Source organism: Rhipicephalus microplus, chromosome 2 (assembly GCF_043290135.1).
Source record: "Rhipicephalus microplus isolate Deutch F79 chromosome 2, USDA_Rmic, whole genome shotgun sequence".
NCBI classification, from domain to species: domain Eukaryota; kingdom Metazoa; phylum Arthropoda; class Arachnida; order Ixodida; family Ixodidae; genus Rhipicephalus; species Rhipicephalus microplus.
In genome coordinates, this window is record NC_134701.1 from 154384185 (window position 1) to 154672542 (window position 288358).

The window sequence follows — 288358 nt, forward strand, 5'->3', positions numbered from 1 at the left end:
ACACAGCCTGCATCTTGGATTGCACTAGTGCAGGCTATCTGGTTTCTTGATCTCGCAGCCTCTGCAGATGGTTTCAGCTGGGTTCAGACAGACGTCAGACCGATGTCCCAGGTTTCCACAGACGTAACAAATATCGTTGTTCTTGCGGTAAAGGGAGCACTGCAAAAGTGAAAGTCCATATCTCACGAATCTGGGCACCTTGTGTCCTTCGAACGCTATGATGATTGTCCCGGTGTCCTTGATTCTCTTGGCCTGCAGCGCGAGCGGGTTGTTCACGTTCACAATCTTTCGGGTCAAAATGTCCTGAGTATTGCTTACGGGGATCCCGCGAATCACTCCTTTACAAGTATCGTGGGGTGCCATGGCGTACGCGCTAACCCCGAAAACTTTGCCTCCAATGTCAATTTGCTAGACCTTGAGGTATCTTGAAGCTCTGTCTTGGTCCGGAGTGCTTGCCATCATAATGTTCTGCTGCAAGTTGGAACAGATGATGTCCTGCATGGCCTCCTTCTCTTTGATGCCGGCCCCCAGTACTATCGCGTCTGCCACGGCTCCAGTGCCAATTCTCGAGATATATAATCCTCCACGTAGTCGTAGCACAATTTTGCTGAAGTCCTTGGGTAGTGGCGGCATGCGTCCAGCTCGCACGATTGTATGCTTGGTATCATAACTACTACGTCTGGCTCGAGCGTCTCCCGCAACGCCAGCCTTGGTCGAACCCTTGGCAGCAGGAACGCTAACCGCGGCTTGCTTATTCCTTGAGCGTCTCGTTTCAGCTTTCTTCCAACCCATGTCTTCCGTGCAATCCTCTGGAGAGTTGTCCTCTCCATCTTCTTGGTATTCTATTCTCAGTTGCAGGTTCTGGAACGCGCAGAGCGTTGAGTAACTTTGGTGCCGGGTCGGCGCATCAGCGACAATCGCATCCTTGGTTGTTTGGCTTAAATTCCCCAGTGGCGTTGCCGTGTAAAAATGCCCCCAAAACGGTTTAAAAGTCCACTTAACAGCACAAAGGTGGTATCTGCTGATTTCCTGAGCACTTAGGCACACGATGGAACTTAAAACCCGGCGACAAATCCGTGAATACCACAGGAACGCATTCTTGAAAGCAGGAGCCGATCTTCGCGCGTCCGCACTGGTCGGCACCTAGAGCGTCTCCCCAGAAAACATGATAGAAGAGGAAAAATTGAGAGAAAAAAAGGTAGCCGCGGGAGGTGTGGGCACTAGGTCAAAGAGAAAAAAAACAATGTACGATCTCCCCGAAGAGAACCCTGATAGGGTGTGAGGCAGCAGCGGTGCGCACGGCGTTGACCCGGTTGAAGCGGCCGTCAATGTGCGTGCAAGAAGAACGGTCTGAAGCGAAACTCTGTGTAGCGTTTACAGGAATAAACGTTTGTTTGAAACGCAAAGAGACGGGAGGAGGGACTCAATGAAGGCGCATACGCTTGCCTTTCAAGGCTCGCGTATCGTCGGTGTTACCCACGTGCCGTCTCTATTCTCGAACGCGATCTGCGTTATTGACTCGCACCACGTAGGTGTCGTTGGTCTCCCACTGCCGACGCTTGTGTTCGGCTTCCATGGCTTGCGCCTTGTCGGTGTTCCAGGTGCGACGTCGCCATACGCGAACGCGATCGGCTTCGCTAACCCGCAACGCCGGCGACGGCCGGGAAAGGCGCGCGCACACTAGCGAGAAGCATGCCCCCGCAGTGTACAGCCCGTCAGCGTGATCGCGCGGCAAGCAGCGGCTCGCTGTCCACATTGCCGGCGCGACGGGACCACGACTGGGCTAGACGACGGCGCGCGCAGCGCACCTACCCGCGGCTTCTTCTCGCCGACAGATGGAAGGAGGCGACGTGGCTGAGGAGCTGATGCCGACGGGATGAGTGGGCTCGAGCGTTGCGAGCGGTGGAAAGAGAGGACTTGAGGCGAGCGGCGAAAAGCTAGGAAGGAAGTGACGTCACGCGTACTTCGAGGGAGGGCGTGGCCTATTTGGCACCACTCCAGTGCGGAGGGACAGGTTACAAAGGCTAGTCAAAGCGCTGTTTCGCATCTCAAACCTCGCGAGATGGGAGGAAAACCACACGGAGGGGCACTCACAACCGAGAGGGCAAAGCGACTTTGGGAGAGGATACCAGAAGAGGGAATCGAATTATAGAGTTAAAGCAGCGTTTTGATACTCACACGCGTCTAACTTCGCTATTATGGCACAGTTTCGAAAATTTCTCACGGCTCTGTGTTAGCGGTACACTCGCACACAATGTCCCTACCAAAACTGAATTTCGACCTCTGGGTGGTTTAGGGGCCCTTTAGGCGCATTCATACTTAGCCTCGAACGGGGCGAAAGCGACAAAACCTACCGCAAAATCACTTGCTTAACTGCTTACGCGGCAGGGAAAACACGCCACGAGGCCAGTGCGATAAAATCGGTCCAGGACTGATTTTCCCATCACGCGATAGCTGATTGTCTTCCCGCTTCACGGATTTGGCTGCATGAGCTCAAGCCACGTAATCTGACCAGCTGCCGCAAATGCAAGGTGGCGACAAAGGCGTCGGCGGTGGCTCGTGTCGGTGCCGTTGCAAGCTACCCGTGCAGCACGACAAATTCCATGGCCTCGACAAGGACGCGTTCTTCGAGTGTCAAATTTGGATTACGATTGCCGAGAACACTGGTCAGCAAATCGGCATCCGCCAACGTGTCTCGCTTTTGCACAGCCGGCTGAATCGACCACCGATGCTGACGGTGTGTCGCTCGTGTCGTTTCCACCACTGTATCTCCCGAAACAACAGATGAAGAGGTTGCGAACTGTTTCTTTTGAATGCTTTGCATGAAGAGGTATACAATTCGCTACAAAATTCAGTGCTTGGGAAACGGGCAAAATTGAATGAATTCTCAAAGTAACGAATACGGCGGTTCCATGCACGAGAGGCAAAACGAATGTGAACGTTCTCGACGCACGTGGATGTGGCTTTCAAGCCACTCTGGCGTTTTTGTTTTCGCTTCGATTCTCCAGTGTGAATGTGTCATTTAAAGGGGCCCTACGCCACGTTTTGAGCGCCACCAAAAAACCCTGCCGATCGGTTGTAGAGGCTCTCGAGAACCCCGCCTGCAATTCACAATAAATTATCAGTCAGCTAGAAATTACTTTCTGTTCTCTCGACAAGTGACGGAGGAAACTCAACAATCACTCGGAGAAGACCTTCTATCGGCGATTCACTAGACAACATGGGGCGCTAGGTTGTTACAGGAATCGCTGAGAGAGGTCACGACTTGTCTACGAGAACGAGCGTGATCACACTGAAAAAAAAAACACGTTATTGAAGTAAAAAAAAGTGTTGACGGTTGCGATGCGAACGTGATGCGTTTTACATGTCATATTTGTTACTTTCAGGAGCTTGTAGATAGGTTGAACCTGAAGTAAGAGCCCGTGAAGCAGAGGCGGCAAGAACCTCGACTCGGGATCTGTATCGATATTGCCTTCTTCAACGTTCATGTGCAGCCCCTAACTCAAGATGCCCTCGTCACATATCTCACCAACTACAACATTATAATTGTCAAAGCAAAGCACGTCCCACAGCGTTGTAATCAGTAATGTAATCCTTGTATACCATTTGTAATCATTCCCTTCGTGGCCATGACGGCGTTTTTATAAGAGTTTGTGGCGTAATTATGCAAAGCTGTCTCACGAGATTACGGCCGCGCCTACAGGCGAAGAGGTGTTCGGGCTCTCTTTGACATCAGTGCAAAGTACGACATGATTCATTCCCTCGTACAGCACGTACAAAGGCATGAGCTGTTGTTTACGTCTGTCAAGATAGCATGACCCTGTTGGATCAACGCTCAAAGTTTCTGCCCGAGCGACGCAGCCCCTCTTCCGGCTCGTCAGGCTCCTTCGTCTGACACAGCTGGACAGAGCGTTTGACTTCTGCAAGTTTTCAGTTGCACAAAGAAAATTCTATGTTACGTGAATTCCGATTTCTTGGAACGTAACGGTGATGGTGACATGAGCCTCGAGTGTTCATATACGTATTTGTTATCATTATAAAAATACGTATAACCAGGACAGGTTTCCTCGTACAGTTTGCGCAGATGATTGAACGCTGAATCAGCTCAAAAGAAACGAAAAAAGACGTTTTTGTGATCTTTCTTACATCACTGAAAACTTCAACTTCAAGTGTACTCTTGGATTCTGTAAAATTTATTTCCTCCACGCGATCTAGTTTAACCACCGCATATATCTTATATACCTGCCGTAAGACTACGTAAGACGTGTCGAGCAGACCAGTACACATACTCTGAAAAGCTCTGGAAAAAAAGAATACTGCACCAGGTTACTATCCAGACAAAGAATGTTGCAATATACATATCAGCTTACGGCATCATACCGATTGATAATATTCTTTAGCTTCAAAGAACACCTTCTTGAGGTGAGAATTTCAGATGCCAGCTGATCAACAAAAGAGGGCAAAACTAATTTCGATCTAGCATGAACAATGTGAGCAATACCCCACTTTTTTGATAAACTGTCATTGCTAATCGAGAAATATGGGCATGTTTTACAAGTATGTTGGGTGATCGTATTGCACTGATTGTAAATGAATTTCATGGGTTTGAGTTAGAACTAAATTTTCATAGTTGTTTCCTTTTTATACAAATATTTACACTTGTTTAACACGAATGTACTTCAGGAATCTTTGAGAAGGAAATTAACAGTTTGACTTTTCTTGATCAAGTCTCCATCTTTCTTTGTACTTTGGTCCTGTTGGTATTTTCACCGTAACACTTATTATTCTATTTCTGTCAGATCTTATTTCCCGTGATTCATCTATTTCTTTTGTCTTTGCATGATTTCAAGGTTTGGAAACAAAGATTACTTTTCAGTACTCAATATCATATTTTCCTGTTTTCTTCACCGAATTAAGAAAATGCAATTTATTCGGCGCACTACGACTTTACCTAGCACTTTCCCGGCATCCATTTGGAGCAGCATGGGCACCATTTGTCGTCCAGCTACGTCATCAAGTCCAGCTCCGTTTACCTTGTATACTCATCTGTACTTCACTCGATAAGCATTACCTACATTTCCGTCGCTAACAGGTCAGCTCTCGCCCCTCTAAGTTCTAATCTCCATCTCACCTCTTGGCCGGCACATCCACTCCTTCCCCCGGGATGAGAATGCTCGTCCTATCCTTGTTGCGAAACGGAATGATGAGGGCCAGTAGCTGGCCGGCCATTAGTCTTCACGCGTCACTGCTGCATTCGAGTCCCGAGGGCACCGGGCTGCATTAGTGAGTCGCATTTGAAGCCGGACACCATAGGCTCCACGACTGCACGCAGCCTATAGTCGTCCGTTGCCCGTTCGTGTCCGCTGCATGTCCCCGCATGGCGGGAGAAAATAGGCGCGTGGTAACAGGCGACCATACGACATTGCCCCGTGTCGTGGCAGTGAAACCCACTCGGGGATTCGCGGCACGTGAAACGCATATCTGGCCGCAGCTTATATCATATAGTCTGGCGGTAAAGTAATACGTGTTATATTCTGGCGTGCTCGCATAAACACGTGTTCGGAAAACACCGTTCCGAAAGAACAGGGATTGTTTTGTTCCCTTTTGTCACGTGGCCCAGTAGCAAAGATAGTATGAGCCTGATTTGTTTTTACTTGCACACGTTCGACTTTTCGAGCGGCGATGTATGTATTACTCTAGCGATTTTCGTGGTCATATAGGCTATAGCTATACAGACAAATGTTTATTTAATAATAGCGTGCACATACATGCATCTAAGGTATCTATGCTTTAATGTGCCAGCAGGGTGCGCCCTTTTCTTTCCACGACAACAAATTAAGATGAGCAGGAAGATCACAAGTATGCATTAACATGACTACTGATTATTCCGTAAGGTTTTACATTGGTTAACTAGTTCACTATGTATTCCTTAATGTAGTAGCGGTTCATTAAAAGCTTCTTGTAGACAAACATTTCAGGAAGATGGGGCTTGTAGTGATGGCTACAATTGAACTCCTCGTAAGCCTAAGTGAATGTTTCTGTTACGACTATATAGCGTTTCGTCCCATTGCTCACAGAAGATGCTATTAGATGCTATCATCGGTTTGTTCTGAGTTCTGGACAATAAAAAAACTCCCACATGTAGGTTTGAAAAAAATATGAAAACATGCCTCGAAACAAAGCACAAATGCTGCAAACGACAGCAAACAATTGTCCCACCGCACAAGAAAAGTCCCTACAACACAACTCACGTCGGGCACCATGAATATGGATGTGTCGTGCAGAGGTAGGCCCTTCGACTACCGTCAGCCACCGCGGCAGCCAGCGAGCCTGAACCAACAGCCGTATTCCTTGTATCTGGATCCCAAGCAGGCGTCTGCCAGAAGCCACTAACGGCCACCGGGGATTCGCGGTTATACGGCGCGAGTGTCAGAACCACCGCTGGTCGGATTTCTTTCCATTACGTGTACGTTAACTCGCATGCTACCCAGTGACGAGGCTTTTTTTTTTATTTTTGGCGAACCACAATTAGCGTGAGACGTACGTCATTTCGAGCCCGTTTCCACTCGGGCTCTGAACAGTAACGTTGGGAAGACCCATCAAATGCTTACAGTTATACATAATGGAGCGAAATAAAAGGAAGAAAATAAATAAAGGTTCCTCTCATACACCACAGAAAGCCTGATTATCTCTCGCACTAATGCAGGCTATCACGTTCTCCTGGGTGTGCGTGGCGCTCGCTTTTCCGCATGGTTTACGGCGCTCTTGCGATTCATAATGCGCCGCATTAGTAGGGCATCAAACACAGGAGCGGCGAGAAGACGATGGCGGTGCTTCTATACGAAATGGAAACAACCAAAAACAAACGCGGCAGCAGAATCACTTCAAACAGACGCACAAGAAAACGATCGAGATGATTTCGGGCCCCATCTCCTCTGGCTGTTTTGTCGACGTACTGACATCAATTCGACGTGATCTGCTTAACGGTTGATCGAAAGGTCAGCGAGCCGAATTCGGTGGCGCGCTTGTTTTAATGCGCGGATATTTCCGACCCGCATTCAGAAACAGACGCTGTCGCAAGAAACCGTTAGCGACCTGTCACTCGGAAAGTTTTCTCTCGTAACCAGTGTGACTCCTACTTTTTCGAGGTAAACTTTCTAGCAGCGTTCACATTAATGTCTTTACTAAACGCGAAAATGTTCCTCGCAGATTTTCGCGAGTTGTGCCAGTATAGCATCAGCTCTGACACATGTTTGTTACTTACATTCCGTTTACACCTTGCTGTTTTACACTCGACGTCTCGTGGATATCAAGGTACTCCATGTACACATATCTGTTCAGTAAAAGTTACTTCAAAGCACTTCGCTATACATAGGTGCTCGGCGTATATTCACCTAAACATGATCCAGTGCTTCCAACCGGACGACACCGAAAAGCGTGTTCTGTATGTTCGTTTCTCCACGTACTTGCTTCACTATATCCGTGCAGAGACGATGTACGGAGAAACAGCTATTATCTGCGGTACCACAGAAAACTAGGCAGTTAACAAAAATCACTTGGAAATATTTTGTTGTGAATATTTCGGTGCCATTATCATTGTGGTTCTCGTTCGGTGTGCAAGTTTGCGAAGTACAGCTCACGCAAGTGGATGCACTGCCACGCTTTGCTCAAACAGTTTTGTTCAGTGCAGCAGCGAGTTCTTCGTTTTTTTTCTTTTTTTGCTTGCCAAATGTACGTGCGCTAACACATGCTCGGCGTTCCATCTGAGCAGCGGCGTGCGCATTATGCATTCGTACATGGGCATCTCTCCGTGATCTCTCTGTGGCAGCAACCAAGGTCTTTTCAAATAGGTCGCCAAGTCTCGGACAAAAAGTGGTTCATAATCTATTGCCAGCGACATCAGCATGGGGAGTTGTAGGAGCTGCAATTGAAGCGCGACAATGCGTGGAAGGAACAAATACTAATAGTGAAAAACCAAGTTTTATTCAAAGTCGAAGCAATCAATAGGTTTTACAAATGAGATCTCTTTTCGTCGTCAATATTACGTAGGTGAATGAACGAAGAAGCTATGACGGTTTTTATTCGCACGAAAACTTTTTTTTTCTAGCACCCTCTGCCCGCGCTACTATTACTCACTGCAGCCCTTCCACTACATGGGTATACATGGCAAGGCCCGCTCGTGAAATTCGTCTGTGCAGATACACCCCCTCACGTGTTTTATTGTTCTGCGCTTACTTGCGTTCTCTGTTGTGCGCGAAATTGTTAGGTGCATTTTATCGTTGGCGAATGTCATCAGTGCAGTGTCCACCGGACAACGGAGTGATGCAAATTGCCTTTAACACCGCGTGCTTTCTTCGGTAGCAGCATGCGGAAACGATGTGATGTGCAAGGATGCAGTAGCAACAAACGTGTGCCTGGTCACCCATGTCTTCTAGAAATAAACAAGGACAACGATTGCGAATGCACTGCTCACTGGTCTTTAGTTCATCAGTATTCCTGCAGCCCGGTTTCTTTATTGAGCATGAAGTGCCTGCTATACGTGTTATCGGTGAGCAGATTGCCAGGTTATCTATCATGACAGAATTCACATGTCTTTATTCGAATACGTAGCAATAATTTATCGGAACATAATTCAAAGAAAAGAAAAAACATAACGTAGGGAGTGTCCGCAGATTTGTCTTTTATTATTACCACTTCGTGCATTGTAATGAATTGGAGTAATTGTGACTATTGAATAAAACTAAAGTGTCATCATTTTGGCGTGACTTGATGTCATTCCTGATAAAACAGAAGATCACAAGCATTGTGCATGCTAATGAATTTGCGTTTTTGATAAACAAATAAGCCACGCTGCAGATATCACATGTATACGCCGCTACCCTACTGGTTGCCTTAATCCATCGGCGGGAATACGAACAGCGAATAAAAGTTCGAAGAATAAGTTTCTTGTAAAGCCAAGGCAAAGTGAATAGTAGTACACTTAAGCATTTCTATTCAGTCATGAGTTCGTATTAGGTTATATAGCGTTGACTTGAAACGCACTCGTGGATGACTCACCTGCGATCGCCTATGCGCGAGTCTTTAGCTATAACGGCCTAAAAAACGTAATTTGAGATGAAATTTTGCGCTAGTGCACACAAAATCATGTTACTTGTTTACCAGTTACTGCGTCACATTCAATTTATTTTCTGTTTCACCGGAAGTGTTCCCTCCTCACAGAGATGGCGCTAAGCACCACGAGCAGCTGATGAGCCGCGATTTTCGCAAAGTATGCGCTTCTATTAAGCCTTCCCTACGAGTCTATATATACTTTGGCAGCCACCGTTGTTAAGAGTTCATCTTGAAATGTTTGCGCAATCACACGGGGACACAGAAGAGAACAGAAACGGGCGCAATGTTCATTCAGTAGCGTTGAGCATTGCCGGTACGAGAAAACTGAATCTCCGCTCTGATGTCGGTAATGTTATCGTTTTATAATGTGAAAAAGATGAATTTTGCCTTTTATAAAATGTTGAGCCCAAATTAGAGTGACGGCACGAGAAGAACGCAGCATAAGCAGCGCCCCTTTTAGCAATGCTATCACGTGCGTTTCTTGTTTCAATTTTGCTGTTTTGGGTTAGCACCCACGAAGACTGTCAAGCTTATTACAGAGCCTGAGAAAATATCATCAATAAGGCTGGAAAGTTCTGTGTGTCACGTAAAAAACATGGCACGTCCCAACGATACTCCATTTCATCCACGGCTGACGCTCTGTTAGCTGTTATCGTGTACAGTGGGTATCGCTGTAGTCTGACTTCCCGCTTCCTGGCCACAAGGTCGGCCAAAAAAGCTTTTAATCTGACACGACGACTGCTGACTTCGTCAACTTTACGACCACGTGTTAATGCTATACATGCAAAAACTGTGTAAGTACAACAAGGCTGACAATGAACGCTTGATAAAATTTGTGCTTTATGGGGTTAGGATGGGAAGAAAAAGCTTCACTTTTATTGCTAAAAATGCCAAACTGCTGCATAAATTAGAAACTAGTGTGCAATACAAAGTGCAGGGTACTTTATTTGGAAATAAAAATACATAAAACAATATTCGGCTTCTTCTCACTAGGATTTCGGCTGCAAAAGGTTGTAGCAAGATAATGCTAACTTGGCATATTGACTCTGTCGAAGTTTTTTCTGTTGTACGAGTCAATAAAGTGCAAAAAATTGAGAGCCTGTCAAGCGCACGTGCTCAGTACAATTTTTCCTAAATTTGTTAGTTGCAAAATTTATAGTTTAAAGAATTGATTGCTTGTGCTTCAGCAAGACGAAAATAACCCCTGCATAGCGCGTCAAGTGTATACAGTGCCTAGTTCTCCTCAAAGGCGTAAGCAAATCTGGGTGTACTCTTTCTGGTACAATGGGGCTTCTTGGAAACACATACGTACCTAATCTTGTGAGGTGCCTGAGAAACTGAAGCAGCTATTTTCCTTAAAACAATGCCGTTTTTTTTCGGTTATCTGAGGCCCACGAGGCTGCGACAGGCTGCAAATATTCAAGAGCCCATTGAGATTTTTATGGTTGCTTCTTCTGGCCCTCACATGGACACCTAGGAGAAAAATGAAAATGACAATTATTGACATTAAAATTAGGGAAAGGAAGGAACGTGGGGAGTATAGTTTCTGTCTTCATACTTGAAACTATTTTGTTTCGTAAAGGCCAAAGACAGAATAGTTGCTATGCTGCCGAACGGCAACGCAGTAGTTTGCATGGTCTCTAACCATGCGATTATACAACCACAAATATTTCCTTCTTGATGCAAAGCGATGCAGGACCACATTTACAGATGGTAAAAATGGACGCATAAAACGCATATATGGGGTCTGCAGCTGCAAACTTCCAGCAGGCCCCCTACGTGTTCACTATTGTCCTTCAGTCACATAATAGCTAGACACTCACTTGATATTGTTGTACTTAGCATAAGTGTCAAGAGATCTCTAACGTCTGATGAGCTTGCTAGTACACTCCATCTAGAGGGACATGTTCACAAATCTGGGAAAATAGTGTAGGTGTATGGCAGAATACTTTGAAATTGGGTTCCAAGAAGCTTCACTTAACAATTTCCATAAAATGCTGATGCTTCAAGAAGCAGTATGAGCCAAAATGCCTTTGCCATTCGTTCAGCAAGGTTACATAGCGTACTCTGCATTCTTGCATCTCACCAGCTTTTCTAGTACTATCTACAGGGCCAAGCGACTATCTAAAGTACATTGTCATAACTTTTGCAAAAACTCTTAAAACTCATTAAATTATGCACGAGTTCTTAGTTCTGTTTTTTTGTTGTTGGATTTAATGAAATGAGCAAAATTTCACTAAAATCCGAGCACTATTTCTGTAATGGTCCTTAATTGGTTAATAAAAGAAACAGCAATATCCAATAAACGCGATGTATTACTGATATCATCACTTTCCACGTACAGTCATGTAATCGCATGGACACTATGCTTGCGCGCGTAAGAACAATCAACTTTCGAGCAAAGCTTGTTATTGTTACAACTAGCAGTGGTGGCGTCGTACTCAAGGAACCGGCGGTGACAAGCGGGCCGAAGTGCGCCCCTCGAATGTTCTGTGCCCACAAGCACATTTGTACGCGCCATATTGCATTAACTGATGCTCACTCGTTCGTGGGCTTATCAGTCATCAGTGGTTTCTGATATGACAATCTGAGATCCTGTTCAAAGAGATAATCATTTAACACAGTAAAATTTTTGTTGTTGCTTCGTATATGAACGCATTACCGCCGTTGTGGCCTGTAGTGCCTACAGTGTAGCGCTGCTGAGCTCGCAGGATGAAAGCCCCGTTCCTGTCACTGAGGAGCATGGAGCAGTGGGATAGATAGATAGATAGATAGATAGATAGATAGATAGATAGATAGATAGATAGATAGATAGATAGATAGATAGATAGATAGATAGATAGATAGATAGATAGATAGATAGATAGATAGATAGATAGATAGATAGATAGATAGATAGATAGATAGATAGATAGATAGATAGATAGCACATAAAGCCCGCACACGCCAAGTTTCGCTTGCCGCGATTTTCCCAATATTGTGAGGGGCACCTTGATTTTTCCGATTTTCGTGCGAATCGATCACGGAGAACACCCACCTTAATCAAGCCACGTACTTCCCTTACCTACCGCCCCGACGCGGTAGTATAGTGGCTAAGGTACTAGGCTGCTGACCCTCAGGTCAGGGGATCAAATCCCGGTGGCGGCTGCTGTAATTCTGATGGAGGTGGAAATGCTGGATGCCCATGTGCTCAGGTTTGGATGCGTTTCAAAGAACTCCAGGTGGTCTAAATTTTCTGAGCCCTCCATTACGGCTTCTCTCATAATCATATCGTGGTTTTGGGACGTTAAACTACACCTGTCAATGAAAATTTCTTACCTACCACTGTCATATCTTCATAAGGTCAAAATACTTTAAACCACAAGATATAGACCGCCAGAAACAAAACTGTAATTCTTTGTGAAGTAGCGAAACACTCTTTTGTTATATAATATAGAATAGAATAGACGTTTATTTCATGAGTAATACAGATCATGAGGACTGAGAGAAAAAACTGCTTTTAGGCAGCTTGACATCACCCCGTGTATCTTGGGCTTTGGTTAGCATTTGGCCACATACTATATTAATACATCAATAGGATATATACAAGTCATGAAAATTACATGTTTGCACACTATTGTCACCGAGAAAACTAGTACAAAATAAAACAATACAGTGAATAAATAGTATGTGATGCTGCATACATGTTTATACAGGACCAAATTGTGAAATTTTTAGTTTATTGTAGAATGAAAAAAATCACTAAAATGGGGATAAAAATAGAATAAAGCATATAATAATGCTATATTTATTATTTCTGAAGCTGTGCGAATGTGAAGTAATCTATATGTATGTTTTGTGGGTTCTAGAAATGAGACAACATAGCCTATCTTCACCATAGTTCGTTCTGCTGAGAGGCACATCCCAATATTCAGGATGCCTAGTGTTAAAACCACGCGCGTTTACTTTTGATTCAGCTAGGGTGTGTATACTATGAGTGTCTTTCTTAATTTCATTCCGCAGTGCAAACATAGTTTGAAAGTATAGAGGTTGCCTAAACTAATTAAGCCATAATTTTTATCATTTCAGTTAAATAGTCAGGAACATTGTTAGCAAGTAGCCTTAATAACTTGTTGTGGATTTTTTGAAGTTTCAAAATTTGTACCCATCAAAAGCCAATAGCTAGGCCGAGTAAAAAACTGCCATTCCTACGCAGGGATTATGCGACAATAAACGTGCTTTATTACGTGCTTTAGATGTAACAACGATGTTACCGTGCCGTTGAACAGGACAGGGGCGTACTTCGCTACGTTTACGGAGTGTATAGTGTGAATGTGACACATACCAAAAGACTAACTTAGAACAAACAATAACAATATCGATTTGATCTCCGGTTGTATTAGGTGATCTGTTTCATTCCGGTGTACCCATAAGCTAGCACATATGCGTGGGCACTTAAGAAGAGTGTACCTGTTTCGCACGTGTGTGCGCATGCGTTCGCGTATGCTGCGTGTTAAAAAAGATTTTTCCTGACTTACATAGAACCCAAGGTCGGCGAAAATAGTAGAACTCCCTCAGACTCACTCATGAAATCTATTCTGCCCTTAGTGCTAACTTGGACTCACACTCACAGAAATGATCTTCAAGCTGAATCACCCGGACTAAAACTCACAGAAACATTATTCATCTGGACTCACTCATACTCCGACTCATCGCTCGTACTGTGAGTGAGTCGGGGGTGAGTCGACTTATGAGTGAGTGTGTCGACCTAAGTATTAATTCCACAGTGGCGCATAAGAATATATCTTTACATATAAGCCGTTTTTTATATACTTAGCCGAGATGGTGGGCACTTGTTTCTGTCTATACGACCACAAATTTACTACTGTAGAGATGCGTACACAAACGATGCAGGAGGCGGAGTCAGTCACGCTAAACCCCGATCAACCACGTGTCCATGGGTATCACTTAAGCAGACCACGAGAATAAAAAGAAAAGGTGATAGCGGCGCAAATGTTTAGGAAACATAGCGGCTACACAGGCGGCACATCTGCATCAATACTGAAACCGGTCACGCGAGGGGTTGCCGCTTTACGCAATGTCGGGACAAGGGTTCCCCATTCCTTTTTCGGTCTCAAAACGCGTGCGCTCTTCCGCCATTCATCACGTCGACCACGGAGCACCGACGACAAAAGCGCTCCTCACACCTCTCATGCCCCTCTTTTCTGAGAGGGCATGAAAGAAGGCTAGAATGGAGTGCCTTCTATTTGCCGTCTGCGTATACAGGTATGGCGTGCTTTGCGAAAGCACGCAATATTCAGCAAATACAGGAGCTGCGCTCCTGCCCCGACAGAAGGTGGTAGCACCGCGAAGAAGAGGTGCCTAATTGAGGCCGGTAATTAGGAAAATGCGGCGTCGCTTCTCGCATTCGCGCAAAACGCTCCCGATGTTTCTGTCGTGACAAAATTATTCGTCCGTTGACAAGCGCTGTCTCCTCTGGCCGTGCCGTGCGCAGGCGGTACCTGAGGGTGCGTTGAGAACCCGCCAGTGGTGTTCTTTTTTAAGGGGTATGTTGTTTCAGTAGCCTTATTTACTCGTAGCGAGAAATTTATTTCACCATGAAAACTTTTTCGTTTGCATACAAAAAAACTTCTTAACATGAAGTATGTTAAATTGACCTATCCCAACATGATCATCTTTATATTAAAACACAATGACAAAAACTAGATAAAATAAAAGAATAGGAATGCAAACATCATCAGAAGCCTTACATACACATGGTATTTCTTTTTTATGAATAGAGAGAGAAATGGAGAGGAAAGGCTGGGATGTTAAAATAGCTTCGGCTCGGTTGGCCACCCTACACTTGGGGGGAGGGAAATAGGAATAATAAAAAGCAGAGACATAGAGAGAAAAGAAGAACAATAAAAAAAGACGGATAAGTAGTCAGCTTGAGAGTACACAGTATGGTCTCGTGATGTTCGTGCACAAGCACTCGTGGATTTCGGTGGTCCACAAGAAGCACAAGTCACCTATCATGGCCTAGAGCGCATGCGAGACCGTCGGCCAAGATCCCGAGATCTTCTTTTTGTAAGTGGTCTGGCATCCCGGTGACAGAGCTTGGCTTCCATACCACGTCATTAAAGAATAAATTCAACACATGCCGGACGATCAACTTGTTACCATGGACACAGAGGGCGTCAGGTAGTTTCCTTTTTTTTTTGCGCATTGATATAAAAGGAACATGAAGTATGCTCCACAACAAGGCAATGTGACGAACAGCAACAATAATATCCATTTTTATTGTCCCAATTAACTTGCCCTCATTGAAAGATACCGAAAGGTGCGTACATAGATTGGGGTTAAAAGGTGGCTTAAACACTTTTATAACTGTGAGTATTGGTCTATGGAGGCTATTCTACCCATCACTCAGCATGTGCTTTGATTCGCAAAGTGATACAGTATGGGAGAGCTTCACTTAGAGAGAGAGAGAAAGAGAGGGAGAAAATAGTATAAGAAAATCTATGCACTTTACGAAGCAAATTATGATGAGTGAGCAAGACTCTGAGTACCCTATGGGTGAATTCCCCATTGCCCTCTTATTATGAAAATTAAATTACATGAAGTGAAATAAAGTTAAATAAAGTGACACAAAGAGTTGGCGCCAAAGTTCTGTCTTGAGGTTCAAATTGGCTGTGTTGAAGTCCTCCATTCGTAAAGGGTTCGTGCTTGTACTCCTTTCATATTTCTGTATCACAATTATGATTGTTGTTCATCTAATACAAGCCTTCCTTTATTCATACAAACATATATTTCCACTATAATAATAGTTATCTATATACCATGACAGTGGTCGGTGACAGTGGACGAAAAAGCTAGGTTCTAAGGCCAGTAATGCCTATGCTGAAGTCACTGACTAGTATAAAGGGCTCGTGCTTGCAGAAGTTTTATAGTGTTTCGTCAAAATTACCATTGTTGTTCGTCTATCGTAAACCTTTTTAATCACATACATACATACATACATACATACGTACATACATACATACATACACACATACAAACATACATACATACATACATACATACATACATACATACATACATACATACATACATACATACATACATACATAGGTACATACATACGTACATACATACGTACATACATACATACATACATACATACATACATACATACATACATACATACATACATACATACATACATACATACATACATACATACATACATACATACATACATACATACATACATACATACATACATACATACATACATATATTTTAGCTATTGCAAATGTTTTCTATATACAACAACCACAATCAGTGACAGTTGAAGACAAAGCCATCAGTCGTAAGGTCCATAATATGTACGTTAAAGTCTCAGACTAAAAAAAGCGTTTGTGCTTCTAGATGTTCTACAATGTTCTGCCAAAAAATAGAATTGTTATTAGTCTATTTCTGAACATTTTTTGTGTCTCACATCCCCGAATATCCCCGTGACGACCGACACGGCGGACGTGTCTGTCGTACGCCGTGACTGGAAATAGTTTCCAGTCAGTTAGCTTTGAAATCAATGTTGTCCTTTGCACTTGCATTGTTGGGTGTTGCATGAGAACTGGGTAATGGTCACTCCCTTGTTGTTTCGATGTCTTTACACCAGTTCATATCTCGTGCAATGTCAGGAGAGGCTATAGCCAAATCTTGACAGCTGGCATAACTATAACCTCTTAAAAACATTACTGATCCATTATTCAGTACGACAAGACCACATCGATCAATAGATTTTTCAAGTGTTGTCCCACGTGAATCGGTGTGAGTACTGCCATGCGTGGTATTGTGCGCATTAAAATCTCCACATATGAGGACAGATCCCTGCGCTTTACCGAATAATTGAACCAGGGGTGATTCGGAGATATGTGTAGATGGCTGCAAGTAAATACAAATTACGGTGATTGTGAGTTTTTGGAATTCAATTTCCCACCCTACAAAATCTGGCAGGCTCGAGTCCGACGAGTATAAAAGAAAAGAGGGTATGTCGCCGTACGCATAACAGTGCCCTGCTCAAGCCTGCATATCTTTTTATGCATGTGGGACATAATTAGAAATCCTGAAGTCAGGACAAACGTTGCTTTCATTTAGAAACAGAACGGGGAAGCTATAGTGAGCAACCAGCTACCCTAAGTCTGCGCTTTTGGACCTAAGACCATTGGCATTCCACTTAAACACAGCCTTCGCTCGAGTTTTTCTCAATGGTTGTAAGCCTTTATTGCGCTTGATGTACAAAGTAGGTCAGTATAAGAGAACCAGTCTTGTTATGGCCTTTTGCCTCGATACCATTTTCGCGCCTTCATAACGCACGCAGATTGTACAGAAAGTTGAGGAAAACTCGAGCTAAGGCTAAGGTAGCTTTGTAAATACGGGCCTTAGTGTTCAACGTCCCAAGTATGGGACGCGCCTTAATTGAGGGCTGCGAAAGTTTCCGCCATCTATGGTTCTTTAACGCGCACCTATATCTACGTACACCAGCCCCATGTATGCTCGAATGTGCATATATCCCATGTATGTATGTACCTATATCCAGCCCAATGTACCTATATCCCAGCCCCATGTATGCTCGAATGTACCTATATCTATGTACACCAGCCCCATGTATGATCGAATCCCGGGGTTGGCAGCCCCAAAATGCGACTGCCAACCCCGGGATACAATCCCGCGACCTGTGGGCCAGCAGTCAAGCACCATAACTACTGGACCACCCTGGCGAGTTTTTTGACGCCTTTGCGGATAATGATAAATAGTAATGATTGTGTAATAATAATTATTCTATGAACCTTTTAGCCAACCACTCATCACGCAGTAGTATATCTTTCAATGGCACTCACACTGCATAACACATCTACCTATAGTGTCTCTTTCTGAAGTAACTCCGAGCATGCGCGGGACTGTGTGGTGGAACGCTTTCTCGCTATGCAAAAACTCTAGCCTCCCAGCATCAAATCCCAATCTAATCGACTGCTACTTTTTATTTGTTTATTTCCATACTTTTATTCATGAGCACCGCTGATTTCTCGCTCAGGAAAAACGACGCCGACACCACAACTTCTGCGGGAGGAGCTCTTTATCGCAGTATATCACCTCAATACTCCACTGCACGCAAAAATCACAAGTTCTAATTCTCATTCAAGCATAGTTTTTTTTTTCATGACTTTTTTTCTTATTTCGTGCGATAGCGGTTAGTGACACCAGCGGATGTTACAGCAGCAGTAGCGGTGGCGCACAAATATGGCACAGACGTCGGCTGATAATGTGGCCTCATGACAGCTTTAGCTTTTGCTGAAAAGTCTTCCCAGTTATAAAATAGGGCAACGTGAAATTTTCTGGGAGCTCACTTTGTAGCTATTACACACACTCAAAAAGATATGGCACACTGGGGGCACTTTCCTGATATAACACAATACTCGCCATCCTTGTATTATTTCCACGAGCCCAGCAATTCATTTTCACTAAAGGTTTGTGATATGTGAAAATGAAATAGCATTCTTGATAGGAAAGGTGAGATCGTCGAGTTTTAGAGAAGTTAAAGGAAATGTACAAGCCACATAACAGTGATCTGTGTCTGATAAAAAAATGGCTCTTCAAAAGGTTCAAATTCTATTTGGGATGTACAGGAGTGTTTTTACCGTTGGCTAACGCTGCTGTCGTATTGGCAGGTAACAAGAAAGTATAAATATACAAAATGCTAGTGTAAAGTTTTCGAGACATTTTCGAAGTTGCGTAATCTATGTGCAGCACCAACTTGTTACGAAACTTTCCTAATATCAGCGTATATAAGACGCCGTTTTGACAGCTGCTTTAACATCCAAGCCCTGTTTCCTGCTTGGTATTTATAACACTCCTGTCATCCCCGTATTTTCCGACAAACTTTATGCGCGCCAAATAGCAGCTATAGAAGTCTGACGGTTCTATAGATGTGTCCCTCGCGACTTTTCACTTTTCTTCTCTCTCGCTCTCTGTCTTTCTCTCTAGGTTGGAAATGAATACAGTTATCAATATATTCGCGTAGTTATTATTCTTCCTGAAAAGATTACTTGTCACCGGCTAGAAAGAAACAAGGATGCCTGTAGCCTAAACCAAATATTGCAGCTAAACTTACTAGTCGTGCACACTTAGCACTATTGGTTATGCAGATAACCTCGAGGATCCATTGGAAACAGAAAATAATGTGAGCGTCTTCTTGCAAGAGCGCTACTGCAATATTATTCACTGTCTGTTCATTGGCTGCCGACATATATTATGCCTCTAACCTAACTTTGCCCGCCCACAGCTCTATGGCTGTGTTTGTGCCTATAGGACGCAGTTTACGAACTGCTCACAGAGATACTGAATCAACAACTACCAAGGATATCTGTAATGGAGCCTGAAGGAAAACGGGAATGCATGCTCACGTCTTTCTTGGCGCTACTGTGAAGTGCGGTGATCTTCTCGCTCCACTGATAAGTATGAGAAAACACCGGAGCACAATGCTTGTGTTTTCACTTATAGCAATGAGGTTATAGGTAGAATGTTGAGGCGCACTACACAAACAAAAAATGCACTTAATGTGTGAGCACTGTGAGCACTGCACTGAACTGACATTTCTTTTCTGAATAGTTTCACGACAAAGAAAAACGATTGCTTTTTTTTAGTTCTTTGCAAGAGCTCGAAAAGTACTCTACAAAGTCAGAACAGGTGCGTGTCGGTGGTGGTTGAAACATGCCTGTGCCTAATGAGGCTCCTTGCAAGAATGCGGTTTGCGTGTGTTTCGAACCAACAGGGCGGCGCAAAATTATGGGCAAGCAGACACAGTCACTATATGCTATGGAGCTCTTTTAGAACAACAAAGCTCCCCGAGAAGCACTCACCTCCCTTCCCACAAAGCCAACAGCAGAGAGCAGTCGATTGGCCGAAAACAGCTGTCGAATAATCCCCATTCGAGTCTCAACACTCTTAGCAATACTAATCCCGTAACTTATGGAAACTGCCCGCTGATTAGGGAATACCCAACGCTGTCTCACGTTGAATTGGTTTGCGAACACTTAAAAGTAGTGCCAAAAAAATGTGCCGCCATATCCACGAAGTGAATGATGATGAGTGGGTGAAGCTCTGGAGGAAAACCTGGTAAACCATGAATCTTCCGTACATTTTGCCTACTCGATTTTATTACAACGCTCCCCCTAGCGTACGTCGCCGTACTAAATTGAACGATTGCCTTCCACCAATGACACGTGCCATATGTGACATCTTTCCTATTTTATAGCATCTCGCATCTTTCATCATCAACTACAAGTACCACCGTCTAGTTTATAACATCTTGCATCTTTTCATCATCAGCTACAAGTCCCGCCATCTAGTGAGCACTGAAAGAACTAAACGAGAGGTGGCTACATGCAGGAAACGGTGCCGCCATCTAGTGAACACTGCAAGAACTAAACGAGAGGAGGCGACAAACAGCAGACGGTACCGCCATCTAGTGGACACTGCAAGAAATAAACGAGAGGTGGCTACATACAGGGGACGCACAGCCCACGCCTTAAGGAGCTTCGCCCCTAAAAACAACCCCCAAACACCGGAGCACTGAGAGGCAGTACTGTCCCACTCGAAGCCTGCAGAACAAACAGCTCAAGCTGATCGACCGAGCTCGCAAGATGGTAGAGGCCACAGAGGCCGTAGACTGATGGCTCTACCTTCACCGGAGCCCCTTTTCGGTGGTCTAGTGGCTAAGGTACTCGGCTGCTGACACGTAGGTCGCGGGATCAAATCTCGGCTGCGGCGGCTGCATTTCCCATGGAGGCGGAAATGTTGTAGGCCCGTGTGCTCAGATTTGGATGCACGTTAGAGAACCCCAGGTGGTTGCAATTTCCGGAGCCCTCCACTACGGCGTCTCTCATATTCATATGGTGGTTTTGAGACGTTACACCCCACAAATCAATCAATCAATCTACCTTCACCGGAAGAATTTATTTCCAAAAGTAATGTTTTTATTTCTTCATTTACTTTAGTGTGCCCCCATTTTTTTTCTCAGTCTACTCAACTTGTAGGAGTAGAGGTATACTTGTGGTTGACTATCCCGTACGTGCAGCGAAAGAATGGTGGTGTGGTATATGAAGCGACCATATCCGCCGCTGCAGAGGCACCATCAAGTTGTTCAAGCTTGGTCACACTGTGAGTATCAATCTTTAGATATTTGATTTGGCTTTACATTATACGAGCGACGTTAATTGCTTGGTACTTGCTATTCACTTGATAAATTGATACTCCTATACTGCTTTCTAGTGACATCATGGCTTCTGTTGTTCGTCATATATCTTTCTTATCACTCTTACTTCATCATGGGCGTATTTTCACGACCAGAGTGTTAATAGAATATTCCGTTGAAAAAACACAACAGGTAGAACAATTGAATTATAGTAGTTACACTATTGCAGCATTGCACGGCGCAGATCATTATTATGGGTATCACTAAATATTTACGCTTTTTTCGGAAATTCCCTCTTTATTTTTCATTTTTCAATCAATTAGAAAAAAACCGCCAGGACGGCGCGGATACAACGCTCGGTCACATAAAAAGCTGGGAGAGCGGCTTTTCTGGAGTCTTTTAAACACTCTTCCAGGAACTGCTACAATCACACTTGCATTCTACCCACTACATAATATATCATCATATTTTTGTGAAATGGGGTGGTATTCTGTCTGTCTGTTTGTGGCCTGTCGCCTCTGGCACATGCCCACTGGGGAACTGGCGAAAAAAGCTGTAGCGTATGGTTAATAACCAGTATAATGTTTACCAACCTATTTCTGTAAAATGTGTAAAAAAACAAATTACGAATGCGAAGAGGTAGTGATAAAAATAATAAAAACTGGCAGCATATTCACGGAGTGAATGATGGAGAGTGGGGCGAAGCATCCGTCCGTCCACTCGTTCTTGCTTCCGTCCGTCCGTGCCTCCGTTTGTGTCGCCGTCCGTTCGTCCATTCGCCCGTCCGTGCGTGCGTCTGTTCGTGCGTTCGCACGTCCATCTGTTCGTTCGTCCCTGCATCCGCAGGGGCGGTTGCAGGGACGGACGAACAGGAGTTACACCCAGCGAGTGTAACGTAGCCACCCTTTCTTGTCAGATAGTGCTCAATGTACATGCCAATGGCTGCTAATGGGGATCGCAGTGTGCGCATTAACTAAAAGCCGAATGCTCTTGTCTCTTATTCCCCATTAACAGCCATAGTCATGTACATTGAGCACTATTTTTTATTGTTCAACAACACACAGAAGAAATCTCTCACCGGCACCACCTTGGAGATCAATATGTTAAATGTTACGCACTACAATGGCTACAAGGGACGAACGGTGCCGTTACAAGGAGCTTCGCCCCTAAAAAGGCACAAAGAACTTTACAGCAGCGCTTTCAAACACCCAGCCCGAGAATCGTTCACTCGTGACCCGCGCATGACCTCCTTCGCACCATATTTCTTTTTCTTAACAATAATGTGCATGAGTTACACACACATGACTCAACCAAATCAATCGTTTTGTGAGGCAACCTATCTGGTAACCACGTTTTCAAAGCTATGTTTGGAAACCGGCGCCCGTCATCCAGATCGGTGTAGAAGTTTCTCGAATCGTCACTCCAAATCTCTTCAGTAATGATCTACGGGTTGTTTCAGCCAAAAAGCACCAAGCAATAGATCATTAAAAATGTGTCCCACGTGTCTCCGGCTGGCGCAGTATTCTTTTTAGCTGTATGTAGCACGTCAGAATATTTTTTGATCCACCAAGCACGGTAATTAACATATATTGCTTAATGAACTTTTTAAATACTAACTCTAGAGTAAAAATTTCAATGAAAGACGTAGTTCTTATCTAGAAATAACAAAATTTTCAATTTATGGTAAGATGCCAACGCTGGTTAATTTTTCTTCCAGGGTTTGTTTGAAGTGCGCGAAATTTAGGAAAATACCACGTGATTGCCGCCTACCGCGCGGCGCTTTTAGTGCCTTCAAATTCAAGTTGAACGAATCAGCGAAGGCTTCTCACGCACGAAGATCGCTTGAAAAGGCTATCGGGGACTACGATGGGCATCAAACGATGGTTGGAAGGTACCATTGAAAAAATAAAAAAGTGGGGGAGAGGGCGAATGAAAAAACGCAGACAATGAACTTCGAGGAAAAAACGGCTGCGATGTGCAATGCGATACAAGACTGGAGGCACAAGCATGCTTATCGTTATCTCGAAACGAAAAAAAAAGACGTCTTTGCTGCGCCGAATTCTGCCTCTGGTCTAGTATTGAAATGCACGTGGCAGCCGCTTTTTCGTCGAAGTTTATTCTCTTCGTTTCATTCTTTTGCCCTCCCCCCCTTTTTTTAATGGTATCATCCAACCATCGCTTAATGTCCATCGTAGATACCGATAGCCTGTTCAAGCGTCCTTCGTGCGTTAGAAGCCTTCACTGATTTGTTCAACTTACTTTTGAGGGCACTAAAAACGCCGCGCGTTAGACGGCAATCGCGGAGTGTTTTTTTTTTTTGAAATTTCCCGCACTTCAAATAAACACTGGAAAAAAATAACCAGCCTTGTTATCTTACCAGAACTTGAAAATTTTGTTATTTTTGGTTTAGAGCTACTAGTCTTGTAATGAATTTTTTCCTCTAGGGTCACTATTTAAAAAAAGTTCATTAAGCAATCTTTGTTATTCACCGTGCTTGGTGGATAAAACAAATATTCTGACGTGCTAAATACAGCTGAAAACAACACTGTGCTAGTGTGAAACGCGTAGCACTCATTTTTTATTTTGATTGCTTGGTGCTTTTTAGCTTAAACATTCTGTCTATTTGAGATATAAGAAAAGCTTCTTTCTTTTCATTTCAAATGACAGCGTTTCAAAAGCGCACATGCTAGGAATTTTATTTCTTGGTGAAATAATGGTACATACTTCCGTGCTACGTTATTGAAGAGTAGGAAGATCGAAAAAAAAAACGTTAAAGCAAATCTTAGTTCGTTGCTTCGCTCGACATGTGCGAAGCTTTGTATCACCGTGTACTACTTCCACCGAATCATAAAATAATACTCGAGTTTTGTGGGAAGAGAGAGGGAGAGAGACTGCTTATTAAAAAAAAAAAACTCCGGTTCTTGCCGGCGTCGATATATCACTGGTATGCTACTCTATATAGGAATGGGGAAGAAGGCTAAAATAGCTAAAAAAAGTGAAGAAGAATAGAACATATAATAAATTATTCGTTTCTCCACTTTCGGGCGTCTTTTTCTGTTTGTGAGAGTATTTGATTTTTTTGGAAGTAGATTCAAAAGCTGGATTGGTTTTCTTGCTGAGTTGACTTAACGAGAATGCTAACTGTTGAATATACGAAGAAATATTGCACGAAGTCACGAGAACAAGCTGCACACATGAGCTTCAAAAGTGTAGTGATAAGTCCCTCCACCCCCACCCCAAAGAAATGGGCATCTCTAAAACTGTTGAATGCTAGATTCATCACATTTTTCGAGCAGTTTTGCACATTATAAGTCGCAAATGCTTCTGGATTAAACTGAAATTGGGCGCTTGTAACTACACTGCTAGACGTCAGTGCGCTAGGAAGATTCTTGATAGGACCTTAGCGTACTCTGTGGAACAAATTCGTCTTGCAGGTATTTTGCACTGAAAGGAAGAAGCCCCGTGTCGTAGACTAAGAAAAACACGAAACGTTGCGTCGTCTTAAGTGGGAACAACCTCGGAACATAATCAGTGCCAGAAATAAGAGCCCTTACTAACTTGCCTCATACCACACCTCACATGAATGTCAAATGTGCTAATGTCGCTAATGTCACCGCACAGCGTTGTGTGTTCCGATTAGAGTGAGCTGCGTTCGATATTGCTTCGGGCAACATAGGATGCGGGGGATCAAAGAACAGTCAGCGCTAATGCTCAGAACAACGTGACAAAGTAGAGAATACGGTTCCGCAGAAAGACGAAAAAGCAAACAAAGGTAAATCGAGGCGGAGAGCCGCGACTGCAGAAAGAATAGCCTCCACGAAAGTGTGTGACGTTCCCGCCCCGAAGAAAGAAACCAAAAAAAAAAGAAAAGGGGAGGGGCGCAAGGGGGAGAGACAATAACCAGGCTAGCGAAACAATATCCTCCCGCTACGTCTTCGCAGGATCATCAGGCGAGGCAAAAGCCAGTGTGCGGACACGGTTGCCACGGCAACCGCATCTGCTCCCGAAGGGGCATCACATCAGCTCGCCGCCGCTGCAGCCGCCGATGCGCCGCCTAACGTCCAGCGGATGAAACGAACTCCCGACGGCTCCCGCTACCAGACGACGCGGAGCTTTCCCCCGGGTTGCTGGTGCCTGCTCGGCGCCCTTCCCTCGAGTCAGTTTCGCTCGGATCAGGCGCGAGAGCGTCACGTGGTGCCCAGATAAAGTTTCAACTAGCCCGAGCCCGGATGTTTCGGTGATACACCCAAAGCGTTTTTTGCGAAGAGCTTCTAACGCGGCCCGAGCTTTGTGGAGGCTGCAAAAAAAGAGGAAGCTGCCAGAAACCAATCGCCCCTCTATTCTTCAGCTGAGAGGACCCATTTGCTCGGTGATCGGGAGTGTCCAGCCATTCCAATAGTCGCCTGTGGTGTTAGTGGCGGCGCCTGCCTTCGGAGATTGGGTGGTAGGTGACTTTTGCTGAACCGCGCCGCTTTAGTTCTCCTCCCTGCCACGCCTCCTGTGTCATGTGTTGTGCTTCTGACGGCGCGTCCGTATTTTGAACGGAATTATGTGGCATAAGTGTGAGTGAGTGTTTTCGCGAAGGGTAGATTTTCAACAATTCGTCTTAGTGCATCTGGATTTTGAATTTTTAAAAACTTTTTGGTGACACTGGGAATACCGTGACAATGTGTCCAATAGCGGCTTCTTCTTCACTGTGTGCGCGATGACGTGACAACAATGGAAAGTGCTCTTCCCAAAATCCTACTGGCAATCTACTGCGCTGCTCTCACCACCATGGTCCTTCTCGCCAAAGGTTGGTAATAATTTATGCCTGAAGCGTACGCTTTAGTGTGCCTACCAGTTATGAGTCATCATAATCATCAAGAGGACGCTTCTGTTCATCAAAGATAAGGATATAAAAAAAACATAGCGTAAAAGAACTGTAAAAAAATGCAACGCACATAAGTTTGCTATTTATTTTCTAATAAACAGTTTTAAAACCAACCATTACTGCATATAATAAAGATGTATTCGCATATCTGGTTACTAACAGGATTGATAGCGTGAATATCATTTCAGGTGCTAAGCGGAGGGAGCTAAGAATACTGGGTGAATGGGCTAAACATATTTAGTCATCCCTAATCTGTTAAATAGGCTACAACATTATTTTCCTTCGCTAACTGGCTTCTATTATAAGCATTTTTCTTTGAAAAACTGGTTCTGAGTCTCTAAAGTACGCAAAACCTAATAAAACAAATGTGAACGTCGTGAAGCCATTATTGTGTTTATGACAAATGAAGATTTTATTTAATGGCTTGGATCAGAATACTACAATGAACCGCGCTAACACAAATTCATACAAGATATTGGCGACCACTTTTAATGGGTATAACTCTATGTTCGATGCTTTTTTTTTCTGCGGATTGCGTAGTGTTTAGTTTAGAACCAAGAAGCGCACAGTTAACGTGTCGACCCCGGCAAACGAAAAAAGGAGGAGTGTCGGCAACGCATAACCTTTCCGGTATTTGACGTAAAAAGAACACATAAAAATGCCGTTTGAAGTGAGCTTTTTTAAATTTGTTGCCTGGCTGAATCAGCCCGGTGTTTTACCGAGGCTAAGCTGCAACTGCCTAAGACAAAAGTAATAACTGCCTAAGACAAAAGAAGTAATTACAGAAATATTCTTGCATAGCGGTCACGAAACTGTCTCTGAATATCACAGATTTACTCATTTTTCAATGAATAATCCTTCTTTTGAAAAATAGGCTACATTTCAACGATACAATACGGAAAAATGAGTTTTACCAGCGAGGAAGCAAGAAGAAAACACAACAATTTATGTGCCACGGTTTGCCTGCAGGTTTCACAAGTACAGTAATTTTTTTTGTTTTTATTTACAGAAAAAAATATGTTTCAACGCATTAAACAATTTTTAAATTGCGGTGCAATCGAATATTTTCGCAGTTTCTTTCAATGAGACGAACGTGGCTGCGCAGATGCAAGCAAGAGGCGATAAGTTTAGCGGCCCACACAGAAGTATGTTCCTAGTAAATTGTCACGCTGTTAAATATCATGCTTTCACGCGTTAGGATGGCAGCTAGAAAGCCTTATACGAGCATGTAACGTGGCCTGACCTGACAGGAAACTGAATTCTTTTCATGCAAAACTTACCGTGGCACAAAGGCAACTTTTTATCATATGGCCCTTATCAACTGATAACTATATCATATATGGTTATCAGTGGATATGAATATAATAACCCTATCAACTTTTTATGATACGTTTATGATATGTGATGTGCCGTGATGGCAGAATGAGAATGTGTGGTCTGTAACGCGCTTGTTCTTAATCGTCATCGTCCGCAGGGGGTACTTCGCGACAGAGGAAAAACCACGTTTATAAGCTGATTCACATCTGAAAAAAAAAAAAGAGAGAGGCGATCTCGGGACCGTGGTATTGTGCACCTGCGATGTGTTTAAAAAAAAACGCGAGTGCCTGCGCTTCTTTAAATGCATGGAACAGAATAATAATCTGTCTGCTTACAAGGTGCAACAGCCGGAATAACACTTCGCTGCGTGCACCTCGGCATTTTTCCAAGGGTTATATCTGTCTCGTGCTTCATGCGAATTTTCATTTTGTTTTTACAAACACCGTGGCTTATTATTTATTGTATCGGGGATCGGTATACTGCGAAAACGAGCTAATGAAAATTTTTAAACCGACAAAGTCAGTCCAATGTACGTCACACATTTTATTGACATTGCTGTTTATTTTGGCGCAATAAATTTACCAAGCAATGTTTTGTTGCGCTACGTATAGGTATCTCTTCCCATTATGGTACTTAACTTTGTATGTTAGATATCTATTCCAATTACTTAAGAATTTCTATGTCTCAGAATGAAAAGCTGACGGGTACACCCAAACAAAATTACTGCTTTAAATCTCTTCACAGAAATGCTTGGTTTAGATATCGTGTGCGTTGCACTTCACACTACTTTTGCATGCGGGATTTTGTATATATATTGACAAAGTATATCGTTATGTCTTTTTCTTAGTCATAGAAGCGTTAAAGGGCAATTTCCTTCACATGAGATATTCTGTGAATTTGGGTTGTATTATCTTTCACCAATGCGTTGTCCCCGCCCTGTGATTCATTTATGGGCAAAGCTTGGCCCCTATATAATCGTATATTGATACTTTATGAAAATGTTATCCATTTTAAGCAAAACTATTTGCCTCCCCAAGTCACACAACGCACAATATTTTGCGCAATTGCGCGCTTGTTTTAATAATAGCGGGCTAACGAGGTGTCAAGAGATTTCGGTTTACGATGTTTTTGTATGTTCGCTTCTACTAGGACACCAGTTCAATGGACTTCTGAAGATTTGGTTAAGTAATCGTAGGACGACGCATTTGAGTTGCGCTAGCAGTCACAGCACAATATCACTCAACCCACGCATCCATGTACTCTGCTGCCGTAACACAAGTTTGATTGTGCGTACTGGGAGAAGCGCCTGTAATTAGAGCCTGCAATTACAGACATGTCAATTCTTGGAAGTGACACCGTCTGAACCCTATGGGGGCAGATGTATATTGACGCTCATCCTGACAGTGATCCACGCAACACAAATAACCCTTTGTTTAGAGTTTCTGGTCTGGAACACAGTTACATATCGAAGCCTGTTTTAAGCGTGCTGACGCAACTTCAATCTTGACGTATTGTAACCACGGCGAGCACAGTTGAAACCAAGATTACTCACTACATTATGCAAACATGGCTTTGTGTCACTAAGCTAGTTAAAGCAGTCTCACTTTAGGACAATACAGTGAGAGAAAAATTAAAAGTAAGCCATTTTAGAAATGGCAACATAGCAATTATACGTTAGGAGGCTATATTTCTTAGATAAGATAGAATACACCACGCAAAGAATGCGGGCAATAATAGCAGGCTCTGCAGTCTTATTCCTAAATTTTTACCTTGTTACAATCTACACATTGTTGCTTTAGTAGCTTGCGCTTTACTAAGAAAAAAAAATCAAGACGTCAGAGAACATGCTACACGTCGTACGACCCTACATTCAGAGCACGTCTGAAAGCATATCTGAAAGCAACTTTAGCAAGGTCTCTTCATCATCAGAGATGCGCTACGTAGAAAATGTGGCTGTCGTAACTAGCAAGGGACAGCCATACACGTTCATACAAATGGGCCGTGTGTCGGGGCTCGCCCTGTCGCTTTCACTGGCAGCGATAAATCAAGCCTTCAAACGAAAGTGGCGCCACCGCGTGTCAGCCGAGACTTTGTAGCGTGCCCCGAGAAGGCCACTAGGGTGTGCGACGTCTTGATTTATACTCGCAGGTTCGGCAATGTATGCAGTGAGCTGACATGTACTCCTCAAGTGATGCATGTAGAGTTAACCTTTATAATAGCGTATCTTCAACTCAGTAGCATAGTTCCACTGCAAACATTACTCAATGCTAGCTTTCGGGGTGTCCTATGTAGGAGTGAAACTTGACTAATAAACTACACACTCAAAAAAGAAAAAAAAAGTTCACGTGCAGGCAGCACTGCGACACACTTCGTATATGCATGCACCCTTTGCGTCATCTCCAGACATGTTTCAAAGACAACTTGACAAGAAAATTAATTGACTTCACTTTTTTCCGACCCGGTGTGATAATACAGTATCAGAGGTCCCTTCCAGAACGGGGTTGTAGGACTGAAAAATGCTGGAGGGGTGTGCGTAAAAGAAGTTTTAGAAAATGTACGAAGGTGATGAAGTGGAACGAACACGTACTATGTAGTGCAGTGGAGCTTCCTTGTTCAAAAGTAAATGTAGTCCAGAAGAGTACACGAGAGGGGCCCCGGAAAAAAAATTAGGCACTTCATTCTTTTTTCACGATTGTCCATGTTAGTGATAAATAGCATCTTGCACCACCCATGGCGCGACGCCCTGCTTTTTGCGCAACGGAAAAGAGATAGAATTTTACGGCGTTACTATGACCCTTGAACAATATATAAACAACGGAAGATGCAAATCTTGCTAATGTATACGCATTTCTCCCATCGGACCACAAATTTTCACTTCGCGCCAACCGTGCCGTTTTCGTCGACATTTTCTGCCTCATTTCTTTTTAGAACGAGGACACTTCCATCACCAAACAAGGCAAAAAGGTGTTTGCAGTATCAAAAAAAAACAAAAAAAAGTACCGGGCATGAAGTAACGTGTGCTAAAGAGGGGCAAAAATTTTAAAAAATGCGCCTCGTGTGTGCTGTTTTGCAAGAGCATTTTTCATCGGGCCCCTACCATGACTTGTCACAATGGAAGCGCAAGGAGGGAGCGCTATTTTGTGATGAGATGTTGTTGCGTGCGGCGCTGCTTTAATGAATAATGTCACTGGTACCCATGTTCTAAGCATTTGTCGCATGGTCAGGATAGTGATGTTATTTATGATCGTATTTTATAGTCGTGGACTAATAGAGTACAGTTTTGTAGCACATCAAGATCATATACACGATCTTGATGCGATCTTTAAACCTGTGTTCGCTGGTTTCGAGCCTCCACCAAACTCAGTCCGTACCCTCCGAGAGATAGTTGTGCTGGGAAGAAGTTATTAGGGCACGAAGACTAAAAAAAAAATTGCGAAGCTGGGCCTATTTTTCTGTGCACTTTTTGTAGCATTTTGTTATTCTGTAATCTGTGATCTCTTGAACTCAACCAATCCGAACATCAAGTTTCGACACTCCGAAAACTTTTTGTTTGTGATTCGTCACTTGTTAGCTAAACAACATAAGCTTGTCGGCACAATATATAGATAGATCGTTGAAGCTCAACGTACCAAAACCACCATATGCATATGAGAGACGCCGTAGTGGAAGGTTCCAGAAATTTCGACCACCTGTGGTTCTTTAGCGTGCACCCAAATCTGAGCACAAGGGCCTACAGCATTTTCGCCGTCATCGAAAATGCAGCCGCCGCAGCCACGATTCGATCCCACGACCTGCGGCTCAGCAGCCGAGTACCTTAGCCACTAGACCACCGTGGCGGGTGGTACGATATATATCGTCTGTTGTATTCAGTTGAGAGATGGTTACTCAAGAATGGCATAACTACGCTGTTTTGCTACCGCGTGCGTGTAACAGATTTGCGTACGTATACGAACGCACCGCTTCAAATAACGCGTGTACGCAGAACATCCGCTTGTGCGAGCCGTGCGAAACGCGGAATTCTCTCGCATGCAACAAAGTTACGGATGTAGTTTACGCAGTAGAAAAACTTGCTTTTTGGAGAAGACAGATTTTTTGTGCGAAATTATTTTGTTGTTATTTCTGAAATAAAAAACAAGCGCAGTGAATGGTAACACAACCTTCTCTTTCAGTTCTATTTATTTATTTATTTATAGTACCCTCAGGGCCAAAACGGCATTAAAGAGGGGAGTGGGTAAATACATGAAAAATACAAATAAAACAGTGCAATAAATACAAATAAAACAATACAATAAATACAAATAAAATAATACAATAAAAGACAGATAATAATAACATTTCTAATAATAATAATAACATAAGAATAGTTATTTCCAAATATACGAAAACAGCAGCAATAAGCATAGGTAACAGTATTTTCTTGGTTATACAAGATTAGCTAATGTTTCGTGAAAAAGTTTGAAGTCAGTGATGGTTGCGACATTCGAGGGAAGGCTGTTCCAATCATGGGATGTGCGGGGAATAAATGACAGAAAGAAAGACCTAGTGTGACATGATGCGATTCCTACCCTATTGCGATGATCGACACGGTTCGAGATGTACAGAGGCTGGAGTATCAGGTCATTATGAAGTGTAGGGTGAAAGCAAATTTTATGAAACAGTGAAGGACGGTGATTTTTCGTAGGTGAGCCAATGAAATAAGTGATAAATTATTTTTCATTGAAGTCATACTTGCAGTGCGGTTGCAGCTAGAGAGGATGAACCTAGCAGAGTTATTTGTACTAGTTCAAGAGAGGTGATGAGATTAGCATGAGTGGGATCCCATATGGCAGATGCATATTCGAGTTTGGGGCGTATGAGAGACTTATAGACAACTAGCTTCAAGGAAGAGGGTGCTTTAGAGAAGTTACGTTGTAAGTAGCCGAGCATGCGGTTAGCATTGTTAATCACGTACTCTACAAGAGTTGTCCAACTTAAGTGATTTGTGATGTGCACGCCAAGATATTTATAAGACAGGACGGAATCAAAAGGAACGTTGTTTAGGTGGTAGGTGTTATGGTTCGAGTTAGTTGTTGATACGTGCATTATCTTACATTTCTTAATATTAAGTTCCATTAACCAGATATTACACCAATTAGCTATATTGTTTAGGTCAGTTTGAAGTGTTTTAGTACCATCAACATTGGTAATTTCACGGTAAATAACACAGTCATCTGTGAACAGATGTATGTTAGAAGTTATTGAAGAAGTTAGATCATTAATATATGCAAGAAATAATAAAGGTCCCAACACTGAACCTTGAGGCACACCTGATTGTACTTCAGTGAGTGGTGAATGATGGTCGTTAGCAGTTACGAATTCCAAACGATTATAGAGAAAATGTTCTATCCATTTAAGAAGGTTAGTGTCGATATTTAGCAAGCTTAGTTTTAAGAGCAGTAATTTATGGCAAACCTTGTCAAATGCTTTGCTAAAATCTAAAAAAATACTGTCAGCGCAAGATGATTAATCCAGAATTTGATGCAGATGATGAATAAACGAATCAACCTGTGTCTCGCAGGAGTACTGTTTTCTAAAACCATGTTGCGCTTTAGCAAAGTATGAGTTAGACTTTAGAAAGTTAGCAAGGTTCGAGAATAATACATGTTCTAATAATTTGCAACAATTACTTGCTAGTGATATGGGTCGGTAATTAAGAGGCGAGTTTCTGGGGCCAGATTTATAGATTGGAACCACCTTCCCTATTTTACATTCCTTTGGAAGTTGACAAGTACTCAATAATTGTTGAAATATTTGACTTAGTATCATTGAACTAACCACGTTAGTGCTTTTAAGAAATTTGCTCTAATGCCATAATGGCCAGGAACGAAGGGGAATGGCAACTTATCTATTAGTTTCAATATTCCAGGTACCTCAATATTACTGGATCCAGGGGCATGTACTTATAGTGGTGCGCATAAGGGAGTATGATGTTGGCAGATTCAGAGTACTGGCTTGAAAATTAATCATTAATAGCTGATGCGCACATGTTATCGGGGATATTATTTCCAGATGAATCTTCTAGTGATATCGCGTTGTTAGTGGTTGGGTTAATCATTTGCCAAAGTTGTCAAGCTTCTGGACAAAGCAACTCTGTGTTGCCACCAGCTACATAATAATCACCATGATTGATCCCTATTGACTAATTCATTTACATTATAACGCGAATATTTTATGGTTTTTGTCTTGCTACATTCTCGCGCAGCAAGAAATATTACGTTCACGAATTATTCAACTCATCCGATTTGTGTAATTACTGTTAATAGCTCTCCACATTTCTTTGCTATTTTACTACTTCAATTTGCCTTTGTATAATTGATAACACTGATAATGAAACGTGTTGCATTTGTCACGTAGAGTTGTTCATTAATATTGTTTTTTTTTGTCTTCACTTGCTTTTGACTAGTTCCTTGTTATTTTTCAATAGTGAGTATTACCATTATGTTGTGCATTGATCGTATTTTTATTGTTCATCAAGCTTATTCATTATTACTCACAAGTCCGTATACTATTGCTGTAAATTACTATTGCTGTAATTTTTTAATTACCCCATCCATGTAGCCATAGGAGGTCCCCCTGTTGGTTTTTCTGAAACGTTGGGACCTCCTGCTGTAATAACGCTAACCATGTAACTCAATTGAACTATTTAATAAACTTGACTTGACTTGACTTGACATGCGAAACTTTGCAGCCATCCCAACACACATGACCAGCCCGTGATGTAACCTTTCAATGTTTATTACATTCGTCCTCTCGGTGCTTTATCATCACAGGGTTAAAACAGAAAATACTGCAGGAAAGAAAATATGATGAAGCGAAAAAATTGCACACGCTGATGACATGGGTTTGATCTCCGACAATACTGGCCACACTTTAATGGGGCCGAAACTCAAGGACGCCAACGTGGTTAGTTCAACTGCGTGTCAAAGCAACCCATGGGTGAAAATAATATGACGTTCCTCACTATGGTGTGACTCATAGTCATGGGATAGCCTTCACATATAGAACATGCCAGCTACTTCAACCCAAACATTTATTATTCGCGTGTCACCAATGCGTGAAACTCTTCCTGTGCATTGTCTACTCTCTCTACTCTCTCTCTCTCTCCATATATATATATATAAACATGTAACTGTACATGTCAGCACATTGATTGCCTAGAATAACAGGAAGCTGAGATAGTAGCTATTCACTTTTGGGATGCTAGGCGTTCAATTCCGGAAAACTTCAAGACAAGATTTTATTGTCTGGGCTTCCTCTTGCGTCCATGTTTCCATGCCCACTTTATTAACATAAACTTGACTAGCGCAATAAATTTTTACAAAATAAAGTGGCAACACACTTTGTACCGTCTACTTCATTTTCCTGTTGTGTGGTGTATGTGAGAGTATCTTATACGCCGTCTTGAGTATAGAACCACATCAAACTTCTTTTTTTTCGCAGAAAATACCTTTTTTATTGTTTATGGAGGTTCTTATACGTAACTGTTATTCACTGAGAAGACTTGATTTGTTGTTAGGAAATACAAAACGTTTTGTTCACTGTCGCTAAGGTTGTAGACTAAGTCTTCACTAAAAACAAAGTCACAGAGGTTCTAAAGTATGGTGTTATTTGTCTTTCTAGAAAACAGGGGAAAAAAGCAGGAGTGAAATTGCGCTTGCCCATCCTGCACTTCGAAAGCAAGAAGCGGCTGTAACTTGAACCACAGCTAAAGCCTATTTGTAAAGGTTACTTCAGTTAATGTAAGCCCCGGCGTGGCTCAGTGGTAGAATACGTGCTGGCACGCAAGGGAAGCGGGTTCAGTTAATGTACCGCGTCGTTTCTCGTTTAGCAATTACTGGATTCTCAATGCGGCTCGTAACGATTTGAATCTACTCGAAATCAGCGTTTGTGGCCTCAGTCTCTTCGCAATGATTGTCATAAAAGTAAAGAAAGAAAAAAGGGGAACACAGCCAGGAAGTATGTTTCTTTTGAAACTTCTCTCGGTGGCCTAGTTGATAAAGTACGGGAACTCTGAATCAAACGAGGCGCTTTCTTTTTACAAATAAGAAAGTGAGTATCATTTGCGTGCGCTTCAAAAGCCGAAAGTTTCTTCATGCACGTGCTGCCTCTCATTCATGAAGTTTAATTGGATAGTATATAACCGCAGGCTTAATACCTCGTGGAGTAATTATGAATTGGATAGGCGTGACTTTTTTTTACAGTGCAATATCTACTTGGCTAACTGCTGTGTACGTAGATTAAAAGATTTAAAAAAAGCGCCCTCATGGAACCCGTGGGCCTGTGTTTATCACTTACATCCTTACATGCCTGATTACAGGATCGGTATCACTAAAGTAAAGTGTGGGATCGGGCCAGTTTGTGTTCCATTATTAAATTCCTCAGCGCAAAAAACTTCAGACAATGAAAAGAAGAGACGAGGACCAGCGCTAACTTTCAACTGATTTATTTCTACTAATAAACACATATATACAAATTACAGATAAAAAATAAGATAACATTTTTATCCAGGAACACAGAAAAAAAAAAACAAAGAGACTGAAAGAAACCACGTGCTGAAGAATTCAAATACGTCAACTTGAAACCGTCAATAGCTTTATCAGAAAGAGAATTGGCGTACTTGAATTCTTCGGCACGTGCTGTTACAAGGTGATCACGTGGTTTCTTGTGGTCTCTTTGTTTTTGTTGGTTTATTTCTCGGCCTATATTCCTTGATAAACACGTGATCTTATATTTTTTTCTGTAACCTATATGTATGTGCGTCTCAGTAGTAATAAATCAGTTGAAAGTCAGCGCTGGTCTTCGTCTTTTGTGCTCGTTGTCTAATTGTTTTTGCGCTGAGCATTTCTATATTGGTATCACTAGTACATCATGAAAACAAAAACAAATTCACCCGACACTGTACGCTTCACCCTTTCCAAATTTCATGACATCGATTTATTGATTTGTGAAGTTTAACGTCCCGAAACCACCATATGATTACGAAAGACGCCGTAGTGGAGGGCTCCGGAAATTTCGACCACCTGGGTTGCTTTAACGTGCACCCAAATCTGAGCACACGGGCCTACAACGCTTCCGCCTCCATAGGAAATGCAGCCGCTGCAGCTGGGATTCGATCCCGCGATCTGCGGATCAGCAGCCGAGTACCTTAGGCACTAGAAAACCACGGCGGGGCGAATTTTGCGATCTCAGTGGAGCTGGAACAGCTATTCTTACACGTTTTATCCTTGGTCAATACGCATTTATTTATTTAGGCGAGGATACGGGTACCGATTTCGGGGTTTGTGTGCCATAGTAATTGACAAAACAGATATAAAATGAGTTGCACTTTTAAAGGTCAAGACTAGCCAGAGATTTTTACCGAGTTCAACCAAGTGCAGCCGTATTGATTGAAATCTCATTGATTAAACAAGTGATCTACTGATGTTGAAGGGCCTGTTGTTCAAACGTATGTTCTAATCAAGAAACGCTTTAGTTTTACGAACGTGTGTGAATTTTTTTTCTGGGTTATAATTTATTGTGACTACGATGTGCTTGGCGTTTTCTGAAGAAATGTGGGCCTTTGAACGCTTATTTATATGGTTCCCAATAACGATTTTATATGCGTTCTCAATATTAATTAACCTCTCAACGAAAAAGTCATGACAACTTCAAAAAATAAAAATTTGCTACTTCAAGCATCTGTAACTGTGGCTGTGAAACAATGCCCTTGTGTAACGCACCAGTTAAGAACCGAAGACAACGATAGTTATGTTTCGGAAGATTTATTCAGGAATGAAAACGTGGATTTTACTAGAGTAATAATTTTAAAACAGCATTCACTTTCATTAAATTCTCGTGAGGATCAATAGCAATATAACATGAATTTTCTTCCACACCTTTCTCCCTACTCGGTTCCGGGTAACCGCCTTTTCAATGCTGACGAAATCATGGCCACATAACTCAAGTTAAGCTGCGTGAGTGGAAAAGTTTCGCCTTTTCTGGTAAAAATTTTTTTCCTAATGTTTTCGATGAATTCTTTGTTACCACTTTTTCCCTCTTTAGCAATCACTCTCTACACCGCGAAGTCTTCCAATTCATTACTTCTGCGTGACCCCAATCCCGGACTTTGGAACAATTCTTGCTTGACCTGTCCAATCGCCGCTTGTCCCACCCATCAGTCATTTCTTTCTTTCTTTTTGTTTTGTCATTTGCTGCTGTGCTCTTGCTCATGTCTGGCGACGATTTTCTGTTTAGCTCTTGTTGGCTTTACGCCAAGAAGGCAATATTATATGTCCTTAAGTGCAAGGGGTCATGACATCGGCTGTACCAGTGCCGTCGACATTCTGCGACATTCTGCCACAGGGATTAAAGGTTTCTGCGTCATTACCTTTTCGAGGCTGAATCAAATGGAGTGAAAAAAACGAAAGAATTGATATTAAGTGCCAACAATGGTAAGGCAAGGCTCCTTTTTTGTTAGAATATCAATATGAAGTCGCGTTTTGATTTAGGCTAAGTTTAACGTGCCAACGCCTAAATGGTCGTTAGGCTAAAACGTCAAAATGAAATTGTAAGTAAATGAAATCAACAAAAACATGATGGGGCTACAGAATATACATATATGTACAAAAAGCGAATGCCGCAGTTCATTTGCATATTTGCGAACACATATTTGTAAATATTTCGTGTGGGTATGCCTGCACATTGATAACATGCACTTCGTCAATGTTAACTTTGGCTGCTGTGTTGTTCAAACTAAAGCATTATTAGACAAGGCAACACGTCACACACGAGGACTAAACAGCACGTCACGCCTGTGCGCAAACTTCTATTTTAACCTCAATTAATAAAGATACACTGGTAAAGGATAGCGGAGTTAACGGAACCATAGCGTAACTAACGTATATCTGCAGCAATTTTACTCCTAAAACCGAAACGATCTCTTGAATCCAACAAAAAGCTGCTATAAAAAGCTGCGCGTTAAAAGTTAACGTTTTCAGGCCAAGGCTAACGGCTTCGCAGTAGCAAGCTGGCTTTCGAAATAGAAAGACTATTGGTCTACATAGTCAGAAGTTTACTGCTAGAACGCTCACCCCCACAAATGACATGATTCGTAATTCGCTTCAATGTTTAGATATATGACGACCCGTAGTTGTCAAAAGTCATTTACAAGACTATGTTTACATCTGAGGGCTCAAGGGGCATGCCACTTTTCCATTCTTTTCCTGCTCTACCACGATCCAATAGAGCACTTCCAGTCATATTACATAGGCATTTTTACTAGCCGCCTCACGAGTCGAAGCGCGCCGGTCAACAAAGTGAATACGACATCGGTAAATAAAGCCAGAGAATAGATGAGGAGAGTGAGCACAAAGTAAAAAAAGTTTGAAAATCTGCATTAAAGGTTGCATTGACAAAAAAGCAGGCAAACTGTAGGCGACAAGCAGGGATGTTAGCATGAGAGAACACAGCTATCATGTTTGTGTGGTTCGGTATAATTTTATATTTACTGATTTGTTTTCTTGTACAGTACAAATACTTTACATAACGTACAACCAACTGGCCCCCACCTTGGCTCTTCTAGCTATCATGTACACAGTGTAATACAAAGCGTTATTGTAGACCAGTGGAAGGGGAGAGAATCTTGAAGAAGCTTGCGCATGCACGATCTCGTGGAGGCACCTATACGTCTTCCAGTTTCTGAGAATTCATCTTCCGTCCTGAACTGTCATAACATAGAGATTTAATGGACAATCATTGAATGAACCGTGCAATGCCCAATCACAAAGGAAGAAAGCAGAGAAGAAAACAGAAAACTACGCAGTGTTTTCTTAATCTGGTGATTGGCCCCATGGTGGGTGTTTATTACGGTTTATACAGTAGTCATGTAACTAAAGTGACGCCGAGAGGATTAGGTCCTGTACATTCGCTATACGTCAGTAACTCTTCTTGATGTTTCAGCGGTGGGGTAAAGTATGATGATGTATGATGGGCTAAAGTATGTTCTCAATCAGATTTCATTTGTTTTTATTGGTAATAAAGTTAATTGTGCCGTAACAGTGAACTTCACTCCGGGCCTGTTTTAAAGAGGACGCTCATTTAAGACTGGCTATCTATTAAAACTGCTAGTATGGTACGAATGTACGCGTACTATCTTATTAGTGGAGTGGGATGTATCATGTAGGGTAATATACACATTTCTACTCTACATCCATTTTTCTTCTCACTGCAAACTGCGTTTTCATTGGAAACCACTCTTGCAGCGCTTATTATTTGAGCATCTTCTTTCACGGGCGTTTCTTACTCTCACGTAGTATAGAACCCCAGTTCACAATTCTCGAGTACTATTTTAGAAGTTGTGGAGCTAAGAATTATCTCGAAAGAAAAAAAAAATGGGGGCTCTTAAGCTTCGCCTTTAAGCGTTGTTGCGATAGGTAATCCGGCCCCTAGTGCGCCCTTCAACCGCTAAGTGCATACTTACTGTTATATTTTTACACACACACACACACACACACACACACACACACACACACACACACACACACACACACACACACACACACACACACAGCGTATTGTACCAGCGTGCGCGTGCGAATGCTACATACAGGTTTTTGATGTAAAGCAAGAGTAGCATGGCCTCCAAGATAGACGCCACGCGCTAGTCATCTCGGAGGCCATCAAGAGTCTCACAATGCCTCAAAGATGCCAGCACATTATGTAGCGTTTCCTGTTTGCTTGATCAACGCCTCCGGAAAGGCCTGTTATGTTTTCCGCTAGATGAACATAGTTGTCCATATTTAGAGCTGTTTGAAAGTTTCTGTGTCTTTTTAGCGGGGATGGCTGCACTATCCCGGCCTTTTTCGACATAGTTTGATGGCCTCCCAAAATCACCTACAAATCACCGAATGGGCTCGTTTCTGTCGTGGCACCTGTCAAACAAAATGCGTTGAGGTGACTCCTCCCAGTAGATGGCATTCAAGTAGTGTTTTTTGCTTGCCGCCTGGACCTGCTTGCCGCGTAAACCGAGTTCGATCTTCAACAGCACCAACAATTTTATTCTTTATTTTATTTGCTTCTTTTCTAATTTTTAGCTTACGGACGATTTTTCACTCACAACCAACGGTGTCGACGGCGATTGCGGTATTTCTCTGACACAAGCTTCGTAACTCTATCGCGTTAAAACGCGTACAAGTTACTTTTCAGCACGAAAGAATACAATGTGATGATGCAGAAAAGCGGGAAATACTTTTAAACAGCGAAAAATAGTTTTTCGTTTGGCCTTTCTATGCAGAATACATTCGATGTTGTTACATCGATAGGCTCTTTCCGTTTAACGAGGATAGATGCTTGGGCGCCATTACTTTATGCGACCATGAGCGTTACGCCCCGGTGCAGCCCAGCGACGTTACCGTTGTTCGCGTTTCTCCTCCGCGATTATGATCCGAACCACTCTGCTCGATTGCTTTTGTGAGTTCCTCAAGGCGAGCACTCTGGCACCGTTGCAGTAGAAGACCCGTCAGCACCATCGAGTGTTTGATATTTCACAGGGGCGCTGTTTGGTCTAGTGTTTACAAACTGTAACGCACGCGTCGATTCTTTCTTTTCTATTCTATTTGTTTTCTTTACGGTCTGGCAAAACTGATGATCAACAGTTCCTTCAAGTGACGTCATTCGGGGACTGTATTGTTTTACGGGTCTCGTTCGTACACGCTGCCGAATTCGGGTAGTCCGGCTATCCCTGTGTTCTTACACGAGAATACTTTCGCTTTCCGTGATATGTCACTATTGAGGGCGTTGATCCCTATTTTAGCTTAACTGATATATATAACAGGACATTCCGGCATGGCAGTGCAGCACTGGTTTTGCATCTGTCTCATCGAGCGTCTTTACTTAAGATATTATAGCACTACGTTTCACGAAGAGCAAGAAGACAAGTACATGATAGCACGGACGCTGACTCCAGTAGTTTTAGTTAAACAAAACACCTTGCATTTTGTAACAATAAAATGCAATGAAAGCACGCACAATCATATAGGAACAGCAGAGAGGTTTCAAATTCTGCCAGCCATCGCCTTTCGTTCAGTGCCTCAAATTCAGTGACACGCAATGATACAGATGTGTGGCTGACACACGTGTCCTCATTGTGTGTGATGAAATGTGCTTCTCATAGTTCACGTGTCAATTTATCTTGGATCCTACATAGCACTTTCATTTTCTCAAGCTTTGTTTCGCAGTTTCGGCAAGAGTTGCAATTAGCGGGTAGATTCTGCAGCGACGCCAACCCATCGCCTTACGGCCGTTCATGTTCTTAGGCGTGCTTGTTCATGCAGTGCCCAGTCTTGCCAAAATAAACTGCTAACTGAAAAGGGAGTCCCGTAGTTCACATACCTTTCACACCGCACAAAGGTTATGTTGTTTTTCGCTCCACAGCCGGGAATCACCTGGTTGCTGCTGAACACCTTGGCGCTCATTTCGGCTATCTTATGTGAGGCCGATAAGACGATGGGACACCATGCTTGAGAAAATGCTCTCTCATAAAGTCTCATATGCGGAGTCTTTTCCATACACTGTGCTGTTGAAGGGTTTCATATTTAAATTTATATCAGATGCACACAAAACGCGCCGAAGGTTTATTATATGCATGTAACGCGTGCACTAAACATCATATGCACAGACAACATGGAGGTTTTATTTACCGCCCAACGTGTGGTAGGTACACTGTTCTAGACAGTATGCCCAACCTATTACTACAAGAAAACCTTCAATACAATCACGCGAAACTCCATCAAGGATGAAACTAAAACCAGAATACTGTTATTCCCGAGTAAATTTTCAAACAGGAGCCCTAGTTGAAATTGTAAATTCAGGAACCCTAACTATCCCTAATTGATTGATTGATATGTGGGGTTTAACGTCCAAAAACCGCTATATGTATATGAGAAACGCCGAAGTGGAGGGCTCCGTTAATTTCGACCACCTGAAGTTCTTTAACGTGCACGCAAATCTGAGCACACGGGCTTACAGCACTTTCACCTTTATCGAAAATGCAGCCGCCGCAGCCGAGATTCAAACCCGTGAACTGCGGTTCAGCAGCCGAGTACCTTAGCCACTAGACCAACCCAGTGGGGCAACTATCTGTAATAAAAGCTGTATGAATAAATAAAATAATCCGTGGATAACTTATCAATATAAGGAAGGAAGGTGGCTGTAAAGGTGCGAAAATAATTTCAATTGTATAATAAACAAGAACTCGCGAAGCATACTAAGTAATGAAAGAATGAGAGGATAGCGGGTCATAGGATATGAACTTTAGTACCCTTATACTCATTTTTTGCTAAATCTGTACCACACGCACGATTGCAACGTTATATTTTAATACGAACTCGTCCAAGCGAACTGTACACTACAAGGTTATTTTGTTCACTGGTTACGATTCACTACACGTTTTAAATGTGACGCATTTTATAGCGAACTTCGGCGACATTTAGTCTATCTATCTATCTATCTATCTATCTATCTATCTATCTATCTATCTATCTATCTATCTATCTATCTATCTATCTATCTATCTATCTATCTATCTATCTATCTATCTATCTATCTATCTTTCTATCTATCTATCTATCTATCTATCTATCTATCTATCTATATATCTATCTATCTATCTATCTATCTATTTATTTATCCTATCTATCTATCTATCTATCTATCTATCTATCTAGCCGCCTACGACTTTTAGCTCTCCTGGCCGTTTCGATAATGATATCACTACCAAACTTCGTATGGCATTGCATGACTATATGGCGAGCACATTTGACTAGTCAAAAGCTGAAAATCATGACATAGATGTCATGATAGTCATGATTTACATTTCATAGTCTTGCTGCTCTTGCGGTGGTCTCATTCACATTACATGTTGCAAAACTGGTATTGTATAACATATTTGCATGGCAAACACAAGCGACAGACCCTAACATGAAAATCATGACATGCGTCATGTAACAACATGACTACATGCCACGCTCATGATGCGCTCTCGGCCATTTCTCTAGCGTTACATATACAAAATTTGGTATTACGGTACGTGAATGGATGACGGAGGTATCTGACTGGTGCAAACATGATAATCATGACATGCGCGTCATGTAACAACATGTTTACATGCCACGCTCATGATGCACTGGCGGCTGTTTCGCTAGCGTCACGTATACTAAATTTGGTATTACGGTACCTGAATGGATGACGAAGGTATCTGAATGGTGCAAACATGATAAACATGAAATGCATGTCATGTAACAACATGACTATATGTTACGCTCATGATGTGCTGGCGGCCGTTTCGCTAGCTTCACATATACCAGATTCGGTATTCCATGACGTGAACGGACGACACAGGTAAATGACACATCCAAACATGATAATAATCAAGACATGCATTTCATGTGACAACATGACTACATGCCACACTCATGATGCACTCGCGGCTGTTCCGCTAGCTTCACATATGCCAAATTTGGTATTAGGTGACGTCAATGAATGACGACGGTATGCGACTGGTGCAAACATAATAATCATGAAATGCATGTCGTGTGAGAACATGACTACACGCCACAGTCAAGGCGCCAGCACATTTCGACTTGACGCGGTGCGCGTGCTCACCGGCGTTCGTTTCGTCGCGTCACGCCGGCGTTGCCACGCCCTATACTGGTCTTGCCATATACTCGAAGGCGGGTGCTGCGTTAATTTGACGTATGCGCATTTCAGAGCGTCTGACGTCCCTCCGTCTCAAAAAAAATTGCCCGCAGCTTCCCTCGGGGGAACACTGAGGAGGATGCGGAGCATATAATTGGTTAACGGGGTGTTAAAGTGCGACTTACTTGGGTCGATGGCTAAATTGGTTAACGTGGTTGTGAAATGGGGTGGTAAATTGCGACTTACTTGGGTCGCTGGCTAAATTGGTTAACGTGGTTGTAGGAGGGGTGTTAAATGAGTGAACACGTACGACACGTATGCGAAAGGGCAGTGTTTATTTATTGCGACGAACTTTGAGCACGATGGCTTTTAGATGCCACTTTGGCCGGCGCTGGTCGAAGGGACGTCGATCATTGCGACCTCGGACGTCGACGCGCCGTACAAACCAACCGACGAGCGGCAACTGAGCGAGTGAGCACCGACCTTGAGTATATATACAGCGCGACGGCGCATGCACTGTCAGCTGTCGGATGTTCGAGAAGGGGGAGAAGCGCAACGGCGCATGCGCGCGCGTCAGCTGCCGATGTTCTCGAAGCGCGACGGCGCATGCGCGCGCGTCAGCTGCCGATGTTCTCGAAGCGTGACGGCGCATGCGCGCTACATTATACAGCTAGCGAATGTTCGTGAAGAGGAGAAGCGCACGCGGTGTGTAGAGGAGGAAGGGTGCACAGATGGTGGAGGAGTGAAGCGCGCGTGGTGTGTAGAAGAGGAAGGGATGCACAGATGGTGGAAGAAGAAGGAGGAAGCTTGCGGACGGCGCCGCACTACAAGCCTCGAGTATTAGATGCTCCGCATCTAAAAGAGGCAGACGCAGTGCTTCCTGGGTAACGCATTGGCGCCAAATGCAGCACGTCTTATTTCGCGCCGGTTGCCATCGGGCCGCGCCGACGGACACTGGTCGCGCCGGTCGCGCTTGGCATCGGACTATAGAGTGCTCGCGTTTTGCTAACGTAGCATCGCTGTAAACGCTACGTTAGAGTGTATTGGGCCCTTCATGATGCACTCGCGGCCGCTTCGCTAGCTCCACATATACTAAATTTGGCATCTCGTGACGTGAATACATGACGACGGTAAACGACACATCGAAACATTATAATCACGACAGGGAAATCGTGTACGGCATAATTTACATCCAGGTGATAACGTTGTGGTGATTTCAAAGCGGCATATCGACCTTCCTCACTCGGGCTTCACATATCATCAATCCCCACTGTACGTGGGATCTGCCATTTTTTTTATATTTTAATTGTTCCTTTTTGTTTTTGGGTCAGCACTACTTTTCTTTTCTCGCAGCATAGGTATAGAGTCGCCGAGGTGATTCAAAGCTCAATCTGCTGAATAGAGAGCTACTACAGTTTTTTTTTTTGCGCATTCTCGTTGCTTATCAATGTATTCAAATGAACATTGTAGGGTCTCATCGCCTTTACACTGCATTTCTTTTAGGAATATTTATTTTTTAGTATTATTTCGGGCTATGTTAGGTGAAAGTACTGTTTGTTCATGATCCTTAGTTTATAGACTGCCTTTAGAGCACAATAGTTACTAGATCTATTGGTTGTTTATGCGTTAAGTGCCAATAAATATTTATTTAAACTACAAAAATCTACTCTTCAATGTGAAACTAAGATCTAGAATGTTTTATGTAAATCATCAGCAACAAATGATTCATCGTACATTATTTCTTGCACAGAAGTAAGGCTTCCGCGCTTCCATGCCCATTTTTAATGAGGATCTGTTTAAATTTGAATCTGTCTTAAGGGCTAGAAGTAAGTGCACACAAACATGCCTGGTTAGGAAACACTGAGACATAGGAATAAAATACAAAATCAGTTGTCAGATGTTGCCCCCTTTGGCAAGGGTTAGGCAGTGCAGCAAGCCGCGTCTGAGTATCTTTCCTCGCTAGACAGGAACCGAAAGACTGATAAAGGCGTCCTCATAATGCGCACAATGCGGAGGGAGCCTCGTCGTAGACAGCAAATATGGAACAAGAAAGGACAGTCAGGAAACGGGCTGGGACGTCGGGGCACGGCATTAACGCTGCCTCGGCAACGAACGCGGAGGCGGATAAGAAGGGAACCACGAAGACGAAAGAAGCCCCTGGGCACTGCGGCGCATCTCGCGAAGACCGAGCCTCTCGACAAGCGACATTAGCGCAGCCTTACGGAGAGCACGAAGGCCGAAGCCTTGCGTCGAGAAAGAAAGCCGTTGGGCAAAGAGTGAGAAGGACGATGAGAAAAAAAAATAGTGATAGCTATTGAACGTTCGCTGGTGAAACGCAGCGCCAAAGAATTTTCGTATCAGGGCATTTACTACGTCGGAGATCACCTCTACAGCAACGGCGGTGCAAGAAGAAAGAGTTCACCGGATGGATCCTGGAAGTAAACAGTGGAAACAGCTCGTCAAGTAGACCAGAGCTCGTGGCTGTTTGCTAGCATACATGTATGCATGCAACTGGCAGACACCGCCTCAGTGGTAACGTTCGAGAAGGTGTCCTCGTATTCCTCTTCATCTCAGATAATCCATCGAGAGCGTGTCAGCTTGTACAGGAGTGTATTGGGACTGGCTGTGTGCCGATGCCTTTACGTCATTTCGTTGCAGTATTGCTTCCGGATCAAGCTACTAAGCTTGCTGGTTGTGATGTTGTGCTGCTGAGCACAGGGTCACCAGTTGACATGTAGGAATTCAGCCTCATGCTTTTAGAATTTGTAAGCGTTGAAAAACAGATATTGCAAAAATTACTAGCCCTGGTAGCGCTACAGTGGTCACTGTACTAGGCTTCTATACCATAGAGACGCGCGGGGTACCTTCGCACTTATTTTAAAAGTTTGAATCAACAGTGGTTCCACCTAGTAGCAGGTATTCTTATGTAGGGGCTTTTAATAACAGGTGCTGGAAGACCAAGGTAACAATATCTGCAGTTTGAACTGTGTGATAGCCGGGGAAGTATTTATTATTTGGAGCAACCTATTATTCGAACGGATTCATTGTCAGATATGACCTATAAAATGAGCTGCTTAGGTGATATGAGATTATGAAACATAGGAATAAAAATCGTACTGAAGAGTAAATATTTTGAGTGGATGATACTAAACACCACATATTGTTGTTAATTCGACCTCAAGCGCATCACTCAACCTTTTACTCTTATTGATCACAGTGCAGTGTAATATGCAATTGGTATGATTGTTCTGACTCTGTTCAATCATTTAGATGAGTGCCTTCTGCCGAAAGAGTTCCACAGTTACAGCAATACTTATCATGACTTCTGAAACTCTGGAAGTCTCACTTACTATCATTGCGATCTACTAGCCTGCGCTAACACCTTTATAGGAAGTGCACTAGCAGTCGCTTTTTATTCTTCTTTATTTGGGGGGGGGGGGGGATAGTTTCAACCTATCCTTTTTCCTACATATCTGCAAGGCACCATAGAGGAGACTATCTACTGGTTAATATCCCTTTCTGGTTAACGCCACTGCCTTTACTGTCAGTCCAACTATATGTATCAAAAGTGTTTATCCTGTATCACTTTTTTGCAAATGCTTAACTCAGTTCGGTCCCGACGTCGTGTAGGCCGAATTATAGCGACTAACCCATCTGACAAGACTTTTATGTCTTTGAGAGATGATATAGACTCCAACCAAAAATTTTGAAGAAACCCAACGTTTCGGAACCAACTTGGTTCATTCCTCAGGGGTGACTGCGTAGGCTACGTAGCAGCAGCGTCTTCAAAGCACTCGAGGGGTGACTAATGACCCCCCTCTCTCTCGTTTTGCCGTGGAGCGCAGTCCGTGTGTGTACACTGGGGAAGGGTTCCGAGAGAGCGGTTGATATTATGGGGAGTTCTCTCTATGTGCCATGGCTCGAGTAACAACCTTCTCTTCCAGTTCGGCTCGCTTTCGAGGATAGCCGTAACTTTTAAATTTATCTGGTTGTCCATTGTCTCAGCATGTTCGGCGACTGCGCTGCGCTTTTTGTAGAACTTCCGCACATCGTTGGCGTGTTGGTTTGTGCGAAAGTCTTTGTGCCAAAAGTGCAGGTGCATCATACACTGTAGGTCTTGTCCACGTTTATTAGCAAATATAGAGTCAAATTTATTTTTTTCGAAAAGGCGAGTCGCGTAGTTTAAATCTCACAGTGCATATTGGGTGCAACAATGACATTGTTGAGCAGTTTACACCGACCTTTCCCAGGTCGGTGCAAACTGCACTCTTCGCGCAAGCCTCTAGGAGAGTGTATGCAAAATGCCAATTGACCATGTGGAATACATTTGATATCCACATGTGGAAAGCGGGTGACGCATAAGCAACAAAGGTGCTGAGCTTTCTATATTTTAGACCTAATGCATCATGAGTGCCTCATCATACAAAGAAACGAGGATTCTCAGTCACAATTAGCATGTCTAGACGATTGCATGAATGAAGTGATTTATGAAACAAAGGAGGTTTTGCTCCCCCATACTACCATTCAGCTTGGGAAGCAGCGTATTAGGGACGACTTATTTCTGTAAAATTTAACGACAGTGGAACTTTTTCTCCCTTCCAACAACGAGCACTCACCCGCCCAAACTGAGATCACTGCTACATACTGCCTACAAGCCCAAAAAGGCATCCGGGTAATGGGCTTTCGTTCAGAATATTGCTTCCCGTTCTACCGGAACTGAAGTCCGGGAAGGATCCGGAAATTGTTCGCAGAGGCACAATATGACGTGACCGAAACAGGCCCGAACACGAAAGCGCCATTTCCAGTCACTCGTTTACAGGCAATAGTGTCGGGCGAGTACGTGAGCGGAGAAGGCGCCCACTGATGGAAAGTGGACGTCACATCCGGTGCACAGCGACATCCGGTAGACAATAGGCAAAGAAATTTCGCCCCGATGGCTTCTTACGATGGTCACATCATGGTAAGTAATCACTCCCCTGAACTGTTTCTGGAAGCACTCAATGTTTTAGCTTACAGCGTGAAGTGCTGTACACGACAGTCGATAAGCGCGGATGTCTCTAAAAACATCAATGTCTTTCTTTTTTCTTATTGCAGCCGAATAGTTTTCCTATAGCATAGTTGGAGAAACAAGAGACAGATGCAGAACTTATTTTTTAAAGATATGCTGCATATTTCTTTTTGTAAAGTGCAGACAGGTGTCCAGGACGGCATTTCTTCCCCAATAAGTGTGCTCCTTGAATCAGTGACGATCTTCGTGTGAGTCTGAGCTCGTCGGCGAAATGGTAAGAGGGAAAGTTCAAATGAAGGAATATGTTTAGGTAGCCCGTATTCTACGTCAATTCTGTGGCACGGGAAATGCGATAAAGTATATGGATGCTTACATATAACCATCTTTTCACTGAAAAGATGCGAAATGAAACCACAACTTTCTAGACTGAAAAAGTGAGTTGTGTTCAAAGTTCCGCTCAAAATCATGAACAGCTGGTGCATCGGCCTCAGGCCTTCTGCATGGCGGGATTAAACTTGCAAAAAGATGATGGGGAATCTCAAGGTGTCTATCGGTTGCTCTTCAGAGTGCAGTGAAGAGTGATGTCCAATAATTGGAATTCGGATCCCGAATACACTTTCAGCACCCGGACAAGCAGGCACACGTACAACATCAATATACGGTGAAATTCCCACACTCCCAGGGCAAATGTGGGAGCGAAGGCATTACAGGACGAAGAAGCATCGAAAAGAATTCGGGAATGCGAATGAATGTATATACCGCTCTAAAAAATAACAGCGTGAAAACTGCCGAAAGTGATCTTGATCGACGAAAAAAAAAAACATTGCGATAAAATTCCTCGCAAGTAGGCACTCCTCGAATCTTTCCTATTCGTTTGGTTTCCGAAGAAAAAAAAGAAGCAAAAAGAAAGTCTGAGCTTTGATGGAAATCGAGATTCGAAATAGTGGGCATGGCGGCATCGACTACAAGTCCTTCAAAAACTTGGGATCTTGGGACCTAACCATAAAAAAAAAAAAAGAGTAAGGTTGATTCCTTTGCCTGATTGTTTACACTGCGCAGCAAGCTAACAAATATTGAAAGGTTTCAATAGCAAAACTGACGGGGTTTACTAAAAGCGCGCCATCTCCTGAAATCGGGGCCGAATTTCTCTTCATAACCAATAAACGTATTCCTTCGGTATTGTATATGTATGTTTTAACTGAGATTACTTTCTACGGCGTCCTAGTACCTCGATATTGTTTCTTTTTTTGTTAGTGTAAAAGGTCACTATGTATTATAGGTAGCGTGGAACCAAAGTCAATGCCTCTTGGCTGAATGAGTAGAAATTTACTTTGTAGGAAAAACATGAACTTCATTTGCTTACTAGTGTTTGTGTATAAGAACAATAAATAGAAAATTTAGAACAAATAAAAGCGAACTGTGTTGTTCAGGGCAGGAGACAGCCGTAGTTATAAAATAATAAGAAACGCAACAATCGACCATGACTCTTCGCACCGTCACTATCTCAACCCCGCTTTGTGAAATGCTATATCAATTCTGTGGCCTGCACTTTACTGAGCCTCCTTTTTTTCCGTCACTTCACTGTGCATATGAGCGTCGCGGTAAAGGGTGGAAGGATTCAGCAAGAATAGACCGCAAGAATAGAGAGAACCAGATGTTGAAGTTGTCTTCACATAAATAAAGAACAACAGACATAAAAAGCACGGCACACTTTATCGATGTACTATATATCACAGAATGGCCTCAGTGTATTTGTTCGTCATACTTGACAGCATTTAGCAGGAAAAGGCAAAATAAGTTGCCTTGTTGATTTGAGCACCTAGTGTTTCCCCTTAAAAATAACTGCGGTTAGTGAGTGTTACGATGGCGTCGGGAAAGTTGTCCCCAAATTTAACGGTACGCAGAAGTACAGATGAGTTTAAATCCCCAGCTCTTCGAAAAGTCTCGTTTGTGCGCAGGTAAGTCGTGTCGTGTGATAGGATCGCAAATAGGCAAGCGAGAGAACATCGAGGCGTGAACTGCCTAATAGGCTTATCATGCGCATATAACATTGCTTGCGCTACTCAGTTCGAAACTAATCCCGTGAAAATCTATTGCATGCACAAGGGTGCAGCAACAAACGCTGCTGGGGCACAGAACAAGAAAGCTCCAATGTCAGAGTATTGATGCTTGTGCAGAACGTATGCGTAAAAGATTCGTTATTATGCCGTAACTTCGTGATCAGATGCGTCAATGTAGTACAAGCTCGAAAGCAATGCAATTGTCGCAATATACATAGTGATAACTACGTCCTCCTTGAGGTAATCAAATGTTTGCCAGCTGCCAAGTTTACAACTACTTTGAAAATAATTTCTCTACAAAAGCATTCTTGTACTTTTATTCTGGTGTGTATTACTTAGGCATCCTAAAATATTTACTCAAGCTGTAAGCACGTCAAAGTGCGTGTTTTACCCAGATGATCAAGATGTTGTCATAAAGAACGGTCAACTAGGAAGAAATTTACAACGCAATAAAAGGTGCATCATGAAACTCGATACCACAAAAACTTCAGCTCCTAGCTTACTTTATATTGGGCGTGGACCCCTGCTATTCTCTGTTATCAAAGCCTTTTTCTATGTCTTCTGTTAAGGACTACGACTATGAATAATTTTTTCTTAACGTCGGCAGCCGCCTATTTCAGTAAATAGCAAGTGGAATATTGTTCGGGTAAAAGCACTTTATTTGTTATATAGAGATATATGTAATACACACACACACACATTTATATATATATATATAACATCAGATCGGCTGAAACATGGAGGATAGACTGTGTTAGAAAAACTAGCCACCCTGTTTACGAAGTGTCTCCTGACGGGAAGAGTACCAGAGTCTTGGAAGAACGCTAACATCATCTTAGTATATGAGAAAGGAGATGACAAGGAGTTGAAGAATTACAGGCCGATTAGCTTGCTCTCTGTAGTATACAAGCTATTTACAAAAGTAATTGCTAACAGAGTAAAGAAAACATTAGAGTTCAATCAACCAAGTGAGTGAGTGAGTGAGAAAGGAAAGGCCGGGAGGTTAACCAGATATTGGCATCTGGTTTGCTACCCAGCGCTGGGGGTGGGGAAGTAGGGGCAAGAAAGAGGGGTTAGAGAGAGGGAAAAAAACGCACGCGCACTCATAAAAAATGAAAACACACACTGGAAGGGCGTCCCAGCTACAACCGTTCAGCAAGGCCGGTCAATCGCAAAAAGTTCAGCAGCGCTTTCAGGGCCCTCTTCTGTGAAGTCGCATCCTGACGATACTGCAGAATTTCCTGCTCCGACAGAGGCTGATCATCTAATTTGTTGAGTTCCCTGCGAAGGCATAGTCGCCACCTACTATACGCTAGGCACTCACAAAGAACATGTTGAATGGTTTCCTCCTTGCCACAGTGGCCACAGGCTGCGGTGTCGGCCATCCCAATGCGGAAAGCGGAGGCGTTGGTAAATGCAACGCCCAACCACAGCCTACATAACAGGGTCTGGTCTGCTCGGCGAAGCCTCGACGAGACTTGAAGACTTAGCGTAGGGTCAAGCGAGTACAGTCGGGCATGCTTGAAGTGCGGCTGATTCCATTGCGATGTGGTTTGCCGGCGAGCAAGTCTGCGGAGCTCTCGTGCAGCATCCGTCCTAGAAAGTGGTAGTCGCAGTGTATGATTTTCTGTGTGGGCTGAGCGGGCAGCTTGATCGGCCCATTCATTGCCGATGATTCCGCAGTGACTGGGCAACCACTGAAATGTAATTTGGTGCCCTTTCTCAGTCAGGTGGTGTATAATCTCTGCTATCTCTAGTACCAGCTGCTCGTGTGGTCCACGGCGTAAGGCTGATAGTAGAGACTGCAGTGCCGCCTTCGAGTCGCAGAAAATAGTCCACTTGCGCGTAGGCTGATCAACTACAAATTGCAACGCGGCACGAAGTGCTGCCAATTCTGCTGCCGTTGATGTTGTTGCGTGAGATGTCTTGAATTTAATTGTCGTGGCCAACCTTGGTATCACTACTGCTCCTGTAGAGCTGTCCGGCTGAACCGATCCGTCAGTGTAGATATGTGTGGAGTCTTGATATTTCTCATACAAGAGAAGTAGTGTGAGCTGTTTAAGAGCCGGTGACGACAAATTGGCCTTTTTCTCGACGCCAGGTATGTTAATATTAATTATTGGTTGAGCGAGGCACCATGGCGGAGTCACAGGTCTAGCGGCAGGAGAGAACGAAGTTGGGATCGACTCACCATGTGCGGTCACTGTTTTGCAGTAAGATGTGCATGGTCGGACCACTGGTAGAGAGGCTAGGTGATGTCGAGGGGTTCGAGCAAGGTGTCGTATATGTGTCCTCAGCACTTCCACATTAATGTGGGTCTTGATGAGGTTGTCCCTTGTGATGGCGATAGTCGCCGCTGTTGATGCACTTTGGGGCAAGCCTAAACATATCCGGAGTGCTTGAGCCTGGACACTTTGAAGCATTCGTATGCTTGTTTTACTTGCATTGGTTAACACAGGTAGGCTGTACCGAAGGAATCCAAGGAAAAGAAACCTGTATAGTCACAACATAGCAGTTGTGGACATTTCCCAGTTCTTTCCAGCGAAGAACTTGAACAAATGACAGATGCCTGTCAATCGCCTTTTCATGTATGATACATGTGAGCTCCATGAGAGGTCTCTGTCAATTATAACACCTAGGAACTTGTATGATCTGAGGTGACGTATTCTTTCGTTGTTTATCAGAACGCTGTAGTTATGCATTGGTTTGCGCGTAAATGCCACTAGTGCACATTTCTCAGAGGAAATTTCCAGACCTCGTTGACGGAGGTAAATAGCAACTTGAGTGGCAGCTCTCTGAATTCGCGCTCGCAGCTGTAGACGTGTTACTGCAGACGTCCAAACGCAGATGTCGTCCGCGTACATTGACAATCTGACAGTACTTGGCAGATGCTCATTTAGAGCTATTAGCGTCAGGTTGAATAGTACAGGGCTAAGTATGCCACCCTGGGGAACACCACGGTGGCTGTAGTGTAGCGAAGTGTCACCATCCTCGGTTCTCACGAAAAAGGATCGCTCAGAGAGATAGCTGCGTACCCACTGAAACATCCAACCACTCACTCCTACCTCCTTGAGAGCGGTGAGGACAGCTTCATGTGTGACGTTATCGTACGCCCCTTTAACATCAAGAAATAAAGAAGCGCAGAGACGCTTACGGCCTTTTTCGTGCTGCACGTAGGTGACCAGGTCTATGACGCTATCAATTGATGACCGGCCACGGCGAAATCCCGTCATAGCGTCCGGGTAGATGTTGTGATGCTCCAGGAACCATTCTAGCCGTCCAAGTACCATCCTCTCCATCACTTTGCCCAAGCAACTAGCCAGTGCAATCGGGCGGTATGATGCGAGCACCAATGGTGACTTGCCAGGCTTCAGTAATGGAAACAAACGGCTGGTCTTCCAGTTAACTGGGAGGGTGCCCTCTCGCCACGAGTCGTTGTATATCTCGAGGAGGGCACTCCTCGCACACTCACCAAGGTGACACAGTGCTCTGTATGATATTCCATCAGGCCCGGGTGCTGATGTCCGTCTACACAAAGCCAGTGCTGCTTGAAGCTCATGAATAGAAAAAAATTGGTCCATGGGGTGATCGTGTGATGTCGTGCCACCGCGTGAGAGCGTGGAGATGTTGGGATCTGCGAGTTGACCAGATAAGTTGGCACAGAACTCTTCTGCCACGTCGACCTCCGATCTCTGTTGAGAGAGGGCTAGAGCCTTGAATGGAGACCGCTGAATGGGAGATGTCCGGAGCCCTCTTATTGTCGTCCACAAGTGTGATAAAGGCTTGCGAGGATCTAACGAAGCGCAGAAGGCTGCCCAACGTTGTGACTCTAGCTTGTCTATGCGGCGTTGTATCTTCTTCTGAAGACGTCTAGCGATTCGTAAATCGTCGATTGCTTTCGTGCGTCGGTACCTTCGTTCCGCACGCCGTCGGAGAGCCCGAAGTCGTTCTAATTCCACATCAAATTCGGTTACTCTCGAAGAGCATGTGAGGGTGCACACTGTGTCTTGCACTGTGGACTTGATCACCTCTTCCAAGTCAAATGAGGTGTTCTCTTGGCAGCATTCTTCCATGAGAGATTCAAACTTGGTCCAGTCTACTCTTTGGATAGTTTCGCGTACCTTGCAAGGTGATAATCCTATGATCTTGACATATGTGGGAATGTGGTCGCTCCCATGTGTTTCTATGTCCGCAAACCATCCGGCACATCTGACAAGACCTCGAGAAACAAAAGTCAAGTCAAGGCAACTGCTGTATCCAGGGACACGTAAAAATGTTGGGCTGCCATCATTTAACAAGCACAGCTCGTTGTCTGAAGCAAACGTTATCAGACTTCTACCCTTTGCGCTGGTCTTCGGGCTCCCCCATAGCGTATGGTGGGCGTTGAAGTCTCCGATGATCACCCATGGGCCAGGAGTGGATGATAGGATGTGTCCTAGTCTTCTGTGGTCAAATCTACTTGATGGCGACAGGTATGCACCGACAACAGTGACAGTAAGACCCCTTTTCTTCACTGTTAAGCATATATATTGGTTATCGTTGTCAGGTGGTACAGGCCGAATAATGTAGGTCAGGTCACGTCGAATAAACAGCAGGACCTTGCTGTTTCCACTATAACAAGCCGACATAAAGGATTCGTATCCGGAGAGTCTAATAGCGCTCGATAAATTTGGCTCGCAGATGACGATGATGGGAAACATATTAGTGAAAACGAACCGACGGAAATCTGCAATGCGTGATTTCAGTCCCCGTGCATTCCACTGAAAAATTGCTGCTTTTTTGACCTCTTCCCTGAAAGACAGTGGTTGGTGGGCCATTATCTACTCAAGAGCCGCCAGTACTGGACTCAGAGCGTCCAGTACTCGAAGTGCACTTTTGGATGACGTTGTGCGCATGCTGTTTAACACAGTGCGAATGGCATTAATTATGGGTCGTAGAAGAGCAATCACTTGCTTATCCAAGTTCCGCTGCTCCTCTGTTGTCGCAGCTTGCTCTGATGAATGCGGCTTCTGATGTGGTTCTTCCACAAGTTGCGTGCGCGTAAGTGGCGGCCAATCTTCAGTAGAGAGAGATCTACTTGTTTTCTGTTTTCCATCGTCTGCGTTCGCCGCGGTGTACCCTGCAGTGGGCGCCGTTCCCAGATGCGTTGGCTTACTTCTTGTAGTTGACTGCGTTCTTCGCGAAGATCTTCGACGGTGACGTCGTCGTCTTCGCCGGACTTTTTCCGCGGCCTCTTTGTGGGTAGAGCTGTCTCGCACCATTTGTCTAAGAATAGTAAACTCCTTCTTAATACGTGGACAGTCTTTGGAAGATGCACTGTGGGCACCTTGACAATTAGGGCACTTTAGTATGGTTGCGCTGCATTTGTCCTCGGTATGTGGTTCTGAGCATCGGGGGCACACTTCGGAGTTCCTGCACGCTCCCTGCACATGGCCGATCTTCTGGAACTTATGACATCGCATAGGTTTTGGTATAAATGGTCGTACCTGGTGACGAAAGTGGCCAACCTTCACATGGGAGGGGAGACAGTCCCCTTTGAACGTAATTCTCACACAATGTGTGTTACCAAGGCGACTGACATTCACAATGACGTTATCTTCATTTGCCGGTTTTATTAGCACTGAAAGATCCGATTCTGGAATTTCAGTGGCGATGTCATAAATTACTCCTGTTGACGTGGTGCTATCAGCTGGTATTATAGACTTGACATTGATGTTACCCAGTTGCGTTACTTTCTGAAGCGCGTTTAGCGCACGTGGGTTCAGCACATCGATTACCAAGATGTTCTTTCTTGCGTTTAGACGTATTTCTTTTATCTGATTTGGCGTAATATTCTCGAGATACACAGAGAGCGCTTGCCTGTTCAGCCCGCGTAGACTGTCGGTAGCCTTCAGTGGCACAAACAGGATAGAGTGAGGCCATCGCTGAGGGGCAGTTTTCACGGTAGTCGTGCTTGATGACGAAGATGCATTGACGATCCGTCGTTTAGCCTTGCGGTACAGGACGGGTTGGAAGCCGTCGTCCGAGGACTCGTCGCTTGATGCGGAGTATAGCTCAGTGTCCTCACTCTCACTGGACGCGTTTCCTCGCTTCCTCGAAGCAGTCCCAGCGGTCGAACCGGACTCGGACGGTGCCCCGTGAGGTTGAACATCCATAACCACGATATATGGGGCGATAGACCCCACAACTGCGGCGAAAAAACCAGAAAAGCACAAAGACGAGCAAGATGTGTTCCGTAAACGAATCACTTCGTCTTCTTCCTCAATCAACCAAAGGAACAAGCAGGATTTCGAACAAGCTACTCAACAATCGACCACATTCATACTATCAATCTGGTAATAGAGAAATGCTCAGAATATAACCAACCACTATACATAGCCTTCATGGATTACGAGAAGGCGTTTGATTCAGTAGAAATATCAGCCGTCATGCAGACACTGCGGAATCAGGGCGTCGATGAAGTATATATGAACATCCTGGAAGAAATCTACAGGGGATCAACTGCTAGCATAGTGCTTCATAAAGAAAGCAACAGAATACCAATCAAAAAGGGTGCAAGGCAGGGGGACACAATCTCCCCAATGCTATTTACCGCGTGCTTACAGGAGGTTTCCAGAAGCCTAGAATGGGAACAGTTAGAGATAAGAGTTAACGGAGAGTACCTTAGTAACCTCCGCTTTGCCGATGGCATTGCATTGCTGAGTAACTCAGGGGACGAATTGCAACTCATGATTACGCAGTTAGACAAGGAGAGCAGAAAGGTGGGTCTTAAAATTAATCTTCAGAAAACGAAAGTAATGTACAACAACCTCGGAAAGGAGCAGCGCTTCGAGATAGGTAATAGTGCACTTGAAGTTGTAAAAACCTATGTCTACTTAGGGCAGGTAATACCCGCAGAGCCGAGCCACGAGATTGAAGTAACTAGAAGAATAAGAATTGGGTGGAGCACATTCAGCAAGCATTCCCAAATTATGACAGGTATATTGCCACTATCCCTCAAGAGGAAGGTATATACCAGCTGTATCTTGCCGGTACTTAGCTACGGAGCAGAAACCTGGAGACTTACAAAGAGGGTTCAGCTTAAATTGAGGACGACGCAGCGAGCTATGGAAACAAAAATGGTAGGTGTAACCTTAAAAGATAAGAAGAGAGCAGAGTGGATTAGGGAACAAACGGGGGTTAAGGATATCATAGCTGAAATGAAGAAGAAGAAATGGACATGGGCCAGGCATGTAGCGCGTAGACAGGATAACCGCTGGTCGTTAAGGGTAACTAACTGGATTTCAAGAGAAGACAAGCGGGTTAGGGGGAGACAGAAGGTTAGGTGGGCAAATGAGATTAAGAAGTTTCTGGTATAAATTGGCAGCAGCAAGAACAGGACCGGGTTAACTGGCGGAACATGGGCGAGGCCTTTGTCCTGCAGTTGACGTAGTCAGGTTGATGATGATGATGGTGATGATGTGGATGATGATGATGATGATGATGATGATATAATAAATTTTTTTTCGATGGGCCAAACGTACTTGGGAAGAGAAGACACACAATTATGGTTGTCCTAATTTTATTTCCAATGGTTTCGACCGGTGGACTGGTGCTTGTCAGGGTTCGCAAACTCTCACAAAGACCGGTCCACCGGTAGAAACCATTGGAAATAAAATTAGGACAATCGCCAATTGTGTCTCTTCTTATATATATATATATATATATATATATATATATATATATATATATATATATATATATATATATTGCTTAGGTCTTCTTTACGAATATTTTTTTTCATCGCTGTGCCTTTCACATGTTCTCTAACTCGTGCGAAAGATTAGCTGGTGCTATAGAAAAGCGTCAACATTTAGTAAATTTCGTATAATGAAAACAACTATTCTGATCACTCGAGCGTTGATTTTTATGCTGTATTTTATCAAAGGGGCACGCACAAATTACGAACACCTCATTTTTTTGGTGGCGGATAAGAATAAATTCCCAGTCCCTAATGTTTCGCATATTATACCTAACTGGACATGAAAAATATTGAAAGAAACCTTTCACCGCTTAGGTATTTCTAATTGTTTCACACTTGTAAAATAAATAATTACCTGCTTCAAAGCTTTGTCGTAGCTCTTAGTGGAGACGATAACATTGCCACGAAGCTTTCTTTGTGATACCTTCCAATAAATACGTCCTTACAAATCTATTACGCTGGATTGGCATCGAAACTTTCTGAGGAGATTAAGGCTGTTATGCTTCTTCTAGCACTGACTGGATGAAGAAAGAACCAATATTCCACAAACAACAAAATTCAGCCAGCGAAATGGAGCCATTTTTTGGGCTTGCTGAAAGGAAAAAAAAACACCAATATCTCGTGGAGAAGCGATCGAGTGTTTCTGTGTTTGTTGACACAGCCCAGGCGCCGCGGTTACCGAGTCATCACGCCGTTATAATATAAGGCCCAGCCAGTGTCAGAAGCTGGTTCTCAACCCTTCGACCGTGGCTCTCCGGTCTTGCCGCAGGGGGCCTTGAGCTCATTTCAGAAGCATTAGGCGGGTCATTGTCTCCAGCGGCGGCCGAGCATGGCAGGTTCTGCTAAGCCCTGACCAGTTTCCTTTATCGCCGTCGGCGTTTCTGCAAAGAAAGCCACACCGAAAATGGCCAAAAAGGGATCTCAAGAAAACAGAAAACCGGGAGATCTTATTTCGCTACTTTGTAAATATATATTCTCACGGGAACTCCACCGGCAAGGCTTGCTTTTTTGTCAACGTTCTTTCCCATTGGCTGGTGACGTTCACAAATTATATGACTGACATCCCTATAGGCTGCCTTCCACTCTCAACAACGCTCCTAAGGCCAAGAAAGTTTTGTTTGAAAACGAGACTCTACCTCCTTGCACCGGCAGCAAGAAAAAAAATAAAGGAAACAGAGGATGGACATGAGTGAGCACATGGTCATGGATTTGTGTGCCAGTAGTGTCTTGATATTACTATTCGCGAAAGACACCATCATACATGATAATATATATATATATATATATATATATATATATATATATATATATATATATATATATATATATATATTGTAGGCATCTATTATGTGCTTCATCCTCATCTGAACAGCAGTCAATCATCATCATATGTTCTGGCTGACAATCATCATCTGCTTGGCACGAGCGCTTCTTTGTCGGGTCCGTTGCGCTTGTTCGTTCCCGAGTTCACGGCCAATAAACCTCGCTACAACCGAGTCGTCATACGTGGTGGAGGTGGATTGACGTTCCCAGTACCTCTACTTACAAGGCCTACTCGCTGGAGCTCCGTTCAGGCCGCCGCTTGGACCCTCAGTCCGCCAACATGTCTCAGAGTGAGTGGGTGGATGCCCTTTCGGCTCCCGTTTCTGCGCCGCAAGCCGTCACTGCGCCGCAAGCCCCTCCTCTTTACATCGTAAACCACCAGCGTGACCCTCCGATCTTCGCTGGTCTCCGCGGCGAAGATGTGGAGGACTGGCTCGATAACTACGAGCGGGTAAGCGCAAGTAATCACTGGGACGACTCTAAGAAGCTCCGCCGAGTATCGCTTTATCTCACGGGCGTTGCCAAGACATGGTTCTTGAACCATGAGATCGACCTCACCGACTGGCCTGCCTTCAAGCAGCAGCTTCGCCAAGTATTCGGCACGCCAGCCGTTCGATCCGCTCTAGCGAGGAGGGCCCTAGATACTCGCCAACAACATCCCGGCGAGTCATACACATCTTATATCGAGGATGTCCTTGCGCTTTGCCGGCGCGTCAATTCTTCGATGTCCGAGTCGGACAAACTGCGCCACATCCTGAAGGGCATCGGAAGCATTGCCTACAATGCCCTTGTTGCCCAGAATCCTTCTACTGTCACGGACGTCGTCTCTACGTGTCAGCGTCTCGACGAACTTGATTCTGTTCGCCTTCAGTCGGGCAATAGTGAACACCGTACCGCAGACCGGGACCTGCGTGACATGATACGGGAGATCATACGAGAAGAACTTCAATCAATGGGCATCTCACAACCTTCTCCATCTGTCACACAGCCTTCAAGCATGGCCCTCCGTGACATCGTAAGGGAGGAACTAACATCATTCACCGGTCCAGCCTACGTCCAGCCACCTCCGTCTAGCCCTCCAACGTACGCGCAAGTTGCGGCCGCGCCACCTCGCAACGTAAACTCTACTTCACCGCTGCCATCATTCACGCCGGTTGCTGCTGCACCACCGGTCCACTTCCGGCCAATCCCACCCGACCCTCCGTCAGTCCACTTGAGTGCGCTATCTCCCGGTGCGCCGAACGCCCTCTACTACCCGCCTTGGCGCCCGTCTCGCCCAACATGCTTTTACTGTGGATATCGTGGCCATATATCGCGCTTCTGCCGCAAGCGCCAGCAGGACGAGCGTCGCGGGTACGACATGCGCGAACGGGACTTTTCCAGAGGGGATTCTTACGCTCGGCGTTATTCATCTGGACAGCAGCGGTCTCCATCTCCGCCCGCGTCGACTGAGACGCGGAACACTTACCGTTCAAGCCGACGCCGATCACCTTCGCCCTTCCGTCGCTCCTCCTCTCCTCTTCGGCCGTTTACTACTGATAACCGGTCGGAAAACTAAATGATGCAGTTTTCGGAGGAAAAACTGCATGTAACAGTAGGACTTATATTCCTCCAGCACGCCCGTTCAACATGGTTTCTGTTACGGTGGAAGGAGTTCTCGTGGACGCTTTGGTGGACACCGGTGCTACAGTTTCTGTGATTAGGTATGATTTGTGCAAACGCCTGAAGAAAGTAATGAAACCTTATAATGAACCCAATCTAGTCGAAGCCCAGGGGAACGCTATCCGCCCTTTTGCTCTTTGTACTGCTCGTGTGTTTATTGATGACATTTTGCATTACATCGAGTTCACTGTGCTTACCCGGTGCTCTCACCAGCTAATTCTAGGGTGGGACTTCCTATCTTCTTCTTCAGCCTCTATATGTTGTGGTGAACGGATTCTGCACCTAACTAATACGGACTCCATGTTCGACGAAGGCGTCTACAAGCCTCTACGCCTGTTCGCTCGCGAAGATCTCGAACTACCGCCACATCAAGAACGAATTGTGACCCTGATCTCTAAGGACATCGACCACGGTGACGTCTTGGTGTCCCCTTCGTCGACTTGCGTCGCAAAAGGCATAGCCCTTGCATCAGGTGTCGTACGCTTTCACCATGGCTCCGCGCTCGTCATTGCTACGAATGAAACGCCAGAGAAAGTTCTCCTGCCAGAGGGCACTGCAGTAGCTTGTGTTGTGGATGCTGAGCCTGTCAGCGTCACGCCACTTAACCCTGCCTCTACCAACGACCGTTCTATGAGTAAGCCTGCCTCATCCTCTCCCTTCACAGCTCTTATCAGTGACGACTTAACAGCTATGCAGGCGCAGCAGTTGCTTGCGTTATTAATGAAACACGCCGATTCTTTCGACACCTGCTCCTCAACGTTGGGCCGAACTACCACTGCAGCGCATCGCATTCAGACGGAGGGAACATCTATTGTACACCGCCGCCCGTACCGCGTCTCTCTCGCTGAGCGAAAAATCATCGAGGAAAACGTCGCTGACATGCTCCAACGAGAAATAATTCGTCCATCAACTAGCCCTTGGTCATCCCCTGTTGTTTTGGTACGGAAAAAAGATGGCTCCGTGCGCTTTTGCGTTGATTACCGGGCACTTAACAACATCACACGCAAGGACGTATACCCCATGCCACGCATCGACGACGCCCTTGATTCACTGCAAGGCGCCGAATACTTTTCAAGCCTTGATTTGCGTTCGGGATATTGGCAAATTCCCATGCACGATGACGACAAAGAAAAAACGGCATTTGCAACCCCCGATGGCCTATACGAATTTAACGTGATGCCTTTCGGGCTCTGCAATGCGCCCGCGACGTTTGAACGCATGATCGACACCGTCCTGCGTGGTCTGAAATGGAAGACGTGTCTCTGCTACCTTGATGACATTATCATCTTTTCATCAACGTTTTCTCAGCACCTGAGCCGCTTGGATGACGTCCTAACATGCCTCGCCGGTGCGGGTCTGCAGCTCAACACTAAGAAGTGCCGTTTCGCCACCAAATCCATCAAGGTTCTCGGTCATGTCGTCAGCGAGGACGGTATTCGACCTGACCCCGAAAAGATCGCTGCCGTCCTTCGATTTCCACACACAAGACAAGAACTTGTCCGGACGCTTGGGTCGTTGGATTTTACGCCTACAGGAGTATCAGTTTGAGATTATTTATAAATCGGGCAAAAAACATCAAGACGCCGACGCTCTTTCTCGTTGCCCACTACCTACAGCGTCGTTCGACACTCCAGCTGCCACCTCCAACGACACCAGTGCGGACGTGACTCCCACTTCTGTTGCCTTGCTCGCCTCGCTGTACCAACCGCCAATCGACGATGAACAACCCTTCAGTTCTCACCAGCAGGCTGACCCGTATTGTCGGCGCATTATAGACCACCTTTCAGGAGCTACGCGTCCACTCAATGCACGCCTTCGTCGACAACTCGAGCACTTCAAGTTTCAGGACGGTGTGCTGTATCGTCACATATATCATCCTGACGGCACACGCTGGGTACCTGTTCTGCCACGCGCTCTTCAACATCATGTACTTAACGCCTTTCATGACGATTTGACTGCTGGTCACCTAGGCTTTCAGAAAACCTACGACCGCATTCGAAGCCGCTTTTATTGGCCTGGGATTTCTACCAGCGTAGCAAAGTACGTGGGTTCCTGCTCTCCATGCCAACTTCGCAAACTTCCGACATCTCCCCCAGCTGGTCAGTTACAGCCAATGACGTGCCCTACAACACCTTTCGAGGTCGTCGGTGTCGATCTTTATGGACCCCTTCCTGTTACTGGTGCTGGAAATAGATGGATAGTCACCGCCGTAGACCATATGACACGCTACGCCGAGACAACTTCAGTAGCTACTGGTTCAGCATCGGAAGTTGCTGACTTCGTCCTTCAGGCCATAATACTACGTCATGGTGCTCCTCGTGTACTTCTCAGTGACCGTGGAAAGGTGTTCTTATCACAGCTTTTAGGTGAAGTTCTTCGCGTTTCTGGTACCACGCACAAGATGGCGTCTAGCTACCATCCTCAAACAAACGGTCTGACCGAGAGATTTCATCGAACCCTTGCCGACATGATAGCCGTATACATTCAACCGGATCACAGAAACTGGGATAAACTTCTACCGTTCCTCACTTTCGCCTACAACACCGCTGTTCAGCGCACAACAGGCTACTCACCGTTTTATCTCGTTTACGGACGTTCACCTACTTTCTTTATCGATGTTTCCTTCTTCACCAGCAATGGCCCTACATCACCATCTTCTTGCGAAGAATATATTTCTCGCCTTTCCCAGTGCCGCCAGCGCGCTCGTATGAACACGGAAGCTACGCAACAAGCAAGGAAGGCCGTCTACGACACCTCTCATCGTGTGGTATCATTCCGACCGGGTGACGAGGTGCTGCTATTGACACCAATTCGCACACCTGGTCTCTGCGACAAGTTCCAGCCTCGATTCATCGGCCCATATGTTGTTTTAGAGCAGACTTCACCTGTCAACTATCGTGTGACGCCTCTTGTCGTGCCAACTGACCGCCGTTACCGCAGCACCGAAATTGTACACGTTTCCCGCATGAAGCTTTTTACACGACGTTCCTCGTCACCTTGACTACCCGCCCGCAGCGGCCAGGCTGGCCGCTTCCATGGGGGGGGGGGGGGGGGAATCAATGTAGGCATCTATTATGTGCTTCATCCTCATCTGAACAGCAGTCAATCATCATCATATGTTCTGGCTGACAATCATCATCTGCTTGGCACGAGCGCTTCTTTGTCGGGTCCGTTGCGCTTGTTCGTTCCCGAGTTCACGGCCAATAAACCTCGCTACAACCGAGTCGTCATAATATATATATATATATATATATATATATATATATATATATATATATATATATATATATATATATATATATATATATATATATATATATATATCACAAATGCCTCTGGCAATCGCAGCGCCACAAAGCATGGTATGGCATGCAATTCCAACATTCGTTGTTTTTAATTTATAAGAAAGCTGAAAAACAAAGTATGAGTAAACTTGATAGCTTGCTACAGTAAAATCCAAGGTTTTGTTAGCTGCAGCTGCTTCACCGCAGGCAGTTTCGCTTCGCTGAAGAGAATACCGATGAATATGTAAGGTACAATCTGGTCATTTTCTATTTAATATGGTAATCAGGCAAGCGGGTTGCTCGATTTTTCTGTATTATCTCTCTGACCGCACTAAATGTAATTGAAGCGAGACCGATGCAAGTGGCCGTCAAGATCTACTTCCCACTAGGCTGTTATCGAAGTTGATAAATTTCGCTGTTTTGCTTGCTGTGGCTAATATACGGTGCTGTTGTATTTTCCATGCAAAATGTAGGCAAGAGCAAAGGCCTACAAAGAGCTAAATATCCGAGCGAATCACATGTAACACCATCTCAGCTCTCTACCTGCATTTTAAGTCTCTGACCACAACCCAACATGCGACAGAGGAGTTTGTGGGATAAGAAATGCATATGCGAATACCATTGGTCGGTATATCACGAACTAAATCCACCAAAAAGATCATAAATATTGGCATTGTGGAAAGTTCCGCCGTTTGCGACCACCTATAGCTTTTCTAGCAAGCACGTAAATATAAATATACAGGCCTCTCGCATTCTGCCTCTATATGTTAAGATGCGGCAGGCACGGCCGAGATTGAATGCCACGGCTGTCGAGTCGGCAGGGGAGCACCGCGACCACTGCACCAGCGTTGCGGATCTATATGCAATGCGAGTATAAAACGCATGCGCGTAAGCTGTGTCATGCTGCTGTATCGACGCAACGCGAGCAAATTACGGCCCACTCGTTCTCACCGTCGGTGTCTCATTCGTGCATGAAGCAAGCGCCGCATGCTGATTTGCTATAAGTAGAATTAACGAACGACGCCACACTCCTCCATTCCAGTAGCTAGGTTAGCGAAAGTGTTGGGCAACTTCCATCGGCCCGGTTCGGTTAGACATGGCTTGGAGACGTAGCATACAGGTATACAAACGGAAAGTGGAGAGGTCGGAGTGTTCCAACAGTGGTGCGCCATATGCAAACGAATCCGCAGGGTCGATCGGCTCTCTCGTGGTATACGGTCACCTCATCACTATGCAGGTAACGAGTTCGGCAGAGTGCTCCTCCCCTTTGGGTCGCAATGTCTTCGGATTCTCGCACCCGGCGCGACCCATTCTTGTTCTCCCGTCACGCTAGAAACACCTTCTCTGAAATCCGCCAAGTCTACAGGGATGCGTCATCGTGGAGTAGCAATTGCCTGACTTGTGCATTTCCTCGGTGGTCATATTACTTCACTTAGTTGATTGTCTGCTGAGGTATCACCCAATTGTCTTTCTTCATTTTACCATAATTCCTTTTCTAGTTGCTCTATTGGTAACGGAAAAAGAATGCGTCGCTGGCTAATAATAAACAGTATACAATCTTCCTTTCTCTTCCTTTGTATTTTTTTTTTCTTTTTCCTTTCTTTATTTTTCTTTCCCTGTTTCTTTATTGCTTTCCTTTGTTTTCTTTCCCCCCTTCGTTCATTCCTTTGCCTTTTCTTTTTTTTTTTTCATGCGATGCTGCTGGGCGTACCGACTCTTTCGTGCGAACTCAGACATCCAGATTTCAACCACCCCGACTTATAAGTTTAACCTCTTACTAGCCAAATGTTGCGTGATGGTCGGGTCAGCGAAGCAGTGTGTAACTATATAAGCCCGTTCTACGGATTCCTCCTCGTAATCAACCGTAACAGATTTTCACTGAAGGTAAAAGCACACGCACACCCACATCACAACACCATATATACGAGCCAGAATGGAATTTTTTTTTTTTTGATACGTAAGCGTGATTTCACGTGAACGAGCGCAATTGTGACTGATTTTACTGCGCAGTTTAAAGCCACTGTTTTCTGTTCTTAAACAAGACGCCGTCACGAAGAGCGACGATAAAACACGTTCTCTCATAATGTTCTACAACTAGCCCGAAGTGCTGAACAACGTACGCAAAAAATGTTCTAAGTGCGAGCAGAATGCCGATCAAAATAAGGAAAACATGTTCGGTCACTGCAGCCGCGACCCACACTCAACTTAATAACGCTCGATTTGTCACACGCGTCGCCTAACCTTATCTACGCTATACTCCGAAAGGTGATTGTCGCCAATATAGACGAGAAGCACATGCGGCGCAAAATGAGGTTAATAACGTTCATTAATCACGGCGGACGTGAGGCTTTGTCCTTGCGCTGTGTTTTTGCACTTGGATTCTCTTTCTTGAGAGCATGGTAATAAATTCAGGTCTCCAAAGCTCCCAAACTCTATAATGATCACTTTTCTGGAACGGCCAAGGCAAGCTTCGTCAGCGTATGCCAGAGCTAGATAAAAAAATTGGTGGTAAAAAGTTCCTATTCATTTATTTATTATGTAATCTCATCAGCCAAACTAAAGGCTCTTCGCTGGCAACGCGAGAATGGTATCGATTGTATTTCATTTCAATGGCACCTCAAAAAGGAGACCTGCAACACCGTGCCGAGTTTTCATACAACATTACTGTTTGTGTTTGTTGCCACATGCAAAATATTCTTGCCTCGCCGAGTATAAACGCAACTGTTGAAAACAAAAAACAGAGGCCTTGCCTTCATTGAGAAAATGCGATCACGCGAAGCTTGGCGCATGTGCCTGACCTCGTGATCTTTCTTTTATTGCATTGTGGAATGTGCCATCTTTTTTTTAGCGTTTATGCTTGCAATTGTACTTTGACCCAGATGCTTAGCAGCATTACATTTCGTCATTTTGTTTGCTACACGCAAAACGACGACGGTCATACATGAAACATAAATGTGCAACGATGAAAGGCAATATTGAAACGTGACAATGAGAAAGTGCAATTGAACTCCATATATGATCAGATTACCATATCAGAAACAGCAAATCGACTAGAAGGTCACGGTCGAGAGAGTATCAGTTATGAACTTGTTACATGTTGGTAAACAGTAGTAGGCGCCATCGATACATCGAGACGCTTGTAGTGACATCGCGGCAGGCAGGCATCGCCCATCCCAAAGCTGGCCACCACTATCGATGATCACGTGACAACTGGTACAGCATGGGACGTGCTTTGAAGCTGTTGTGGCAGTTGTAATGTGATCATAGAGGGTGGTAGCGTGCATTGGTCTGGGCAGATCCTGCGTGCCGTGACGCCACTGCAAGCGTCTTGGTGTATCGACACACCTACCGCTGCTTACAAGCATTGAATAGTTCTATTAGATAGAGACGCATAGATGAAATAGTGTAACCACATCACCATCGACGGCCGAATTTCAAAACTGTGTGCACCCGCACTTCAGAGCACACGCACTTGCACTGGGGTATTCACTAACCAAGTCACTGCCTCCACCGAAACATATGACTCAGAAGCTTCGCTTAAAAAAATTACATATATATCTACAAATCCTGCGCGGTACACAAAGCACAGTCTCAGCAAAGACTGAGAGATTTGAATTTCTAGAACTCGTTGTAAACTTCATCAAAGAAGCACAACGCGCACAGCAGCCACGTACCAACTCGACCGCAAATCAGCACAACACTTGAAAAATGTGGAAGTACCAATTATGCTATTATATTCGATTCTGAGAAAAAACAAGGTATCCAATGCACACCTGTAAAGTATTATCTTAACATTTTGGGTGGTGTGGTTCATAAAGATGACGAATTATGGCTGAGCCTTTTGTAATAAATGATAAGAAACGTTAAACCATCTTCTTGTTACGCTGCCTGTTACGCAAATCAGATTGTGTACTTCAGCGTTGCAGTTTCTCTTCTGCCACGGTATATTACGCCTTGTAACAAGAGTGTTTGCCCAACATGGCGCCCGTGTCGGCAGCTTTTGCAGAGAAGTTTCAAGCACAGCCATAGCTTTGTGGTAGAATAATCAAAAATGGTCATTTGTTGGCATCACTGGTTGGACATCTTGCATAGGGTAGCGTATAGCTGGTTAGGAAGAAAAAAACAAATGACCGGGAGGCCTCGCATAAAAACTCCCAAGCATTTCCCCGAGGGTGAACATGGTTAAGTGCGAATACACGGGGTGATGCTATGAGGGGTATTTATTAATTCGCACTATTATATTTATTAATCACACTATGGTGCCTTTACGGTGTACTGGTTCATGGGAATCGCAATTTGATCACACGGGGGAGTTTACGTTAACTCACTGGCGAATGCCAACGGATTTTAGCTTTACTCTCCCCCTCACGACCCGCTCTCGACGGGAGACTGAGAGAGAAGGCGGGCGCGCGAGAGAGAGGGGGGCGCGCGTAGCTGCAGCGACCGAGGAGAGCGGAGGAGCGAGCGAAGGGGGAGGGATATAAGGCGCGTTACTGACACCGATATCATTATCGGTAACATTAAACATTATAAAAAAAGCAGAGAGAGACGAAACAAAAAAGAGAGAGACAGCAAGCGAAAATAAATAAATATAGAAGGAGAAAGCGAGAAAAATTGATGCAGCAACAAAAACTTTGCAGATCCCACGTGACATGGCAATCAATGATATGCCAAGCACGAATGAGGAAGGTTGATATGTCACTTTAAGATGACCACAATGTTACGAGGCAGAGGAAAATTGTGCCGTCCATGTCATGAATTTATGTTAGGACGTGTCATTTACCTCGTAATCTATTCACGTCACCTGATACCGAATTTGGTATGCAGTGTTAGCGAAACTGCCGCGAGCGTGCTATGAGCTTAGCATGTAGTCAAATTTTATATGACACGCACGCCACGATTTTCATGTTTGGAGGTGTCATTTACCTTCGTCGTCCGTTCGCGTCATGCAATACCAAATATTGTATATGTGGAGCTTGCGAAACGGCCGCGAGCACATAATGAGCGTGGCATGTAGTCACGTTGTTACTAGACATGCATCTCATGATTATCATGTTTGCACCAGTCACATACCTTCGTCGTCCATTCATGCCCCATATTACCAAATTTGGTATATGTGAGGCTAGCGAAACCTCGTCGAGTGCATTATGAAGGATCCAATATACTCCGACGTAACGCTGACGCTCGCGCACGCTGGGCATAGCGACGCTACGCTAACAAAAACTGAGCACTCCATTGTCCAACGCCAGGCGCGACCGGTGCGACCAGCGTCCGTCGGCGCGGCACGGTGGTAATTGGCGCGAAATACGGCATGCTGCATTTCGCGCCAACGACGTCACCCAGACAGCATCGCGTCCGCCTCTCTTCGTCATGAGAGACACCGGGCGCGCTGAAACGCACATGCGTGAAAGCCACGCAGCGCGGCATGCGCCTGCGAATATATGGCAGGCAGATCGGCACCTGGCGTGGCATCGCCGGCGTGACGCGACGAAACGAACGCCGGCGCGCACGCACGACGGTTCAGGTTGAAGTGTATTGGCGCCTTGACTGTGGCATGTAGTCATGTTCACACATGACACGCATCTCATGATTAGCATGATGATGATGATGATGCTCCTTAGATCATGTTTGCACCAGTCATATACCTTCGTCATTCATTCACGTGAAATAATACCAATTTTGATATACGCGATGCTAGCGAATCGGCTGCTAGCACATCATGAGTGTGGCATGTAGGCATGCTGTTACATGACACGTACGTAACGATTATCATGTTTGCCCCAGTCAATTACCTTCGTCATCCATTCACGTCTGGTAATACCAAATTTGGTATAGGCGAAGCTAGCACAACGGCCGCCAGCGCATCATGAGCGTGGCATGTAGGCATGTTGTTACATGAGACGCATGTATGGTTGGATGGATGGATGAACTTTATTTGGTCCATGACTCACATGGCACGCATCTCATGATTGTTATGTTTGCACCCGCCGCATACTTTCGTCATCCATTTAAGTCCCGTAATACCAAATTTGGTATAGGTGAAGCTAGCGAAACGGTAGCGGGTGCGTCATGAGTGGGGCATTTGTGATGTTATTAGGGGCAGTACCGCTCCAGAAGAGACTTCGCAGTACACCAGTGCACAAAGACAGGTTCACACTTCTATTACCATTTCATACTACAAATGGCCAAACGTGCATTTACCTAGAGTTCGCAAGCCTTAGAAGCAATTGTCTTTAAGCAAAAAATTTGCTCACCCTGTCAGTGACGTGGGCGGCGGTCGCTTGGAGACGGTGCGCCGCTAGCCTAGCTTGCCCCGTTCGACGTTTGCACCGGTCTTTTGAGAACGGCGTGCTGCCTGGCTCGCTTGCTGTACTAGACGCAGTCAGTCATCTCTTTGACCCGGCCTTCGGCTGCGGTCGTCGTGTCCCCGTCGTCGTGTGCGCACTCATCGTATTCACCTCATCTTGTCTGTGGCATCTTTCTGACATCGTGCCAGCCACTCACACACTCCCTGTGCCAGTCGCTCAGCAGGAGCTTCAGTTGGCCTTGTTCGTCGGTCGCCCAGCTTCTGGAACAGCAGCCGGGACAACCACGCGATACCTGGTCCCTGGATCAGTCACTCAGCCGGACTCCTGCTTCACAACGACGGTTGGTTGACCAAACCCGACCATCAAGCACCACCAAAGCCACCGGTCTCTCTCTCGCGAGGCCGCGCTTCTCGAGCTGTCGCTGTCTTCGTTCATGCCACACGGCACATAGGTGCAGTCAGAAACGCACTGTGCCACCGCACGACACTTTCAGTTTCGCTTTCTCTCCTGCACACCACATATTATCACATCACCCCCTTTTTAGGGAAAGTTGTTTACAAGCAACTATTCTAGCAGCAGGGGGCGGACGAGTCGCCATAGTGTGGGGTCACTCTACAGTTCATTATCCACAGTCTTCATCTGGACACTAACCGTCAGTAACAAACTTATAGCATTGTAAACATTTCAGTAAGGGAACAACAGGAAGTGAGTTGAGGCAACTAAATCAAAACTGTGTTAGTGGTTTAAAAAACCACATGGCCAGCCGAACAAAACCTAAGGCGAATGGTGACATCGTCTTTGCTTCCTGAAATGATGGACGCCTAATTTAGTGGACTCGCGGTTATCGTACGTTTTGAGAGTGTTAATATGGAAAGTGTTGTTCTTTCCAGACACATCTATGACATAGTCAACGTGATTCTTGCGTTCGATGATATATAAAGGCCCTTTCCATTGCATTACAAGTTTGTTGTAGTCAGTCGGAAGCAGAATTAAAACCTTGTCACCCGGGCATAATTTCCAAGGCCGACTTTTCCTGTTGCAATAGGTTGTCTGCTTGGCACGAGCTTTCTCCAGCTGTTCTGGGGCGATCTTGCATGTCTCTTCGAGGCGATTGCGCAACTCTAAAACGTAGGTGTAAGTCGTCCATGTTTCTTGGTCAAGGGCCTCATTCGTCCATAGTTCTCTCAGAATATTTAGAGGTGCTTGGACGTGGCGACCATAAATTTGAAATGAAGAGAACCCAAGGCTTGCCTGTGGGACTTCCCCATATGCAAAAAGCAGGTGAGCGAGGTATATATCCCACGAATGGGGCCTCTCTTGGGACATTCTTTTGAGAATTGTCTTTAGGGTGCCACTAAACTTTTCTGCGAGAGTATTCGCCATCGCATGTTATGGCGTTGGCTTTAGCCGCTTCACATAGGGAAGTCTGCTAACCTCTTTCATTATTTCGGAGGTAGAACTTGCCCCTTCGTCAGTGACGATTTCGTTTGGCAACCCAATGTGCGAGATCTTTATTAGGGCTCCCGCTACGTGTACTACATCAATTGCGGGTAGTGCTACAGCGTTCAGGGTACCAACCAAGTCGCTAAGTCGATAAGGGTCGGCACATATCGGTTACCGCGGTCCAATCTTTGAGAAAGTGGGCCAATTAGATCAACGACGTCTCTTTCAAAAGGTGTCAGGATAAGGGGCACGTTGCCTAGTGGTGCGACACCAACTTTTCCTTTAGGAGTGGTGCTCTGGTACTTCTCGCAACGCTTTACGATGCGCTTCACGTCTGTGTTCACGTAAGCCCAATAAAACTCCTGCAGGATCTGATCCACAATCTTTTTGATGTCCTGGTGTATTGTCATGGTGCTTCCGTGAGCAATATCTAGGATGCCTTGGCGGAACGTTTTTGAAGTAGCCACCTGCTCAACAGTTATGCTAGGAGCATGGTGGTAAACAAGACAACGCAGTGCCTTTTCTTCCATTTTTCTGTAGCTCTGATCCTTCCCCTAATTAAGGTCTGGTTGTGCTTAGCGAAAGTAGCATTCAGGGTTCGGTGTTTTTGCTGCTTCTCGACCAGTTGCGTTCTTTTGATGTGATATAAAAGGGATGTAGAGACGTAAAATAGCGTCATCTTGTCTCGACCTTGTTGGTTGGCTTTGGATTTGATAACGCTTCATGAAAGAGACCAAAGACAGTAGCTGCCAGTTGACTTGGTCGTCTGCGTTTCTACGGGGAACTCATCACCATAACTGCTAGACGCCTGCTTCCAGTCAGAATCTGGATCATATGGTTCTCTGATGCCTGGAAGATTTCCCAAGACCTTCAAGATTTCCCAACACAGGGTCATAGAGTGGTTGATCTATGCAAGCCACCTTCAGCATCCCTGTGATGTATGGTGCGTTGACTTGCACTACATGTAGCTTCCGAGAAATGGCTAGTAAAGCCGTATAGCAGATTGACGCTTACATTCTTCCTTGTCAACCAAACATCAGGAACAAGTTTCCGTCGGACGATTGCCGTGTTGCATCCCGTATCGTGCATTACCTCAACCTCCTTTCTTATCAGTACGCCTTCGACCACTGGCATCCCGTGGACGAAAAATCAATCGTATGGCGTTCTGCAAGTTCTCTTAACAGTGGCGACGTGAGGAACAAGTCTTTCCTCCTCGGCGTCGAGATATCTTCCTAGAACGAGGCCGGCCAGGTTCGGATTCAGTACACGCGCAGGAAGCACTTCGTGTGTTGTCCCCTTGCTGTTTTCGGCAAATTTCTGATACGTGATCCGTTTTCCCACAAAGCTTACACTTGAGCATGTGCTTGTGTGTAGTGCGGCAATCGGGAGGCAAATGACCGAAACAGTTGCACAATATACACTTCAGTTGGGAACGCTTTGACGATTCAGTTAGCTTTACACCAAAATTCTCATTCTGAGGACCTTTCTCAAGATTAGGCAAATTATGTGCCTCAAGGAAGCGATCCGTCACACCAGCGAGTTCCTCTAGCGATTTGCATTCTCACTTCTTTAAGACCAAAAGCTTCTTTTAAATAACCAAAAATGGAGAACGATGCGAATAAATGGTATATTCAAACATTTTGGGTCTGAGTTAGGATCAAGCCCAGGGGATTTGCGTGGATAGTAGATGTGCTGCCACACAGCCACTCTTCTTTTTATGAACACAGACAAAATAACTTCCTCTGCTTGGAAATGTAGTAAAAATAACGTTCATGGTTTGCTGCGTTAGGGTTTCAGTTAGGGTTTCAGCGTGCAGTTAGGGTTTCAGCGAGCCAGCTGAAACCCTTACTTTTATTCTTCGCTTTCGCCGGGTCGACGCTACCGATGTCGCGTATTTCTTGCCCTTGTGAGTTCTCGTCGTTCCTGGGTAGATACTAAGTGTAAATCACCTGTGGCTCATACCCGCATACCAGCGGCACATACCTGCTCGAGGGTAAATACCACCGTCTGGCAGGAAGCGTTTGACTACACGTGCGACAGGATTGTGACATTATTCATGTCTTGACCAGCGCGTCATATTCGAGAAATCATCTTATCTTCCCATGCTAATTTTGGTTCACGTCAAGTTAAGGGGGTAACCACGAGAGCCCCCAAATGTAAGCGGCTAGATAGATAGATAGATAGATAGATAGATAGATAGATAGATAGATAGATAGATAGATAGATAGATAGATAGATAGATAGATAGATAGATAGATAGATAGATAGATAGATAGATAGATAGATAGATAGATAGATAGATAGATAGATAGATAGATAGATAGATATGCTCAAAGCCACCGAAGTTTGCTAAGAAACGCTTCGCATTTAGAAGATTTCGTACAACAAGTGTTTGAAGAACTCACTGGAAACATAGTATCTCTATCGCGCTCAATTGTTAAAGACGAAGCTTAGTGGTTTCTCGATTTCTTCTTCGTGCTTTGCGTTCAGTCTGTTATACACACGATGTCCTGACACGAAACTGCGAATTGCTTGCTTCGTGTAGCACAAAGCGGTATATATGTCCTCTGTATTAACATGGACGTAAGCTAGAATTAAGCAGCGTTTTATCACTGGTTAAAACTTGGCACAGGACGCCTTTACTCCTACCAATTTTATTGTATATTAGATTGATTATTTTCGTTAACTGTGTACGAGCCCAATATCTTTTTTTGTTCACACGATGTACAGACGCGATGATTGGCGCACACATAGTGAACGGCTGTTCCTTAATCCTTAGGTGTGTCCACCATAGAGCACCTAGGGTGCATATCTCCAAGCGTAACAAGTTCACTTCCTTTGTCTTCCAGTTCAAATGTACCATACTGCAAGAATAGAAGGACGGGATTCCATAGCTGAAAAAAGGCAGAAAAAAACACTAGGAGGCACAATGGAGTCATAAAATGTGCCTCTCGAACTTTCTAGTTGAGTTTTGTGTAAAAATAGTATGTGCTTTGTCAGCGATAATCCACCCCAAAAAATGTAATTCCGAAGCAAAACCACGAGTTCAAAGCAACGAGGAATCAAACATACCCATTTTGATGTGGTCAAGCTGGCTGCTTTGGTGACACGGAGCTGACGCAGTGCTCACCTAATGAATGTCACTAAGTTTATATTGAATAGAGACATCATCTAGCAATTTTTTTTCTTTGGATATGGTGTTCTTGGTTGTCGAGTACAACAAGTGACTTAGCGCACACTACCGCACACAACGCAACAGCTCATGCGGGAGGCGACGGCCTTGTTGAAGAGAATGCGGACGACATTCGATTTATGGATACAATTACCAATGTTTTCATTCTGGCCTGGTGAAGCTATCTTCCACATTGTAGCAATATATGCAGAGCCTAAGTGGTCACCTGGCGACACCTGCAAACGAACACTTATCTTAATCAACTGCTATATCACCAAACATACCCCAAATCTACAGCACCAGCGTATGTAAGGCCTGCCAGACAAACACAGCTACGCTAGCACACTTGCTCTGGGAATGCGAGACTAAAGTGAAACGTATTAGTCTCGTTGTTCTTTCAATGAGGTGGGAAGCCGCTCTGCGGAGCTCCAAGCTCGCCGACCAACTATGGGCATTCCAGCAAGCCCTTCAAGCGGCGGAGAGGCAAGGCTTCGACATCCCGACATTGGAGACCTGAGGCCGGGCTTTTAATCTGGCAGACAAATAATAAAGTTTTCCCATCTATTCGTTCATCCTTTATGAATCTGCTTCATTCGATGTGAAGGGGACAGCCATTTTTTTCTTCATTCATCTCCAATCGATATAGAAGAACTTCGGCGTCTTTTTCTGAAGCGCTATTATCGCAGTTTTGCATTGCCTCTAAGATCAGCAGATGTTTGACCAAGCATTGATCTCATTTCATGACTACATCATTGGAGGTCATGTAGAGCGTCGTCCCAGTGACATCATCATGACGACATGATAACGTCGCAAATTTTCATGAGGAGTGAAGTCGAGATAAGGTCATGCAGTGACGGGATGACGTGACGACCATTTCTCGCATTCCCCGTGTTGATTCGGCCGAGGCTGGACGCCGACGGGAGACGCCGGTCCTCTTTGCATTTGACTAAGCGTCAAAGGCTTTCGCCTTTGACGTTTAGCTCGTTTAGCCTAATCGCTATGAGAGCCACACAATTCACCTTTGTCACAAGCTCAGCGATGTCGCCTTATAGTGAGCTTCAATCTATTCGCTTTAAAAGGAAGTGAATGCAAGCTAGTTGGCACGTAACCGTAGGTAAAAACAGCACGAAGTATACTTGGACATAATTTCACACAGGACCAGCGCTGGTCCTGTGTTAATTCGCGTCCGTGTTTCCTTTGCGTGTCTAATCTCTTTGTTGTGTCTAGCGAGCTGTAGTATGTTCGGTCTATTAGAACATGGGTATGTGCCACAGCCAGTCCAACAACTGCGTCCATTTTAAAGCGCTATGTGTGACTGGAATTGAGTAAATCCCACTACTCAAAACTGGCCTAGTAAAATTAAAGAAGGTTGTAGCTAGCGCACCAAATGACATCGAAGTGACGATGGCGAGTCGAAGACCATGAGTACGTACAACGAGATAATACTAGTTAAAGCCACCAACGACGGCTAACAAAGGACCCTGAGACGACAGAACGCTTGCACCAACAACAACGTGCGCTTCAGCCTATGAAATGTGCGAATGCTTGGTTTCCGCGTGAGTTTCTCTTCCTGGAGTCGGGACATTTGTGTCGTGTTTGTAACTGTGTTGTTTAAATCGAACATAAGGGCGTTGAGAATCAAGGAAGAAACAACTTTGTCTCACCTAGAAAGGACCTGGAAGCTACATGTTTCACATAGCTATGGGCTAGAAACAACAAGTGCAAGTTCAGCCTTTTTCTTCTTTCAAGATTATCTTTCTTAGGTATCTTTCGTAGATGCGGAAAGTCTACTTATGCCTTTTTCATTGGCCCCGAGGGGACAATCTTGATGGAAACAGATGGTGGCAGCATGCCTCGCCTTTGTTGTTGTGAGCTGCACATGGTTAAGTGATGGTGATGGTTAAGTGAGTCCACTACTAACGCTGAAATTCACATCATATCTTACCTCACATTGTCGACTGAGCATTTCGTGAAAGACAACCTTAATGACACTGGCTCACAAAGCACGCGCATGACTCGTGTTATTCCCAAGAAACGTTACTTAAAAGGCACCATCGAAGACCTGTGAAAGTGCGCAACAACATAACACCCGCAAATAGAGATCGTAAAAATCGAGATCGTAACGTTCCGAAGGCCTTCAAACGTAGCAAATAAGAGACCACATTGATTCCAACAAGGCCTGAACTCTCCCACAGAAAAACCTCATCCGCTGTATGCCCCGCGCACGCACAAAGATAGTAAATCCCCTCTGTCAGTGTATATCGCAACTTTCTCTCACCGATGTTACATTATATTGCTTCGCTTACTCATTCCAACACGTAGCGGTGGACCTCTCAGGCACGTACCATAAACGCAGTCTAGCTACCCCGCTGTCCTCTACCATCCGCGCACATAACTGAAGCGATAAGTGATTCACGACCGTCGCCATGGCAACGGGAGCCGATGCTTCGCAATCCCCATGGCTATCGTAGACATCGGCCGCCCGTCCACGTACTACATTCGAAGAAACTGAAGCTGAGATCAAAGAGAGCAGGGAAACACGGGGCCAGCATTAGAAGTAATTCGGGTTACAGTCTGGCGAGTAGTTATAGGTATGCGCTTGTTCTGAGATGAGGCCACCGCAGAATACGCGTGTGATAGAGTACCTTTGTGGTTCACACCGTGTGCCGCCACTGTTTGACAAGCGGTTACGAGGCAGTCACTGCGCGTCGACCTCTTGCAGGCCTCTTTCAAGCATTGCTGTTTGTCTGATTTCTTCTTCACCGCTCATACGTTTCTGTCTCAGTAATATTTACCCTTTACCCTGCCTAGCCTGCCACAACCTCATTCTATTGCATTCTCTAGCATCAGTAAATTTTGGTCAAAAAATAATTGGCGTATTGTTCACAAACATGTACCAAGCAGTCCGTACTTTTAGTCTTCCGTTCATTTATCTAAGCGCATCGCATGATTTAGAAGAACACTTCTGTGAACAAGTCGATCAAGCTATGTCAGTGCGGGTGTATTACCATTGACACACACACGCACACACATAGGTATATATATATATATATATATATATATATATATATATATATATATATATATATATATATATATATATATATATATATATATATTTATATACAGCACTCATTTTGATTCAACATGACTAGATGCCATGCTTATAATGTTCTCGTGCGATGAATTTAAGTGACGTTAGCAAACATGTGATTTTATAAGTGATATGCATGTCATGTAAAACTCTAGGCTCATTGCGCGCTCATGGCCATCTCGCTAGCTTCACATATACTAAATTTGGTATGACGTGAAACGAATAGACGACCAACACAAATTCTACGCGCAAACATGATAACCATGAGATGGAAGTCATGTACGGCATAATTTACATGAGTACCAATGCTGGTGCTGTCTTTGCAAACGTTAGTGGTGCCGTCAATACGTGACTATAAACAACATACTTGCATCCTATCTAGATACCTGAATGCACATAACATTTACACTTGTACTTACTGTGTACTGCATTCGTGCGCCTGGTAACGTTGTGCTGATTTTAAGGTGACACGTCAACCTTTCTCAAACATGCTTCGCATATCATCGATTCCCACTGCATGTGGGATCTGCCAATTTGCTTTATCAGCGTCGCATTGTTTTCCTGCACTCATAAGCGCCCCCCGCCTACTTAGCTTAATTAAATGTAAGGTGTGAAAATACAAGAGAGGGGAATTGTAGAAGCGAAATAGAAGAGGATGCCACGCCGATGCACTCTAAATCACATGCGGAGTGCTGGCACTCCCAAACGAACGGCTAGTTCAGGGCTTCCTAACGAATTTGGCCGAGAAACACACGCAATACGCACAGAAAGCAATTACTGCACAAATGCAGGATTAATGGTTCTTGAAGCTTTCTGTGGACAAAGGCGCAAATGCACAAACAGACAAGCATACCAATGGCAGAGGTAATGAAGCTCTCCTCTCCCTCGCAGCGTGCCCACTGCATTTTCCTCATTTATTATTTAGGTTCGTTTACCACACGTTGATTGCAAAGGTGCAGTCCTCCTTGACAGCATCAAACAAGGTGCCATTGCTTGCCGTTTCCACACACTCGGCTATCACCGTTACAACGAGACATTATTTGCCAAAAAAATGCGACAGAAAAGTTGTTTATATGTAGTTCTGGAACAAATGGCCAATAAATGATTAACAAACAAACAATAATCACGTTCAACCCTCTCCCATGGAGGATGGCTCGTAACAAGAGGATTGTCCCTCGATGGTGCTGCCATGCATTTGTGTTCCTAATAATGGAGAAACGAACGCATGGAAGGGCACATGTGGTTGTCACGGTAAAACGAACGATACAATAAGGAGTGCTGTTGCTATCTGTAGCTTTCTGTGGACGTTGAAACCTAGACAAACTAAATAAAAACATTATCTCAGAAAGTTTCCACTAGAATAGCAGCATAGAGGCAGGTTATACGACAGTTTCGATGTTGAAAGATGGTAGTGGATATTCAAGCAGATGGTGCCGAGTCACTTTCACCGATTGCACTGCGGCGTACCGGCCAAGCGTTGGGTTGGTTTGAGGCAGTGTTTCAGTCAAGAACACCAGAACCAATCAATTCCTCTCTTGGCTCAACCAACCAGACTCCGCACTGCACCTTTAAACTCCGATAGGTTATTCGTGTCTCGTTAATGAATGTCTGAATAAACACACGCCCTGAAAAAAAATCAAGCAAGTTTACAGAGAACTTCGCTGACGTAAGTGGTTCAAATGTGCAGGGTAAGGGCAATCAAGAACCCACGCGTTCATTTCTGCGTTAAACATCACGACCTGCTGCAGCGTGGATAATTGTACTAAATCCTGGTTGTCTGCAATAAACTTTATGCTAGATAACAACTGCACTTAATTCTGTGAACTCCATAGTTATTATGCGTTTCATTCTTTACGCATCGTATAGCTTCGTCGGAGACATACATTGTCACTTTGGAGATGGGCTGAAAAAACTAAATAGAAGTTGGTTATACTTACAAGCAACCTGCTTATCACATTGATCGCAGTTCTATAGACTAGCAAAGTTGAAAAATGAAAAAAAAAACATTTCATAGATGAAGCCAGTGTAAAACAATTATGAATGTTGTAGTAAACTGTCCAAGTACTTCTAAATCTTGAACCCGATATTTTGAATCAGCACGTCATCCTTCAATGTTGCTGCTTGCGTGGTCATGCTGAGTGTTTTCAGGCACCGCCGTGGTGCTCTAGAGGTTAAGGTACTCGGATGCTGACCCGCAGGTCACGGGTTTGAATCCCGGCTGTGGCGGCTGCATTTCCGATGTAGGCGGAAATGTTGTAGGCCCGTGTGCTCAGATTTGGGTGCACGTTAAGCAACCCCAGGTGGTTGATATTTCCGGAGTCCTCCACTACGGCATCTCTCATAATCATATGGTGGTTTTGGGACGTTAAACCCCACATATCAATCAATCAATGAATGAGTGTTTTCAGAAGCGTAAGTTGGTGCCTATACGTGGCCTTATTTTGTTCATGTCTTGAGTGTAGAACTCATTTTTGACTAGACAATGGTATTGTATTGGTATTAGAAATTTGTCTTTTCTTTTTTCTCTCGATGTAATTGCAGTATCTATTCCCGTCAAAACGCCATGAAAATTGGTTTCGAAAATACACCACACTCACCTCTAGCAGCCGTTTTATGGTTTAGAACTGCTTCATTCTTGATCAGTGAGCCAACCAGTCTATTTCACTACGGCAGTTTAAACCAGGCTTGTGTCATGATTGGTGTGGCAAATTGAAGCTGAATTTTAGCGGTGTACGTCCGTATAGGCAACGCTACTCTGGAACTTGAAACGCAGATTTGTTTCAAATTTTTTATTACTTTAAACGATGTGCCAATCCGGTCATCCGTATGATCTGCCCTCCAACCTGTCCGCCACTGTTTCCTGTAGAGAATCTGATAGAGCAAGCGTTGACCAATGTTTCCTGCGCCATAGTTTAATGAGGTGTAAGCAGCACGTTTCATCACCTAGCATCGCTTCCGAAACATGCGCTTGCCTGGGTGCCGGCGACGTTGAAACCACAGCACAACCACAGTGTCGTACTGATAATGACTGAGTGCGAAGAATATAGTGTGTAACGCTACGTTGAATTGATATTGAAAGCACCGAGCTTTTCTGGAAAAAGGTATGTGGTCTTATCCAAAGTTTCTGACAGCTTTTCAAAAATGACTAACTAGGCGAAAACTTGACCAATTAGTAATTTATATGCTACAAATTGAGAAACGTAGATACTTTTTTCGATTGGCATATAGTACCTATCCAGTGCAGCAAACTAAAGCGATAAGAAAGACTTACGGCCGATCGCTTGCGAGTTGGTGTTCGCTTTCTTATTGGATCTAACAAATCTCTTTGCCAAAAAATCGCAGAGAAGATGCGCTCACCGCAAGTGTGGTCAGCACCAATAGCAGATATTTTGCAATAGGAATTCACACCTCTTTCTTGAAAGTGCAAGCGAATCTCCAGAGACGGATAATTTACGTTGTAAGCACTTGTAGAGGTGTATCACAAGACTGCTTTTGCATGTTTTTGTAAACTTACTCTGAGCATGATGCCATATGTACAACTTCTGTCGACGCTTTGCTATAGTCACGTAAAAATGTAGGACTGTCATCGCTCAGTAACCCAGGTTAATACAGCAGCTGTCTTGACTTGGCTTTTATTTCGTGAAGCCAAATGAAGTGGGCTGAGTGGTTCAAAGATATAGAAATGCATGGGAGTGATCATGTCCCCACATTTGTCAAGATCAGAGGTTTGTTCCATCCTAAAATTTGCGACACGGTTCAATACGCGGACGGTTCAATACGCCGAAAGTTTCAGTATTGCATGGAAGACCCATTGCCAAGAACACATATCGCACTTAATAGAGACCATCAACAGCATTCTACAAGGGACTCTCTGTACGATCACATGCTCTGTAAAAGTCACGGGCATCGACATAGAGTAGGAGTGGCTTCGAGGCTTATGATGATGAGCGGAAAGAAGTTACTAGGGCACGAGACATAGCATATAACAGACATGCTAGACGTACGCAGAAGAAGATCCAGCGTCGGTTGGAAAAGATGTAATTCCAGCACTGGATTACTTTCTGTAAGTCGCTCGACCTTCGTTAGCCATTGTCGCAGTTATTGAGGATAGTACAATGTTTGCGGTCACCTCCCATTCAGAAGTGACATTTCAAGGCCTTCACCACAATAGGTCATATGTTGACGTTGCTGAAGAGTTTGGTGCCTGAGTTTCAGCACAAACTACAGCAGATAACAGCTTATCACTTTCGAGTAGTAGCCCGCCACGAGGCTATTCCCGTATGGACCTGCCGTTTCCCATTCAGGCGCTCAAGACAGCACTCGCTTCGTGCAAACGTACATCAGCACCAGGATCTGACGGAATCTTCGACAGAGCCTTGTGCCATCAGGGTAAGCGCGCGAGAATAGCTTTGCTCTAGCTATACAATGATTGTTGGCTAGGAAGCACTCTCTGCTCAAGTTGGAAAACTAGTGTGGTACTGCTGCTTAAACATGGCAAATCATCATTGGAATACTCCTCCCATGTCCCCATCGTACTGGCTAGTTGAGTGGGTAAAGTGATGGAGAAAATGATGCTCGACCACCTGATGTGGCTCTTGGAGTATATTGAGATATACCAAGATGCGATGACTGGCTTTAGAAGTGGTCGATTATTCATTGATAGCGTCGTCCACCTAATCACATATGTTGAGCCCTAGAAATACTGTAAGCGTCTTTGCACCTCTCTGTTCTTCGACGTCAAAAGAGCCTATGATAACGTTACTCACGAAGCCTAATGGATACGCGGCTATCTCCACATGTGAATCTTTTTGTGAGCATGGAGGCAGGGAACACCTCTGCACATTTCAGTGGTCGCGGCGTTCCTCAGTGTGGTGTACAGAGCTCCGTGGTAATGAATCTAACACTTATCGCTCTCCATACGCACCTACAAAGCAATATTTGTCTCTCAACAAGTGCACAATTATCTGCATCTGGACATCGGTGGTAACTCGTCTGCAGTTACGAACGAAGATCCAGAAAGCTGCTGCTGAAACAGTTTTATACCTCCGTAACTGAGGCCTGAAAATTTCCTCCAGAAAGTGCGATCTTCTGGCATTTACGCGAAAGCACTTGACGATTTGCAGTGCGTTAGCTAATGCTGATAATATACTGTACTATCGACCTCATGAACTTTTGTGTGTCATAATTGACAGAGACATAACATGGACCCCTCACGATTTGTATCTAAAAAAAACGATTCATGGGCTTATGCAACCTTTTTAAGTTTTTAGCTGTAAAGACTTGGGCGATGCAGCCGAGTGATATGCTACGACGGTACAGGGGGTGTTTCTTGGCTTTCTATAATACAATTTGCCTGCAATATCTAACGCAGGCAAAACAAGTCAACACATGATACAAAGCGTTCAGGCACACCGGCGCTCCAAATCTGTCTAGGTGTTCCTCAGGGTGCCTCAACAGTGGCTACTATATCCTTCGCCAAAGAAGACATCATGCACACGGATATTGATATTGAAACCCTGACGACGCACATAATGCATATTGCCCGGCTTCCCTGAAAACCACCTAGTCTCTCTACCGGCGGACAGGCCCCATACTTCCTCTTCTGTAGAAAAGTAACGGGTCATGGTGACTCTCTACAAATTGGTTTCACGCCTCCGGCGAGACTTTTGGTTTCTCCATGATGTGTGAAACAGCTGGTCATTAACCTGACAATACCAGGCATAAAAATAAAACAGATTTGCCAATACCGGCCCTTAAGCAGTTTGCCTTACTTCTAATATATGACTGTATCCATGTCTACCACGACCGCTCCGGCTTGCCGAACAATTCTACAGCCGTGGTGCTTATTCTAAGTCACCCCATAACCATCAAGTTCAGGACAGCTCATGCAACAAAGCAATGGCAGCAGAGCTTGTGGCGATTGTGGCGCTGCGTTTCATAAACGACCTACGCACGCAACGGTGGGCGATCGTCTTTGACTTTAAGGCGGCACTGCAGTCACTTCTAGAAAATCGACGCGGTGATCCTCACTAACAGTTGATTTTTGAGGTGGCAGAAATGCTCCACTACCTAACAGAGCAAGGGCATCGCATTATAATTGAGTGGCTGCCAAGTAACTGTGCAACTATCGGTAACGAATAGGCTGACGAGGTGATGCTACGACGAGGTGATGCTACGTTCTGTGCAGACTATGGTTGGGCGTGACGTCTACTCATGCGTACGCGTACCGCACAGGGATGGCTGACACTACCACCTGTGTTCAGTGCAGAGATAAACAATTCTACACGTCCTGTGCAACTGCCAGGAATATAGCATATAAAGACCATATCTTTCTGACACACTCAGCAAGATAGAAGAGTAGCCTCTATCAGAGGAAAGTATACTACGCCATTGTCTAGATTCATCATCGCAGAAGAAGGCCGTGCAAGTGCTACTGGGCTTCTTGCCAACTGCTGGCCTGTCTGAACGACTCCGAGTGAATAAATTTTGTGTGTGCGTGTGTATCTGTCTTTTTGTGCTTACTTTTTTCTCTCTCCGTCGTTCTTACATTCTCTAATCCCCAACACCAGTTCAGGGTATACCATACCGGATCCTAGCATCTGGTTAAGCTCCTTGGCTTCCTTCTTTCTGTTTTCTTCTTTCTCTTTTTTATTTTCCTTTTTTCTCTCTCTTCTCATTCCCATTCGTCTAGTTTCGTATCCGTAAAAGAAAGTTTTACAAACGTAGTATATTTCGGTCTCACCCACCTTTTTAACTTACTTCACCCGTCACGATAACGCTGCCCTACCTCATCGTATTAGGCCTAGCTGAAACAACCACCACGGAGTATGTTTGTAAGCACTTGCTTTGAGGAATGCTACATGTGTCCTTCAAAACTATTTATTAGGCAATACATTTCGCCGCGGTTTGTTGCCTGAAATGAAGGGCCTACGCAAGTAGCGTTTGCACAAGCATTCACCTGATCTTGTGTTCCATGAACCTAACAGTCTCTACATGTCACTTACCGTGATGAACGTATCACTATGCACTCCTCGCTCATGGGTACACTCTGTAACAAATCTATCACTAGTAATATCATCTCTTCTGTGCATTCACACTACTGTCTTTTGATAATTTATTAAATATTAAGTTGTCAAAAGGAAGCACCTGGAATGCAGGGAATAGATAGGAACGTTTATTAGTATTACCTTCAGAGCTTTTATTTACCTTTCCAGCTGGGGGATGGGGAGGGGGGGTTGACTCTGCCAAGTTTCTTTACGAGCCTGGTAGGCTCATGTCAAAGAGTTTCAGGGTTCATACCCACTCTGCCACTTCCTGGTTGGAACAAGTCCTTTATCTTGGCTTGCGGGTCGAGGAGTGCCTCGTTATGCGTGGCAGGCGATTGTTTCTAATGATACAACCAAGGCGATGCCACTGTTGTCCGGCTTATTATAGCTTCCTAATACTTCACAGGCGATGCAGCAGCAGTGAAATAAATATTTCACCAACAGTGCAAAGACTGCTCAAGAAAAAAAAAGACGCGATGAAGTTTTTGATGGCAACACTACGAGTGAATGTTATTACGGCACACTAACATAGCAGACAAAATACCTTTATTAAAAGTCATAGAAGATTACTAGTGCCAGTTTGGTGTATTTATTATTATAAGCATTTTACATTGAGATTTTTATATACCCCTATTCATCAGATGAGACTTTACCTATGTCCAGTCCCTTCGCTTTCAGTGCCCTAAGCCATTTTCTTTTTATTCTGTCCCAAATTGTAATGCGAGAATCCATCGAAATCGTGGACTTCAGAAAAACACAGATACTAACTTATTCTCCTTTTTTTAAAATAATGATAGAAAAGGGGTACATATTCACAGTTCCTGCCATGTTTCCAGCCGCAAAACTTAAAAGGCGGACATATGTCGATGTCCCCGCCTTTATTCAAAGGCAATCTCTGGAACAGATTACTCTTGCGGAGCACCTTTACCAACAGGAAGGCTATCACCGGGAAGCACGTGCTAAAGACGATACAGGTTGTGTAAAGCTCAAAGAAAGAGACCAGGAGTTCTTCGCTACGGTACCGCTGAAAACCGCGCTGGCGTAAGGCACCTGCGGAAAATGGCTTTCCTTTGTAAGCGATGACAGCGCACTCACGGCCCAACCTACTCATTTCGTCAATCTGAGCGTTTCCTCATTTTTCGTTATCTCCTTGAGTTACCTCCTTGAAGAAAATGAAGCACACAGGCATTCGTTCGTATTTTTCTTGTGTTCATGTTGTGGTGCACTGCCATGTGAGGCACGTAGTAAAAAAACAAAAAAACAACACATGCTGAAGAAGTTAAGTGATAAAAATAGCGCACCCCCACATAAAATAAAGAAAACACATCAGGGCGTCATTTTCGGTAATGATGTTGGGTGATGGAGCAATGTTGGACGATGTATTAAAAAAAAGATATTATCGGTGACGACACTGTTCGACATCCTGATATGCTGTATGTGTTTATTTTTTTTCTGCACCGTCTTTATCGCTGAATTCCCTTTCCCTTTTGTGTCCCATTCTTTTTCTTACAGCAGCGATTCTAATAAAAAAAAATGAGTGGAAAGGCAACTGTGTGAGAGTGAATTTAGGGCAGTATTTTTGTTAAAAAAATGTTTAGTAGTGGCTTGACCATCCTTTCATTGTTTCGGTAATAGCGACAAGCAAGGTGGCAATACGCTATTCGTTTTCAATATTACAAAGGTACATCGTTTTTAAAGCATTCTATTGTCGTCGTTCTTTCGCGAGACGTCACAAGTAAAACGATATATGAATTTTCCAGCTTAAGTAGGCGTCACAGAGAAGCACGAACACATGCAAATCCAGGCGCTCTTCGTAAAACATTCTGAATGTTCTGGCCGCAAGTTTTCTTTTTCGCTCTGTACGTATCTGGTTACATTTTATGCTGCTAGTGTCAGCTACTACCGCGCATGGTCTGCTTTGTCTTCTCTACCTTTGCCGACGTGATGCCATAAGTGACTTCGGGTATTACATAGACAAAGTTTTTGCCTAGCATACACGTAGGTGATAGTTCACCAATGATTCATAGGAAAAATTTTAACGCAGTCGCCACTTCATGACTCCATGGTTGCAGTAGGCACTTAACATAGTTTGAACAACTAATGTTACGCTGAAAAGTCTTCCTTCCTTTCCAGCATGGCATAGGCACCCACCAAGAAACAAAGCAATGCTGGTTGTGGAGAAGGCGAAGCAGACGGGGCCAGATTACACTAGCATGTTCTGCTCTTTGAATAGAAGCTGAAGCGTCCTCCTCCAAGATTATCGCTGTAAAAGTTGATAGAATTGCATGATGATGTTTATTTAAACCAAATAAAATTCGACAAAAATAGAGACAGAGTATCTTTATTGGAGTAACAATTTTCCTAACATGCATATAACCATTGGCATGCTACTCTTTACTAGGCTGAAAACAGAAATGGAAAGATCCAGGAAGGCAATAATAATAATGTTAAGGTGTTTATTAGCCAGCAACCAGTGATCATACGCTATGGCGACGGTCACGGTCAAGCATGGACTCCCAGCGTGAGTGGCGTCCTTGTTGGGTAGCCCCACTAGAACGTACTCACGAGTTTGCCCCATTTCAGAGTTGGAGGCTTCACTACAATTACCCCGTGGTCGAAGAGGGAGCCGCCTGGCGACCTAACAGCTTGTTACAATGAGCGGGTCATAATACGCCTTCAGGCCCTCCACCTTGACTATGTCGCACCCGCGGTGGCGCATGTCTGCAGATTGTTCGACGCGTTCGATCAGATAGTTGACCGGAGATGTGCGCTCGATGACACGGTAGGGGCCTTCGTATTTGGGAAGTAGTTTGGAAGAGAGGCCACCTACAGAGGTCGAGCTCGAGCGCCATACAAGCGCACCAGGAAGGAACGTGGGCTAAGAAGTGGTGGAGCCGTTACGAATACACTTCTGCCACTCTTGCTCATGCGTCGTAAAAGTCTTGGCAAGCTCGCTCGCGACACTCTTCAGCAATCCTGGCTGTCTCGGAATTAGGTGCACACTTAGATGGATCCGGCGTGTACGGGAGTATCGTGTCCATGGTTTGCGACGGGTGCCTTCCGTGCAGCAAGAAGAAAGTTGAAAAACCGGTCGTGCTCTGAGGAGCAGTGCTGTAGGCGTAGGTGACGAAGGGCAGGATATTACCTAATTAGTGAGGTTGGTGGTGATGTACATCAAAAGCATGTCGCCGAGGGTGTGGTTAAAGCGTTCGGTGAGGCCATTCGTCTGCGGGTGGTAAGCAGTAGTTTTGTGGTGGACAGAATGGCACTCCGTGAGAATGGCTTCGACGACTTCTGACAAGAAGACACGGCCTCGATCGCTGAGAAGCTCCTGAGGTGGACCGTGGCGCAGTATGAATCGATGCAGTAGAAAGGACGCAACATCGCTCGCAGTAGCCGCAGGAATAGCGACGGTTTCGGCGTATCGCGTTAAATGGTGTACGGCAACGATGGCCCAGTGGTTACCAGCCGACGTCAAAGGAATAGGTTCATACAAATCGATACCTACACGCCGAAACGGACGGTCAGGGCAAGTTAATGGTTGCAGACCGGCCTGCGACATGTCTGCTGACGGTTTGCGGCGTTGGCAAGTGAGGCAAGAGCGTACGAACTGCTACACGTAGCAGTACATCCCACGCCAGAAGTGGCGTTGTCGAATGTGGTGCTAAGTTTTGGAGACCCCAGAGTGCGCGCATTGCGGATCAGAATAGAAAGATTCACATATCTCCGACCGCAGACTGCGGGGTATCACGAGTAACCACTGCCCGCCACCAGCGTCGTATGATTGCGTCGGTGTAGAAGGCCGTCACAGATGGCGAAATAGTGAGCTCGACGACGCAAGGCACGCGTGGATGGTGTTGCCGATGGATCAGAGAGCAAGTCGATCAGTGGGGCGATCCAATTATCATTTCGCTGTTTGGTAGCGAGAATGTCAACATCGATGGCAGAAACAGCAATTGAGGTTACTGAGCAGGGCACGTCATTTTCAGGTAGAGGGGAGCGCGAGGGGGTGTCGGCGTCTGCCTGCTGGCGTCCGTTGCGGTACAGTACGTGGATGTCGTAGTCTTGTAGGCGAAGAGCCCAACGGGCGAGACGGCCTGCGAGATCCTGCAATGATGACACCCAGATTAGTGCATGATGGTCGGTGATGACATCGAATGGGCGACCATACAAATAAGGTCGAAACTTTGTAAGGGCCCACACGATTACCAGGCACTCTTTCTGTGACGGTGTAGTTTGTCTAGGCTCTCGTGAGCGTACGGCTTGCATATGCTACGACATATTCAGGAAATCGGGTTCGCGCTGCGCCGGGACAGCGCCGAGACCTACACCGCTCGCGTCCATGTGCACCTCCGTTGGGGCCGTAGGGTCGTAGTGGTGTAGATTGGGAGGAGACGTCAACAAATGGTGGAGCTTTGCGAACGCGTCGTCGCACTCGGATGACAATGAATTGAGGGGCCCGTTACCTCCAAGGAATTTCGTCAGGGGTGATATGATCGTGGCAAAGTTTCGTATGAAACATCAGAAGTATGAGTACTGACCCACAGTTCTAGTTCTTTGACGGACGCAGGTTTGGGGGATTCGGCAACGGCGCGAAGCTTGGCCGGATCAGGAAGAATGCCGTCCTTGGACATGACCTACCCTAGGATTGTGAGTTGCCGTGCTGCAAGGCGGCACTTCTTCATACTTGCAAGCCGGCTTTGCTCACGCGTGCAAAAACTTCTTTCAGATGTTGGAGATGCGTGGAGAAATCCGGAGCGAGGACAATGACATCACCAAGGTAACACAAGCACGTGTACCATTTCAAGTTGCGCAGAACGGTCTCTATCATGCGCTCAAAGGTCGCAAGTACATTATATTGAACAAATGGCATGACGTTGAACTCGTATAAGCCGTTGGGTGTGACGAAGGCGGTCTTCGGTCGAGCGTCGTCAGCCATGGGTACTTGCCAGTACCCCGAGCGCAAATCGAGAGAAGAAAAAAATGGGCTCCATGAAGGCTGTCAATCGCGATATTGATGCGCGGCAGTGGGTAAACATCCTTGCGAGTGATCTTATTGAGCCGTCTGTAGTCCACACAGAATCGCACAGAACCATCTTTCTTCGCGACAAGAACAACAGGAGACGCCCATGGACTGTCCGAGGGCCGAATAACGTCGCGTCTGAGCATATCATCAACCTGCTCGTTAATTTCCCGACGTTCAGCAGGCGACACGCGGTAGGGACGTTGCCGTAAAAGTAAATGGGCACCAGCTTCGATGCGGTGCGTAACAGCGGACGTGCGACCAACAGAACTTCACCCGACATCGAAAGAAGAACGATATTCTTGCAAAAGGTCCAGAAGCTGGGAACGCTGTACCACCGCAAGGTTGTCAGCAATGGAGGGGCCAAATACTTCAGCAGATGACGGATCAGAAGTGAAAACAGCGTTGATGGTACGCGAACTGGGACAACGCGAGTCATCGGGTACGTCCAACACTTGTGCGTCGTCGACTGGTTCTACTCTGCCGAGATATGCCCCTCGAAGCAAGGTAACAGTGTACGGAGATGGCTTGGTTACAATAATAGCAGCGTTGCCCTGGGAGACTTGCACATTCGCGAAACGTACTAACAACCCTTTCCTGCTACAAGCGCGGTCGGATGGCAAAACGAGTGCAATTGTGTCGGGGAGACCAGCGCAGTAGACTGACACAGCCGTCGTCAAGTTTGGAGGCACTGTTGTATCGTCTTTCATGAGAATCTTGCTCAGTGTCGAGGGACTGTCTTCTGGCGTCAAATGCGAGAAGGGTTAGAATTCAATTTCGGTGGATGCACGATGGATGACGCGTCACGGCGGAAGAGAAACACCCATCCCAGGATGACGTCGTGAGAGCTTGCCAGAATGATGATGAACTGGGTGAAATACAGAACGTCCTGAATGACAACGTGAGCTGTGCACCCTGCTGTACGATGAATACGATGCAAACTAGCAGTACGGAGGGACAACCCAGAAAGGGGCGTCATCACTTTTCGAAGTAAGTGGCTTTTCGAAGTAAGTGGTTTTTTGTCCATAACTATTGCGGCAGCTCCAGTGTCAATAAGAGCCAATGCATGAACGCCGTCCATAAGCACGTCAATGAAATTCGAGGGGCTGCTCTGAGGGCTTTAACATTGCGATGGCGTCGCAGTCCATGCCTCTGGTACTGCGACGACTAGTTTTTTCCGCTCATGAGCAGCCGAACTTGGCCTCATGGGGGACAGAGAACGACGTCGTGGAGACGGCGATCTTCGAGGAGACGGACCTGGTTGAGACGACAGTGGCATAGACGGCAGCTCGTCGTTATGTGGACGGCTAAACTTCTCAGCAGCAGGCGAAGAAATGTCAGCCGGCTGTACTCGAGAGCAATAACGGGCTACGTGACCGGCGTAACCGCAAGCAAAGCAGATAAGCCGGTTGTCGGGTGTGGGCCATCGGTTTTTTGGGGTGGGTCTCGCCCGGAACGGAGGCTGGAAAGGTTGCATGGTGGGCTGAAAATGAGGCTGAGAGGTTGCGCCAACATACGTAGCGGGACAAAGGTCGAGAGGCAAAGAACGGAGGTCGAGAAGCAGCTTCAACGTAAGTCATAGGGGCCGGTGCTGGAACGACTTGAGGCGGCCTGGCAACAACTTGGGCGTAGCTGAGGGGCGAAGGAGCCGGAGGTTGTTGAGGGTGGTACGCAGGCATAACCTCCGCTATTTCATGCTCAATCGCCCGACGGATGGGAGGGAGAAGGGTTGTGGCCGATTGTTGAACAGCCTGTGGGTGGGCAAAGGGCAAGAGAGAGAACTGGCGTGCGATTTCCTCACGAATGAAGGACTTGAGGTCGTTAATCAACGCCACTTGGTCACAACTGGCCTCGAAGCCAGTAAGCGTCTCAGCTCGTGGTGGGGAGCGACGTGTCATCGAACGCTGCCGGCGGAGCTCCTCGTAGCTCTGACACAATGTAATGACCTCAGCCACTGTGCCGGGGTTTTCGGCAAGCAGCATCGTGAAGGCATCATCCTCAATGCCTTTCATAATATTTCGGATCTTGTCAGACTCGGACATGGTTTGATTGGATTTGTTGCACAGGTCCACTACATCTTCAATATAGCTGGTGAATGACTCACCAGCCTGCTCAGCACGTTCACGCAAGCGCTGCTCGGCTTGCAGCTTACGAACAGCAGGGCGGCCGAAAACGTTGATTACAGCGGTCTTAAAATCGGGCCAGGTTGCAAAATCAGACGCTTGGTTGGTGTACCACAAACTGGCTACGTCCGCGAGGTAGAACACCAAGTTCGTCAACTTGCCGTCCTCGTCCTATTTGTTGGGGACGCTCACGTGCTCGTAAATGGCGAGCAAGTCCTCCACGTCAGTGCCATCGGCGCCAGTGAAGATGTGGCGCCAGTGAAGATGGGTGGATCGCGGATCCTGGGGACACCGGGACAAGGGGGTGACATGGGAGGAGTCATTTGCTGAGAGGCGTCGTTGGGCATGGTAGATGGCAAAGTACGTGATCGAAGCTCCAAGGGCATCGAAAGGTAACGCAGCACTCTCCAAAAATTTGTTAAGGGGTTTATTAGCCGGCAACCAGCGATCATACGCTATGGCGACAGTGACGGTCAAGCACGGACTCCAAGTGCGAGCGACGTCCTTGTTGGGTAGCCCCACTAGAAGGTACTCAAGAGTGTGACCCATTTCAGAGTTTGGAGGCGTCACTACAATAATAATAAACGCACGGAATATCAACCAGTATAAAATATTTAAGTGAAATTTGTGCTTACAAGTATGCCAAGTGAGTCAAGGCTTTTCTTTATATATTATATGAAAACAATAAAGCTTTCCCGCGTTGCCGTATAACGCTAGTTCCACAGACTCTCCTCTTAAGCTGGCCTAAAAGCCGCAGTCGAGTTCAAGGTGTCACATATGGACGACATATCCGGCAGAAAAACTTTATATATTGCGTATTGATGTGAATAACCCTGTAAGATTGCCCCCTCGAAAACAGTGAATGTTTTTATCATTGCATGGAAGTCCTTGAGAGTCTACATTCACTAATATGACAACATTTTCATGAATTGCCGGTACGCAAGAAAACAAGTTCTTTGTCAGTATTTATCAAATGTCTGTGATATCGCATGTGAACGACAACCGGGGTTTACTGACATCTTAGGTAGCAACCATGTGGATGAAATCGACACATCAACCAGAGATAAGCAAGTCCCGGTACTTTGGATACGCCTGTAGAAAGTAGAAAGCTTGAGGAGCGCTTGTCTGAATGTTCACACTAGGAGTGCACACTTATCGGGATATCTTGATAATAGTGAACGGTTGTCTTTCATATAAGGTTGAATTGATAAATCAAGCACTGGAATGCCCCACATTGGTAGTGATCTTCGCCAAACCCACCACTTTATCTTTAGCAATTCTTTATCTCCTTTCAGCTTTCGCTTTCCCGGCAGCCATTCGCTTTGTGCATCTACACTTATTCATGGGGCACTGGGGCTTTCTGTTTTGGAGTAGATGCAGTATTCAGTGGTCTAAATTTAGTGGTGGGCCTTCCTGGGCAGTCTTTCTTTCTTTTTTTTTTGTCATAGCGTTTGCAAGAATCGCATTGACTGGTAAGGAAAGATGTGCAACTAAGTGGTACCAGTGCTGCTTAGCAACAGAATGGAGCTTTGTTCAGTTTATTCCGTTTACAACGTAAATAAACTAGAAGCTAAAGGCGTAGGAGCATGCCAAAAGCTTCTGCTTCAACAACAGTTCGGCCCGCTCAACTGTTAGCAACAGTTTAGCGCGACATTGTTAAAAACAGCGCGAGGTAGACACGAACAATAATTTCCACGGGATCAGCGCTTTTAAACCTTTTTGGAAGACCCGACACATGTTTTTTGACTGCTTCCATGCACCTTTTAAACAAAAACTTTCTTGGAGCTGACACAGTACTCTCTGAGGCTGTTGTTATCATGCGTGACCGCCTCATAAATGCACTGCTGAGACTGTGACATCAGCTTTTGTACTCCTGTGCGACAACTAAAACAGAAGTGTATTCTCCGCTGCGTTAAAAAGGTGTGTAGGTAAATATTGAAAAACGACTTGGCCGTGTACCACGCTTCTCTCACCACTTGCATGCGCAGCACAACGGTATTCCCATTGTGTTAAACCAATATATTTCAGCCTCTGAGAACTGGCTGACCTCCCTGTCCTTCTTCTTCCTTCTCCTTCTCTTTTCAGTCAGAGCAAAAGAACCTTTAAAGACAGTAACTGAACGTGTGGCAGACCCGAAAATTCACATGAGCATTGCTGCTGTTACAGATGTCGGCTGGCGTCAATGATCGATAGCGGCCGTAACGGACAGCCAGGCGTATTTCGGCAAGATAGCAGCTGTTTCCCTTAATCTTGTTTCTTTCTTTTCACTCATTGAACTTCTTTCTGCAAGAGAAGTCAATAATATGGACGTCTGGTTCCCTACCATAACTTCTATTACTTACCTCTTCCGTTATATACCTTCCCACTCTCGCTCAACATATGCTATAAACAGTAATGAAGAGCCGTGCACTGCAAAAATACGGTCAATATCAATACAAGTGTTTAAATCATGGCTCTTGAGCATTCGAAATGTCCAGGCAAAAAAAAAAAACTTCCACACTCATCATTGTAGCTGCTTGGGCGCTTTGAGCTATTAATCCCCTTGGCTATGCTTTACAATTCCACGTGGAAGTGCATAATGTGTTCGAAAAAAAAAGTGCTTAACGATTTAGAGTATGCGGTACTCTACTAAGGGAGAGAAAAAAGCCGTCCTGTGGGCGTCACACTTCATGAGGCCGTGTCGACGAAAAATACGCCGTGAACGACTGTAGACGTAGGAATGAAGACGTAGGAATATAGACGTAGGAATGACCGCCACAGTAGCACAGTTGGTAGAGCATCGGACACACTGCTCAACGGTCGCAGCTCGGGTCTCTGCTTGCGGTAACTTATATTTTCGACCACTCTTCTTTGTTCACATTTATATTGCAATTACTGCTAATATTGTCCCCTACACTTTCCTTGGCATTATTGTCGGCTAGTTCTAATTAAGTTCTGTCTAACAAAAAAGCGAGCCCTTAAATATACATTCCCTTCTTTTGTTAAAACAAAAGTCTTGTAACAGAGAATAAAACAAACGCGGGTAGAGGCTTCTTTATTGCGTTTCTTTTTTAGTTTTCAGTAGACTTGAGATGTTTTCACAATTACTTCAGATGAATTAGTACGTACTGCATATTTTGTATTGACTTGTGTGCTTAGTACGCCATGCCTGACAAACTGCTGAAGAAGCTGAAGCCTTTATCGGGCCCCATAACATTTAGCTTCTGCTTCCTGGTGGTTGCAAACAGAGGAAATGCGATCAATTGAACTCAATTCTTAAGCAGCACTGGTGTCACTTGGTTACCCATCTTCCCATATCAGTCAATACGACTCTAGTAAAACACTACGTCACAAAGAAGTGAAAATGCTCAGGGTGTCCAAGTTCTTAACTTAGACCACTGAAGAGAGTTACCACTGCAAAAAGAAGGCCCCGGTGACACATCAATCAATGTACATGCCAAAAATTAATTGTTGCCGGGCAAGATAAAGCTACATGAAGAAGATTAAGAACTGCCTGCTGACTGAGAACAATAAACAAGTCAGCGGGCGACCTCACACAATGAATCTGGCTCAGCAGTGGCACACGTGTGGCCAGCGAACCGTTACGCAAAGGCTATATTAGGCCCACACTTGCGTCATTAGCGTCACCTCTCGCTTATGTCGGCACTTCGTACAAGGCGCGCTTGAGACAATTACAAAAAGATTTATTCAGGCTGTCCAAGCGAAGGACACGAAGCAATAAAACTGCAAAATATGAAGAAAGGAACCAAAGCATGCTATGCATGAGAGGGAGAGTCATCGAGTGAGTGCCCCGAAAATATCAATATTGCGGTAATTAGCCAAATCATTAGTTGCTCGGGAGCATCTTCGCGCTGTTTATCTCGTCGTCCCGAGCCCACTACTAACCGACTCTCTTGTTCATACGCGCGTATGCACATTAGAGCGTCGTCAACTTCCTATCTCGTTCTTAGCCTGATAAGCGTTTGGCCGTTTCGCCGCACACTCACAAAAACGCAGCGATAACCCACGGTTTTGTGCATCTAGCCTCCTGAATTGTGTTGGTATGCTTTCCTCTACAGAACACGCTACTAACAGCAAGCGCGTTTTCTTCTCCGCGATAAGGTTCATCTCTCACACGACGCCTGAAAAAGCCTCTATTTTTATTGCACACCAACGGCACTTTTGTGCGCTTTTTTGCGGAGAATTCCCAAAAAAGAGAAAAGCAGGACAATAAACAGAGCTGGCGATCGTGGTGAAACACAAAGAAACGTTCTCTAGAACATAGCTGCGTAATCAAATGATGTTTAGCCCTAATGGGCATAAAACGTTGCGCGTAAGGCAAGTGGCGCGATAGTCGTTGCACGCATCACGTGTCTGTGCCGCCTGCGCTACATCCAGAACGCGTGCCTCATCATAATGTTCGTGTAGGATCGAGCGGCCTTTTGTCCCGCGCATACACTACTTTATTGACTTCGAGGCTATAAAGAGCAGATCTGGAATTTGCCGACTAAAAGAAGATAAAGTACTTCGTGCGTGCCTGGAGGAGCTCTGCAGCATCGAGTGTCAACTAATGGATTGAGATCATAGCAAGAAAATGTGCCGCTACAGCATTCTTTCTTCTAACGACTATCACGGCTCTCTTAGCCAGTCGACAGATTATACAGTTCACTCACTTCTGTACTGCACATTGCCTGATCAACGGTTATTTTGTCGTTATTATTGAGGTATTGGCAAGCTGAGCATGAGAAATGCAATGGCTTAGAAATACGACCGCACATTGGCGAAACACTCGTCGCAACTCGGCTTTTTAACATACTTCGATACTGCTAGTGTTGGAGTGACAATATATATCGAGCAGGTGCATACTTCCCATGACGACGTTCTATAAAAACATGTAACTTTACACTTGGAAGACGTATGCCAGATTTAGAACAAGGAAGGTCGTATCGTGACGTAGCACGTTACAAGCTTCTAATACGCCTTGAAGACGCATCCGAGGCACAGAAATATCTCAAAATATGTTCCTACAAGCGATAAAGATGAGGAGCACTAAGTGATGAAGATAATGTACAGGTGTCGAAGAAATGCCCGACAAATGTCCACTATACGTACAGTCACTGCCATCAAATAAAAACAACAGAAACAAAACGTATATATAAGCGAAATAAAGGTACTCGGCTTATAAATACGAATATGGGAAGCAGCTCGTGACGCTTGTTAGTTTGTGTGAGCCTGAGAGTCGCCGTAAATATGCGGACGCAGAAGTGAACAAGGGTTCGGGTACATTAGGAAAGTGACTAAGGTCTGCACTATGCGGTGACTGCGCTGAGAATGGCAGCGCTCTGCCCACCCAAAACTGAGCGCGAAGCAAACGTGATAAGCTCCTGACCCACCAATGTGCTTGCCGCTACGCAGCCATAGGCAATAATTAATTGCCTTGCCACTTTCAGATGATTGATTGATTGATTGATTGATTGATTTGTGGGGTTTAACGTCCCAAAACCACCATATAATTATGAGAGACGCCGTAGTGGAGGGCTCCGGAAATTTCGACCACCTGGGGTTCTTTAACGTGTGCCCAAATCTGAGCACACGGGCCTACAACATTTCCGCCTCCATCGAAAATGCAGCCGCCACAGCCGGGAATCAAGCCCGCGACCTGCGGATCAGCAGCCGAGTACCTTAGCCACTAGACCACCGCGGCGGGGCCACTTTGAGGTGATTAGAAAAGTGTTTTTGCCTACACTTTGCTCATATCCACTGACGTATTAGATGGAAAAAATCTCAACCCGATTATTCTTTTAAGGTCAACCCGTCATACCGTCTCTTGGTTCAATCCTATCCTTTTAATACACTCCATGATCTGGCATCAAAAAATATGACAGTTGACAGCTCTGACTTAATTAGGTCTGTGTGGTACGTGTAGGTGTACTCGAAACCTATTCCTAATCTCAATTTATTTTTTTAGGTTACACCGAAGGGCTGTCTTCTAACGGGCTCTAAAACACAGCCGGGTTAAGAATTTCAAGAAGCTCGTAAACGTCGAGTGGGCTAAGATTTGAACTGTAAAACAATATTTCAAGTCAACCACATCTTGATTTCCGTGACAAACAGTGATTCCCCTCTAGGCAAAGAAGTGCCTCGAACGTATCGTCAATGCTCGGGTGCCTTTACGCTCAACGGAATTCAGCTCCGTGTCCAAAATTTACGGGGAGGAGCTCTAATATTATACGATGAAGCATGTTAAAAAAGTTATTCAAACAAGGCGTCAAATGAAACAGGTCAAGTTATACGACAATGCTAGATGGGCTCGGTCAACCAATCCACAAAAGAAATAGCATGGAAACAATAAAACAATGAAACATTGGCAGCTGCGAGCATCAAAAAGAACTCGGTCAATATTCACGCATAAGGTTTCATACACTTTTCGTTGCTTTTACTTTTACATTATTTTTATTTTGTTCCTGTTTGCTTGCCCGTTTATTTCACGTTGTTATTTATTGTGTCCTTTATAATATTGCATCGCGGTAAAATCTTTCTTTCTTGTTCCTTCGTGTGTACAGCACAGTTTCTTGTGAACGTTCCAAAATGTACGTTCTGGGGACGGAAGCTAGTCAAGCTGATTGTCAGCTTTTTCTCGCACCTTCCTTTGTCGTTTTGGTGAAAAAGTAAAGGTTTTATTCTGTCCGCCTTCCTGACTTACCTCTCCTACTTGTTTTCTTGAGTAGGTAAGCAAGGCTGAAGTTTCTCTTCAGGTTTGCCTCCCTGTTTTTCCCATTGTTAAAATCAATGAGTGATATTCTATGATAGCTTTAAAAGGGATTTAGCTATAGTTGAGCCCGTTCGCTATTCTAATCGACAACGGCTTCTTGAGAGGGAAAAGCGCTGCGTAAATTGATATTGAAACACAGTTCATACCTCGCGTTGCCCTGGCGACACCTTACACAAATTAAACAGATAGTACTAGATGCGTTCTGTATCTGATTTCGCAAGAGCAGGCGAACTCATTTTAAGAGCCCACGTGATGAGGCGAACAAAAACGGCCGACAGTCTAAACAGATATCACTAATGCACGATGGGTTCTCGGCATAAATTACAACACCGTCACGACAAAAATAAAGGAGACAAATAAAAGGCTGCCAGCTACATATAATGAATGACGCGCCAAACAAGCGTTCGTAAATTTGCGCTCACTTCTCCATAAAAAAAACGAAGGACGTATGAGAGCGAAGCAAAAATAAATAAATCAGCGAGGCACTGTTGAGGGCTGGCGGGATGAAAGGAGTGAATTACGCGGCGCGCAGTTTTTCGAAGTCGAGTGGGAAGTTTGAGCTCGTACGTTACGTCGGATCCAATTTACGCCCGGGTCTCAAGTGAAGATACGGTACCGTCGTGTGTTTTTTCATGGGTGCGGACGGCGTCGCGGTAATCCACTTATTGGCTCTTGTGGATGACACCATCGTAGATTCAGCTGTGGCATGGCCGTGTAGTGGAGACACGAGGCGCTGCAGTCCCGTATACATCAAATCGCGTTTTAGCATGGCACCACACCTATAGATTAGAATACCCGAGCAGTTAGTGAATACCTGGAGTGTCGTCACCTGCACCTTTATTGAATTTGATACCAGTGATAATCAACGTAAAACACGGTGATATGCTAGGTGCTTTATAACGTGCTTGTCCCTTGTAAACCTACCCTGCTGTAAACACCTACCTAAGCTATTCTTGACGAATGACGATCACCAATAATAATGCAGCCGATTTCGCGTAGCTCCGCCAAAGTGGTCTAGTGGCTAAGGTACTCAGCTGCTGACCCGCAGGTCGTGGGATCGAATCCCGGCTGTGGCGGCTGCATTTTCGATGGAGGCGGAAATGTTGTAGGCCCGTGAACTCAGATTTGGGTGCACGTTAAAAAACTGCAGGTGGTCGAAATTTCCGGAGCCCGCCACTACGGCGTCTCTCATAATCAAATAGTAGTTTTGGGACGTTAAACTCCACAAATTGTTGATTTCGCGCGATGCGTGGTAAGTAGTTTTTCCCAGATAGGTCCATATGAAACCAGATGACGTCAAGCCTAAGAGAGATTAAAGGAAAGAGATTAGTAGTCTTACATATTGCTACTTCAAGAAGCCGGACCACAACTATCGCTTTGCACGCCGACCATTTGCGCTGTTCTTACCAGTCAAAAGTTATTTCCTAAACTGTCGCTTACTTTCACCTTGATTTGTAAGCCTCAAAACTGCGAATAAGTTCGCTATGTTTCTTCGATAATCTGTTGCTTTCACGTGGTAACCACCCGAAACTACATGTTTGGAACCCAACTCGGGCTTGCTGCTCACCCACACTCCTTCCACCATTGACAAACTGCTGGAATCCACTATCGCTCTGTGTCAGGATATGCTGGGAACATTAGATCAGCTATGATTTCTGCCTATTGGTGAGAACGACTATGTTTATTTCGCTGCGAATTGGTATTAAACCTTCAAGACGCTAATATAAAGCGTATCACGGCGTAGGGTTCGAGCTTACGCACCATACAGCTCCCGACCACGACGGAGTCAATACGAGGTTAAGTGCACCCGCATCCACAGATGGTGTCCTGTGGACATTTTACGCAACTACCGTTCGCTCACCTCTAATTGCATGCCCGAAAATGCTATGTGTAAGCCGAGCAGGCGACACCGTATGAATAAAGACATCTCGAAAAGTGCTGCGAAAGGCAACGCTTTCGGACTGCTGCTCGAAGTGCTGGTGGCACAATCTGAATTTATATGCGCAAACTATCCGTGGAAACCAATATACTGAGCGACAAACAGAAACTGCGCTAAGGCTAGATCACCTACTCTTTTGTTGATTGATAGTAATTTACAGAACAAATGTGATTATTAAGTATCGCCATGAAGATTGCTACCTAAAATATCTTCAATGTTGAGAAGTTCATCAAGAATACCTTATCCATTGCTGCTCGGCTATCGGAAACTAAAGACAGGCCTTAGCCAAATGGAAACTATTTGACATTAAGAACCACGGTATGGTGGACCGTGGTTTTGCGATTTACTGAGGCAATCAAACTAAGTGAACGCCTTGATATTTGTTACAGAACTGCTAGTTCATCAACCAAGTAAACTACCTTATTATACTTTCTTTTCTGGATTACGTTCCATTCCCTTTTTCTCTTTTTCTTCTTTGTCTCCCATATATATATATATATATATATATATATATATATATATATATATATATATATATATATATATATATATATATATATATATATATATATATATATATATATACTAGAGAACAGAGAAGAAGTCGGTCAGCCAGTCACCAAAGTTCACTTGGGTACTAAGGGACTACTACAAAATCGTAGTTGCGGGCTGCACCCACGTCGTCCGGGTCAGGCTACCATAGTCCTCCGCCCGTTCGCGCACCCTTTGGACAGCCCTTAGTTGTTTATGGGGATCACCGCTTCTGAGGGCTTCTTCCCAGTTCTCTTGTTTATTAAAAGAAGCATTTTCTTACGCCATGCAATGCCGGAACATGTGACCTAACGAGCAATATTCTTCCTGGCGAATAGGGCGATGTCAATCGATGTGTGGAGAAAAAGACACTAAACCTTCATCTCCACGGGAAAAATTTTAATTTTGACATTCTAAGGGTGGAAGATTGAGGTCTAGTAAGCTTTGGGTGCGTGAGCGAGAATTTTCTGCGCCCAGTCTGATACTGATTCACTATTTCGTTAAAGAGAGTAAGGAGTTGGAGTTATGCTCCCAACCCAGATTGTTTAGCGTATTGAGACCATCGCGCAATGTCAGACCTCACGCTTGGTCATAATAGTTCATTCGGGTTGGGTTTGCCAGAATCTACATTGATTACCATGTGCACACGAAAACAAGTCACGTAGCCAAGATACGAAGAGAAAACCTCGTTCTTCAAGCAAACTGTTCTATTTTTTTTCATTTTCGACTGCTTGCTTGCTCTGCTTCATTCATGGCCCGCGTGCCAGAGTGCCGGAATCTTTCTGGGTCATTAATATATATATATATATATATATATATATATATATATATTTATATTTATATATATATATACTTATGGTACACAAGTGCACGCATGCCCCCGACAATTCAGCTATATGAAGAGCTCCTTCAAGAATTCAAGAAGGCCAATGTCTTCGTGGTCAATGCTTGGGTGCTCATGCTCCCAGAATTATGCGCTGCTAAGATGGTCCGCTGAGCCACGCACGCACCGTTTTTTTTTCTTTCATTCCGCAACCCAAGCAGAGCTTAACGCGAAGCTTTTGTGGATAAAGCCGGGAAGAGCGCGCGAGAATCCAGGACTTCTTTTTCTTCGTTGACTTTTTCCTGCACTCGCTGGCACGTGACTCTCCTCATGGGAAATAAGGCTTTCGCCTCAGTAGACAAATGTCTTTAGGGGAAGCGCCCTATTTTGCCTACGCGCTGCCAAAGCGTCTTTTCTGCAGTCACTCTCGATCGCCCAGCTCAAAACACTACGAGTTTCCTGCTTCGTATGCAGGACAATGCGGAAGGCCACACAATTGTAGTTGTGTTGTTCAAATAACGTTCTTCAAGCTCATTGATACGATAGACGTGAGTGACCCGAATATAAGCATTCGGGAGGAAACGAAATGCCCACGAGTCAGGCCCTCTCGGCCATTCCGGAAAAGGGAGTATACCGTGAAAGTAAATCTACACAAAGCCTTTGGAAGTGTTCTCTACGCCAATGCGCAAATATGAAATTCTCATAAAGGTTTAGGTCTTCTCTTATTCGCTTTTTTTTTGCCTTGTTTTCAAGCAAAAACCTCCGGGATTTTTTTTTTTGTGCTGTTGTTGTCAGAAGCCCCGCAGTCTGCATTTCCAAACAAGGGCAGGGGCCACGTCCGTGAGAACCGACAGCGATTGTCGTTCTGGCTACAGGCCGTCCCTTCCATCATGGAAATTGCGTTCCGAAACACTTGGCTGGGTCTCCCTAAGATGTCTTTCTGAGTTCAAGAATGTCATCGTTCGCTGCTTATTATATCGAAGTCAGCAAGGAACTTCTCTTGGAGATGTACCAATAGACAGGAAACCAGTAAAAAATAAGCACAGACGAAAGCGCTGCTAAACCCAAGTAAAGAAGAAACAAAGTGTTACATTCTGGCATGGCTGCAACGACCTCTCTTGTCAAGGCTATCGAAAGAAAAAAAAAAGCTGAAGCAGAGTTGGTCTTTGTAGTTGCTCATGTGTGCGTGTCTTCCGCGTACAATAAGCACCCCGTTTTTACGTCTGTTCTTTTACATCTTTATCATATATGAGGTCATTCGGGCTGTAGGCATAATCTTTATTGAATTATGTGCAAGAATGAGCCTTATATTTACTCTTCTCACTGGAAGAACACAGTGTTCCCAATACAATGCTCCGAGGATAATCAAACATGATTGAAATTCGTATGTGTTTTGCAAATGATGCAAGACCCAATTTGACTTCTAAACAATACTTCATTTTAAGCTAAGCCCCATAATGACCTTGCGAATAATGAACGCGATATCTATGGTCCGCTGATATAAAGCCCTATACCATAGCATATGCTGTAAAATTTTCGGATTCTCTGTCCGTTAAATCGGACTTCTACTTCAGGAGTTTCGAAAACACCTTACGCTCTGCTTTGAAAACGAGTAAAGTTTGTAGCCTTAAACATTCAGATACTTCTAACAACACCGTGCGAAAAAAACCCAACCAAAAAAATATTTTGACAAATACAGCGGGTGTACCCGCTTTACTGCGCCTGATAACAACTTTTGATCAACAGCTTCTACCAGAGGACCTTCCGCACCGTGTGTCAGGCAAAGCAGCCCTTTTACGTTCTTCTAGCGTGCACCAGCAGCGTGCTCCATACCCTGCAGCAGGGAGTTTCAGCTCATGGTAATATAATACCTTCCCAGAGCACAGCGCTCTAACAGAATCGAGATATCAAGAATGCAGTTTTATTACCGCGTTACCTCGCGGTGCTTCTTTTCGTCTTGAGTCGCGTCGCGTGTGCCACCGAGTTCTGTGGGGGACACTTCACCTAAAATGCCAACAACAATGAAGTAAGATCGAAATTTTAACGCGTGCTTTTACGCTTTCCAGTGATCGAAAATTGCTTTGCATTGATGAAAAAACGTCCCTCCTTGATAAAACAATCTACGTTGCTCAATCCAGAAAAACAAAACAAAAAAACAAGATCAGCTCATGAAGAAAGACTTAGGAAAGTAGACATGAGAGCACGATCAATCATTACAACCGACCAAATAGAAAAATAAGCTGGATTTTGCCCTAAAGTTGGCTCAGGTCAATCTGGAAGGAACTGGGTGACTTTTTGAAAAGAATATTTGGTTGTGAGCAGAATATATCGCACATATTGTCGCAACTGTTCAGAAAGGTAAAGGTAGCTTTTGGTTATATATATGCCACGCACCTCTATCGTTTTTTTATCCACGAATATTAATGTCCTCCAGCAAAAGCTCACTAAAATCCAGGAATTTTCCATTGATGAGATGCGGGCCATCTTCCCGCTAGTTGTGTTTCCACTGTTCTTCAAAGTTTGTTCCAGATTTCACACACACACTTATATATATATATATATATATATATAAATATTTATATATATATATATATATATATATATATATATATATATTTATATATATATATATATATATATATATATATATATATATATATATATATATATATATATATATATATATATATATATATATATATACACTGCTGCCGCGTCCTTATTTGCCGCTCGAGCATTGGAAGCAGCAGGGCGAGGAATACACACGCGCATTGCCCGCAGGCTTTCTGGGGTGGGATCGCTATGGAATACGGTGACGCTCTTGCTGGGTGCGAGTGTTTTCGTTTGTGAATACGGCAGAACAAAGGCCACGCCGGTTTGGTGCGTTCACTAGGGTGAGCCATTCGCTCGTCTTATACCGCGAGTTACGCCTGAGTTTGTTTGATTTTCCGTCATTATGTTTCACGCCTGCTTTCGTGCTGTTACGTTTCACATCATATGCTCTGTTGACCACCAGTCTGTGGGAATTGTTCGCTTCAGGCTATTGGTCCTCTAGTATGCATTTTTGCCCAGTTGTTCTCATCTGTAGGACCGTGGTTAGAATCGTTTGTCACTCGTAGTTGTAATAGTAGTGTGTAACCAGTCTTACATTTTGAAGGTGGTGCCGGTGGGATTATTTCTGTGCGTTGTTGAACAATAAAAAATTCGCAGCGTGCGCGTTACCTAAAAGCCGAATTCTCCTGTCTCTCATTCTCCCTTAGCAGCCATTGGCATGTACATTGAGCACTATCTGATAAGGAAGGGTTGCTACGTTATACTCGCTGGGCGTAACCTCCTTGGTTTTAGAAAGGTTTAGCGAGCGTTGGGCCGCAGTGCCATGAATACAGTGAACTAGTATACACCATGAACTCGAGGTGGTTAAAGGTGGGAAGTAGACACGAAGCGCAAGCCGTAAGAAAGTGTGCGTGTGCCTCCTCTCGTTCAGTCCTTGGAATGTCCGCTGGATGGCGGTGCTTCTATACGAGAAATATATGATGAAAAGATGCAAGATGGTGGTACTTGGAGTGTTGAATAGGTGGATGAACGGACACACAGACAGATGCTTGGACGGACGCACGGGTGGCTGCACGGACGCATGGACGCATGGACGGACGCAGGAGCGGATGCATGGACGAACGCAGGAACGGGCGCAAAAATGGACGTACGGACGCACGAATAGACGCACACTCGGACGGGCACATGGACGCACGGCCGGCCACAAAGACGCACGCATAGATGGACGGAAGCAACAACGAATGGACGGACGGCAGTTTCGCTTCACTCTCCATTATTCACTCCGTGGATATGCTGCCATTTTATTCTAATGCATGTCCGTACCTATGTAACTTTTGTACAGTCTGTAAATACAAGTTTTTCTAAGCCTACTAAATAATCTCCACCGTTTCTGCTTTATATTCAAGTGACCAGCAAGTCAATCACCGCTATTGGAATAGCGGCAGCACGTTTCGTTTCCCACTTTCCTATATAACCTCGGGTGGTGCGTCTCGGGCGCCGATTGGGGAGAGTTGGTTTCTACAACATTGCAAAGAACCTGGACTTTACTTCATCTGTAAGGCTTGGTAAGATTCTTTTCTGTCATTAATTGCAGGGTTGTTGTTCACAGCGTTGCTGTCTCGTGTCATGTGAATCGCGGCATGTGAATCGCGGCATATATATATATATATATATATATATATATATATATATATATATATATATATATATATATATATATATATATAACTGCTACAGTGAGCAGTGAGAGGAGGAAGTGCTAGCATGTTGGTATGTTCCAAGCAACATACGGAGTTCAGCTCACTTCTTCCCTTCTTGTGACCCAGGGTAGACTTCTCACACACTCCTCAGGACAGTATAACTGTTTTGTGATCTTCTATCCAACTAAGCTTATTGAATTACAACAATAATCTTCAGGGATGTTGACGAAGCCATTTCTTTCAACAAATGTCTTACTCCGCCTTTAAAGCGTGCTCTGCAATTAGGTAGAAAAGTGTGAGGAGAAGCTACATGTATGTTGCTATGTTGCAGCATAAGCTGTTTCATTCACCTATTCACATCGTGTGACCTAGGGCAAACAAACACACGGTTTTGTGCCCAACATCACTGGCTCGTCACTTTGTATCAAACCTAAATATAATACGATATAGTTACATGATAACGGCATGTTGATAAATACAACGTTTGCAATGAATTTGTCTCGTTACCTTTAAAGCGTGCTCTGTTACTAGGTGACTCTGCGTGAGGAGAAGCTACAGCTGTGTTATGTTCCAACATAAGGTGTCCCATTCCCCTCTGCACATCTTGAGGCCCACGGTAAACAAACGCAATTTTGTGGCCAGTATTACTGCTTCGCAAATTTCTATCAAACGTAAATGCATGAGATTCTAGTAATATGATAAGGGGAATTTCATTAATACAACGTTTGCAATAAATCTGTCTTGTCGCCTCTAAAGCGTGCTATGTAGAAGGTGATCCTGCGTTAGGAGAAGCTACAGGTATGTGTTTATGTTTCAACTTAAGGTGTTCCATTCCCCTCTTCACATCTTGTGGCCCACGGTAAACAAGCACAGAGTTTTATGGCAAACATTACTGCCTCGTGACTTGGTATCAAACCTAAATGTATGAGAATATAGTAATATTATAAGAAGATGTTGATAAATACAACGTTTGCAAACAGTCTAGTCGCATTTAAAGCGTGACCTGTTCCAAGGTAACTCTGCGTGAGAGGAAGCTACAGTTCTGTTGTACTGTTGCCACCAGTGTCAGACCTTCAATTCACCTCTTCGCTTCTTCTGGCCCACGAGAAACAAACACAAAGTTTTCTGACCAACAATGCGGCTTCGTGATTTTGTATCAATTGTAAATATATGAGAATATTGTGATATGATAAGGAGACCCTGACCAAGCGAAGGTTTTCAATAAAGCTTTCTCCTCGCTCCTAAACCGTGCTCTGCCACCTGATCACACAGCGTCAGGAGAAGGTACAAGAGCGTTTTCATGTTTTTGTTTTTATACAATTTCTGCAACACCGCAGTAGCATTACAGCAAGGAAGTGTGCAAGAGCGTTTTTATGTTTTTGTTTTTATACAATTCCTGCAACGCCGCAGTAGCTTTACAGCAAGGGAGTGTCAGTATAGCTAATGACCCTTCTCTGATAGTACACAAAAACACAATAAAGAGTATCATTACAACAACATATGACAATCACGGTGACATATGACAAATTTCGCTATGATATGGTGCATAGCAAAGAGGTACACATGGTGTAATAGAAACGTCACAATATCACGACGTTGAAAAATAAGCACCGCTGTCTCTTAAGTTTACTATACAATCGGGAAATTCATTCCACCCTTTCATTGTTTGTAAAAGAAGGAGTCGGCTAACTCAGTGGTTTTTAATGAGCATTGTTCTATTTTATGTGAATGTTGGCAACCCTTAGAGTGATATGTTCGTGGTAGTAGACACTTCGACTTATAAATTCCCCTTTGGTTATATTAGAGGCAGTACAAAAAATTTATTACAAAGTTTCATCTTCCAGACTGTAGAGTTTCCCAGCCTAACGGGACCCTTCATATATCAGATACTTGCAAATGGGTCGTGGTTATTGCTCATAAAATGGGCTGTCTAGTTTTGAATCTTTTCTGTTGTTTCTGCAAGATACTTTTGAGGCGGTTGCACACAACTCATGCATAGTGATGTATTTATTTTACGTGCAAGAAATAAAGAGTTTCCTTTACCTGATTCGAGGCGCAAAAAATGCCGGGGAATCAAAAAGAACACCAGACTAGCCTTCAAAATCATTTGGAATGTGCGTCTGTTCCAGTGCAAAGATTCTGTTGAGTAACTTCCTAACTATTTGCCCCTTGTTTTTTCATCACTAACTCACCAACTTTAGTGCATGTGTACGAGATTTTTTAAATGCTTTTTGCAAAGCTGACGTGGCTGCACATCGAGATATTTATGCGCATACTACATGAGAAGCACCAATGTGTTACTGTGCCTAAGTCATCCTCTATTGATTCGGCATCCGCGATTAAAGTAACATGACTGTATATGACTGAATCACCTTGGATTAGTTTTATGCAACATTTCATGTTTACTACTATATGATTTATGTAAATCAAGAAAGTAAAGCAGACCAAACGCGCTACTTTGTGGCACTCCTGAAATCACGTTTAAATAGGAACTCATTTTAGAATTGAGAACGACACACTGCTCGTGACCACCTAAGTAATTCGAGAGCCAGTTTTGCAGCCTAACAATATTTAAAGGATCAAGTTTAATATCTACCAGATTATGCCGGCCTGTGTTAAATGCCTTGCGTAAATCGAGAAACAGTTCATCAGCAACGTTATAATGATGAAGCGCAATCATTACGTCATGCTGAACTTCGGTTAGTTGTGTTTGCATGAACCACCCTGCCGCAATTCATGCTTAGCGTAAGCGAAAAAAAAGAGTGGATTTGGGGTATTTGAACTACGCGCTATAAATAATGGGCTGTAATAATTTGCGATGGGTTAGAATCAAGGATGTGGGACAATCACTTTTGACATGATTTTAATTTTGCTTGCTTCTTTACAAACGTAGACCAAATTTGCTGTTTTCTAATTTTTTGGAATCACGCTGGTATCCAGAGACAATTTGTACAATATGCATAAGTATTGTGCAATAAGAACGTGGCACGTTTTAGGTACTTGGGAAGATATGCTATCAGGCACCATAGTTAGAGGTGTCCAGAGTACGCAGCAGACCAAGCGACCAATATAATCAGTTAAATCCATATAATCGATTCATATTTGCAGTCAACATAAGGCGTAAAATTCATCTTTTCTTTTCTCATGGCGCATGATAGCCAACTACCCCTTTTTTGGTCAACAACTGTTTTTTGATGCGCATCAAGCCTAAGTATATTTCAATATCGCAATATGCTAAGTGGATGATGACGAGAACAATATTTCCAACACGTATCTCTCATCGTTTGTAAAGTGCGCTCTGCCACTAGATGACACAGTGTCAGGGAAAGAGCAATACAGGTTGTTATGTTTCAACAAGCATCACGCACTCTATTGACTTCTTACCTTTATTTCGCCGACGGTAGACCACCACACACATCTCTGACCAACGTCGTGGGTTCATAATTTCGGAAACAAACATAATTTTTTGAACAGCGTATTATTTTCATTAAATAGTAGCAGAGACCAAGCTTTCTAAAAATCATTTTTGCCGCTTTTAAAAATTTCTGTACTTCTAAATAATACACCATGAGAAGACGCTAGAGGCATGATTTTATGTTGAAATCAACGCTAGGCCTAACTCTTACTTGCTCTGGTCAACGGTAAACAGTCGGGAAAATTTTTTGTCAAGATTTTAGCATACTCTCCTCTACTTTTCATGATATCTTTAATAATTTCCACGTGACTAATAATTGATAGCCAAAATATATTCCGTATTTTCATAAAACCTGACCGTAGGGCATGTTACATGCGTGAATTTGTGTTCTAATGCACATATAGCGTTCTAATCACCCCTTTCTATTCTCTGGCTGACGGGTGACAACCACACGCTGTTGGTCTCACGATGCCTTTCTTTTAATTCGCTATCACGACTGTTCCCTTCTTATTTACAATTTGGTGCAATTGAGTGCTTGTGTACACTGTGGATTCACAGTACAATATGCGCACTGTGGATTCACAGTGTTCGAATAAACGTTGTTCGAAACTGCTCCCGCGTTACATCTCTTATCGAGCGTGTAAAGTGACTGTCGGTGGCATCAGTGTCACACGTCGGCGGCGTCAAAACGAGTGAAAGAGAAAACTCGTCGCTGCATGTTGGCATAACCATATCACGCCATCGTGACCTTAGAGATGGGCAATATTGGTGTGTTCATAATGGTGTCACATAGCGTGACGTCATGCAAAGAAATCGTTACATGTCGTTGTCACATGGTCAATAATGGGCGGATCACAGTGGCTACTCAAAGCCATGTGACGTGTACAAAGTTTGGAAGGCCTCCGATCCTAAAGGCATTGCCCAACCACTTCAGGCACAGAAAGCTTTCGGGAAAAGGTCAGAGTGGGATCAATATATCAGCTTAGAAGAAAAGCAAGAAGACGATTACTTACTTTTGAGTCGTCTGAGGTGATTGCGTAAAAGCGTTGTCGCTGCGAAAAGATTATGAAATCTTCCAGTACAACATGCGATCAGAGATCTGAGTCAGAGTTTACACTACTAATAATATGAACACTTTTCTAAAGAAACTTACCAATAAGGTGTAGTGACAATTCTCTTGGAGCACGCGGGTTACGCAGACTCGCAGTGCTGTGATTTACTTGTCCAGTGCCCTTATGTCATCCCTTCGCGTCAGCCAGCATCGTTTCAACACGCTCCTACTCTGTGATTTGACACATGAGGAGTCAAGGTTCTCCATAACGAGATTATTCAAACATTACTTCAATTCGGTCTTAAACAACACCTTGCGTTGAGTAGTGAACTTCGGAAAGTTGCAATGCAATGGGTTTCTTGTGATAGACTGTGACCTCATATCTAAATTTGAGGCTCAAGTCTTTAAAACATCATGAACACTTATCTTAATGGTATTCCTCAAGCATCCCTTCGCAAGGTTTATTTGATGCACAATCATGCTTAGGCGCAACTCCCTGTTTTTTTTTTTTTTTTTGTGAAATGGTTTTCACTGGATGGTTTGCAAGGAAGCCTACTTGTCCACATATTCAAAGTCGACCGGGTCAGCGAAAAAATGGCATTCAAGTTTGAAAAGACTCAGTGGAAATATTCGTAGTTAGCAAGACTGCGAGTCGTTGCGGTGACGTATAGAGCTTGCTTTTACAGAATTATGAGCCTTTGTAGAAACAGATTTCAGAGGAAATGATAATGCGCTGTACAAGTAAAATGCAATTTACAGATGTCGACAAATGCAGTAAGGATACCTGCCTAATTCAGGTCAGCTGTGCTGCATGTGAAACCCAAGCCGTTGTACTCAGCGAAATTAATCGACAATGACAGCTCAGTCTTGTCTCCAAGTTCTCTGCTTTCAGAAAATCAGCTGATGCCTATTCATTCCTAACTGGAACGTCCACCACGCCATTTTGAGCTTGGGAAACCACTACGACGCACACCACGTACACTTTGTGGGCACGCCCTTGAGTTAGAAGCTTGGCACTGCCCAGGCTCACTACATCGGTCGATGAGCCAATAATAGCCTCTCTCCCCCCCTTCGCACGAAGGCTCGTGTTATTGAGGCACAGAGGAAGTGTCAATTATTTTTCTAGAAGGAGAATCAAACATATGCATCATGGGCCGGATCTAACGCAGCATAACTTAACATCTCTAGTTCGTGACACTATTTTCGTTTAAGCGCTACAAACGTTATGAGCTATTCTGCGATGGAGCCATCCTCCTGCGAATGCAAACCCTTTACGCAGTGATGTGAAGAGACCGAAGGAAGCGTTAGCATAATTTTCGTGGATGAATGCTCTTGACTTGTTATGGCAGAGAGTAACAAGTCACAAAAGTCTTAAGCTTAAAGTTGTCTACAGTCTGCCTGTTTTCTTCGCCCGTTTCTTGCACAATTCATCGTGTTACGCAAGCCGTAAGATGTCACGCACTTGCCAATGAACACTTTCCTTGACTAATCAGATGTTTATTGTCGAAATTGTTTGTCGTTAGACCTGTCGATAAGCCATATAACTTTTTTTCTTCGAAGTAAAGGTGGGGGCAGGTTATTCAGCCAAATATTTTCATTTCAGCAATTTACTAAAAACGGCAGTTCATCTGTCATTAATCTGAGGATACCTTCTGTGGAATAAAACCGCAACACAACTACTTTTGACCGAACTTCAACCGTAGGCGTGTTATAGTTCTGTACGAAAGATCAAAGAATGTAAAGGAACTGCCAGCTTATCACACCATGAACTCGGCTTATTTTATATTTGATTTCCGCTATATCACAAGAACAGAACAGTGCATGAGGATGAGAAGTGAACGAGTTATAATTTTACATTTCTTGAGAATGAAAACAAACATTCCCTGATATTGGTCGCAGCATGTGAAAAAAAAAGACACAATGAATTTGGAATTGCCACAATCATACTCGAGATGTCCAAATATTAAAATATAGAATCCACAAAAACGGAACCACTGGCGTAACTCAAGAAGTATCATTACAACAAAAAATACAGCATATTTCAGTAAGCTGTAGAAGTATGAACTGTGTTCTAATTTAGGGTAGCAAACAGTAGAAAAGTACTGCCATTTGACCTTACAGTCATCATTCAGTTTGCATTTTTATTCTTAATATAACGCACACCCTTTCGCTTCCTCAATATGAAATTATTGTAACCTAGTATATAAGGATTAGCTAATAGTACAATAAAGGAAAGAATAAGAATAGAAGCGCTAATTTTCTTTGTTATACACAATAAAACTGAGAGTCAATGATCAATAATGCCAGGACTGTAAACAGAATTTTATCTTCAATAATTATGATACAAATGCGAACAAAGTACTGTGGTTGAAAAATCACAGCATATTCACAAAGTGAATGTTGACAAGTGGTTGAAGCTCCGGGGGATTATTGAACCCCACACATTGCCCACGTGACACATTGCAAATACGTAAGCCACACATTGCAAATACGTGACAAGATATGTGCTAAAAATATAAAAAGTTGCTTATTAATCCTAATACGCATATGGTGTTGAGATGTCCACACGGATATTCGTACGGATATTCATAGCCGTATGTATGACCATATCCGTATTGATATATATATATATATATATATATATATATATATATATATATATATATATATATATATATATATATATATCATTATGGCTATTTTTATGGTATCTATAGAATATTCATGTGCGTATGGATATTCATATGAATGTTTATATGAATATGAGTATCTATGACGTGTGACCCCGTCAAACAGGGGACATGACTCGACTCTGAGAAGCTTCGCCCCTAAACACGAAACCTTCGATATATGCATCTAATTACTACCAATTGAGCTTGGCTAGTGGTCACCAACTGGCCGCATCATTGCGTATAATTGAGCATTTGAAACTGGGAGTATTAGCCAGCGCTTATTGCTACCATGACACTGAGTGTAGAAGGCTCCTTTTTCCGTCCGCTAGCGCGAACGCCGAGTTTAAACGAGCAGATATGACCAATGAAGAGGACCTGGACAAGACTACTACCAACTTCTATCCGAACATAATTGGAAGCGCGCTTCTAACGTTCCACAATATGTCCCTGCTGGGGAGCAAATTATCTCTTCCTCTACTTTTCACATTTCTGTCATTACTATTGCAAATAACATCCCCTATGAGGTCATCGACATTACTGCTCGTAAGCTCCCATTATAATGATGAAATAATATCTGCATTACTGGCAGCCTTAATTGGCACTGAGTTCAGTCCACTAGAACATAGATCGTTATCAGCAGAAAAAGGAGGCATGATCGTTGCATTCTTATTTCACACCATTCTCCTTATTTTGGTCGTTTGCTTTTATAAGGTCTGATGGTGTCCAAACTTATTACTGGCAAAAGAGGTTTTTTTGTTTTTTATCTAACTACGCTCCTTTCACTGATGCCAGCACATCAACAAAAATACAAAAGGTACTGGTGGTCATTATCGGTTAGGCTGGTGGACATGAACGTTGGGAGGGTAAATAGAAACAAGAACCTAAAAGTGAGCGGCTGACTGATTTTTAGGCAAAAAATGGCTTAATAAAAAAGAGGCGCACCACCGTGGTTATAAAGATAACACAGCTTGTGGGTAAATGGAAAAGTATAAGAGATAAGGAGCTGAAGTGCACTGAAACAGAAAAAAGAACAAATCGGGTCAAATAGAGGCATAAAAATTCATCCTACGCACCAAGCAGGAATAAGCCGTGCGCCATGATTTTCAGCGCTGGGTTTCTATATATTATAGACGCGATAAGCTTATTAGACGCGATATAATATTAGACGCGATAAGCTTAGAGGCAAAGGTGTGTCACTTCAAAGTGTGAAAGCGAAAGTTTTTTTTAAAGATGTGATGGCATCAGACCTGCAGTATTACCATGGCTATTGAGCATGCATCACACACACACACACACACACACACACACACACACACACACACACACACACACACACACGCACACGCACACGCACGCACGCACGCGCGCGCGCACAGAGAGAGAGGGAGAGATAGAAACTACCAAGCACAATATATCAAGTATGTCAACCATTTTATTTACTTTTACTGCATTTCGAACTGTATGGCGCTAAATTATTTCCTGAAACTGGGCATTATCAATTTATGCCTTATACGCACGCACACACACATAAGTGTAAATTATCTAAATTATTAAATTGCATTTACCCAAAGTACTTGGAAGTTCGCCTTTAATTCTTGTATTTGTTTATTAAGAAGCCCAACCAGTATGTAACTTCACATTTCTTTTGTTGTTTTCATTTCATTTCAGCGGTCATTCACAATCAGTTCGAGAACATAAATACTCCAGATCTGCGAAGTGGTATACCGCATTTAAAGTCGTTGCATCGTCATCGCTGCGTTCTCGGGCCACCATATGATGAAGTTCATTCGAAAGAATGACTTCGAAATAGTACAAATAATTGTTTTTTACCACCACACTCTGTCGCTATCACTTTCTCGTATTAGCATATTTGTTACCAGCTGAATTACGCAAGGCAGACCATTGCTCTATCTACCAAACAAATAACTGAGTGTGCATAGAAACAAAAAATATTTGAAAAACAAAAATAATCTGTTCAAACCTTACGTAATTTAGGCAAGACATTTGAAGAAATATATTCAATCAGCTCTCTTCGTTGATGACTTGCATCATCTAGTCACGTATTCTCTCTGCTCTGGCTGTAGTTATGCGAGGAGCATTCACTTTTTCCACGACGAAACTCCTTTCAACTTGAAGCAGCTCTACCTATTGACCACCTGATGAATGGATGGATAGATTGCGAAATTTTATTTATACTTCTGAGAGGCTTGGCTAGCGCGAAGTGGGCTTCTCCCACATTCAGACGGGCAGCCTAAGACTGACCGCCACATCGTGGGCTCTTTGGACGGCCCAAAGCTCATAATTATTGGGTTTTCTGATGGCGGAGCACAAATTGGCTGGGTTGACTTGATCCCTGCCCAGTTAGGAGGGGCATCGCCAGAGCATATGGTCGGTGTCAACTGGCTCCCGACAACAGGGGCATGAGCTGCTAGTGCCTTGGTAAATCTGGGTAAATTTTATGAAAGAAGGCCAACTTATGTTATAAATCTGTTTGTAAGAGTCTGAACGTCATTGACTGTGTGCTCCTGAAGCATGATCATAGTAATACATTGTCTTCATTAGCAAAAACAGGGGAATCGAAATAAAATGACCTATATATTGACGATGATTACGTCTACAAATGAAAGAATTCTATAGTTTAGAGGTCGGCTTTGAGAACACCACATTTGTTTTGTCATGTTTACTAACAGTACTTCTCTAAAATACTAGAAAGAGGCGCAATGTGGAACAAACATTTAAATAAGTACGCGAACAAGTACACTTGTTTTCTCATCTATCTACTTATGTACACTCGTTCAACCATCTACGTCATTGTCCCGTGCTGCGCCTTTTTCTCGTATTTAAGCGACGCTACGACTAGCACAGCAACCAGTTTTATTAGACTGTCTTTTATGTACTGTGGGTCCATTTCTACTTGCTCATATTTGCGGAAGTGACAACTCGTGATTGAGCAAAAAAAATGCAAGATTATTACAAGGCCCATTGGACTGAATGGACCTGAGAGAGTACGAAAGTGCTCTAACCAAATATAGACATGCTTGCTGGCGCCGCAGCCTTTGAGGACCTTTGCTTTCCCTAAGAAGTGCCAAACTCTGTGCGTTGTATACACAGTGTGAATGGCAGATACGCAGGAATACGGCCAGCCACGAGAAGTCCTACTGAATATCTAGACTGCGCAAATAGTCAAGCGGCGACAACGTTTGCCCGCATTATACGCTGTTCATACTTCGCACGGACCGTAATCTCTGAAAAATAGAATTCAACGTGTTTTCGGCAGTGATTGAGACTGGGCGTTGCATGAATACGTAATTGATTGGTGCCGAGACACATAGTAGAGTGATGAAAAATCAAGTTCAATACGCGGTGCCGCGCATACCATGCGTCTGCTCATCCTATCAAGAACGATGGCACATACAACTGTGGGGGATTGAATAAGAATGAGTGGCTGAAAATTTGAAAGGTCATTCGAGAATTTTAGGAGATTTAAAAAGAAAAATTAGTAATGATACATATTAAGATGAATTAACACTACAAATAGTACGCTTTTGACCTCGTGTATCAGTATGCCATAAAAACTTGATTATAACCCTTTAGAAGAGTTCACTTATGTTTTACCACATTTTAATAACAAAAAAAATTTTGAAGGCAACACTAAAGCGTTAATTGTTAATTATTTTGAATGAAATTATACGGGGCATCAAATGCACCGTGGCAGTATTTCCAACACAAGAGGCCGAATCATAATACATCTTCAGTTATACACAACATTGAGAGTCTTGTCTATAGCAGCCTATAGCTGTCTAAGAGTCTTGTTTATATCAGTCATAAGAACATGACAGCTAATGAGCATTCATGTTCTTCTATTGGAATATCGGCCACATTACAGAAAGTAGTGTCCAATATTTAAAATTCACTGCAGAATTCGCAGAGACGTGATATCGTCAAACCAGTCCTATGTAGGTATAAGCACGCACTTGACCGCCTTTTGTGCAAACCAAAGCAGCCGATTCGTTCTGAATTGCGCTTGCATTGTATCCAAACTGACGAAAATGCGTTTTGGTTAGGCGAGTACCTGCTCTAACATGACCAATACATGAACGCCACCTTCTTTTCCTATTAGGTTCATTATGTTCAACATGTGTCGTTAACTTCTTTATCGTTAATAATAATAATAATATAATAATAATAATAATAATAATAATAATAATTTTATAATAATATACTAATGCATTATTATGCATTAGATTAATATTATTAGACTCTATCCAGACGTCAGACTATCATCTTTCGGCAATATTTGCAGTGTTGAACATTCAGACATGGAGCCATTTTTTTCGTTGAATTCACCGCGATCTGAAGATACGTTGAGCGACGCGGAGTCATTTTTGTGACAGCCTTTTCTGCTGCTCTTTTTCCACCAGAAAGTCAAAGAAAGAGGAAATCTGCCTCGTTTGGAGTTGTGACAACGTCGGTTATATCTGTAGCTCAGCGGTCACATCGGCCGCAGCGGCCAAATGCCATTTTTTTTTCAAGATGAGCCCGTACACCATTGCTGCTGACATCAACAAACATATTACTTCAATGTATCTGTCTCCAATCTCTTGCTGGCGCCTTTCAACTAAGTTTCAGACATATTCTTCTTTACACGTATGCGTCGACAATAAAACTCTACAGTGCCTGAATGACCCTTCAATGTGGCTTCTCGGAAGCCTCTTCAGCCTCTTCAAGCCTTTTTGTGGGTACTTCGCGACGACGTGCTTCATCTGTCTGAGCTAGTGCCTGGTGTCAAAACTGCCGTGTAACGTAGACGTATTCTACCAGAATGCTCGTAGTCTGCGTATCAAGAGTTCCTTCAATGATCTTTCTTCGTCGTTTCCTATCGTTGCTAGTAGTGAAACCTGGCTGAGCCCTGAAATTCTCTCATACGGCTTTTAAATGCGAAGCATTTCTTAGCGAACTTCGGTGACTTTGAGTCTATCTATCTATCTATCTATCTATCTATCTATCTATCTATCTATCTATCTATCTATCTATCTATCTATCGAGCCGCTTACGTTCGGGTGCTCTCGTGGTCACCCCTTTGACTTGGCGTGAAGCCAAATTAGCTTGGGAGAGTAAGATGGTTTGACAAATATGATGGGCTGGTCAAGACATGATGAATGTCACAATCCCGTCGCGTACGTCGTCGATCACTTCCCGGCAGACAGTGGCACATATCCACGGGCGGGTATGTGTCGATGGTATGCATGTACCGCATGTGATTGACACTTAGTATCTACCCAGAAACAACGAGAGCTCACATGGCGAAATTAACGCGTGAGCGTGAAGCAATACGCGACAACGGAAGCGTTGACATAATGAAGGCATATAGAATAAATGTAGGTGTTAAGAAAAACCTGATATAGGCAGCGTTGACCCCTCACGAATGCAAATAATAAATTTCAGGGTCCCAGCAGGAATCGAACCCAAGCATTCTGCGTGGAAGTCAAACATTCCCGCACAACGCTACACCAGGTCTAGGAACTACTCGTCAAATAGACGCTAATCTTTGTGAAACGCTAATAGTAGATGCAGTGCTGCCTACCCAATTTTATAAACATTACGTATGTACTCCTTTGATACAGCTGTCACTTCCCGTTAACGTGAATTGTGATTAGCTGTCACACTCTGCTGTTGATTTATGTACCAGTGTCCAGGGTCAGCATGTTCACGAGCATAAGCGCTTCATTTCAGCTTCTGGTGCTACTAATACGCATGTTTCAGTTGACAAAATTGCGCAAGTTCAAACAACTGATTACATAAACATCTACAACTATTCAACGTATGTCGTTGCGTGCAACACTTCTACATATATTTAGCGTCATTTCATGACGTGCTACTCAAAAAAAAAAAAGTGCAACATTATGACCTTCCCTCCGCATGCTTCGCGTAACGTCGATTCCAGGTATGGGGGATCTGCCGATTTTTTCCCCGGCCTTCGCCGCCTTCCACCGTGAATAAAACTGCAGCACAAACAAACAGAAAGGCAGTGACGTGCTGGTTGCCACTGACAGTTCACTGATGTCCATTAGACGGAACGACCTGGAGTATCTCGAAGAATCAATATAGTAAAGATCAGCCTTGCCCGCTGAAAAAAAATTGCTGATTGAATGTTTATATTTACCAACTAGCATTACCATGCCATGTTTCACGATGTCTTGTATTCTCTGGAACATGTGATGTCATCCCATACTGGACTGGGAATTATTGTTCTTGGTGACTTTAATGTTCCTGGGATTGACTGGTGCACACTTACCTTTCTCTTTAAAAACATTTCATTGTGAAAAAGTGCATCCTGCTATTGGATTTCGTAGCGATATATTCCTACTGCAAAATGGCACAGTCGTTATTTGCAAATACAATGTCTTAGGACTGTGTCTCTTAAACGATGAACATTTTGAAGTTTTATGCTCCGACATCTCTATTCTTCGTCTTGACAAAGTCCACCCACGACTTAACATAATATTCTCTGTATATGCTGCAACAATAAGCTACAGTAGTCAATTTTACAAACCTCAAAGATTTGCTTTCACGAGAGGTGACTACACGGGCCTTTATAATTACTTGTCAGCCGTTTATTGGCCATGCGTTACTGATAAACCAAATTTTGATGACCAAGTTGAGCAGTTTACGGAGCTTGTGTTAAGCAGGATGCGTAATTTTATTCCACAATGCAATCTAAACATCCCAAACATCCCTACTAATTTCACAGCAGGCCTCGCAGCAGGCCTCGGCTTTGCTTGCGACCAGCCCCACGACTGCTCTCGCCTCGACGTCGCCGCAGGCCGTGACTTCGCCTTCGGCCAGCCTCAGAAGACATCCGGCATTTACGTCGCTGCAGCAAACGACATTTTCGCCTACGAGTGGCTTCCCGGCTTCAACGTCAACTACAACTATAACGAGTTTGGAGAACACGCTGAAAAGCCTGCCGCTTTACACACCATCCATGGCGCTTCTTTACAAAGACTCGTCCATAAGGTACGCCATGGAGACTTCGATGACAAACGGAAACCCCGAGTGCCATCTGCGCATCAACTACAAGGACCCGGTTTTCCGCGGTCAGCTGAGCAGCAGCTCGCCAAGGCAGTCCCTCGTCCCGGACGAAGAGGGCAAACGCACTTACTGCCCATCGCACGGCCCTGTGCATCTCCAGAACTGGCCTAGTGAGCAACAACGCGCGAAACTCTACTACTCACCCTACATGCTCCTCAAGTCCGATCCTAGCGGTAGCGTCTCTACTTAGTCAAAACAAGTTGATGATCAGTACGGCGAGCAGCAGCTCTGCTACAAGCCGCACTTGACCATGACCGCGTTAGGACCCCGACGAATACTAGAACATAATGACGCCTAATGCCAGAAACCTGCGCTTTATTGGCCATTGCTACACCACATAACTTCAGTGCTACGCCATGTACATCATGCAGAAAACCAGCGCAAACAGGGACTTTCACCAAGCGGGACACACCGTGATAGAGAAGTCGTTGGGAGACTTAAGCAGCGATGTCTCCAAAAACACCATCTTGACTCAGACTCATGTTTTCGAGAAGATCAGCTTGATGTGCGCCATCGTTCGCGACGCTGGGACGAACACCAAAATTGTGCTTCCGCCCACAGAGCAAGTATACATACCTCCACTGCCTCCAAACACGGCTGAGATTTTCGCCCTTGGCGACGTCACTACCCGATGGAACCAAAACACTTCAGCATCATGGAAGAGAAATCGTCGTCGATTTTGGGGTTTTCAGGCATCTCAGAAGCGCTTGCGAGCTAGGCACACGCCAAAAACTGACACCCAAAATTATCAAGCAGCGCATTATCGCGCACCTACTACAGAGACGTCGGAAACAATATCAATATTGGCTGATGAAATTGACTCTGAAGAAATGCGCGAATTATCAAGAAGCCTCACGTGTCTACGTAAGCAGGCCGAAAGCCGACTCTTTTCACTGCAAGCGACGCAAAAAGTGCGAAAGTCCTCAGGATGACCTTCAGATGACAAACAACTTGACCTGAATTTGTCTGGACACTACATCCAGCATGAACGACAACCTCCGCAAGGCAAACCACCACCTCCCCGAGCTTCGTCATCGGCGAAGCACTCCGTCCTCACCATGCAACACCTTCCCCCTTCACTCGTTCGCATCCTGTTCCCAAATTTCCGCCTGAACTTTTGCCGCTGTGCACCAGAAGATTGCCACTAGTTTGGTGGCGGCCGGAGTGTGTTGCAAATAAAGGAGGAAGAAGGAGTGGCGGACACGACCACGAGCCAGGAGCGCTGGCTCGCTCAGTTGTTCAGTTCACCTTCGATGTGGTCAGGTGATCAGGTCCGGGTCTCCTCTTCGCTTCTCACAATGCCTATGCAAAGTCTACGCAACGTCTATACCATGCCTATGTCATGCCTATGCTATGCCTATGTGAAGCGTATTTCATGCCTATGTCAAGCGCAGCCAAGCGTATGCGGTGCCTATGACATGCCTATGTCATGCCCATGCCATACCTCTGCCCTAGCTGTGCTATACCATGCCATGCGTATACCTGTGTTGTGACATGCCTATGTGCGTCAAGAAATTAGTCGAAATTATCCAGCGCCCTCTACTGCGGCATCTTTCGCAGGCCGATTCACTTTGACAAGTTATTCTTCATAAACCGACCGTTTCGTACATTGTGCTGTATATGGACTATACCCAAGTGACATTCATCACGCGCAATTCAAGGCAACTCTAAAGCAATGCCGGCAAGTTTTTTCGCCACTGAATGTATAAAACTCCCATTTGGGAGGTTTCTGCTTAACCACTATCGATCACGCGTTGTCCGCCATCTTTCCAGAAAAGTTCAACTGTTTTCATGGCCTAACTAGGTGGCCATATGAATGCTTTCAACCCTTTTTCAAAAATAGCTACAGTGAAAAAGCATATCTGCATGCGGCATGCGTCACGTTAAAAATATTGCGTATGCGTTACCTTTGAATCCCACGACACGAAAAGTACAGTAGAGAATGCCGTAGAAACTGTGACGTCATAAGATGCCCTGCGCACGTGGCTAAAAAAGGCCTCATGACTGTGCTAGTGGTGCGAACGTGTTTCAGGAAATCACAGCAGTGCCAGAAAAAAGTGAAATAATAATACGGTTCTACCATTTCGCAAATGTCAAATGGCTTCCGTGCGTTTGATTGATCGAAAGCGCGCACCGAAGCCGTTTCTCTTGCCTTCATTCTTCGATCGAGGCCGGGGAAGAATATATTTTTAGCATCCTCTTTTTGCGAGGTTTCACTCAACGCTGTGGATGCGCTGTCCAACAAAAACCTGAAAAGTAAAAATTACGTGAGCGCACAAAAGCGACAAAAATTTCGCAAAACCCTTTTTTTTTTCAAAAAAAAGGGAACATGTTGACGCAAAGCATGACACGTCGTTCCACCTTAAACTTGTTTTTTTTGTCTGTTTTCTGTGGTGCTGCTTTTGTTCAATTTCGAAATGTTCGAGCATTGACATGTTTTCGCGGTGCTAGCCGCAGCCTAGAAATACTTTACTTTTTTCCAAGCCCATAAACGCAACAATGACTATGTTACTTTAATTTTTATGTTGCGTATTTACGTGATAATGTATACACATGATGTATGAATTCTAAACGACATCAACGTCATTGCCATCAGCCTGACTACGACGACTGCACAACCAAGGCCTCTCCCATATTTCGCCAATTCACTCCATCCGGTGCTTGCTATGCCTTGTACACGCAAGCTTCATCTCATCTGGCCATGTAATTTTCTCTCTGTTCCTCGGGTGTTTTTATACATTTGAAATCTAGTCAGTTACTTTTATTGACCATAATTGTTATCCTGATTACATGCAACGTGTCCTGCCGACGTATATTTTCCAAGATTGAACGCGCCAAGACAAGAACTTACCAAAACTCTAGATAGACTGGAAAACCGCCCTTTGTGGGAACAACAGACTATGGGTGATTTTTCGAGTCCATCCTCAGGCCAGAAGGCTTTCAAAGCGCTATTACATTTTTTTGCGAGCAACTGGTCTTACCGACAGACGTTAGTGCAGTATTCTATTTATTGCCTTTTTCTATGTTTTGTTGACTTTTTGTTCTGTCTCTGTCTTTGTAGCATCTCTTTTCTATGAACTTCCAATACCCTTACTCTTTCTCCAGCTCTTGGTAGCCAGCCGGTATAAGAACTTGCTAACCTACCAGTCCTTCCGCTTGTTTCATCCTCTCTCCTGTTGAACTTTATAGCAGAATGTTACTCTTTCAATTTTTCTGTTTTTGTGGTGTTTATATGGCGAGACAATATGGTGATTTTATGGCGTCTACGTTGTATACTTCAGGTGCTGAAAAAACGTTTGACCCTGAATTCTTCATTTTCGACATTCTTAAGAGCTGAATAGCAGCTGGCGCGTAAGTAATGCGCTCTAATCTCTTTCTGTCGTGTCAATATAGAGGAAAGACGCAACACGTAGGAGATCAAATACACTCATAAAAAGCCCTCTTATTTTTGTGAGCACTGACTTGCGCCTTGTGTGACTCAAATTAAAATGACATACCCGTGTTTTTTTTTTTGCCATCGTCATAATCTGTCATACCATAGCAAGCCAAGACTCCCCACAAACAGATTGATTGATTGATTGATTTGTGGGGTTTAACGTCCCAAAACCACCATATGATTATGAGAGACGCCGTAGTGAAGGGCTCTGGAAATTTTGACCACCTGGGGTTATTTAACGTGCACCCAAATCTGAACACACGGGCCTACAACATTTCCGCCTCGATCGAAAATGCAGCCGTCGCAGCCTGGATTTGAACCCGCGACCTGCGGGTCAGCAGCCGAGCACCTTAGCCACTAGACCACCGCGGTGGGGCTCCCCACAAACAGTAACACACTCGTTTTTTTTTTTTTACAGCGCAAGTTTCACTAGGCAAGACCGTTCAGTGCCGAAAGAATACCGGCCGAATTTATGCGCGAGCCTACGCAGGTCACACAAAAAAAGGTGCCAACGTGTGCTGCGCTTGTGTCTTGCATCACCTCTAACACCCGCCGGACGAGCTCCGTCGAATGCGCTTCCCTTGCGGGGCAACACGCAACGGCTACAGCAGACACGCATATTTGAGCTGTCTTTTCGAGCTCAAGTATTCGCGGCACGTCGTGAGTACTCTTGTATAGGGTGCGCGTTTGCGAACGGGGGCGTGCATTCTTCTTGCGGTGCGGGCACACCCGAAATGCAGACGTTCGGAGTGCAGGCGTCCTCGCGCATCGTGGGCCTTAGACGGCATGGTGTATGCATTACTCATGCATAGCACCACTTCAAATCGCCGGCTTCAAAGGTGTGGGAATCTTTTCCGTGCCGTGCGCGTTCTCTTAATGTATCCAGCAAATAGGTGACGCATTTGGCTTTTAAAGACAGTAAGGCAGCGGATATTTCGGCGCAGAGTATAGTGGAACTTCAAAGAACGGTTCGATCTCAGAGACTAAACTTCCCCTTTTTTCTGGTATGTTGGGTTAATTTTTCAAGACACTCGCCTGAACCGAAAAGAAAAAGAGAATCCCCCGGAAGTTTGAATTATTGTTGCAACATCTGCGGAATACTTTTACGAGAATACCGCTTTGCCCTAGACAATTCATTTGAAAGCGCCATAAGTCACTGCATTACGTTATGAATGATGCAGCCATTACCCGTTGAAAGGAGAATTTTTTGTCTCTTTGTTAATTTCAAAAACATAAAAAAGTAGGCAGTATATATTAGGCGGGGCTATAGCCTAAAACATAGTCAATAATTCATATGAGACAGTCAAAATCAACGCATGAATTTTCCATACAGGCGAAAATGCTGCAGGTCCGTGTGCTCAGATTTGGGTGCACGTTAAATAACCGCAGGTGGTCGAAATTTCCGAAGCCCTCTATTATGGCTGCTCTCATAATCATATAATCATATGGTGGTCTTGGGACGTTAACCCCCCCCCCCCCCATATAAAACCGAAATCAACGTCTGCTCCGTGGTAGTTTGCAGTTTCATAACCTTCAGGACATGCGCGGCACACGCTACTAAGCATGCAAGCGTATCACTTTCCCTGTCATTTCTCCTTCGCCTCTTTATTTATTTCCCTTTCCTCCTTCCTCCTTGTGGGGAAGCAAGCTGGGTGTAACCTGGTTAAGTTTCCTCTCTTTCTTTTGCCCTTCTATTTCTCTGATTGATATGCGAAGTTTCACATCCCAAAACCACCGTATGGTTATGAGACACCACCTAGTAGAGGGCTCCAAAAATTCTGACCACCTGCGGTATTTAACGCACACTCAAATCTGAGCACATGGGTCTACAGCATTCTCGCCTCCATCGAAAATGCAGCCGCCACAGCTGGGAATCGATGCCGCAACCTGCGGGTCAGCCGCTGAGTACCTAAGCCACTAGACCCCAGCGGCGGGGCTCTTCTGTTTCTCTCACTCTCCTAATGGTAGATTTTAAGCAATTTCTGGTGGTTATACTAACCAAAATACCAACAAAGGCTTCAAGTTTTTTGATAGAATGATAGAAATGTAATCGTGGAGCCATGTTTCTCATATACTTATTTTTATATTTATATTTGGCAAAATATGGTATGGTATGCTAGGCTGGAGCCGGCTGTCTCACCTTCATGACATCAATGTACAAAATGCGCACACAGATGCGATAAATTAAGAAAAAAAAGAATCAGAGGCACTACGTGCGTATATATAAGAAGGGGCTTATAACAAATGAGCATAGTCTATGGGCACAGTTACTGCCTGATCACATCGCGGATAGAGCCCGTAGCGATAATGGCAAGGAGCACAAGGATTTACAGACAGTTTATTAAATTTGCGTTCAATAAAAAAGAGCGAGGCCTGCGTGGATGGCGCTGCACAGTCACAGCGAAAGCTAGAAGAGCGGCCTTTCAAAGCTTTCACTTAACACTCATTGGGTAACTGTTGCAAGCACACTTGCTCGGTACCACTACAGCATTAATAATCATAATTTTCGGCATTTGCTATGCTACCCTTCATCATTCTTCTGAAAAGCCTGGTATCCGCTAAACACTTGCAATACATTGTGTGCCAATTGTTCGTGCAGTGGCTGACGACGATGAGTAATTATGCCCGAAGTCGGTATGTGCCACAGTTAATGGGTGATCAAGAACAAGCTTTCGTAATTGGTTGGAGTATTGGACGATGCACTCGTTACGCTATTCGCATTGTGTGACACTTGGTTGTTGTTTTTAGCTGTTCTAAAACGCTTTATTACTGATAATAACGCGATTCCTCTTCCGACATCAAGCGTGCATGAGGCAACTTTGCAAACTAAAACCAGAGCACCGGCGTGGCTTAGTGCTGGAATACTGAGTTGCACGCAGCTGATTTGGGTTCGATCGCCACTGTGTGTGTTTAATTGAGTAACTTGGTTTGTTTTTTTTTTCTTTCTTTCGATACTGGTTACAGACCCCGGCGGCAGCGTCGGACAACTACGGCGCCGCGCATGACCTTTGTTCTGATCTCATAGCAGCTTTCACTGTAACAAAATCACGAAGGGCGCCCACTGCGTGCCTTCGTTTACCTGGATGTGGCGATGATCCAAGTACTAGGCTAATCGTATACATGTTCCATATACTGTTCACACATTCGTTCTTGCCTAAAAGGTTTTCCCTACTTGGTATGTTTTCATAACATTCTTATGTACCCCGACCGCACAGTATTCCGCGCGACATCGCAGCTATGTCCGCTGTTGTCAATCCACGTTAGAGAAAAGTGCGCCATTACATTTGCATCGTGTGCTCTATTAAACGCAGGTCTCACCATGTGCGACTGCGGTCCGGGCCAGTTCGCCTGCACCAGCTTCGCAGAAGAAGGGAGCAACTGCAGCTGCATACCAGCGCGATGGCACTGCGACTCGGACGACGACTGTGGGAACGGCAGCGACGAGCTAGGATGCGGTGAGAGACATATCGGAATTACGTTGTGTACCTGCATGCGTTGTTGCGAAGCTCTGAGAGCCTGTCCTCTAGACTTGGTAGCTCTTGTCGGCGTCAGGAGATGGCGTAGGGCGAGCCCAGTCGGCCAGAGCTGAGCTGTCGTCGGAGATCGCGGGGGAACAACCGGTCGGCACTAAATCCAGAGAGCGAGTCTTCTTTCTTTCTTTTACAGCGAAAGCTGTTATGAGCTCACAAGGGTCACGTGCGCCGTTATTGTTCACCGCCACAGCGGGGGTCCATAACCACTCTCTCACGAAAAAAAGTGAACAAAAACACCAGAGCCACAACGCAAGTCGCACCCGGGTATTCGTACCAGGGAAGACGTACTACAAAGCTATGTCAGTGCTTAAAACCCCGTGTCTAACTGGCTTTAAACATGTTTGAGATTGGTAAATAAATCACGTTGATATAAGTAACATAGTTCAGAACAACAAGTGCATCGCACGATGGGAATTGCGTAACAAGCGTGCCAAATGCTCCAACCTATTACAAAAACGTCAGGCATATTTCTTCATGGTCGTCAGTGACATCGTAAAAAAGTTGCACAAACATTCTTACTGAGTAGCAGGTACAACACTTCTGCGAAGAATGACGAAGGATGGTATAATAAATGCCTCCCTACTATACAGAACTTATTATGATTTACAAGCATGCCTGTATGCTGGAACAGTTATCCAACGAGCGTTTAAAAAAGGCTCTGAAAGGCCGCTCCTATACAGCTCTCGCTGTGACTATGCTGCGCGTTGCGCCCAGGTGCGGTGTTTATATTATTTTTCGTGCTTTCTTTCCACCTTTTTCCATATTTCTTTTTTTTTCTGTTTTTCTTTTTGTTGGTTTTTCTCTTTACCTTTTTGTCATTTCTCGTTTTTTACGCTCTTTATTTTTTTCTGTCTTTCCTGATCTTAGAAACTGAATTCGCCTGTACGCGCAGCAAAAAAGATAAAATAGTGAGCCATGTCGTCCTTGTCCCCTCGGCATTACTTCTCTGCATCTGCAACAGCGAGCTGCTGGAATAATCCTATTACTCTCAGTTATATGAAGCAAAAGAACTCTGAGCCACATTAGTGACGTCCGTATGAGATTATTATTTTTGCCCTCATTTCTCTTGTATCATCGGCTTGACAAGCCATGCGTGCTAATACCTTTTCCCTTCTCTGCAGTCAAAAACGGCAGCGCTTTAGTGTCAGTGACTCAGATAATATTATTGCGACGCAGTCATTATATGATTAAGAGGCCGAAGTGCACCAAAGAATTGTTTTTTTTTTGTAGTGAGTGCACAATAGCAGCGTGTTTCCAAAATGTTAATAAATGTTTTGAAATATGACGGCGTTTCGGAAAATTCCAGGATAGAAGGAACTCTCAAGATTACTTTTATTCGAGGCTCACTAACTTCCGATTTGTCGCGAACATACTCTTCTCACGACTTTGTCTACAAAATCTACAATGAGTTTATATACAGTTTATATGACCATAAATATATATATATCCTTATAATCCTTATATATCCTTATATCCTTATATCCTTATAATCCTTATATTCTTATATATCCTTATAAATTGTACTGTAGCATCTGGAATCATTGCAATGCATACGTAACACATCCGTAGTATTCGTTGTAAGGATTCCGGTACTGGCGCCTCCACATTTGCTCCACTTTGTGCTTCAAGAGACACTCGGTTAACAGCTGCGGCACTCATGTATTCTACGAATGTCGACCACAGTTCCTGATTTTAAAACTCGTTTTTGTTTCTTTTTCTGATAATTCTCAAAGTTGCTTACATCTTATCTACGCTCTTTATTAGGTCTAAATCAGACGTGCTTTGAGAGAGAGCTTCCCTCATCGTACGTGAGCTTGAATGCGAAAAAAACATACAAAGAACAAAAGTACGCAATTTTTGTATTCTATTCAGTAACACATCGCCATTAAGATTGCTGGTAGCGCTCAGAGTTCTAAACAAAGACGACCTCACGCTACTCTTTCTTTTTTTGCCTACGCACGGCTGACGGGCCTGGTAACGAATTGTAGCATGCAATATTCATTCATCTACAAGATCCATTCTGGAAGATTCATTCTATCTTAAAGATTTCGGTCCTTGTTAACGGGGAGGTCGTATAGCGAAACCTTATATACCTATAGCTCTCTGGAACGGACCTTCCTATCGCCCTTGTTTCCCAATGCGACGTTCTGCGATATCAAGAAAGCGAACGTCGGATTAATGCGAAGCGCGTGAAAGGCATTTTTTCGTATATGCACAGGCCATTCGCCGTGCCATAGCGATGCTGTTTTTTTTGTTTTTTGTCTGCTGGCTCTTCCAGCAAACACCCCAAACCAGCCGAGTAGATTGGCCATAAAAATTTCTTTACGGCCACCGCCGTCTTTCCTAAAGCTCTTTGTCCACCAGTTCGGCTTTAGACGTCGTCTCTGCTTCCCCAGATAACTGTGAACTAAGTCTCCTAGCCACGCAATGCGGTCAGAGAGCTCGGCACAATGGTCCGCATGTGCGCATGTGTTCGGGAAAGTGAAAGGTCACGATGCGAGAAAAGTAAAAACAAAAAGGCTGTTCACTGAACGATCCCATATATATATATATATATATATATATATATATATATATATCACGCCAAAGAATACATGTGAGAGATATAGCCTGTTTCCGGAGACGCACTAGGGGCATCAGGTAAAGCCCAGTCATGGCCGGCGATTCGCTTCCTCAGAAGCCGTCCCTCTTGGCACCCATTTAGGCCGGCAGTGATTTGTGACTCGTAAAGCAGCTCTGGTACGGCACCCGACTGCTGCGAGATCCCCGGCCTTACCGCTCAGGGCACCGTCTCGCACCGGTGGCCCTGCCTTATAACTGGCCCATAGCGAGCCATGCAACGTCGTTGCTATGGTAACGAATGCTCCGGCAAGTTGGCTCCGGCCGCTTTGTCACAAGCCCGACGCGAAGCCCACTGGCCCGAGATGCATTAATCCCGTAGTGCGTACACAAAACGTTGCAGGCCCAGCTAAGCCCCGTTGTAAAAGAAAGTGACTCTACACAGGCGACATCGTCTAGAATATAGTGCGCTTGGACGGCTATTGCACTGTCATAAACCGCGCGGTATAAATCAGCGCCAAATAGAAAGCTCCTGTGTACAATGGCCCTTAGTTCACTTGTTTCTTTTCCTTACGTTGCGTCATCGTCTCAAATACATAAAACAGTTCAGACAAATAACCAACTGCCTTTTCTGTGTGTGTGAGTGGACCGTTCTCCCAAATTGAACACCCAAATTTCGTAACTCAGGAAGCGAGATTAAAAAGAAGGCCTTGCAGCCGAAACCTCGTGGCTTGGCTAACAGCGCCGTACCGCTTAGGCTTGCTTCTTCTAGAAACCTAAAATCTTTCACCCAAGACAGGGCTTTCATAATGAATCGTCTTGTGAAACAACTCGATATGACACATCAGTTTTTACTATATCGGTGGAACTGCTAATGATCGCCTCTTTTGATTGGAAAAAAACAGGATATCTAGATTTATTGAGGACAATGGCTGTGCACCTTAGAAGGCATTATTTTATGCTCAAACCATCGCTCATTTTTTTTCCTTGTTGTCTAGGTGAGTGTGGTGGGTCAATTCTAGATATAATGCAATATTAAACTATAGAGTGCGAGCCCAGCGGACGTAATATCACTCGGCACAATTTCACAACAGAAAACCGTAGCCGCTTGCACCACGAAGGTTGAGCGATGCACAGTGATTGCAAATTGTTATCGTGAGAAATTCCCGTTCATACGCCTTTCGCACAAGTTATATATTGCTCAACAGAGAGATTGATTACACGAGCCATCGTATAACGTCGACCCTGGTGTGATATTATCGCCATCAAAAACACTTTCCTGTCGGACAAACGTGGTAAGTCCCACTACTGACGAAGGCTCCACTAGAAATGAAAAAGGCAGCGTTTAACTCTTAGAAACCGCCATCATTGCGAGTATGTTAATCAGAAATAGGGCTGAGCTCACGTGCTCTCCACGGGTCTCCAGAAAACGAAGGAGCAACAGTTAACGCAATGAATGGCTGCAGAACGACGGCGATGGGCCGAAGACCACGAGTTGCTATAACGAGGGAATACTACAGGGAACGAAAAGGCAACAGTGGCTGAGAATATTACCTACTCCAGCGACGATGTGCCAGTTGATCTTAGAAATGCAAACGCTTGATTTCAGCGCGAGTTTTCGTGTCTGGAGTCTGAACATTCGTTTCACGTCTGTGGCAGGCTATGGTTCAACTCGAACCTGTCTATACTCTGAGCATACAACAGCCAACGACGTAGCATCTCGTAGCTATTATAAAGCCTAGCAAAGACATATAGGCAACGAGATTGCACTCCAGAATCGTCCGATTTCGCAATTTCAAGCATTCTGTGACTTGGTGCAGTTTTTTATTGCTACACGATTGTGAACTCCGATAACCGGGCCTCCCTTTCTTTTTCGTTTTCGCGATGTCCTAAACAAGTTCAGTGACTTGTATGAATATTCCACAGAGCGCTGCTGCCAGTATCATTGTACATGCAGAACAATTCGACAACGTTTGGCAGTATTCCTGCGGTGAAGAAAATTGTTATTTCATCTTTATTACACTGTCACACAGTAGATTCACTCTAACATTCTCTGGACCAAAATAAAGTTCTAATCATAATTATCATAATCAAATGTCTATATTACTTTTTTTTTTTTGAAATTCAGAATACAACAACGCTGAGCTGCTGGTTAAGGTTGCTTTACGGCTTAAATGTACTTAATGCATCCGAAACAGTGAACTTTACCAGAGCGCAAAATACACTGAAAACACGGACAAAACTATATGTCTAGACGAGGAATTTATGATTTAATCTTCGATGTTTGATAAGTATGCTGTAACGTCCCAAAACCATTATATGATTATGAAAGATGCCGTAAAGAAGGGCTCCAGAAGTTCAGGCCACCTGGAGTTCCTTAACGTGCGCCCAAATCTGAGCGTACGGGCCTACAGCATTTTCGCCTCCATCGGAAATGCAGCCGCCGCAGCCGGGATTCCATCCCGCGACATGCGGCTGAGCAGCCTAGTACCGTAGCCACTAGACCACCGTGGTGTGGGACCGAAATCATTGATACACTTATTCGCAAAATTCACCAATAGTTGTAGTTATGTTATGTATGGAAAATGTCGAGCTTCGCGGTAAGCTTACAAATAATATTTTTATGCCCCCCGAGCCCGGCATTGTTTTTCCTCAATACAAAAGCTATAAGAGAAAAAAGCGGGTGAAATGATTGCGCTAACCTAATGTAGACTGTTGTTATACTTTTTCCCTGTGTATCTGCTGTAGTAAAGAGACAATAATTTCTAATTACCATAAAAACAGCGGAGGCTTGTGTCATTTTTTTAGCTGTGCTGCAAGCTTTCAGCATAAAACTGAGCATCACTGAGCAGCACTGAATCGTAGCGCGGCTGTTCAATACACAACTCGCTTTCTCATACGCTTTAAGGCCAACTCCGCCGATTTTCCGAGGTCAATAGATCTCAATAAAATTCACTGGGTACATTCCTTTGCACATTTGCGTCATTTGCGCCAAATTACAGGCTTCATAGATGCGCTGATTGTTTGCAAATGAATTTTAAAAATTGCCTCAAAAAGCTCACCTCACTTGCCAGAATTATCGGCAACATTGTCTGGCTGACGTCATGTTTGGCATGTCAATGGAAGTGACGCAGCCGATGGCATCGCTACTTTGGCCGATACAGCGTTTATTGTGCTAGCCACAAAGCAACGGTGGTGGTGTTCGGCACGGGTATAGCACGGGAAAGCTTTCTTCCTTCCTCTGTGGTGTTTGGCCGGCACTTCGCTGGTCTGGCTTTCACAGTTTTCATACTTCGCACTGGCGGGATCAGTATACGGTCTCCAGTTCTTACCAAATAATACGTCATACGCAGACAGGGTGCCCAGTTGGGTTTCAGCCTTGGTATTGCACTTTTTTGCTTATTAAAGTTATTTTATAATTTCTTGAGCATTCAGCTATTGGTCTCATGACAAGAGTGTCTCAGCGACATATACACACCATTATCCTGACATGGTCGACAAATTGCTGGATTTGGTCTATAATTATGTTCTCTTTATATCACAGTGTGAGTCACAGTCGTCATTCAAGCATAATCGAAAATAGGGCATCTTTTTTTTCATTCATTCTTTTTTTTAATTGAAATAGAAATGTATGCGCAAAGATGAGAGGCAGCGAAATGTGATGTTGCATAGTTGAAGTATACTACCAAAATCATTCGTGTGATATTAAAAATTTTTAAAACCCATAAGGAATCGGTAATTTCCGCCATCAAACGCTTGCGGTTATGCATTATATGGTGCTGGTTATGAACGATAAGTGTGAGTTCGGTATTTAAAAATTCACCTTGATAATCATCAAGTTAAAATGTACGTGAAGTGAAGTTTCATGGGAGTAGGTGCTTAAATAGTTTTTACTTTGTATTTGAAAATTTTTAGAGTGAACGAGTGCATTCGAATTCACGCAAGTCAGATATTTATGGAAGTGCCAAATAAATGAGCTTTGCCTTTAGTTATTTAAAAAAGGAGGGCATGGCTACCTTCTTTCCTTCAGATGGAGTTTAAGATTGGGCAAGCAACAAAATCGAACGATACCCCGACACGAAACGGACTACGGTATGACCTTTGGAAGCTTCCAAGTAATACATTGGCGAACTTGGGCACGTACTTTATTCTAATGTTCAAGTCTGGAAAAGGAATTGGCAGACGATGTGCCAAGTAAATGCGAAGCTAGGTCCTAATGTCTACTAAGTGTACATCGAAGTCGCCGACTAGTATAAAGGACGGACAGATGCAGGGATGGTCGGACAGGCAAGTGGATCCACGGAGAGAGTAAGATATATTTTTTAAAACCATATGCGTGGTATGAACGCTCTATGTACAGTATATGTAACAGCTTTATTTCGGTCCGGCGGGAAGCTACGACAATGACGGCGTCAACACATCGTGCGAGCCTAAGATGCTTCGCTCCTTAAAGGCCTGGCTCTTAATTTAGGCTTATCATGACAACCATGAACGAAAACTTCAGAACAGAGGTGAAATGGTCTCACGTTGAGATGTCCACGGTGAATACGACGTTCTCGACCACGTGTAGTGTGAAGATATTTCAGCGTCTGAAGGCAATGGAACAAAAGCGAGATAGTTTCCACTAGGGTGCCTTGACGCGCGCACTCCCACTCAGAGTGCAACCACCTTTTGTACTGTTTTTTTTTTCATTAAAATTCCTGCAATGTCTTCGTTCAGCTGTAGGGCTCACGTGTCACTTTCTTCAGCCAGGTATACCTGGATGTCACATTCTTCAGTGCAGCAACTATTCGCGTTAAGCTAGTAAGCCACTTCCCGCCACAGGGAAACCGCTGTACAGCGTGAGAAATAATGGCGGCCGCCGAAGCAGACGACGCAGATGTCTTCACTATAAGCGGAGCAACAAGCATGGAGACACTCTAGTTCCCAGCAATCTCTTCTTCATGTCAAGGAATATGCTGATGGTCAGACAAATGCAATAGAGTTACCCATTGTTCAGGTACAACGTTCTAAAGCCGCGATATGATTGAGAGACCCCGCAGTGAAGAGCTCCAAAAATTTCGGCTACATGGAGCTCGTGAACGTGCCTCTAAATCTGAGTACAAGCTCTCGAGTATCTTTCGCCTCCACCAAAGAGCCTAGCGCTGCCTCTGAGATTTGATCCTGCGACCTGCGGCTCAGTAGCCGAGCACCATAACAACAACTAGACCACCTCGGCGGGTGATGGTTGGAATACCATGATGTCATAGCGAGGATGAAATGGTCTCTTTGCCGGCCTGAGACACGTGTTTTGGTAAAGTTATTGCCGCAGTGCGGAAACGCGCGACGGAATAGAAGCAGATGGCTCACCGCGTTGCCGAAGTCACAGAATTGTTACTCATCATCACGTTGCTTTCATGCGATTACTCAAATACATCGTCACACGCACGTTTTAGACGTTTTTGAGGGAGTTCACGAAATATTTGTTTGGTATTAGTGGATTAATCTCTTCAACAACAACATGAATATGGCAAGAACGCGATAGTGGCGTGGGGAGGACAATTATCTTGACCATATTCTTTTGTAGCATAGTATATACGTCTACAAATTCTGTTCCCCATTCATCACGGAGAAGAGTTTGCTGGATAACGGCGCCTAGACAAAAGACACGTTTGTGGCCTGAATAATTGGCACGGGTGCCACTGAACCTACTGATTGAAATAGCATCCTGTGCAAAGAGCGTCACTGTTTTTGCGGCAGTGCTGCGACAATAGCTCAGCTAAAACCTAGGAAGAATTTATGTCCCAGGTGAGCCAAGATTTTTCTGAGTATTATACAACAGCGATCATAGTCAAATACAATTTGCTTGTCACTGTACCCTCTCAGGAAGCGGCCGCTTGCAGCGTGGAGAGGCCAAATCTTTCTATCTGAATGCAGAGTGCTCACAGGCCTCCTGTGGCACCTGCATTGCCTATTATCCAGCCTTATAGGATTCTGTAACACCTGACCACGTTACGAAAATCGCTACTCTATGTACGGTCGCGCACTCCATCTTGCAGGCTCACTTTGTGACCACCTGCTCACTCCTGCCACTTCTCGTAGCGGCCGGTGATACTTCGCGAACGTAAGGTTGCCAGATTGAGCGGGAAATCCGCGTGTGGTAACCCTAGCTACGACGCTCACGATGCTGCGCAGGCTCTGCATGTCCATGAAATTGTGCGCATTACAAGCTACACCGGCTTTCTGGCATTATTTCTTTATTCTCAAAATGCACGCGAACGACGCCAGTGGCAGGAACTGGGCCATACTGTCGTAGGCGTATTAGTTTCATGCATTGAGCGCGGTCAAGAGCAGTGAGTGTGCATGAAAGCTGATTTGCCTTCCCTTTTTTCACTAGCTCTTACGGAGAAACCTCTCAGAATATGTTCACCAATACGTTACAGTTAACTGCTTCTGCTTTAAATTCTTTAGTTGCCGATCGTATCAGTCTCGTCTCAGGACAATACAACACACGAAATGTTTGGCTAAGTGGACATCTACAGCACTGGCGTATAGAAAGAAATACGATGTCATAACAAATTATGTTGCATAGAACTAGCGCATCGCATGGTCACCCATGGAAGGACGCAGCCACCAAGAAGTAACGCAATCTAGAGTCCATGATGTGAAAAACTATACAAAGGGGTACAAAACAATAAATGTGCTGACAAACTTGCAAAAAAAAAAAGCAATCGCCACGATCGTCACACAGTTCTTCTTTTTCACTATTCAAAGGCCGCTTCTGCGTCGAGTTACACAGCCCTGTCGAAAGGCACTCTGCGCCTCATAAATTATGCGGTACTCGCAAACGTGATTAGTGGCTGCACAGTACGCCGGGAGAAAAAAAAAAACTCGCTCGACAAGATCAAAGGGGACGCTGAATTTAAGCACATGCTCCAGCTTCTAAGCGCCTGAAAGAACCAGTGCACTATGCAGCTAAGTGCGTAAAGCTGCGCTCACTGTCGCAGTGCTTGCCTTACGAGGGCTTCTTTTTGTATGTTTTACTGCTAGGCGTGGGTTCTTTGAAAGGACAACCTTGTTAGATGCGTTCGGTGAAGTCGACAAATTCGAGCCAGACGATAGGGGGCCTGGCAACACGCTCAGGCTTGTATTCATCCAGCCAGGCGGGTAGATATAAAAGCTGGCAGTTTGGACTCAATTTGGCTGCTCTCAGGCCAGCGTCACCAATTTATATTATATGTACCCTTACCTGAACTTCTTTTTTCCTCTATGTCAAACACCGACACAGCTTCATAAAAGCAAGCTGAATAAATCATGTGATCACTCAAGCTATAATTCTTTTATGCGTGTATATACCTACTCTATATCTCTGCAACAAAGCTGTGCTGGCGATGGAGTCCGCTCGGAAGTTCAGCGCATTTGCTAGGCCTGCGAATGGAAGTTTCACGCTTACAAAGAAAAAACGGAAAATAGCTGTTTCTATCGATAGTTTATACAACTGAGAACCAATAACGCGGTAGCTTCCGCAATACTCTTGTCTTGTCAGCAGGTGATGCTCCGGTAATCGTGCACGAAGATATATATATATATATATATATATATATATATATATATATATATATATATATATATATATATATATATATATATATATATATATATATATATATATATATATATATATATATATGTGTGTGTGTGTGTGTGTGTGTGTGTGTGTGTGTGTGTGTGTGTGTGTGTGTGTGTGTGTGTGTGTGTGTGTGTGTATAAAACGAGCAATATCAAGCAGGCTCTGTGCGGCAGACAGATGTATTTGCGATCTAAAGCTGTGCCCAAAGACGACTAATGTATACAATTCGTCAATGCCGGTTCCTTTTCATTGGGATAAACGCTTGTGTAACGCAAATATAATGGCCTCTTAGTCATTCCTTACTCCTTTACTTTCTGCCACCTATGAGCTCACCTCGTTCTGTTTCGAATCTTTCGATTACCACGACTGCCCACACGGACTGTACATGCCACCTCCGTCATCTTCGACCGCAGTACGTCACATAAATGCGACCTCCGAAACGCCATGTTTCACAAACTTCATTACGTCGTCATTTTCAGTTCTGCTATAGGTGTCGCACTAAAGTTTCTGTTGCGCAGCATGTCTTGCCAACTTGTATCGCCCACGTGTTATTGCGGCACCCTTCTCCCGAGCTTAATTTAAATGCTAAAATCCGGAAAGTGTCCCGGGAATGGACCCTGCTTCGTTTCCTCATTACTGCGTCTAAGGCATGTTTCATTACATCAAAAGCGAGGTGTTAGAGGGTTTGTTTTTTGTGCGAGCTTGTTCCGTTGTGTGCATTGACATTTTGTGCGCTTTGTCACACACCGCGAAAGACAAGACTGAATGTGCGCGCGTGTGCTGCCGAATGTGACGTGTTTATCTCTCTTCCCTCGCTGCTCTCTATCTTTCATCTCCCCCATTCCCCTCCCATACGCAGGGTAGCGAACCAGCTGCCTACAGGCTGGTAAACGTCCCAGCCGTTCTTTTCCTCCTATTTTCCTTCCTTCCTTTTCCTCCCTCACACTGAGAGACCCATACGCAGCACTTTGTCTTTTTATGCAGCTCCCATCTGTCAGCCGGAAGAAGCCCTGTGCCAAAACGGTCGCTGCATACCAAAGCCGCAATGGTGCGATGGCAGCAAAGACTGCACCGATGGCAGCGACGAGGCAGACTGCGGTGAGACCACCATTAGCTTACAGGCCTCAATGCTCCACTAAACGCTGCGGACCAGGCCATAAATACTAACCTTGTTGGCACTAGCAGCAAGTCTGTAGTTAATCAAACATAGAAAAACTACATCCCAATATTCAAACGATTCTTGGTAGAGTGATTTGCAAAGGCATTGTTTACGTGGTGCTATGTACAGTCGTTAGTAACGTTAACCTGAACGCTTCGCAGTGTGCCCGAAAACAGTTTCATTGATTATAGCACAAAGTCGCTTTGGTTTCTGTTGGCCGCGCGTTACCAAAGCGTGGCGACATACCATCTAAGCATACTCAGGTGTTATCTCGCCAACGGCGCCCAGCGCTTCTCGGCTGGTATCAGTCAAACAAGTCCTGAGCACGCAGCGGATTGTTGGAGTTATGCTTCCTGACGGCTGGACGTGAATTTTTTTGTCAGGCGCTAAATCAGATCATATATGCGTAATGCAACCACGCATGCAACTGTGAAACTACCGCAAATAAAGGTTATTTGCCAGTTATGCACCATTCGCCAGTTATGCGCCAGTTATGTACCATAATATTCTTACAGGCCTATAATAACTATTATTATGAATAATCTATTGTGTCTGTAATTCGGACAGAGGGTGGTGTTTGGAAGAGCACAAATGAACTGAAGAAATCTCAATGTTGGTAGGCAGTTGCAATCACTTCTCTTTTTACAGTACAGTGTCATTTCGTTTAACTGAATTTTATTTAAAGCATAACATAATTTTTACTCTGCGCTACAAAGTGCGCCCGAAAGAAGTAAACGCATACCTCTGCAGGTAGCCAGCCTGCGATGGAACACGCGGGCGTTGTGAAACGTAGTCTTATGAAACTCAGGATTATATGCAGAGAAGTCGCAGTGGGTGGTCATAAATACGTAAAACAGCACACGGACCGAGGAAACAAAATGAACGCGCATTAAAACGTTCAGATGGGACAAGAGTGGCACTGAAATTCTCGTGTTAAAACTTTCCATATATGTAAGCTGATTATCAACCATATTCCAGAAATAACCACGACATGCGCGCGAATGAAATTTATAACATCGCATTCGAAAAAGAAAGTCTATGCATACGATCGAACTGGTTTCAAGAGCAGCGCCAGCAAGCGTGATTCCAGCAATTTGTGGCAATCAAAGAGCATGAAAAACAGCAACCAAAATAATTTTCATGCCGTAGTTGTGCTGTAGGCTTGCCTTCAGAACTTCCCTTACAAAACTCCTCGAAGTGTCACTAGAAATGTATCTAGGCTATAAGAATTTTACAGCAAATCTAATATAAATGTTCTCAATCACTATAAGATTAAAATTTCTGGAAAGTTTTTAACACTTTATCGGGTTGATCGCTGGGAACGAGCCACGGGGCTTGCACCACCCCTATGCTTTTGCTTATGTAGGACGCTGCGAAATTAGTTGTACGAATAGATGCAGTGTCACAGTATTCATTTCATCATAGCTAGCAAATACTTAAGAGTCACAAAACTCAAATTGTGAGATTGAAACTGCTTTCACAGCTTCCTTCTACCTACCTTCTGTTCTGAACGATTTATGAAACGTTGTTCTTAGTATGGAATAAGATACAGCCGTAATAAAGAAGTCATTGTATACAAAAGTCTAGTCTTGTAATACGGTATTTCGGATATCACGCGTTATAGCTAGTTGCTATGGTCACCTGTACGAAAGATAGCAGCTATTTTTGTTACGATTTTACAGCGAAGTACTTGTATCAACCAGAGCCAACGTTTTTCTGAATGCTTAATTAGGTTAAGAAATGAACTGGCTTTTTTTTCATCTCTTCACAACAGCACCCCGAAACTGCACCCACGATGAATTTGAATGCGAGAACGGACGCTGTATTAACAAATCCTGGCGCTGCGATGGATATGATGACTGCGGGGACACAACAGACGAGATATGTCGTGAGTACTGCTTCTTCCATGCAAGGTTTCTTTTAAACAGTGCAATACTGAGCGTTGATTGAGTATAACTCTTTTTTTGGCAATAAGCGTTGCGAGTAATCCCATTGACGTAATCCTTCTGTACTATCACTGAAATAGCGGACGTTGAAACAAAATACAGGCATCAAGGCGAAAGGCTCACCAACAGAAAAACTGACCGGTGGCGTCCCACGTCAGCGCTGTCCACACGAGTGATGCGAAAGATCCTCGCGTGATGGCGCCGTCATGGAGTCACGCAATGTGACGTCATACTACTCAGTTGTGGTAAATCCTACATCAGCCAAACGGGCCGATGCCCTAATGATAGACCTATAGAGCACTCATCTGCTGTTATAGCTCTGAATGATGAGGCGCATCTTCCTGATGCAGTGCATGAGGCTGCATTGCTCTTTTCCAGTAGGCAGGCGTCATGTGTAGGGCAAAGGGCAAGAGTGAAAGGGATATCGCAAGGCAGAACAGATTAAGATATCCGCAGAAGCGTGCATCAGTGCACTTTAAAGGCATCTGACAATGAAGGAAATGAACTTCCTTACACGCAGTTAAAACTATAAACTGGTTAAACCTACCACCTTCATGTTATCGGAGATGGTTAACGCATTTTTAAACCAAATTTAGCTTTTTCGCTTGAATGATTAACTGGTGTGACTGCGCCTCCTCATATGCTATCGTGATGAGACGCTTTTCGAAATAAACTCAATTGAAAGTTGAGCGTCTTCCTTCAAAGTAGTTTATTTTTTTCCAAGCATTTGCTCTTCAATGTCAAAAGTAAAAAGAAACATCGCCACAGGAAGAGATCGTAAGAATAAAAAAAGGGGGGGGGGGGAGGGGGTCCGTTCACTAGGGCAATGCGAAGACAGGTTAGACACAGAAAGTCTGCAATTCATTCAGTATTGAAGGCAATGCGATACTACTTAAGGGACAGGGAGGTATCAGAACGTAGTGGCTGAAGAAGAATCAAATACACCGATTAAAAAAAGATTTCCCCTGCCTTCGAGTAATCTGAGACGAATACTCAAGGGAACCTATGAGTTTTTCGCGTACTGAACCTAAAATCATTATTTTAATTTGGTTGCCTAGATATTCCGATCTACCCATAGTAAAGGTTTTTAGGGGCGAAGCTTCTTACAGTGTGGGTTTCTCCATCCTCCGTTGGTGTATGAGCTAGATACCCGTTCTAGAACGGAAAGTGCCACAGGGGATGCGAGATAGAAGATGTTGGTACTTGGAGTGCTCACTAGCTTGACGCACGGACGGACGCATGGACGTGCGGACAGGCAGGCTACCAGATAGACAGACAGACAGACAGATAGATAGATAGATAGATAGATAGATAGATAGATAGATAGATAGATAGATAGATAGATAGATAGATAGATAGATAGATAGATAGATAGATAGACAGACAGACAGACAGACAGACAGACAGACAGACAGACAGACAGACAGACAGACAGACAGACAGACAGACAGATAGATAGATAGATAGATAGATAGATAGATAGATAGATAGATAGATAGATAGATAGATAGATAGATAGATAGATAGATAGATAGATAGATAGATAGATAGATAGATAGATAGATAGATAGACAGACAGACAGACAGACAGACAGACAGACAGACAGATAGATAGATAGATAGATAGATAGATAGATAGATAGATAGATAGATAGATAGATAGATAGATAGATAGATAGATAGATAGATAGATAGATAGATAGATAGATAGATAGATAGATAGATAGATAGATAGATAGATAGATAGATAGATAGATAGGCAGACGCTAAAGGTGGTTACAGTATACGCAAACAAATGCTTCGCTTTTGAAACTGACTGCGCCGGCACATATGGGTAACCTTCTCAAACTTGTCTAGTAGGCACACTTGATCCTTCATGAGCATCAATAAACAACTCGACCGATAACAAGCTTGACTGAACAGTGTATTCGCATCAATGTCATTTTATTTGAAGCTGCCACTGCATGTCGCCGTATCTCCGTGCTTCTCTCAATCGAATAACAAGTTGAAAAAGGATCGCATTCAAAATAATAGAGAAAAGAATGTACTCGGAAGAACGGCTACTGCAAGTGATGATTACAAAAACGTGAGGAATAAGTTTACTGCTTGTGTGAAGTCAGCTTGTCCTGCCGAGTCGATTACGGTTGCAACATGATGAAGAACGTTACTGTATGCCAGCTTTTTCGCACCAATGAATGGCAAAATATTTCATTATTTCGTTCAATAGGCAAAACATATTTAACAAATGTCCCACCAGTAAAGCAGAAAAATTATTTGATTCGGAGAACAGTATTGTGAAATAACCAATAATGGAAATTTGTAATTGGTATACTAAGCCTACCGGCGACGCGTCAGAGTAAAAGTAAAGAAACGAAACATAATATAAAAATGTAATGCAACGTCTGCGAGACAGCGCCGTCAACTGGGAGTGATAATTAAAAGTGTCACCACGTGCGGTTGGCACACTTCTTATCAAACTATATTTTTTGTCTTCACTGAGTGCGTTATAGCAAAAAATATATACAGGTCTTTCACATCGTAGAAGTTACGAGCGAAGATTACTACTCAGTGCATTCCCACGATTACTGGGGATTATTATTGTCAACCTGGTGCGCACCATGTTAACTCAAACACTGCCGTACGTTGTGCAATGAGACTTAAACCGCGTTGGGGTTTACCGGCGAGAAAATCTCCGTCCAAATACTTGCCTTCGTTTCGTGTTTAGAAGCGAAAGCGTCTAAAGCCCCACAATCCGGAAACCATAACGGAAGTTGTTTCACCTCGCGACGCAACCTCAGAGCTGTTTCTTTATGACCATAAACCTAGATTTATCTCAACTATGGATTTTCAGGATAATCGGATGGAAACGCAAGACGGTATTGTTCGTGAGACCAAAACCGATGCTGTAGAAACAGGACTTGTTTCCTGCGCTGTCACAATTCTGCGCTGTCACAATTCTGCGCCCATGAGTCAGCCACTAAATAAAGCTTCAAAATATTTCACTTCAGCATTAGAAAAGAAGAAATTTTTTGAGCACGTTTTTCGTCATATAATTCTCAGCAATCTGAGAGCCTATGAATGTGAGGCACAAAAAGCTTTACGTTAGAGCAACTATTCATAAAAGCGAACTTTTCACAGTTTCTCATTGCGGCCAACGTCAAAAAACGTTTGCTGATCAATAACCAAGTGTTTATTACTCGAATATTTTTCAGCGAAGTCAACTTATTCTCACCTTTTTTTTATTCTTTGCGTTAGTACTTCAGTAAGTTATATGTCAGAAAGCATCAGATTTATTTTGTTCGAAAAAGATTAAACGCTCATAAAAAACAATAACCTGTCTATGTTACCATGCTAAAGTGGTCGCAAAGTATCAAAAGTTTATACGGTTAGAAACTCGCCCCGTCAATTTACAATTTCATAAGCGTTTACCTCTAGCATCCGCCGCTTAAAAGGAGCTGCCTAATTACAATATTTTGCGAGCTTCGGCAAGCTTCCTTTGCGCTACGGATAAGCTTGCGCTCAGGGCTGACGCCATATATTTTGACTAAGCTTTAGCATTGGCATTTATGTGCATAATGCATCGTCATTGAAACGAAAGCAGCAGACTGTAACGAGTTTGCTTGGGAACAGACGCCCTGCATAGGTTAGCAAGAAAACAGACGCAGGCAAAAATTTCAAGTGAAACTTACACAGAAACTCTCTGAGATTCCACCATATGGCGTTCGCTCTGTAATCTCGGTTAGCAGTGCTATTTAAGCTAACACATAGCACGTGAAAGCAAAATGCTCTAGCGAGATATTTACGTAGAATAGAAGCTGAACAAGCAGGTTATATGGCAGTCAACGTTACTGGTTATAACAACCTGAATATATAAGTGGTTAAATATTCCATCTTGATATCCTAATTACCAGCTGCTAGTTTACGTGTAACCAGTTCCTGTGAGCCTTTAAGCGTTCCGTACTTTCGCTAAGTGCATGTCGTATGTAATTGCAAAAAAAAAAACTTTTCCATCGGGATTCGCCAATGTTAGACTCAGTGTAAGTAAGCTGAGTTTAAATGAAAATAGGTTAGCGTAACTAATACTTGTTGTTTAAGTACTAAGGGATGATATCCTCCTCTAATCTCAAAGGCGCGAAAGTTTGCGCGAGTTGGACATTTATCTGGCTATGGCTTCACATTCACGCTTAACTTTTTTTTACTATTCTATGCTGTTATTTATTCTTATGAAAACGTACACAACAGCGCTGCTTAAGTATTTGAGCTGTGCTAGTTTCTCATTGAAGAAAACATTTCAAAGTTCGCTCAGCAATTGAAAGTGAGGCAGCGCTTTATATATCTTAGGTGCACTGAAAGGCTTAACAAACCGCCTGAAACTTCCTCGGCGAGTGTGATAATTAGGCAAATTGTCAGGAGGCACGCTTTCATTACACCGTCAGATTTATTAAGCCTTCAGATATAACCGTAAGACAACATTCGGTTAGCCATTCTTCCAGAGCGTAGGGTTTCCCAGTAGCCATTCGTCATCAATATATGTTCATATAGCCAATCTACAAAACGCTTGCACAATCTGCTTGTAGTGGATTTTCGCTGGCAGCTGCAGATATTTAGGAAATGCAAAATCAAATACTGCTGAATGAACTACGATGGTCGTCGGTGAGAATTCCAGGTGTGAATTTATAACTTTTCTTCTTAATCTTAGCTCGAAGCACACTCTTAAACAAAGTTCTCTGACTTTCTTTTGAGAGTTCCGACTTTCTACGTATACAATTCTCCTTGAAGAGCGTAGCAAGACGTCTCTAAAAAGGAAGTCAGATAACTCCTTAAGAGAGAGAGAGAAACGAAAAAAAAATGAAGGCAGGAAGGTTAACCAGATGCTAGTATCCGGTATGCTACCCTACACTGGGGTTGGGGAATAGGTGGTTGAAAGAGAAAGGGTGAGTTAAAAATAAATAAGAGAACAACATCGACACACACGCACACACAAAATCAGTCCACTCAGAGACGTTCCGACAGGCCAGTAGTTCGCAAGAAGCCCAGTAGCGCTTGCACGGCTTTATTCTGTGACGATGAGTCATGACGACGGCGCAGTATACTTTCTTCTGACAGCGGCTGGTCATCTAACCTGTTTAGTGTATTAGAAAGGTGTTGTCTTTACAGGTTGTATTCGGGCAGTTACACAGGATATGTCGAATTCTTTCTTCATCTCCGCAGTGTGCACAGTCGGCGGTGTCGGCCATCCATATGCGGAACGCGTACGCACGGGTAAACGCGACTCCCAACCATAGTCTAAACAGAGCAGTAGCATCGCCTCGTCGAATTTTTGTTGAAGCTTTAAGCATAACGTTGGATCAAGGGATGGTAATATTGCATGCGTAAAGAGAGGCTCTTCCCAAAGAGCCATGGAGCGTTGACGAGCAAGCATGCGGAGCCTCCTAGCAGCGTTTGTCCTTGGGAGAGGTATTGACTGGTCGTTGTCTTCTGTATGGGTTGAACGGGCAGCTTGATCAGCTCGTTAGTTACCGATAATTCCACAGTGGCTTGGCAACCACTGAAATATAACGTGGTGCGCTTTCTCTGTTATATGGTGTGGCATTTCTGCTGTTTCAAATACCAACTGCTCGTGTAGACAGACCATGGCGTAGATTTAACAGAAGTGACTGCAGTGCCACCTTGCAGTCGCAGAAAATCGTCCACCGTGGCGTGCTTTGGTCGTTAATGAAACGCAGCGCAGCGCGAATCGCAGAACTCCTAAAAAAATCCTTAAAAAACAGAGGGAGTTATGCAGCTGAGGAGCACTCTGGACCTGTCTATCCTTTGGTGTTCCTGTAGATATGCGAAAGTGGATAATTTCAGAAAATAACCGGTAAAACTTTGAAGGTCGTTCACCTGGCTCGAACTATGATGCACAGTATAAGTAAAAAAGATTTACATTGCTTGAGATATGGAGTTGGCAAAAAGCTTCGGAGACTTCAACGTGCCTCACTAATCTTGCAGTCCATTATTAAACGCGCACTATTTCTTCCCACCTGCACTCGTCAGATAATACCTTACTCGAGACGGTTGCTCGGTTTTTTAAAACAATTGTTTTTCATATGTTTGTGACGTCTATTTCTATGACCACTCCATTTGTTTAAGGATCGCCATCATCCCGCAATTCGTTGTCATCGTCACACATCATTTCTTTGTCTGCTTGTCTGCTTGAGCAAGAACAATGGCAGAATGCAGCAGGTGTGTGTTCCTTATGAGTTTCCGAACGAACGTTCATATGTTCAAGTTATTTAAAGAAGAAATAAACCTCTTTACCGATTCGTACACCGGGAACACCTACTCTAATCCAGCCGTGTCCAATACTGTTCAATATTTCATTCCAATCTACTACATTTTCCAATCCGTCTTCACAGGAACGATTTAATCTACTGCTCGGCTTTCTTTTCTTGTAGTGCTCCCTTTGTGACATTTTCAGGCGAGCTTCACTGAGAAGACGTTGATCTCTGCCGCGATTTATCTCCTAAAAGCAGTTAAGCCCCACCTGCGCATTCTTTCAGTTACCGGCAAACGGACTGATTCTCTACGACCAGCTTACGTGATACCGCTCTCTCACAGTTCTTTTTCAGCGCTTCGTCGAAGAGAAAGCACGCCCTAATGTAATCGCGTAGGGTATGATATGAATCAGTGAAAACGTCCAGCAATAACACCACGTGCAAAGGACAGTAATAAGATCTCTTGAAGCGAGGCGCTGGTCGGAACGAGGAACGACGGCGGCACGATTATTGCTTTCTACCAGAGGACGAGGATAAAGAAAGCGAAGCAAAGCGAGTAAGCGGAGACGAAGAAAATGAAAAGTCGGCGGACATGCAGATCCGAGAATTTATACGTAACGTCACGTGCACGCCATTCGTGCCCGAGCATTTCGCAGACCGCTTTGAAAAGGGTCCTTGGTGAGGCGGTAAAAAAAAATGTAGTGCTTTCTGCCGGCACGAGGGTGTGGAGAGGGTGTGGTGAGGAAGAGGAGTCAGCGAGGCCGCCGTCCATGTAGTTGGATTCCCGACGCCGTACGTAGCGCACATTTACGCACGCTGAGCTTTCCTGCGCGCCAATATGATTCCTCGAGCAATGTGAAGGCTCGCGGGAACGAGCTTACCAACGGAAGCGGCAAAACGAGCCACGGCTAAGGCTTGCCAGAAGCACGTTTCGAGGAGCCTGAAGGCGGTGCCCATTTATGGAAACGAATAAGCACGAGGCGGCCGCTTTTGCGGCGCATATACTGCCGCTTGTGAAAGGCAAAACAAGGGAAGCGGGGGGAGGATGAAAGAAATAAGATATTGTCGTGAATGTGTTCGGATGTCTCTTTTCTGCGTGTGGGGTGCGATTCGTGTGCAAGACAGGCAGCAGCTATTCGTGACGCAGCAAAGGTGCTCGGGTTTTGTTGCTTTCCACGCATGATTTCCTCATTCGCAATTTGCGAGCTGCCTTGCAATTTTTTTTCCTCTGCTTTGACCTCCCAAACGCACTCCTCACTTAATAACTTGAATGAGAGCGAGGCATTGCTAAAAAAAGGAATGGCAGCGATGTCTGTGCATATGTGTATGTGCACACCAGCATTCGTGTGTGCATGTTTGTGTGTGCATGTGTGTGTGTGCCTGCATGTGTGTGTGTGACAGAGAGAAAAAGAAAGAGAAACCCAGCTGTGAGTTGGGATAGCTTATAAAGTTCTCCACATTACAAGATAGCGGCTTCTTAACTGCCTACAAATTCCACTTAACTGCCTACAATACCACTTAACATAGCCTTTATAATCGTCAGCATTGTGTCAGACCTTTTATCTTTTGCGCCTATGCATACGTGTGTACACATGACGAATCTACGCATAAGTGGCTGTTTGTTTGCGTGAGTGTGTAAAGGTGCGTTGAAGAAAAATAGTTTATTTTTGGGCTAGTTGCGCACACTCTTGCTCTTGTCGTTCGTAATATGGTACACTCTAAAAAAATGTTGCGCGTAACTATTTTCGGAGAGTTTTGAGTTGTCACGTATACGACTCTCTTTATAAAGGCACGATAACTCTCTTGGTAAGTCAGAGTTGGCGCTTTCTAGGAAGGTTCCCTGTCCCTCTTGAGAAGAGTGAAAGCACTCTTTTGCAAGTGATCGAAATACCACATTTGAGGGTGTCGACTACTTTGCGGTCACTACTTACGTTAATACCACACTTGAGGGTGTCAACTACTTTACATGGATAAAATGGTATCCAGTGAAGCGACAAGCTACTCTACAGCTCTCTTAAGCTACTTAATCACTCATGCGCTACTTTTGCGCAACTATCGCTGGAAATAATGAAGTATTCATTTTCAGCAACGTTAAAGAACCCCAGGTGGTCGGAATTTCCGGAGCCCTCTACTACGGCATCTCTCATAATATATGGTGTTTTCGGGACGTTAAAGCCCACATATCAATCAATCACTCAATGAATCAATCATTTCCAGCAAATCCAATAATAATTGCTGTTGTGCCCAGCAACTGAAAAAAATAATGTTAATCTTTACCTTTACTTTAAGAGAAATCATCAAAACAGCAAACCAGTTCCAGCACAGTAATAAGAAAGCACGATAAGGTGGTCTGTGAATATTAATGAAGCTGATGAGGCATTTACATGTGCTTGTATGAGCATAGCCAAACAAATTGTGTGTGATGTGAATTGTGTCATGTCATGCAAAATAAACTGAAGATATCAGCATTAAGTTTCCATATTCATTTCTTACGATTGTGAATGAATTGTGACGGCTGCAGATGAATCACACTTGTAGCATCTCATGTTGTGGCTCTTGTTCATCCTGAAAAGCCATGAAAAACGAAACCTGGAAAGAAGAACGGGATATTAAGATGAGAAAATGAAATCGTGCGAATTTTGCGAAACCTACAAAATAAGATTTCAAACAGACACAATGAAGGCTCAGAAAGAAACGACAAATGCAAACAGACAGAGTGAGAAACTGTTTTTGCCGTTATCTTGTAATACCAAGTACCAAATACTAGCTTTTGTAACACGTGACTTGGTGAGAGACTTGCAGCACACGATGAAGCCGGCTTTTTATGCGCAAGAAACGCTCTCGTTATAGGCTCCCTTACGTAGGTGCCACCCACCTCTTTTCCTACGTCGTCTTGTCCAACCAAAAGAAACGTGGAACCGACTGCCTCGATCAGAAGACGAACACCGCGCTCTGCTTAATTTGCCTACTAGTGGTGAAAAGCCAGACCACAGCAACACCTCATTTTTCCCGAGTGTAGCTGCCCACCGGATTGTAGAGGCTAAAGAACCGATGCGGGATTCTGGTAATAACAAACACACAAACACACACATAATGATTATTTCATTTCGATTACCCTCTGTTCAACACACCATTACGGTGTACACACCTCTCACCCGTGTGTTCTGTTTTTAAAATAATTCCCAACGAAAACGAACTTTCTGGTGAAAGAAGGCGAGGACCTCATTTCGCAACAGGAATGGCCAGCACGAACGAGAGCACCTCTTTTCTGAGACCGCTTCATATTTTGCTCTCAGAATAGGCCCCGGCATATTCTTAGAGCCAATGCCATCCTTTGACATTCAGGGGCACGCCATGAGTGGTTACTGACTGCGCGTTTTACTAACGTAACCCATCTTTAAATACACAGTGAAAGACATGAAATGACACCAACACACGCTGACGCCGTCTACATTGACATCAGACATGTAATATCCTAGAACCACTGCACGTAGATGCCACAGTCACGTATACTCACTCGACTCTGTTATAACGCCAAACGTCATCGCAGATATAAACGAAGCACAAAAACAACAAACGTAATCGATAGAAAGCACTGCACGGGATTGGCCACGACAACGCGTGCCATGTCTACAGCTTTTCCCCTTTTGAAACTCATTTACAACACTACTCCTACTCCTTACGGGCTAGCAGCATCGCACTTTATCTGGACTTCAAACTACCATCTTTAATCCAACAAAATCATTACATAATGTGCGTCTGAGTATCCTGTACACCAACGTTTTCCCCCGTTTCCACGTTCAGAAGCTCGCTGCATACTCAAATATCGATAAAAATTTTAATATGACGTTGGCTAAAGCGCACCTGAAAACGATTTCGAGCACCTTCAGCAATGCAGACAACAATGTGAGATCAGCAAATAATCACCTTTGGTAATCATCAATCAAGCAGTTTATTATTACGATGAAAGGATTCTTGCAAAATGTGTAATATAGACGAAGGTCCCGACGTATGAAACTGCCACGAGACCCTCATGATTGCGTCGATGTAATCACTAACATGGCAACGCGTATAGCATTACCAGCTCGTTAAGTGACAGCTTCAAATGGGCACCTGAAAGAGATCCGCGATCGTAAAAAACACTAGGCCATGGCATATCTGTTTCCCCCAAGCTGCTGCAAATGCCTAGCTAAAGCTGTCTAATTCGTGCCTACGAAAACAGTATACTCACCTTTAACAGGCACACGTTGTCCGTGTCTACAGATTTATGAATATCCCTCACTCCAAGAGAGCACCGAGCCTGGCGTGACTGACGCCAAAGATGTGCATGTTCGCTAAAACCCATAATTACAAAACACGCGAGCAATGAACACAAACAACGTGTTCAAAAAGGCGGAGGAGATAAATTGAGAGAGCAGGGGCAGGAAGTGGAAACACAAGAGATGGCGCCGCAAGAGCGGCGACACGTGACACCTCGGCGCCGGGGTGAGTCAGCGAATCCACCACTGTGGTGCCGAATGTCGAACGCGTGATAAGCACGGCGTATACGGAGACGCGTTCAATAACGGAAGCCAATGAAAACGCACCCCACGAGAGCGCTGTGCCTCCTCTGAAAATGCTGTCTCTCTCTTCATGTTTCTACCTTCCAAAAAGGGTCAAGTCACTGCCCGAGATGAATAACGGTATTATGAACTTCTTTCGAAGTGTAGATGGAAAAATGAAATACCGACATTTCCGTACAAACTGTAACTAAATAGTTCCTTCCGATTAATTTTCATGGTAGTGCTTTCAGTTTGATTTTATTTAAAAAATTGTAGCGCTACCTTTTCTCGCCACAATTCATCAGCGCGACTGCACTGGAAAGAATTCTAAACAGTGGGAAACACGGACATGATCATTTCGCATATTTTATTCAGCACCAATGCGTTACAGCCTACCCGTAAGTTTGTTAGTGTATACTATTTTCATCCAGCAGAACCTCATCAGTAGCGACCACTTCTGAAATGACCAGGCGTGGCTGACCTTTCCTACGTGTATAATCTTTCCGTAGGCCCACGACTGGCCCTTTCGAGTGGTTTTGGGGGATGACTCGATAAATCCGAAAGCCCGTTTCCTCCCCGCTGCTCATCTAGAGTGTCCTTTTCCGCATGACAAGGGTACATTTTTATGCGGCCCGCTACCGAGAAAGCCACTTACGAGCTCGGGCCATGCGACACCGCCAATGGAGTCCTTGCGGAGAATGGCGTATCCATATACATGAGCCGGCCGGACTTATAGCCAGTCACATATCTTAAGCTCTGTGACCCTTCCTACTCACGTACATCACTCATAATTTGCATCGCAATACGCCTGGGTCGCTGAGCAGCATGCATCTTCACACGCTCTTTCGCAAACACGTCCTTTTCCCGTGAAAGAAGGTTAGAAAGGGACCCTAGCTTCCTCGCTCGACTCGTTAACGAGACACGAAAAAGTCCTGTAGCGAAGCGCGGACTAGACAGAATATATACAGGAGCACCCGTATATCTACGCTCCTTCATCTCTCAGCCTTCCCTTTTCATTCTCTGACCTCCTTTCAACACACCGCACGTGTTTTCAGAATTTTTCGCTTTCCCGCTGTGTTCTAGCGTCGTGTTCATTACCCCTCTTTCGCTCCCCCGCAGCTTGTCGACTTCCTCGCGTTGCTCGGCGACAGCTTTACGCTAGCCCGGCTTCACGCGCCATTCGGACCACTGTGTCGCGCGCGTTAAGACATCAAAAGCAGGTGCCCCCGTTCTTCGCAGCGCACACGCCCCAAACATTCCCTGCCATGTTCCCCGCATTTTGAAAATAAAAAGTAAAAAAGTGACAGCTTTAACTAGCCAAAAACTTCGCTTTTGGATGTCCATCATAGGCTCGTCCACTTAAGCTTACTGTCTGGCTTCGAGGTTCTCTGATGTAGTCCAGATGACGCGCTTCATCGCTTGCATCGCAACGGTCGAGAGAAGAAAAAACAACGAGAAAATAAAAGAAAGGCTTGTCGAAGCTTTTGCCCTGTAATGTCGCTATGGGTCTCTATACACCAAGCGGTGCTTAGGCGACTGCTAGCGCTGATTGCTTTCAATAACACTCAAAGCTTTCTTTTTTTCAAAGTTCTGGCAAGAAGCATGCGCTCTTTCACGCTGCTAAACAAATGGCTGTCATGTGTCTCGAATGAGCAAGGGATGGGAAAAGTGGTAGAGTTGGGTAAGGGCAAGGACATGAAGCCGATGTAAAGTAAGGAAAACGTCTGAATTAACGCGTTGCGGAGAGCCTGTTTCGTTGTATTGCCTGCACATATAAGAAAGAAAGTGCTGCTTGCTTATAGGAACATGGTGGTATTGCAGCGAGGTACGTGTAGGTTCTCTCGTTCGTACGTGCTATTTTATTCCTCTTATTAGCGTCAAACACTTTAAAATGTTGCTTTGTGACTCCACTATTGCTATGACTTCATACACTCTACAGCTCGAGAGATCGGGTGTGTCTGATTGCACAGAGCATGCTACGACGGCGTATATGTATGCGTGACAGGAACTGATCCCTGAGGTTGACTGAAATATGCTCACATTTGTCAGATGGGATGGGTACCTGGCGTGAGGGAGATTAGGGAAAGGGCTCGGTCGGTAAAGAAACAGCTCTTATTTGGAATAGAGCTGGTAAGGCTACGTCCCCGAAGGTATGCGTCGATGGTGGTTAATGTGAATTGTAAGTGTTCTTCTATTCGGGTGCTAGGGCTAGTTCTCTACTCACCAGACACAGATTGAGAAGTCATAAAGATTCTCCAAACACACGCTCAGCCGACCGCTTCGCTGAGTCACCGCATGACGAATCGTCGGGCTTCACTAGGCGAGCGAAACACGTTTCGCTTCACCCAGGCTCACAAGATAAGCCGCACCAGCCACGCCTTTACCTACAACTCCGACAGAAGGACAAGGACCGGCTCAACGCGCTTCTAGGGAGTTGCTCGGAAACGGCTCTACGCCTAACTCTGAACGCATCCAGTGACAGGCTGTTTCAACTTGGTGTACATAACACATTTGAGGAACTCGCTGAAGCCCAAGAGACAGTGGGATTGGGCGTGTTGGTATAACATTTGCGCTGGTATAACGTTTGCACTGGTAAGCACCCTTTATGATGTTATACCAACACGCCCAATCCCACTGTCTCTTGAGTTTCATTTCTAATACAACAGGCCCTTTCCTGACTTCTTCGCTCCAGCAACATGTTGTCGTCAGCGCTCTGTCTCGTCTCTTCTCCTGTCCCCTCCTGCCCTGTCGTTTGCGCTGGTAAGCACCCTTCACTGAAACCACTTTTGTGGCACAAAAATACCGTATGTGTAACTTGGTGGCTGGCCACGCTTTCTTGTCCCACTTAAACTTAGCTCCACTTACACACTAAACCGAGGAGCTCTCTCTTTTTTCTAAACTCCGCTCTCACCTGAGCGTACGCACCATCTCGAAGAACATGCATCCTGATCGAGACGATAAACACAGAACGGCAAGGGCTTGGGTCCTCCAGAGACAACATAGCGAGGTCCAGGGTGTGGTCTATGTGGACACAGTGGAATGCCGGCCAGAATTCCGCATGGCCTTTGTGGTAGCTGACAACCAGGAAAATCCAACGTCATGGTCAAAGATCACCGATGTCTCCACAGAGGCAGAACAGGCATCCATTGCGCTTGCTGTTATCTCTTCACCCTACACCACAATAATTGCGACTCGAAATCGGCTATTCTGAACTATGCCAGTGGTTTCATATTCCGTACCATTGCTCGCTTACTACGTTTCTGTCAGCCTCATTATTCCACAACCTTCGTCTAAACGCAACCATATGCCGGCCCCCCTGAAAACGAGAAGGCTCATTCTCAAGAACGAGGTCTCACGTTTTGGGCAAAATAAATAGAGCCCCCTCCACAGGCTGAGAAGCGCGTGCTCTCTTCTCGTCATTTTCTATCGGCATCAACAAAAAATATAAACACCCCCAGTCCCACTTTCAAACATAGTGCAGGCCGCACATAGGCGACGCCTACAAATTTGAACTTCACCATACACTGTATTACTGAACGCCGGTATTCAGACCAATTACCCTCTGCACACAAACTTTGGGGCAAATCGGGAGATTCTCTCCACATTATCCTAACCTCCGGCTGTGGCAGTGTCATACTGGGAGACCGTCATGACCAGCGCTTCTGCTTTCGATCAGTACTGGATCATCTCGTGCGCTTTCAAGAGGATCACGCTTCACAGATGTTTCTTTGCTTCGTAACAGTGCCTCCTCGCTGTCCTGAGGGGGCTCGTTCCCTGTGCTCTACAGTGGCAATAAAGGTTTCTACCACCCCGTTGGTCGGTACCCACGTGATGTCACACTTCCTGATTGGCCCAGCAAGAGAATGTTCTGTCGATTCACGCATATTACGATATAATCACGTTTTAAACAACCACAATCATATTGAGATCATTACTTAGTCTTCTTTGTGACACTACAACAGTTCACAGTAAGTCTCGTAAAGGTCCCGAACACCGGCCAGGGCAAACGAATACGTTTCTACAATCAATCACTTGAGGCAAAAACAGTCTTGACTTTTCCCTGTCTTTCGCTTCGTATTTCTCTTACCAGAGGAAGTGTAGGTAAAGGTAGGAAAGGCAGGAAAGTTAACCAGGCGAGCGTCCGGTTGATTCAGGGTAGCAAATCAGTGGCGGAGTGGCTCGGCTGCTTACCCGAAGGTAGCGAATTCTATCCCCGCCGTGGCGGTCACATTTATAAAAGTGAAATGCTAAATATTTGTGTTCTGTGCGATGTCAGTGCATGTTAGAAAACACCAGATCATCAAAATTACCGAAGCCATCCACTTCAGCGTCCCTCATAATCGTATCATTGTTTTGAGACGCAAAACCTTACATATTATTATATTCGCAAATCACACGCGGGCCTTATCCAAATATGCTCACCTTGTGAGATTTTTTGTTTAGTCCCAGCATTTTCTTGTAAATTTCGGAAGTAAAAAAGAAAGAAAAACAAAGTTGCTCGTGTTTCAACATAAAGCAACATATAGGAATAGTAGAGGTATTAAGACAAGATTTCATCTTTCTATAAAAACCATCTGTTATTTTTGACTATTCTTTGACTATTCTTTGACTAGCTTTGACTATTCTTGCGTCTGCATTTACTTTGTTTTGCCACCGTCTTGTAGAGTATTCCTCATGCTTCAGATTTTGTTGGGCTGTTTACAATGAAAAGAAACAAAACAATACAAAACATGTCAACGAGAGTTTGTGTGGCAAGCAACTCAATGATTGTCGAGAAATGTTGGGAAAAACCGGTCATTAGGGAACCGCTTGCTACCCTCAAGTGTGACTCCAAGAAGTACAAAGAAAGTTGTGTGGCATTCGCGAATGCTCAGAGTGACTGAGTTCGTGGGGAGCCTTTCACACAACGCAGTAAGTCAGCGCCGTTCGAAGCGCAAGACATGAAGTTGTCTGGCTCTGAAGAAGTTTTCGACCACTGCAGAAGTGCGCTATAGTAAGTGACAAGCATGGACTTCTTTGAACGAAAAAGCAGAAGAGGCAAAACTAATCAGTGTCTGAAGGTAAGAAGGAGAGAGGCAGATTCAACACAGCAGTGAGAATTTGAAAGGGGAAAAAAAGTGGGACTAAAAATGGAAAACTGAGTGTATCTCGTAAACAAATCAAAATCAGATGGTAGGAACGAAGCGCGGATGAAAGACGACAGAGATGAGAAAAATAATCTAAAGAAAGTTTACGCGAAAGGAAGCTATGTCAAATAACAAACCCTTAAAAGTGCGACGGGGCAAAGGAAAGCGATAAAGAATGAAAAAAAAACGTAAGCAAGAATACGAAATAACATCAGAAGGTTTTCCTTCGACTTTTCAGGGAACCGGGAAATGGAAGAAGGCGCATGGAGCTGCTAAGAGCGAGAAATCACACAGAGCTGTTTTGAATGCGTCGAGTCTGCGCCAGCGTTGTTGTTGTTGTCGATGTTGGCGACGGTGTCGACATGTGTGTGTGTGCGTGCGTGCGTGCGAACGTGTACGCGGAGATTCCTAAAGCTCGCTGCGCGAGTCTTCACAGTCGCTCACCGGAAGAGGCACAAAGCGGAATGAATTAAAAAAAATCCCAGAATGAGGGTTGTCACCAAGATAAGAGCCCCGCCAGGAGTGAGTGCCTTCTTTGCGGAATTTTCTGTCATTATGTTTCTAATTTGCGCCAACATCGCAGCCCTCTTTCACTGCGCGTGACTCGGGAAAAGAAAATGCTCCAATGGAAGCAGCACCGAAAAGCTCATCATTTAATTACAGCGAAGGCAACGAACGCAAGCTCGGGCGTTGCTTCGTTAATTGTCCCCTGTATTCTTACGCTGCTACCGTTTTCGCCTCGAAAGACCGTCCGGAGTAACCGGTATTCTTTGTGCCGCTCTTTTTCGGCCCCGTATACGGTGACTGTCCTTTTCGGCGGTGTTAATCAGAGGCTGATTTTTCTCAGCAGATAAAAGAAGCCCTGAAAGACGACGCTGTCATTCGCTTTAACGACCTCAGAGTTTCTCCCATCAAGTTCACGGAAACGTATACGAATTCACCAGTGTTTTTTTTTTCTTTCGGGTAATTAATGAAGTACCATAGCAATGGTCATGTCACGGTCGGAACTCATGTTGCATTATCTGCAGCGTTTGCGAGATGTCTGCGCAGTTAGCGGCGCACTATTGTTAGGAATCGGTCAGAGAAACGCCGTTGCGTCCAATATTGCTGAGCGAATTCCGTAGAGATGCCGAGCATAGTTCACGTGGGTTGTCTGCGCAGGGCGTTCGGTTCAGCGCATGCTCGCGAACAGTGTTCATGAAACTTTGCGCCAGTCGCTTTATGCGTATAACAATTGTGTTAGAAAAATTGTTATTATTTTTCTTTTCAATTTCTGCGGCACAATACTTCTAATTAGCGCTTGATCTTGTTGGTTATGAACTGGTATAAAGCAGTCTGCATGGGCTAAATCATAGGACATAAGTTCTGTGCGTGTGCTTGCTTGTCTACGTGTGTGTTTGTGTGTGTTTGTGTGTGTTTGTGCGTGTGTGTGTATCTGTTTCTCTCTCTCTCTCTCTGTGTGTGTGTGTGTGTGTCTGCGTGCGTGTGTGTGCGTGTGTGTGTGCGTGTGTGTGTTTGTCTCTCTCTCTCTCTGTCTGTGTGTGTGTGTGCTTGTGTGTGTCTGTGTGTATGTGTATGTGTGTGTGCGTGTGTGTGTGTGTGTGTGTGTGTGTGTTTGTTTGTTTGGTACCTCCCAAGGACATTGGTAGTCAATCTGAGTGCTATAGAGGGTAGAACGGGGATGCTGATGGCAGGGCGATATAAACTCCAATTGTGCTTCACTGGTTTTTCTTTTAGGCGCTAGTCCAATACTATAGCTTCAAGTAATTCCCTTGTTTTTATTCGCACATGTATCGAGTATTGTCTGAATGATAACTGTACACTGCTTCACCCACGTTGTGCAATAATCAGGCGCTGAACTTCGTTTGAGTGTTCAAACTCACGGCAAAAACCTCGCGCAAACTGTGGGTCATTTCCATTACCGCCACCCTTTCGAACACTGCCAGTAATGTCGAGCTGGTTTGAAAAGCCGCATTGACTGAGAACGCCAGACAGTCTCCAAAGCCTTTATATTTTCGACCAAGCCTATGGACGGAATATTGACGAAAGTAGGTAGGTACGTTCACAGTGTTTACAATCGCTAAAAGCAATGGCCTAATGCATTTTTTGGAAAGCTTTTCGTGAACATAACTCCCTGCTTCAAGCAGCGATATTGACCGCTACTTACAAGGTACTATTTAGTATTGTTAGCCATTTTTTATCACTGGCAAAGAGCAGCACTCAACATAAGGACACCATCGGTAAAATGGGGAAACACCATACAAAAAAAAAGAATCATGAGTGGCATTGTATTCCTGATAAAAACAAAAACATAATGAAAATTTGGAGGCACTTCTGTGGAGATGCTGCATTCAATGATACCAGAATACATACATTTACAGGGACGATCATTCCTGACTGCGAGTTCAAAAGCTATGGTGTATTCACTGGAAGTGGAAACTGTTCATAGATGCTTTTAGGAGTTTCGATGGTCCATGCTCTACAAAAGCAATTCAAAAGACATGGTCTTATGGTTCATGAATACAACGCTTTCATAATTTTCACTTTTTACATTAATAGATATATATTTATATAATTTAAATGTAGTCGAAATAAAAGCAGTGGTACAATTAGTGAAGAGCGCTGTGTGAGCCAATTGTCAAGTATTTATGATGCGAATGGACTGTTGTTGAAAACTCTTTTTGAGCAGCCTTATCATTATAAAAAGTTTCTACCTATTCTAATTTCACTATGACTCACACTTGTTTAGTGTTCCAGACAGCCGCTTCACCCACCACTTTTTTTTTTTTTTGCTGAAGTGGGCAAAGACCGACGCCGTTATGACACCAAACATACTGACACAGCATCCTAGGGGTTCTTGCTATTATTCAAGCATGAACGGCAGCCAGTAAGAAACGCGAGGTAACAGCTGCAAGTGGCGCCATATTCCACTGTCATGTTTTCGGCCGTGCTAGACAAGTGCGAACCCAACTAAGACCTTCTCGTTCCATTTTGCGCCCCCACTTTCTTTCCCAGCTGAATGGGTTCCCACTGGTTAACATCCCTACATTGTTCGTATCTATTGCTCTCTTTGTAATTACCCAAAAAATGGGATGCTTGCAAATGCTTGCTCACATCAATTGTCAACGTACACATGCTCGCTAAATTACTCCCTTTCTAGAGAGAGTGACGTAACGTTAATTGATATGGCAAGTGTAGGAAGAGCTGCATCCCCTCCCTTAGATGGCAGCTAAAAGTCCTTGGGCCCTGGCGGCATATTCTTCTCGCCTGAGGACTTGCAGCTGTTCCTGGATGGTTCAGCTAAGCCGCAAGGTCTACCATACTGCAAGTTCTGATATGGCATGTTTGGCCCCTACATGATGTGGTGACAAGCACAGATAATTTGTTCGAGGTCCGCCCGCGGATTGCCGAGTTTACATCTGCCTCAGTAGAGGTCTGGAAAGCAATTGACTATAATCAATTGGGCTTGAGGAAGTGCTCGTTTGTAATTCGCACGTGCTGCCACCTGCTCTTTACTGCTCTTTATTCAATTAGGAATGTAATGGAGGGCAATTCTGCTTCCCTAATCTATACTGCCTGCGGATTTTATTCTACGTGACCATGCGCTTGAGCTGGCAAATGCTGCAGATGCGGGTTGAATGATATTTCGTTTTAGTATCACGCGCGTCTTCCCGTCAAAATAGACTGCGCGAACATCCCTTACTGAAGCTTCCTGTCTCTAAAATAGACCCCGAACGTTACTTTCTTTACGCAGCGGTCCGGCTGTGTGGGGAAGCTGAATTTCGCTGCATGACGGGCGGCTGCATATCGCTGGCCTGGCGGTGTGACAAGGACATCGACTGCGTCGACGGCTCAGACGAAGGTGGCTGCACTGGTGAGTACCTCATACCAATAGTTAAAGTGGCTCTGCAATATATTTCAAGGCAATTATCTAATTGACAAAATATCAATGTTTATCGCCTCCCATCATCAAAGGAGTTAGAGGGATTTGTTTCACGCTTCGTTCGAGCGCCTTCTCTCTCCTTTCGGTCCTGCTAAAAGTTACGAGAAAAATAAAGGGTGGGGCGGGACAGGAGAACACAAAGCTACATTCGAATGGTGGCACATATCTTCCCATTAACACTTGCTTTCTTGAAGGGGTGCTGACAACATTTCATTTTTTCAAAAGTCATTTCGCACTTCCATATCAGTCTGCTGTATGCACATACGGCTCTGAGCAATTTTTTAAGCTCAGCAAGTGCAAATAAAGTGTTTTATTTTTACGTTAAAGTCAATTTTCTCATGATGCACCTACCGGCATCCAAACTAGCTTGACGTCTGGCTGCAGTACTGATTTTGGTAATTTCAAGCAATAGTCTGCTTAGTTTATTAAGAGGCAGACACCAAACCTTTAAAAATCGCCGCTTGTGCGCCTGGAAAATATTCAAAACGGCTTGTTGTGCGTCCCCATTGGAGCCACGGTGCGGAATGACCGTGCAAACATCACCATATTTTGCGGTAGCATGTGACGAGAAGGTCATACCAGGTTCTGGTGCCAGGTTTCAGTAGGAACTGAAACTAGCATTTAGAACATAATCTAATTGATATTTACAGTGCACTCACGTTCAGCAGTACATTTGCTGGGACCTTGCAAGTTTGGCCTTTCGTTTGATGCAAAAATGGACCAAAATGTTTTGTGTCAGCACCCTTCTTAACAACTCACCTCTTTTAATAGGGCCAAGATTATTTCCCAAGGAATGTTCACAGTGGCTCGTGGGTCTTGTTGCAGAATCAGGACAAACCCTCCACCAGATTTCACTGGTCCACAACAAATCAAGTGCGCGGGAAAAAGTGCATCTGCCACGGAAAACTATAAAAACAAAGCGGCCTGCGAATGAAACAGTGAAAAAGAAAAAAAGAGAGCCCCCCCCCCCCCCCCCCTTTCCTCATCGTGGCCACTTCTATGAAAGCCACAACCTACACGAAAGGATTGTTTGTTGTTTTTGTTTCTGGTGTTTATAATCTCTTCACAAGTGTCAAAGAAGAGCGTAAAGTTGCGTTCGCGGTCAATGAGTGTGTCCACGCTTGAATAAAGCTTGCTGCCAGGCTGGTCAGCCATGCACTGACCCTTGCGACTATCATCAATAAACTTAGCTTCCTGATCAAACCGAAAAAAAAGCAAGCTTTCATGTTGTTATGAGCGAATGGTTCTCATGCAAGAAAGCTTTTATTTAAATATGTTCATGTAGAAAATATATCAAGTATGAGACATTCGCGACCAAAGTATTCACTGTTTGGCAGTTACTAGGGGTGAAAGTGTCTTATTGGCTTCGGTCACCATAAGTAAAAATAACCGCTGGCTCACAACGCCAAACTCGACATAAAATAACGGCTCTACAATTTAGAAATAGGAAACGAACGAAATTAGAACTGTAGTATTTATTATGACCACCTCTTCTTTGAAATATCCTCCTTGTGAATTCTGTTTAAAACTCCACCTTCCCCATTTCACTTTCATACACTTTTTAACTCTTTATTTCGCAAATCGCGCGATCGAATACCGGTTGCGGTGACGGCATATTCGATGGAGGCGAAAATGTTCGGGGGCCACGTACTTTTATATAGCTGCATGATAAAGAATCCAAGGAGATCAAAACTCCCGATGCCCTCCACTGCGGCGTCACTCATAATCATCTCGTGGTATTGGGATGTTAAACACCACTAATTCTTTTTTACCCACCACTGTTGGTAGCACCCATTAGGTGGCAGTTTAAATTACCGCAAACTCTATCTCCCAAATATTACCGAGGCACTGCTTTCGACACTTTTGTTTCTTTTGCAGCTTTCACATCTAACATGTGCCTGGAGGAAGACTTCCAGTGCCGCAGTGGTCGTTGTGTGGGCATGAACTATCGATGCAATGGGGACAATGACTGCGGCGACTGGTCCGACGAAGAAGGCTGTGGTAAGACGCTTATAAATTTTTATTTTATTTATTCAGTACTGCCGGCATCCTACCGGTCGCGAAGGGAAGACTGGATACAGAACAGTGAAGGTTACATTTGTGACTAGTTCAGGTTGCGGTACAACAACAAAAAAATGATATACATAAATACCAACAAGAGTAAGGCTATGATCAATCAATTCGAAGTTACTGGTGGGATTGTCAATCCTCTTGCAGTTCCGTATACTTTACAATACCCACTATTACTCCCATAATTTTTCGGAATGGCAACTGCAAAACGGAATAAACAACCTGAGCTATTACCAACGTAAAGCGATGTGCTTGGTAAGGATATTCTCTGCGAAAGTGGCACACCAGCAGCAAACAATGCAAGAACGACGACACACTCCGTGAGCTCGTCTTTGTTGCTTCTAACCTTGTCATTTCCATTCGTTGCACCACATTTACAAACAATTTAGACGCGACACCAAATCGAGAAACGCATTTGCTTATAGTTGTAGCCCTTTGCATGCTCCACTGCTCGTAGGCATTGCGTAAGCTTGTATTTGTACCTCGTTTACGTAGGCTCTAAAGACAAAAATAACCAATGAGTAAAAAACACCCAATAATCTTGCATCACTTTGTCACTGTACGTAACAAAGCAAACAGCGGTGCTCCATACACTGCGTACGGACAAATTTATCATGAAACATAACCATTCTAAATGTTGATTCCAGATTTAGGCGTTCCAAGAGGGTTGCAATGCTAATCATATACAAATACATGTTCAAATCCTGAGTTATCTAGCATATACATGCAACGAGAGCAAACGCAGACAGCGCAAATACGCGCAATAGTTAGCACATCGAAACAATGAGTTTGTGTTGAAGCAATTCAATCAGTTAGGACAGTGCTCTTTGCCAAAGGGTGAACGGATTGGCTTAAGATGCATCCTCCCGGCAGAGGGCAAGAGTGCTTGCCAAGAAGGCGAGTTCCGGTGCGAGGACGGCTTCTGCATCAACGTGGACTGGAAGTGCGACGGTGACGCCGACTGTGATGACCACTCGGACGAGCGCGACTGTCCGCCTCGGCAGTGCGCCGCGCACGAGTTCCAGTGCCTGTCCGGAAAGTGCATCCAACTCGAGTGGCGTTGCGACGGTGACTTCGACTGCTCCGACAACAGTGACGAGGACGGATGCGGTGAGCCGCCTTCGTTTCCGCATATTGCTCGAATATTGCTCACAAACTTCTCGACCTTGTCAAAGCTTCCGGGCCTACAATCTAAAACACTCATTTGCCACAATCTATAGAAGATTGTAGCAAGTCAATCATCTAAACTGTAGAAACTTTTTCTATAGAACATTGTGGCAAGTCTGTCCAGTGGCAGGCCGCAAGGTGGACAAAAGTACGACTATTGAATGGAATCTTAATTCTCATGGGTAGTGCGTGAAGGATATGGGGAGTGAAACCTGCCCTAAAGCAGCTTGGCTAGCACCCGCTACCTGCAGAACAGGTCACGAGCAGTGACACATAAATAAGCAATTAAAAGCGGGATAGAATAAACGAAACAATGCAAATCGGTATAGCCCACGTAATCAGAATTGTGCTATAAAGTCAACGTAGGTATGATATTAAACCTATCAAGCAAAACAACACAAAATAGAAGATAAGCGATTTGCTTGCGTCGGTTAGAAAAACGTAGACGTAGATCACATAGACACACATGACTTATACTCAGTACAAATGTCATAAGTAAGTAATATATAGCATGTATCAGGTCACATTTTATAGGTTATTACCAGTGCTGCTGAGATAATTTACCATCTTAGAAATAACATGACCGGCGAAAATCTCGTCCACGCTTTTCTATAGCACCAAGTTGCAAAGGATTCCATTTCGAATTCTCAGGGTGAAAAGTTTTCCACATTTTTTCATCTCATAAAAGCGCATTCAAGACCGTAGTCGGACATGATAGTGCGAGTGGACGTCCCATGGATAACCAAACCACTCTTACGTATACACGTTCACTTTCACATCGTTTTCGCTTTGCATTCGACATTGTCATTGTACGACGTATGAAAGACGAACGGTGCTATGATTGGTCATTGATGTCAGTGCTCGTGGCCCCTTTTCTCGGGTGAAGTCGGCCGAGAGGTTGCCTGCGACCCCGGTCACTTCCGCTGCCTAGACGGGACGTGTATCGTGGAGCGACTCGTCTGCAACGGGACGCCAGACTGCCCGGACCGCTCGGACGAAGCTCAGAACACGACCTGCAGTGAGCTGCTGCCACGTGGCAGTTTTATCTTCTTCCTTTCTAGTAAAAAGAGACAACGCTGAAACGTCACCTCGCTTTAAGGTTATTTCGCGAATGCAACAATCCAGGCAAGCTGTGTTTTGAATGACACTTCTTAAGAGATTGTTCACACCGTGGTAGCATGCATCGCGCCTGTAGGCACTACTTTTTCTGCATTGAACTGTACAGCGAAAGAAACTTTATGACTTACACTTGCGTAATTAGAGGGATACTAGGATTAACTGATGTAAATTTATACAGAAGGCCACCTGGGGGTACAGTGGTTTTGGTGCTCGGCTGCTTATTGACGAATTTATTGGAACTCTGCTGTATTCTATTCTGCCTGTTTTACAGACTTACTGAACCGTAAATTTTTGAGCTACTGCACGCAGGTATTTTACTTCTTTTGCCTTTCGCGTAAATTTTTCCGAACGGGAAACAGTCGATTACGCAGCTTCATTGCACCATTTTTGTAAGAATAGAACGTGAACCTTTATGGGAAATCTCGGATCCGCCGTTTTATAGGATGCAAGAATAAAAATAAAATGACCGAGAAAAGTACATGATAAGCAAGGAAATCGGCTTCAAGCACATCTAGAAGCATGCGAGCGTTATCATCGAAGTTTATTTCGGCCTCATTCACGGAAGTTGAGCGTTCAGGTGTCTTCTTTACATCTTCTACACACTCTATCGGACACTTATTTGTGTCTTTTTTTTTTCTTTTTTTTTGCTATGCACAGTTCCCAATAAGAAACAATACTATGCATTTGTCTATTAGATGTCTGGCGGAAAAGTGGTGGTGTGTATGAAGTGAAGCGGTGTGTGGAGAAATCTGTTATGTATTGAGCAGGAATAGTTAGTTGTGTCTCCGCAGAAATTATGTGATTCTTAAAGAGAAAATAAGAGAAAAGTGAGCCCCGTAACTGTCTGCATCACAGAGCGCCACTTCAACAGTAGCTCACGAGGGATGGAGCTAAGGAGAGATTAAAAGGATAAGATTAAAAGGTATATAGATAAAGGGAGGACAGATCGAGCCACAGGGACAGTGAACGACAGAAAACGACGGAAGTAAAGAGAAGATAGGAAAGATGAACACGGTCGCAGGAGTCCGAGGGTGGGGCACCACTCAGTGAGAGCTCTTGTCGGCGGGATGACATGGCGTAGGGCGAGCCAGCCGGCCAGAGCTGCGCTGTCTTCGGAGATCGCGGGGGCACAACCAGTCGGCACGAAATCCAGAGAGCGAGTCCCTCCATCGAAAATACTGGCTTGCAGTATTAGATCAAAACGTTCTGACGGGAGCTTGGATACGGTGCATTTAGTACGCTTTCAGGCACTCAACTTGACATATATTTCTGCCCAGCTCAACGCAAAGATAAACACCGCACAATTTCGCTGGCTTACGCATTAATGTTTTGTATCTATTTGTCATGCACATGTTTTCCATTTGCTAAGGTTAGCTTGTGACAGATTATCGGTAATAAAATATTACTAAGGTGAGAAAAAATCATCGTTCTTATGCTTTATGAGAACGTTAGGGGCCTTGTGAAGACACCATCTGATATGTTCTTGTGTGTTTCTTTGTGAAAACCGGTTGAGTAAACTTAACTGTTATTTCTTGTTTTCTCTCTCTGAGAAAATAATTACACTTCGTGTTTATCTAGTAAACTAGAGTTGAAATTAGATAGAAGCTTACACTGTTAGAATTGAAGATACATGTAATCAACGTTTAAACGAGTAAAGTGACGCAGATAATATCTGTCCCTTTTGGTGGCCAAAACCATGATAAGAATTTGAGGCACATCGTATTGAAGGGCTCTCAAAATTACTTTTATGGGGGGGGGGAGGGGTCTTTAACGTGCGCATAAATCTAGGTACGTGGATCTGTAGTATTCCCTCTCCGCCTAAATTAAGTGTCCACCACCACTGGCAATGTGCTCTCGACCTTCGAGACGAGCTCTGTATTCGCTGCCGATTGACGCGAGCTCTGTACCTCCGTGCAGCATACTGTGAGGTGTATAAATATTTCCTATTTGGACTGTTTATTAACCCCCATCCTTATCTGTATGATAATATTTTGTTAAAAGGAAGCGACAAACGTTTTGAGAAAACAAATAATTTAATGCAAGCTGTGTAGTGGTGACAGTACCATTGCGTTTTTGGCAAAGTGTATTATGCCCTGCATACCACTTCTCCTACTCTTACAATCTCAGCGTATTGTGGGAGCACCTTAATGGTTTTAAGAATCTTCACAGACGTTACGTCAGCATTAGGGAAAAGAAGTGGCTACATTTGCGGTGCGTAATGCTATTCGGTTTCCAGAATATATTGCTCTTTGTAAAGAGCTTCCCATTTATTTTTAAATTGGGTTATAGTTAGTTAGCACCGCCTAGGTGTAACGTATACTGTTTCTCGCCCTTCATTTTATTTACATCGCCACTGTGATTAGAAATGGGTTTATTTTGACGCTGACATGTACATTAAGTGATAATTACAATACGCATCATGTATGCGGTCGTACCGAAGCTTAGAAGCCACACTATAATCACAGTAATAAAACATGCATTTGTTCTGATGTACCGTAGAGATTGTCAATCGACAAATACAGCTGTCATAGATATAGGAAGCATGCAACATAACACTTCATTGACACAACTAAGTTAACGGACTGTCATTACCATAACTAAAGATTGCACGTACGACGGTACCAATCCAATTCAGGTGCTTCTATCTATTGTGTACTGCATGCCAATTTTTCAGCGTGTTAACATTAAAAATCATTTTACACGAATACTATTCTTCGTGTGATTGTGTCTGTTAAAGACAGTTTACTCGATCAATTTTCGAACATCTGATTTATCGTCAACAACTACTAATTGAGGGGTATGTGCATCTGTAGATTTCACAAAAAAGCAATCTTAAAAAAGTTGTCGCACGCCAATGAATTTTATTACTCATGCAAACACTATTTTTTGCTATAAACCCAGGGGAGCATATGACGCGATAAAGCTTAAGTTTAGTGAAACCCATTAGTGATCAAGAAGGTAAAAGTAAAAAAAAGAATAATTACACGTTTACTAATTATATATTTTCAAAGCATTAGTGAAGACTTGTGGACGGCCGCGCTGAGGGGCAAGAAGTGTTGTTCCATCCAGCATCGCCGTACCTAGAGACACTAATCCACTCTAAATAAATTTTATGTCCTGTTAGGGCCAAACGGTATACAGACTGATGGACAGTGTTCAAACATTCAGAATAAAGAGGTTTATCTTGTGACTAATTTGCCATGAATTGTTCGCAAATCATACTGAGCAGAAAATTAAAGGCCAAGAAATGTTCAAGAGTACAACGCAGGTGCCAACTTAGCCGGAAAATCAGTTTGAAGCTAGCAGTTCTGTTATCTTTCCAAGTGTCCTTTCGTCTCATTTTTTTATTTACGATAAAACTATTTCCTGCGCTTTAAGTAACGATAAACAAGAAAAACATTATCAACCTCATTATCAAACCATACATTCTACCTCAATGAATTTTGTTGTCATGACCGTAGTAGCACTCGAGATAAGTTAGTTATCGATGCGAAGGCATACGTTGATGCTTACGCTAGTGAGGGAAGTAATTCATAAATTTTGTGGTTTGTATCGTAACACAATCAAGGTAACTTGGTTAACAACCAGAAACTGCTCGATGATACTTACACTGGCGAGTAAAGTAATTACCGAATTTCGTTGATGGCACCGTCTTTGCACTCACAATAACTTGGCTATCGATGGGAACGCGTATGGTCGTAACTACACTAGCGAGTGAAGTGGTCAATGAATTTTGTTGACCGTAATCACTCTCAAGATAACTTGGTTATCGATAGGCGAGCGTACGAACTATACTGGCGAGTGAAGTGAAAATGTTAATGCATGCTTCTGTGTGTGTATGCTTTGCGGTACGTAGTGCCTGTTCGGCTAAGAACCCGCGCTAGACTTTCTGCTTCGTTTCCCACACATAGAGACGAGCACTCCATGCCGGGAGGATGGCTTTCCCTGCCAGCACCAGTGCATGGCCACGGCCACGGGTCAGCGCTGTTCCTGCAAGGAGGGATACCAGCTGGCGCCAGACGGACGCTCCTGTCTCGGTGAGCAGCGAGATTTATTTCTCGTCTTTCCCATCCCTCTGTTTTCTGGCGTTCCTCGTGCGCCTTTTATTTTGTTTCCTTTTCTGAAACTGCGTTTTTTTTTTTTGCCAAAACGCGAGTGGGTGTGAGCGCATATGGCGTCTTCTCCACTTCCCTGCCTTACGAAGTTGAGGAGTTTTCTTTTTGTTATTTCTGGCTTGCGTAGCGTTCTTTAGTTATGGCCGCCACAGTTTTGAACTCAGAAACTCACATCTCCTCTTAAACTGATTTCATTTATTATACAACCAGGAAAAATTTTGACGACAAAACGCACGCGCGAGCGTGTATTCTGCTTGGCGTATGTATACTAAGGTCGCTATAGTTTGGTGCTAGCTTTTTATCGCTTTTTTTCGCCTGATACGTTATCTGTATGTCAGCTTCCAGTTTCCTACTGGAAATGAGGAAGAGTTTAGGGTTTCTGACAGGCATTCTTAGTGTACAGTGGTGTGCTCGCCGGGTTGCGATTAAGGATTCACGCTTTTATAGGGAAATGTTTTTAGGTATAACAACCACCTTCAAAGGCACTTCGTTCGTGCTCCTTTTTCTTCAGTTTGCTGAAATATTTATAAGTTTTATTAAAAAGCTAGCCTTCACGTAGTGCTTGCATGAGTGTAAATACATCTCCATAAAATGCTAGAGGATGCGTGAGAATCGCTGCAAGAGTATAACGTGCAAGCGTAATCCAGCCCCGTTCTTATCGCCTTCAAAACCGGTAGTTCCCTTGCTTTCTCAGTTTACACCTCAGCTATTCCGCGAGGAAATGAACGCCCATGTGAGCTACACTGGTAGTTTAAAACTATTGTATATGCCTACTGCAAGCACAAAGTGCCCGCGATGCCATTGTTCTTGTTTTGGCGAATTAGCGATGTGCTCAAGACTGTCTCTCAAGGCAACCCGTGAACATGTGTCGCTGTCCCGCCGCGGTGGTCTAGGGGATAAGGTACACGGTTCCTGACCCGCAGGTCGCAGGTTCGAATCGCAGCTGCGGTGGCTGCATTTCTGATAGATGCGGAAATGTTGTAGGCCCGTGTGCTCAGATTTGGGTGCACGTTGAAGAACCCTATGTGGTCGAGATATCCGGAGCCCTCCGCTACGGCGTCTCTCATAATCATATGGTGGTTTTGGGACGTTCAACCCCCCATATAAATAACAACATGTGGAGCTGCTCACTTGGTGGACGATTTTGCTGCCGATGAGGAATAACTAACGTCTGATTGCTTCGTAATGCATGGGCCTTTAAACCATTCATTCGTTTAGATTTTAAGAGCACGTTTTTAGCAGGCTATTCGCACGTGGCATGCAGGCCCAAAATCCTTCTGAGAAGTGTTCTTGTGCAACAGTCGAGAAAGCACCAATACTTGCCGTAATCAAAAACATTCAGCCTCAACACCAACGTATTCAAGCTAACCTGGCAGTGACTTGCGCATTTTTTGTGTCATGTAATCGAGGCGATAAGCATAAACTGTTGAAAAGAATGCTGTGCTGTGTTAGGCTTTTCTTTTATTTTCTCTTCGCCCAATTTTTCAGTCTACTAGCTCACTAGTTTTCCTCTGCAAGTATACACGCAGTGCGCGTAACACTGCGCGATTTGAAGAACTTGTTTAGCAAGTAGGTGGCGCAACGCCAACCCAGTATTTGAGGTAACTTTACGCCGAAAACAGGACACCATCCTCCTTTATAGCGGATCATGAACGTGAAGTTAGTAACCCTAGTGCGCACGCAACTAACTTGCAGGCCGCGATCTTCACACAATAGAGGCACCTCTTAATCGGGCAAGAACAAAAGTCTGTTCTAGTTCCGCTAAAAACACGATATGATACATCGGTACATGTTGCGTGCGCCAAGAACAAAAGTTCACGTGTGTTTTGAGTTGACACAGTCAGCAACTGGAATTAACAGAGCCAAAGTCAGAGAGCTTCGTGTGCAAACACCATGCGTCAGTGATCAGCAATGAAGCAAAGGAATACGTACACAGGAAAAGGCACACCTGGTACTTTCCGCGGTAAACGCGAAGTACGCCCGGCATACGCTATAGCTGGGCATTGCGCTGCTTTCATATAAAAGACACACAGAGGGAGCCTAGCATACTTGAGCCACCTGAGCATAGGAAAGAAAAAAGGGGCTGCGAAAAATTCCCGACTCCCACAATGCACGTGTGTGCGTACAAATGCCGCGACGTAAATCACGTAATGTTTAGCTACTCCTTCGCTGGGATGCGATGCGGCTGTTTGCGATGTGGAGGCTTCACAAACGTGACGTCAGGGCCTTTCCTTAGTTTTCCTTCCTTCATGGAATCAACACTTGAAGGCTATGAAACTGCTGTATATTGATATATCTGCAGCAAATATAGCAGGCAGCGATGGTACCCGCTGAAAGGCCTGCTGAAAGGCCTGTAGAACTAAGTGGAAGATGTGCCGCTCATCTTGAACATAAAAAAGCAATGTGAGGAAGCAAATCGATATTTCTAAGGAGCTGTGCGCAAGGATATGGTGGTTAATGGGATCATTTTGTCACCGCTTGAGCACGCAGCAGAGAAATGACTGCCCTGGGCTTCCCATGGGGTACGGTTCACTGACAGCCCATTTTGAGCCATCTGTGGATGACAAGCGATCATTGATTGAGGTTTCCCCCGGAAAAAAGTTGTGCCCGCGCTATTTTCATTCAAAAAAAATCACGAACTTCGCTCCAAGTATTACGCGGCGCAGGAGTTGCTTCCAGATTTCAATTATGCTACTGTTCGCTTATATCATTTGAAAACATCATCTTCTTCATCATCCTCCGCGCTGCTATCATTTTTTTTCTCCTTCCGCAGAGCAGATCATTTTATTGAAGTGCACAATGTTGGGTTTTTTGTCTTTCCTCTAATGACATTCACGATAATTAGAGTGTTTTTATAGTTGGAAAGAACAAGTAGTGCAGTTCCCTATACCCTTGCCTGAGCCTACTCGGAGGCGAAATACATCCTTTTATCACTTTCACGTGACGGCATTGAGCCCCCTCTCTCCAAAATCTTTCCGCAAATGACAACACACATGACAACACACATGATGTTTTAAGGACGTTACAAACTCCGCTGATTTCTAACATCATGACGACGTCATATGATGAAGTGATCACCTTTAGTGTTTCATGAGTCGTCTAACGATTTTGCAATGAAGGTAATGAAGGGTAAGCTCCAAGGCTAAATTACGACGTTGGCCAGTCGGCATGTCCGGCGTCATACAGCCCATTAACTTCCAGCTAGACTTCGTTACATACAACTACGCACTAATAAGCGAATGGGACTAACTAATCTCACTCGGGCGATAGTCTCCAGTCGTTTGGTTTGTTTTGTTGTAAAAGTAAAAAAGATATAGCTCGGGGATACGCCGTATCAAGCACCCATACGTATGAGCAGATGATTAGCACAAAAGCCATAAAAAAAGGCTTTTGAGAAGGCCGACATAGACAGGGGTTCTCACATGAGATGCGCGGCATGGTAGGCTAATTTTTGTGAGAGGACATAGTAAACGTCAGGTGACTGCAGAAAAAGACAAAACCGAGAACGCTGACAGACATCTACTAATCGGATCAACGAATTGCCTCTCTTGGTTACGTCGCAATATTCTCGTGCTCCGTGCACCGAGCGAACGATGCCGCAACATTCATTATCATGACAGCATGACTTAGGTGAACACTAGTGAATGTTACGGCAACTAACCTCACACACATACACACATTATGTATTTCGTTCTAAAGAAAGCATTTTCGCATAGTTGGAACTACTGATAACGAGGGAAAAATGCTATCTGTTCTTTAAATGTAATAATAAGCATATGACAGCACGTACGAGACGTTCATACGTTAAACTTGTGTAACTTACGCTATCACAAATTCATCTTTTTTTTTTCACCAACTTTTTTTTTCACCAATCAAATTTCCGGAGCCCTCCACCTCGACGTCTCTCATAATCAGTATGGTGGTTTCGGCCGTTAAACCCTATATAGCAATCAAACAGTTGAGTCGATATGCTATCGATGCAATGTCCCTCCACGTGACACCAGTATAACACGGCTCCAAGACGACCATCGTCTTCTTCTTCGCCATCGTCTCAGTTTCCCGCCCGCCCCCCTTCGAAAAGTTTCTGCCCCTAACCTGAATCTTCACTGCCTCTGTGATCGGTCACCTTTTGACCAGCCAAATGAATAGGCCATGTGATGACGCCTTTGTGTGACGGTACTTTATCGATTCTCGGTGACAATGAAATGACGCCGTAAGGGCGTCACAAATTGCTTTTATTCCAAATTGATTTGGGTGTCCTACCTTTTTGTACAAATTTTTTTCGTTGGTTTTGAACACGTACCTTGGGTTTTACGGGTTCCCTGCTTTCTTTTTCTTTTGTTTAGGGCGTTTTAACTCAGCCATGGTGATGTCATAAGTTGACGTCATAGAATTCTTAACATCAATCGTGTTGCCGCTGAAACCGCGGGACACCGACAGCCAATAGGTGACCAGTAAAAGAGCGAGGAATTGTGGGATGCACCGTCTGCTGCCGGCGTCCAGTTCGAGGAGAGCAGACGACGGTGAACCGCTCCATCGTAAGCCTCAGATTATTCGGCATTCGCGCGTGCGGTCGCCGTTTATCTCCGTCCTGCTAAACCATGGTCGGTTGTTCAGCCGTCGGCTTCTTCAACTCGAGCCTGAAAGGCAAACGCATGTATCCACTCCTATGGAACGAAAAAAGAAAATTGAGATGGGCCACGCCTGTGAAGAGAGCTACAGCGACAGGTAGCCTTAGGGTACCGAACGTTGGAGCCAGAGTTTGCGAAGACAATTTTATCACAAGTGCGTGTGTATTCCGCACTAATAAAAAGCTTACGCATAAGTATGCTGCGAATTTTATATCGAGAAATAATTGTCGCGCAGGCACGGCTAACAGATATTTTATGAAAACGCACGGGTGAAATCTCCCTGCCTTATGAGATGAGCGTCGGCCATTTAACACATATATATGACAAAAAACGCAAAAGCTTTACTCTACAGTAAGTGTACACGAAGCGCTGGACTTGTCTGTTTTCATTTATCTTGGTCAAACTGTGCACCGGGATGGCACACAAAGGAAGAAGTGCGTTAAAGAAGCACAGGGTTGCCATTTTTTTGGCGCCGTTTATGTCTGACTATGTTTATTTGCCGCAGTGCCGCGCAGCTTGACCAAGATCAGCGTTCAAATAACTATCTGGCTTCGACTAAGAAATGCATTCTATAGCGCGCTGAAAGCTAGAAAAAAAATATATCTCAACGCACTGAATAAATGCTGCGCTTCATGCCGAACGACTGACGATGTCAGCCGAAGCAGGGTCCCGAATGTAATTCTTAGCACACTGCTACATTCCTCTCAGATCTCCAATATGGTGATTTCTAATCTGCAGTAACGTATCATACAATGAAAACTGTCTTCTGTATCAACTGATCTGCTAGCCAAACTGACAGTAACACCGAGCAGCATAAAAGCATTGCAGATCATTTTGGCGCAATAAAAAAGTTACCTTACCGTTCATGGCTATTGTAGCTGCCCATCACCGCAGTCACGGTTAGCAGAAAAAAAAAATTATTTATAAAGCACTGACATTGCACGGAAAGGTGCTTTTTCCAACGGAGCAGTTGAAAAAAAGCACCTTTTCGTGCAATTTCGGTGCTTTATAATTTTTTTTTCAACGGAGAGGTGCCCCGCCGCGGTGGTCTAGTGGCTAAGGTACTCGGCTGCTGACCCGCAGGTCGCGGGTTCGAATCCCGGCTGCGGCGGATGCATTTCTGATGGAGGCGGAAATGTTGTAGGCCCGTGGGCTCATATTTGGGTACACGTTAAAGAACCCCAAGTGGTCAAAATTTCCGGAGCCCTCCACTACGGCGTCTCTCATAATCATATGGTGGTTTTGGGACGTTAAACCCCACAAATCAATCAATCAATCAACGGTGCGGTATAAAAATGCGCGCGTGCCACTGCTTATCCGCGTGGTGCATCGAACCTGAAGCCGTCGTATCCCACAGTTCCCTGCGATTGCCTATTTTAACAGTCACCTATTTTTGCGCTTGATGAGGAATTAAAGCGTTCATCTTAATAATCCAGCCAGTTTTAGCCCGTGAAATCCCTCGGGTAACAAAGCTGAAAGCACATGAGGGTATGCAATCGACTAGCAAGATCACGTGGACCCTCCATATTGTCATTTTTGCATCATTATCATAACTAGCGTATTATCGTTTTTTTTTCTTTTATTCACTCCCCTCCCCCTGCTTACATGACTAAATTGGCATCTAATCCTGCAACTTTAACAACGATGATGAAGGCGAAGGTACATAGTAAAACTAAAGGCTAGTTTACCCCGGCGACTAGCAACGGTCACACGACTTAGTTGCAGAGCGACTGGTCGCAAATGGCCACTTTCCAAGCCAGTGACGGCTGAATTTTCCAGTCACGCCACTGCATTTTGTAAGCTCTCAGCCAATCATGTGCGCAGGGACACGACGTCAGCTGTGCTTAAGTGATATTGGCAATGCGAGCTACATACGAGGGGACGGGAATTCTTTGTGGTGATGCGTATATAGGTCATACGCAAGTACGAACATCGGTCGCTTTTGTGCAACATTTGGAAACGGTCGCGTGACTGATGCTAGTTGCAGGTGTTAATACCACTTGAGACAGCCTCGTTGTAAAAATGAATAACAGAAGAGCAACCTTGGCGGCTCAGCTGAGGCACGGCTCTTCATTCAGCGTGCCTAATACTTTTGGAACTGTTGTGGAGCAGCATAGGTTTTATTCAACATTTTAAGCGTTTTCTTTTTTTCTCTGAACAACCGCAGATGTCGACGAGTGCACGTACGAAGGTACATGCAGCCAGGCGTGTGTCAACACTGTGCCAAGCTTTCAGTGCCTTTGCAAGGAGGGCTACAGACTACGGGACGATAAGCGCCACTGCAAGGCTCAAGGTAAGTCTGTTGCTAAGCGACTGCTAACTGCGTGTGTTTGAACTTATCGGGTGTTGATCAAAATGAACGAGGTGTATCAAGCTACTAGCTATGCATACTAGCTATGTTCAACACAGCTAGTATGTCACTACAGGAAACGAAAAAAGCATTAAGCCGAGTTGACATGCAGATACACACGTACGCACGCACGCCCAAATGGCCGTATACATACATACATACATACATACATACATACATACATACATACATACATACATACATACATACATACATACATACATACATACATACATACATACATCTGCTAAAAATTGGTATAATAATTTATCTTTATTTAGTGCATAACTAACATATTACCACACTATTCTAAACAAATTTGTTTTGTTTTACAATATTGTTTTTGACCGAACAAACTTAGCGCCTCATCTTATTTTTTGAAATTGGGCGCATCAGCTTATTCACGAGTGTCAGTACTGAGTACTTCACACATGTATCGGTACGGCTTACGCAGGTTCCGAGGCGTACGTGGTGTTCGCCAACGGGGCCGACATCCGTCGCATAACGATGGACAAGTCTGAGTACACCTCCGTGGCCGCCAAGCTGCAGAACGCCGTGGCACTGGACTACCACCTAACACTGGACACACTCTTCTGGTCCGACATTACGGTGGACGTCATCAAGGCGTGCAGCCTGAGTAACTGCACCGCCGACAGCGTGCGAACTGTCGTCTCACGTGGACTGGGAAACCCGGATGGACTGGCCGTGGACTGGCTCATGGAGCGCGTCTACTGGACTGACTCGGGTATGGGTCGCGTCGAGTCTGTGGGCGTGGATGGCCACCAGAGGAGGGCTCTCGTCTGGAAAGATCTGGACAAGCCACGAGCCATCGTTGTCTACCCGCAGTACTCGTGAGTGGAATAGTGTTTTCTGAACTCATAATCGCCGCCATATTGCCGTCCTATCCTCTTTTACAACTCCAATCAGTCCATCCCGAGTAATAATTGTTAGTCTTGTCATTTCACAGTGACTGGTCACTGCCAGTGACTATGACAAAGTTTACGTTAACCTTCAAACGACGTGCTGCATTTAATATTGCAATATACACAGTTGCGAGATTTGTTTGCAATTCGCTCATTTCGTCCGCGGGAAAAATTACACTGTGTTGCACTGCTAGAAGAATAATGTAGAATTTGGTATGCAAGCCTAGCGTTCACTGAACTTGTTGCGTTGGTGTAAGTGCATCGTAAATATTTCATATCGTTGTTTGTCCTCAGTACACACGCAAGTGAAAGGCGCTTCGATCAGCAAGACGAAACGCAAAAGCGCTTTGGCAGCCATTTGGACCACTTAATATTTTGAAAGATAGTGGCCGAGAATGCCAAAGAAAATAGTGGTTAGCGCAAAATCTGTGCGCACTGAAACAAACGCCGCTGACTGTGTAGGCAATTAAAAGCGCGAGTTATTTTATTCTGAAGTTAAGGACCTTAAGGGTTTGTTTCTTTGCTGGCAAAATCTTCATGAAAACCAACTGGCAATAGGGACGTTATATTTATGGTTTCGAGGTGCTATGCAGATAGCCCGAGCTTCTCTGGCACAGGAGTTTGCTCCGACCTTGCACTTCGGCGGTTACGGCATAAAAAGAGTGCGGAACGCGTCATAGCAGCGTTGATGAAATGGCTACAAGAAGAAGGGTGGTATCAAAAGCGCATGTGGGGCATTTCCGGCAGGCAGTTATCATAGAAACACCGCGTGCAAACTTGTCAGCGCTGCCACTCATTCAACATTTCAACACAGCAGCAACACCAGCTCGATTCTCGCGACATCTTTTTGTTAGCTCAACACCGCACCTCCATCGCGCGCATTCGTGGGCGTTTGTCTTCTTCAGGGAAGTTCCTTTTTTCCATCTGCAGCATAGAAATTTCTAGATTAAAACGCGCAGCACTCTCGTGCAGCTTGTTTCGATTCTATCAAATATTGCGGATAAATATAAGGACAGGTTGGCACCAGGGGCGCTCGCATCATGGCGGCAATAGAGTTATTGTATATGCTACCTTTAGGTAGCAGAGTTGCGCCAAAGTACGCCATCTTGGGTTCAAATGTCTTGCGGGAAAACCACTCACCACCCACGTAGAAGCGGTGCCCGTGCTTATAGCGTTGCTTTTTTTTTGCTTCCTTTTCTTTGTATTTTTATGGATTGATTGATTGATATGTGAGGTTTAACGTCCCAAAACCACCATATGATTATGAGAGATGCCGTAGTGGAGGGCTCCGGAAATTTCGACCACCTGGGGTTCTTTAAATTTTTATTTTTATGGAGGTACGAGACAAACTCAGTTGCTCTGGTCACGCCTGAACGCCTTGATTTTACGTTTTCGTTGTTGGTAAGTAATAATGAAAAAAAAACGTGGGGTGTCAGATCATTTAATCAGTGGTACATATGTATATTTATAGTAGGCCACACATTAGCTTCGGCTTCTTTCGCACTGTCTTTCTCGTTTACATATAAAAAATTATTTTTCACTCTTGATCGCTATCGAGCCAGGGATGGAATATTTTCATCGCGTTGGGCTCATTCGTTAACTGTGTGAGTTAACCGGCTAAAGCTTTGTAGTCTTCAACTGAGTCGAGCTGAATAGCGATCGAGAGTGGCCGTGCGACGCCCGCGTTGAGCGCCCATGTCGTATTACGATCGTGTGACAATCGCGGCTCACGACAATTGATGTGAATCATCGTTCAACAACACTGTCGTGTCCAACATTCTTTTCGCTTAAGGTTTCAAAGCTGCAATCAATTCACGCACTAGCAGCAACACATTGCCGATTCAAATAGTTCTAGTTTAAATTCTCTCTTTATTTTTAACGTTTTAACCACCAGACTTATTTGGACGTATGCAGCTGACACACGCTGCCCAACTCTGGATGTACAGCGCATTCACAACTGCGTCTGTGGTTAATACAAATAGAGCAAGTTTTGCAGTGCCGTGGACAGATTTAAAAAAAATCTAAGCGCATGAACGTCAGCAGAGAAGTGGAAAAGGGGCCCTTGCCCCCATCAAACCACAACAGCACTTGCCCTCACACAAGATATACTAGTGCTCTCGCTCTTAAGTCACCATTCAACAATGGTTCGCACTCCCAAGAGAAAATCCTGCCGGCGACAATGGCCAAGCGTTTATTCCTTCCGACTGAACACTAATCTTTCTATAGCAACACCTTCTGCACCGGCCTTTATTCGCATGGGCTCTACGTAGTACAATTCAACACAGAATGAACTTTCTGCCACATTTCTCGTGACCAACAGGCAGGATGTCTACATTACCGACGAAGCGTGGCGAGAATGACAACAGCCGTTGTCAACCCCGCTTGATCTGCCCGGAATCTGCGTAGCGTTGGCTTCTCCGCACTGCTAATGAACCACATATGACCACGTGATGGCGCTAGGCGAATAGAGGCGCTGAACTCCTGTAGGCAGAGCGAGTGGCGCCCGCAAAACAGTGGCGCAACTCTGCTACCTAAAGGTAGCACATACACTAACTCTAGGCGGCAACGCGGCTCTGAGTAGTACGTCGTGAGCGCAGTGAAGTGGAATGCGAGACATCGTAGCCACGTTATGATATAACTTTACTTCTTCATGCGGGTGTGCATATTCTGCGCGATAAATCTGATAGATTAATTGTGCCGCTCGCTGGCGTTGCAGAGTGAATACTGCTCCTCGGCAAGAGCAAACGTGGAGGGCGGACCCGATCTTTGCCGCGGACGTCTGTCAATCAAACAGATCGACGCGTGAACACGGGTACAAACTTTTTTATCCTGTCAAGACCCTCGTTCAACTTGAAACTCTCGTGGTGCTGGTGTGTCTCTTAAGCATTTAATGCGTCGGATGCTAAGCAGCTGCTGCTTTGCATATAAAATGATTTGTTCAGGTTGCACTACTTGTACAAGACTTGAGCCATAGAGCACCTTGTATTCACGTAGCTTCTTCCACCTAAAAAGACAGTCGTCTGCTCCGTCTGACTGGAAGTGATGACCACATCAGCTAGGCCTTAGTATTGCTTATAGCCCGGCCGCAGTGGTCGAGTGGCTAAGGTACTCGGCTGCTGACCCGCAGGTCGCGGGATTGAATCCCGGCTGCGGCGGCTGCATTTCCGATGGAGGCGGGAATGTTGTAGGACCGTGTGCTCAGATTTGGGTGCACGTTAAAGAACCCCAGGTTGTCCAAGTTTCCGGAGTCCTCCACTACGGCGTCTCTCATAATCATATGGTGCTTTTGGGACGTTAAACCTCACATATCATCATCATATTAGGCTCATAATAAATAGAGCTTAAAACTGTAATGTTATCAGTTTTTCTTGATTGCTAAGGTTTTATTTAAAACAGTAATACTTTTGGTGCATTTAGCGAGGTCTCTATTATTACAAAGCAATGCACTCCTAATTAGCTCAATTATCATTGGGACATATTGGACAGTATGGTGTAACTAGCAGGACTTTACGTATTGTGTTGATAATTATTGTCACCTAATTCACATTATCTTCATTAGCACGGTTTTACTTTACATTACACACCTTATTAACTTACATACCTTGTTTCATTTACACATCCTATTAAGATGTGGCTTAATTACGCAGGTCTTCTTGTAACTTGGCTTAATTACCTTGCTCATAGCACGTTTTGTACCGACGAGCCAAGTATACCGTCCAGCGAATTAGCTAATCAGCCGGCCGTACGTGTTCGGTGAGCTAGCACATAATCAAGACGAACAGGCCGCGCAACGATCGAGCATCGCACTAGAATGTATCAGCTGACGATGATGATTATACAAGCGGCCTCTGTTTACCTATAGTTGCGATGTTCCAAGTCACTTGGCCAGAACTGATCTCAAAAGACGCCATCCTTATTATTTCAAAGGATATTTAGCACAGGCTTTAAAAGTTTCAACTGTAAAAATATCATCAGCAAATGTTTGTAATACCTTTATTGCATAGTTCACTTCTGCACTGTGTGAAACGAGAAACAAATGAAAGATCATTCCTCTGCTTTTAAAATACTGCCATCTTTGTAGACCGTCCTTGACGTAAGGCTGGGTTCAATCACAACCAATGGAGCGCAGCGTGCGCTAAGTTTGAATTTGACCTTTCGTATTGCTGGCTTGTTAAAGAAAAAGGGTATCGCTAGAGCTAGGATATCCGGAGCTTCGCCAAATTTTAGTCATTCTTTATAGTACCCTTTGACTCAAATGTAGTAATTACAACATAAACGTAAAAAAAAACAAGACGAAAAACGACAGGCCTGCGTGGGATGCGCAACACAGTCACAACGAAAGCAACAGCAGCCTTTCAGAGTTTTTTTTTCTAACACTGATTGGGTAACTTCTGCAAGCACACTTGCTTGATACCCACTACGACATTGATAACAAAAACTTTTGGATAGCAGGCCAGCATTCGCTATGCTATTTTTCGTCATTCTTTTGAGAAACTTGGTATCCGCTAAACACTTGCAAGGAATTTTATGCCAATCGTTCTTGCTGTGGCTGATGACAATGAGATGATATGCCTGAAGTTGGTATGCCCCACAGTTAATAGGTGATCAAAAACAAGCTTTTGTAAGACGTTGGAGCATTGTAAGACCCCCTCGTTACGCTATTCGCGTTGTGCGACGACTGCTTGTTCTTTCGCTGTTCTGAAACGCTTTATAAGTCATAATGACATGATTCCTTATTCGATATGAAGCCTGTCTAAGGCAAGTTTGCCAACATGTCCTAAGTAACGGCGCGGCTCAGGGGTAGAATATTTGGCTGGCACGCAGCGGACCCTGGTTTGAGCCCCACAAAGGCATTAGTACTACTTTTTTTTTTCATTTTGTGCGATGTGGTTATGGACACCGGCGGCGGCAGCGGACAACTACGGCGGAGCGCGTGACCCGAGATTTGATCTCGTAACAGCCTGCGCTGTAAAAGACAACTTGCTGCCTATAGAGCTAGCTGCCCCACCTGCCACCTTCACCTTTTAAAACTGGGACGTCAAAGTTTCTTGTATTGAAATCGCGTTTTATGAAGGCTACAGAATACATATTGCGATAATTCAAGCCAGTAAATTCAAACTCATATGACAATTGCTTCCAGGAGCGTGTTCTGGACTGACTGGGGCGCACGGCCACGGATCGAGCGCATCTACACGGATGGATCGGGTCGGCGCGCCATCGCAGACACGTCGCTGTTCTGGCCTAATGGGCTGACGATCGACTACGGCAGTGACCGCATCTTTTGGGCCGATGCCAAGCACCATCAGATCGAGAGCGCCGACCTGGATGGGGCCAACCGCAAGAAAGTCATCGAAGCTGGTACGGGGCGTTCTTACATATGATTCAGAATGCTACTCTGCAGCTAAATATTGTTATTACAAGAGTGAAAGGCAATGAAATGTATTTCGTTGTTGAAGTTATTTCGCATATAACTAGGGTCTTTACTAGAATATATATCTACACGTGTGTGCAAGGTAACACGCGCAAAAGAGAAGATGGCGTTGGGACCACACTTGGGCTATGCTGCCACATACGCCCTAGAGCGAAACACACGGACCGCGAAAGTGTGTGCTGAAGTTACAGTGAGCGCGCTCTAACGGCGAGCCGCCTGCTCTTGAGAATATTGCTCAGGCTGCATTAGCTGTAACGATGCTCGCAACAGCAGAAGGCTAGCCGCTAGATGGCGTAGAAGGCAATGGCGCCTTGTACTCGTATGGTCCGTACACTTTTCTTCACAGGTGTTCGTCACGAAATGTGACTAAATATATTGGGTGAATTTTCAGCGTCAGCAAGGCATGTTTTTATAGCCCTCTGCAGGGTGGCGTTTTGGAATATCTGCCTTCAGTTTCACTCCTATGGCTTCTCGATTGCAATTGGCGCTTCAATATTTCATAGTACTGTGTAACGGTAGCCTGTTTGGAAAGAAATATTAAGAAAAAGAAATTCAGTCCTGAACGAGCAGCCCGTGACTGACAACCCATCAGCCGACTTCGACGCTTATTCAGCCCGCTCTGCTCTATGAACGATGCACACAAAGCTCAGGCGAATCAACTACGTTGTGCCAGTTTTGCCTGGCTGGCTGGCGGCTGCCTAGGTTGCACAGACGTTTAAGCAACTTCTGAAGTCACGATTAGATTCACGAGATGCCAGTCGGGTTCGTAGCGGTCGTCACCGACATAGATTTGCAGGTTTCAGATACGAATTCTGTTAATTTCATCCACTGGCACAACCATTGTAGTTCGTTAAAATACAATTTCAATTCAGCACTTCTGAAGCGTTCCATAAATTATTACAATTATTTTATGTTTCGTTGACAAATACGTATGTTTTTCATATCTCTCGAAATTCGTACCACATTTGTTGAAATAAACTCAAGTAAACACGCATTAATTGGTATGACTTGCAGAACAATTATGAACAGATATGTACCTATACGGATGATTCAAAGTGAATTAGGATTACTTTGCTATATCCAAGGCGTCTTTATAGGTCGTTTGCTAACAGCGTACTATGTACTGTGTTTGTCCAGTTGTATGAGATAGGTATCTGCGGGACAGAGTAAGTGGCATTTTCGTTTATAGTGCAGTCACAAGCAAGTTGGAATTGCGCCTGGTCGAAATAACGCTGTTTTGTTGAGAAGTGTATAGTTACTTAAAACTACGAAAGTAAGGTATGGCCTACAGTGGTCACCGGAAATAACTTTAAATAATAAGTGTCCGAAGTATCAAACTCCCAAATTGCACAATAACTATGTCACAAGTCTGTCTAAAGATTAGTCAATTGTAATAAAATAAAGCTGTATTCTGCTCTGGTGAGGAAGCTAGTTATCTAATGAGGGCAAGGTGTCTATTTCTCGTTTTTTTGCAGTCGGTGTTCAGTAGAACTGCGTGATGAAAATTTCGAAGCGACGGTTCGAGGTTGCTTTGATGTATGAAGAATGTTGTACAAAAAAGAGTAGCCATACGGCGTTTTACACTTGTGTAATCGTCAGAGAGCTTGAGGTAAAAGCAAAAGAAATATAGTTACCACTGCTTCAATTCATCGCTTCAAGGCGGAAATTTAAAGGATCGTTTTCCTTTTCATAGACACAATAACAGAGAGAACTAATAGACACTGACGCTAGGAAAAGCGTAGTGGATATTGCAAGTAATTGTGATATAATGAAAGAAAAAAAAGGCACGAGAAGATAACATACCACTGGCAGGTATCGAACACGCGACCTTTGACTAGCGCATCCGATACTCTAGCAACTTAGCTGCAGCGGCAGTCATTCCGCTATCCACTTTATGGGATATCGATGTGCCTTTACACGTGGGAGTATAAATAAGCGCCATTAGTTGGCATGGCGGTTAAAAATTTCATCGCCTGAGGATTTACTCCTCATACCGGACAACACAACCAATAAAATATCGGAATTTTCAGACCCCAACCCAACCCCTTAGTACAAACGCTATTTCGATTCTATTGCAGGTCTGCCACACCCATTTGCTGTGACCATATTTGAGGACACGCTCTACTGGACTGACTGGCAAACGAAGAGCATTCACACTGCTTCGAAGTTCGGTCAACACGAACCGTCCATCTTCCACCCAAAGTTATCCTTTCCCATGGACATTAAAGTCGTCCAGAGTCTGCGCCAGCCGGACGGTGAGAATACACGAAACCTGATTAATGCCACCAATTTGACGCATATTCTTAACTTTGCACTGGCTTTGTTTTATATTTTTATTAATAATAGTTTAGGAGTCTTTACGCCCAAATAATATATTGTGATGCTGAACAGCAGAGAGGTTAACCAAACACTAAATATCTCGTTCGCTACCCTGAAAAGGGGTAGGCGTTATGGTAGAAAGAAAGCAACGGTATAAAGGAATGACAGAGGGATAAAAAAATGGCCCCGTATCTGCATGTTTCATGTCGTCGAAATGCGATAGTCTTGCGTGGGGAGAGAGTGAGCAAAACGTTTATTTGATCTTCTGCGCCAGAAAATTCGTGAATGGAAAAATTTTGTTCTGTCTGTCCGTTTTTCTGACTGTCTGTACATTTGTCTGTTTGTCCGCTTAACGATACCTCTAATGGCATTAGGCGATACCCCAAAACGGCCAACCCCATCCACAGCGCCCACCAATATTGCTCAAGTTTCAGCGTTCATACTTGTGCGATTGTCAATTAATAATCATTTCTTGCGCGTATCTGTGGCACTGCAACAACACGTCAATATTGTGTATGTGTGGCTTTATACTAGAGAAGGCACACACAATTCTAAGGACCGTAGCGTTTATCACGCTGCGCTGACAGTGCAACGCGATGCTTAAGAAGGCAAGTGTTTCCAACGTTTTGCTAAGACAACACAGTGGTGGCACCTGCCCGTCGCTTTGCGTTCTACACCTTATCGCCTCCGAGACAGGCACGCATCTTTCTCCGTGGGCGCGCACGCCTTCCTTCGTTTTCGAAGATAACTGCCAAATAGCGCTCGTGTCTACCATGCCTCGATCCGCCCGTTCGCCTTCGCTGCACGAATCAAGACCCTCTAATGCAGCGCTTGAAGAATAGAATTGACCAATTTTCCCGAGTATAACATCAAATAAACGTTTTGTTCACTCTCTCCGCACGCAAGACTATCGTCTTTCGACGACATCTGCAGTGAGACATGCAGACAAGGGGCCATTTTTTTTACAAGTCCAATGAAATTACAAAACTTTACTTGCACTGCACCACCGACTCCATGGACTAGGGTTGCTCCTTAGTCAAATGTCACCGCCACAACCGAAATCGACACGCATCGTACGGCTGCAGCAGCCGAGCACTATAAACACTGCACTGCTCATCTGCTGCAACCGTAACCACCCTATTTTAAGAAAGGTTCCCATTCGATATCATATGTATTTATTACAAGTCGTAACTCGACTCAGAACCATCGATTTCATGTTAGCTTTATTTCAAAACTTTTGTGAGTAGTAAATGCCGCACAGTAAACACTTAAAAAAGAAAGAAGAACGTCACGCATTGCTCGTGCTAATTAGAAAAAATTTTTTGCTGAAAACAGCACTGCTAACACTAATGGTGAGGTTTCCTTGGTATCCTATAGCTACGTTTCCTGTAGGCGTTTTTTTTGTCGTCACTGTAATCTCCGTATTTATGTCGGTGGTGTTATGTGCCACGCGTTCCATAATATTTCTATACTAATAACGACAAACCTGTTGTTTCTCCTACGAGCACAGGATCTAACCCTTGCACATCGAGCGACATCAAGTGCAGCCACTTGTGTGTTTCCAACAACGAGACCGCTTCCTGTGCCTGCCCGAGTGGCTTGCATCTGCAGGCTGATGGTCTCACGTGCATCGAAAGTAAGTGAGAACTTTCCTACTTACCTCAAAACGACACATTGTCCTTTTTACATATCTTCATCTTGTCCTGGATGTTTCGCCAGCTCGTGGAATGTGAACTAAATGTTTGTAAAATTCACTGGATGTTCTACCACTTATGGTATGGCAGAATTTGGCTAAAGCTATTTTAAAAAGGGCAATGACCTTCAATAATAATAATAATATTAATAATAATAATATAGTAACTGTATTAAGTGGCAGTAGTAGTAGTTGCAGTAGCATGGTTATTTACGAATTGCACCGTCCTAATCTGCAATATTCTGAACGACCCGAGCGAAGAAGTGGTGCGAAATAGTTTCAGGTAGACGTTTTCATGTTTTTAACGCTTACCAAGCCAGAATTTGGCAGTCAAACTCAGCAAGCGCTAGTTTCGCTGAATGCTTTTTCTAGATTCTTTTTAAAAATTGTTTGCCTATACGCGAAACTGACTGCCTTTCTAGGAACCTTGAATGACATTGCTAGATCAACCTATCAGTGTTAGACTAGGATGTCCGCACAACCATGCGCTCGTTTTATGTGACAAAGAACTCGGCAACTTAACTTAGCAGTGGCTGTATGCGAGTCTGTCTCGACGCTATTCGGACTTCTTACAACCAGTTTCGCCTTCGCAATCATCTCTTCGTAATTGAATTACCTGCTTGATCAATCAGTCTTTACGACGCAAAGTTGATTGTTCCAAATTTGGCGTGATATGCGCTGACTGTTATCGCATACATACGTAAAATGGTCGACGAGCATAGAACAAGGTCATCCTGATACTACAGAATCACCCCACGAAGGCCCAATTCCATTATTCCTCCGCACTTTCATTTCAACGCAGAACCGGACTCGTTCCTGCTTTTCGCTCACCGTGGTGACATTCGTCGGCTGTGCCTAAACTGCACTGATGACGTTGACGTCACGATACCGCTACGAAGTGCAATCAGCGCCGTTGATCTCGACTGGGATGCCGCTACGGACATGATATTCTGGACTGACGTCACGCACCACTCTATCTTGAAGTCCAAGTGGAATGGCGATGGTCAAGAGGTCTGTGCCTTCCGTGGTTCCCCCAATAAAATTAGCTATACTCATAACAAGAGAAAGTCGAAAGAAATGCGGGAAGCTTGGAAAGATTGCGCTTGGTTTGCTACCGCACACGGGGGTGGAAGGGGGAAGGAAGGTAAAGAATTAGGCGGGACAGAAAGGACAACTAATGGGTGCACAGACATATATAGCAGAGTTCACCGCGCATACATGGAAGGTTTCGAACTCATAATCATGCCGCATTAATGGTGTGCAATCTAACTTTGACTGATCTTTGCCAACGGCTGTTTCTTTTCATCTGATTGTATCATGCATTTGTGATTGAACTGTTGATGATGAAGCAATGATACTGTAAATTAACTTCACATTTTCTTGAATTTTACAAGCATGCGATTGGGTTACTAGCGACAGCGGGATACTTTCACATCTAATATAGCTTTCTCAACACGCATGTACATCGTGAAATAGCGTTTTTGATTCATCTTTACTTATTTTCTTGCTACAGGATTTCAATGTTGGTGAAACTCTTGCAACGTTCTTCGATACTGCTTGCCTCACAAAGACATCGGTGATCTATCCAGCAGCATCTCAGAATTAGACCACATTGAAATATTTAGCACTTTTATCACCTCGTATCGTGTACATATGCATTAAAGTATCATCTAGAGTGCTGCACAATATAAGCACTCCGGTATATGTGGCGTTCTTTAACATAAAAGTGTTTCAAGCCAGGGTGCGCGAAGACTTTAGTGATGTATTTACATCGCGGAAATGATGTCAAAAATGTGCGCGATAAGATGGCAAAGAAAGAAAGTTGCGTCAATGGGCACCAAACCTCCAACCATTCGGTTCAGAACAGATGCCGGGCATGCTATCTACTGCATCATGGTCGCAGACTCTAGAACCTATACAAAAGCGAATGTCATATCTCCACTTTTCCTGCATTTCTGCACTTGGTGGACGCGTTGGTGTCGTCTTCGGGGAACGATGGACCAATTCATGATTACTGTAGCCTCCGTGATTAGCACCTGCAACGTGTATTATTACACTCGCGTCTCATTTGGTGAGCTTTCGAAAAGAGAAGTGCTAATTTGCGAGGCCTAAGCACACCACGAGGTGGCTATAGTTTAGCCCAAGCGTGGGCATCTCTCGAAACATCCATCCCAACCGAAAATGGGTCTACGACGCACGCCTGCAATCGCCTGGCTTTGACAATGCGTTTACGCTTATTCTGACGAAGATGTCGACAGTGCTACAGGAAGACACGACGTGCGTTGCGTTTCTCTCTAGCTCGGCCGTGGTGTCCAATCAATCTTTAACATGCCGCGAAACGGCGACATTAGCACATGTTCTGCGTGTCGTTTGTTTCCTAACGGCACGGTTGAGAAGAGAACCGAAGAAGGCTAGCAGTTCTGAAGGCAATACGCACAAGCCCCGATAACACTATCAGAATCTGTTCTTGAAGGTGAAGCTCAAGCGCAATGAAGTTTATTTGCTTGTTTGTTTAGTGATTGATCATTGCTATTAGTCGTCGAGATGTCGACGTTGCACCAACCATCAAGTCGGAAGCGTCGAGGTTATCGTTCTACTTTCGTGTTATAATCATTCCTAGATGGATTGATCAACCACTTTTTTTTTCATTTTTTGAAGAGGCAATTCCACTTTCAGTTCAACTGAGAAAAACGTAGTCTTATGCTATCGGTCATGCCTGCTCCAACAATTTTCGCCAGTGATGTTTATGTCAGCAAAATACCTCAAATCTCTATTGTTACTAAAATCAATAAAGCCCACAATAGTCAGTAATAATTAGTAAAATTTGGACTTGGCTCTTGTAGATTGGAATATGTGATTTTTGTTTGAATCAGCTCGTAACAGATGTCAAAATCGTAGGTAAGGCACGATATGGTAGTATTTTTAGAGAAAACTAACACTATATTAGTGCTTTCGATGGTGCCGTCTTTTGCAGCACAAGCGTTTTGCCCTACAATATTACGTCCTTCAATAAGTGCTAACGTTTCGAACGAAAACAATTTGTGGAACGAAAGCGCCATAGAAAAGATACTCACACATATGTAGAAACATATTGTATGGAGCCATGTTGGTTGTTTTGTTCACGATTATTCACGCAGCATTGGGTTAGTAGACATTGCTTCATTTCACTCAAATCGGTCCAAAATTTCGCTCATTCTTCATTTAAAACCAACACTTTCATTTCCCTTTACACTCGGTATTACCCCATTTTGGTTGTCATTGTTTTAAAAGTGAGAGGTAGGTGCGCTTCATGCTCTTGCAAAATATGAGACAGCGATGGTTTCTGGATTTGGTTCTTTTCGAGGAAAAAAAGCACCACCTGTATTACCTACGTTACGACCGTCATTTTTAATGTGACTGTAAAACTTCAAGTAGGGTGGAAACAGCCCTCTTGAATCGATTATGATGCAGCTGTTTTTGGCAGGCTTTTCTTTTATTGATCTGAATTGAAGCTGCAATGCCACTTGTGTTCGCTGCTTAGTTTTGCATTAAACGTTATTTGCACATCTTGATAAACGTTAATATATTATGTTTCAGAAGAAAACGTGCATAAATAAATAGTTTTCTGGGTTACGGGAGCACACTTTTTCGCCTAATACCAAAATCCAGGCCACCTAATATTGAGGCAAGTATACGACTCGCGCATTTCTGAATATATCGAGAGCATTTTTGCAGAAGTGTGCAAATTCTGCTTAAAAAAAGAGCGGGATATGCATGAAACGAGTGGGAGCAAGGAAATAGAGTAACTGTATTCTCGACGTTAGGGGTGTATAAGCTTATCGAGTATGTATGAACTATGTGATAAACGATCTTTCCTGTACTCAACAGCAGCTGAAACAAAAACCCGTTGAACTGGCAGTTACTGAGGTTGCTAGCTTGAAATAATAAAGTTATTGCTTGCTGGAAACACTAAATCTACGTGCTGACTTTATACTGCATATTTGCCCCGCAAACTACGTGTTCCCGACGTGGGAAGCTTAAACAACCGATTTCGCCTGCTAGTCTACCTTCGCAAACTTCATTAATTCATATGCGTCTGGTATCGATCGTTGTGCAGGTTGTTGTTGGCACGAATGCAGAAAGCGTGGCTGGCCTTGCCTTGGATTGGGTCAACTGCAAGTTATACTGGACGGATGCGGCGAACGACCGTATTGAAGTGGCCAACCTGGATGGTAGCCACCGTGCAGTGCTCATCTATGACGGCTTAGACAAACCCCGGGGAATTGTTGTTGACCCGATTCGAGGGTAAGTTTGGTAAATCCGTGGCTTACATTTTGGAACCATCATTCAACAGCGCTATAATGGGGTAATTGACTGCTGACAGCAGCATGGAGTGGAGTGTAAAATGTTCGTTATGTGTAAAGCCTATTTTTTCGGAGCTATTACTTCACTTGTTATATTTAAAGAATACAAGTGCTTGTTTTTTACCCTCAGTACGTCCTCGCAAAAATACATCAGAGACTTCTCTGGTATAAACGCATACATTCCGGTACTTCAATACTGACATGGGTTTGATTCCGTCCGCGGCAGCTGCATTTCAACAGAGGCAGAAGCCCGCGTAGAGGCACATGTATTTTTGAGGTACATACTAGGCTTAGGTGCACGCTAAGGAACCCCAAGTGGCCGGAATTCCTAGTTCACGCCACTGGGCGTCCTTTATATTTACATCATGTATTGTTAGATAAAACGCCTGAAAATATTATATTCATAAGTACTAAAATCAATAGTGGTTTTTGTGAACGTTGCGTAAAACACTTGAAGCGATTCATCGGTGTTTTTTACGTTTATTGTAAATGTAGTAGTAGTAGTAGTAGTAGTAGTAGTAGTAGTAGTAGTAGTAGTAGTAGTAGTAGTAGTAGTAGTAGTAGTAGTAGTAGTAGTAGTAGCTGCTGTTGTAAGACGACGTCCTCAAGTTGTCACATTTCAGATTTTATGAGCTTACACAACGCATGACAACTTGAAACGAGCGTGTGCGTGGCGATCACCAACAATCAGTGCTCTGACGTCATTTATTCGATATTGTAGCACCGGGATGCAGGCTACTTTGTTCGCATTTGGCCTTGCTGTGTTAACCAGTGCCATGTTAGCTAACGATATCTTAAAAACTTTTCTACATTTTCAGCTACATGTATTGGACGGATCTGGGCGACCTACCTAAGATTGAGCGTGCAAGCATGGCCGGCCACCAGAGGTCTGTAATTGTGCAACACAATCTGACTTGGCCCAACGCTTTGGCGATCGACTACTCCACCGAGACGCTGTACTGGACCGATGGCGCCACCAAAACTATAGAGCTCATTCATATTCCCACCTTGAAGAGAAAGGTGCGCCTGCAGCAGTTTGTGAAACCTATACAATTAGGGAAGCGGAACGTGTTCGTGTTCACTAGGTGAAGAAGCGATGCGTAGCAAGGATGTTTGAGAAAAAACGTTTCAATCTCGTATTACGAGAAGCCATATTCTGTACACATCCCGTCGCTTATGTATTTGCCCCTTTGGTGGCATTGGACACACCACTGCTATCTTCTTTTCTGCTTTTTTTCCCTTTGAAAAGGAACCAGACAACGATACCGAACCTCACCTGCTTTCTTCCTCGTATCGTATCGATTAACGTGAAGCTGCAGTAATACACGACGACTCCTCGTCCTCGCGCAGGTGCTGATGTCTCAAGACCTTCCTCACCCGTTTGGGCTTACGGTATTTGACGGTCGCGTCTACTGGACGGACTGGGAAAAAAAAGCCATACTGTCAGCCGACGCCGCGACAGGTGAAAACAGAAGAACCGTCCTACCGGGCCGCGATGGCCTTCGCAACATACTTGTCTTTCATCGCAACAGACCTACAGGTGTGAGAAATGCTACCTATTCGTGCACAAATTAAATTTAGTATCTTTCTTTTTTGTAATCTTCATTCCAGTTACGTGTTCTTTGCATCCCTCCAACCTCTCGTACAGCTCGATATCTAATGACCATCATCAACGCACTTACCTTGCTTTACTTTGTTCCTCCGACTGCTCTGTGCTCACTGAAAGACAACGTTATGCAGCTGGTAGTTTGCCAATTTGTGTCACCAATACTATGAACGAACCGTGCTCATCATCAGCCTACTGAAGGGCAAAGACATGCTCTATGAATCTACCCAATCCTGTGCTTTCTACGGTCAAAATTTTTACCCGCACACTACTTAATCCTACTTGCCCACCTATCTTCCTACCTTTTGCTCGTGCTCTTCCCTTTTCTTAGGATCATCTTTGTCACGCTCAATGAAGGGCAGTTATCTCGCCTTCTTGCCAGATTCAATTCTCGTGCTGCTTCCTTCCTCTGTATTGCGACTAACGCGACCATAGCACGCGTTTGTTCCCCCACTCAAGTCACTGGTCAATATTGTTTCTCGTGACTTTCGTCTTTTCTTTTTTTCAGTACCAAATGCATGCTCGTCGAATAATGGCGGCTGCAGCCACTTGTGCCTTCTTGCGCCCAAGCCAAAGAGCTTTCTCTGTGCCTGTCCCACTGGGACGATACTCCTCAACGACACAAAAACATGCTCAAGAGGTGAGCGCCCTCTCACGACTGGTCCCATCTCTTTCTTTTAATTTACGGTGAGATACGAGATAAGGACAATGAAATACCAGAAAAAAAGCGCATATGCTACTCTTTTCGGGAAGCGCTGACTGGCCACAAGTCTGACTCTCTTTGAGGAGAAACACGAACTCTCTTTGCGGTCGAACGACAATGTGACGAGAGCATAGTATTTTAATTTTCCAAAAGATTTTGTTTTAAAAAAAATTCTGCTGCCTTTTCAATGCGTCTTACACGTGCCAAGTCAGGACCCGATTGACAGGGGTGCATGAAAACTCATCTTGCTAAATTAAAAATACGTAATGAGCTATACTGCGCTAGAAGGCCAGTTAGTACGTCATTTTAAACTCAGTAAAAACTTATCAGAGAACGGAACACTAGGGGAAAAAGTAGACATTACGACATTACGAGCGCACACCAACAACTGAAGATCTTTATGACGCTAAGGCACAAAAACAGCCGCTTCCACAAGCATTCTTCCCACTAACGCATTCTTTAGATAAAGCAAAAAATATGGACAGGGCTGAGCTGATCCTCCCTACTTCTACTAGTGTTCCGCCCTGTTCGTAGTTCTAACTCAATACCAAATAATCAAAACTGCGTTATATATGTGATAATTAGAACATTTTACGTAGACATATGTGTTCATGGTGAGTTGTGTGCTTGCATATGCCCTTGTGTGTTTTTCTGCGCCCATTCTGACTACACACCCCGTCCTTTCAGGAATGAGACGTTTCCTTATCTTCTCTCGTAGAACGGAAATACGAAAAATGTCTCTCGACGTGCCTTACTGGGCAGATGTTGTTGTTCCGCTCAGAAATCTACTAAACGTCGTCGCCGTCGACGTCGACACTACCGATGGTTAGTACTGCTGTGTCTACAACTCCGTCATTTCGTAGCTTCTTGGGGTACTCGCGAACGAGATAAACACCAGTTAGTGCAGTTAGAATCGTTGCATTCTAAATCAGGTCCCGCTTAAATGGCTAGACATAACCAAGCAACCGGACATTTTTCATCAGTTTCCAAGACATAGCCAACATTTAACCAGCACATCATTAGGACTGTAGTAATAGCTAGTCCAGCAGTGACAGTTACACCATGGAGCCTGTGTCCTCTGGTGCGTTCCTTGGGTTATTCTGTGTTTGGCATGAAGCTAAAGCCTAATTATCTCAGACGCCATGAACCTATGGTTCACTTTTGCTCCATCTGGTGCCACAATAATTTAGGTGTACAGTACGAAACTGTCAGCTGGCTTTTCAGTAAACTACTCTAATGAACACTCATTAGCTATTCTTATAGTTTATAGGATCTTATCATACTACAACTTATGGCCCGGCATCACATGCATTCAACATAACTATTAACTGGAACCAGAATTGTTGATTTCAGGTCATTTTTATTATTTATGAGAATTTCTCTGAATACTAAGGAAACCAGACGTCAGTGCTCGTCAAGAAGTGGTTAAAATAAAAACAAGAACTGCACTTGTTCGTACAACTAGTTATTCACGCAGTGAATGATAAAGTGGGCCAAGGAGTAGAATCATTTGGTGTTACCGTAAATCACCCTTGACATTGATCACTCACGCGCGTAAATGAGTGTCAACTTGTGTACTGTTATATGCAATGTTTATCGGTCAAAAATCGTAAAATGTGTGGAGTTGTGCATTTCGTTTTGCCTTCATTATTACTGCTTAGTGATATCGGATGTAACCGGAAATTGCTAAAGGCGAGGAATTCTGTGCACGTTTCTGTGGTGTTTTCAAGTCATAATAAATGCATCGTAAAGCATATGAAAACGTCGTGCACTGCACAAACCAGTCGTCCGTAATCGTCATCGTCGTCATCATCAGCGTCATCGAAATGGCGTATAGTGGGTACCTTGCGTGTGCTCGGATACGGCGAACAGCGTCCAGAAACAAGCCTCGATCTTAAGAATCTTTATCTGTAAAAATGTAATCTGGATGTAAATACAAGTTCACTACACGGCGCAATGCAGATGAACATTACATTGTTGTAAACGCAATCAAAAGGAAAGAGAATTGTTTACCAGAATTTGTTTTAACGACATTTTTTCTCTTCTTTATTGATTCGCACTTCTCTAAAACATTTTTCGCACAACTCTTTTCTGCAAATCCCGCAGAACAAATTTACTATGCCGATGCCGAACGCCATGTCATTCAAAGCTGTGATACAGACGGCCGCCGTGTTAAGGACGTGGTCTCTTTTGGTTTGGAGACGCTTGGAGGCCTCGCCGTAGACACGATTGGCCGCAAGCTCTATTGGACAGACTCTGGCAGGAGTCTTATAGAAGTATCCGAGCTGGATGGAAAGCACAGACATGTGCTCGTCTGGAAAGATGTCGACAGTCCCCGCGCAATCGTGCTGCATTACAGAAAAGGGTGAGCACCACGTCCTGTATCCTTTGTACGTCTTAAACTTTTTTGTCGCCTATCTAAATAGTCTAATCGTGTTTGATGGCTCAAATGCTTCACAGTACTCAGCACCGGGTTAGGCGAAGTCGCAGACATCGCATAGGTTAACATCGCGAAATCACATATCATTCGCACTACCAGCCCTGCCCCCCCCCCTTTCTTTTAACGTACGCAATAAAGGTTACGAGTGCCTAAATCTGCATGACATCTTTCTGAAAATATAAACAATAATGCTACAGAGCCCATTGCACAAACCTGCAACATTCGAGCACAAGAAGAGTGGTAGATTTACTTTGATGTGCTTCATTCAGGTAAAAAAGGGCTGCAATCGCCCTTACGATAGTTACTCCCTTGCCCGCGTGGCGGCTGAGGAGCTCGGCATCGCAGCCCCACGTGGGAGCAACCCGTGACATAGTGATATGTGTTTTGGAGGACCCAATAAAAGCTTATCCAATCCAGTCCTATCCCGTATCACCGATTCCAGCTACTTTAGAGCATCTCCAGATCCCACGTGCGATATGTCAGCATTAAACAACACACAATAGTGGAAACTTGGGCTAGTTGGTGCGTAGTCATATTTGCAAGATATTTCAGCGCGCGAACAAAGGAAAAAGGACAGGGTAGACAGAAAGAGCGCTGACTTCCAACTAACTTTATTTCACAGAGTGGCAAGAATATATACTGGTAAAAAAGGATGATAACAGAGCATGAAGGTAAAATGCACGCCTAATCTGCACATCAGTAACAAAACACGTGTGACAGGTCCTCTATTGCCTCAAAGCCCAGCTAGGTAATCACGTTCAGCCTGTGATAAAGCAATCGATTATGTGCTTACACATTTATCTCCTAGCAGGTGTATTTTTGCGGCTTCAATAATTTCTCGGGTAAGCTGGTCCCTGTGCCTTGCCAATATTGAGCACTGATCAAAGAGAGAGGTGCACCCACAATCTCGGCAATGAATGCCAAGATGCCCTTGTACCACATTGTGCACATTGTTTCGGTGTTCTCGGAGGCGGTCATTTATGCACCTGCCGGTTTGTCCGACATAGATGCACCCACACGTCAGTGGAATCAAGTAAACGACTCCCACTGCGCATGGGACGTAGCGTGTACTGTGCGCAACAGAGCACGAGGCAGAATTTGCACGAGGTGCATTGACCCGTTTGCTAAAAAAGATTGCTCGAGACGCCAACGTTTTTGTGGTTTTTTCTGTCCCGGAAAAATTGCAGAAGCTTTGCAAACGGGTCAATGCACCTCGTGCAAATTCTGCCTCGTGCTCTGTCGCGCACAGGACACGCTACGTCCCATGCGCAGTGGGAGTCGTTTACTTGATTCCACTCACGTGTGGGTGCATCTATGTCGGGCAAACCGGCAGGTGCATAAATGACCGCCTCCGAGAACACCGAAACAATGTGCACAACGTGGTACAAGGGCATCTTGGCATTCATTGCCGAGATTGTGGGTACACCCCTCCCGCAGGGCGCGGGTTCAAATCCCGGCTGCGGCGGCTGCATTTCCGATGGAGGCGGAAATGTTGTAGGCCCGTGTGCTCAGATTTGGGTGCACGTTAAAGAACCCCAGGTGGTCTAAATTTCCGGAGCCCTCCACTACGGCGTCTCTCATAATTATATAGTGGTTTTGGGACGTTAAACCCCACATATCAATCAATCAATCAGTGGGTACACCCCTCTCTTTGATCAGTGCTCAATATTGGCAAGGCACAGGGACCAGCTTACCCGAGAAATTATTGAAGCCGAAAAAATACACTTGCTAGGAGATAAATGTGTAAGCACATCATCGATTGCTTTATCACAGGCTGAACGTGATTACCTAGCTGGGCTTTGAGGCAATAGAGGACCTGTCACACGTGTTTTGTTACTGATGTGCAGATTAAGCGTGCATTTTACCTTCATGCTCTGTTATCATCCTTTTTAGCAGTATATATTCTTGCCACTCTGTGAAATAAAGTTAGTTGGAAGTCAGCTCTCTTTCTGTCTACCCTGTCCTTTTTCCTTTGTTCGCGCGCTGAAACATCTTGCAATTATGATTAAACAACAGCGGTATCTGTACTGATATCATGCATTCTTTTGTAAGAAACTCAGAGAAATTACGCTGCTGTTTCTGAAATCATAATGGTTAAAGGGGCCCTCCAACACTATTCAACCCCTCATGTTTTGTTCGTGGGTTGTGTTGACTGAAGTACAGACAGACTAATGCAGCGATGATGGCCGTCATAACAGCATGCATGCAGTCTGCTGTTATTCGACTTAGAAAATACAAAATACAAAAGAAAAAAATGCATACCAACAACTCAATTTCTGCGGGCTTATTTGACCACATTTCAGTCACCTGTGACGTCGGATGGCTGCCCCAAATGAAATAAGCTGGAAGCACCTGAGTAGAGGGAGCTGACACTCCATTGTTGCTTATTTTAGTAGTGTTGACCATGTTGCCACAGTAACAAACGTAGTGCCTGACGCCTGGCTTTCCGGAACGTCAGCGAGAGCTACTGCGTGGAAGCGAAATACGTTTTGCAGTTTTTACAACATTCCAAGTAACTCCCTCCTGTTATTCTGAGCAAGGAACTTGCGGAACGGTGGCAGGATTGTGAAGTACTGTTCACGCTTCGCGTGTTGAAGGTGAGCCGCCCAACGAACAAATATGGTGCACTGCACCCCTTCAACAGCGCACGTGCCGAAAGAGACAGCTCAAGAACTCCCTAAAGCAAGAAGAGAGAAGAAATAGAGAGATGTCTTTCGTATGGGCATCCCACCCACGCAACCCAAAGATCCAGTCAAGAAACGGCAGCCAGCGTATCTGTCATACTTTGTAGTCGCAGTGACCTTTCTTCTTGTGGCCGCGTCTGTTCAGGGCTCGATGAAATGGCACAGAGAAGAAAAACGAAACAGATCAGTAGGCTCAGTTTTCATCCTACACCACGATTGCTTTTAATGTTGCATTTATCCAATCATATGGCGCCAACCTTCCGGCGTCATATCCGCCCGCAAAGTTATGGAAAGTGCCACAACGTGGTGATGTGATCGGCAGTGATGTAGACTCTTTATTGTGTGATTAAAATGCTGAATCATTTGATATCGGTGCTTGGTCTTATGCTAAATTTTCTCCAGTTAAAATTATCTCCAGTGTTGGAGGGCCCCTTTGTGTTCGTTGCAATGGTAGACGAAGAACGTGCTTGACAGCGGAAACGACAGGAGGGGATAGAAGAGACAAAAAAAGAGCGCTCTGTTCTCGTCTCTTCTATCCCCTCCTGTCGTTTGCGCTGTTAGGCACTTTCTTCGTCTACCATGCAGCACAAACCAGCCCAATCAAGCACCATATTAAAGTTTGTTACAATGGTTGCAATCTCCACAACATGACTTTTCTCGTGTAAAAAAAAAGTCATGTTGGAATGCAGTGCTATGTTTTGGACTGACTGGGGAAACAAGATCCGCATCGAATCAGCAGATATGGACGGAGAAAACAGAGCCCTCCTGGTACAGGACAGCTTAGGTTGGCCCCATGGGCTTACCATTGACAAGGAGTCATCGCGCCTTGTGTGGGCCGATGCGAAGCTACACGTAAGTTTCTGAAAACCTTATACTAAGTTTCACCCTTTCGAACTTCCTCGTGAAAAGCATATATCAGTTCTAAAGTTCCGCTGAGATGTTCTTACGGTAATTGTCTCACTACATGGCCATAAACTGAAACTACTTTCACCCTGATATGTTTTAATTTCAACATTCAGTTGAGTAGATATAACTTTGCAGAGTAGAAGGGGGAATAGTCTTCTATAAGCAGGAGTAAGTTATTTGTTCGAATGGGATAACTTCGTATTTCGTGTAGCACATGAAAGGCCAACTCCAGTGATTTTTCGAGGTAAATTTGGTTCAATGAAAATGACTGGCTAAGTTGCTTTGTACTTTTCCATCATTTATGCCAAATTACAGGCTTCAGAGATGCGCTAATTCTTTGCAAAGGAGTTTTAAAAATTGCCTTGAAAAGCTCACCTCGCTTGCCAGAATTATTGGTGACACTGTCCGTGTGATGTCATGCTTGGCATGCAAACGCAAGTGACGCAGCCGATGGCATCGCTAGTTTGGCCGCTACAGCGTTTATTGTGCTAGCCATAAGGCGACAATGGCTGTTTTTGGCACGGTATAGCACGGGAACGCTTTCTTCTTTCCTCTTTGGTGTTTGGTCAGCGCTTCTCTGGTCTGGCTTTCAGAGTTTTGATACATCGCGCCGGCGTAACCAGTATATGGCCTGCGGTTTTTACCAAATAGTACGTCATACACAGACAGGGCACCCGGTTGGGTTTCAATTGCGGAATTGCACCTTTTTGCTTATTATAAATTATTTTCAAACTTCCTTAGCATTTCAGCTACTGGGCTCGTTACAAAAGTGTCTCTGGAACATATAATTACCATTACCTTGATATGGTCGAAAACTCGCAGTTGGCCTATAAGCAGTGCTCGCGGACATTTCTGTGCACATTGCTCAGCCTAGCTTTTCCATATATATATATATATATATATATATATATATATATATATATATATATATATATATATATATATATATATATATATATATATATATATATATATATATATATATATATATATATGGTAATTGTTCGACGGCTGGTCTATTGATACGGTGATAACCTACAGTTCCCCTCACTTTATGAAACAATTATTGGAAGTGCAGCAAACCACGAAAACTATGAATTTCACTGTCGCACACTTCAATCTTGCATTGCTTTTTGAAATTTAATTGCTATGAGAAGCTCGCGCTTTATGAAAATGCATTATTGCTAGGTTATCGAGTCAACTGGCCTTGACGGAAAGAATCGCAAGGTGATTGCGCGAGATGTCGCCCACCCGTACGGAGTGCTGGCGTTCTCCGGACACCTCTACTGGACCGACTGGGAGACCAAAGCCATCCATCGGTCCGACACTAACGGCCAGAACGGACAGATGATAAGGGCCAACTTGGCCGGTCTGATGGACATTCATGGAGTAAACACCGAGTACGCCGGTATGTGTTACATTCTCTGCCCCACAGTTAGGACGATGTCTAAGAGCACAGCTGTTTAGGCTTGGAGTAGCGTCGTTCTCGCCCACGATAAACTCCGCGGATTTGTGCCACAGCAGTGCGGTGTGTATAAGCTCCCAGCATGGCATAGCCTTGGAGCGTGCAGTAAGGCAGGAGGTGGTGAAAGGGAACTGGAAGTGAAGAAGAGAGATTTGAGGGTTATGTGGAAATAAAAGCAGATAGAAAAAGGTAGAGCGTGGTGTAGCCTTGTACGGTACATTTTAGGAAGCTGACGAAACAATAAAATGAGGGTAAGTACGATTGGCGTAAGAAAGAAGAGGAGAAAACGAAGGCAAACTATCGCACAGAAATATACCGTATTGTATGTCAAGGGTTGGAGAAGAGAAATTGGTGTTACGAGGAAGGCTAATAATAATAGTTAATATTTAATCCGGGATATTATTATTGTAACACCATTGAACTCGAAAAGCCTTTGTTTTGAAGGGGGAAGGGGTGCTTAGTTGGTAAGCCACTTTGTAAATTTAAACTGCCAGCGACGAGACACCAGAATAATAGCTGTGTTCGTCCTGTCTGCTTCTACTCTGTTGTCTCACCTGTAGCACAGTTTAAATCAAGACAATACCGTTGGGTTCCTATTACCAGTTCCAGATTCGAAAAACAGCTATGGGCAGTTCAACAGGCTCGCGACGCAGCCAAGAGACTTGGTCATTCTGTTCCGACGGGACAGCAGTCCGAGTGTGCCAGAACGCATTGCAATGATAATGTTTATCCATTTAGGCCACCATTTCATTAGAGGCATGCCAGTTAAGCGAAGAAAACGGCGCGTTTTGTGTAACACATCCTATGAATTCGTTTGACAGCTTTTGCAGACAGACACTGCTCAAGGTGTGTAAAACCGTCGCTTTCGCCTTGTGATGCGTTGCATACTTGCGAAAGCTTCCAACCTAGTATCTATATATATAGACTTCATTGGCTGATATGCATGAAGAATTCACTATGCAAGAAAGTTTAACTCTTCCTCATCTTATGCACCTCTCTCGCTTTTCTCACCTAACGTGAGGCAACTTAAGATCTACAACGCCTAGATGTTTCGCAATGATTTAGCTGCGGCGTTCCGTTGACAGTACTGAGTGAAAAAGTTGCCCTGCAGGCATCAACGTCTGCGGAAGGACCAACGGAGGGTGCAGCCATTTGTGCCTCAGAAAGCCTCACGGGTATTCGTGTGCGTGTCCAACCGGAATCCTTCTAAAATCTGATGACAGAACTTGTTACGAAGGTAAGCCATCCGCGAAATCGTTGGAATAAGTTCGCCTTTCGCCTAACGTTCATGTTGGCTTTGGTTGAATATCAAGCCATGTGACCTCCCTCTGACCGCTTTGGGTTAAAGGGCCCTGCAACATTTTTTTTTGAGCATGCTTAAAAAATGCTGCCGAATGGCAGCCGAGTATCGCAAGAACACGCGAGCCAAAAATTATAGTGCCGCACACGTCCAAGAATTTGGAATTTATTCACAAAATCAGCTAGAAACCGGTCCCTCTTCTCGCTACATTTTTCCCCTATTTCTACGCCAAATGCTCGGTCAGCGGCTGTGCCCCGCCGCGGTGGTCTAGTGGCTAAGGTACTCGGCTGCTGACCCGCAGGGCGCGGGTTCGAATCCCGGCTGCGGCGGCTGCATTTCCGATGGAGGCGGAAATGTTGTAGGCCCGTGTGCCCAGATTTGGGTGCACGTTAAAGAACCCCAGGTGGTCTAAATTTCCGGAGCCCTCCACTACGGCGTCTCTTATAATCATATGGTGGTTTTGGGACGTTAAACCCCACAAATCAATCAATCAGCGGCTGTCGACACATTTGAGCTTTGTGAGCTGTATTGTTACCCTTACTGTCGCAAGAGGTCACCACGTGCCCACGCATGCGCTAATACAATGTCTGTAACTAACATCCTTGAAGAAAAATAGAAAAGGAAGTGTTCAGTGTCACGATGGGCGCTGACGATGTGACCAAGTTTTTTCCACCTCGTCAGTACCCTGCCTCTTTAAAGCTTTAAGCGCACTTGGAGGAACGAAAAGAGAGAGACAGCCAGAAGTAGGTGCTAGAACTTCTTTCACACTTCACGGGTTGTGACATATTTTCGGTACGTAGCTTGGGAAGCTTCATGCGCTTAAACAGTGAGACTATTTCACGGTCACTCAGGAAAGCTTGGCAAGGTCCTTTCAAAGATTTAATGTGTTACAAAAAAGTTTTTTCACATGATCATACTTCGAAACTAGCGTGTCAGGGCTAGTTTCCCGGACCACAACTGCGGCGCCACTGGGGGCGGGAGTGACAGGTTTAGCGAGCGCCCGCGGGATCACAGGCGCGGCGCGCTTGCGGCAGTTGTGTTCAAGCGCGTGAATTTACGTGACGCCCGAAATTATATTTCAAAGTCCATTTAAAGTTTACATGCAAGTTAATTACCGACCTTACTTGTACGCACGTGAAGCTCTTGGGAATTTTGTGTCTTTTCTTGCCCAAGATGTCACTGCGCACGCCACTCGCTTTTCAAGAAAGAAGTAAACAAAACTACACAAACTTGTTTTCTTCATGCAAATATGTTTAAAGCATACATATTTTAAAGTATCGCAAGTAACAACCATGAAATAATGTTTACCATGTGGGCGACTACCTCATGGAAAGGAATTTGAGCCCCTTCGAAATTTTAGTTAAGTCAAGTTAAGGGGGTGACCACGAGAGCACCCAAACGTAAGCGGACAGACAGACAGACAGACAGACAGACAGACAGACAGACAGACAGACAGACAGACAGACAGACAGACAGACAGACAGACACACAGACACACAGACAGACAGACAGACAGACAGACAGATAGATATATAGATATATAGATGAATAGATGAATAGATGAATAGATGAATAGATGAATAGATGAATAGATAGATAGATAGATAGATAGATAGATAGATAGATAGATAGATAGATAGATAGATAGATAGATAGATAGATAGATAGATAGATAGATAGATAGATAGACAGACAGACAGACAGACAGACAGACAGACAGACAGACAGACAGACAGACAGACAGACAGACAGACAGACAGACAGACAGACAGACAGACAGACAGACAGACAGACAGACAGACAGACAGACAGACAGACAGACAGACAGACAGACAGACAGACAGACAGACAGACAGACAGACAGACAGACAGACAGACAGACAGACAGACAGACAGACAGACAGACAGACAGACAGACAGACAGACAGACAGACAGACAGACAGACAGACAGACAGACAGACAGACAGACAGACAGACAGACAGACAGACAGACAGACAGACAGACAGACAGACAGACAGACAGACAGACAGACAGACAGACAGACAGACAGACAGACAGACAGACAGACAGACAGACAGACAGACAGACAGACAGACAGACAGACAGACAGACAGACAGACAGACAGACAGACAGACAGACAGACAGACAGACAGACAGACAGACAGACAGACAGACAGACAGACAGACAGACAGACAGACAGACAGACAGACAGACAGACAGACAGACAGACAGACAGACAGACAGACAGACAGACAGACAGACAGACAGACAGACAGACAGATAGACAGATAGACAGATAGACAGATAGATAGATAGATAGATAGATAGATAGATAGATAGATAGATAGATAGATAGATAGATAGATAGATAGATAGATAGATAGATAGATAGATAGATAGATAGATAGATAGATAGATAGATAGATAGATAGATAGATAGATAGATAGATAGATAGGCTCAAGTTCACCGAAGTTCGCTGAAATTCCTTCGCATTTATTATTCCACTCTAGAGAAGCATGAAGCTGTGCGTTCAGAAGACCGATTTCTAGTACTTCGTAGTCTACTATGAGAGAGCAGTGAGCCGTCCTGGTATGCAGACAATTGTGTTCATTAAAAGTGCGTAATAATTAAGAGTACTAGGTACTGTGTTATGAGAAGAGCTTAAAGCCGTTCAGGTGATTGATCAGCTCAAGATTTTAGTAAAATCAGCTCGTATCAAAAGGTAGCATTTCCTACTAGGCACTTTACAAAGGCCCGCTAGATAGCATAGGTGAAAGGAGTATATTTCGCGTATGTAAACAAAAGCGAAGGTTCACTGTTATCTGAATATTTAGTACATTTTCTATAAATCCTCAGGAACGTTTACCCTTATATTAACTATTACAAAACATGAGCCACTGTTTTGAAATAATTCAATTAAAGTGGATCAATCTCTGTTGACGAACACAGTTGTACATATAACCACCGTGGTGGTCTAGTGCTTGTGATGTTCGACTGATGAGCCGAACGTCGCGATATCCAATCCCGCCCGCAGCTACTGCATTTCGATGGAGGCGAAAATGATTGAGGCCCATGTATCTACATTTAGGTGCTCGTTAAAAAACACCAGATGGGTGAAATTTCCGGAACTTTCCCCTATGCCGTGCCTCTTAATTATATCATGCTTTGGATACATCAAGCCCGAACATGCATTATTCTCGCGCTATAGACACTGGCCGTGCCGTCTGCTGACCCGCAGGTCATGGGATCTAATCCCGGCTGCGGCGGCTGCATTTTCGATGGAGGTGAAAATGCTGTAGGCCCGCGTGCTCAGATTTGGGTGCATGTTAAACACCCCAGGTGGTGTAAATTCCCTGAGCCTTCCACTACGGCGTGTTTCATAATCATACGATGGTTTCGCGACGTTAAACTTGACATACTAATCAACTGGCCGACCAAAGCAGTCTTGCGTGCACGTCCAATAGTCGTGCTGCGCATGCGGGAGGATCAGTGACGGCGGGAGCATCACCGGTCTGCGCATTCTGGAGCAGTGGCTTCATAGGCGCGGAAAACGCATTCTGATCGTACCCCGTAGCTTATGCGCACCGAGCCACGCTGCTCACTTTTTTGACCATGTCAGCCACGGCTCTGCATACATATAGTGGAATTTTTGGCAGTATGGTACAGCCATAAAAAGGAGAGCGAAATTGTTGCTCAGAGGCGAAAAAGACTGAACTCATGGGATCCAGAGGCAATTTCAAATGGGGGGCTGAGCACAAAGAGAATGAACAGAAGCAGGCTGGGCGTGCTGCGGAGAGATGAAAGCAAAGGCATGAACGTCTAGCAAAGCAGCGTCGCCAGGAGGCCTGTTGTATACGACACGGTGAATCTCTCCAGAAGCGCCAGCGGTAGTCAGACCTCTGAGACGAACATCGCAAACAATCTGTTTGGATATGTGTGCGACATGTGCGAACGAATGTGACACATCAAATACTTGACTCCGGATTAGAGCAATGCGTGAAACGTGCAGTTTAGCGGTCCCCGTGATCTCACGCTACTCATATCTTTAGAGTAGCCAAGCTAAGCCAATGCCACATGTTTTCTCATGTTGTTGACATTTTTTTGTTTTTTTTTTGCAGCGCCGTCTGCATTTTTGTTATTCGCCAACCGTGGTAGCCTTCGGAAAATATCTTTAGACACTGCCGACAACATTGACATGCATCTACCTCTGAACGATGTCTACAACGCTGTGGCGGTTGACTTCAACTACAATGAATGGAAACTCTACTACACGGATGTTACTCTTGACGTGATTAGGTGAGGATATTTCCTTTGACAATTTTCACTAACATATTTCAGACCGTCTTGAAAGTGTGACCACGTTGTCTTGCCACAATCATAATCATACAACTGAACTATACAGTGATAAATAAAGAAAACCTGAGAAAATTTGTCGTGCTTTCGCTGTGAATAAGTGTTGCAGTCTGTGATTTTCCGTTATTCCCCCAAAGACCTTCTAAGACGCATGCTTAACCACATTTTTGGGGTATTTCTCTTCCTCAGCATTCAATATAAATTCCGTGTCTTAAAATGGAAGTTTTTATTGATTGGAGTAGTTTTCATAATACCTATGTGCACAACTGCAGCTTGCTCATTACCAAACACACCTCAACTAATTATAGCATTTGTGGTTCGAGCTATTAAGCTTTAATAAAACTGTTTGTGTAGCATATACTTAACAGTCAGGTGTGATAACGTATGGTTGTTGTTTTTCTATCTTTTTTCTTGTTAGGAGAGTGGACTTGAATGGTACTAATGTGGAAGTAATTGTAGACAATGACCTCGAAGCAGCGGATGGTTTAGCACTGGACTGGATCGCGCGAAACATTTACTGGGCTGATTCACGACGCAAGGCAAGTCACCTGAAACACATCGTTGTGAAATAAAATTTATATCTCATGAGCTTCCTCTTCATGTCTTTGTTTTGCAGACAATAGAGGTCGCCCGAGCGGATGGGTCAAGCAGGAAACTTTTGATAAACCTCGACCTGGACGAGCCGCGTGCCCTCGCATTGTTTCCCGAAAAAGGGTGAGACGACAGCTGACTCGCTACTCCGACCATGTTCATCTGCCAATGAGATAGCGCTTAGTCACAAGAACAGGCGTACTATACCGGCCACAATACTCTTTTGAATGAAACAGCTGCGTCATTTCAGAGTGGTAGATGTGAAGCACACTTTGTTATTGCGCCGTCAGTGCTTCTCAACAAGTTCTCAGAGTTGGAGAGTACCGAGTGATTCGCAAATAACAATGTTCTCTTACGAACAGGCCGTAGCATGCGAACTAGCTGTCGCTTTACTATTATTATTATTATTATTATTATTATTATTATTATTATTATTATTATTATTATTATTATTATTATTATTATTATTATTATTATTATTATTATTATTATTATTATTATTACATCATGAACTTAAGCGGCCTTACTTATAAGAGAGTTTTTTTGTAGGACGTGGTGCAAAAAAAATTCAAGTTTACAGGTATTATGTCTGCTTTAAAGTAGAAGCTCAGGAATACATGGAAGCCTGAAAAGATTAAAAAAAAATGTCGAACGCAGGGTGTGTCTTGAAGTAAACATATGTGCAAACAGTCTCGTCTTCAATGCTTCAAGCACCTGTCTTAGCACATGTATGCGTATTGTAGACGGACGTGCGCATGTGTGTGTGTCAGACATTGTAGTGGCTAAGGCAGTCGGCTGCTGACCCGCAGGACGTGGCATCAAATCGCGGTCACGGAGGTGGTATTTTCAATGCAATTAAAAATACTTGAGGCCCGTATGCCAAGAAATCTATCAGTGCACGTTAAAGAACACCAGGTGTTATGATTTTCCGACCCCATTTCTACGGTGTCTTTCATATACATATGGTGGTCTTGGGACGCTCAATCCCAACAATAAATAATAGTTTGTCATATAAATACATGTACTAATGTGGACGCTTGCAGCGTTGAGGAAAACACACCGCTTGCAGAAATTCTCGCGCCAGTACACCTCGTGTTCGTGAGTTTTATCCACTACTTTATTCAGCAGTACTGTAAGTATACGTTAACTTTCATTCGATGCAGTCACGTTTTTTCTGCAATATAGCTCATATTGGTGAGACTGATTCGCTGAGCTTTTCTAAAACCGAACCGAATTTATACTATTAATTTTGAATGACGCCATGGGTGCGACCTGATGTATCACGTAGCAACAAAAACATTTTTCTTGGAACTTGGAAGTAGCACATGTTTATGCTTGAGTGATTTTTGTGATTTCTTTTCCTCCGTGTGTTTGTATGCAGACGCGCATGTTTTGCTTAAGTGTTTTTCAAGTGTTAAAATGGGTATATTTTTGTTAAACCTTCTACTAGTCTCTTAGCACTTTATTTCGTGAGAGGGCGCAGAGGTATTCGCTAAGAGCAGTCAAGTTCAATGGCAGTGCCTCACCCGGTTGATTGTGAAAGAAAAAAGCGAATGAATATTGAAATGGTTGTTTAAACGAAAAAAAAAGTTGTACTTCTCAAATCGAATTTCCACCTTCCAAAAGTGTGGGAGAATGGGGAGGGGGGGTGGAGGCTAAAGGCGGGGACCAAGCTCATTCATCCTTATTTACAAAAAGTAGCACAGCCACCACCCTATACATTAATTCCTGAAAGAGCGTCTCTAATCCAGCAAACGTGTAGGACTAACTATAGCGTCCTACTGAGAGGATAGAAAAAGGGGGTGGAGATCTTGCGCTTTATGAGCACAGCTAAGCTTATGCTTTGTGCAGAAGCTCAATATTTGCAATGCAACACTATATCTGTACGCTCCACACAGCAAAACGAAGCCAGTGCTTGAGCTAAAAGGGTGGTCTTACAAGATAACTATTTTCTGCACCATCGCTTTCTTTCAGGTTCATCTTCTGGTCAGACTGGGGCAAGCTTCCGAAAATTGAGCGCTCTTTTCTAGATGGTAGTGGGAGAAGAGTCATCATAGCCACGGACCTTGGTTGGCCCAATGGATTGGCCATTGACTACGAGACAGAAAGACTATACTGGGTCGATGCCCAGCTTGATTGTATCGAGTTTTCGGACTTCAACGGCAAAAGCAGACAAAAGCTTATTGAAGGCGTTTCACATCCCTTCGGACTCACTCAGGTAATTACGCACAAAGCGCACAAAAAAGCACACAGTTATCGGCGTAAAAGTCACATTCTCAACAATCAATTTTTATGATGCTTAGTGCAATATCTTGTTCTCGCGTTGATATCTCGCACCTGAAGAAAGTACAAATTGCACAATAAATGAGTTCGACAAGTCAGTTAGGCAATCAACTCACTTATTCACTACATTTAGGATGCCGTGTTCTGGCTTCAATTAATGCAATGCCGTGTATATTCAGTTACTTTTACAGCCATGATTGTTTCTTCAAAATATGTTTCTTCTAACGTGTCTTGTCATGAACAGCTGAAAGCTTTACATGGGATGAAAGATTAGGTGCAAAGATATGGCAACTGCTGAATTTTTTCTCGTGATTCGTCATACGTAGCGTAATAAAAATATTTCTTTTCCCTTGGCAGAGTAGCAAACAGGAAATTTTTTTCTGATTAACTTCGAGATATTTCACTCAACCTTATTGTCTCTCTATAGCTTCACGCAAGCTTACAAGTCTGATTAGTTTCATTGGTAATTTGCTCGAACTTTTAGCTAAAGCTGTCACAAACCACATAGGTCACAGCTGTAAAAATTATACCACCACGAGAAATGTTGAGGGTCAATATACTAAAGTATTTCATTAACACGAAATTGTTGGCCGCACAAACGTATAAATTAAAGTGGCATCTGCATATAAATTTACTTCATTCACGTGAACAAATTCCAACGCTTTTGGCCTTACATCTTTATTCTGTGGCAAGGCTTACAATGACTTCACACAGTCATTATCTTACTGAACCACAAATGTTTCTGTTAAGGAAAAGTATTTGTTAGCGCTTTTCATTATCTTTATCTAGAAGTGCTCATTTATTCTGTGTTACTTGTACTAGGGCCAAGGCTTCTGGCTTACTCATAAAAAGTTCTGTTTCATGGGACACCGTTTGTTACTTGCAGTACCAGTCTTACATATACTGGACGGATTGGCACACAAAGGCCATCGAAAAAGCTCACAAAGAAACGGGTGCCGAGCGTGTCATCATTCGGGACAACATTGAGTATCTGATGGAGATCAAGATGGTGGCAAGGTCCAGGCAGACTGGTAAATAATGTGCCTCATTTCCACACATTGTTTTGTCTTGAACTCGAGAATTTGGCCCTGTCGCCAGATATCCACGGCACTGTAAGAGAGCCGAGTATCAATTTTAGGTGTGCAGCACATTAGGGGTCCGGGGCTACGGTATTCTGTCGTCGTCTGACGTAGATTGGCGTGATGCTAATAAAACCACGCATGACATAGCCGGCTGTAGCATATCCGCATACGTAGTTATTTGTCAATGCGATCCTTCTTTGGGAGCACTGAAGACGGTCCAACCTCTCCACATTTCAGCCACCGTGGCGTCCCCCAGGGTGGCGTACTCAGCTCTGTGCTGTTCAATCTTACGTTAATTGCTCTCACTGAGCATCTGCCAAGCACGGTCAGGCTATCAATGTACGCAGATGACATCTGCATTTGGGCATCGGCTGTAACACGCCTGTAGTTACGAGGAAGAATTCAAAAAGCTGCCACTGAAACATTACACTACCTCCGAAATCGAGGCATGGAAATTTCTTCCGAGAAATGCGCCCTCGTAGCTTTTACACGAAAGCCTATGGATAAGTACACTATAAACATCAATGGTCAAACTGTGCCATACGTTCGATCGCACAAGTTTTTGGGCGTCATAATTGACAGGAATCTATCATGGAGCGATCACGTTTCGTACATGAAGAAGCGGTTAATGGACATCTGTAATATACTGAAGTTCTTTGCAGGGAAGACTTGGGGAATGTCTCCCAGTGCAATGCTACAGCTGTACAGAGTACTTTTTGTCGGTTTCCTGCGGTACAGTTTACCGGCATTGCCTCGTAGTGCGTCAACAATGGCTACTATAGCTATTGCCGGTGACCACCTCATCACGACACATATCGACGTTGAGGCACTCCGGACACATATAAGGCATATTGCTCGGACACCCTGCCACCACCTAGCCTCTTTACCAGCAGACAGACCCCGTTCGTCGTTTAGCCAAACGGTCACCACATACCGCGATTTTTTGCCAACATGCTTCACACCCGCCGCCAGGCCTTTGACTCCTCCCTGGTGCCTAGCTCAGGCTAATATCAGGCTAACTACACCTGGCATCAAGAAAAAAGCAGATATGGCGTCACCTGCTCTTAGACAGCTTGCTCTGTTCTTGTTGTACGAGACGTATCAAGGCTGTATACACGTATACACCGACGGCTCTGTTTTACAGAAGAGTTCAACGGCATCATTTGTTATACCGATAAAAGACACGACAAGAAAATTGAAGACCTCCCACCTTACGACATCAACGGGAGCAGAGCTCACATCTCTTCGTGCCGCATTGCAATTTATCAGCGATCAACAGCCACAAAAATGGACAATTTTCAGTGACTCAAAGGCGGCGCTGCAATCCCTTCTATCCCCTTTACGCCACGGCCCGTACGAACAGCTGGTATTTGAGATTGCAGAAAAGACTAGCCAATTCATTGAGGAAGGACATGAAATAGCCTTTCAATGGCTGCCAAGTCATTGTGTAATAATTGGCAATGAACGGGCCGATCTAGCTGCGCGTTCTGCCCATACTGAAAGCGACGAAATATCAATTCCGCTTTCCAGAACTGACGCTGCACGGAAACTCCGCATGCTTGCTCGCAAGCGCACCACGTCACAATGGAACGAGTCACATTTTTTCCATGCACGGTTAGGTACTTTAGACCCAACTCTCAGTCTTCGAATTCCTCCGGAATTACGCCGACGAGACGTTACTATGCTGTGCAGATTATGGTTGGGCGTCGCATTTACCAATGCGTACGCGTTCCGCATAGGAATGGCTGACACTGCTGCATGCAACCATTGTGGCAGTGATGAAACAACTTGGCACATTCTGTGTGAATGCCCACAATAATGCTCGCAGTGACAGTTACTCTGCAATACACTAGATGAACTGGACAATCAGCCTCTTTCGGAAGAAAGACTACTGCGCTGCCGACAGGACTTTATGTCGCAGAAGAAGGCTGTGAAGGCGCTCATGCGCTTCTTGCGTTCAACCGGCCTGTCCAAACGACTGTGATCGGAACTCCCTGAATGTGTGCGCATATGTTTTTTTTAAATTTATTTTATACCTCTCTATAGCTATCCTCTTTCCGACCCTTTTCCCCACCCCCGTACAGGGTAGCAAACCAGTTCGTCTAGGTTAACCTCCCTGTCTCTTCCTTTTAATTATTTCTCTCTCTCTCTCTCTCCGCGTGCGTGCTCGCACCAAAGTAAAGCCTTCTTTGTCGTGTTCTTCGAGCGCTATCAACGTGATATCTATAGCGGGGAACTTGAGAGCTCGATGTTGTCGTATGCTGTCGTCGCTTGACGCATTGTAGACAAAGCAGCTTATAAAAACAAAGAAAAAGACGAAGAAAGTGAGAAACGGTAGGAGGTATGACAACAAGAAAAAATAGGAAGACAAATAAAAGTAAATAAAAATAAAGAGACGCACAACAACAGAACAAATTCAACAATAAAAATAAAAAAGCTGAAATAAAGAAAAAAACGAATAGAATCGAAAAAGGCTGCCTAGCTCCGCAATTCAGGCTTCGCACCATTATTACGAAGCTGCTTGAATTTTCCCCCCTATTTTTTTTTTCAAATACAGCTCAAGTGAAGAGGGTGACGGTAGGGCTTGGATCTCTCAACATGCGTGTGCGCATCCTACTGACGGTGCCTCATTTCAAAGCTCTGAAATCGAAGCTTTCCGGTACTCGAGTACAACTTTACAAGTCGGCGGCCTTTCCTCCTTAAAAGATGTGGAACCCGAGCCTGCAACAACGACAACATTCTCAAGACTGATGCCATAAACCGGGAGGATGGTTGTTCCGTCTTTGGAAGGCTTTTCCCAGTGAATTTCTGGGACATTTTTTTTTTAGCCGTGAAGCCCACTCACTGTCTTCTTTCGGCTATTTGATCAGGGCCTCTCCGGACTTATTAAAAGGACACTAAAAAGCTAAACCTATTTTTACCTATTAGTAAAGTACAGTTTCACAATCCGTAAAAGACCACTCCTACCACAAGGCTTAGAAAGCGACAAAACGCGCGAAAGAAAATGCGGGTGGAGACGCCATCATGAAATTCCCGCACCAAACACCGTGACGTATTAAATTTTGAAGGACTATGTTGCGTGTTACATATATAGCTTCTACTCGATAACAATGAAGTACATTGTCATTAGCGGGTGCCATAGAACTAGCATATAAAGTTTTAAAAATTTTTATTGAGCTAATGTCGCGAAAACATGAAAACTACATTTAAAAAGTTGTGACGTCACGCGCGAAAATACTGGAACAAAATTTTAAAGTGACCCTTTAACCTTGATTTTCTCCTCTATTAACTAACTTATGACAGTCAAACTTATGAAATAAGAGTTCTTATATAGCAGCTAGGCATCAATCTGAATAAAGACAATGTTTATCTTTGGTGTCATTTTAAATGCAATACGCCTACTGGTCTTTACCCAATGTTGTTAGCTCAAATATATTTTCTCGAGTTTTTCTAAATTACTATCTGAATTAGATTGAATTGAAGGTTATTGTTGCCGAATTCTTACAGGATCGACAGCAGAGGCTCTAGGCTGTAAAGCCTGACATGGGACTTTTACTCCTGTATACTATTGATACTACCACCCCAATACTAGTGCGAAATCTCACTAGTGCAGCCAACCGTTGTTTTATTCTTACATTCAACTCATTCCTGGCTCCCGCGAGCACTCTCTCAAGAACTAAAATTTGTTTTTTTTGTTCCCGCACTGTCACAATATATCAGCGAATTGCTTGAGCTGGCTCGAAACCTGGATTTATTACCAATAGGATTTCAGATAAAAGGGTATTTACAGTAAAACCAGAGCACGCAAGGCAGAAGCCTTTTGCTCACAACTTAATTTTATGGAATAGCACGCTACGATATGCTAACAGGCAGTCTGACTGTGTTGAAAGTGTGAACATTAAAAACGTGCGCTATTTAATAATGCGTCACCCACTTTAGTTTTACAGCTACATCGTTGCGGTATGTCTCTCTTTTTTTCATAGTAGTCACTTGTGACGGTTAAACTTTGAAAATTCGTTTTCGTCTCAGGTACAAACTCCTGCAGTGTGAGGAACGGTGGGTGCTCTCACCTGTGCTTGTACAGGCCACATGGACACATCTGTGCCTGCCCCAGCCAGCCAGATTCAAGGCATTGCTCAACATGTATGGAGTTGATTTTTTTTTCATGTGGCACTAGTTCACGCTAGATATACTGTTTCTGTGTTTATGTACTGCGGAGCTCCTAGAAAAAGCTTATGAGTATTTTGCTTACCTGTAGGCAATCACAAAAACAGTGTAACAATGTAATTTACAAAGCGCCTGAATTCCTGCAAAGCCTTAGTATACCTAATCTTTATTTATAAGCTATGCGCTGTATTCCTTTCACTGCCGAGGCAATGGTATTCCGTAAAAAATTATGCCTTAGCGTGAACCAAATTACCGCTTATGGTAAAACCCACGGTCTATCAACTACCACTGTCAAAAAACGTCATGTTCGACCACCTTGTCCGCGTTTTCTGTGTCCAAGTTCTTGATTCCTCGGAGAGTAATTAGCCCCTGTCAATCAATAGAAATGAATATATATAAAATAGCAGTGTCTTGAATACGAAATAATGTCAGACGCCTGTGTACTTCTTTTTACTCGTGTTTCGCTTCTATGAACAGGTGAAACACGACCACCTGTGCCTCACTGTTCAGTCTTGTGTTGTCCGACAGCTGTGGTAGAGAGCTGTTAAACGCTCGAGCAAGCTGACGCGCAACATAGCCTTCCACAGAAGTATCCGTGTGCTTAATGGTAATGCATTCACGTGTTCGTAAGGTTCCGTCACTGCAGTTGCTACATGCACAACCGTAGAGAGTTTGCGCAAGTCTGACTAACAATCGATGTTTCGAAAAGAGATCGCCGTTTAGGCAGTATTCACTTCCGCTTTCTTCAATGTCTTCAATTTCTGAAGATGGTTCGGTATAGTCTCGGATTATGTTGTTTCGAAACAGTAGAGACTAGACGACACATATCGAACAGAAAGAACAACCTGACCAGAAAACTTTGTAGGATTGTCATCAAAGCAAAGCGATAGCTTTCCAATATATCTGCTCATGAACGCTGCTTAAAACACTTATTGGTTTTTTCCGCTAATTAGTACGTTGAGGCATATGGGCATGCTATCACATTGTACTTTTTGAAGTATCGGCTCATGTCACAATATCCATTATATTTTTTGATGGGTTGGTATCATTTATACGTTCAAAATTGTCGCAAGCTTCGATTACACCACGTCATCCCAAACTTAATAACTTTCTTATCGGGATCAAACGAATTTTCTACTACATCGATTGATCCTAAGTTGTAAATGTGAAGTTGCAAACAGATGTTGAGGTCATATTTTATCTAAATGATTATAATATTATACGCGTGTAAGGGAATGTTGGTGCGAACTTTTGGCACTGGCTACTCTTCTTCTTTTGAACAACTGCTATGATATTACTTTAATAAAGTTGTTCACGCAAACGCGACTGCCATGCAACCATCCGCAACAACTGATGAAGCCACCGATGAGAATTTTGCCTTTGAGCGTTCGAAAAGCCTGCACAGATAAACAGTTGGGCTACATTTCGACCTTTAGGATTAGTTCTAGAAAAGTTCTAATAGACGGAAGTGTAAACAAGCAATGAGGGTGGCCAACATAAATAACAAACGTGCTTGACCAAGCCTAAAAACGAAAACTCCAGCAGGTGAACTTGCTACAAAGTAGGTTCGTATTTAAGAAAGCAGATCAGAGAAATTTCACACCTTTGTCATAAAATGTTTACTTTTGACAAGTTGCGTTATTAGAAAGCGGGAGATACTTGAGCCATTTGGGAAGGATAACATCATCACTTATGCGAGTTTCTGTTGCAGTTGTGGCACACATGTGCTCTTCAAATTGTATGCATTATAGGTGCGCTGTTTGTAACGAAGATAATGTTCCACTTTTATCTCCCTTGTACGATCCCGTCTTGTGATGACCCAACACAGCTAAACTTGGTAATTTTCTAAAAGGGGGTGAGTTTCAGACTATTTATTCGGACCACATTCAAAGAAATGCCTGCTTATGTTTACGTCATCTAATATTTTTGACTTGCCGAGGACAAAGCGACAACGTAGCAACAAGCTAAATTACACAGAATCTCACTGTTCAGTTTATTAGTTCCAGATATGACGACACCAAGTGAATTGCCAACAATTTCTACAGTACTGCCGTCGGCGCTACCAAATGCTTCAAGTGCTGGGTAAGTTATGATGAGGAAATTTCAATGGTTCTGAACTATGATAAAGTTAATGCGTATCGTAACATTTAAAGATACGCATGTTTCATGGTGTGGAGTGCACAATTAGTTGTTTTAGTCAAAACCTCGGAACCCTACATATAATTTAGTTTGCTTTAAAAAAGTCCTGGATGATATGCAAAGCGGCACTTTTGCATCAGTAGCTGTAAGAATCGAAAACAATCTGTTCAGTAACTAACAGCTTCTTTACGGGTGAGTTGCATCATGATTTATGATGACATATGATAGAGCGCAGTGATCTGGAGGAAGTTTGCGGTATATCATCTATGTCGCATTGAAAAGAGCCTCTAACAAATAAGTGAGCGCTGAAACAGAGCACACGAGCGAGTATCAAATTCTTCGTACAAGTACAAAGCCCTCGAAAAGCCAGATACCACTTACTGCGGCTTGCCAAATTTTCCATATTCATCAGCAGTTAAGTAGACAGAATAAATCAGAATTCATCTTATGACTTCCTGCACGAAACAGCTTGAAACATAACAGGTGAATTCCACCAGGGCAAACATTACTTTTTGTGCACAGATATGCCAATTTCGTGCAGAAAGGTGTATCTGCCTATGAGATCCTCCAATAGTCCAATAGTTCTTCCCATGAGTTTTGACAGAAAAGTATTGCTTTACTACTTCAGTGCCACGGTAAATACTGCCGCCGTCATGATTTGTGTGCGCGATAACACCCTAAAAGTGAAGGCAGTTGTCTCAAATTATGCCTCCGCGAGCACATCTAATCCGCGCCATTTTAATTTAATTCCTGCATGAAGTAGTCGTAAAAACGCGTGGCTTAAGAAATGTCAGCAGCGAAGTGGTCACACAAGTGTGTATCACCACATTCTAACCGTAAAAATGACAGTCGCTATTCCTTTGAAGTCGTCGCTAATTTTATGGCTGTTGCTAGCAACTATGAGCTGTGGTAAAAACCCGGTGTTACAAACCACTCATGCTTCTTTTTCTTTTCTTTTTTTCTTTTTTTTCTTTTTTTCTTCTAGCTGCAGTACTTCTGACATGGCAGGAGGAAAGTGTCACGTCATAGGATTCAAATTTTATGGTAGGTCTTGTGTTTAGTCAATGCCATTTGGCATAACTAGCCAATTGTATGATTTCTTTGCTACAAAATCTAACTTATTTAGTATTTTCGGTGCATTTGGTAGCAAACCTTCCCCTCGGAGCCAACACCACACCAAAGTTAGGCAAGAAGTCTAACATGGCCATCAGCAAATGAATACATTTCAACATCTACACCTGTGGCACTGATTTGTATTTACAGATCCCATGTTTCAAAGCACATACATTGCTCTTAGCGTCATCGGTGGAGCACTTGTGTTGCTTCTGTTGGGAGCACTGCTGCTGTGGTGCAAGAAAATGAAGAGCAACCGCACAATGGAACGGGTACAAGCACCACACATGACCCGGTACTCCAATCATTCACCAGGTCCCGTTGACTACCTCGACAAGAAGTCCTGGGGTTGGAGCCCCAAGGTGCGCTATGATAATCATGAGGTGAGTTCTTTTTTTCAAACAACGCTGCTTTAGAAATCGCAAACTTTGTGTCACATTTAACAGGTCTGAGTATTTCCGTTCTTTGTTGCATAATGTGCATGCACAGAGTTTCCTTCCGTTTTGGCATGACAGAACGATCACATGAGGACGGTGTTCTTCCTCTTAAAATCAAACGCGAGATCTCGTGTGATGTGGTCATTTTTACGACGTTAGGTTGGATCTAGATCGCTTTATTGCCCTTGTCATTGTACATTTTGAAATCTGTAATCTTAGAACTACTGCTGGTGTGAGTTTAATATCAAGATAATATTGGAAGAACATGTGAATAAAATTACGTTAATCTTGCAGAATAGGACAGTTTGGTCAGCTTTAAAAGACAGAGACGCAGTGTGATCTTGCGCAGGTACCAGTACTAGTGTCGTTTTTAAATGACGACAACTGCCCTTCTATAGCCGGTACATCCTCCCTTTGCAATGTTTACTTTAGCGGCACGAAGTACACGGAGAATTATACAATCTTGACTCCCTAATATGTCATGACTTCACGTTCGTGAAGTGGGTAACATTTCGGTTGGTTTATTCTTATCGCTTAGAGAGGGAGCCGAAAACAGAGGGATGAAGTTCTACGATAACACTTACGATTATCGGTTAAGACGCCATAGATGCCTATCTTTCTGTGGGTTGGAAACAACATCTGATGTTCCTTAAAGACAGCGCATAAAAGGGGGTCCTGTTGCAGTGACAAAGAAAGCAGACACTAAAACAGTCACAGTAACACTAGATTGTTTGGCGAAAGTTAAGTATAGCGGCTGCATTTTCGATGGAGGTGAAAATGTTGTAGGCCCGTATGCTTAGATTTGGGCGCACGTTGAAGAAATAAGGTGGTCATAATTTCCGGAGCCCCCCCCCCCCCTACGGCGTTTCTCATAATCATATGGTGGTTCACACCTCACATATCAATGAATCAATGAATCAATGAATCAATCAATCTAAGCGCAGGTTAAGTGAAGGTAGCATAACTGACGTTGTTTTTCGTGCGCAGCCCACACTCGTTGGCATCGGCGGCAAGGAAAAGCTGGACAACCTAGAGGTTGCCGCGCTGGTGAGCAAACGGCTTGACGAGCTCGAATCAGGCGTGATCACGCTTTCGTCAGGTGGCGGAGACGGCAAGGGCTTGTACAGCTTGGGTCTCCAAGGTTGCCCGACACCGCCGTCGCCTCCCAGGGTGGCCTGCCCTCGGCACTCGCCACACAGCGTCAGGAGCGGCGGCTCGCTGAGGAGAACGCTGCCGCACGACGTGCACCAGCAGCCGCATCACCATCAACATCACCTGCCCTCTGTGGAGACGGACATTTGAGAATTGCTTCACGCTAGCCGCCGAGCGGGTTCCCTTATTCCTCGAAGGCCGCCGGTGTGTCTGTCACCGGTGCACACAGCTCAAGCGTCATCGGCAGCGTACGAATAGTGTCGTCTTTCTGCTGATGAACGCTCTCAGTGGTCACCTTTATGAAAAAAAAAAAACACGTTCGCTCTCGCCCTTCGTGCGTGGCTTACAAAGTGCAAAGCCGAACAAAGTGCTGTATTTTAAACCTCTCTTAATGTTTTTTTAATGATTCACTATGTGTGCGCGTAGCATGAATACTCTCAACGTATTGGTGTACAATGTACACAAAATAGGTGTGTTAAAAAGTAAAAGAAACTGTCACATACATTCTGCCTAATATTAGGCTTTCTTTCGTTCAGATCCCATGCTCAAAAAATATAACAGAGACCCAGATTTACGACTGCCATGACACGGCCGAGTGCGGCTATATTTTAGAAAAACACTCTCTTTTGTGGGTATTCTTTTAAGAGTCCAGATAAAAAAGATAAAAAAAGCTTCAGTAATCCAACGAATCCTCACAGTCCTGACTTTAAGAACCACTCGTTCACGATCATTAATACTAGGGACTATTACTGTAGCAAGATACTTCAGCGAACAGCTATATAGTGTTGCCAGCGAAATAAAACAACACATGAGAGGGAACGAGAAGAAATTAAAACCAGCAGCTCTAATAGAGATAAAAAAGAAGGAATATGAGAAAGACAGGGACGTACCATGCCTAGAATGCTGCCCGATGGACGGGACAGGAGAATGAATGGGTATAAATTACTTGTACTGCACGTTGCATGGTAAGGTGAAACAACGTTGTACTTTCGAATTTGTTCACCTAAATGTAATAAGTGTTGCTTATTCATTACCGCTCAAAGGAAGATAACCAATAGAAATTATGAAATGTACCGTTATTCGCAGACTTCTTTATAACGGGTCAAGGGGTCACGTTTTTTTTTTCTTCCAGTTTTTTTTTTCTTTTTTTTAACTATGCGCAGATCCCCGAATACTTTTTCTGGAGCTCTGTCACGTACAGTGTTACTTCTTTGATGACGATGTTATCGTGCTACTGTATCCAGTCAGCTTGCACATAGATGCAGATGTTTTATACAATAACATCACAAAACATCAAGAGGAGTATAGAGCTGCTATTTTGAAGAGAAGAAGCATTATAGAGACCCAGGTCATAAAATTCTGCCACCTCGCATTAGGTTTTCTGACACTCGTTGAAGCTACGCACCTTGTTAGCCTAAAGTATTACGGTTTTCACCAAGTTAATCGGGTGAGGCTATAGGACGGTATACACTAATGACCCTGGCTTGTGCTCTGATGTTGTGTGTTAGAGTTTAGTGACAAGACGTCCATTTTAATTGCGTTTCGGTGAGTGGAAGTTGCAGAGCGATGTATATAGCGCTGAAGAGAGCTCGAAACCCTGCATTGATCTCTTGTTCTCATCAAGTCGGAAATAAAAAAAAATGAAAGGTTTCAGGACAACATTAAGCGCGAAAGTACGTGATATTAGTACATAACTCACTTGGAGCTGTCAATCATACGCAGCTCAAGATACTCTATCACCGAAGGCCAAGTATATTTCTTCATTATTCTTTTCGTTCTAACTGCATCTTATTACTGAAGCTGTAATACTATGACCATGTACAACATATTTCACAGTTCGTATTTGCATATTAGCTCTACTTGAACACTGTAATTAGAAGTATAGTTTCAATAAAAAAGTTTGTGCGTGTTGCACGCATTCCAACTCTTAAATAATATGAAATGAGCCGATTTTATTTTTTGGTCGAGAACGAAAATAAGTAACAATTTTTTTACTGTATTCTGTCTGCTTAGCACAAGCGTTAGATATGTGACTCATCAGCGCTAGAATGAAAAGGTATCACCAAGTTATCCACACATGCAGACAAAGAAAAATAAGTTGGTCTGTTGTAGCCAAGGATGATTAAAGAAAACTTACTGGAGCGGAAGCTCCCGCAATGCCTTGCCAGCAGAAGTGAAGCCAGCTTTTGCCGCTGCCAAGATGGCGGAAACGTGCTCTTTTCTGATAGTGCCCACTTAAAGATCAAGTGTCTTCGAAATGTTATGTAAATGCTACGTTAGTTTTATATCGAAAGATAGTTGTTCCCGACGAAAGAACACACAGAAACGAGTATGGATCACTGAATATTCAAAGAACTTTGCCTCCAAGTAGAAGCTCACTAAGGAAAACTAGCAACTGTGAGACGCACTTGGAGCACTACGTGACCCAAAAAAGTTCCCACATTAAACTCGTTGGGCGTGAGAGGGAAACGCTTCGTTTTTTAATCGCTGAACGATGATACTTTATCATGCCCCAAGTAAGATGGCCGCCACAGCCGCCATCTTGCCAGAAGAACGGCTTCACTTCTGCGCAATCATTTTCACTCCAGCATTTTTTTAATTACTCCTTGGTTCTAGCGTGCACAGGGGCTGTAATACCCCTGACAGCCACACGTTTCTCACTTCGCTAAAATGACACCTAGCATGAAAGTAATCAGAAACGAGGATGGATGTTCTAGTGGAGAAACTTTGTGCTTGATTGCCGATGGAAGCCATTTATTTGTGGATATAGGCTCTCATAGGCCACTTCGGTATAGCAGTGATCTCTGAGGCGCAATAGATCGCTTGCCTTCGACGAGGTCTAGTACAAGAACTAGTATTTTCTCTTTAGTGAAACTGCCTAAGGCACACTTCATCAGCAGCGCAGCTGTCTACGGCGTAGTCAGTTTCCTCCGAGCGTTGCGCCATGAGTGTGACAGTTCCTGCGTGGAGAGTTTGCATGAGCGTTGAACGGGCGACGTCGTCTGCAAAGTTCTATGTGGGCAAATAATAGTCGCTGTTCTATAACGTCAAAGTGAAATCAAACGCGCTGGTATGTAATAACGGGATGTATGTTCTTGGCATGTAAGCCACCCACTCAAATAGCACAGTTTTTTCTCGTGCAATTCCTTTTGCTGCTTGGAAGTGCCTCACACAGTTCCGAGACGAATGCGGCAAAAGAGAAGGTGAAACATCTATCTGCGTGAATTTTTAGCGCCTCGCTCTTGTCATAGCGGACGAGCTTGTAGCAGCGCTCTTTTGTTTTTTTTTTCTCTTTAATTCTGACTAGATGTTCATTTAAGTGAATGTTCGTACGGGTCGCTGCGGGCATGCAGCGAGCCAGTGGTTAGATGCAGAATTCGTATCGTTGGCATGACTGTTGCGTGGTGTGTGTTTCCAATATACGTGTATGTGAGGACGACAGTGCGTGTCTGTGCGTATATGTAAGCTGCTATATTAAGTGGATAGCGAGAAGCGTTTATATTGTGACTGTGTGCAGGAGTGATCGAGTCACTGGTGTACATAACATAGGGTTGTCGTTACATTTTCACAATAAAAGTTGACATATTCTATTTAATCATCAATGCGAAATGCATTAGCGGAAGCGTCATTCTCCTTAAAACGCTTTCTTGCATTGTTTTAAACGTGGTTTCATGAAACATGTTCCATAAGACTGTTGATGATAATAAAGATTTTTTATGTACACGTCGAATCTTCTGAAAATGTCGCCATTTCAATTGTTTAGTGATCTTGTCTTTTTCGCTCCTTCGTTACTTCTATTTTTTTCATATTTCTTGCTCAATATTATATTGCTTATCGTATTCACCAACAGATGCAACCGACAGATGATACTAATATAAAGCGGGTACTGCAATTTTGAAGCTACTACGTGTGATGGTCCACACTATCGATTTTAATTGACTACCTCCTCATAATGCGTGAAGGACGGAATCAGGGTCATGCTATTTCAGCCTAACTGAGCACAATCATGAAATGATGATTGATACGTGGGGTTTAATGTCCCAAAACCACCATATGATTATGGGAGACGCCATAGTGGTGGGCTCCGGAAATTTCGACCACCTGGGGTTCTTTAACGTGCACCCACGTCTAAGCACATGAGACTACAGCATTTTCGCCTCCATCAAAAATGCAGCCGACGCAGCCGGGTGCCTTAGCCACAAGACCACCGTGGGGGGGGGGGGGGGGGCACAATCATTAAAAAAAGTTCCCCAATGATTACCAGCAATGTTACTATATTCATGCTTGCCTTGTCAGAAAACACACTACAACACACGAACCAGCAGCTGCATCTCCATCAAGCAACAGACACTGGTGTTCGCAGGAACATTGATTTGTTTATTTCCCTCGGATGAGTATCTTCAAGTACATCGGTTCCTCGATCAATGGAGTTAATCGAGCTACAAAGAGCAACATAACCCGCTTACTGCATACCAAGTCTGAGCTTTCAGTTGCGTAGATTCACCGTATACGATTCAATTCAGTCGAGCACGAAACGTTCTTGACATTTTAATCACCTGCGTACACGGGTACGTCTGACCGCGTATAAGGAGCCAACACTGCACGCATTTCAATATGGTACTACAAAAAAAAAAAAGCCTGATAACATATGTGACTCGGCAGCGCTCAACTGTTTACTCATCATAACAAGGCTCGTGTGCGCCGTAGTTGTCCGCAGCTGTTGCCGCCAACGGTGTCCGTAACCACTATCCCGCGAAATGAGAAAAAAAAAAGAAAAATTGGAGGAGAATAATAATAAAAAATCACAGCATATCCGCGGAGTGAATGATGATGAGCGGGGCGAAGCTTCCATCAGCCCGTCCGTCCGTTCGTTCTTGCTTCCGTCCATCCACGCGACCATCCATGCGTCCATTCATGCGGCCATCCGTCCGTTCGTCCGCGCATTCGTCCATCAGTTCGTCCGTCTTCTAGTCTGTCTGTCCGTACGTCCGTGTGTCTATCTAGTGCACACTCCAAGTACTGAAATCTCGCATCCCCTGTGGCTTATACCCGCTCAGCACGTCCATCCATCCGTCTGTTCGTCTGCTAGTCTGTATGTCCGTCCGTCCATGCGTCCGGCCATGTGTCCATTTAGTGAACACTCCAAGTACCGCCGTCTCCCATCTCGCATCGCGGTGGCTACGTACGACAACGACGGAGGATGGACAGACCCACGCGTCAAGGAGCTTCGCCCCTAAAAACACCAGGATTGTGCGGAAGGAGCAGCACAGTCACAGCGAAAGCTAGAAGAGCGGCCTTTCAGAGCCTTTTCTAGACACTCATTGGGTAACTTCTGCAAGGTCACTCGCTTGATACCTGCTACGGAATCAATAATAAAAACTTTTGGGTATTATGCCAGAATTTGCTATGCCATTTTCTGACATTCTTCTTATAAGTGTGATATCCGCTAAACAATTGCAAACAAGCTTGTGCCAATTGTTTACGCTGTGGCTGACGATGATGAGGAATTGTGCCTGAAGTGGGTATCCGCTACAGTTAATAAATTAACAAGAACAAGCTTTTTGTAATGGGAGGGAGCATTGGATAACCCACTCGTTACGCTATTCGCATTGTGCGACGGCTGGTTGTTGTTTCGCTGTTTTAAAACGCTTTATAAGTCGTATTACCGCGATTGCTTTCCCGAAATCAAACCTGCCTAAAACAATTTTGCTAATGGGTCCCAAAAACCGGCGTAGCTCAGAGGTAAAATACAGGGCTGGCACCCAGTGGACCCGGGTTCTAGCCCCACTGTGGCCTTGATAGTACTTTTTGTCTAATTTCGTGTGATGTGATCATGGACACCGGTAGGGGAGGCGGCTGGAAACTATGGCGGCGTGTGACCCGAGGTGTGATCTCATAACAGCTTTCGCTGTAAAATTTAGGGGAGCGGGGGTGGACCTGGTCTTACACCCCCTGGCTACGCCCCTGCTCTATCGGGTTGAATTTTCAAGAGCCGTCCACTACGTCATTGGCTTTCTCGCACGAACTCCAACAATTATAGTACCGACGCTCCACTTTTTTTTTTTTTCAGGAACTGCCCTTCCAACGTCTCTGAAGTTCGAGTCTATGCCATTTTATGGCGCTCCACAGTAGTTTCGTGTATTTTTGCACTCTAAAATTTGCGTCAATGTTCTTCTTCATTGACGAAGCTGGGCGTCAATGAAGAACACATGACGTACTTGTACGTCATGACGTACTTGTACGTTATGTTAGCAGACTAACGGCTGTGAATGGACGAAAAATGTTGAGGAATGAGCACTGACTTTGTACGGATGAATGAAGATCTCATTCTTAATAATACAGGGACACATAATGAGAACTGACAGTGAGTATTAATGAGAAGAGACGATGGTGTTAAGGAAAGTATCGGTGATGTCATTTCAAGTAGCTCTAACGGAAATGTGAAGAAACAAAGAAGTGGAGAAAAACACGAACAGAACAATAGAAAGCCTTTTAGAAAAGCTCACTCGTAATAATGGTCCAGATATGGCTGAAGATTATTAGGTCGTTTTGCTGGTATAGAAGCCTTTCTGGGCAGTGTCGCCATTCGGCGAAAATGTACGCAGAACGTGCAATCAAAGCGTGGCAGCTTGATTCCCCACATACACTGATTCCGCAGGAAGTGGGCGGCGGGACAAAAGTCGTGTAAGAACTGCCAAAGGCAAAAAAAATTATCTCGTCCTTCCATAACATACACTCATAAAGAGAAGTTATGGTGTAGTCAATTCTGCGCTATCGCCTCTGGGATCTGCACTGAAGTAGGCTGAATGATGTCGCAGTCGTTATGTGAGCACTCACTCAATGTACACGGATGACTTCAGCTGCCTCCAGCCTTACTTTTTTTAACCTCAGTGCGTGCCTGCTAATGATTTCCCTGAGAGTAAATGTCCATCTCTGTTGAAGATTATGCACTGGGGAACACTGCGTGTCGTTTATATCTTCCCTTAATCTCGCTCCGTTCATGATATATAACCTCAAGTGCTGTAGGCATGCCTCGTGGACTGTGCCGATACGATATAAACGATGTATTACGAAGTTTGCCTTTTCTTCACGTCTTTGAAACATAGACAAACGGATGCACTTGAATGTCCTCTTAATCATTCATGGACGAGGCTCAACGTATAAAGTGTCAAGAATTTCGTTTTGTTGTTAGCCTGTTTGTCTGAACTTTAGTCGAGTACTTAAGTGGAACACGAACGTTTCCGTTTTCGTAAGAGAGGACAATCGATAAAACATTTCAGAAGGAGCGTTATCTATGTTTAAGACATGGAAGTTGACTCTGAGAAGGATGAATAACTTAACATGCAGGAAATCTGAATGGACGTGTTGATAAAGAAAAAATATTTTCTAACAATTGTGTACCTAAAATATACGTATATTAGAATTGAGCTTATACAGAGAGGTTCTATGCACAGAACCCCTGTTCTATTACGCTCGTTAGAGGTATACTGATGTGAACTTTACACTGGGTGACATACAGTGGGATTAAAATTATGTAGTAATACATCGAAAAAACAGAGTTTGTGGCTTTTCGTGGCTTTTAGACAATTAAAGCCATTTGGGACGAAAAGAAAGGTTTTCTTTAACGCTCAGCAATAAAATTGAATCACTGTACCACTTCACTTAGACAGAACAAGCCTTCTGTACCGTGTCAGCCGATCATTTAGTTGAAGTTGAAGTTGAAGTTTATTTTATTTCTTTCTGATACAGAAAGAGGAGTAAGAGCTAAAGGCCGTATTGCCTGACAGAGGCTCCTACTCCCATGCGCATTCGGCATGCGTGTACATGTTTGCATGCGATGCGAGTATACAAACAATAAAGCAACCAGAAAAATCAAAACATGCATGTACATAATTGTCACTGCAAATAAAGCATTACAGGTAGACATCATACATGAAAATTCTTCATGAAAACAAACATATCATACAGACACTCCAAGAATATATACCTATACGCGTTGAATTGTGAATTTTCAAATTGTAGGACAAACTGTATATGCGGTACACGTAGAAAATTAGACAGGTATATTTTATTGATAATTTGTCGTGGATTGGAATCATCAAGGCCATAGCAGTTTAGTCTCACTGTAGTCGCCAACATACTTTAGGCACCGATGAACACCCGGCTGTCGATTTAGCCCATTCCAGCGCCGCATTGGCATAGGCAATCACTCCAGATGTCACGTGCGTGCTATCACTTGATCTGTTGTACGAGTGACAATGACAGCAACTAGAGCACGATGGGCTATTTCGGTGAAGAAGCGGCAGTGACTGCGCCTGCTCACATTTTCCAGGTTCCAATGTGGGCAGCTAGGATCGCATAGCATACCTGTGCATAGGATATCATAACCGTGCATAGTATAAAAAGGTAGGGGAAAAGAACGGTGGTGCTGCGATGTTAGCGTTGGGATGGGAGAGGAACGGGCGCCACTCCATCACAAGTCAATATCACGGACGTCAAGCGGGCTGCACACAAGAGGCACCGCCGGTGCACCTACCTGCGAGCACCAGTTGCGCCGATACGTTGACCAAACATTGCACTGCACTTCTTACTGCTTTCCCGTTGAATGCAACTGCACACAACATCGCTGATCACACAATGAGCTTTATGTTATGCATGCCCCACAAATAGTGTGCACATGACACCTCGTCTAGATCAACTGGAACGCGATGTTTGTTCTATTTCAATTAGAGGAACGAAACGGTATGTGCGTTTTTTTATATGTGCTTCCCAAGCACTTTTGGATCATTGGAAATACTTCTTCACTATATATATATATATATATATATATATATATATATAGTCAAGTAAATCCTCCGTGAGCAGTCACAAAGTGGTTTATTTCGACGTTTCAGCCCGATTGTGACTTTCATAAGGATTGAAGATTGAAAGTACAGTTTGTAGGTGCTCAGCGCTACACAATCTTAAGTGAGAAAGGATACTCGAAAAAAAAAGTAAAATAGAGAGGGAGAAGAAAGAAAGAAAGAAAGAAAGAAAAAAAGAAAGAAAGAAGGAAGGAAAGAAAAGAAGAAAGAAATGCTATGAGAACAAGATGTGGACTCTCCCAGCCGCCCCCTTCTATCCACTTTCTTTTTTCCCATCCCTCTGCTTCCGTTTCTTTTCATTTTTTTTTCTCTTTTTCTCACCTTCACCTTTAAAATGTCCACGGTCTGCGTACCTTTCCTTCCACTAACGTATTGTTCCCGACCAGAGGGCACCGCATGGCGCTGGCGGTTCTGTGTGCGTAAAAAGAGCTTTTTAAATAAGTTTAAGCCTTTAACTACTCAGCGCCTCATGGACATCTCGTTGTTGAGAGAGGGGCGCCGCGTATTGCCGCAGGTTTGGTTCCTGCCCACGGCAAGTTATCTTTTCTTCATATTTATATTACAACTCGGTCTGATAAGCTTCCCTATCCTTTCCTTGACATTGTTGTCTGTTATATCTCATTAATATTGTGTGAAACACGGAAAAACGAGCCCTTAAACTCTAAACTCCTGATTAATATCAATACCCTCAAACTCTACCACAGCGAGATATTGCGTTCTCTTTCGAGTGACATATCGGCCACTTCTCAAGTACAGATGATGAACTTTCCTACAACCACCATAAAGCTGTTTGCTCTAACTGTAGCTTGTAAACTTCTTCTACATCGTGTTGAAAACCAGGCTGAACTTCGCGCAGGACCAAAGTCTGGATCACATGCCAGTTTTCAGTTTTTTCAGGCAGGTCTCATTTATAGACCACTGAGGCTCTGCGTAAAAAAGTCATTCATTCTGCTCACATTCTTCTTGAAATTTTTCTTGTTGCACGAGGTGGAGCCTTCATCACCATAAAGCCAGACATGGCTCGCTTGCGGAATGAGAGGATCATGACACCAGGAAATAAGGTTTCATTGCGGCCTAAAGGAAACAAAAGCAAAATAGGGTAACACTTATTGTGTGAGCCAGCAGTTTCATGTTCTTATTGAGTAAGTACCCTCGGCAAAAATTTATTTGCCGCAAATATATCGCCCAGCGCTTAGAGTTCACACCGAGCGATACCGTGAGAGTGATATCCAAGAAGTCTATTTCATGGTGGCGAGGTTGCACGTCAATTTCAATCCAGGATTAATTGTGCACGTGAGATCAAAAATGTTTTATACAATGACTGCTGGCAGTTATCTTACTGCAGTGGCGCCCTTAATTAGATTTATCTCTTATATAAAAAGAGCTTCAAAAACACTGTGCAACCTCTCGTCGAAGCAATCTATTGTTGTGAAAACTGTATAGTCATGTCTTGCCTTAAGTCTTGTCTCTCCCCCCCCCCCCCCCCCCGTTAAACTTTATTAATCACGTGCAATGAGTGCTAAAGAAAAATCAAGGGTCGCAATGTATGCGCATATCAAAATGAAGCACGAAGGCATTCTCACTACAGACTGCCTTCAATTCACGGCTTTCAGGAGGCTAAAGTAGGAAGGTAAACCATGCTTAGAACAAAACATCACTGGTCTTCAGGATGTCACTTTTGTCAAAAGCTTGCATGACCACAGCCATTGATGAAAGAGGTCTGATAAACGATATTTAGGATACAAGTCCGACTTCGGTGATGGGACAGGTACGACATTGATGGGAGATGTTCCGACCTCACAAAAGTAAAGCGAAGACTTTGCACCCTTTTTATATGAAGGAAGATGGAAAGGGTGTTCCGTCTGCTTTTTTCGCGGAGGCCTATGTGGAAAGGTGCGCACTATTTCCGCATTAGAAATTTTCAAAAAAGGCGTAATAGTAAAGCTATCTGCCTTTTTATAGTTGTTTACGCAATAAACGTTCCCCTTTTCACGAAATTGATTTCTATTTCAGCAGAGCTGCTTTTCCAAGCACCGAGCCTAAACACTATTTCCGATATCTAATGTTGACGAAGAACCAACCTGATGATTTTTTGTTTTCATATTATCTCTCCGTATAAGGTGGTTCTATTCCCGGCAACAGTGGCTCCATTTTCATAGAGGAGCATAAACTCGTGTACTGAGATTAAGGTGCGCGTTATATTACCACGAAGGATCTCTATTGATCTAGGCTCGCTCAGTAGGGGTGCCTCCTAATCACACCGTGCTTTTGCTTGGCAAATCGCAAAAGAATATTATAATCGTTGTTCATCCGAAGCGCGGCGCTCATATTGTGGCAAACAGACTGTTATGTGTGTGCGCGACATGAAACAAGCTCAGTCTCATTTATTTCACAGTGACATCACCCTAGAGCGAATGGTGCCATTGTCAGATACTTTTCTTTGTGAAAAACATCTTGGCTGCATGTAGGTAAGTATAGTTGAGCGTACGTACAGTTACACGTAGCTAGTTTAAAAGAAGCCGACTCTCAGCGAGTAAAAGCAATATTATTTTCTCGGCGAAACGTTGTTTTCAGATAACAGCCGCTGAAAGTTTTGCTCTAACAAGAATCATTACTGTAAATAAAACACGAATCTCTAAGCTTTCAGAAGGTTATCAAAAGCACCCCGTTAGCCAAGCAAGAAAACGGTTGCTTTTGGCCGATAGAGTGAAGACACTAGAGCAATAAGGGTAGTGTGAGGCGAAGGCAAACTCTACTTTCTTTTGCCCGCACCAGCCTAAGCCACGGAGCACATTTGCACGCAAATATGATTTCCGCGAGCATGAGCAAAGGGATACAAATGAGCTCACCGATGGAAACAGCAACAAACAAACATCCTAACGGTAACACTACGAAGAGGACACGGCGCCCATCAAGGAGCGCAAACTTAAAGCAACGAGGAAAGACGGTGTAGCAGATGCGGGCGTGCATACACACAGATCCGGAGGAGAGAGCAAAGTGCAAGACGACCTGTTGTAAATGCAGTTCGGATTTCACTTGGACGCTTCGCTTCAGCGGCACACTGTATTTCGGTCACGCGCGGATACAAGACGAGGAATTCACACTGCGCGACATCTTAAGGTCTATTCCTTTGTCCCCGGCTTACCATGTTGCTTACACTGACGGGAACGCAAAAGGAACTTCAGAATCCCCACGTCGACACTGGCATCTCTTACACATTCGGTAGTGAGTCACCTACGCAGTGCGTGCGAGCTTTATTGTATCGCAAACTTAATTACAAAACGAAACCTTCGCGAACCTCAGTGGTGTCTTACGCACGTAGTTGTTGAAACATTTCATCGGTTTGTGCGGAAGAAACTTCCCACACGCATCATAAGTCGTATCAACAATTGGTTAAGCTCTTAAGAACCAGCATTTGTGTTGAGCATGTATGCAGTCATTCTTGCATTCATGCAAATACAACACGCACGTATACTACCAACTGCGGCTCAGAAAGTTACACGCTGCGCAAAAACTTAGGCAACGTGTGAAGGAATGTGTAACCAACGCCAAACCGTGTGTCTAAATTCTATTCGCTAACGATGCCTGGCACGCAAACCACGTATAGCTGTGCATGTCTTATATCACAGCTTGTTTCTTTGGCATTGCTACGCATTTCTCTTGAGGCGCACTAATGTGGTTAGAAAGCGTTAGCCTGGTGGGTACGAACAGTGTTTTTTTTTTTTTTTATGAAAGCGAATACCGAGATTGACTACACTGTTGTCTGTTCTCCAGTGTGCCTTTGCGCGTCTGTGATATGGCTTTGTTCTAGAAAATAAAATGTTACAGTGTCCCTTATGCTGTCACACCTAACAGAATTTCGCATGTTTATTTGAACTGCATCCCCCACATATGCAACACATTTCAAATAAAGCGTTCAGGAACCGCATACAGGCTGATAGCCTCTGGCACACCGCAGCCGAAGCGTTAGTAAACGAGCTGCTTTGTTTTTTTTTTTAATTGCATGCATGCTCTTCTGCAAACAGCTCTTCTGATTCAGCGTGAGCTATGAGTGTATAGAGATACCCACAGTAACAAAACATATCATAGCCCGTACAAGCATACGCAAGTGCATGCTCAATGTATTTCTTAAGTATGAATAGCTTGAAAGATCCGGGGTCTGCACGCGGGCCGCGTGCTCTAGACCCTTGCTGTGTGCTACCTTTCAAAAAGCCAGACAAGCGATGGTGCGTGTTGTGCCAAAACCCTGACAAACCTTCAAAGATATCAATGGAATTAATTGGGTTACACTAAGGCTTGTACATCATAAAGTGAACATTCAGGTATATGATGAAATATTACATTGTCAGGCTCTAGGTAATCATTGCACTTCGTAGATTATACGTGTGTTCACGTAAAAAAAATGAAGCTACACAGACTTTTATAGTCTGGCCGAAGAACGCCGACGAAGTGAGACAAGAAAAATCCAATGATGAAGGGAGTGGAATACGACAAGAACAGAACAAAGCAAATAACAGAGAGATGAGCACATCCGATGTGCACGTCACTAACAAAGCACACAACAAGCACAGAGTTAAGCGGACATAGTTAAACTTCAACTTCGTTAATGCGAGCAGGCATTAATCGGGCTGGTGCTGCATTCGCATCCTCTTCTCTCGCAGACGTGTACTGCTATCATTGTTTTTTTTTTGCTTGGAGCTCTTTAGTTTTTCAGTGTTCGCAGATCCGCCTCAAACAGCAGTTGTTTCAAACTTTCCTGTCCCTTATTTATACACTTTTTTAATCCTTTTCTTTCACATAAGTTTATTACTGCTTCGGCTCTCCGGTGCAGAGTACCACAAGCACACTGCGAATTCACTTCCGCCCACCCTTCTCATGTTCTTTCAAGGGAGCCTTTTTGTTCATATTTAGATTGCGAGAACATTCATCGTGATAGCAACCATAAAAAACTATACTTCAGGGCAGGCTTCAGAGAGCGCGCGATCTATTGTGTTGAATGTGTCATCAAAAAGGCAATGCAAAAAAAAATCAACATTCACTACTAATAATGATAAGACTCATAACACCCGTGATTCATCGCCTAAGGCTATTCGAAGACGAAAGCCACCTATTAACGCAATAGCGCTTTTGAGCTCGCTTCGCATAAATTTGGGTGTTGGCTACGACGTTGTTGCTTTTAAGCAAAATATCATCCATGACCAAAAAACTAATTATGATACAAATACAATAAATAACAAAAAATAATGGTTAAATGAAAATGGAACAGGAACTCTCTGCAGACATTCTCCCACAGCCATGCTATCGCTTGACAGTGCCCGGAAGAGTATTTGAAAATAAAGAACCTGGCTGATCCCCCTGTATAGAAAATTGGTATAATGCGAACGTGCAACGTATCTTTGACAAAGATGTTCAGTGTTTCTTGTGCATTGCTTCAGGAACAGCAACAAACTACAAAGTCACGTTAGGAAGGGTAAGCAGCTCGAAACTTTCAGCGCACAGCTCAAGCAAGAAACGCGCACAAAATTACCACACAGAGGACGAGTGCGGGCTAACAACTGGCACAGTTTGACACTTGAAACACGCTGTTCGAACAGGAAAAAAGTCGAACGAAACGAGCGCACAAAATACGCTGGACAAGCGCGAAGAGCTGTCACAATTCTTTCATCGTCGGGAGTCAGCCGCACGCTCTTTTCGTAAACCCGGCTGTAGCACCTAGCGAAGTAAGCTTCGTCCCCTCTCGAATTACGAGTCTGATAATCGCGCGCGCAGGAGGGACCACGCTTCGTGAAGGCAGCGCTTGGTGGAGGCAACAACCTTCAGAGCTCGACCAACGCGAGCTCTTTGTGCCATTCCGCCACTTATAACTAAAACGCTCTAAAGTTTTGAAGCTCTGAGGACTGGCAACCGTTGTATGGTGTGTATAAAGGGCTTGACGTTAGCATTGCAGACAACGTGCACTCCGTGGTGTAGTTGTCATGCGGCGCTGCTCACTGCGAATTGAGAGGTTACTGGTTCAATTCCACGCGACGAATGCTTGCCTTCAGGTATTTACTTTTTCGAAATCTTTTAACTATGAGTGTCAACGTCACTTCCGTGACGGAAGTCTGTGAGCGAAGCCATGGTGTACCCCGCTATAGAACACTTTCGTGTTGAAAAAAGTATTTGAAATCATTGTGGACGAAGTGTCTCCAACTCGTGTAATATTGGGTAGCACAAGCGTAGAACCGCACCAGGTGCCAAACATGTGAACTGAGCAGCAAGTGAGTGCTTAAAAAGCCAATCATTACCATGCGGTATGTTGTAATTGATTGATATGTAGGCTTTACAGTCACAAAACCACGATATGATTACGAGAGACGCCGCAGTAGAGGGCTCCGGAAACTTCAACCACCTGGGGTTCCTCAACGCGCACCCAAATAAGAGCACACAAGCCTACAGCATTTTTGCCTCCATTGAAAATGCAACCGCCGCGGCCGGGATTCAATCCCGCGATGCGGTATGATGTATTTAATTATCATTAGCTGCAAATGTTTCAGTGAAGTGAGCAGCTGCGTCGGTTCTCTGGTTGCAGTGCAGACGCGTAGTAGGCTGATTGGCAAAAGCAAAAATTATGGTGTTGTGGACACTCAACAACTGTACTTGAAGTAAGCATTCTAGGTTAGTTTGAAATAGCCAGTCTTAGCCACACAGCCATTTGTTTCCTTGATGACATGTTCAGGCATTCACGCAGAACCGAAGCGAGGCTAGTATTTGTGAAGGAATGGCGCAAGGGGCTTAAGGATGACTTTACTTTCGTTTGCTCAAAGCGAAGTGCAAGAGTTATCCAAGATCTTCCTTCTCAGTCAATTGTATTCATTCCCAGCCACGATAGCTTTCTAAACGTAGTTTTGAACGTGATTGGCAGAAAGTCTGCTATCCCTTCTTTTATTTACCTAATGCCGTAGACGTTAAATACTTTGTTGTTTTGTCTTGCGGAACATTCATGTCACTACACACAGATGCACTTGTCCTTGCCTTCCTGGGCCTATTTTCAAGTAATGCGGCCGTATTTGCATTACCAAAAATCACAAACTACCCTAATCAGCCATTTTGGCAGCTGGTGTGCCACCAGTATTGGCCATTCTATCACCAGGTGGTCATGTCATGTAATGACGTAACCACGACACGTCATTGTGACGTTACCATGTCTTCACAAAGCTTAGCTGTTGCTGTCGTCCTAGCTCGGCGTCATCATACGATGTTTTTGCCTCACATGTGTTCCGACCAACGCCTAATGTCATTGTCTTCTAAAGTGGCATCAAGACCTTTGCCTGAACAAAGAGGAAGTCGCGTCAGTCCCAGACATCATGAGCTTCGGCCATTTTGCACACTCCCTAGACCGAATCGAGCTTGGAACTACTGTTGACGCTAGATGAAGAGACGCTGTACTGTTGTGTGGTAGGATGTGGGATGCCAGGATTTGTTCTCATATCAGAGGGCAGGACGATTTGGCGCGATGATAGTTCATCGTACTCCACAAACCATAGTGCACTAAGAGGACACGAGTCAAGACAAAGACCCGACAGGAACTTACCTTGAGCTTGTACTGCAGATTGTGTGCCTATAGAAGCACTCATCTGAGAATGTGAGCATCTGAAACTTCAGACAATATTTTCCTCTCGCAGGTAGGTGCGCGTTTATACAAGCTCAGGATGAGCAATAAAGCGTGAGTTAAAGATGGCAGTTTGTTTTGCCTTTGGAGAGACGGTGACGATGTTTTTACGCTTCAACTTGTATTCCTGTGAGTGCTGAAGTTTCACGTATTTTGTGCTTATCTTTGCATCAGCGACAGCCAGCGCTGTCTCTACTGGCGCTCAAGACTTCTGCTTTGCTAGGATGCTTTTCCGGTGAATCTTTCTATAGAGGACATGGTAGTGGAAGCGTCTTGTAGCAGTAACCGACCTCCCGCCACAAGAAAGCGCCTCAGCTCTTCAGTGGCATCGGGAACTCCCCATTTCAAGTCTGACGCTACATCGGACAACTCAGAAGTCTTCATACTTGCGAAGTATCGTCGTCCATGACGGAAGCCTTCGACATCGTCCTCAAGTGAGGACACTGTCATACACAAGAACATCAAGAGCACGACTGTAGCTTACGTGACTGTTGGTGTGACGGTAAGCCTCAATGATATCTCCAAGGAGAAGCTACATGACTTTTTTTTCTACTTGGCCTCTGGTCTTGAACAAGAGGTTTGTGTGAAACCGTGGAAGAATACCATAGCTGTTGACACAACAGATCAGAAGACGGTGGAAACCGTACTTGGTGTATCGCATCTCTGTTGTGTCAACACGCGGCTTTTTTTACCCCAGGGCACGAATATAGCAGCTGGTGTTATATCTGACGTCGACTTAGAACTTCAAGATGACGTTTTGAAGAGCCTTATTGTTTGCACGCTTTCACTCGAAATCATCAGCGTTTGCAGACTAGGTTCCTCAAGGTGTGTAAAGATCGTTTTCGAATGTGAAAAGCTTCCTAGTCACATAAAGGCTGGTTTACTACGATACCCAGTTCGACCTTTCGTACGAAGGCCCGTACAGTGCCGTACATGCCTGAAGCTTGCACATGTGGAGAGCTTCTGCACAAGTGTTTCGGTTTGTGCAAATTGAGGCAGAAAGCACAACGTAATATTTTGTGACAATTCGACATCTCGGTGCCCAAACTGTACCAGACAAAGAATGTCCCATCCTGAAGAAAAAATTGAAGATTCTGAGAAAAAGAGCAAAATATAAAGCATTGGAAGAGAAAACTCTCAAACCCAGTACGCGTCTACCCGCTGTAGAAGGCAAAACTGATGTAGCTGCACTTTCGAAATATAGTACTAAAAACGCACGTCAAAGAGAAGAGCAGAAACGGGACTTCTTCCTCTCAGCAACATCGTGGTCGACGCTTCCACAGAAAATGTCCGAGGCAGTCTCTGAAAAGATCGCTTCTAACAAAGCATCGGAACCAGCTTCTACGAAAGCGCCGCCTACAATGGAAAAGATTGCAAACAAAACGGACTCTGTCGAAGACGATGTCCAGTTCATCAACCTACTTAAGATGCTGATCAGTATCATTAGATCACTGATTGCCGGTCGCCAGACACCAGCAGCACTAGCCGGAGAACAGCTCTTGGAGGCGCTCGTCCCAGTTCTCGACGACATTCACTAAAACAGTATGAACAGTCGAAAGCCCCGCCCCTTCGCGCTGCAGTGGAATGTCCGATCATTACCTTTATAGACATTTTCGAGTGACTAATTTTTTTTCCGTGTGCGTGTTTTTTCCCTTTAAAAAAACATTCCTCTTCCTTTCTTACTTCGCTTATTATCTCTATGCCTCCCCTTCCCAAAAGAGCAGGCAGGCTTTCTGCCCTGCTCCACCGCGGTGGCCTAGTGGCTAAGGTACTAGGCTGCTGACCCGCAGGTTGCGGGATCGAATCCCGGCTGCGGCGGTTGCATTTCCGATGGAGGCGGAAATGTTGTAGGCCCGTGTGCCCAGATTTGGCTGCACGTTACAGAACCCCCAGAGGTTAAAATTTTCGGAGCCCTCCACTACGGCGTCTCTCATAATCACATGGTGGTTTTGAGACGTTAAACTCCATATATCAATCAAGGCCTTGTGCCCCTATAGGAGGCAGTTGTCCATCTGTTCCCTCCATATTTCCTCTGTCTTCATGTTCTCTATGTACACAAGCCAAATAAATAAATAAATAAATAAATAAATAAATAAATAAATAAATAAATAAATAATGTCTTTGTCTTCTTTCACGTTCATTCAGTGCCGGATATTTTTGAAGTATGCTTCCACGTTCATGCGCCTACGCTCAAAGATGCGCAGTAGAGCACAGCAGGATCGTTGCAAAAAGGGCATCAGTGCTAGTATTCTGTGATCAGTGACGAAATCACTGCAGTTGTCTGAGTCAAACTGCGCCACCTTTTGTGTCCCAGATTAACCATTGACCAGGGAACTAATTGGTCGCCGCGCTACATCGTCCAGAAATGCCATCCTCTCGACTTGCGCAACAGTCATTGATGGTTCTTTACCATCAGTGACACCATTCCTCATCAGACATTAGTTAATGAGCGAGTCGAAGCAGCAGTCATAAAAAAGATACCAAAAATATTATATATACACTTTAAGAAAAAGAGGTAACAATGTTTCTTTTACAATTTTTCCTATAGAGCAATAACAAGAGACAGAATAGCATATCCTTGACGATAACTCCAGTTCCAGCTATTTGTTCAGCACAGAAAAGGCTAATTAATTTCTTGCGAAATTGTTCAAGTTTATTGCACACAATTTGTCGCTATGGCTCATTGTTAGTCATCGTCATCCGCAAAGCACATAAGATTATCAACCACTCCCTAACACTACAGTGCACAATCAAATGGTGATTTTAGAACTTTAAACCCCAGATATCAATCAACACTACAGTGCACGTATTTACAGTTGTATGCTGACTCAGGTATAATTTATTTTTGTGTTTTTAATCATTATTTATGCACCTCATAAAATGCCCATCTGCAGGCAAGAAAAAAAAGACATTATTTGGGGAGGGGGGGGGGGGGTAAAAGTGTTTTATTGCAGCAAATAACCTTCTATGTACCTGTAAAGAACCTATGCCTCGGCCACTGAACTGCCGTAGAGGATTTTGAAATATTTAACAGCAATCAAGCGAACGTTTGCGAGCTTAATTAATGTTTCGGAAGGCCCAAAACTTGTTTGCATACTGCATTTTAATATCTTTTTTGAAGTTTCGCAGTTCTATAGTCGCAGATGCTGTCTATAGGACATGCCTACTGCAAATAGCAAAAACAGGGTAGCTAAACTGACAACCTGTATTACTGTACTTTCCTTCTTTTTTGTCTTAGCTAGCCATAGTGTGAGAGTTACGTCACGTCAAGTAGTAATTTTGTATTTTGTTTTGCTCTTCAGATAGAATAGAAAGTGTTTTTTTTTTTTTCAAGCTATCAAGCTGGAGAAATTCATAAAAATGAAGGAGACGCTATTAATATCCCTCGTACTCGTCACCTCACCATGTAAAATCGAAAAGTTTAAAATTGCCGAAGAAAGGACGGACTTCCTACTTTCCTTAACCAAAGTAGGGCACATTCTTTGCGGATTGGATTTTTCTCCAAACGTGACATGAGTAAGCTGCTTCTCCGTTATCGCTGAATAGCGTTCCCTTCAAGGCTACACCCGTCAACGTATTTCATTGGGACTTGTTTAGTTTTATTTTTTGGCTTTTTTTGCTTTCGCTTCTTCCAAAACGGAAATCTCTCATGCCGTTGCCAGTAGTGCCGATTCTTCAGCTTATTTGTCGCTGAATATTAAAACGAAACTAACTTTTTAGAGATTATTGAATCGTTCTTTTTGTGCCCAGTTGCCTTCCAAAAAAAACAGCTGCCTAGTAAACTGCAGTAATTCCTACTCAGTAAATATTTGTATTCACTGCGATTTGTTGGAAAATGCTTTTTTTATCTAAATTCAATGAGTTGTGCTTGCCGTCTGTTTTAACAAAACAATCCAACAAGGCTTTATACAGACGTTGCGAAGGAAATGCAGTATCAACCCTCTCATCTTTATACAACAAATGAAGTCACAGAGATGAAAGGCGCTATTGAAAAGCTTGTAATTCTTTTGTGAGATCAAAATATGCACAGAGGAGGCAGAGGAAGAAATTAGGACGCGGCACCTGTGCTTGACATTTTTCCAGTTATGTGAGCTCAGTGAAATGTGTTCTTGTTTTCTGTGTCACATTTGTGCCATCACGGCTAACAGGTGTTGCCTGGTGGCACATTCTTTTTTTACGACATTATTAAACGTTGGGCATATATACATCCCAACGAAAGATAAAAAATAAGGTGCGCGGGTCACACTACGGTGATTTCAATATGTAGTTTTGCACAGTCTTTTGTATGTCCGATGCGGTATTATTTATGGCGTAATAAATGACTCGTGGGCGTGTTTATGTTATGAATGTTTATGTTACAAAATTCCGACTATTTGGCATGCTGGTTGCGTCCAATGGGCCTATCAAATTTTCTTCCCAACAGAGAGGTCATTGCCGCTTAGGTAATTAAAAAAAGAGACTGGTTATTTTCGTGGAGTGATGCAATTCAACTTATAATTGAGAATGTGTGCTCTTCGTGATGTATTAGCAAGTACGAAAACTATTAGTTGGTGAAGGTGGAAACTCAAAGTTGAAATTCAGTGAATGAGGAAAAGTTCGGAAAAGACAGCATGTGGTGATTATCCTTTCACACACCCACCAAAAGGCTGCCTTTTCTAATCCTGTTCTCGACATGCTACACGTGCAAGTTACGCTCATGATTACTAAATTGGAGAGATTACCAGTTAATAAACCCACTGGCTTTCTGCTAATGCGAAATGCCTCGCTTATCTCCCCTACTACTCGCTGCCAGTGCCACTCGAAGACCTTGGTATCCTCGAAAACAACAACTGCACTCTCGTTCACTGCAGTTATTACACCGAAGAGGATTTTAAAATATTAAACAGCAATCAAGCCAACGTTTGCACTCTCGTTCGTTATGCCACAGACGCGCAATAGAGTTCTTATTGCACGCTCGGGTGGTTGTATAGGAGCACTTCGGGTGCTCAGAAAAATATACATATAAGAGAAACCAAGCATTACTACTAAAATAAGCTTGTAAACGAACGATAAAGGAAGAGGGGCATATACTGCATATATGCTTGCTCTCGTTGTGCAGGACAAGAACCGTTCAACTCGCCAGCCTCTAACATCGCCAGAGTGCTCCCAAACGACCACTCGAATGTGCCATCAATCTGGCGTTCAGGTACCTTCGACTAGGTCGTAAGACCTTCCGCATTAAAACGGTATGAAATGGACGATGCCTGCAATGAAGTCCTCATAAGTAGTCACAGGGCTGCGGACTGAAATTGCGACAAAGTTATATTCCTTTTTGCTTTTTGTAAGGCATAATCCTCCAAACTCAAAACAGACGTTGTACACTGCAGACTCTTCTTCATTCGCGCTGGCGGCTCGACGAAATATGTCGACGTGCGGAAAATACCAACTATCAGAAGAAAAAAAAGAAGAGTGAGTGAGTGAGTGAGTAACAACTTTATTAGTCGAAGGGGTGAGGGGTAAGGGAGGCTAAGCCACGAAGGCTGCCAGGCTGTGTTTCTCGATGACTTCTTCCGCTCGTTTCAGGACCCGTGTCTGGATGTCTATGTCGTTGCTGGAGAGAAGGGCCTCCCATTGTCCCTCGGTGGGGGGTGAGCAAAGGAGGTCGGCGGGCGGGGGATCCTCCGGGCAGCCCCAGAGGATGTGGTTCAACGAGGCAACGTTGCCGCACAGGCAGCAGCGTGGATCGATGGCACCTGGGTGCATGTATGAAAACACGAGGGGGCACGGGAAGGTGCGGGTCTGTAGGCGACGCCAGGCGATCTCGGACCGCTTGGGAAGGCTGCTGTGAGGATGTGAATAGAAATATCGCTCGAGGCGATAGTGCTGAGTGATGTCGTGGTAGGTGACCAGGGGCTCCGGCACCAGGGCGTCCGACTCTGAGTGGCCCACCGCTCGGTCGACGAATCCTCGAGCGCGTTGGTGAGCTGTCTCGTTGCCGGGGTGACCCGAGTGGGCGGGGACCCAGATCAGTTCTATGCGGCACTGCTCATCTTGCTGCAGTAGGGGCCGAAGTAGCCGTAGGGTGGTAGGCGAGACGAGACCTCGCGCGAAATTCGAGATGGCTTGTTTCGAGTCGCTGATTATGACGCTTGCGTCAGCCGAGGTCGCGGCCAAAGCAATGGCCACTTCCTCCGCCTCGACGGCGTAAGGCGTTCTGACGGTGCCAGCCGTGATGGTCGGCCCCAAAGGAGCTGAGGAGGGCGACACGGAAACGACTACGAAGGCGTCCCTGCGTGCATTGTATCGGGCCGCATCTACGTAGGCGACGGCCGGGTGGTCGGCGTACTTTGCGTGAAGCATGGCGGCACGGGCTTGGCGGCGAGCGTCGTGGTGGCCCGCCAGCATATTCTTAGGTAGCGGCTTGATGTAGAACGCCGCTCGAATAGCATGGGGTAATGAGACCAGATCCGGAGGGTGGGAGGAGGTGTCGTGGCCGATGGAGGAAAGGATGTGGCGACCGGTCGGCGAACGGTAAAGGCGTTGCACTTGAGCGGAGCGGTGAGCCTCAATCAACTCGTCGAGCGTGTTGTGTACACCCAAACGGAGAAGACGATCGGTGGACGTGTTGGGGGGAAGGCCGAGGGCAGTCTTGTATGCCCGGCGGATGAGGACGTCAATTTTATCGCGTTCCGATTTTAGGAGACGTGTATAAGGAAGGCCGTACGTGAGGCGGGAAACGACGAAAGCGTCGACAAGGCGAAGTAGATCGTGTTCTCGCATGCCCTCACGCCGCGCACGGACACGGGCGAGCATACGTGCGGTCTGCTGCACCGAGAGCGAGAGCTTGTCTATGGTGTGTGTATTATGGCGGTTGGACTGTAGGATCAGCCCGAGCACGCGGAGATGCGAAACGACGGGGACAGGAGTAGAGTTGGCATGAACCGTGATGGTGGGGTGGGGAGTTTTGTAGCGACGCCGGTCGGGAGGCCGCATGAGAAGAAGGGCCGATTTGGCCGCTGAGCAAGTAAGACCGGCCGCGTGCACGTGGGACGTGACGACGTCGGTTGCGCGTTGCAACGTCTGCTCGATATGGCCGTCAGAGCCCGACGTGACCCAGAGAGCAATATCGTCCGCGTACAGGGTGTGTTTAAGACCGGGGATACGGTCCAGCTTGCCAGGAAGCGAGCGGAGGACAAGATTGAATAGAAAAGGCGACAAGACGGCGCCCTGAGGGGTGCCACGAGGGCCAAGCTCGTACGTGGGAGACGGGAGGTCCCCTATGATGATTTCGGCCGTGCGGGCGGTGAGGAACGCGCGAATGTAGTTGTAGGTGCGGGTGCCGGGATTGAGGGCTGCGAGTTCGGCAAGGATAGCCGAATGGGAGACGTGGTCGAACGCCTTGTGAAGGTCCAGGCTAAGGAGAGCCTTTGTGTCTGAAAATGTGGGTGGGTCGAGGAGATCATGGTGGAGTTGTAAGAGGACATCTTGCGTGGATAGGTGGGGGCGGAAACCAAGCATGGTGTGGGGAAGGAGATGGTGTGCGTCCGTGTACGTTTGCAAGCGAGCGAGAACGACATGTTCTAGAAGCTTGCCGACGCACGAGGTGAGTGAAATGGGCCTGAGATTCTCGATTGTGAGTTTCTTGCCCGGCTTGGGGATGAAAGCCACGCGAGCGTGTTTCCATGATTGGGGGAGGTTGCCGGAGCGCCAGCACTCGTTGAGGAACGAAGTGAGGGTAGCAGCCGAAGGGGCGTCGAGGTTTCGGAGGAGCTTGTTGGGGATGCGATCTGGGCCGGGGGCGGAAGTGGTGCGGAGCTTCTGTAATGCCGCGTAGACCTCCGCTTCCGTGATATCGGCGTCCAGTACTGGGTTGGGGGCCCCAGAGTAGGACGCGAGAGGGGGAGGAGGTGTGCCAGGAGGCAGAAGCTGAAGGTATTTGGCGGACAGGTCTGCCATCAGCGACGGAGTGTCGCCGGGGTAAGCCCGGACCACTCGTTGTAACTGCTGCCGAGCGACCAACTTGGCAGAAGCAGGGTCGAGGAGGTGGCGGAGGAGATGCCAGGACTGTTTGCAGCCCAACTGACCAGAGAGACCCGAGCAGAGCTGCTCCCACTGTTGGCGGGCGAGCGCGGTGGTGTGTTGCTCGATCGTACGATCGAGGTGCGCAATGCGGCGGCGTAAGCGACGGTTGTGACGTTGCTTCTGCCAACGGTTGCAAAGGCCGGTGCGGGCGGCCCACAGGTGGGCAAGACGGGCGTCAGTTGCCGGATAGTCCTTCGTGGTGGGGATCGAGGCGGTGACTGCGTCGAGGTCCTCTAGCAGCTGGTCGGTCCACGTCGAGAGGTCCTCGATGTTGGAAGTGGCGGAGTGCAACCGGCGTTCTCGGAAAGCGTCCCAGTCTGTATAGCGGGTCGTGTGTGGGCGCGGCTTGCTGGGGGAGGTGAGAACTTGAATGGTGAGGACATAGTGGTCACTGCCGAGGGACTGATGCGTGTTATACCAGCGCGCGTCGGGCACGCTGCGGCAGAAGCTGAGGTCCGGGGTGGTATCGCGGCACACACTGTTGCCGATGCGCGTTGGTTGCGTGGGGTCGGTGAGCAGGGAAAGGTTGAGATCGTGAGCGAGCTGCCACAGCCTCCTTCCGGGGCCATCTGCCTTCGAGTAACCCCAGTCCGGATGCTTGACGTTGAAGTCGCCGAGAATAAGAAGGGGTGATTTGGCTGCTTTCGCTGCAGCGGCACGGAGCAAGGCTAGGAGAGACGCGTCTTCAGTGGAGCGAGGGGGGTTGTACACGTTGAGAATAAACAGAGAGGGCTGTTCACGTTGCTGAGGTAGTGTCTCGAGAAAGACGTGATGGACTGCAGGGAAGGGTAGATCGTGTCGATTGACAGCGAGCGTCCGCCGGGTGAGGACGGCCGTCACGGGATGGGGCAGAGGATGGTGAGTTACTTGGTTGTAGGCGACGTAACCCGAGAGGGAGACGTCGGCGTGAGTTTCCTGTAGTACGATGATATCAGGCGCGTCCGAGGGGTCTAGTTGTTGTAGGTGGAGAAGGAGGTGGTTACGCTTGGGACGAAAACCACGGCAGTTCCACTGCCAAATGGTGACGATGGATCGGTCAGCCATTTTTAACAGCGGAAGATGTTGCCTCGACCGGTGTTTGCGAGGTTCGGGCGGCGCCGGAGGAGGTGGTGGTGCGGGCATGGAGGGGTAGCTTTGCTCGGATGCTTCCAAGCATGGCAGTTTGTAGGCTATCAACTGTTGACTGTAGAGATTGGAAGGACGTGGCGGGGGGGTAGGCGGCGAAGTCTGTGCGCAGGGAATTTAGAGCTTCGTGCTGTGCAGTGAGAAGCTGGTGGACGGAGTTGAAGCGGCTATCCAACCGCTCTTCAAGATCCACCAAGGCCGTCTTGATGGATACCTGGACCTCTTCAGAAAAGTGAAGAGATTCAAGGGGAGTGTTGGGTCGACGGCGCTTGCCAGTGCATCCTTCGGGAGTCTGAACGTCCATGTCGGAGGAGGAGCAAATGGTAGAGGGCAGAGAGGATTTCACTGTGATGGCTGATTCCAGCTTCTCTTCAAGAGCTTGCAGTTTCGCTTGGAGGGAATCAATTTGGGTCTTCTGAGCTGCAATTTGAGCGCTTTGTGCAGTGACCTGCTGTCGGAGGGAGGCGTTTTCTTGCTGCAGTGCAACAACCTGCGGCTCCGAGGGCAAGCCGGGGGCGCCGCGGGGCCATGTCGAATTCATGGGCTGTGATGTGGGTTTAGGCACCGCTGGTACGGGGGGCGGAGAGGCAGTAACCGACTTGGGCGGTGGAGCTGGTGAGGGACCACTTGCTGCTTGCTGGGAAGAGCGCACTACCGCTGCGGGCGGAACAGGCTGTTGTGGCGGGGGGTGTGTGTCAGGTGCCGGGGCCTTCTGGCGTTGAGGGCGCTGCACGTAGCGGTGTTTACAGTTGGAACTGTACGTGGAGTGATTCCCATTGCAGACGATGCAGCGGGGGTTGCAAGTGGGTGGCGATCCTTCGGGCGGTGTGGGGTGAGCAGCGCCGCACCGATGGCACCGCTCCTGCCGCGGCTTGGGGCACACGTCGGTCCGGTGGCCGGTCGAGCGGCAATTGTAGCAGGCTTCCACCTTGTTGCGGAACGGAAGGAGGCGAAGCTGGACACCGTGGTAGAAGATCCACCGCGGTAGTTTCGGCTCCATGAGGGTGACCAAGATGTGAGGGGCCTTGCCCATGCGGCGGCCGCCCACAACAGAGAGGGTAGGATTGCTTGCCTGAAGGTCTTCAAGGCACCTTGCCTTCTGTAAAAAGTACTTCTCATTTATTTCATTTTTCTCCAGCACGCGATTTCAATACAAGCAGTGATCGCTTCTATTCTCCATTTAAATTTGGGGCTTGCCATAATGTTAGAAAGCTTGTGTATGCGATGATTTTCTGTCATTTCAATAAGGCACTCTCATTCTACCAGCAGCCGAAATATCGGCTGGCCTTGGGGAATATGCAGCTCTCGTCTCTTGATTAAAACAGATGTTCTTGATCCTTTTCTCCTTCATGCGCGAACAGCGGCCATAGTAGTTCTTGCTATATTCTTTCCCAAACACGAAATTAATCTGCGAAATATCTTCTCAAGTCGAGTACGCGTACAGCAGGGAGTCTGAGCGCCATTCTGACTGTATTACAAAGAAAAAAATAGTTATTTGGAGCACTAACTATAACAAAATTATAGAAATAGTCGCCTCAGATAGGGGGGATATTAACGAAGGTTCGTGCCAAATTTCTCGTTCACAATATGCACGGAAGTGACAAAAAGGGATCGCGAAAACGATTGTTCTCGGTAGCAAAACAGGATCAAAATTGAGTAGATTCGTGAATATTTTCCTGAGAATTCAAAACACGAAATAGATTGTTTTGGTGATGTTTTAACACAGAAAACTGTCTTAAAGCCTGCTGCGGGAATTACATTCTCTTCTGCAGATGCTGCAAATTTTTGTTTTTAGGAACTTTGAAATCCACATAACAAGAACTGTTACGTGGAGAACGTAACAAGAATGTAAAGAGAACGCTCATAGCGTGCTCGTGGCCGTCTCACTAGCCCTGGATATACCAAATTTTATATCACGTGGCGGAATAAATGACGAAGGTAAATGACACGTAAAAACACAATAATGACGTGCGTGTCATGTAAAACATGACATATTACGCTCATAGCGTGCTCGCGGCCGTTTCGCTAGCTTCAGATATACCAAACATTGGATCACGTGATGTGAATAGACTACGAAGGTAAATGGCACGTCCACACATGATAATCATGATATGCGTGTCATGTAAACGCTACGCTCATAGCGTTCTCGCGGCCGTTTCGATTGCTTCACATATACCAAATTCGGTATTAAGCGACCTGAATGGATGATAAACACAAATTCCAGGCGCAAACATAATAATCATGATATGGAAGTAATGTACGGCATAATTTACGTCCACCTCATAACGTTGTGCTGATTTTAAAGTGACGTAATAACCTTGCTCATTCATGCTTCGCATATCATCGAGTTCCACTATACGTGGGCTCTGCCGATTTTTTTACCTGGTCTTTTAAAATTATTACTTATCAACTAGCATGGCTTTCTGTTTCATTCTAATATTTTCAGATGGCAGTTTGTTTCACTCTGTTAAGTTAATTACAGGTTGCTCAGTAATCTTGGGGGTGAAAACAAATTCAGCTACTGACGGTATGGCCGCACAAACCTTCCACTGAAATTGATTCTGGGCGATAGGAACACTTTACGTACGCTGCGCAAATCCCACCAGACTAGCGAGTGACGGCTTTAAATGTCTTTAAACAAAAACCTCAACGTGAAACTAGACAACACGTCACACATTCACTCCCCCTCCTCCGCTCTATTCTACGGTCATAGACCAATATACTGTCGACTATGAGTAAGCAATAACTTCTCTCGGCATTTTCTTCACCAAACTCGGATCCGCAGCACAAATGTAAATGTACGAGTTTCAGCACAAAGAACAAAGTCAAGTGAAAAGCACCCACAGTGGTGCTTTCCCAACTGCGGGTGTTCTTCGGCTAGCTCTTGTTTATTACAATGTTCTTATATTCATTATGCCCTTACCAAATTCTCTCATCATTCCCCCTCAAAGCACATACTGTTTGTTCACCAGCCTAAGTTGGTACAAGTTAGGACGTTAAACCCCACAAATCTAATCTAAGTTGGTACAAGCTCACAACAGCCGACATAGTAACAATGTGGTCTGGCGTCACCACCAGTGGCTGTCACAGCTATTGCCGCACAATAACAATAAAATCTGGTTTACAGCAGGATTATATTCCAGGTAAGTTTCATGATGAGCAAGCAAGTACTTTCCAGTGGAGTCTCGCTAGTGGTCGGACCTCCTTCGAAAATGACAATACCAAGGCACCATCACATCTTGCAAGAAACCACTTTAACAGAAGTATACTGCATGACATACAGGTGAGCGGAATCACACCAGGTGTCACAACAGCACGGGAATTGTCGATCAAGTGGGAGCTCCACAGCTTCCAACCGATTATTACAAAGGGCTCAGCCACGCTGATGTTTTACATGGCACGCATGTCATGGTTATTATGTTGGGACGTGTAAATTTTTTCGTCGCCTATTTACGTCAATAGCAAATTTGGTATACGTAAAGCTAGTGACACGGCCACAAGCACATCATGAGTGTGTTATGTAGTCATGTTTTTACATGACACGCATGTCGTGATTATCATGTTTGGATGTGTCATTTACCTATGTCGTCCGTTCGCGTAGCGTAATACCGAGTTTAGTAGATGTGAAGCTAGAGAAACGGCCGCGAGTTCATAATGATCGAGGCATGTAGTGATGTTGTTACATGACACGCATGCCATGATTTTCATGTCAGGGTCTGTCGCTTGTGTTTGCCATGCAATCATGTCATTGATTTTAGTTCTGAAACATGTCATGTGAACGAAACCACCGCAAGAGCAGCAAGATCATGAACTGTAAATTATGACATTCATAACATACATATTATGATTTTCATGTTATGACTAGTGAAATATGTTCTTCATACAGTTTTGTTATGCCATATTAAGGTTGATATCGATGCCGTTATTGAAACGGCCAGGAAGCTAAAGGTCGTAGGCGGCTAGATAGATAGATAGATAGATAGATAGATAGATAGATAGATAGATAGATAGATAGATAGATAGATAGATAGATAGATAGATAGATAGATAGATAGATAGATAGATAGATAGATAGATAGATAGATAGATATAGATAGATAGATAGATAGATAGATAGATAGATAGATAGATAGATAGATAGATAGATAGATAGATATATAGATAGATAGATAGATAGATAGATAGATAGATAGATAGATAGATAGATAGATACGCTCAAAGTCGCCGACGTTCGCTAAGAAATGCTTCTCATTTAATAAACAAACCCGGTGGAGAGAATATACAATGTTCTATGCGATAAAAATTGAATTGTGGTAATCCAGTGGGTGTGCGATCAATTACATGTCACGTTGAAGTTCCCGTTGCGTACGCGCCTGTCTCACGCTTGTTGCGCGAACGCCTTGCATGAAAATTGAAAAACACCATGCGAGGTTCTTTAACCCACAAAATGACATACGCTGTTTATTATTGCTGCATCTATTGTGATTTGTGCAGCGGTAACAATCAATTACGATCAGCTGCATCTATCGTGATCGTGAACGCGAATGTGTGTTATCACTCCCACTGTCAAAAACAATGTGCGCTACGTGTATTTATTTTGTTGAAAGAAGACGTCACATGAAGCATTCGTGTTTACCTCAAACACAACCGGCACCGAAACGTGAGATGCGCATTCAGTATTTACGGCAGCACAAGAACCAAAAATCATGAAGTCAATCTCAGATCACTTCTCAATTTTTTGCTTTGAGTCATAGTTGTCATAGTTACTGCAGATACCGAAGAAACCTCATAGCGGAGGTTTCGTAAAAAAAGGAGAATTTTGCAAACGACCTAAAAAAATTTGATTTATGCCACTGTGTCGTTTTTTAAAAGCTCAAAAGAATGATTCTTATCTTTTAAACTTCACTTCAACTGTAGCATCGTTTGTTTTAGTACCAGTATAGGTACTACGCAGAAATGTCACCTTTGAAAGATGCACATTGCTTCTTCAAGGACTCCGAGATAAGCGCGGTAGGGGGTGTGATATAAACAGCAGATACATTGCTAAGCTGAAGCTGAAATCCATGCCCTCACGAGTTTTCTTATCGAGCTTTGGTTTCTTTATCTCAATATCAATCAAGGATTGCGAGATAATAAATGTATGCGGGAAAATCATTGCCCTCGTTTGGGAACTACTTCTATTGTAGTGCGGAGACATGGAAAAAAAGGGCGATGTGGCCTCGTGGGCAGAGCCTATATTTATTCTTAGGTTATCACCGACATTTTCTCATCAATCGCAAAAGTTGACGTTCAGCATCGGCAGCATTAACGCGAGTGATTCGAGAAATCATTATCATGTGATGGCGTCTCCACATGATGCCACCACGCTTCTGCCTCGCGAGCTCGCACACCGGGGCTTCGTCTTCGAGCGTGAGCTTCCGCTCCCTTGCGCCCACGCCACTCTGCAGCCTTGTCCATCCGCAGACCTTCTGAACGCGCGCGCAGCCAAAAGGGCTTTTATTTGACTACACCGCACCCCCTACCGTATGGCGCCGACGACGAACACGCGATCGGAAACATCTTCGTGTGACGTCATTCCTGTTTTCGCACGCACTCGCGCATCGGGGTTCCGTCTTCAAGCGCGAGCCGTAGCCGCTTCGCGCGTATCATACTTTTTATTGGCTAACCATGAATCATCCGCTGACCCCATCCGTCTGTCGTCAGTCTGTCTGTCTGTTTGACGCAGGAACGGAAGCATGGACGGACGTGCTGACGGACGGACGCATGGAGGAACGCAATGACGGACGCACAGATGAATGGATGCATGGACGAATGCATGGACGGACGCAGGAATGAACAGATCGACGCATGGATAGACGCACGAGAGGATGGACAGACGGACGGATGCAGGGACGAACGGAAGGACGAACGCACGGACGAACGGATGAATGGACGGATGCACGGATGAACGCACGAGAGGACCGACGGATGAACGCACGCACGCACGGACAGACGGGTGGACACTTGGACAGTTGTACGAATAGAAAGATGCACGGATGGACGCATGATCGAACGGATAGATGCATGGACGAACGCAGGGACAGGCGCACGGGCGGACGCACAGATAGACGCTCAGACGAACGCAGGGACGGACGCATGGGCAGATGCACAAATGGACGGACGCACGGATGAATAGGTGGACACAGGGACGGATAGATCGACGCTCGATGGAGGGACGGGTGGACGCACGGATTGACGGAAGCAAGAACGAAGAAATGGATGGAAGCGCGGAAGGACTGGCGGATGCTTCACCCCACTCATCATCGTTCATTCCATGGACAAACTGTGATTTTTATTATTTATCATACTACATATAACGTCCTCTAGTATCGTACCATTTGCATTGTTCCAGCGTATATGCATTTTATTATATATCCTCCTGACTTCCGGGTTGGATTTTGGTCCACGGAATTTCCTGAAAATTTGACAACTGGGTATGTAGATGATGAAGATAAAAAGTGAAGCTTATTATTTCCGTGATGCCTGTGCTTTTGGTATGGCGTGATGTCCAACTAATTGGACGCTGAAACTTAATTAAAACGTTAAGTAGTGGGCCTGAAGCAACACAAAGCAAGGCTACTGAAAAAAAATTGACAAATTCTGGAATAACTGCAAGCTATTATTCAAAATTTAACAAATAATAAAAAAACCAACAGAAAAGTGGACCTTAACTTTCGACGTTTAACTTCTAGAAGATTGCCCTGTTGAACGCCACCATGTTTTCTTCTTTGTTTCGCGATCTCCTGGCGCAATTTCGACAAAACTTCATGGAGGGCGCCAGTAGATGTCCAAAATATTGGACAAGTGGTTTTTGAGGAAGAAAACATGCTGAGATCTTTGTAGTGATGGGGTATTTCATGTCCAATATTTTGGACAAATCCCCATAGCTGGAACTCAGGAGGATATACAACCATCACCTCCTACGACCGGTTCAAGAACTAACGAGAGGTGGCAACATACGATTACGACGGGACGCTCAGCCCATGCCTTAAAAAGCTTCGCTCCTAAAAAAAACACCACAACCACGAAGCAAATATTGATGACCAGCATGGTCACTGGACGTAGCACATGTTCATTTCAAAACAAGGCATCGAGGATTAAAACAAAATTGTTAGAATGTTGCCATGCACACCTTCACATGTCTATTGCGGCCCCGGCGCGGCAGTCTAGTGGCTAAGGTACTCGGCCGCTGACCCGCCGGTCGCGGGTTCAAATCCCGGCTGTGGCGGCTGCATTTCCGATGGCGGCGGAAATGTTGTAGGCCCGTGTACTCAGATTAGGGTGCACGTTAAAGAACCCCAGGTGGTCAAAATTTCCGGAGCCCTCCACTGCGGCGTCTCTCATAATCATATGATGGTTTTGGGACGTCAAACCCCACAAATCAATCAATCAATCTCTACTGTTTGAGGCCAGGACGGGAGTATTGCGAACCAAGACATACCGGGCCAAATACGAAGGGGTAGACACAGTATGCAGTGCGTGTGGAGGAGAAGAAACTGCAGAACACTTGATAATGTTCTTTGAAGGGCTTCACCCTGTAGTTCAGGTTAATGGCGCTGAGTTTTTCAAAGCACTGGGGTTTAGGGACAGTGAGGGCAAAATAGACATTAAGCGGGTAGAATTAACTAGAAGAAGGTTATCTGATTGGTGGCTAAAGTCAAGGCACGAGTGAAAATTGAACCCTTCGCTGCAAAGTACGAATCCTCAACCTCACTATTTAGGGAAAAAAAATAAATCTAGTTTTTGGTTCATTAAGTATTACGGCTTAGTGGCGCTAGCCACCGCCTGATCTAAAGGGTACAGCCATATCCATCTATTCATCCATCCTGTCAGTCAATGCGGGGAGAAAACTGGTTACTCGAGTGTTGACCCTTCCGCTGTTCCCTTCAACCTGCCTTGAAAACGCGTTGCTTTTCTCGCACGCTGCACGCGTTTTGCACGTGTTTTTGAGTTTCGCGTCACGCGCGGTTATGATGTATACGCTTCTCGCCGCGTTTAATAGGATCGCCGCACTTGAAGATTTTTTTCGTGGCAGCAATTTGGTAAAAGGGCAGCGTCTGCTCAGCCATGTAGCCCATGCGAAGGAAGTTGTAGCAGACGACGCCGTCCTCGTCAGAGCGAAGTGCGTTTCGCAAGTGAAAGACGACGCTGTTTAGGACGTGGAGTTAGAGGTGAATACAACTTTCTGTACGTTCATAATTATATTCCTGTTTTATTTGGTTTGCTGTGCGTACTATGCACTATGTTTGTACTAGATGCATGGGTCAGGCAGCTTCTAGTGCTTTAGGTTAAGCGGTTATTGCGCTGTCACTGCTATTAGTTGGGATACCTTAATTTACTAGCACCTACCCAAGTTATCGTGGGGTATATACACAGCACTTCAAAAATAAATTGTCTATTTGGGGCTTCTTTCTGACCCACGACGAAAATTTACATTTATCTCGCGTGTCCTTCCTTGCATTATCACCATTCTCATCACGGGTACTTCGAGTTTGTGAACAGCGTGCGTACCATTATGTTGAGCACCCAGCTTTCAGAGAAACTTTTTTGTGTGTGTCTAATCTGCAGGGGAAGAGCACATTGTTATAAAGGCATTCTATCTTGGTCACCAAATGCACCGTGTTGTTCGGGCTGCCCCTGCACACTCAGTAACAACTAGTTCACTGTGTCTTCCCATGGACATGCAACAACGGCTAATGCATTTTTTTTGTAGTTGTCGTGGTCGTGTCCACTCATACGGGAGCTTCGCATCTCCAGCGGCAAATGTAATTGCATCACTGGCGTCTCTAGCGATTCTAAATCACTTGAAAGCGTGTCAGAGACATCCAGGAAAAGAGAGTTCTCTCCAGCTTGCATCGCTGGGTCGTCTTGAGCAATACCTTGCGGCACAACCTGCTCCACGGAATTACGTGGTAATCTGGCTGCCCTCACAGAATGACGCTTTTGCCTAAGCAAAATAAGGTTGTGGCAGAGATTAGATCGTGCCGTTCACAACAACGTTCATACGTTGGAGTTTTTTTTTATTCGGATATTGTACGGTGATCAACATTTAGCATATCTGTAGTGCGCCAGATAACAATTTTTTTATCATCTTCAAGTATAAAATGTACAAGAAGTCTGAAAATAAGTATACGTTTAAGGGTTTTCCGTGATCCTGTTAGTAACGCCTTATATTCACAAAATAAAACAAGTACTGCATATGAAATCAAACTCTAAGAAAACATGTACGATGGCAAAATGCCCCATTAAAGAACTAGCAATTGTGTTCATCTGTGTGCACAGAAATATTTTATACGAGAACATCACGGAGATAGCTACGCATTAAAACTTATTGATTAAACATTTTGCGTTGTCTGTTGCTTGAATCATTTTTACTTTGTATGAAAACTATCAAAAAAGCATTGTGCTTGTTACTAACCGCGTTCCAATCTTACCCTTAAAATGTGTTGGTGTGAAAGTGTCATGTTTGTTTAAAACCCATCTATTTTAGCTTTACTTGATAATTGCACATACGCGGAACGAATTCTCGCTGAGCTTGAAATCAGAAATCAACAGTCCTCAGAAAATGCTTTAAAATGCACAGATAGTTATGCGGTTCACTGCCTATCATACCTCTGCGCCGTTTCTGTGTGAGTTGCCCGTTTATTGTAAGCCACTGGAAACACTGTCGGCACATAAGACGGGCGCAGACTTGAGTCATTTTTGCAGTTTCCCACACAATGTCTGCTACAAATCATTGTCCAAGACATTGGCAGCCACACACTTACGTCGGCGTTGCGTAGATATAAAAAATATATAACCACACATCACCAATACCACATGTGTACACAGCTTCAACTACTACGTCCTCTACAATATCCGATAATAGTAGCAGCATAAACACATTTCTTCGCAATTTTTCATCATTGCTCTTAATACGGAAGTTAAAAGTATTATGGTAATTTATACTTTTAAAGTGGGGACGCGCATCTCCCAGTAACTCGATAGATAAGAGGAACGGTGACCCAGGAATTAGCACCCGTTATGATAAATGCATTGTGCGCGTGCTAATTTTATTAAAAAAATGTTTTTTTTTTACTTTTTTTCGGCGCACTGATTTAATCCATTCCGGTCGTCTGCTTGTTTCGTACCATCGGTTTGGTAACCAGTAGAATTTCACTGGTGGAGTCGACCCCTTCGTGTTTGCATGGTTATTGTGACAGTTGCCGAGGCAGCAATAGTTCCCCCCTTTCTGTTGGGGTGACATCGCAGAACGAGGGACGTTTCGCGTGCAGCGCACGCTTCGCAAATGCGTGGAAGCCAAAGGGAGTGGAAGGGTCGAAACACGTTACTATTGTGCGCTTTTTCTGGCAGGAGAAAGGCAAGCGCTGGCGTCGGCGGGCAAACTTTAGTGGGTCTCCCCTGTTGACATCAGACAAAGAAGCTTTCACATCAGGCCATGCTTAAAATCTTCGTAAGCGTACATAAAGGGTTCTACATATATGTTGTTGTTTGAGGCAAGTGTGGGTATTGTGTCACGGCTTCTTCAATCTGTACGTCAGCGCTGAATACGTTCCTTGCTATGCTTCTCAATAAAAGATCGCGAAGGCTCCGAAACCTCGAATATCTCGTCTTGAAACCTGTTTGCTCAAATAACGTGCAGCAAACAAACTTACTGCAAAGTAATAGGCTGCAAGCATATAAATGTAAGTAGCACGGGATTCATACACAAAAAACAGTCATGCGTAGAGTGTTTTTCGTGACCAAGCTTTTATTGGCATGTATGACGAAGTATCTCAATACAAAGCGTTTCTAAAAAAAGTTTTCATTGGAAAGATTCATTCGTCGGAAAGACATTTTTTCTATAATTGTAGTGAAACTCCGTGCGTTATTCACAATGTACTTATTGCACGCAGACAGTAAAAAAAAACCACCCTGGCCGTCCTGCAAAAGTCATTTTTGTCAATCCAAAATTTAAAAAATGAATACATTCCAGCTGCTTCCTGTGAAGTTTACGGCTCCATCAAAATTTTTAGCATAGCGGTACAATTAACTTGAACATTGTTGCACTAAAAAAAACAGACGAAATTCACAGAATATCTACGGAGAGAATCATGATGAGTGGGGCGAAGCGTCCGTCCGTCAGTCCGTGTGCCCATCCGCGTCAGTACACCTGTCCATGCATCAGTCCGTCTGCCCACAGAAGCACGGATGGACGGAAACATAAATGGGCGCACAAGCCGAGGCACGAAGGGATGGACGGACCAAAGCACGGCGAACGGATGGGTGGAAGCATGCATGGATAGACGGACGGACAGATGTACTGACGGGCGGATGGACACACGGACGAAGGCCCGGTTGGTTAGACAGATGGACGGACTCACGGAAGGACAGAAGCATGGACGAGCAGAAAGACAGACGAATTGATGGACAGAAGCACGGGCACACGGACGGGGGGATGGACAGATGGACGGAAGCATGGACAGTCAGATGGATGGACACACGTCCGTACGGACAGACAGAAGCACGAAAGCAATGATGGATGGATGGACGGGGAAATGGGTGAACGCTGCGCCCCACTCATCATCATTCACTACATGGATATGCTGTGAAACCCACTATCGCTATTTAGTTATATTATTTCCAAGGACATATACACACAACGCCATCTATTGAGTAATTCATAAGCTAGAGGTGGCTACACGCTACTACTACTACAACACAGGAAGGCACGACCCTTCGCCAAACAAGCTTCGCCCCTAAAACAACACGACGGTCACAGCAAAACACAGTGTCACCAAGCTGCTCCATTTTTATTGTTTTAAAGTGCAACGCGGCATGAACGTCGATAACAAGAAGCAGCAAGACCCAGTCAAAACCGTAATGAGGTGGGGCGCATAATAAACAAAAATAGCCTATCGTGCGCACGCCTTTTTTATATAATAATAAATCAACAGTTACTAGCACACAACATTCTATATTAAAAACTTAATAATATCTATAGTTTTACGTCCCAAAACCGAAATCAAGAATGCCGTAGTGAAGGGCTCCAGAAATTTCTGACATTTATTTTTACCGCATGCTAATATCACACAGCACGCAGGCCTGCAACATTTAGTCACCATCGAAATGCCGCCGCCTAAGCTGGGATGGAATCAGCGACCTTGGGGTCAGCTGCGTACCATCGTAAGCAGTACATAACCACGGCAGACAGCACACAACTTTAGTTCACGGAGTTTTAGAGGAGCTGGTAAACTCAAGTGAAGCAAATCATTCATCATGGTTTCGGTGGAGGGTTTGTCCCATCATTCTGATCCGTGGAACTGTTCCAGACAGGTGATGTAGTTAAGCGTACACGAAACGCGTACAGTTAAGCCTACACGAAATCACCCGTGTTTATTGTTTTCTTTTAGGGGCGAAGCTCCTTGAAGCGGCACCCGTTCGTCCCTCCTAGTAGTGCATAATATGTCTTACGCATTCACCTACAAGGTGGTGCCGGTGGGAGATTTCTCTTGTGCGTTGTTGAACAATACAATAAAGGCAGCGTGCGCGTTATATAAAAGCCGAATTCTCCTATCTCTCATTCCTCATTAGCAGCCATTGGCATGTACATTGAGCACTATGTGACAAGAAAGGGTTGCTACGTTATACTCGCTGGACGTAACCTCCTTGGTTTTAGAAATGTTTAGCGAGCGTTGGAACGCAGTGCCATGAATACAGTGAACTTAGTATATACCATGAACTCGGGGTGGTTGAGGATGGGAAGTAGACACGATGCGCAAGCCGTAAGAGAGTTGGCGTATGCCACCTCTCGTTTAGTTCTTGGAATGTCCGCTGGATGGCGGCACTTCTATATGCGGAATATATGATGAAAAGATGCCAGATGGTGGTACTTGGAGTGTTGACTAGATGGCCGAACGGACACACAGACAGATGCATGGACGGACGCACGGATGGCTGCACGGATGGATAGACGCATGAACGGACGCAGGGGCGAATGCATGGACGAATGCAGGGATGTTATACTTGCTGCGCGTAACCTCTGCTTTTAGACAGGTTTAGCGAGCGTTAGGCCGCACTGCCATGATTACAGTGAACTAGTATATACCATGAACTCGAGGTGGTTAAAGGTGAGAAGTAGACACGAAGCGCAAGCCGTAAGAAAGTGTGCGTGTGCCACCTCTCGTTTAGTCCTTGGAATGTCCGCTAGATGACGGTGCTTCTATATGCGGAATATATGATGAAAAGATGTGAGATGGTGGTACTTGGAGCGTTTACTAGATGGATGAATGGGCACACAGACAGATGCATGGACGAACACATGGATGGCTACACGGACGGATGGCCGCATGGGTGGACACAGGGGCGGATGCATGGACGAACGCAGGGACGGACGCACGAGCAGACGCACGCACGGACAGGCGGAAGGATGCACGGACGGTCACACAGACGGACGCATAGACGGACGGAAGCAAGAACGAATGGATGGATGGATGCTTCGCCCCACTCTCCATTGTTCACACCGTGGACATGCTGCCTTTTTTTATGTATTCAGCTTCAACCCATCAAAACTGTTAGCAACGATCAGCGCAAATCACGTAACAATGTTGGGAAGATTCGTGATTGTTTAAGAGACGCAAAATAGTTAAGTTCATTCGAGATCTTGGAAGAGCACGACTGCAAACGCTGCAAGGTTCTGTACTAACGTACAGAAGACGTGTTCCAGCGATGATCAGATTTATCGTCGGCCACTGACCGTTCTCTATGCGATCCGCGTATAGCGTCAAGTACATCGACTTTTCATTACCCGGGCACGGGTTTTACGAAAAAAAGAGTTGTCGATTTTCGAGTCTTGCTGATACGTTCTTCGAATTCACAGTCATGTGACGTTATCGAAACCATAACAATCAATGCCTTTCCACAGTGTAGGCTAGCAGCATACCGGTTCAGTTGAACTGGTCAACCTCTCCTGCTTTCCACTTATCTTCTGCTTACTTTCATCCTTCCTAGTTAGCTCTGTCACAAGATAAATGGTGGACTACATTTCAATATCTAGTTTTCGAACCGGAGCGACTTCATTCTATTACATTCCCCTTTCGCATCAACAACTCAAAAATCTTATGTGGTGCATGAGGGGTACAAAATACGAAGCCAACTGAACAGTCGACACGGACTCGAGAAATCATATGGACAATTACTAGATTCCGAAAGAGCTTAGAACGTAAAAAAAATTTTCCTCGACGACTTCTTTGAAGGAGCTCACAAGCTCACTGGCATGCAGTTGTCTTCGTCTTGTGGGAGGAGAGCGGGAAATTCAACATTCCCGGCCACTTAGTGCTAGGTCTCGCGCCTACAGTTCTAGCGGGTACACTCTTTGTATGGCTCTCGTAGTAACAACGCCGTCTTGTTGTTTTATCTTGCTAATGTGTCTTCATGATGATTTCCAATGTGTCTTAATAATATTTTTCAGTGGTACGAAGCCCTGCTATACTGCTGCCCCGTTGCCTTTCAAGAACATCCTCAGATATTTAAATTTTCCATTCAAGATGAGGTTTCCATTCCGGTTTGAGATCTGATCCAATCGCTCTCAGAATGCGCTCCACTTGCACAAGTCACTTGTGAATACAATGATTGTCAAATTTGGCAACTTGGCTCCTAGCCATTCAGTAGGTCTTCTAACCAGCTGCACGTCGTTGGCTTCAACGAGTGGTGAAACCACAAATGTATTGCTGTGCTGTCGACGATTCCTTTCAAGTTGTTTTAATATGCGGCTCGTGTTATTCTCATATTCAATGACGGTAGCGCCGCTTTGAAGGCCTCATCAATTATGTAGCTCTCCATCTGTTCGTTTCTGTTTTTTCAGCTTGCCATTGTTATTCTTAGGTCTCATATCAATGGATTCTATTTGTTGCACTGTCGTGTCATCATCCTAAAGTACGGCACTTGCCTCTTGAATGAGCGTGGTGTTTCGAGCCTTTCGCATGGTCCTCTTTGTCTTGAGCTTATCCATGGTGGTTAGCTGTTCCGTATAGGCATCCGTGGTTCGTGGCTTTTCCAGTCGGTAGACACCCACGATGCCTCTGGATAGTAGCTGCCGGCTGTCGCCTCCCGGCTTTAACGGCACTAAATATGGCCAACTGAACAGCCGACCTGGCCACGAGAACTCAAACCAACACTTATTAGCTTGCGAATGACTTCCGAACGTAAAAAAAATAGTTTCCCATTGTCCTCTTCAAAGGAGCTCACATGCTCGCTCGCATGCCGTTTCTCTTCTTGTGGGACCAGTGTGGGGAATTCCGCAAGGGGTGTCCAGTCGTACTCCACAGTGTTGTAACGGTTACAATTCATCGCTGCTGACACGAAAGTACCGGTTTCAATTCTGACCGTAGTCGCCGCGGTTCAATAGGGGCAAAATGCTAAAGGTCCATGCGCCTTGCATTCTATGCGCATGCTAAACAATGCCAGAAAGTCGTAATTTCTGGAGCCTTCTATACCACACGCTTGACACGCATATCGTAGTTTTGGCACGCTTAACTAGCAATATAATTGTTTTTTTTATTCTAGTCACAGAAACTTTCGTATTAATGCCCAAATCAAACTGTATGTGCTAACCAGGTGGACACGTTTTACTTAAGATAGTTTTCAAGTAAAAATTATTTATTGCTGCCGTACACAAAACGAGAAATTCAACAAGTAAATTGTTCCGGCTGTCGCCACTAAATTCTTCTATCAAATATTTTATGCCTACCAGGAAGTCATACCTGTTGCATTGTTTCAAAAAAACAATTTGTTCGTTTTTTCCATTGCTACAGATATAGGAGAGGTACCAATTGGACAATAATTCACCCTCGACGGCGTAAATGTTAAGCGTTGTCACAAGTTTAAAATTCATGTTACACGGCATAGAGTCAGCAGCTCTTTTAAACCACTACTATATGTATACATCATGGTAATCTGCCACTAACCCCTGAAGTGGTTGGTATATAACAGCTGTATCTTGCCAGTATATACCTACGGAGCAGAAACGTCAGGGCTTACAAAGGGTGTTAGGCTTAAATTGAGGACGACGCAACAGCGATGGAAAGCAAACTAAGTTGCTGTAACCTTAAGAGACAAGAAGAGAGCCGAGTTGGTCAGGGAACAAATCGGGGTTAAGAATATCAAATAGTTGAAATCGAGAAGAAGACATGGGCATAGGCCAGACAGGGAACAAGTAGGCAGGATAAACGCTGGTCATTAGGGGAACTGACTGGATTCCCAGAGAGGGCAAACGCACGAAGGGGAGACAGAAAGTTAAACGGGGCCGAAGAGAAAGTAACGTTCGCAGGTATAACGTGGCAGCAGAAAGCACACGACCGGGTTGATTGGCGGATCATGGTAGAGGTGTGGCAGCTTGGACTAGTTGGTACGGCATGACGACCGTTATAGCGCGAGAACAAAATGACGACACAGAGACAAGAAGGACACGAAGGACACGACCGCTCGTGTCCTTCGTGTCTTTCTTGTCTCTGTGTCGTCGTTTTGTTCTCGCGCTATAACTATCGTCATGGTAGAGGTGTTTGTCTTACAGTTGGCGTAGTCAGGATGATGATGATGATGATGATGATGATGATGATGATGATGATGATGATATAATTGTTGGCTGAAACTGTGCAAAAATGTGAATGCGGCCCCAAAATCACATCTGGGACAGCTGACAACGAGGTTGTCAGTAAATGAATGATGTTATAAAACTATACAACGTAGTCTGTTGCACTTAGGATTGCCGGACCTGTCAAGCATGATTCTGGATCTAGGGCCTAGATAATGGTTGCGAATTACCATGGTGAGTGGCCGCGTAAATTTTCCTCAATGCACGTAATAGCCTTTGCCGAATGCTGTTTGCAGTCTGTAGGCAATATGGGAGAGTGCGAGAAGCAAAGTGTTTCTGTACCGAATGATTTCTCATGCATACGCGCAATTTTTGTAGCTTTTTGTCAATTATTTTGTGTTATAAACATCACGACACACTGCTTAATAGCGTAATATCTGGGTAATAAGAGATGCCGTAGAGGAAGGGCTAAGAAAATTTTCGCTATTTCGTATTCTCTAGAGTGCGCTGACGTCGCACCGGACAGAGACTTTCACAATTTCACCGCCATTGAAATGTGGCTGCCTAGGCCGGAATCGCACTCGCTACCTTCATGTCAGCCGCTAAGCACCATAACAACTGCTCCACCCCGACGCACGACGCGTAGCTCGAAAGCACATCGAATTTCTAAGGACGGTATTCTAAAGCAGTTGTTTAAAGAGGCGAAGCCGGGTGAGGTCAGGCAATCGACCCTATACAGACACAGGCTAGAACACCGCGATGCTTTCGCGTTCACAGCGTCGAACGATTGGGGGAAATTTCACGCACGTTATTGGAGCAAAGTACAAAGCGCGCATAGAGAAACTGGACTGGGCGTCTATCAAGATGACAAAAATAAAGAACCGGGTGAAAAGCGTGTTCGGTGAACTTACGTCCCATCGAAGGGCTTAACTAAGCGGCCGTTCCTGCGGCCTTCGCTTCAATTACGCGGCCCCGTCAGAACCACTCGCGACGAGCGATTTATTCACCGCCTCGGGAACCCCTTTCGCCGTTGTCGCATCTTGTAGGAAACAACTCTCCCGCTCATCTTAAGATCAATCAGCGCCAGCAGTCGCGAGTGCCACATCGGCGATCCGCCCGCGGTGACGTTCCCCAAGATGAGCCCGATGCCATTACCCGCCTTCTCTTGCTTGTTCACGATCGAAGCGAAGAAGCTTGTCATCGTGCCTGTAGTATAGATAAGACAAGCGCCAGTAGTCGGCCAGTTGAAGGGAAAACGAGCTATAAAGAAGGCCGGATAAAGGGATGTTTCTCGTATCGAAAAGAGATTTAGGGCAGCTGGTTTCGATGTCCGAAAATGCGTCACGCGGCGGCCTCACCCAAAGACATCGCTTTAATACGCCTGCACGAAGGGACGAAAGTGGAGAAACCCACCAAGCTTCTATAACAAACAAGGAACGCTTGCAGCGGGTCACCGCGGGAAAATCGTGAGTTTCTCAAGGCAGGCGCGTCATTATCGAGCAACAAGGCCGTACAATGAGAAGCAGGCATTAGCGAAATCTTGCTAGGTAAACATTTTTTTAATAAACTCATGAAGTAGGAGAGGTTTGTGCCAATATTATGGCAACATCTACCCATTTTCTGTTAGTATATAGGCATGATATGCCGTAAGACCAATAATAGGGGCACAAAATTCGAGTCTGTACACATACGGTCTGAAAGTACACATTAATGAAACCTCACCGGTTAGTTCACATACAGTTAATAGGTTCATATGTTCGACACACATGGTCAGTTAGCTTCGCATGACAGTTCATATTCGCCTAATATATATACATACGCAAACAATTTCCACATAGAAGGTCTGTCCACACTAGATACATTGTACACAATTTCCACATATTCCCTATCCCATCATTTAAGAGCTTAATTAGTGTCTAGATCATTAGTTTATAGGGAGCTTTTAATTTTAGTTGCAAAGTTGATTATTATCTCCCGTTTAACGTCCCAAAACCACCATATGATTATGAGAGACACCGTAGTGGAGGGCTCCACCAATTTCGAGCACCTAAGGTTCTTTAACTTGCACCCCAGTCTGAGCACATGGGTCTACAGCATTTTCGAGTTTAAAAGTTACGAGCCGCGAACTGTCATACGAAAAAAAAGCAAAAAAAAATGCTAAGAGCCTTTTTCAAGATGGACGTCGCTTACTGCACCAGTTGGTTTCGCCGATCTTAAACAATCTCGTTGGAGGTGTAGGACTTGTTCTGCTTTCATTATGAACGTTTTTATCACTAACAAGAACACATGTGCACGAACGAAAAAAAAAACGCGCATGCATTATAACTTGCGACAGCGAGTGCAAGCTAGTGAAGTTATAACCGCTTCTTCTAGACGGGACAAGATGCTGTGCGAGCGCGCTAAAGATTTCAGATGGTCTACTCTCGTCGGCTCATGTATATGGATGCGCCATCCTGTGCAGGCGCGCAGTGGCATCCCCCGGCGTCTCCAGGCTCGCTCATAAGAGGATTTTCCCTTCGCTTAGTTAATACGAATGTAAGCGTGTCACTGAGAGGAATATGCTGCGCAGCGAAGGCAGGTTGCAGAAACGAAGATTACAGCACAGTTTTTTTCGGGACGAGATTCTAAAGACTTCATGATGAAGCTTACATTTAGCTGTCTCACACTAGCTGTCTCACGGCACAGAAAGTTTTGTCGACATGATCATCTAACTTGCAAAAAAGTATCATGCAATATCAGCAAGAAGTAAAGAGTGCAGTGCCAAAACATTGCAAAGATACTCTACTTATTACCAACTCTCGCACTAAGTATGAAACCAAAATTGTGCAAAAATGAAAGTTTGTAACATATACGGGCATTCAGCAAACAACGTATACCATCTGCACTTCCTTTCTCTGTTCTGCACTTTATCTGTTCGTGCACTTTCTTTCAAGCCTTGTGTATTGCGCTTGAATGCTTTTCGCACAAAGGCAGATTCGACGTGCTTACAACGAACATATCTAGAATCATCGCAGAGTATTGCTCATTACATGGATCGTTCGTCACTTTAAGTCCTGTCTATGAAAATATCCAGTCATTCTTTACAGACCAATTAACTGTTTCTTCCAAAGCGGAACTTCACGCTCGTGTAGTGATCACGGATAGAAGCTCGATATCAAAACTTCCAGTGTAACGACAATTATGCGCAATCGTTTTAAAAAAGCGCGTCATGTCACTAATAATCTGACCGGAACAGGCATTGTCAGCGCTCACGTACAAGGCCAAGCCATGCTAGAAGCAACCCTGACATAACTGCGATCCTGCGTCCGGTGCCATTGAATGTGGGCAGCGCTAGAGGTGTTTAATACATCCAAAGCGCACAGCACGTGAGACATGAATGCCAGGAAAGATGGCACTGTGCTCAGGGAAAACTGCGATGCACGATGGTGTGAACACAGAACTATAAAGAGTGCAAAGCAGTTGACGGAGATCGCCCATGTAACCGTGCCAACTTCTTTGCCGTCGCTGAGTGCTGCCGGAGAGTGACCGGAAGATGGTTTACCACACCTGTTCTCCGAAGGATACGAGAAGGTTGACGTACGCGAGCAAAATCAACCGTGCAACAGATTAAGAACACCAAACGACCTAAGATTAGCCGCTATATATAGTGTGGCCAAGCCGAAAATGTTCTTGTTGAAATTACGCGCATATGGCACTTACTGAAGACTGTGCAAAGAAAAGTAGCCGTGCAATGATCAGCCCTATATACATCGTCGCATTTCAGCCCGTGATCAATGTACAGCGCCTGCCTTTTGAAATGTATAGCTACCGCAGAGTTGCCGACGCTTTATTATGCAGCCGGCCCGTGTGGAACGCTCTCTGATAAAACATTTCAGAAGCGAGTCATCATTTATACAAAAATGAGTAAATCTTTACGTCTTCATAACGATGAAGAGTTCGCCAGCCAAGCTGGTAGTAATTGAAGCCATTGAACACACATTAAGGTGCCCCAAAAGTAAAACAGAGCATGCGAGCTATGTCAAAACTAAGCAAAACTGCATGTCGCTTTACTTCACCAGCAGACGTGCAGTAGATTGCGAGAGGGTGCCAGCACCTGGGGCTTACGTATCCTCATAATGTGATTATTGCCTTACAGCCGGTTTGAGCGAAGCCGCGCTGCCAGCATTCATAACCAACCAGGGACGCTTTGGGTGCTTTATGCATGTGCTTGTACACCTCTTGCAGAAGTCTTCCGAGCCATGCGCTTCCGGCATCGCCTTTACTTTCACCCCTGACGAGCAGTGATGGTAGCCGCGAGGCTCCCCTCGAGCCGGCGATAAGGTCAAGCTATAGCTGCGATGCTTCTTAAATGTGCTGCAATTGGAGTACGTTCGACAAAGGACCGGCTGCGTAATAAAGTGCCCACATATTATGCAATAGCTATATATGCGACTCAAGCGAAAAACCCTGCACAGTACTCACGGATTGAAATGCGACAATTTAGGGCTGATGAATGCATGTACTTTTGCTTGTGACTCATACCAGGATAGCAGATATACCGACGCACTCTCGTCATCTATACAGCGTGTGATATACTCCCGCAACAAGCGCATCTTGCACACAGTGTTACGCAGTATTGCCACAGCACACACGCTCCGTTTTACTTTTGGAGCACCTGTAGACGTTAAGCAGTGAAGTAAAGAACACTTCTCAAGAAATGCAGCGAGATCAGGCATCCCCCGTCGGATATTTGCCCGGGATGGTATTCTGAGACGGCCACATGCCGCGATACGGCGACAGCGCCGAGTTGAATGAGATCTTACGAGGCCGTGAGATGAACTTATAGGTGGCATTGATGTGACTCCATCAGTTTGTGTACGTGGCCCGTGCGGTGTGCGAAAGCGTTCAAGGCTGCTATTGGTGTATGTTAGTTCTGAGCTCCGTAACCGCCAAAAACGTTTCAGTTTCCGAGCACGGCTTTGATAGGTTTTGAAACACCCCACGTATTGCACAAAGTACGAGATAAACTTCATTCCTATTCATAGCAGTGCGTAGCGGTCCCCTTCAGAGGAAGCGGAGGTTCATCCCACCACCCACGTTTCGTATTAAGTCAATTTATGAGCGTACTTTGCACCGCCCCCCCTTACGTGACCAGGATTTGGGATGAGGAAGGGGGGCTTGAGCGCGCGCCTGTGTTCTTATCCCAGCTACGCCAAACATTGGGTATTATCAGGTGCCGGAACGCCCCGCTGCTTTCCGATGGCACTCACCAAACATATCGGTCATGCTGGGTTTAAAAGGGCCATGACACGTCCACTCAACAACTTGTGGTTTTCAGCCATAAATATATAAGTAGAGGGTCTGTTCTGCCTCTACCTATACGAAAATTCGGCAACGGTTCGTGGTGTTAAGCAAAATATAGAAGTCCAAGGTCTACTATGCCTATACGCATATGAAGAGTAGGCTGTACAAAAATATTTCATTGCGAAATAAGCTCTAGATGTCGCGTGCTATTAATTTTGCCCACCCCCAGCGACCGCTATATTGCCTTGACATTTATGATGTAGTGCACGCGATTAAGCGGAGCCATCATCTTTTACCAATGCTTCAGCAGCGGCAAATTGTTGAATTTCAAAGGCAAGCTGGAAAAGTTAATCAATCGCCCGATTGCAAACGCCGCTGACTATGCAACCAAATGGTTCACCGGAATGAAGACGCTCATGCACAGCTAACTTTTTTGCTGTACACCAAGCACCTAGTAACATCGCTAGCTTCGTAGTGCTCCAGAATTGCCAGACCCTCAGGAGTCTCGCTTCTTCAGCAAAATATTCGATTACAAGTTGACTGCTCGAGCAGGTGCGCTAAAACTTCCCAGACAGTCTGTGAACGCCGTATTAAACCAAAAAACGCAGCTTATGAAAGAAGATTTAGTGTCACGATCCTTGTAGGCCTCCGCTGACAAAACGTATGCACTGTTCTCAGTCAAATACGATAGCATGTTTTTTGCCCCGCCGCGGTGGTCTAGTGGCTAAGGTGCTCGGCTGCTGACCCGCATGGCACGGGTTAGAATCCCGGCTGCGGCGGCTGCATTTCTGATGGAGGCGGAAATGTTGTAGGCCCGTGTGCTCAAATTTGGGTGCACGGTAAAGAACCCCAGGTGGTCTCAATTTCTGGAGCCCTCCACTACGGCGTCTCTCATAATCATATAGTGGTTTTGGGACGTTAAACCCCACATATCAATCAGCATGTTTGCCAGCTTGGTAGCTCAGACTTTATAGTCACCAGTGATGACGTAAGAACCCGGTGAAACTGTGGTGGTGCGGTCCCTTGATGGAAGCGTGTTGCAGGAAGTGGCCGTGTCACGCTGGGCTAATCAGTGACGAGAGGGAGGCTGCGCCGGTTGGTGTGCAGTGGTCGCCACAGTATCCTCTACGGGGCAACCTTAGCCTTTTTTCATATGCAACGCTAACTCCTCTGTAACATTCAATTTTGCGGCTGAAAACCTCAACGCTTTCATAGTCAATGTGTATGTAGTTTTTAATAAATCGTCTTGTGTCAAGAAGTGGTTCACCAACTTCGATAAGGCCACTGCGCTACGAAATACGATGTCCCAAAGCAACCGTCAGTTACGCACTTCAACCAATGATCCAAACTCGGTGCTTGTATAAACGAGTTTTGTATTTCAGCGTGACTTCCCTATTACAGGCGGGCTTGACACTCTTTTAACAAAGGGAGACCGCAGCTCTCACTCCAAACCGCTTCTGCGGTCGATCATGCAAGCCCCTGCTCTCTGAACCCACTTCTAAGCCCCCTTCAAATGCGGGGTCACCCACCACCCAGTCACGCGTAAGTTTTGCTGATGGAAAGGCTCAGAACCGGAGCATGGCCATCTATATCGGACAGAGAGGGCTAGAGTGGTGCATCAGCAGTATTTATATACGTATATTAACTCGAGGAAACACTTCCTGCAGAAAGCTAGAGTCCAGCAATAAGAAAGGAGACAAAACCTTGATAGGATTTGAAGGTTCCCCAGAGGCCGTCAAGAATCTTCCAACTATATCGACCGAAAGCGTCTTGAAACTCCGAGAAGCTAACTTTGAAGTCATTTATTTTGGTTGAATGCGTTTGCGAAAAGGCACAATTTTGCTGGATTTTAGAGTAACGGCCGTTCTTCTGTCCAGTTCTCCGGAACAAAGCCGGGCCAACGAGTAGGATACTGCAGTGATCGGACCTTCCCATACCGTAAACATTCGTGGCGCTGACGCCTTTGCGGCTAAGAAAGAAAGTGGCGTGCTCGGTAAACAAAGAATACTTGAAAAAGTTGTAATCTTGTAACACAAATAAAAACAAACACAAACTCGATAAACTCAAGCGCTATGTCGCATAGGTAGCTATAGCATACAAATGATCACATTGAGCGGACACTTTGTTGGTATGGTCATTCCCATACTTGTTCGTCATAACTCGAGCTTTAAATACCTTTTCTGCTGCCGAACGCTACTTTCCAGCGAAATTACTCTTGTCTACGCTGGCTAAGAAATGTTATTCGCGGGAAGTAAATAGGGAAGCTAAACTCAAAGTGCATGGACGGCGCTAAATGCCAAGTACACAAAAATACAAAATAAAAATAACGAAGTGTATGTACAGTTTTTTGGAAAGCACTCGAACGATAGATCCATGAAGAAGCGCTCAGCAGTTTCACCGGCACGATACATGCGCCCAGGCAGGACGTCAGCTCGGTACAAAGTCGTAACGACTGCTCTATTAAGAACGCAGTCTAAAAACAGCACCTAACCACGTCGTGCATCATGTGCTATGCTTCATTTTCAAAACTATTGCGCAGGGCAAACAAAAAGGCACGGGCTGCAAGCAACAATACGGAACTTGCCACGTGACTCCAGGTAATCGTCCACTGCGGAAAATGCGTGTTCTGCTGTTCTGGTTTGTGAGCGGATAGGAAACTGCTTCAGCTTGTGGAAGCTGTAGTCAAGGAACGAGAAAGAGTGCCTCTGTTAGTAAGGCTATTGTGTTAAAATTATTATCGATAATCTGCTATTAGCATCCCGTTTGAGGCGGTGTGGTGACCATTAGTAACTCCACCGTTTGCTACAATGACAGCTATTTCAGCTTGGCAGATCAACAAGGACAAAGTACACTGATCTTGAAGCGAATTCCTTGAATAAAGTTGCAGACAAAAAAGAGGAGTGAGCGGGTGAAACAACTTTATTAGGTTCGTAATAGATGCGAGTTAACCCGACGTCACCAGGATGGCTCCCCTCGGGGACGGTCAGGTGAAACCTCACTGCCCTCGCGCGAGCCCTTTGGAAAGCCAGGATTTGAGAAATCAGGTCATGAGCCTTAATTAGCTTCGTTACCTCTTGGTATAAAGGGAGGCGGCAGAGGTGCCGCCCCACAGGCCATGTTCGAAGTCCGCATAGACACCACACAGTGGGAAATTTGGGCTTGGCAACCATCAGGATTATAGTGTGTGCAGTTGCATCACGCTCTGGGAGGTGCTTGTTTGTAGCCCTCTGAGAGCGACAACTTGGGCCGTGCACAGCAAGGAGTGTAGCAGGGACAGCACTCTTCTTGAGAGATAATGGTGCGTGCATACCTCATTGTACGCACAGAGAGCCTCGGGTCACCCAAGAAAGGACTGTTACCCTGCACATGGTGAGTCAAACCTCAAGCAGCCGAGGGCGCCTACTCATTCGGGTTGATCGAGGCACCCTCATCGGTACCAAGGTGGGCAGGAAAACAGCGAGTGACAGATTTTTTTTATGTCTTTGGCTTTTTTGAAGGATCTAAAGGACCTGGAGAGCTATCATGACCATTTGAAATGTCTTATTAGCAGCCTCGCAGTCTGAATAAATTGCGTCATGTACACTGTCTGTGAAAGCGAGAGCAATCACAACCTGTTCAGCAACGCTTGAGAGAAGGAGGAGGGAAAATCACAGGATATCCGTTGGGCGAAGCGTCCCTCCATCCGTTCGAGCATCCGACCATCCGTTCAACCACGGGTTGATCTGCCCACCCGTGCATCTGTCCGTTGGTCTGACCGTATGTCCGTCCGTCTAGTGTACACTCCATGTTTCACCATCTAGCGTTTTTTAAAGACGATAGTCTTTCTTGGGAACCTTCGCCGCAAAAACTTTGGTCGGTCAGTCAGTCAGTCAGTCAGTCAGTCAGTCAGTCAGTCAGTCAGTCAGTCAGTCAGTCAGTCAGTCAGTCAGTCAGTCAGTCTGTCTGTCTGTCTGTCTGTCTGTCTGTCTGTCTCTCTCTTTGTCTGTACATTTGTCTGTTTATCCACCCTTACTACGAACCGGGCAAACAGCACCAGCCGATACCCCGAACGGCTGACCCCATCCGCATCTCCCACCAATGTTGCTCAAGATTCAGCGTTCATACGTGTGCGATTGTCAAATAAAAAGAAATCATTGCACATATCTGAGGCACCATAACAACACGTATATATTCTGCATGTGCGTCTTTAGTAGAAAGGGCATACATAAGTAATTCTAAGGACCACAGCGTTTATCACGCTGGGCTGACCATGCAACGCTTGTACGGAGAAGAGAGTGTTTCCAACGCTTTGCTAAGACGAGACGGTGGTAGCACCTACCTGTCACCTTGCGTTCTACACCTTATCACCTCTGATCGAGATGGGGGCGCACGCCCGCCTCAGAGCCACACGCTTTGGTAGGAAAACTGCCAGATGGCGCTCATGTCTCACGTGCGACGTGACTTGATGCGTTCGTTCTCCTCCGCTGCACGCTCGAGGCACTCTAACGCAGCGCCTCCGGAATACCATTCATCAAATTTCTTGCACAGAAAATCAAATAAATGTCTTGTCCACTCTCTCCACACGCAAGGCTATCGTCTTTCGGCAGCAGATGCAGATTACTTGCAGATACGGGGCCACTTTTTTTATTATATATCTCTATGTCCGTCCATCGGTTCGTGCATCAATTCGTCCGCCCAACGATGGGTCGATCTGTTTGTGTGTGCGTCTGCCCCTTTGTCTGTCGGTACGCCCGTCCATCTAGTGAGCACTCCAAGTACCATCATCTCGCATCTTTTCATCACATAGTGATTATTGATTATATACAGGTACCGCCGTCTAGCTGACATTTCAAAAACAAAACTCCCCTGTGGCACATACCCGAGACAGGTAGTTACTACAAAGGACGATCAGGTAACCCCTTAAGGAGCCTCGCCCTAAATTTATAAGATGAACAAATTTGATCAGGTTCATCGAGCTGTGGTAAGCAGGTCAGGAGCACTCAGGTAAACAAAAAGCGAGATGATGACAAGTGCATGGCTACTTACGGTCACACACACGTTTAATCGTTCTTTGTCTGCATGATCAGAAAGAGCCATAGATATTTATTCTGTCTTACAAAGTGTTCCTGATACTCACGCTTTACGGAGAGACCACCTACCATCAGCCCATTGCGGCCTGCTGCCCCACAGCTTGCCCGACTTCAGCACAAAATCTATCTGCTGTAACCCAACTTAGCCGGACAACCAATTTTAAGAGCTGGTTTCATTCATACAGTGAAAGCTGTATACGACTCGGTGAAACGAAAAACCGTTTGCTACGTACAAAGATAACGATCTTCATCGACTGCACCGTTAGGTACGTCATTCTCTACGTCGTACCCAAGTGCGTGTGTCATTGGCAGTGGCATTAGATACAATATTATCTGTGTCGTATCTAAGCACACGTGTCATTGGCTGCACCATCAGTGACGTCGTTCATTCTTTCGTAGCCCTGCAACCGAGTCCTCACGCAGCAGTTTAAACTTGCAATTCCACATGGGTAGGGCACAGATTGTACGAATGTCCAATGAACTTGCAATTCTACATGGGGAGGGCACAGGTCGTACGCATACCCGAACTTTCCAAGAGACACGCCGACAGCTGATTCGTGAGAGAATCCATATTCACCGGGCCGATGCGGCAGTCCGGGAATAAAAAAGGCCCACTGGCGAAACGCAAGCAGCAACTATGCACCAAACAACCGGCAGTTTTTCGAGTTAAGAGCGAGGGACAATGGCGAGCCGAAGAAGCAGTATGTCAGGCAGAGGAGAGTCAACAAGGCGATAGCATGAACGCGTTCACCGGGGCCAGCACCACATTTTGGTGGGTGTCTTTCGCTTGGCTCTTTGGTTTCGGATGCGACGTCTGCAATCGCCTGTGGCCACACGTTTCAGCTTGACTAGTGAACCATCTGTTGAACCACTAGTGAACCACAGACGCTGAACCATGCTTCCTCAGTAGTTGCAGCAGTAGCGTCTGTTTCTCATCTCGTTCGCAAACACCCAGCTCAAGACGTGCGAGAACGCTTCAACGCTGAAGAATAACTTTCACATGGAGCTCGAGAGCTCTATTTCGCTTGATGCCCAATAAACTCTTCCACCTTGAATAGCACTCTTTAGATTGAAACGACTCTATCAAAAGCGCAATCCTGGAAAGTTGAATGTATCCATTTGTTCTGACTTCTTTTTTTTTCGGCGCTAAGATTGCAGTTTGAGCAATGGGTCTATCTTGGTTGAGAGTTTGATTGAGATTCGTAGCAGCCGCAGACTTTTCAACAATGCTAATGCTTTTTTTTAAATTTATTTTATATCTCTCTATAGCTATTCTCTTTCCGACCCTTTTCCCCACCCCCGTACAGGGTAGCAAACCAGTTCGTCTAGGTTAACCTCCCTGTCTCTTCCTTTTAATTATTTCTGTCTCTCTAAGAAGTAGGAAAAGTTTCTGCGCTTTGCACCCACCCCCTTATTAGTCAACGAGGAAAGCGGCCATAAATTGAGGAAATTCTCTGCGAATGTGGCAGCACTTATAATCAATAATGAATTGTGTAGCAAACAGCAGAACGCTCACAAATTTTCAAGACAAACGTTAAACCGCTCTAGACAGGGAGGATAACTTAGTGAGTACAAAGTTGTGCGTATGAAGCACTGACACGAGAAGAGACGTTCTAACACACAGGGTGCAAACCTTCAGCAAATTTATTTCGGAGCAGAAAGACTCTTTCATATACTTGACGTACATGTCCCAAATGACACTATCAAACCCATGCACGGCCACTCAAAACAGCAAGTACTTTCGCTGACAATGCTATGGAAGCCTCCTTAATGCATCTATCTTCCAGACTTGAGAGCTTCTGTAATCAGTCGCGTCATTTTATCTCTGCTTCTTTTGCGATTATTTTGTACATTTCAAACATAGGTGTACATTCACAATCTCTGCAATGGACAGCTAACAATTCCCCTGACTGACTTTTCACGTTATTCGCGTGCTCACGCGGTTTGTCGTTAATGAAACGATCTGACTGCCCTACGTAATTGAGCTTGCAGGATAAACGTTTGCGGCTCACAATACCTTCATTGCATGAAACATACTGGGTTAGATGCTGCTTCTTTTCTCTGCCTTTCTTTTTGGTCATATGGCATACATTTGAAAGTTTATAGGGGGTGGAGAATAACACTTTAACATGGACCCGTTCTCCTACTTTTTTTAAGCTGAGCGAAATCTTGCTATGTATTGCATAACCATGTTTTTTTTCTATTAATATTGGAGGGGGGGGGGGCTGTTCCGTCGTATTACCGGAAACCTCTATAAACCATGAGGAGCTTTTCGGGGACTGAAGTCAACAGCTGTCTTGCGTAACCAACCTTATTGAGACGACTGCACTGTTGACTGAAGCTGTTATCAATTCTGTGGTTGCGCGATTGGGCTAATACATTCTTGAAGCGGACATTTAAAATAGCCCACTTGACAAACTTCAAATGCGCGGAGTTACAAGGAAGAATGACTTCATTCGCTCTGGGCTCATATCTCCAATACAAGTGATTGTGATTAAAAATATCATAATATCTAAACACCGAATGCTTCAGTCTCTGGGCACCTCCGGGATGATTTCTAATGGTTTCAGACATTTTTTCGTGATGAAATAAATAGTTAAAGCTTATTGGTTAAAATAAGGTGAACTGCATTCTAGAAGAAACATACTACCGCCAAGGTATCTGAAGCCTTTGTACACCACTGTTGATAGCAATTCGTCAGCCAGTGTTTTGTCAAGATGCCATAAAAATATATTGGTCACTGAAAATTATAGCTATGCAAGATTCAATGCATATGCCCTTCTTCTGAAAAAAGTAGGCTTCTTCCCACTTTACATACGTAGATGTGATAAAAATTTTACGAAGCTCTAAATATTGTTGGGTTGGAATACCTGTCTCGTTTTCGAATACTATCATTACGTATTCGTCAATTGCTCTTTCTACGCTGATAAGGATGTCATCATGAGGCAGGAAGTGTACTTCCTGCCTTATATGGTCAGTAATGGGAAAACGCTCGAAAATTCATCTTCTAATGCGCGCTTACAAAGCGCAGTACATCAATTTATTTGTTTATGAGAAGAGGGTCATATAATGTGGTTTGGTTACAGTTTCACTGATGATACTTTTAATTATTGTTTTTTAGCATAAGTATATCACCATCTCCACTAAACAGGCTAACGAGTGTAATGCAGGGAACAGCTAACTAATGAGAGCGGTATTTCTTCAGCATCCTTTACTCTGCAACAAAACTGAAAGCAGAAAAAAGAAACAGGCAGTAGAAACGTGAAAACAAAGAAAGACGAATATAAAGACGAAACTGTCGCGTGCAGATGCACAGAGCTCGGGAATTTTTGTGTGTGCTCGGAAAAAGAAAGAGTTGTGTGACGAAAAAACAAACAAACATGTGAGTGAGGAAAACAGCAAATGAACCATTTCTTCGCCGAGTGGTAACGTGAGTGTACCGCCTTGAGGAAACAGCCAGCGCTGCTTTTTGAGGAGCAACCGAACGTCTCGCCCATTTGCGCGAGCATCGCATTTGCGCGCAAATGTGATTGCCGCGAGCGGCTGAACGTGGGCACGTGCTCACATATATATATAACGGGGGGGGAGGGGATGGGGTTCGAACTAGGGAATGGCCGTGAAGAATGGAAACATTACCTTTCTGAAGTGAAAGCATTCGAGCGCGAGGAAATCATTCTGAATAAAGAAAAAGAATCGCACACGCGTTTTTGGCAGTTTTGTAAATAATAAAAAAAACAACGAAGGGAAATGTTTCGGAACTTCGGATATGTTTTTTTTTCTTGTGCTTGTTGTTCAGCCAGCAAGATTACACGCGCGAAAAAAAAAAGAGCCATTGAAAGTCATTCAGGAATGAGGGGCTTTTGTCTCTTTGACTTATCGAGCATCTCATTTTAGTTTATTTTTAATTGGGACCTTAATGTGCTTTTGAAAAATTTCACAGGTTACGTATTTTACTACATTTATGTTCATACATTACGGAGTGTAATATATGCATGTTTCCATGTGAACCCTTTGAATAACCTAAGATTTGCAAAAAGGAACACGCACCTTAATGGTCTTCGTGCCACGTTTTATGGAAACCAAAATTTTGCTCAAGGGCATCAAAATACAGGTGATTGCCCCGGCGGTTATCTTGAATAAATATAATAGTAATGATGTTTTTATTATCAATAATTTATTGGTAACAATAAGTAAATTACTATTAGCAATAATTTTGCAGAAATACGTATAACAACTGAAGCTAGAATTAAGAAACAAAAGCAAATGAATACTTTTTTTATTATCAAAATGATGAAATAGGAGAGGTTTGTGCCATTATGATGGCACTGGCTACTTCTTTTTTTTTATTAGGGAAGATATTCCGTAAGATCAACACTGAGGTCACAAAATGCGAGTCTGTACAACATACGATGTCAAAGTGCACATTAACAAAACTTCACAGGTCTGTTCACATACAGTTATTAGGTTCATGTGTTCCACACACAAGGCCCGTTCTCCTTATATGACAGTTCATATACGCCTAATAGATACATATGTACACAATTTCTACATACAAGGTGAGTTCACACTGAATACATATCTACACAATTTCCAATCATACAAGGTAAGTTCACACTGACGCAGATGATTACACATATTAAACACACTATATTAATATTACATACTTATTTTTGCATGAAGACGACACCGCATACGGTAGGTTAATATTTTCATAAAATATTTGATTCCTCAAGGAACGTTTTAAAGGCAACAAGTGCTCTTTTCCGAAGACCTGCAGTTGGCCATAGACCTAGTATTTTCGTCACTGTGGAGGACCTACTATCTAAACGTTGCAAACTTCTTCGTAATACTTGTCTTTGTGCTTATTTCTGGCACTCCAGAAGCAGGTGAGGTACATCTTCGTGAGGGTGGCCACAGGAGCACTCTGTACTAGGCGCACGCTTCATCCTGTGTAGGAAATGTCGCGTATATGCTGTCCCAAGCCATAAGCGGTGCACCAATGGTTCAAATCTTCTATTTTTTTCTTAACTCTGGCGGGGTGCTTATAGTTTTATGCAAGGGTCTAAAGTATTTTCTGAACTTTTAAATTTTTCGTCCAACCATTTGTCTTTGGCGACGCTACAGGTTAGCTGTAGAAGTAAACGCATTTCAGTGTGTGAAATTGGCAGAAGAAATCTCCCTTCGTTATTGGGGGCCCTATTGGCCGCGGTGTCCGCTGCACTGTTTCCTGGAATGCTGCAGTGACCTGCTCTATTGAAACTCGATCCTGTGGTTCATTCTTTTTTTTCGCTTTTGCATGTTTTTTAAGGTCTCATATAACAAGTGAGCGTTCTGAAACAGGTTTCTTGCACTCTGCAGCGACGCTAGAGCGACCTTGGAATCGCTAAAAATGACCCATTTTTGTGCCTCTATTTTGGATGTTATCAAGCGTAGCGCAGATGTAATTGCAAACATCTCGGCCACAGTAGAAAACATCACTTTACATATTTTAAATGTCTGCTCTATAGCCAAGTATATTGGAATGAGAAAACCTATAGAGAAGGAGCTTGCATTGCAAGAACCATCTGTATACACTAGAATATACTGCGGACGTAGGAAATAAACCTGAAAATGCACCAGTTGCTGTGCAACTGTCACGAACATGTCCTTTTTAGATATTATTTTCTCGACTGACAACTGTAATTTTTGTCTTGGCAGCGTCAAAAAAGTAAAATAATATCTACTCTGTTTATCTCATACCTCGGTAGTAATACTGTATGTTCCTACGCAATTTTGTGTAACCTACTTACATTGCTTTCTGTAAGTGCGAGGTTCAATGGATGCGATTTGTGCTGAGTTGTAATACGTAAAATATGGTGGCAAGTTTCGACCGTTCGTATTACGGAGAATGGCGGATGACGAGCTTCGGCAATTACGATAGAACTCGATGTTGCCTGTAGGACTCCCATGCATACACTTAATCCCCTTGCCAGTAATCTCTGAAGGCGCCCCTCTGTAGTTTTCAATATATCTTATAGAATCGGTGCTTAATGTGCAATCTTTCGTTTTATTAGTGCTTTAGGCAGTTGCAGTAGTTAAGAGACAGATTCCCCCCCCCCCCCCATGTTGTTCCAGCTATTTGACGTAGTACGTTGATAACCATGTTGGCCCTTTTTCGAGAGCACCGATGTGCAACGCCCACGACAGCTGTCTATCAAGAGCAAAGCCAAGAAATTTATGTTCTTTCACCAATGTCAACGTCTGTCCATAGAGTGTGAGTTCGAAGTTGTTCATGTCTCGTCTAGTGAAGGGTAATACCGCTGTTTTTGCGTATGAGGAACTCATGCCTCTGTCCTTCAAAAAGATGTTGACTATCTCAAGACCACTCGTTAGCACTGCTTGAACTTCGCATATATCTGGTCCTGGGATCCATATGCAAATATCATCTGCGTAGCGTGAATACCTCAATCCGCTTGGTAACTTTCCCGGTAACGCCACCATAACACAGTTGAGAAGGAGTGGGCTTAGAACCTTCTCCTGTGGGACGCCCTGTGTGACGGAATGACAATTGCTTTCTCCTTCAGTTGTTTTCATGTATATTTTCCTATCGCTCAAAAAATTTGAAATCCACCGCAGTGATTGACCACATAGTCCAAGTTCTAACATCCCCGCCAGCACGTTAATGTGACTAACAGAGTCAAATTCTTTTTGAACGTCGAGAAATACCGCTATTGTGATGTTCCCACACATTCGTTCATACTCAACACATGTGACAATATCTAATATTGCATCCATTGTGCAACGCCTTTGACCGAAACCGGTCATATAGTCTGACAACACTTTTTATGTTCACAACACCATTGAATTATACTGTATACCATTTTCTCGATCAACTTGCAAATACAGCTTGTGAGACTGACTGGGTGGAATGATTCAAGACATTAAAGGGTCTTTCCTAGTTTTATGGCTGGAATTACTCGTCCTAATTTTTGAGAATGGGGAAGAGTATCTAAAATCCAGATATCATAAATAGCTCTAGCAGTGTCATTCTACCGGCTTATGCAATGAGCTTCCGCATCATGTGCTAAACGCCATCTGGTCCCACAGCTGTTTTTGTACGACAGAACTCAATGGCACATTTAAGTTTGTCTAGACTAAACTCGCCATCAAGTTGAGAGTGTTCTGACATAAAACACGCTCACGCCTTTTGAGTGGCGAGTGCTGTGGAACTTGCTAATTGTGGGTATGTAGTTGTGATTCCTGGTCTGTTTATTAACCGACATAATTTGTCAGCAACATTTGTTGGTGTAGTGTTCAGGGCTGTGGCAAGATCTCGAAAGGGGTGGCTCTGGGTAACAGGATCACTGAAGGATCGGACGATCGCCCATATTCTAGGCACAGCAGTGAAAGCACTCAGCGACGAGCAGTATTGTCACCATCGCCTGCTACCTAATATCTGTAAGTGATGGTGTGATTTTGCGTGCATTTTTTTGTGCAATCTTGTAGTCCTCCAGTTTCCCGCTGTGACAGTAAGCCCGTTCTTCGCGTCTTCAGATTGCTTTTAAGTGTTCGTATTCCCCGTCAACAGCAGTATACTCATTCGGCGCTATGATTTGCTTGGTGCTAATGTTGTAAGAGTCACTCAGTATTGTTGTAAAAGTCTCTAAGTTTGGTTTTTGGCCTACTGCACCTGTTATGCCGTGGCGAAACTGTTGCCAGTTAGTATATTTCAGTAGCGTTGAGTCCTTGTACTCCTCGTAAGTCCATGTCCTACTAGAATCGGGAAGTAATCACTGCCAAGCGTTTCGATATCCGTTGGTAATTCACAACCCTTAAGAAGGTCGTGTGAGCACAGAGTGACATCTATACAGCTGGAGTAGCGATATCCTCTTAAAAACGTGGGAGAAACATCATTTAGCACTGTAAAATTGTATTTTTCAGCAGCACATTCAATAACATTTTCGGAAGAGTCGGTATGTTCTCTGCCCCAGATTACATCATGAACGTTAAGGCCTCCACAAACCAGCACACATGAGTCCATGATATCAAACACATTAACTACGCTGTCTAAAGATATTTTGCTAGAAGATTGTAGAAAAAGGCTTAACACAGTGATGCTTTTATTACTAATGGATATTTAGCAGGCCGAAAACTCGGGTATATCTTGGTCCCTTGACTTTATTATATAGGATGGCAGGTCTTGTCCAACATAAAGCATCGCTCTGCTCTTTCGAGCTCTCCACGACGACTTGTATATCACGCAGTTGGACAGCCGGAAATCATCTCGCTCACCTGCTTCCTGTATGCAAAATACAGGGAAGCTATGTTCAGCAAGGAGTATGAAAATCAGCTGCCCTATTACGAAGGCTGTTAGCACTCCAGTGATGTATGAAGACATTGTTATAGCGACTATTCATAGTAAGCTTGCCATGAAGCTTACTGAGTTTGTGGGAGCGCTAGCGGCTCCATGGAGCAGTGCTTTTACCTCCGGTAGGTTGTTTGCCTGTGGAAGAGTACTGAGCGTTGCACGAAGAGCTGCGAATACCATCGGTAGGATCATATCAGCCAAAGGGACAGACGCGTAATCACTAGCCGACGCTGAAGGCCCATCCGTGGTCGGACCTAACGTCAAGCAGGAGTATCAGATGACCGCTGAGGTGATTTCTGCGTGAGCAGAAATCACCTCAGCATCCACTGCTGAGCGACTTCCTCAGCAGTGGATGCTGAGGAAGTCGCTGAGATGATTTTTGATGAGGTGTCAGCCGTGGTGTCTGTGAGAGATGAGGCCGATTCTCCAAGGGCGGATCTTGACGTTCGCTGACTGGAGGTTGTCGGCTCGGTTTCTTCAGAGCTGCAGAATAACTCAATTTATCCGCCTGGCTCAGCTCTTTGTGGGAAATCAGAGCCACATGTCTTCGAGTGTCAGGGTTAGGTAGGGGCGCATTTCGTGGAGGCGACCTTCCGTGTATACACTCGTGCCGCCGTAATCTTCAGGCAGCTCTGTTTTGAGCGCACCCAGCGTAGGAAGCCGTACGATTTCCTCCACAGTTGGCGAACGTTGGCTGCAGCACGGACTGGCACTCCGAGTGGTGATAGTTCTCTGAGCATATCTTGCAGCGACGTGGACTGTGACAGTTTTTGAGTAAACTCTGGCAGTTGCATTACCTAAACGCAGGACGCAGGTATTCTTCAATAGGGTGACTTGTAAAGCCCAAATGTACCCTTTCCGGCATTGGTATGTCTTTTCTGAAGGTCAGAATAACAGCTCTCAGAGGGTGAGATTCGATTGCACCATCTTCTTGTCATTTTAAGCGTGTCTGACGGCGAGCAGATGTCACACCAAAATCTTTCAGGAAATCAACTAGCTGCTCCACGGTGTATTGAAGTGGAACATGGCGTATCTTGCCAACATTTGTCGTATAAGGTGCTGGAGTGTATAAGGCTTGACTTCTAATCCAGCCACTTCACTCATCGATAGGTGATGCTTTGCTGACGAAACAGAAGAAACGGTGACAGAAAGCTCCCATCTCTGTTCATATCACACAGCGCGTTTTGGATTCACGTGCCAGAAGTTGTCACCTTTCTATGGTGGTTGAAAGACCACTGGAATTCCCTCCAGTCGTTTCTTCTTATATTTCACCTAGGTCAATGGCATGTCATCACAGTGAATTTCTTCATCGCTGAAGTCATATGTCAACATCATATTGTCGCCGACGCGAGCTTTCTTCGCCTCGCTTTCGCCTGCATCTGTCGGGGTCTCTGAATGTGCGATGGCCTGAGCTGCCGCGTTTAGTGCTAGCGTCACCGGTTTCATAACGCGATATTACCAAATGGCATTCCCAAATGACATTGCCGTTGTGACATTCCCGAATGCTGGGCCAGTTCTCTGGTACTCACGTGCCTTAGAACGAGCTACCGGTCACAGGGCTCGTGCCGTCACTCTTTGCTGCCTACTGCCGTAGTTTATAGATGCTGCCTACTGCCGTAAATGATAGAGATGCCCCAGAGAGCGCAGAGCAACCCCACAATAATGTGCAGAATTCAATGCATACGTATCCGTCAGAGTGTCTGGTCCCTCTAGCCAGCAGTGAAAAGTCTCAAGCAAACACTGGTCCCTCAATAACAGAAAAAGAATGGCTCACCGAAGAGGCAGCGTCCACTCGGTATAGCGGAAACAAGTGATACTAAGAATATAAATCAACCATCGACAGCTGCGATTCGAATCCGAGCCTCTAAAGTAGGAAGCGGGCATTCTACTCTTGAACCACTTCGGCGGAGCAGCGCGCAACTCTAAAAACGACGACACATTGCAGACTACCGACCGCAGCGCCCCGACCAGATTTAGCCTGAAAAGGCTTCACTTTGTGTTCGTCGGTGCTGCTTCGTCCGTTCCTCGCACTTCCTTGTCCTATACACGCTACCGAAGGAACACAGTGAAGCTGCGGCGCCAATCATTTTCGCGTAGGCGGTCGCGAGCTTCGAAAACTTTCAACACCAAGCGATATGAACGGAACTCATAACCGTCAAGACCAACGTTCACTGTAGGCTTTCAGCACATTGTATCTCCTGTGAAGTGCAACAGCTGCATACATAAAAATACGCACACGGAGCTCCAACCCGCTGTCTCAACAATGCAGTCATAAAGTTGGAGATACAGACGACGCGAGACAATGGTTTGACCAAGGAATCCCACATGCCCCTGCAAAAGCACGTGAGTTCAGCCCACTTTTCATTCTCCAGCCCCTCAGATTTCCTTCCTTTATGGTGACAACTTAAAAACTGCCTCTGACAAGGTGCGGATATTATTACCTAAAACTTCACTCCTCGCAACCTTTGCATAAATCTTTCTCCGAACGTTGCCTTTTTCATAAATATTCGACGTTTTATTAACCTCCTTGGAATTGTTATTCAAGAATAATAATAATAATAATAATAATAATAATAATAATAATAATAATAATAATAATAATAATAATAATAATAATAATAATAATAATAATAATAATAATAATAATAATAATATTATTATTATTAATAATATTCTTAATATTAATAATAATAACATTATTATAACATTAAAATTACTTTAATATTAAAAATAACGTGAGCTAAAGCTTCACCATTAGAAGTTAATTGAATGATGTGTGGAGTTTCACGTCCTAATATAACCATATGATTATGAGAGACGCCGTAGCGGAGGGCTCCGTAAATTTTGACCACCTTGGGTTCCTTAACGCGCCCTCTATTCTGGGCACACAGCCCTAAAGCATTTTTGCCTCCTTTGAAAATGCAGCCGATGCAGCCGAGCACCTTAGCCACTAGACCACCGCGGCGGGGCCGGTTTTAGGAATTGAACTTGATAGCGACATCTTGTTCATATAGTGCGTACTTCAAACATTTAGTGCATGGAACCTTTTCGAATTTGCTATGAACCCACTACGTGGATTTAAGATAATAGGAGCTGTAGCGTGTACACGTTTCCCAGTGGGGCAGCAGGTTTCAACAACGGAGCCATTAAGATAATCACATATTTTCACACCCTGTGGCAATGGACACTTTCACCTCACCCTATTACTGCAATACTTGATGTTGCATTCTGAAGCATGTATACAGGACGCGTGTCAAGCATGGAAACTACTTTCACTGCACTTCCAAGCAGAGGAAATTATTTTCCCTGTTTTCACAAGCAGACGCGTGACCATATGGTAGAACATCCGCTTGCCACGCAAACGACCCGGTTTCCAACCCAACTTGGACCCAAAAAACCCTGGTTCTGTCCCCATCATTCTCTATTGTTCAGTGACGCATAATATGATGGTTTTTCGCACACAACCAATGACGCCGCCACCTACGTCGACACCAGAATTTTAGCGAAACGAGCTCTTTAACGCTATCACGCTAATAAGGAAAAAGAAGAACAGACACTGGAGTTTTATTAGTCGAAATCATTACGTAGGGCAAACCTTACTTCAAAGCTCCGGGAACTCATACCGACCAAGGTTATATTAGCGCACCTAAATTGCACTGTACATGGGCCCCTAGTAATGCGCCTCCAGTGGAAAACGGCAGCCGGTGCTGCCAACGACCTGTGTGGCTATGCTTTTGCTACAGAAATGCACATACTGATACCAGCCCCCCGCAAAAAAAACGTGCCTAAATCGCTGCGTCCCGTCACACTGCGTCCCTTGGTACCAAAAGAAGAGGCACCTATCAGTTTCACACCTTGTAAACGCGGACTGCAAATGATGGTTTCATGTGGCAAAATAAATTTCTTAACGCGTTCTGTTTCTCTAGTGCGCAATAAACTAAAGTACGCCCATGTCGTTGCAGTTTTATTGTATTCAGTACAGCTGACAGAATGTTGTCTACTTTATTGCAACCTGCAAACACACGAAGAGGAGAAAACAGTGGCAGTGAGGGATGTTTTATGCCACTATTACCGGTGTTTTGCAAAGCGAAGACAACAAACACAATTAAAGACACCATGAGCACTTCTTCTCTTGAAATTTCTTTCCTGGGACCGCAATACAGTAGGTAAAGAACAATATTCCTTTAACACCTTTTGATTCAACGCCACTTTAGTAATTTCAATATAAGCGCCACTCGCGTTCTCTACGAAGAACCACTGGAGTGCCGGCTGTACAAAAGCACGAAAGAAGGGTCAAGTTTGTGTACGCGGAACTTGTATTAGGCTTGACCTTGCTTCGTTAGTGCAAGAATTGCCGTTTTGTATTTTTGGCTGTGCGGTTTACTTTCAGCCTTCATGTTAACGTGAAGAACAAGCACCTACACTTTTTTTTTACTTTCATATGGCTAGTCGCGCAACACAATATTGAGTGTTGATGTTTACCGTCCCAAAACCACGCAGTAATTTGGGGGACACCATAAGAGAGGGTGCTGGAGATTTTAATGGCATGGGATTCTTTAATGTGCATCTAAATCGAAGAGCACGGGTCTCAAGCATTTTCACCACTCGCGTAAATGCGACTGCAGCAGCCAGCATTGGACACGTCGACCTTTGGGTCAACAGTCACCGTGGCGCATAGACAAGCAATATTGTAACCGCGTAACCACGCTTTCATCTATATATCCAAATATCAATCTCTCACTTTCTCGATCCATTGCTGTCTCTCGCTCTCATCATTATATATATATATATATATATATATATATATATATATATATATATATATATATATATATATATATATAATGGCAAGGAATGTATACGGGAAGTTATTAGGCCAATTGTAATGTCAATGAGAAGAAAGAAAAATGGGTGAAAAGATAACTTGCTGTGGGCAGGATCCAAAGCTGCGAGCATCGAATAACGCGTTCGATGTTCTACCACTGAGTTTCCATGACAGCTATCCCCCCTGCCACTTTATTGAGTATCTATGTCAATTTAAACGTGGGAGTGTCAGTCAGCGCCACTAGTAGCCATGGCGGCGAGTGTGGCACACTCTTTATGAGCCTGTTTGGCGTCACGTAGCACGTGAACTTATTACTAACTGGCAGCTGACCAATAGTCCCATGTACACAACCTAAAGGCGCCAAGTCTGCCAGTACGAGACCCTCGTTAATGAATAAGGGAAACAAGTGTATACTTAAGGGCTCGTTTTTCGTGTTTACACAATATTAATGAGATCTAACAGACGATAATGCCAGGGAAGGTACAGGGGAAGTTATTAAACCAATTGTAATGTAAATGAGAAGAAAGAAAAGTGGATGAAAAGATAACTTGCCGTGGGCAGGATCCAAGCCTGCGACCTTCGAATAACGCTTTCGATGCTCTACCACTGAGCTACCAGGACAGCTGTCCCCCCAGCCACTTTATTGGGTATCTATGTCAATTTAAACGTGAGAGTGTCAGTCAGCGCCACTAGTAGCCATGGCGGCGAGTGTGGCACATTCTTTATGAGCCTGTTTGGCGTCTGTAGGACGTGAACTTATTACTAACTGGCAGCTGACCAATAGTCCCATGTACACAACCTAAAGGCGCCAAGTCTGCCAGTACGAGACCCTCGTTAATGCATAAGGGAAACAAGTGTATACTTAAGGGCTCGTTTTTCGTGTTTACACAATATTAATGAGATCTAACAGACAATAATGCCTAGGAAGGTATAGGAGAAGTTATTAAACCAATTCTAATGTAAATGAGAAGAAAGAAAAGTGGATGAAAAGATAACTTGCCGTGACAGGATCCAAGCCTGCGACCTTCGAATAACGCTTTCGATTCTCTACCACTGAGCTAACACGACAGCTGTCCCCCCAGCCACTTTATTGGGTATCTATGTCAATTTAAACGTGGGAGTGTCAGTCAGCGCCACTAGTAGCCATGGCGGCGAGTGTGGCACACTCTTTATGAGCCTGTTAGGCGTCACGTAGCACGTGAACTTATTACTAACTGGCAGCTGACCAATAGTCTCAAGTACACAACCTAAAGGCGCCAAGTCTGCCAGTACGAGACCCTCGTTAATGAATAAGGGAAACAAGTGTATACTTAAGGGCTCGTTTTTCGTGTTTACACAATATTAATGAGATCTAACAGACGATAATGCCTAGGAAGGTATAGAAGTTATTAAACCAATTATAATGTAAATGAGAAGAAAGAAAAGTGGATGAAAAGATAACTTGCCGTGACAGGATCCAAGCCTGCGACCTTCGAATAACGCTTTCGATGCTCTACCACTGAGCTAACACGACAGCTGTCCCCCAAGCCACTTTATTGGGTATCTATGTCAATTTAAACGTGGGAGTGTCAGTCAGCGCCACTAGTAGCCATGGCGGAAAGTGTGCAACACTCTTTATGAGCCTGTTAGGCTTCCGTAGCACGTGAACTTATTACTAACTGGCAGCTGACCAATAGTCCCATGTACACAACCTAAAGGCGCCAAGTCGGCCAGTACGAGACCCTCGTTAATGAATAAAGGAAACAAGTGTATACTTAAGGGC

The 288358-nt window shown here is 44.4% G+C and overlaps 1 protein-coding gene across 1 annotated transcript; it reads left to right on the top strand.

Annotated features, from left to right (window-relative positions):
• Positions 1-127385: 127385 nt before the first annotated feature.
• On the top strand, positions 127386-224492 carry LOC119169708 (low-density lipoprotein receptor-related protein 4-like). The gene is made up of 33 exons (XM_075886916.1): positions 127386-128954; positions 140185-140298; positions 142134-142247; positions 161987-162106; positions 164054-164176; positions 165119-165355; positions 166299-166430; positions 170443-170568; positions 177445-177570; positions 178082-178478; positions 183691-183908; positions 186060-186236; positions 187811-187936; positions 188796-189004; positions 192090-192277; positions 193155-193356; positions 193687-193876; positions 194451-194582; positions 195333-195470; positions 196752-197010; positions 200459-200621; positions 201864-202083; positions 203252-203377; positions 207564-207741; positions 208217-208337; positions 208415-208512; positions 210364-210607; positions 211559-211703; positions 215784-215897; positions 217922-218003; positions 219046-219104; positions 219324-219556; positions 220598-224492. The coding sequence occupies exons 1-33, from the start codon at positions 128696-128698 to the stop codon at positions 220910-220912; spliced, it is 5685 nt and encodes a 1894-aa protein (XP_075743031.1). The 5' UTR covers positions 127386-128695; the 3' UTR covers positions 220913-224492.
• Positions 224493-288358: the final 63866 nt, after the last annotated feature.

Bases quoted from the DNA above. Each gene is read 5' to 3' on its own strand.
- LOC119169708 (XM_075886916.1), top strand. From the start codon at position 128,696: ATGTACCCCGACCGCACAGTATTCCGCGCGACATCGCAGCTATGTCCG. The intron at 183,909-186,059 runs GTACGGGGCGTT...ATTCTATTGCAG, and splicing joins CAAGAAAGTCATCGAAGCTG to GTCTGCCACACCCATTTGCT. The intron at 194,583-195,332 runs GTGAGCGCCCTC...CCGTCCTTTCAG, and splicing joins CACAAAAACATGCTCAAGAG to GAATGAGACGTTTCCTTATC.